Source organism: Homo sapiens, chromosome 1, assembly GCF_000001405.40.
Source record: "Homo sapiens chromosome 1, GRCh38.p14 Primary Assembly".
NCBI lineage: Eukaryota > Metazoa > Chordata > Mammalia > Primates > Hominidae > Homo > Homo sapiens.
In genome coordinates, this window is record NC_000001.11 from 60,646,677 (window position 1) to 60,935,034 (window position 288,358).

The 288,358-nt window shown below is 39.9% G+C and overlaps 2 long non-coding RNA genes across 3 annotated transcripts, besides 4 other annotated features; both read right to left on the reverse strand.

The window, feature by feature from the left end:
* Window positions 1-12,954: 12,954 nt before the first annotated feature.
* LOC101926964 (uncharacterized) lies at window positions 12,955-178,908 on the reverse strand. Its single transcript, NR_110628.1, has 6 exons — window positions 178,660-178,908; window positions 86,788-86,846; window positions 85,771-85,832; window positions 82,899-82,991; window positions 16,309-16,349; window positions 12,955-14,794 (listed from the first exon to the last, which is right to left on the reverse strand). It is a non-coding gene; the product is annotated as an uncharacterized LOC101926964 (long non-coding RNA).
* Window positions 74,418-74,918: an enhancer, noted in NCBI's record as "H3K27ac hESC enhancer chr1:61186766-61187266 (GRCh37/hg19 assembly coordinates)". NCBI's record gives its function as "activates a minimal SCP1, AML or CMV promoter by ChIP-STARR-seq in naive H9 embryonic stem cells {active_cell/tissue: H9 hESC(naive)}" and the evidence as "EXISTENCE:reporter gene assay evidence [ECO:0000049][PMID:30033119]".
* Window positions 202,457-203,287: an enhancer, noted in NCBI's record as "OCT4-NANOG hESC enhancer chr1:61314805-61315635 (GRCh37/hg19 assembly coordinates)". NCBI's record gives its function as "activates a minimal SCP1, AML or CMV promoter by ChIP-STARR-seq in naive and primed H9 embryonic stem cells {active_cell/tissue: H9 hESC(naive and primed)}" and the evidence as "EXISTENCE:reporter gene assay evidence [ECO:0000049][PMID:30033119]".
* Window positions 223,667-223,867: a silencer, noted in NCBI's record as "peak258 fragment used in MPRA reporter construct". NCBI's record gives its function as "represses an SCP1 promoter by STARR-seq MPRAs in K562 erythroleukemia cells {active_cell/tissue: K562}" and the evidence as "EXISTENCE:reporter gene assay evidence [ECO:0000049][PMID:32103011]".
* Window positions 246,932-277,904, reverse strand: LOC105378764 (uncharacterized). 2 transcript variants are annotated; one of them, XR_947441.3, is made up of 3 exons: window positions 277,835-277,904; window positions 268,161-268,269; window positions 246,932-247,005 (listed from the first exon to the last, which is right to left on the reverse strand). It is a non-coding gene; the product is annotated as an uncharacterized LOC105378764 (long non-coding RNA). The 2 variants fall into 2 exon arrangements; XR_947440.3 differs by lacking the exon at window positions 246,932-247,005 and adding an exon at window positions 265,932-267,834.
* Window positions 256,559-257,092: an enhancer, noted in NCBI's record as "H3K4me1 hESC enhancer chr1:61368907-61369440 (GRCh37/hg19 assembly coordinates)". NCBI's record gives its function as "activates a minimal SCP1, AML or CMV promoter by ChIP-STARR-seq in naive H9 embryonic stem cells {active_cell/tissue: H9 hESC(naive)}" and the evidence as "EXISTENCE:reporter gene assay evidence [ECO:0000049][PMID:30033119]".
* Window positions 277,905-288,358: the final 10,454 nt, after the last annotated feature.

The window sequence follows — 288,358 nt, forward strand, 5'->3', positions numbered from 1 at the left end:
ATGGATAAACATACTATTATTACACACTCATATAATGGAATGCTAGTCAGTGATAGAAAGGAACAGTTTATTAATCCATACGACATCAGTGACTCTTACATACATATTCCTAAATGAATGCAGCCAGTATGTAAGACTCCATACTGCATGATTCCATTTATATAACATTCCAGAAAAGGCAAACTGATGTATAAAGAAAACAAATCAATGGATACCAAGGATTTCTGGAAGGGAAGAGTTGACTAGGGGAAGCACAGGGATTTTTTAGGGCAGTGAAACTGTACAGTATTTAACCATAGTGGTGGATTCATACCACCATATATTTGCTGAAACCCCAAAATAGATTTTAACAGCCCAAAAAGTAAGCCTTATTTTTAAAAAAAATTAATTAAAGCATTGGGGGAATCACAGGATGAAATTCAGACAAAGACAAAAGTATATAATTGTACTACAGAGGTATGGCATAACCTCTCTGAAGAGAGTGGCCAAATAATAATAATAATAATAATAATAATAATGCTGACCTAAGTAACTTTAGAAATGACTGGGAAGTATAAGACTACAAACACAAGCACTGTCCTTTAGTTGGCCAAGTTGTTTCTCACAGAAGGATGGGTTAACAATTCTAAAACTACTGTACATATATACTAGGATTAAACAAATTAGTACAACAATGTTGGATGGCGGAACCAGGTTTCTCACTGTTGGAGAGTGACATAACAGGCTAGCATAGGCAGAAGACTATAATGAATCATGTGGGCTGGGTTAGGGTTGGAAATATCACTATAAGCTCATATTTAGCTTAATACTAATACAGATAGAAATAATTATAGAGATAGAAATACACACACATGTACACACGCATACACACACAGCTTAATATACATACATGTATTTTTTAACTGTCTGTGGAAAGGGCCTGGAAGCAATTATACCCAGTAGCAATGATCATATCCAGTTCTCAGATTTTGGTTTCTATCATCATCCTCCAATAAAAGGAACTAGGGATCTGTACTAGTCTATTTGTATTGCTATAAAGGAATACCTGAGCTGGGTAATCTATAAAGAAAAGAGTTTTTTTTGGCTCACAGTTCTGCAGGCTGTACAAGCATGGCACTAGCGTTGCTTCTGCTGAAGCCCTCAGGAAACTTCCACTCATGGCAGAAGGCAAAGGGAGCAGGCATGCCACATGGTAAGAGAGGGAACAACAGAGATTCGAGGCTCTTTCAAACAATCAGCTGTCTCATGAACTAATAGGGTGAGAACTCATTAATGCAGGGAGGACGCTTCATGAGGGATCTGGCCCCGTGACTCAGACACCTTCCACTAGGCCTCACCTCCAACACTGGGGATTGTATTTCAATGTAAGATTTGGAGGGGACAAGGATCCAAACCATACATGTAACCTTGAGAAAATGGCTGATTCTAGGACTACAGTAGAGAATATACAAGATACATCTGAAGCATCGTATAGTACCAGAAAGTCACACACAATGATAGGAGTATGTCAAAAGGACATAAGAGCCCATTAAAAGAGCTTGCAAAGATCAAAGTTGGAATAATTTGAGCAACAACACAAATAAAAGAGTACTGGATTATAAGCCAAACTATAAACTAGAAATTTATGGATCCATAACAATATACATAAGAATCAAATAAAGAAATGAGGGAGAAGAGACAAATCTACCATACAAAGGAATTCCAAATAATGTATGTAGATACTGCCTATTAAGGAAATGGAGACGGACTCCCCACCCCTTGAGTGTGGACTGTGCTTAGTGACTTGATTCCAAAGAGTATGGTATGAAAAGGAGGGAAGAGAAAATAATTTTTTAGTGCAGAAGCTTGGCAAATACTACCTCAGCCGGGTGAGCAAGGTTAATATCATCAGCTATGTCATGTTGATAGTATATACGCTTAATATAAGGGGATAAGAATGACACTTCACCTCTTTGGTCTTCCTCCTAAAAAATCATAAGCCCAATCTAACCATGAGAAAACACCAGATGATTGGTATCACATTCCATAAAATACCTGACCAATATTCCTCATAACAATCAACGTCATCAAAAACAAGTTATGTCATAGTCCAGGAGAAATTAAGGAGACATGAAAACTAAATAGAATGTGGAATTATGAGTGGGATTCTAGAACAATAAAAGGATATTAAGAAAAACTAATGAAATGCAAATATAGTATGGAGTTTAGTTAACAGCAATGTGTCAATATGGGTTCATTAGTTGTGACAAAAGCGCCCTACTAATGTAAGCTATTGACAATGGGAAAGATTGGGTGTGGTGTGTACAGGCGCTCTCTGTACTTTCTGTGCAAGTCTTCTGTAAATACAAAACTATTCTAAGATAAAATACTTATTTAAATATAGATTTTAAAAATCTAAAATAAAATATTGGCTACCAAATCTTAAAGCATAATACAAAATAATCATCATGATTCCTGACCTATCAAAAAAATTGATTAATAATTTTATAACATTAAAAGACCATCGAGAAAAATCTTAAGATACAGATGTTGATATTTATAGCAGCACTACCTGTCATAGCCAGGAGCTGAAGACAACCTAGGTGTTCAATATTGAGATAATGAATAGATATAAAGTGGCCTCGCATAGAATGAAATATTACACAACATTTAGAAATAATGAACCTAGATGCATATTGAAAAAGGCATAGGTTTAAAAAAATTCAGTCTTCAATGAAAAAAGTAAACAAAATTATATTTACTCTTTATACATCTATTTATTTAAAAACATAAACAATAGGTACATTTTCAATGGTTTACAAGCACTCTATGCCCCAGGTACTAATCAATTTTATACTATATATATATATATATATATATTAATCTATTTAATTCAGTGAATAATCATACACAGATTAAGAAACTGAGGTACAGAGAAGCTAAACAGCTTGCCTCAGGTCACACAATGCAGTCTGGCAGGGTGAGGAGTTGAGCCTGGTCTCCTAAACCTGCATTCTTAAACAGCGTGCTCTACCACCTCTTCTGTGACAGGTGGTTTAGAGGGCACATATCAAATATACCATTGTGGTGGTAATTGAGGAGGGGGAAGAGATGGTAAAGGTGGAGAGAAAGAACAAAAAGAGCAAGTAGTAAAATATAGCAAAACCTAAAGGGCACCTACGAAGACTGATGATGAGAGTGAACTAGACTGAGGAGCATGATTACTTTAAATCATACATCTGATGTTTGAAAAATATAAAGTGCTGACATTAGCCAGAAATGTCTGATTACTCTTCAATCTTAGATAACCAAACATTTTAGATACATGACTTTTTACTAAATCAGCACCTTTTTAGGCCAGAAATGTCTAGCCTAGCAGACTCATGAGTATTTGCCTGAAGGACCTGAAGACAACTCCCAGATCCCTCAGCTCTGAAGACCTACTCATCCCTTGCTTAGACTGTTGCCCCAAACCACATATTTCTGATTTGTGCTTGAAGTTATTGACTGGACTTTCTCCCAATGCCTGAGGCCAGTTTACCATCCAGCACCCACTCCTCACCTAGTGAAAATGCCTATTTATTTTTCTTTTACTCTTTTTTGCCCCTCGGTCCTGGCATTTAGACCCTATATCACACACAGTTGGCCTCATGTCTATCCTGTATCTGTCCATCCATCTGCCCAAGCATGTATTCATTCAACAGACACTGAGTCTTTGCCATGTGCTATGCACTGCACCGGCAACCAAGGGCACCAATCGTGACAACAAAAATCTCACAGTTCAAAAAGGAAGACACAATTTTAAAAATAAATGAATGCAATAAAATGAAATTTAATTAACTGGATTATCACCAGTATTAATAAAATAACGTATATAAATAGCTTAACATGTTTGTAAAAAGTCCTGTAGTCAATTTTTAATAGCTACATCAACGTGCACAGAGCTTCCCAGAGGAGGGCATCCACTTAAATGTGGGCCATTCATTTATTCATTCAGTAAAGTCAGGCACTGTGAAAGGTGTTTGTGTAGAGTCAGCTAACTGAGCACCTAAAAGCTGCACTCCTGTTTCCAAAGTATTGAAACAGCTTTCAATGAGAAGTGGTTGGCCAACCTGAGATCATATTTACCATCATCTCTTGCTTTCAGATGAGGCCATGAATATTTGTTTGAGCGATCTTAGCCACTGTAGCAAGGCCATTCCAACATTTTGTTGACAAACACAATAAAAGTTTATTCCAGTTCACCTGCAGTAAAATGCAGGTAGTCTTGATAAATGAGGAAGGAAGCATTCTATACAGTCATTCAGAACCCCAGGTTCCTTTATTTAGGGGTTCTTCCATGTCCCAGGGCCTTCCGCTGTAAGCAAATAAGAGGGTAAAAAACTATACCCACTTTTAACCATTTTGGCTCAGGTGTGACGTACATCACTTTCATTCACTTGTTGTTAGTGAGTACTTGTAATATGGTTTCTGCGTTACACAAGAGGGGATTTTGTAGTACCTGCCTGGACAGCTGCTTTCCAAAGACAACTCCACATAGTTAAAAAAAAAAACATGAATTTTTAAAGATATGTGACCAGTTCTCAGCAATGAAATGCAAGAAGTACAGAGCATCACTTATGAAAATGGCAGCCAGTGTGCCATTTCCCCCCTTTTCTCTTTGTTCTAGAGAAGGTTCCTCAAGAATCATTGAGCAAAAAATTGGAGCCCTGATCGCCAAATCACCACATGGAAAAAAATCCTACCACCTACAGGAATGCTTCCTTGGACTATATTCAGATCGAGAGACAAGTTTCTCCTAAGCTTATCTACTAATGTATTGGCATTTGTTTGTTACTGCAACTAGAATTGCCCTAATTAATAAACTATTACAACTCATTAATAAAAACTCTATAAATAGTAACTCAATAGATGACTCCACACCTTGCATGGCCCAGAGTTGGAGTGCAATAAATATTTTATACTTGCCTGTTTGCAATTTCTTTAATGTCTTTTTGAGAATGCGGTAGCCTCTTTCTGGTTAAATTACTCTCCACACATTTTTTTCTCCCAAGACCCTCAGGATGTCGACTGCGGCCCTGCCGCTGCTCATACTAATGTGAAAAGAACAACTTTATGATACCCATTCAGTGTCAGGGGTATTAAAACAAAACAAAAAACCTGATACTTTCTCTACAGCACACTTCCCTACTTGCCTACACATTTTTGAGACCTTTTCTTCTCTCACTCTTCTTTACGGTATGAAAAGATAGCCTGCTCTCGAATCACATCAATTTGAATTAATCTACACAGCTGTCTTCTTTAAATGAAGTACAAATGTTTACCATTGTAAAAGGCATGAATTATTAAAACTTTAAGAACAAACCTAATATGATTTGAAGCTTCCAGAAAGGCAAAAGAGGTCAGATGTCATCCGTATTTAGTCTGCTTGGGCTGCCATAACAAAATACTACAGACTGGGTGGCTTAAACGACAGAAATTTATTTCTCACTGTTTTGGAGGCTGGAAGTCCAAGACCAAAGTCCCTGCAGGTTTGGTTTCTTCTGAGGCTTCTCTCATTGGGTGGCAGATGGTCACTCTCTTGCTGCCTCTTTGCATGATCTTACCTCTGTGCACGCCCATGCCTCATGTCTTCCTCTTCTTATAATGACACCAGTTCTATTCAATTAGGGCCCTTCCCTTATAACAACATTTTACCTTAATTACCTCTTTAGGTGCTCTATCTCCAAATACAGTCAGGTTGGGAGTTAGAGCTTCACCATATAAATTTTGAGAAGACTTAATTCAGGCCATAACACCATACTCAGAGGCACCTTCTCTTCATTCCCAAAGAGCTCATCGCTGTATGTGTCACAAACTTGAGGAAAGACTTATATAGTCTCTACCACAAAGACCAGGGCAATTGTTGAAGAAGTTTCATTTGCCCCCATCTCCTGCTGAATTAAGAATGGTCTAGAGTTCTCTGAGTTCATTCCTTAATTTACTCACTAGCAGAAAACAGAAGCTAAAATAGTGTTTCAATGGCAACGGCATTAATATTGAAGTTTGACCTGCATTTGAATGCTAACTCTGATACTTGTCACCTATATGGCCTTGGGCCAATCATTTCATGTATTGGAACTTCAAGTTATTCAGCCTTAAAATGGTAAAAATAATGTCTACTTTACAGGATTAAAGTATTTTAAAATATGTAAACCACGTGGTGTATTAGTTTCCTATTGCCAGCCAATATTACCATAAACTTAGTGGCTTGAACTAACACACATTTATTCTCTTCTAGTTCTGGAAGTCAAAAGTCTGTGAGGAGTCTTATGGGACTAAAATTAAGGTGTTGCCAGGACTGGTTCCTTTTAGAGGCTCCAGGAAATAATCCATTCCTTGCCTTAGCTACTTTCTAGAAGCTGCCACCATTCCTTGGGTCATGGCCTCTTCCTTCAACTTCAAAGCCATCAGAGCAACATCTTCTCTCCTTTCTGACTTCCTGCCTTCATCTTATAAGGACGCTTATAATTACATTGTGCCAACCTATAATCCAGGAAAATCTCCCCATCTCAAGATCCATATTTTAATGGCATCCGTGCAGTTCCTTTTGCCACACAAGGTACATATCCACAGGTTCTGGGAATTACAACACGATCATCTTTGTGAGCCATTACTCAGCCTATCACACATGACTTACTGTAAATCAGGGTAGACATCTGCTGGTTATGCCTGCAGAGTATCTCCTGGAGGAAAAATATTTCTTGCCTGCGGAGTAATTTCTTCCAATTGAAATGTTGCGGATTGGGTTACAGTTCCCAATTCCTCATTCTCTCCTGATATAGAATTAGTATGCATAACCTTTTCCATGTGTCTAGAGTAGAGGAAGAATATTCCCCAGACTACTGATGCTTGACTTGGCCATGTGATTTGCTTTGGCCAATGGAATGTTTGGCCAATAGATATGATGTGAGCAGAAGTGAAGCTTTAAATGTCCTTGCTTGGCTTGGCTTTTGTCTTGAGAAAAGGATGGGCTGCACAACGCCTGGTCCCAGAGCAAAAGACATGTGGAACAGGCTTATACTCAACCCATACTCTGAAGCAGAGCTTCCCTAGCCAACCTCTTAGCGGAAATAAGATGTTTATTCCAGTAAGTGCCTTAGATATTTATGTCTTTTATTTAGCTCTAGTGCAGCAATAACTGACTAATTAAGGTACCCAACTTTTCCTTGGAGAAATCTCTCAGATTAGGTTCCCCAGAAGCAGACCCTGTAACAAGGACTCATGGGAAAGTGATTTATTTAGAATTATTCCCAAGAAAACCGGTAAGGGTGTGGTTAAGTGCAACTAGAAAATATTTAGTATCATAAACCCAAGTAGATGACTTTAGCTCAATTCCACAGAGAAGCTCTAGAAACAGTATAGAACACACCTGAGAGAGATGTTTCCACCAAGAGAAAGGAGCTAGAGTATTCATACCCCACCCTTACCACTCCTAAGGGCCGCCTTTAGGGACACATAAATTCTCTGCTCTCCATGGGCACAGGCAAAGCAGGTTCTGACAACCTGAGGGCAGCTGCCTGACAAAAAGATATAGGGAAATGTTGCTGAGATCCTAGGAAGTATGGGCAGAACACTGAGAGTATCTGCTACACCACCCCTCCCAACTCTCCATCCATGAATTCTGTTCAAGTGGATTCTGCTCCCAAATCCAGGCTAGGCATGTGACCCAAGCCTGACCCATCAGTGTATTCTATCACCCTAGCTTCAGCAGTAGATCCAGGATGAGCACATAATTCAACTAAGTCTAATCAGAGAATGTCTTGGGAAATTTCATGAATTGACTAGAAAAGGGGTACTATCCTTATGTTGATGTTTCTGAGAAAATGGGGGTATAAGTCAACTTTCCTGAAAATGGGGACAACCAGAAACAAAGCAGAGAAGTCACAGGAATGAGCCATCCAATAACTCTGATTTGAGCCTTTTTTGGGTTCAGCCATACCTAGCTCCTACTCTAGACATTGCAGTTAAGTCACCACTTAACTGACTAATTGACTGTTTTACTCAAAACAACTAGAAAGATCAAATGTAGCCCAATATCACTTTATGTAAGATCCCTGTACATACCTTTATTTCTGTTTGTGGAAACTGTAATCATTCTCCAAGTCACTGCTCAAATTATTCCACCTTCTCTGGGTCCCAGTTTCTTCAACTATGTCCCCCAGAAAGTGGTTGGAAAAAAATTAAACAGCATGTACATGAGAATCTGTCCAGCCCCCATGTCTGTGATGCACTAGGTGCTTAATAAATACTTTTAAATCAATTTTGTAGATTATCAAAACCAACTTAAGCATAGCTATAAGATAAGCTTTGTAGTTAGTTCCCATATTATTCTATTAAACAAGGTCTTTCTACATCAGTGATCTTGTTTTTTTTTAACCTTTTCATTACCTACATTTGCAGAGATGAGGAAAATCAGTGTCATTCCTCTAACCCAGTATAACTCCAAGGTTACCCCTGGGATTGTGGGGGAACTTACTGAGAAGCAGAGAAAGATAAGTGTGTTTACTGGGTACTTATTATGTGCCAAGCACAATGCTCAGTTTTACAGAGATGTTAATTCATTTAATAATCAAAACCATCTTTACGAAGGGACGTTATTGTTCTTGTTTATCAGATGAGAAAACTAAGACTCAGAAACATTAAGTAACTTATCCAACATTATTCAACAAAAGAGAAAGAGAATATTACTGCAGAGAGTACATGGACATTTAGGGATGAAGGGAACTAAAATCGTATCAATTACTAGCTACATGAACTTGAACCAGTAACCTCACAGCTTTGTAGGAATTGACAGAGATAATGTCTATTAAGCCCGGCTCATGGTAGATATGAATTAAATAATGATCCTGCCTTCTCCTAAGCAGCAATGGAACTGTGACTTGACCCCACTTCTGTCTAATGCCAAAATCCATCTTTGCCCCTCCTAGCCTCCCTGCAATAGAAAGCTGCAAATGTGGAGCATGAGTCTTTGCATAGTGCAGAGCTGGAAAAGGATTATCATCCACCACCACCTTAGAAATTGAGTATTGAAGTATTGATTGACTTTTATTTAATATGAATTTCTAAAAAACCTCTCATCTACTAAAGGTTCCTTTGAAATTATTAGCCTACAGACATTTATGGTTACATGGCATATGCAGCTCTAATATAAACAGATCAACCCCTCTCACTCTTATTTTACACTGCATCAGGCACTGAAAACTAAGTCTGATGTAATAGATCTCTTTTGTAGTTTTAATCATAACAATTGTACCAAATGACTTTTTTGTGCATGTGATAACATCATAATGGAAAACCAAATCGATAGCATAGTTCTCAATCTAATTATATGCCTTGCATTTCTAACCCAGCTTTAATGAAATACAATAAGTGGTAGTGTGGAAATTAGAAGAGGCTGGAAAAAAAGCAGTTGCAAATAATACTGTCAGTGACAAGAATAGAAGTATGACGATGCTGGTCTGTGTGAACAATGCCTCCCATTGTGACTATGCAATAAAAAGCTCCCCCACCACCCAAAAAATGAGGAGGGGGTTTATCCAAACAAATCATCATTTTCAGCAACAAGCACTTTTTACAAAACAAGCCTAGGCTACAGCAATTCAAAAATGTTTAAGGAGCCTCAGAGGTTGCAAAACTTATCTACATGCAAACCTCCCCTTTTTCACTTCTTAGGCCACCATCTGATACACACAATAGCACCTTAATATAACTTTTAAATAGCTACTTTCCTTATTTAGAAAAGTAATCATGCTTATTATAGAAAATCTGGAAAACACTGGAAGAGACATAGAAAAAAGTACAATAACCCAAAATCTCACAGTCAGAGATAAGCATAATTCACATTTTTCTATATTTCCTTCATTTTTTTCTAAGAATATGTTACATATTTGAAATGATATAATAATCTTATTGAAAGCATAGTCAGATATTTCAAAGTAATGAAGTTGATAGCTCACAGACAGATAGGCCCTAATATAAAAATAAGTTACTTTTATAGTTGCTGTGTTAGTTTATTAGGGCTGCCTACCAGAGTACCACAAACTGCATGGCTCAAGCAGCAGAAATTTATTTTCTCACAGTTCTGGAGGCTGGAAGTTCAAGATCAAGGTGTAGCAGAGCTGGCTTCTTCTGAGGCCCCTCTATCGGCTCATAGATGGCTGTCTTCTCCCGGTATCTTCATGTAGTCTTCCTTCTGTGCATGGCTGTGTGTAAATTTTTTCTTCTTATGAGATCAGTTGTATTGGCTTAGGGCCCTCCCTAATTACATGACTTTAACATAGTCACCTGTTTAAAAATATCTCCAAATACAGTCACATTCTGAGGTACTAGGGTTTAAAACTTTCAACATATGAAGTTGGTTTGGGGGAAGCATAATTCTTCCCATGACAAGTGCTAAGTGTGGCAACACAAATATGCCATACACCATACTTCATAACACAAATACACCATACACCCAAAAAGAACCTAAGTACATCATATAGCATCATATACCCACAAGTATCTCTAGGTTTTGCAGCAGGCACTGGAGACATAAAGATTGATAAACTAGAGCCCCTGTCAGGAAAAGACTTAAATCAGTGGTCCGAGGAAGGACCACTTATTTAATAAGTGGCATTAGGGAAGTTATTAACACCCTGGGGAAAATGTGCAAAGGCTCAATTTATACCATATACCAAAATAAGTTCACACTTTAAAATGAGAAATGTTAAGACAAGGAAGAGGAATCAAAGGAGGAGGAAGAAGGAGAGGAGAAGAAAAGCAAGGAAAAAAAGAAGGAGTAACAAGGGAAAAGAGGAAGGTGGAGAAGAAAGAAAAAGTAGAAAACAGAAATGTGTTTTATTCGTCTTACCTATGAATGGAGTAGACATTTTGTTTGTAATTATTTAATTATTTCATTTAATAAATACTATTTGACCAACAAACACAGACCAGGTGTTCTGCTAGGCACAGAATGAACCAGGTTTTTTGATGCTTCTACACAATGGAAGGAGCCCCTTGGGTTGTGTATTATGTAAACAGAAGTTTACATTTCTTGCCTGGCATATTCAGTATTGGCCACCTCTCCCTATACCAACATCATGAGCTGTATGCAGTCAATATGTTCCCGCATAAGTTATTTTCAAAGCATAATTTTAAATCAGATCCCATTAAAAATGCAAGAAGAGGGCTTGTTGTTAAAGGAGCCCTAGGGGAACCCTGTGGTAAGAAGAAGCATCCTTATGTAAAAGCAAGACCGCTGCTCTGTGGTTCCCACACTGTGTCAAACCCGACTGTCATACCTGTGTCCTGGCTTGCAGGTTATGCCTGAGCGCTCATGTGTGTTTGCACTGTCTGTCCTTCTGCCTTGGATTGCAAACCCCTGGAGGTTGGCCCATCACATCTGTTCCCTTCATTGTGCCCAGTGTCACAATGAAGCGTTTTCAAAGAGATCCTAGTAAATGCTTTTGTGTGCTGATAATGATGCAGCAAAGGAAATTAGCAGGCAATGTCTGTGGGGCTATATTGAGGAGGTGCCCTATGTGTGTTACTTCTAAATACTAAGACTCCATATCATATCACTGCTTTGCCAACTGCAGGGAGCAAATCCCCAGGATCCTTCAGTCCTATTTGTGTTCCCAGCAACAGAGAAGAGAGGAGAAATAATTTAAGGGAATGACAGAAGAGACTGAGAGTTGGCGATTCCTTGGGACACTCCAAGAAGCTCAGTCGGAGCAGGATTGAGGTGCTTACCTCCAAATGCCTTTGAAGAAGACAGGCTTTTCTGTATGCTTCCAGATCACGGAGTGAGATTGCTGTTCTTCCCATTGGGAACGGTCTCATGTCAGTAGCACATCGCATTGCAGCTTACTCTCAGAATCAAACTATCTACCCAGAAGAAATGGATAAATCCTTGCAATTCTCTTGGGTTCAGAAAAAGATTTTAGCCAGAAGCTCCTTTTCTAGTAAGTAGTTGTATAGTGTTATTGCCCAGTAAATGAGTGGTACAATTTCTGGCTGACAATTGCTGAATTCAATCAAAATGTAGTGACCCAGAAATTGTCTTAACTCAATGCTCATAAATACAAACATTGCCCCAGAATTATACCAGTATTGGTGAATTTTCCTGAATGAAAAAGACATTATTTCTCTGGGAGAATTAAGCCATTTTAATTCTTGGACCAATTTTCTATTTAGTAGTATTTTAATCATCTTTATTTCTATCTTACTAAAATTATTTTTCATGAATATCCACTGTTTTCCATGTACATTTATTTTTGATACAGCTTTCATTCATTTTTTTTGCCCACATCAAATTAAATGAGAAAAGTTTCTGTCTTTGTAAGTTTTCTCTGGGGGCCATTATTTCCACAAAGTCTATTTTTTTTTTTTTTTTTTTTTTGAGATAGAGTCTTACTCTGTTGCCCAGGCTGGAGTGCAGTGGTGCGATCTTGGCTCACTGCAACTTATGCCTTCCGGGTTCAAGCAATTCTCCTGTCTCAGCCCCCCAAGTAGCTGGGATTACAGGCACGTGCCACCATGCTCAGCTAATTTTTGTATTTTTAGTAGAGATGAGGTTTCACGATATTGGTCGGGCTGGTCTCGAACTCCTGACTCAGGTGATCTGTCCGCCTTGGCCTCCCAAAGTGCTGGGATTACAGGCGTGAGCCACTGCACCTGGGCCAGTCTAATTTTTTAATTCGATTTTGCATTTATAAATTTTTCCAAAATGATCTTTTTCACTATCAATATTTTACCAATAATTTTTTTTACCATGTCATGCTCTAGCCTTTGATGGTTTTGTTGGGTTATTTCTCCAGAAACTACTATTTCCCTAGTTGATTTTTACATTTTTCAACTTTACCAATTTTTTTCACCTCTAATACATTTAATAATGGAAAGTTATAGCCATTCCCAATTTTCTGTTATTTTATTTCAATTAATAATACCTCATGTGAATTTGATGTAAAATAATGTATTTTTATTCATTTATGAAAGCAAATCAGAAACAGAAGGAGTCAAAATATCTGTAAAGTTAAAGTATTACAGTGTGGCAAAAACTTGCTGCTTCATTCAAATACAAACATCCCCGGAAAGGTAAGCCATTATTTAAATTTGAATATGGGAACAGTGATTTACATCATATGCTTTCCTAAGAGATGAAAATAGAAGTATTTGGCCAGGTGCGGTGGCTCACACCTGTAATCCCAGCACTTTGGGAGGCCGAGGCAGGCGGATCACGAGGTCAGGAGTTTGAAACCAGTATGGCCAACATAGGGAAACCCCGTCTCTACTAAAAAATACAAAAAATTAGCCAGACGTGGTGGTGCGCACCTGTAATCCCGGCTACTCGGGAGGCTGAGGCAGGAGAATCTGTGAACCTGGGAGGCAGAGGTTGCAGTTAGCTGAGATTGCGCCATTGCACTCCAGCCCGGGCAACAGTGTGAGACTCCATCTCAAAAAAAAAAAAAAAAAAAAAAGAATAGAAAATAGAAGTATTCATTTCCCAGCTACCTGGCACATGACCTGGTGTCCATTCGTCCCTTTCCCCTTCTTGAGGCTTTGACTCTACAGCTGGAAAAACAAAGTAGAAATGGGGGAAAAACTGTTTTGTTGTGGCATAGTTGTGGCACAAGAACGTACAGAGCCTGGAACACTTGAGGGCCTTAAAGTCATCTTAAGGGATTTGGACCTTCTCCTGGAGGAACTGGAAGCCATGTAGGCCTCTATTTGAGGATAGATGCTCAGATTTGAGATTTCAAAACATGACTCTGGTAACTGCATAGAAAAGAGATTGAAGATGGAAAGTCAGGAAACAGGCTTCTGCAGGGCTGACTCCAGACCACAGTTTTGCATCTTCCCAATCTAAGGCAGTTGATGCCAGGCTGGTATCCCGGCCTTTATGATATAACCCTTGGCAATCTTTGCATCTGCCCAGTATCCCCACCCTACTTCACCAGACTCCTCTTTGTTCTCCAAAATTTTCCATACCTCCATGCTTCCATGACCTAAGAAATTTCTTATTTCCATTATCTACCTGAGGAGCTCCTACACATTATTATTTCAAAGTTAAATAAACATTAATAACTATAATCATAATAATGAGCATTTACTGAGAATGTGCTTTACACCATTCAATGCTATTAATCTCACCAGATAACAAAACTGAGCTCTAGACAGTTTAACTAGCTTGTTCAAGGTTGCCCAACTAGTGAGCAGGGAGGCCTCTATTTCAAAAGTTCAGCTTGATGTCAGAGTTTGGATGTTCCTAATCCACACCATGCTGTTCCACCAGGAAACATCTGAGTGCTTACCATATGACATAAATTTTCACACATATTCTCATATTTAATCCCAATGGCCAGATAGTGAGGTAGGTGTCATCATTTTAATACAGAGAAAACTGAGTCTTGGTGAGTTTAAGTAACTTCCTCCAGAGCAACAGACACTACTGGTCTGTCTAACTACAAAGACATTATACTTCCCGGTAAGTGCCTGGCTCATAGATGGTTATTGACACATATTGGTCCCTTCCCTTCCACCTGCTCTGCCATGTCCATACCCAGATCATGCTGATCACCCAAAAGTGTATCTGATCTTACGACACCTTCATCCAAAACCAGCTAGTGCCTATTCCTATGGAGGATCCAGCTTACCTGTTAATGGAGGTACCCATTGCTGTACCTTCTCACCCATATCCTCTTCCCAGTGAAGCTGTTCAGCTCACAGCCCCTGCTGCTGACATCTCCATGTTTTATATTCAATGATTCTGCTCTTCCACTATAGCTGATTGGACCTAAAAGCAGACAATCAGACATCCTTTCTCGGAATGTTGAAATAAGGAATGCTAAGAACTTAAGATAATGTTAGGAATGGCAGCTTCCAAGGTAGAGTCTGGCTCAGAATAATCAGGAAGAGCCAAGGGCAAGCCAAAGATGCTTCAAGCAGAAACAAAGACGATGCGAAATCCAGGTGGTAGCAAAAGAAGAATAGAGTAGATGTGCTTATGGCTAAAGCAAACGCTGAGAGGGTAGTGGGACACTGAGGCCCATGAGGGAGAAGCGGGGAATCATTAGAGCTGCCTCACTTCCCAACAACTTCTCAGTTTCCATTCAAGTGTTTCCCTAAAGAAAACCTCCTTTTTTTCTCTGGTAATGAAGGTGACACATTGTTTCTTACCACCCAAAGAGCAAAACTTAAAAAAACAAATAGCCTCCTCCTGCCACTCAATCTTGAGGGTTTCCTGTTAAAAACCTTTGAGTCTCTAAATCCAAGACTAAGATGGGAAAAAGTCAAATGATGAGATTTAAAGCCTAATGTCCTTAAGCTAAGCCCCCACCCCAGATGCCAACCCACCCAGATCTGCTCCCACTCCCTCTGTATCCCCTCTTTGGGGTCTCCTCTGCCTGCCCCTGGAGTTCATTTCAATCACTTTGGAGCCCAGGATGGCTGGGCTATGGGAAATCTTCCCTCTGTCTAGAACTCCTGCCATTTATCTGATCTGACCTCTCCAGACATTTAAGGTCTGCAGATCAGAAATGGATTTTTGTTATTGTTCACTGCTATTACAAATACAACTCATCTTCAACACCTCTCTCCACATAAGGCCTGTTATCCTGCTTTCAGAGCAAGCCACAAGAAAGAAATGGTGTCTTGATTTACTTTTCCTGGATATTTCAAGTCCATTTTGTGCAGCAACCACACATACCACCTATTACTAATGAGATTTAAAAGGTGAAGTCCAGGGTGCTGGCTGTTTCCCAGCTAGTACGCATGCAGCTGGTACTACCCAGCCCCCTGGCAACAACCCGGAAGCCAAATTCCGGGGTACCTGAAGTCAGATCTCTAGATACCTGAAGCAAGATCCCTGGCAGCACCTAAGATGTGAGTCACATTGCAGAGGTTGAGCCTGCAGCTCTCTTTGCATGTATGTGTGCAGTCTGCAGCCCTGCCAGGCAATCACAGGAGCCACTCACAGGTGTCACACTGAATTTCAGGACTCCATGGTGTTTCCTGCCTCAGCAGCAACATCAAAGCTCAGAGCAGTAGCTGTTGTGTTGACATAGGCAGTAGAAACAGGTGGAGTACCATGACAACTTGGCCCTTGCCACTGAACCTCTACATTTATTTTCAAACCATATCCCTCAACAATCCTGTAGTCATGAAAAGCTTCGCTTGGCAAAGGTAAGAATGTGAGCACATTTGGACCCAATTCCCCTGACAAAGGGTTCCCATTCACAATTTGGAAGAAAATATTCAGTGTGGCTGTGACACCAGCCAAAATGAGAAAGCCTGGTGCTGGCAACTCACCATTTTCCAAATCGCTGTGATTCTGCCTCAGTTTGAGCTTCCTGGAAAATAAGGGAGAGGGTCATGTAGAAAGGACTACTCAGCAAAAGTGCCTTATTATCTCTTGCTGTATGGCGCTCACTGCTCTTCTCCAATGCACAGACACACTCACAGGTGTACACACGTATGCTCATATCTGGAATGTGACTGAAGCACATGCAGAATGGGCCGCCACGATGCAGCCCGAGGGGCATCTCAGAGACCTTCACTCAAAGCTGTCTCCTCCACTAGGGAGCCTCTTCTACCTCAACTTCCTATCAATTCTAGTTCCAGCTCCGCCTTGGGAGTTTAGTACTTCTGCAAGAGACTAAACTTCTCTCTGGAAAAGGTAATGCAGAAGTCCCCTAGTAGTCTCTTTGGGAATGAATTTATCAAACCTTTCGCTCATTAAGAGTACTTGGATTAAATAGCTATGCATGCCGGGCTTAATAGTTAGGTGATGAGTTGATAGGTGCAGCAAACCACCATGACACATGTTTACCTATGTAATAAACCTGCACATCCTGCACATGTACCTCAGAACTTAAAATAAAAATAAATTTTTTTAAAAAAAGAATACTTGGATTTGTGAGTGGGTGAGTGAGGAAAGGCAATGAGGAAGAGAGAAAATGAGTTCTTATTAATAATAAATTTTGTTCTTTTTTTCTATAACAAATGTATTACCTTCATAATTTGAAGAAAAATATAAATTGTATTAAAATTTGTTCAACCCATTATCCCCATAACTGTACTCGTTTTTGTCAGGTAGCTCAAATATCCCTATTTAGATAGGCTAACATATCCTTAGCCTAACATAAGGCTTGACATCTTAGGCTGGATTCCCTTGAAAATAGATCCTGGGGCAAAAGAGATCTCTCTCTCTCAAGTTTATAGGATCAAATCAGGTAATGTTGGTAAAATCACGAAGCTTAGTCCCAGATAATAGATGTCCAAGAAATGGTGGTGATAGTGGTAGCAAAGGAGGAGGTGATGTAATGATGTTTGTAGTAATCATCATGGATATAATTACCATTGAAATGTTATTGTTAGAATTTATTTTATCACGTTTTGATCAATATATGTCAGAATGTTAGATTTAAAGCAATCTATTTTACTCTCTTCAGTCATTTCCAATATAAACAACTATCTCATCTCCCCGATGTAGAGTTCTCCTAGCTCAATTTCCCTTTAGGAAAAACATCCAATACTGGAAATATTTGGTAATAATAGCAGGTTCTTGTTTCTTTTCCTCTGCATCTTGTTATGTTTGGCATGTCCCATTCTCTCATTCCCTCAGTTGGGAAGAGTTGCATCTATCTCTTATCCCAGTCCTGGGTGGTTTTGATTATGTAGCCATAAACTTAAGCCAATGAGAAGCAGGGAAATTAATCAGAGCAGCAGGAGTTGGTCTTTTCTCCAGGATGGAGCCAGTTCAGCAAATTACTAAGTCATTTTATGTAGTCATTCTATACAGACTGAGCACCTTATGTGTGCCAAGCCACACGCTGAGCACTGGGGATGGGGAAATGAGGAAGGCATGTGCAGGCCATGTAGTAGGGGTGTCATGAAGGCCTGTGTAAACAAACAGGGGTAGGGAAGAGTCTCAAAGGTGGAGAAAAGATTCAGGGCCTTTTAGGAAGGGATGCATCATTGTCATAGAAGGGTCTCACTGTGAATCAAAGAGGTCTGTCTGAATCTAGCTCCATAAGAAGAGGGGATGGCAGGATCTGATGGCATCAGATCCCAACTAATCTTCTTGAAATGCAGGGTTAAGCACTAAATTTAAGTGTACTTGAGAACTAAAATCCTTAGTCAGGCCACAGGTGATGAGGGCGAGGCAGGGAGGCCATAGTCTGGGACTTATGAGGGTAACCTGGGTGCTAAACTCATCTAAGTCTTAACTAAACTTTGGTTTGGAAATAATACACTTTATACAGACCTCCTCGTTCCATTCCTCTGCAAAGTCATGTTCTTGGTGAGTAGATTAGTTTGCAGTTGCCAGACCACCGTATTCCTTATATCTTTATGAGAGTTAACCCACTGCTAAGTATTTCTATGGTACTCCTGGCCCCATAACCTCTAAATTTATACTCTCTCTTCTTCTTTTTTTTTTTTTTGTTGTGGTTGTTGTTGTTGTTTTGTTTTGTTTTGTTTTGTTTGAGACAGAGTCTCACTCTGTCGCCCAGGGTGGAGTGCAGTGGCACGATCTCAGCTCACTGCAAGCTCCGCCTCCTGGGTTCACGCCATTCTCCTGCCTCAGCCTCCTGCGTAGCTGGTACTACAGGTGCCCACCACCACACCCGGCTAATTTTTTTTTTTTTTATTTCTGGTAGAGATGCACTTTCTCTTCTTATTCTCCTGACATCCATGATTCTGGAGGAAGTACATTGTCAGGGGAAAATATTGGCATCCATTTCGGTTAGGAATGATTTTCCTTCAATCAAGAAGTTCAGAGGTTGGCATCCAGGGCTGCCAAGGCTGTTCTATGTCTTATCAAGAACTCAAGCCCCCTCCATCATTCTCTGTTATTCTGAGTGGAGTAATGCAAACACTTCATGATGATTAGGCTGTAAAAACTGCCTGTCACTGCTTAATAATGCTTGCTTCATTTTACACTACTCCTGAAATATCAGCAATGAGAGACTAATTTTTGCCAATCTCCCTAGAAATGCATACCCTCCCTGTGAAAGTAAAGCAGAAAATAGTAGTTTACTCCTTAATACAAATTGATTTCAAAAGATCATTCCTGTCTGGTAAAATGTTGGATTTTTCAATGGCACAGGAAGGAATATAGGACCATTTGGGGATGGAGAGCACTAGGGAAATTAGGTGTGTTAGAGAAGAGAGTATTTGTATGGATACGAAGATGGACAAGCCTCTGTTAACTGCAGTGTGGAGGAGAGAGTGCTGGATAGCTGGGATACTACCTCATTCTTATGGAACCATTTTTCTTCTAGTGCCTTGAAGATTGCCATAGTACATCAGGATTCAACATTTCTAACGACACAATCAGCATCCTGAATATTTGCTTTTCTGTATATATCTAATCATTACAAACACAAAAAATTAATACTGTATGAGTCGAGGTAATGCTATCCAAACTCAAAATATATGAAAACTCAAATCCCATAAACATTTCTCCTTCAAGGGTAGTTCTCAACAGGTAATCGTGATTGGTGATGGCTTTCTTCCACAGGATCATTCAGGGGCCCAGGTTCCTTCCATCTCATCGCTTCCCTACCTTCAATATGTGGCTTTCAAAGTCACTGTACTTGCTTCCACAAGTCAGAGGCAGGAGGAAAGAGCATGGAAGATCGCACATGGGAGGTTTTAAAGAGTAAGGCTTGGGGGTGGCTCATCTTACTGCCCCTCACATCCCATTGGCTAGAACTCCATCAAATGGCCATACTTAGCTGCCAGTGAGACTAGGAAGTGTAGCCTGGCTCATGGTGTTGATAAAGAGGAAATGGGTTTGGTGAAGATTATTCCATCTCTGTCACAAATACCTTCTGCTTTCCAAGCACGAGACCATTCCTTTAAAAAGAGCAGCTAACACAAACATGGCCTCCCCTCAGGGAGCCTGAAGTATAGAGAAGAATAAAGAAGTTCAATCAATAATCACAAACACATGTACAAATACATATTCAAACAATACAATTCAAACAATGCAATTGCAAATGTGATGGGAAGATAGAGTGTGAGAAGAAAATGTAATGAGTATTATGACATAGATTATAAGGGGCTAAGATGTATAGGAATAAGTTAGAATTAACTAAGTTGAGCATTAAGGTGAGCATTCCAAAGTAGAGTGATATCGTATATCAGGATTATTTGTTCCATTTATTCATCTACCAAGTTAGGTGCCCACATTGTGCTAAGTATTCTTCCAGTCTCCATGGAAGATTCCAAAATGCAGAGCACAAACTCCTGCTGTCTACTGGGAATACTTTGTGGAATTTATTCTGATTCATCAGGAACAAGTGCACACAAACTCACAAATAATCTTACATATTTGAGATGATTTCAAGTGTGGAAAAGGACAATTATACCACTGAGTGGTTTTCCTCCATCCATTTATTAAGCAAACGATTGAGCCCTTAGTCAGGATATTGGTTTCATCCTCTTAAAGACCAGGCATACCCAACTGGAGCACAGATTGAAAATTTGAATATATGCCATACACACAGACCCTTCTAAGGAAATCACACCAAGTAGATTAATGTGAGTGACATATCTGTGACATCCAGAGTTCCACTCTGTTGCCCACCCCAAACTGCTTCAGATCAGGGATCAGAGCATGTGCTCATAGGCTCTAAGTTAACATGGCATAAAACTGCCCAATTGTTTTATGTTTATAACATTAGTAATTTTAATAGCAATTGTAGTAGTAATATAGTAAAAATTTGATGTCAAACTTATCCAATCAGATTCCCACTCTTAGTATGACAGTTAGATTGCTTTTTTTTAGAATAAAATTCAGAGACTGTTGACTATTTACAAAAATGGAAACTTTGTCTATAGTAAGGCCTCCTACATTGTTCTAGATGGGTAGGACTTTAAAAAAAAAAAAAGAGTTCTGCACACAAAGTAATAGGAATTTTGCAGTTGTGATCTGATAAAACATGTCTGTAAGTAGGACCTGAATGTAAATACAGTGAGTGAGGACTTCCCGTGGGTAGAGAGGCTGGCAGTTTTTGAGACGTCTAGTAACCTAGTTTACATTTTAGGTTGGTTCCTGTTCTCTGCTATAATCCCTGTAGTCAACCTTAAATTTTTAGTAAGAGTCTACTACATATACATAGCTGCCTTCCATCAGTGATGCTTTGAATGAAGAAAACTCCTGTCAATAAATAGGACAGAGTGGGGAGAGGCAGGGGGGACGTCCCAAGAGGCCTAAGTGTGAACTGGTTGATCAAGAATCCAAAATTTATACAAGAAACTATAGGAGATCATAGTCACCTATGCCATGAATCCCCTTAAGTCTTCAAGAGGGCACTGGACTGCCCACTGTAGATAGGATAGGAGGTCCAAGCCACTTTATCTGGTGATTGAATTAAAAAGTGGCCTATAGAAGACCAATGCATGTCAGGCCATTGAGGTCAACTTCATAGGCACCCTGTGAAGTCCGATCCTGCTAACAGCAAAGCTGCATGTTTTCAGACAGTCATGAAGAGGAAATACTGATGACTTGGTTTAGTAGTAACACTTAAGCTCCCCCAGCAACCAAACAAGCAGTCAGAAATACAATGCTGCCTCTACTCTCCTTCTCATCTTCTTGTTCCCAAATGTGTATGTTGTCAGATGGGTGCAGGTTGTTGTTCCACTTTTTATTTCTGGAAGAAAATGAAGAATTGCTTCTTGAAATGCAGCCAGAAAGCTTTTCTGTAATTACCAAGAAACCAGTCAATTTTATTGACAATCCAACTGATAACATATGGTCCAATACTGTTTGTTTGGTGTTTTTTTGTGTTTTTGTTTGATTTTTTGGTTATTTTCGTTTTTGTCTTTTGAGTGTTTTTTGTTTATTTGTTTTTGTGGGTTTTTATCTTTTTTTGTTTGTTTTGTTTTTTCTCTCTGAACCCAGCACAGTTTGGAGTGATATCTTAATTTATTATTATGAAAGGGACAGCAACTGGTTTTTAATGGCTACAGAATGGTGACTTGCAACCTTGGCCCAGCTGCTGTCACTGCCGTGCCGCGAGCAGACTTGTAGCATCTTTTCTCAGGGACACATCAGTGCTCCTGCCTGCTGCCTCCCTCCCTCCCAGTGGACAGGCCACCACCTGCTGCTGGCACAGCGCCGGCCCTTCAGGGAACAAATGTTCTCTTGCTGCTGGGCTATAGGACAGGACAGACGCTGGATTTCAAGAGAACCAGGGAAAGGCACCCTCGGGCCGGCAGCCCCTACTCTTCCACCCATCTGCCTTCCCTGCCAAGCAGAGATCTCACTCATGGGGGCTGTAGGAGAGTAGGTGTTTTGACCAGACTGTGGTCAAGATTGGTCTGTCTCCTTTTCTACACCAGTCTTGCTCAAGGCTATAGTGGGCATTTATTTATTCAGGCCATAAGTATTTATTGAGCCTCTGTTATGTGCCAGGCAATTTGCTAAGTGCTAGGAGTATAGACCTCATCCTCTGCCCTTGAGAAAGTCACTGTTTAGTGGGGTGGACAAGACACACCAATCGATAAATTATGATACAACACTCAGAGTGTAATAACAGAGTGAAAAACAAAATGCACAGAGAAGGAGCATCCAAGTATCACCCAGGTATGAAACATGTGGGCTTTGGAGACTGTTAGTTAGCCTCTGTAGAAATCTCATCTTTGCCTCTTGCCACCTGTTTGACCTTGGACAATTTACTTAAGGTCTGTAAGTCCCACTGACCCATCATTAAAGGGTTATGTGAGATAATGCGATGAAGTACTTTAACACGGCACATAGGAAAGACTCAATACACGTGGGCCACTACTAACAAACGCAATTTGTATTCAAATGCCTCCCCCAGAGATGCAGAGCATCAGCCATTGCACCCAGGCAAGGGTTCTAGAAGCCTAGAAAGGATGGAGAAATAAGGTCAGTTAGTGGGCAACAGAGCTTAGAGCCAAAGAAGGCACCAAACATCTGTGTCCAGGGGCAAAGCTGGAGTACAAGACCAAGTTAAAAAAAAAATCGACCCGGACTGTCAGACAGGAAGGGCCAATTAGAGAAGAAGAAAATAAATCCAGGGTGATGACAGAAATCGGAGATATTGGGCAAAATTAATTCCAAAAAGAGAACACAAGCAGAGGTGAAAACTTGGAGAAACAGAGACTTGAGAAGACAAAAAATTCTTCTCAGAGGAGGTGGTGTTTGATCTCAATCACAGAAGATGACTAGAAGCTTGCCAGGAAGGGAGTTTAGGAAAAGGCAATTTTTGAAGTGGGAACAGCATGAGCAAAGGCACAGGGATGTTCCGGGGAAGAGCAACAGTGTCTTAGTGGCTGGAGTGTGTGGAGTAAAGAGGAAGGAGGGGAGGCTGGAACATGGCAGGAGCCAAGACATAGTGGACTCTGTGTGCCAGGCTAGGGGATCTAGTCTTGACCTGTAGGCCAGTGTGGCATATCAGAGTCACCTGTCAAGCTCTTACAAGGCACCAATGCTCAGGCTACACTGCCCAAGAGTCTGAGTTTAACTCGTCTGAGTTAAAGCCAGCCACGGGTAGTTTTTAAATCTCCCCAGGTGATTCTAATGTGTAGTCAAGTTTGCAAGCCACTGCTGTAGGCAATCAGACATCAATGAAGATTCTACTTATATGCCCAGAATGCTGTGAAGCTAAGAAAAGATAATTCATTTAATTTCAGCAAACATTATTAAGACCCACTCATTGCCAGGCCCTGTGCTAAGCCTTGTAAATATGGAGATGAGAAGACAGGGTCCACTGCTCTCTGTTTAGCTCTTTAGAGTTTATGAATCACGTTCACCTTCACTGCCTAATCCTCCCTGGGAATGGAAAAGGAATGTGGTTGCAGTCCTTCAGGGGAAGCGGTATACATAATCAACTCAGTCATTGTGGGGCCTACCCTGAGGTCTGGCACTGGGCTGTAGCGGAGAAAATGAATTGAGCAATTTTTTATAGAAAAAAATCAATAGCATCAGAACAGGCAGCCACATCAGCAGCTGGGGCTGGCGGGAGGGGAAAGGCAAAGGGGGAGGAAAAAGGGGGCTATCGGAGAAAACAAGGACACTTCATGTAAAGAAGAAATAGAGGTGTTGTGGAAGGAGGAAGGAAAAAGGGCCAAGTGGAGTGGGTTAGGGGACTGAGGTGGTGGTTTCTGAGAGAATTTGGAGAAAACCATTAGATCCCTTGAGTCTTAATCCCCCTCCACTACTCAGAGCCCTGAATGTGGAGATAGGTATGCAAGAAGTTATGAGAGGGAAATTGACACCTAGCAAGTTCCTGTCACTGTGCTAGGTGTGTCACATACATTAATGTAATGTAATCCTCACTAATAAATAAGTTTACAAATGAGAAAAACAGACATCCTAAAGGCCACTAGGCTACCCAGCTTATGTGAGACAGAGTTATTTATCCTTTTTTTAGGCTTAGAGAGAAACATATTGGGGAGTAGCTTTGTCAAAGAGGCACTCCAAAAATAGTTATTTTTCCAACCTCAGACCACGTGTAACACTAGTACAAGGCTCAGGGTGGGATGGAACCTCAGAGAGCATCTGCTGTGGATATGAGTGAACCCTGAACTGGGACCTAGCTCCAGACGAACCTTCACCCTTGTCAAAACACAATCATTCAGGTTACTTGAGGCAGATGAGAGAGACGGAAAAATTCCACCATGTAACCACAGAGAGCATTTTTTTAGGAATCCTCAGGCACAACCTCCTGTGAGGGGAGCCCCATGGAGGGACTATGGCCTTCCCCACTGGAGTTGGGGGGGCCTGCAGGGTGGGGAATGAGCTCACAACCACACACTGGGGAGAGAAACAGGCCTTGTGAGAAAGCCTTGCTGGGGAGCAGCAGGGACAATCGCTGGTCACTCTGTGCCATTAAACTGCAGGACTGGGTCTCCTGTGATTGCTTTAGACATACACCCAACTCAGACAAGGTCAAGCAGAGCGGAAATTTATTGGAAGGTTACTGTGTTATCTCACACAGGTAGGAGTGTTTGCTGTGGTTTGAATGTTGTTCCCCATTCCCTTCAAATTCATAGTTGAAATTATAACCTCCAAGGGGATACTATCAGGGAGGTGAAGCTTTTGGGAGATGATTAGATCATGAGGGCCCTTACGAATGGGGTGAGCACCCTTAATAAAAGGCCTTGCCCCTTCCACCATGTGAAGACACAGCGAAAAGTTGCCATCTATGAACCAAGAAGAGAGCCCTCATCAGACGCTAAATCCGCCAGTACCTTGATCTTGGACTTCTCAGCCTCTAGAACTGTGAGAAATAAATTTCTGTGGTCTGTGAGCCTCCCAGTCTAAGATATTTCGTTAGTTGACTGAACAGATTAAGATAATATTGAACAACCAAATTTCAGGAAAGGATGGTTGTAGTTGGGCCTCAGAGCAATTGAAATCTGGGTCATGAATCATAAAGACTAGTCCTATCACTTTTCTACACTTCTCTGATGGTTTCCTTGGCCATCACTGCAGACTACCTTCTGCTGCAAGGTGGGATACGTGGCCACCAACAACTCCTGAGCTTCATATTGCAGATTCGACCTCCAGAGGACGAAGTTTATTTCTTCTATTACAGCTTGAAAAATCCCAGAGAAGGCATCTATGAAGGATTCTGTTTGGTTTAGCTTGGGGTGGTGCCTACCTTGCACCAATCATTAGCACCTAGAGGAGCAAGGCTATGTTTAACAACATGGCAACTCCAACTATATCTATATGAATGGAGGAAGGAGGGAAGGTTCACAACATGTATTAATCCCATGCAAAAACAATGTGCAACACTGAGAGATGAATAAGACATGGTCCTAGTCCTCAAGGTGCTCACAATAGCAATGTGGCAAATCTTCATGCCCCTTTCCTAACTGGACAAACAGTAGAGTATATTTCCCAGCCCACATGTGGTTAGGAATGGTCATGTGACTGATGTGTGACCAATGGCATGTGTGAATCATTTCCAGACCTGTTCCATTTTAATGTGCTTCTCTTCCATGTGCTTCTCCCTTTCCAGCTGAATGGAATGGAGACAACACCCAGGTAACATAGAAGAGCCATGTGTTTAAGATTGCAGAACCACAGATGGAAGGAGCCTGACTCTCTGAATCACTGCACAGAAGACAGAAGAGACTCACGAACCACAAGCATGCGCACCAGGCTCTTATACTAGCAAGAAAAAGAATTTTATAGTGTTAAGCATTAAGATTTCAAGGCTTACTTACTACAGCTGCTAGGTCTGCCTTCATTAATATAGTTAGTAAACATTGCATTAACTGGAATTAACTACTTTGAGTTCCAGCTCTATGACAAACTTGCTGAATGACTTGGAGAAAATTACTTTACTTCTCTGAGTCTCCCCATTAACTGTACCTACATTGCAGGATTTTTCACTAATGAATAGAGATAATGCACGTGAATGAATGTGAATGCTAAATTATAATACTTCACAGTTTCAGGGTAGAATATTAGAAACTTGTCTCTGCCTTCCCATTTCTCAAGTATGTCAAGATATAATTTTAGTGACTTAGAAAGCTTTCAAGTATCTCATTGAAAGTCTCCTATTTAATAAATGAAGCAATGTAGGTTATAAAAATGTAGTTTTTCCCATAGAACTCAATAAAGTTATTTTCACTTTAATTTTTTTAAATAAATGGCACTTAAACATTTTTTATATCCTGCATTAGCATTAGATGAAAAATAGCTTGCTCACCACTGATATTATCAAGCTTCATTAACATCTTGAAGAAATCAAGGCTGAATTAGGGGAAATTTTACAACTTTGCCCTTAGTAATTGGCAGATAGCCTTAAACCTGCAATTTCTGACTCCAAGTTAGCATGCCTCCCCATTCTCTGTAGTTCTTCTCAGCCAGGGTACTCATAGCTGCCACAGCCACTACATAGATTCACATAAAGCTATGGTTATGGGCTCATTCTCAGTTGATCCTTCTCTCTACCTTCACCAGAGGGCTTTGAGTGGAGATTCATGTACCCTGTTATATCAATAATTTCACACTGTGTTCCTCTCAACTCCCTAGGGGCCATTTGTGTTTGAGTTGTTTGTTTGTTTGTTTGTTTGATTGATTTGGATTTCTGTTTTTTGGTTTGTTTTTGTTTGTTTTTGAGATGGGGGTTTCACTGTGTCACCCAGGCTGGAGTGCAGTGGTGTGATCTTGGCTCACTGCAACCTCCCCCTCCCAAGCTCAAGTCATCTTCCCACCTCAGCTTCCCAAGTAGGTGAAACCACAGGCACAGCACGTGCCACCACGCCCAGATAATTTTTTTGTATTTTTGGTAGAGACAGGGTTTCACCATGTTGCCCAGGCTAGTATTGAACTCCTGAGCTCAGATGATCTACCCGTCTTGGCCTCCCAAAGTGCTGGGATTACAGGTGTGAGCCAACACACCCAGCCTGTGTTTGAGTTTTGAGTTTCACCACTAGTTTAACTAGAGCAGCACTGACTTTATCTACTTTACATATTGAACTCCTGGATAAGATTTCCTTTGAACAAAAAGTTTCCTAATTAAAAAGATTTTTTTGAAAGCCAATGAACCAGAAAACTGAACTTCGAGGTCACAATGTGATGGCAAAGGAGACAAGAAATTCATTTTCTAATTCCAAGTCTGATACTAACTCATATGACTTTAAGCAAGTATTTCTCTTTAAAGCTTCAGTTTCCTTTCTATAAAATGGAAAGTTAAACAACAGGAGAGCTTACATCCACAGGGCAAGGCAGCTTAGGGTATGTATTTGGCATTGGAGGTGGAGGCAGGGGAGGTGGGAGGTGACTAACTATGAGAGGAAGAGTAAAACCCCAGATAAAGAGGTTTTAACTTTATTGAAAGTACTCATTGAGCTACAGCTACGTGCCAAGTATTCTACAAAGCATTTGAGAATAAAACATGGAACCAAACAGAGAGCATGTATACAGTACCAGATCTGACAGTGAGGGGTGTCAATCACAAGAACCAGAGGCTGTCAGTCAGAAAGGGGATAGCACCAGGAGAAGAACAAAAGGTTCTTTGTTTGAAGTTTTTTTTCTTTTCCCAAAAAACATTCAATCATGGTCTCCTTTACAGAATCCTAACTCCCTCTCCCACCCTTTCAGCCAAGTCTTCTGAATCAGTTCCCTTAATTATTCATTACGTATTCATTTGTCATTTATATAGCATATATTTAGTGAATTCCTCCTATATACAGCATCCTGTACCAGGCGCTGAGGATTGGAGATGGGTTAAATTTGATACCAGCCCTCAGGATGCTCATGATCTATTGTGAAGACTTGTAAAACACTTGCAATGCAAGGAGGGACACAGGAGTGAGGGTGGAGGAATCACCAGTGGTCCTTCTCCATTCCTTAGGGGACGTCAGATTCCTTTACCCCTCCCCTACCTCTCTGCACCTCACCTACGCCTTTTGGATGCACTCCCTTTTGCTGAATCAACAAGATTAGGCACAGACATCTGCACTGAGGAAATAATAAGGGCACCAGAAGGTCACTGCAAATAGAAGGCAGTTATGTTGTTTCATGATTTAAAGTACTGAATGGTACATTTATTTCCATTAACTGCAATGAGATGGTGTTCACGTGGGTGATAACAGTAGGATTTTCACGACATCATTTTAGCCTATCTGGTTATACAAACTTCTAGGTTTCCTGAGTATCGAATCTTCCTGAAGCATTGAAGAATAAAGGATATTCTGTACTTTATCTTCCTTTACTGTCCTTCACCTGATCTTTTTTTAGTTATAGACAAAGTCATCCTTATTTTTTAATCTTTCAGGTAAGAAATATTTACTGAGCCCTAGTGCATTCCAGCCACTGTGTATTTTACAGACATATAAATGAAAAAAGAAATGGTCCCTGATCTCAAAGACCTAACAGTCTCATGAGAAAAACAACAAAGATGATTAAGTTCAATGTGATTAGTGCTATATTAGAAGCAAAAGTAGTGATAATGAGAATTCCAAGAGAGGACCATACCACCAGATGGGAGGTTCTATAAAAGCTTGCTAGGAAAGAAAGCTTATCTGAGTCAGGAGTAAAGATTCATGGCTAGTCAAGTAAATGGAGGTTGGAAAGGTGTCCAGGCAGATGGGAGTTTGGGCAGTTTTTCCTCCTGAAGCTACTGCCCCAGTGAACTATCCAAATTAGATGTGCTAATAATGTTCAGGAATTCAACATGCCACATGGACTTGTGAGTCAGAGAGATTTTACTCTCCTTTTTTGGTCTGTGTCTTCACCTACTCAGGCATGATTGTAAAGTTGAAATGAGAAAATAAAGTGGATGATGTGCTCCCTACAGTCTCCGGCATCAGTCTGTTCTCGTAAATGATGTTGGGGGTAAGGGGAGGATGCATAAGGGTAGGTGAAGTGTGTGGATCGGAGAGGAGTGCCTTGGGCATATCTTTGTAGGACTTAACTTATCTAATATAATGAAGTGTCTATCTCCCATTTGTTCTCCGAGATCCATTCCCAACCCCTCATCACCAGCTCTGTGCCCTTGGAGCCTGACCTGTTTGGACTTTACCAAAGGGCTCCCTCTCTGATTTCCAGTTGAGTCAAGCAATGGAGGGCACTGCAGGAGACCAGAGAGAAGGAAAGTGAGGTCAATCTTGCTCCTTTGCATTCATCTCAGGCTGCTGCATCCTTGGCATAAGGGCGCATCTCCTGCCAGATGGTCTTCTCCATAACATGTTCTGTCTCTAGATTCTGTTAACTGTTCCCTCCCATTGTGTCTCACACACAAGGTTAAAAATAGGGAGCTGTTGTTGGCCCAAGGGCATTGCACTATCCTTGAGGTTTCCATACAACATCCCTATACCTTTATAATGAATCCTTCAATTTTTCTTTAATCACCCAGTTTGAGTCTGCATTCCTTCTGGAATTTTAACAGACACATATTCTGTAAGCCCTGCAAAGAGATTCCAAATAAATCTGTGGACACTGGAATTAATAAAGGGGTGAATGTATTTCCTCTAGGCTAGCATTTACATTGTTAGGAGCATACCCAGAAGCTAAACCAGCTGAGGAGGAGGCTCTCCTTCCTATGTCCTCTTCCCATTAAGCTGAGCAAATTGAGAACAGTGCCCAAATTTTATTAATCTTTCAATCTGTACCCTCAACATCTAGCTCAAAAACTGGGATACAGAATCTATGTTCAATATGTGTGTGTTGACTGGGTTTCCACTCATTGAGCTACAGCTATGTGCCAAGCATTGTGCAAAGCATTTGCAAATATAACATGGAACCAGATAGGATGTGTATAGTACAGTGAGGGGTGTCAATCACAAAAAAAACAAGAGGCTGTCCGTCAGAAAGGGGATAGCACCAGGAGAAGAACAAAAGTTTCTTTGTTTGAAGTTTTTCTTTTTTCCTCAAAACTCAATCATGGTCTTCTTTACAGAATCCTAACTCCCTCTCCCACCCTTTCAGCCAAGTCTTCTGAATTGGTGGTAGAGGAAGAATCAAGTCATTCCCTTACTTATTCATTCACTCATTCATTTGTCATTTATATAGCATATACTTACTGAACTCCTCCTACATCCAGCATCTTGTACGAGGCACTGAGGATAGGAGATGAGTTAAATTTGATACCAGCCCTCAGGATGCTCATGGTCTATCGGGAAGACTTGTAAAGCACTTGCAATGCAAGGAGGGACACAGGAGTGAGGATGGAGGAATCACCAGTGGTCTTTCTCCATTCCTCAGCAGACATCAGATTGAATGGGTTTCCAATCCAGTATACTGGAAAAGATGAGGGAAATATAAATGTAATGGCACATCTGTATTTGCTGCCCTCTCCACACTCACACACATGCATACACACTAACGCCATAATTATGACGTTTTATAAAACATTCCAAAATTCATTTACTTGGTCATTCCAATCTTGTTTAAAATAACATACCTCTGGCAGTCTACAGGAAGAAATTCTTCTTCACCTTGTGGGATCAGGACCCAAAACTACCCCATACTGGAGATGCGATGGAAACCCTGTTATTAAATCAAGGGCCTCAGTGCCAGATGGAAGCTTGGAGGCCTTGCGCATGGCTCAGCCCTGCAAGCTGCTGGCTGCTCTTCTGGACACTGTCAAGGGCAGGAGATCCTCTTCCTTGGGCTGCAGAGCCCTCTATGGTTGTTCAGCCCTTACTGATGGGATGGGCTCCCTCGAGCTAACTCAAAATCTGCCTCCCTGTAACTTCTGTCTCTAAGAAGCAAACATTCTCTTGACTGATACTGCAGGGCCCCAAGATAACTGCTTTGAACAAACTTCCTGACTTTAAATATTGGTAGAGTAAGCCATGGCCTAAGAGGTGTGATTTGGAGAGGACCAGGAGGATTGTGTGTCTGAGAGGACCTTCTCTGTCCCTCAATCCCATCTCCCACCACCTATGAAGACTTCAGTTTTAATCACAGCTAGGGGTGCAGACTTGCACTTAGGGAGGCCCCTTAGAAACAGACATAGCTCATTGTAAATTTCTCTAAGGGAAGAACTGTGTCTTCCATGTGTTTTGTTTTATGACCAGACATTGAGAGTAAATTGCTGAGAGACTAGAGGAGTGTCAGATGAGGCAGAATCTCACAGGAGGAGGAGGTCCTCCCATGGACACCATGAAAAAAGAAGGTATCTGGAAATAAGGAACAGCATTTGCAGAAGCCCAGAGGAGGGGAAAGACTCCAGCTTATTCAGACACCACAGTTTTAGGTGAGAGTGTGGAGGGCCTGCAGGAAGAGGTAAGCCATGGGCTGGAGTGGAAGCAGAGCCAACTCTGCCACTGCCCCGGAGCTATGACCTTGGGCAAGTCACTTTACCACTCTCTGAAATGAGAAAGATTGGGGGAGCTATCTCGTTTCTAAAGGCCTTCCTGTTCCATAAATCAACCATTCTAAAAATGCCTCACATTTCTGTAGCTCTTCACAGATCATAAAGTACATTACCTCATTTCATTCTGCAGCACTGAAGGCAAAACTTGGCGGAATTCAGAGTTGACCTTACTCTTTTCTGATGACTTTTCAACACAAATGCAAAACTCAGGGCATCCCCATGTTTTTGCCTCTGAACCAACCCCTCAAGTAACCTAGCACCCCCTTTGCTCAGTACACACAGACACACACACACAACACACACACACAGACACACACACACATACACACACACACAACACACACAGACACACACACATACATACACACACACAGAGTTTCTTAAGGACAAAATAATTTGTTTTTAAAAGAGTTCTTATATTTAAATTTCAAAAAGTGTCCTGCTGCCCCTCCCCTACCCCAACCCTAATTAAAATGTTAAAACAGTCAAGGTCACTTCTAGTGCCTGGAGGGTAGGCAAGTCAAACTCCTAACCGTGGAAGCCCTGAGTGGTTTGGGAATTCAGTAACATTCCTTATTACAGAGTCTAAATCCTGGGTATTAAGAAAGGGATTTCTAATAGGGATAGATGAGGAGAATGGGATCAGGGAGCACTTAGCTTCCTCAATCTAGGGTTTAAAATTGTATAATTAATCCGAATGGGACTTAATAAGTGAGACTATATCGTCATGGGAGATGCTGGAAAGTTACTATTAGTGTAGATCTGACCAACAGAGAGATCTAGAACAAGTTAACTAACTTCTCTGGGTCTGTTTTCTTATCTATAAAATTAGGGACTCGATTAAACAACCAATGAAATAGCTTTCCATTTATTATTTCTTCATTTATTCAATGCACATTAACTAATAAACTACCTTGTGTCAGACATTGTGAAAGGCACTGATACAGAACCAAAAAAATGTTAATTAAAATTAACTGTGTGTGTGTGGGGGGGGTGCATATGCACATGTATGTGTGCATGAGCACACATGAGAGAGAGACCACTCCATGTCCTCAGAGCTCACATTTTGGTTGGCAAGATAGATAGTGCGAAGAAATAAAGGCAGTAAAAAATCCTTTTGTGCAATGATAATCACCGATACAAAGAAAGCACAAAGGAAAGAATGCTTCCTGGTGAAAGAATCAGGGAATCTTTAGAGACTGAGTGATGCTTAAGCTGGATCTAAAGGTGAATAAGACAGAGGGAGGCATTCCATCAACAGGAAGGAGAGCAAATGAAGATAGGCTTAGGGAAAAAGAATGAATTTGTAATGCTTAGAAGCCAGAGTGATGAGAAAGGGTAGAGGTAGCAAGAGATGCAAGCAGGAGCCCGACCATGAAGAGCCAAGTCAGCCCGGCTAACATGATGAAGAATCACTCAATGTTGTAAACAAGGGAGCCACATGATCAGCTCTACATTCAGTAAATGTCACTCTGGTTGCCATAGGGAGTATAGACTGGAGCAGGGAAAAACAGGGGACAGGACCTCACTGAGGAAATGAAAATCACCCCATTATACTAGGGGAGATAGAGTCTGAACTAAGGCAGCATCCTTAGTTGCCTGGAGATGAAGAGGAAGAGGAATGTGTAAATTTAGTAGCTTTTCAGGGACTGCTATGTGTGATTCATTTATTCAGCAATCATTTACATGGTTTTTTACTATGTGCCAGGCACTGTTCTAAGCACTTAGAAATATTAACTCATTTAATCACTACACTACACCTATGAAGCTGGAACTTCTATAATCCCCATACGGTGGATGAGATAAATGACACACAGAGAGGTTAAGTGCCATAGCCAGTGAACACGTAGTCTCCACCTCGGGTCTATGCTATTAACCACTAACACTATGCAGCCAAGAGTGAGTCCCAAATTTCTTGCAGAGTTGCCTGTTGTATGGATGGACATGTCATTTACTTCTTGAAAGGAAAGAGTCAAGTTTCTCTGGGAGCTGTAAATCAAGGCACCTGTGACATCATGGTGGAAAAGCCCAGCAGGAATTGGTCAATTGAGTATGGAGCAGAGGAAATAGTTTTGGGCTGGAGATCTAGATTTGGAAGTCATCAGTGTACAGATAGCAACTGTCACCAAGGGGGTGCCTAGACTGCCCACCGCTGTCACTGGTGTAGTCCATGTGAAATGGCAGGATGGTATTCTTCATGTTTCACCCCTGGTCCTGACTGCATGTCAGGAGCTGCTCCTAGGGTATGTGTGTCATTGTGTTAGTTGTGAACTAGCTCTTGTCAAAGAATATGGCTATTTTCATTCAGTCACCATGTTTGAAGGATTATAGAAATACTTTGAAATATACAAAAATAATAAGCAATTGAGCTGCTGACAGGAAATAAGACTTTGATAGAGAAACTATAGAAAGGAACTAAGGCAGATACAACCTCTATCAAGCTTTGATTTCATGAAGTCCTGCTTAGTAATCCTACTTTTTAATATTTTAGAACCTAAAGGTAATAATTGGTACAAAACATTGGAACTGTAATTTGGTCACGCTGGTTCTGTATTTACATTTCTTTCATTAAAAATTTAGTCAAAATGAATAACTGAAGAAAGAGAGGAGCTTAAAAACTTTTGCAACTATGAGTTAAAGATTGGAAACTGGTCTACTGAATAATGACTACACTCATTTAAAAACTATGGTGTTTTGTTTTATTTTTGGAGCTCAAAAACATCTGACAGGATTTCATGGAAAGCAAAGATAAGGCTCACTGGCTGCAGGCAAGCCACCTCATTCACATGCAGCTCAGTTACTCTTTGGTCAAAACCAATAAACTTGTTAAGTTTTTATTATGTGCTAGGCATTGGGCTGTATGTGTTCTATCCATTGACTCATTAAAATCTCACAACTGCCAGGCAAGGGCAAAATTATTGCCTTCATTTTAAGAATGAGAAAGCCACATTTCAGGGAGGGGAATTCACCTGCCTAAACTCATTCAGTGAATAAATGACAAAACTGAGAACCCCACCAACTGTACCAAGTCCACACTCAGTTTGGGCAGTAATCAAAGTATCTGGAACTCCAGAGCCCAGCCATTTCCTCAATGCCAATATTATTTCCCTTGCTCTCTGGAAGGCCTGCCAAGTATTCTTCCACTGCTCAATTTTATCCATCCTTCTTGACAACATCTCAGGTCTCACCTCCCCACCGACTCCAGCCCAGACTGACATCATTTTTTGCCCTTTCCTGGCTTGGCTGCACCACACACACTGGTATTTGGGGCTATGGACTTCCTATGGTTAAGTGCTGCTTTCTTCGCAACATTGTAAGCCTTTTTCAATCTACTCTTAAAACCCCCTGAAATGTAGGTCTCACTCAAGTTATTTAATAAATTTTGCCAAATTAACTGAAAAGAGATTGCTGAGAGTCTCTGATGGAGCCCGCCATACACAGCACCCATCTTGTTGTCTTGAGTCCTGAACAAATTGGGAAATAAGAAAAAGAGAAGCAGATGAAGGTCAAAAAATCAACTTTAATGACTGTACTGATAGATTGGAGGAGGACACCAGCATGAGAACCAAAATGCAAACACCAAAATCAAGAACCCAGCAATTTAGGCTCAGTTATAGCCAGGGTGGGGGTGAGGGGCCTGGTCAGATAGCACACACAGCATGACTTAGCAGAGTGGAAATTAGCTGCAGGAAAGTGGTCCTGCTCCTTCCCAAGAGGAAAAAAAAAAAAACAGATCATCCCCAGTTATTCTTGCCTCATGTTTTCATCAAGTCTTGCCACCTCTCCTGGGACACAGCAATTCCATATGAAAGGAGACTAAGAATGTTCATAGGGTAAGGTAAAGGGGAAAAGTGGGCCCTTCTAGAACAAAGCGCTGGGTAGTTCACCAATTTTTCATTCTATTCTATGTTTATTGAGTGTATATGAATGAAGAATAACAGTATCCTCTACAAAACTTCTGAGAGTACCTGAAAAATATTAAAGGCTCAATCATTATAATCATAATTGTAATTGTAACAAAAATATATTGAGCACTTACTATACACTAGGAATTAGACTGTTTTGATTCCTTATAACTACCATATTTGACACTATTAGTACTCCCATTATACAGATGAGAATAACCAAAATTAAATAACATTTCCAAGCTCTCACATGAACTAAACAGCACAGTCAAAATTCACATTCAATTTTTCTACCTCTATAAGCTCTTAGTGATGACAGCACATAAGTAGCCATTCCCATTTCTGCCTACAAGATAAATAATTCCAAGTCATATAGCATTTACTTATAATGCTCATGTATATAGCACATTGACTCTTGTAAAATATGGTTCCCAGAAGCTGATAACCTTTTATTCTTAACTTCTACTAAAGTGATGATCAATGTCAACAGCAAATATACATGCATGTGGAATAGTGGCTATCATTACATCATGGTAAGTGGTATATACTTGGAGTCCAAAAACCCAGGCTTAAAAGGCAGTTCAGACATTTACTGGCCATGACAGGCTATTTTGAAGAAATTACTTAACATCTCATATCTATTTTTTAATGGGATAATAAAATTTAGCCCATGATACTGTCATGAGGACTAAATTGAATGGTCTATTTAAAGTGCATAGCACAAATTCTGGCACATAGTAAATATGTTAGAAAGTATTGCTAAGAGGAAGGCAAAGGGCAAGAGAGAATGAAGGAGAAGAGGAAGGGCCATCCAATCTCTACCTTGGCAGTGTTTTCACTGGCTAAGAATTGAGTGAAGAAAAGGGGGAGGAAGGAGGAAGGAAGTAGAAGCTACAGCAGGAAGGCATATATGTAAGCTATTTATGCGAGCACTGACGGCATTGCAATAGCAGGAACCACTGTATCTCCTGTGATTAGAGGAATATGTATTCAGAGCAGAACTCCAGAATTGCATGTGAGACATGCGATGAGACAAATATTGCCGCAAAGTCATCCTAGACCTGTGCTATTTATCAAAGACTTTACTTGACTCTCCATCTGACCTAAATTATGGCACCTTTTTTCCACAATGAAGAAGTTGATGTCACAGAAGAACTCAATTCCCTCCTCCATCACCACTGCCTGATGTCAACAACCCCCTTCATGTGGATCTGCCAGTGACTGCTGTAAGCAGAATACTCAAAGTCTTCTGTCTTCAGTTTCCTCAACTGTAAAATACAGGGCTTCCCATAGCAGCTCCTCAAGGAGTGTGGCAGGAATATGACAACTGTCCCATGTAAGCCATGTTCAGCAGATTCAAGGACCTCCCTTATACATGCAGTCCCTCATTCTGCACACTTCACACTCATTCTTCTTCTTTCCTGTAATGTAGGAGTAAGCTTCTGTGTAAAGTGACAAGCTCATACTGTTTTACTGTGGTTAATTTGTTCCAATTCTTTCTACTTTATTATAATTTTTTCTGTTGTAGTTGAGTTTAGGTTAATAATGCACAATATTTTTTCTCAATTTTTAAACACTATAGGTGTTTAAATATATTTTTTCTAATTTGATGTATGAATTGTATTAATATCTGACTTTGCAGTGTTTTATGGCTCTACTATTTTGGGTTTTTTTAATTTAAATTTTTATCTTTAATTTTTGTGGGTACCTAGTCAGTGTATATCTTTATGGAATACATGAGATGTTTTGATACAGGCATGCAATGTGTAATAATCGTATCACGGAGAATGGGGTATCGATCTCCTCAAGTATTCATCCTTTGTGTTACAAACAATCCAATTATACTTTTAGTTATTTTCAAATGTACAATTAAGTGATTGACTATAGTCTCCCTGTTGTGGTATCAAATAGTAGGTCTTATCCAGTCTTTTTAACTATTTATTTTTGTACCCATTAAACATCACCATCTCCCCCCACCTCACTTCCCAATACCCTTTCCCAGCCTCTGGTAACCATCCTTCTACTCTGTATGTCCATGAGTTTCATTGTTTTGATTTTTAGGCCCCACAAATAAGTGAGAACATGTAATGTTAGTCTTTCTGTGCTGGGCTTATTTCACTTAACATAATTATCTCCAATTCCATCCACGTGCTTGCAGAATCTCATTCTTTTTTGTGGCTGAAGAGTACTCTGTTTTGTATACGTACCACATTTTCTTTAGCCATTCATCCATGGATGGGCATTTGGTTGTTTCCATATCTTAGCCATTGTGAACAGTGCTGCAACAAATATGGGAGTGCAGTTATCTCTTTGATATGATTTGGCTGTGTTCCCACCCAAATCTCATCTTGAATTGCAGTTCCCATAATTCCCAGGTATCATGGGATGGATCTGGAGGGAGGTAATTGAAACATGGGGATGGGTCTTTCCCATGCTGTTCTCATGATAGTGAGAGCAAGATCTGATAGTTTTATAAAGGAGAGTTCTACTACACAAGCTCTCCTGCCTGCTGCCATGTAAGATGTGACTTGGCTCCTCATCTGCCTTCAGCCATAATTGTGAGGCCTCCCAGACATGTGGAACTGTAAGTCAATTAAACCTCTTTCCTTTATAAATTACACAGTTTTGGGTATGTCTTTATTAGCAACCTTAGGACAGACTAATACAGTAAATTGGTACTGGATAGTGGGGCATTGCTGTAAAGATACCTGAAAATGTGGAAGCTACTTTGGAGCTGGGTAACAGGCAGAGATTGGAACAGTTTGGAGGGCTCAAAAGACAGGAAGATGTGGGAAAGTTTGGAACTTCCCAGAGACTCGCTGAATAGCTTTGACCAAAATGCTGATAGTGATATGAACAATGAAGTCCAGGCTGAGGTGGTCTCAGATGGAGATGAGGAACTTGTTGAGAACTGGAGTAAAGGTCACTCTTGCTATGCAAAGAGATTGGCATCATTGTGCCTCTGCCCTAAAGGTCTATGGAACTTTGAACTTGAGAGATATGATTTAGGGTACCTGGCTGAAGAAATTTCTAACCTGCAAAATGTTCAAGAGGAAGCAGAGCATAAAAGTTTGGAAATTTGCAGCCTGATGATGCAATAGAAATAAAAACCCCATTTTTCTGAGGAGACATTCAAGCTTGCTGCATAAATTTGCATAAGTAATGAGGAGCCAGACAATGGGGAAAATGTCTCCAGGGCATGTCAGAGACCTTCATGGAAGCCCCTGCCATCACAGGTCAGGAGAACTAGAAGGGAAAAATGGTTTCCTGGGCCGGGTCCAGGCCCCCCTGCTGTGTGCAGCCTAGGGACCTGGTGCCCTGCATCCCAGCCACTCTAGCCATGGCTAAAAGGGGCCAAGCTCAGGCTGTGGTTTCAGAGAGTGCAAGCCCCAAGCCTTGGCAGCTTCCACATGGTGTTGTGCCTGCAGGTGCGCAGAAGTCAAGAATTAAGGTTTGGAAACCTCCACCTAGATTTCAGAGGATGTATGGAAATGCCTGGATATTCAGGAAGAGGTGTGCTGCAGAGGAGGAGCCCTCATGGAGAACCTCTGCTAGGGCACTGTGGAAGGGGAATGTGGGGTAGCCCCTGCACAGAGTCCCCATTGGGGCACTGCCTGGTGGAGCTGTGAGAAGAGGGCCACTGTCCTCCAGATCCCAGAATGGTAGATCCACCGACAGGTTGCACTGTGCCCCTGGAAAAGCCACAGACACTCAACACCAGCCCATGAAGGAAGCTGGGAGGGGGGCTGTACCCTGCAAAGCCACAAAGGCAGAGCTGCTCAAGACCATGGGAACCCACCTCTTACATCAGTGTGACCTGGATGTGAGACATGGAGTCAAAGAAGATAATTTTGGAACTTTAAGATTTGACTGCCCTGTTGGATTTTGGACTTGCATGGAGCCTTGAGCCCCTTCCTTTTGGCCAATTTATCTCATTTGGAAGGGGTGCATTTATCAAATGCCCATGCCCCCATTGTATCTAGGAAGTAACTAACTTGTTTTTTATTTTACAGGCTCATAGGTGGAAGGGACTTGCCTTGTCTCAGATGAGACTTTGGACTGTGGACTTTTGAGTTAATGCTGAAATGAGTTAAGACTTTGGGGAACTATTGGGAAGGCATGTTTGGGTTTGAAATGTGAGGACATGAGATTTGGAAGGGGCCAGGGACAGAATGATATGCTTTGACTGTGTCCCTACCCAAATCTCTTCTTGAATTGTAGCTCCCACAATTCCTATGTGTCATGGATGGGACCTGGTGGAGGGTAATTAAATCATGGGGCAGGTCTTTCCCATGCTGTTCTTGTGATAGTGAATAAGTTTCACAAGATCTGATGGTTTTATGAAGGGAAGTTCTCCTACACAAGCTCTCTTGCCTGCCACCATGTAAAACATGACTTTGCTCCTCATTTGCCTTCCGTCATGATTATGAGGCCTCCCCAGCCATGTGGAATTGTGAGTCAATTAAACCTCTTTCCTTTCTAAGTTACCCAATCTCAGGTATGTCTTTATTAGCAGCATGAGAACAGACTAATACACTCTTCAATATACTGATTTCCTTTTTGGCGGGGTATATACCCAGCAGTGGGATTGCTGGATCATACAGCTCTGGCTGTATCATTTTCATTGCCTTTTGTTCATTTGGCCCTCTCAGCAATACCATGATAAAGAAGAACAGCCAAAATGATCATTGCCTTTCAGATGAACAAACACTTTATAGAGATTGGGGATCTTGCCTTAACTGTCTCATTAATTGCAAACCTGGGACAAAAGCTAGCTCCCCTATCACTGAAGCCCAGGTCTTGTCTCTTACCCCTTATTGCCACAAATGAGAAAGAAGCTGGTAAATATGGCAGTAGCCCCCAGAAAATGTCCATATAAGGAGCCACTCTCTGGTATCAAAAAATTATTTAATTAAGAAAAGCACAGAATGAGGACAGCCTGGTGGTTCAAATCTTCAGTTTCCAGTGGACAACAGAGGGGAATTGCCATGGGTCCCATATTCTAGGGACAGCCCATCCTCCTGCTAGAGAAAGACTTCCATAGATGTCTCAAAGATGAAATTCTCTACTACTCTGCTAAATAGAATATGAGCTCCCCAGTCCTAGAGTTTCCAGCTGTATTGCCAGGGTCTGCAAGGGAAAATAAGAAGGAAGCCCTGACACCCCAATCTCAGCACCTGTTTTATCTCCTTAAAGTCTTCTCTATTCCAGGCTGAGTAGCCTTAGTTCCTTCAACTGCATCAAGTATGCCCACCATGTTGGTTACTCTTCTGTCTGTGCACTGCAAATTTCAAATATCCTTAAATATGAGTGCTCAAATGTGACTTCCACAGTGTGGGTGTGTTTGCCCCTTTATCAGTGTAACTCCAGTTCACATTTTTTTGTCTTTTCAGACTTTTTACTCTGTTGATTTACATTAAACTCACGTTTAATTAAAACCCTTAACCACTAATTCTCAAACTGTGGTGTGCATGAGAAGTGCCTGGTGTTTGTTAGAAATCTGGATTTCTTACTGGAAAAACAAATCCAGCAGCACACCAAAAAGCTTATCCATCACGATCAAGTTGGCTTCATCCCTGAGATGCAAGGTTGGTTCAACATTCACAAATCAATAAATATAATTCATCATGTAAACAGAACTAAAAACAAAAACCACGTGATTATCTCAATATACACAGAAAAGACCTTCAATATAATTGAACATCCGTTCATGTTAAAAATCGCAGTAAACAGGTAGTGAAGGAACATACCTCAAAATAATAAGAGCTATGTATGACAACCACACGTCCAATATCATACTGAATGGACAAAAGCTGGAAGCATTCCCCTTAAAAACCAGCACAAGACAAGGATGCCCTCTCTCCCACTCCTATTCAGCACAGTTGAATAGGAACAGAATAGCAGTTCTGACCAGGTCAATCAGGCAAGAGAAAGAAATAAAGCATATTCAAATAGGAAGAGAGGAAGTTAAATAATCTTTGTTTGCAGATGACATGACCCTGTATCTAGAAAACCCCATCGTCTCAGGCCAAAAGCTTCTTAAGCTGATAAGCAACTTCAGGAAATTCTCAGGATACAAAATCAATGTGCAAAAATTGCTAGCATTTCTGTACACTAACAACAGAGAGCCAAATCATGAATGAACTCCCATCCACAATTGTTACAAAGAGAATAAAATACGTAGGAATACAGCTAACAAGGGAAGTGAAGGACCTCTTCAAGGAGAACTACAAACCACTGTTCCAAGAAATCAGAGTGGACACATACAAATGGAAAAACATTCTATGCTCATGGATAGGAAGAATCAATATCATGAAAATGGCCATACCACCCAAAGTAATTTATAGGTTCAATGCTATTCCCATTAAACTACCATTGACATTCTTCACAGAATTAGAAGAACCTATTTTAAAATTCATATGGAATCAAAAAAGAGCTCACATAGCCAAGATAATCCTAAGCAAAAAGAACAAAGCTGGAAGCATCACACTACCTGACTTCAAACTATACTACAAGACTACAGTAACTAAAACAGTATGGTACTGTCACAAAAACAGACACATACACCAATTGAACAGAATAGAGAACTCAGAAATAAGACCACACACCTGCAACCATCTGATCTTCAACAAACCTGATGAAAACAAGCAATGGGGAAATGATTCCCTATTTAATAAATAGTGCTGGGAGAAATGGTTATTCATATGCAGAAAATTGAAACAGGACCCCTTTCTTACACGATATACAAAAATTAACTCAAGATGAATTACAGACTTAAATGTAAAACCCAAAACTATAAAAGCCCTAGAAGAAAATCTAGGCAATACCATTCAGGACACAGGCAAGGGCAAAGATTTCATGACAAAAACGCTGAAAGCAATAGCAACAAAAGCAAAAATTAACAAATGGGATCTAATTAAACTAAAGAGCATCTGTGCACCAAAAGAAACTACCAACAGAGTGAACAGACAACCTACAGAGTGGGAGAAAACGTTTGTAATCTACCCACCTCACAAAGGTCTAATACCCAGAGTCTACAAGGAACTTAAACAAATTTACAAGAAAAAGAAACAAATCCCACTAAAAAGTGGGCAAAGGACATGAACAGACACTTCTCAAAAGAAGGCCTTCATGCAGCTAACAAACATGAAAAAAAAAAAAAAAGCTCAACATCACTGACCATTAGAGAAATGCAATTCAAAACCACAATGAAATACCATCTCATGCCAGTCAGAATGGCAATTACTGAAAAGTCAAGAAACAGTCAAGATGCTGGCAAGGTTGCAGAGAACTGGGAACACTTTTACACTGTTGGTGGGAGTGTAAATTAGTTCAATCACTGTGGAAAACAGTGTGGCAATTCTTCAAAAACTTAGAGGCAGAAATACAATTTGACCCAGCAATCCCATTACTGGGTATATACCCAAAGGAATATATATCATTCTATTATAAAGATACATGCATGCATATGTTCATTGCAGCACTATTCACAATAGCAAAGACATGGAATCAACCCAAATGCCCATCAGTGATAAACTGGATAAAGAAAATGTAGTATATATACACCATGGAATACTATTCAGCCATAAAAAGGAATGAGATTATGTCCTTTGCAGGGACATGGATGGAGCTGGAAGCTGTTATCTTCAGCAAACTAAGGCAGGAATAGAAAAACAAACACCCCACATTCTCACTTATAAGTGGCAGCTGAATCATGAGAATATATAGACACAAGGGGGAGCAACACATACTGGGGCCTGTTGGAGGGGTGCAAGGGGATGGAGAGCATCAGAAGGAATAGCTAATGGATGCTGGGCTTAATACCTAGGTGACAGGTTGATCTGTGCAGCAAACTACCATGGCGCATGTTTACCTATGTAACAAACCTGCACATCCTGCACATGTATCATGGAACTTAAAATAAAAGTTGAAGAAAAAAAAAACCTAAGAATTGAACTACCATTTGACCCAACAATCCCATTACTAGGTATATATCAAAAAAAATAAATAAATGAATTGTTCTACCAAAGGACACATGCATGCATACGTTCACTGAAGCACTATTTACAATAGCACAAACATAGAATCAACCCAGGTGACCATCAATGGTGAACTAGACAAAGAAAAAAAAATCTGGATCCTAATTCAGTAGATCTATGGTGAGACTCAAGGATCTGCATTTCATAACATTCTCTCCCCCTTGCAAGTAATTTTACTGTTGGTGATGTTTGTAGTGCACTTTGTGAACACTGATTTGAATCTTTCTCCCAGATGCTTTAGATAAAGTACATAGCCTAGTGGTGTTCTTTGTGTACTCGGATTTGAGGGTTCAAATTCATAACATTGTATTGATCCCTCTTAAATGCACCAGTAAAAATTAGTAGTATGTGGTGAAAAAACAAAATGGACTTTGGAGATAGGAAGACTTGTGTTCAAAACCTGGCCTTAGGCAAATAAGTTAGCTCCCTGAATTTTTATTTCATCACCTGTAAAATAGACCACATTCCTGCCTGGGTTGTAGTTACCATTAAGACCATGTATATTCTGAGGCAACACATTGTCTGTCTTATAGAAGATGCTCAATATATATTAAGTCCCCCTGGCTCATACCTCCATTATCCCAGCATAAGGACATTTTGGGGGAACTTGATACTATCACCCAATTAATTAATTCTTCTTTCCAGCCTCATGTCATTTGAAAATTTTGTTGGCATTTTACCTCTGTCTTCTCAGCCAGTGGTTCTCAACCATATCAGTATATGGGATTCCTCTGAGGAACATCTTAAAAGCACAGGTACTGAGGGCTTTTGCCAGATCCTTGAAATAAAAGTCTTCAGAGATCAAGAGTGGAGAAGCATAGGCTTAAAAAGCTCCCCAGATGATTCTGATATGCACTCTGATTAAAGACTCACCAGTCTAAGTAATTGGTAATAATGTGGTTTACTATGTATCAAAAACCAGAAAATTCACAGACCCTTTAAGCCATACATATTCACTCCTAGTAATTGGTTCTGGGCAAATAATCATGGATGAGTGCAAAGATTTGTTTACAAGACTGTTTATTTAGTACATATCTCTTTATAAGTAAAAACAGGAAGAGAAGGAAAATAAGTTGGAGGAGGAGTTGGAGGACAGTGAGGAGAAGGTGAAGAAAGGAAAGAAACTGATTGCCCAGCAGCAAAGTATTGGAAACTACAAAATATAAAAAACAAAATGTGGTACTCCTTACTGCACACCATCGTGCAGCCCTAAAATAAACTGCTACATTTTTTAATAGTTACAGAAGAGGATAAAAGGCATAATCACATTTTTGTTGTTTAAAAATATAATTATGAGAGACATACAACAAATTATTAGCAATTAACTGGGTGTTGGAGTTACAAGTTATTTTAATTCATAGTCACACCTCATTTTACTGTGCTTCGCTTTAGTATGCCTTGTAGATACACGTTTTTGACAAACTGAAGGTCTGTGGCAACCCTGAAACAAGCAAGTCCGTGGGCACCATTTTTCCAACAACATGTGATCACTTTGGGTCTTTGTGTCACATTTTGGTAATTCCTGCAATATTTTAAACTTCTTCATGATTATTATATCTGTTATGCTGATCTGCAATCAGGGATATTTGATCTTACTATCATAATTGTTTTGGGGCACCACAAACCATGATCAAAGATGGGAAACTTTATCAATCAATGTTGTGTGTGTTCTGACTGCTCTACCAACTGGCCATCCCCCATCTCTCTCCCTCTTCCTCTGGCCTCCCTATTCCTTGAGACACAAGAATGTTGAAATTAGGTCAATTAATAACCACACAATGGCCTCTAAGTGTTCAAGTGAAAGCAAGAGTCACCCATCTCTCACATTTAATCAAAAGCTAGAAGTGATTAAACTTAGTGAGGAAGGCATGTCAAAAGCTAAATCAAGCCTAAAGCTAGGCATCTTGTACCAAACAGTTACTCCAGTTATGAATGAAAAGAAAATAGTCTTCAAGGAAATTAAAAGGGCTGCTCCAGTGAATACATAAGTAGTAAGAAAATGAAACAGCTTATTGCTGAGAAGGAGAAAGTTTGTTTTTGTTTCGTTTTGTTTTGTGTTTTTCTTTGTTTTATTTTAAGACAGAGTCTCACTCTGTTATCCATGCTGGAGTGCAGTGGTGCAATCAAAGCTCACTGCAGCCTCAAACTCCTGGGCTCATGTGATCTTCCTGCCTCAGCCTCCTGAGTAGCTAGGATTCTAGGTGGGTACCACCACACCAAGCTAATCAACTAATTTTTTAATCTTTTTGTAGAAATGGGGTCTCACTATGTTGCCCTGGCTTGTCTCAACTTCCTGGGCTCAAGTGACCCTCCTGCCTTGGCCTTCCAAAGGGCTGGGTTTTGCACAAGCTAACATGATTGGCCTGGAGAAAGTGTTAATGGTTTGGATAGATCAAATCAGCCACAACATTCCCTTAAAGCAAAGGCTAATTAATCTAGAGCAAGGCTTTTTCTTCAATTTGTGAAATCTGAGAGAGATGAGGAAACTGCTGAAGAGAAGTTTAAAGTTAGCAGTTGGTTCATAAGGTTTAAGGATAGAAGGCATTTCTATAACATAAAAATGCAAGGTGAATGGCAACTGCTGATGGGGAAGCTGCAGTATGTTATCCAGAAGATCTAGCTAAGATCATTGATGAAGGTGCCTGCAGATTTTCAATGTAGACAAAACAGCCTAATACTGGAAAATGATGCCATCTAAGACTTTACTAGCTAGAGAAGAGAAGTCAATGCCTGGCTTCACAGCTTCAAAGGGCAGGCTATCTCTCTTGTTAGGGACTAATGTAGCAGGTGACTTTAAGTAGCCAATGCTCATTTACCATTTCAAAGATCCTAGGGCCTTTAAGAATTATGTTAAATCTGTTCTGCCTATGCTCTGGAAATAAAACAGCAAAGCCTAGATGAGAGCACATCTGTTTACAGCATGGTTTACTGAATATTTTAAGCCCGCTGTTGAGATCTACTGCTCAGAAAAAAAGATTACTTTCAAAATATTATTGTTCATTGACAATGCACCTAGTCACCCAAGAGCTCCGGGAGATATGTACAAGGAGACGAATGTTGTTTTCATGCTTGCTGACACAATATCCATTCTGCAGCCCATGGGTCAAGGAGTAATTTTAACTTTCAAGTCTTACTATTTAAGAAATACATTTTGTAAGGCTATTACTGTCACAGATAGTGATACCTTTGATGGATCTGGGCAAAGTAAATTTAAAACCTTCTGGAAAGGATTTACCATTTTAGATGTCATTAAGAACATTCATGATTCATGAGAGGAGTTCAAAATATCAACACTAATAGGTGTTTAGAAGAAGTTGATTCCAACTTTCATGGATGACTTTGAGGGGTTCAAGACATCAGTGAAGGAAGTAACTGCGGATGTGGTGTAAATAGCAACAGAACTGGAATTAGAAGTGGAGCCTAAAGATGGCACTGAATTGCTGCAATCTCATGATAAAACTTCAATGGATGAGGAGTTGTTTCTCATGAATGAGCGAAGGAAGTGGTTTCTTGGGATGGAATCTACTCCTAATGAAGATGCTGTAAACATTGTTAAAGTGACAATGGAGGATTTAGAACAAGCTTGTCCAACCTTCAGCACATGATCCTCATGCAGCCAAGGATGGTTTTGAATGTGGCCCAACACAAATTCATAAACTTTGTTAAAACATTATGAGGTTCTTTTCCTAAATTTTTTTTAGCTCATCAGCTATTGTTAGTGTTAGTGTACTTTATGTGTGATCCAAGACAATTCCTCTTGTTCCAATGTGGCCCAAGGAAGCCAAAAGATTGGACACCCCTGAATTTTAGAACATTATATGAACTTAGTTGATAAAGCAGTGTCAGGGTTTGAGAGGACTGACTCCAATTCTGAAAGCTGTTCTACTGTGGGAAAGATGCTATCAAAAAGCATTGAAACATCTTTTGTGAAAGGAAGAGTCAATCAATGCAGCAAACTTCATTATTGTCTTATTTTAAGAAATTGCCACAGCCACCTCAAACCCTGATCAGTCAGCAGCCATCAACATCAAGGCAAGACCCTCCACCAGCATGACTCACTGAAGGCTCAGATGACTCATTGAAGGCTCAGGTGATTGTTAGAATTTGTTACCAGTAAAATATTTTTAAATTAAGGTATGTATTTTTTAGCCATAATGCCATTGCATGCTTAATAGACTACAGTGTAGTGTTAACATAACTTTCGTGTCCACTGAGCACTAAAAAATTCATGTGACTCATTTTATTGAGATAATTGCTTTATTGTGGTGGTCTGGAATCAAGCCCACAATATCTCTAAAGTGTGCCAGTAATTTCTCTATTTTTAAAATTTTCTACAGAAAGCATGACTTTTATATCAAAATCTTAAAAATATTCTATTTTTCATGATAAGATTTCGATCAAAACTGAATATACTATTAGACTCTCTTCAGGTTAATATTTCTTCATCAGAATTATTTGACCATTGTATTCCTCTGTTCTCACGCTGCCAATAAAGACATACCCAAGACTGGGTAATTTACAAAAGAAAGAGGTTTAATTGACTCAATTCAGCATGGCTGGGGAGGCCTCAGGAAACTTACAATCATGGCGGAAGGGGAAACAAACACAACCTCTCTCACATGGTGGCACGAGAGAGAAGTGCACAGCAAAGGCAGGAAATCCCCTTATAAAACTATCAGGTCTCATGAGGACTCACTCACTATCAGGAGAACACCATGAGGGTAACCGCCTGCATGATTAAATTACTTCCCACTTGACCCCTCCCACTACACATGGGGATTATGGTGTGACTCTGCTTTAACCACTCATGAGGGCCATTTGTGAGGTCTACTAGAAACTATAATTCAAGATGAGATTTGGGTAGGAACACAACCAAACCGTATCAACCATCATCTTTTAACCAGTTCTGAGGAGTATATCTGCTTACTGAGGGCAGAGTGGGCACAACTACTGTGCTCATAGGTTGGTACATAGATGTTATTTCAGACGATCTTCAAAACAGTCTTATATGTTATGAACTCTTAGTACTCTCATTTTACAGATGAAGAAACTGAGATTTGGCTAGATTAAGTAACTAGCCCATGGTCAACAAGTAAATGATGAGAGAAACTGAGTGAAGGTTTCTTGAGATCCCTCTGTATTATTTCTTACAACTGCTTGTGAACCAACAACCATCTCAAAATAAAAGGTTTAATTTTTTTTTTTTAGAGGAAGCAATTGGCAGAGCAAGGATTCACACATAACCCTGTCTGATTCCAATGCCTGTACATTCTCAGTCACACCAGTGCTAAATTGGCATTGTGTTGCTGCTATCTGGCCTTTTTCTGAACCTTGCCTACTCAGACACTCTGAGTGACTTTGTGGGAACTTTGCTAACTCCTGGCGAGCTGTCCTCCATGGTGTGACTCTGCTTAAACCTCTCGCAAAGGCCATTTGCCAGGTCCACTAGGAGTGGCGGAGGGGCAGCCTGCCGGTTTTGGTGCCAAGGAGGAGCAGAGTAAAGGAGGTAAGAGTCAGTGGGCATTTTGCCTGACTGAGGACTCTGGGATTGGACCCTCAATAGATATGCAAATTGAATTCTGTGTAATTTGTGCTTTTCAATAACCTCAGCATGTGTTGGATGTGTACAAAAAGAGCCGTAAAATAAAATTGCAGACAAAGGGGGGAGTCAGAACATAGAAAGGGGAAGAATCAGTTTATTCCACAAGCCAAACAATGGGTCATAATAAATTCGCCAGCCATTAGCTCTTTGGTTGCATGGAACAAAGAGATTGAAATGAAATGGGAGAAAAAAAGAATCACAGTTAACTGTTAGGTGGCTGGCCTGCTTCCATTTGGCCAACCAGACAGATCACAGGATGGGCCAGGGAGCTGCCCAGGGGCATCTGCTACCTCCATGGGGCAGCTCCCACTGGTTTGCAACCCAGCCATGGCTCTTCCATATGTTTAGGTGTCATCAGGGCAGTTTTTCATTAGGAAAAGCATGCAATAAAAAGATGCAGTTGTGTTTTAATCAGCCATCAGTTAATCCATAGTTACATGTCCCCAAAAGAATGATAAGATATGGTATAAAAGAAGAAATAAAGGGATCTAAAGTGAAAAACAGACAGAGATGTGCAGAAAGAAAATAAAGGAGAAGCAGAGAGAAAGAAGAGAGAGAAATTGACAGAGATAATAATAACCAGAACTACTATTGCCAGTGCTGCCACTCCAACCAACAGTTTCATCATCATTTTTGAGTGTCAGCTGTGGCCTCAAACCCAAAGAGTATGAACAGAGAATGCAGCCCTGGCAGAACAGATACCTGGCATCCCTCCACACACTCCTAGGAGCCCTGTGAAGATGGCTGTGAACCCATCTTCTGGCCTGAGCATGTCTCAATCACTAAACTTCCCACATTCAATCTTAGTTACCTTTTCATCTGTTCATCCTCCTAATGTACTCCAAGGTCGTTGACAGCAGGATGTAGAGTTCACCTGCATATCCTAAATGCCAAGCATTGAGCCTGACCCATTTTAGGCACTCCAACAATATTTACAAAATGAATGAATGAGTTTTGCATGAATGGATGGATGGATCAATGAATGGATGGGTGGATGGCTGAATGAATAAATGAAGAAATGAATAAATGCCAAGCTTGCTAATCTTCACACTAGGTCAGTGAGTTAGCTGTTATTGATCCCATTTACAAATGAAAAAAATAATGCCTAGAGAAAGTCAAGTCTTGACTCTTTATCCTGTAAAATAGCATCACTCAAAGAAGACTCATATCCTGAGAAACAGAGGAGAACAAGGTTGGGAGAAGTTTAGGGAGCAAATGGATGCAGAAGAAGAAGAGAATGAGAGAAAAAAAGGTGCAGTAAAAATTGGGACAGAGCTAAAAAGGGGGTTCTCCTTGGTGCCTTTATAGCAGAGGACAAGGCTTTGGCTTTGTTTGAAAAGCGAGTAATAAAGTCTGGGGTGAGCATAAGCCAGAAATGTATGACATCATATTAGCATAGAATCAGGAGTTTAAGATAGACTCCTAAATCCTATTTGGCTCTGACAGCAGGTGGACTGTTGTTGGGGATTTGCAAACTGGCCAAAATCATCCCTGGTAGTCCTAATGCGAAGTGAAGGTCAACAGAGATTTGATAAATAAACAGAAGTGCTCAGAGATTCTAGTGTCTGCATTAAAAAGAGGAAAGCAGTGCAGCAGCTTTGCTTGGGTGATGCTGAAACAATCGCCCTCTTAAAGACATAAGCCCCATGGACCCTGGTTGCCATAATTTTCAGAGTAATATGATTTTTGACAAATTCATTAAGCAATAGGACATGACAGACTGTAAATTGCTCCCTGTTAATTTATGTCCACTATATTGTTAGGCATCCAGCCAAAGCTTGGTTCTGTCTGAGAGCAAAGATATAAATTGCCGTTGTGTAACCACAGACTGGAATGCTTTGTGAGGATCAGAGAATGATCAAATCACAGAACCCTCAACTCATAGGAGAATTCAATTTCTTACTCAGATAGTAACTTCCATTGAGTGTCCATTGTGGAACAGCCACTGCCCTTGAGGAGAATTAATCAGGATTTCAGGAATGCACATGGGTTGTTCTACAAAGTGATAACCCCTGCACTAAAGGTAAAAAGTCATTTCTTACAGAGCACAGGAAAAAACAGTCATCAGTTTTAGAGAAGTAGTGATGAAGGGAGGGGATCAGGGAAGGCTTCAGAGAGAAGATGGTTTTTGAATTGGGTCCTAAAATAATCGCAGACATTCCTCACATGAAGAAGCATGGAAGTTCACTATAGGAATAACCCACAGAGGCATGGAGGCATGGTGTGTTTAAAGAGCTTGAGCAATTTGGTACAACTGTAGCTCAGGGTAAAAGAAAGAGAATCAGCAGCATGTTTTATGGCAAAAGAGTAAGTTTGCATCAAACTGGGAAGGCTTCAAACCCATGCTAAATGTCTAGGAGTTTATTCAATAGTTCCCTTCTCTGCATCTCCATTCAGGCAATTATTGTCACACTGGGAGACTGAAGGCTCCCAGCAAAAACAATGGTCTGGATGAACCATTATTTATCAAGGGGGATATAAACCCTGAGGCTGGTGTGCTATTCTGATCATTTAGGCAACAATAATGAAAAGAACAATGGTCAATCTATGTTGATCACCATTGTCAGGGTCACTCCTAGAGAGACATTTGGCTCAGGCTGGAGCACTGCAACCTCTGCAGGGCTACTTTTATTGGGGAGGTTAGAAGGCCTATTGCCTCATAATCCAACAAAGGAGAAAGGTCTTCTCCTTTCCCTCTAAGCATGTAAGGAGAGACAAGAGGAAGACTTGGGTTTTGGATAACATAAATGTCCATGCCATCAGCCCTTGTCCCTAATCATTAAGCACAGCCCTTTCCACAAACCCCTGAACTGAATCAGCAGATTCAACTCCATGAACTTGATTCCTCTTTAGGTTTTCACCAGGCATATCTAAGGAAATTAAAAGAAAGGGGAAGAAAGTGTGGCAACTGCTTCCTAACCTGGCATAGCAAAATCAAGAGACTTGATTTGCAAAAGGAACCAGGACACCTGGATTTTATTCTACCCTCTCACTCACCAGCCCCATGGCCTTGAACAAAGACTAAAATGAGATGATGCCTGTGAAAATATCTGGCACGGAGTAGGCCTTCAAAAGATGCTATTGAATCTCAATCTATAGTCAGCTAGTATTGATCTTAAGAAATCAACAAAGTCCATACAGGAAATGCCCAATACATTGGAAAAAGGCTGCAGATCCAAGAATAAGCTCAATGAAATCATCAACATAATCTCCGAGGATTGTAAGAGTTTCTTTGTACTTTGTTCAGTTATTTTCAGCCACTGGAGACCTACTATCAGGTCCCATTTTATGCTGATATTGTTCACGAAGTTGGCATGCTTTACTGGTCTTCTTCAATCTACACACAGGGAGACAAATCCCAAGAGGTTGGGGGAAGTTTTGTTTCATGTGAATCTAGCTATGATATGAAACGCATTGAGTCCTTGGGGATTCCTGACATGATTTAGACGTTCTTTGCCTGCCCACTGCAGGAGGCTTTACAGAAAAGGCATTCTGTCATCTCAGTAACTAATGGGAAGCAGATGAGTGGTAGAAAGAATTCTGGTTTTGATCTCAGGAGGCCTGAATTTGGAAGCTCAGCCCTGTCACCTGGGAGACCTTGGACATATTAGCTTTTCTGAGACTCAGTCTGCTTGTCTAAAATGTAAATAATGGAATCTACTATTTGGGGTTATTTCTTGACCCAAATGATATAACTTATGTGAAAGCACTTTATAAATCTGAAGTGCCAACAATTGTGAGTGTTATAACTCTCATCATGATTATTTATGGTGATGTAGTGTATAGGCTTTGCTGTCAGTTAAATCTTTCAGTCCTCATGTCCCTATTACCCCTTGGCTACTGTCTCTATTACTCAGGAGCACAGCAGGAGACACAATTCATTCCCAGATGGTTCAAATGGGGAGACTTGAATGAAGCCTCTACTTAGAGAGGTGCAAGTGAAAAACCAAAAGACCAGCAACAGCTGGAAGGATTACTACCCCCTATGGCTAAAGGGACAAATGAAGGAAAAGCTTCTACCAGAGCTCTGTGAAGACAAGCAACCTGAAGGAGAACAGGCTACCCGGAGGGATGCAGCTATTACCAGATGTGGGACACTGCTACACAGGAGACATCTCTCTCCTGCCCACCAATCTCCCATTGGTTGAACCCAATCAGAAGGCAACTCACAAGGGATTCCAATGATATAATTCACAAGATCCAATTCTCAAAGACACAAACTTTTAGGGTCCTTTGTTAGAGTAAAACTCCAGAAAAGGAGTTGTACAGCAAAATAAACCTTAGATCACAACCAAATTGGGGGACATCAGGGATTCTCTGGATGGGGGAGCTCCCAGGCCTCAGCAAATTGTCCTATTGGTTTGAGCAATAAAGATTGCTCAAGCTGGTTCCAAGCACCAAGAGGAGATTTGTCAAGGTCAGAGGCACCTCAATTCAGAATCCCTTCATCATTGCCAATTGTAAACAAAAAAACATCTAAGCCAAGTCTCAATCAATTTAGAAGGCTTATTTTGCCAAGGTTAAGGATGTGCCTGTGACACAACCTCAAGAGGTCCTGATGACATGTGCCCAAAGGGATTAGGGTACAGTTTGATTTTATACATTTTAGGGCGACATGAGATGTCAATCAACACATGTAAGATGTGCATTGGTTTGGTCCAGAAAGACGGGACAACTTGAAGTGGGGGCATGCAGGTCATAGGTAGATTTAAAGATTTTCTTTATTATTATTATTATTTCAATACTTTCTGGAGAACAGGTGGTGTTTGGTTACATGGATAAGTTCTTTAATGGTGATTTCTAGATTTAAAGATTTTCTGATTGGAAATTGATTGAAAGAGTCATTATCAAAGAATGTCTGGGTTACAATAATGGATTGTGGAGACCAAGGTTTTATAATGCAGATGAAGCTCCAGGTAACAGACTTCAGAGAGAATAGCCTGTAAATGTTTCTTATCTGACTTAAAGAATCTGTTCTATCAGTAATTCCAAAAGGACTGAGGGTATAATGAGGCATTTCAGGCTCCCCCTTCCCATCGCAGCCTAAACTACTTTTTTAGGTTAACTTTGGAATGCCCTTGGTCGAGAGGAGGGGTCCATTCAGATGGTTGGGGGTCTTAGCATTTTATTTTTGGTTTACACTTTCTTTTTTTTTTTGAGACAGTTTCACTCTGTCGCCCAGGCTGGAGTGCAGTGGTGCGATCTCAGCTCACCGCAAGCTCTGCCTCCCCGGTTTATGCCATTCTCCTGCCTCAGCCTCCTGAGTAGCTGTGACTACAGGTGCCCACCACCACGCCCAGCTAATTTTTGTATTTTAGTAGAGACGGGGTTTCACCATGTTAGCCAGGATGGTCTCAATCTCCTGACCTCGTGATCCATCCTCCTCGGCCTCCCAAAGTACTAGGATTACAGGCATGAGCCACCATGCCTGATGGGTTTACACTTTCTGTATTGTGCTTTTCATTGTGCTCTTCATATCAGCATCACCAGTGGTTACAAGCAGGAGTCTGAGCCATATAGATCTGTGTTCAAATCTGCCACATATGATTTTAGGTAAATTGACTTAATCTCTCAGAACCTGTTTTCTCACCTGAAAAGGGGAGCCTATAAGAGCACCAATTTCATAGGATAATGTAAATATCAAAGCTGTAATACCTTTCAAGCACTTTCCAATGTGCATAATAAGCACTCTGTAAATAAGAATGTTGCTGCTTGACTTCTCACAGACCCACTTTTTACTGCTTACCCCCACCCCACAAACCTCCACACCGGAAATCCTTTTCCATGGAGATCTCACCTTCTCACATCTTTAACCTGTTTGATAATTCCACCTTTTTTTCTAACTGAAAACTTGATCTCTCTGGTAGACTTCTATTTCTTTTTTACTTAACTTCTCAGTAGCATTTATACTATTGCTTATTCCCTCCCTTTAAAAAGGCTTTCTTCCCTTGGCTTCTGTGTGGTTATCTCCTAGGTTTCAGGTTGCTTGGATAGACCATGTTAAAACTGAATTTATTTTATTTCCTGCAAAACATGCTCATTTCCTCTTACTTTAATTAATGACACCCTCATCATTCAATTGCATAACCTTCGATGTCTTACCTCTTTCTCATTCCTTACATTCAATAGGTCATAGGGCTTTGTATGCATTAAATCTCTAAAACATATCTAGAATCCATCTACTTTTCTCTATCCCTAATACCACTGTGTTTATGGAGCCATCTCCATTTCTTGCCAGCTTTATAGCAATAACTTCCTAAATGGTCTCAGTCCCTCTTATCTTGTATTCTTTACCCATTCTTCACATCGTAATCGGAAAGGTGGTTCTAAAGAAAACATTTTCTCCTACCACTACCCTTATTTAAAACTCCCCAGTGACTCTCCATTACCCTTATTAGAAAGCCCAGTCTCATAATTGCTAGCAAGATCCTCTATGACCTAACCCCTGCTAATACTAGATACTCATCTAGGCACACCCCTTTATCTCACTCAACCCCAGTGATAACAAATGACTTGAAAATCCCCCAACACTTTAACTTTCTCTCTTCTCTGAGTGGTGTATATGCTAGCCAAGATCCTCCACCCACAAACTTAGCTAATTCTCACTTTGCCCTTTGCACCTCATTTTAAATGCCATTTCCTCCAGTAACTTTTCCTGACCCTGAAAGCCCTCCTAGGTATACCAACATAGCCTTAAAGTGTTAATTCAATGAAGGCAGAAATCATACTGATCTTTGATTATATCTTTAAACATTGGTGCCTAGCACTGGGTACTTTTGAATGAGGGAAGATTCAGCAGTGCAAGATCATCCCTGTCTGATCTCCAATTTCCCAAAAGCTCACAGTAGTAACTCTAGAATTGTCTCCTAACTAGAGTTAAAATTTAGGGGGATCAAGCATGGTCTTGATCTTGAGCCAGTTATGCTTAAGATACAACTCACCATTTTTGATACATCAATTCACAAAGAACCTCTGGAACCCTGTTCATGTTCACATAGCAGTAGAGGGTCAATCAATGTGAAATGAAATGGCACATACTTTCAAAGAGGCCTATGTAAGTGCAAAGTTGATTGTGATCTGCTTCTTGCATTTGTTTTTTCTGAGTGTTCTACAGCAGTTTCTCATCTTAGGAAAGTCCTTCAGGCTAGTTCACTGATGGATCTACTTAAGTGCATAAGTTTTGCCACTAGACCAAATCATAAATGTCAATCTTTCTCTCTGGTAACACAACTCTTCAGCCACAAAGCACAGTACTGAATGTTTTGGCACACATACTACAAAAAAGTCATTCATTGTCCTTTGCTTTCTTTAGTTTTCACTGTTAACTCCTAGCTAAGCTTCCTTATGTCATGAGAAGTAATTCTACTAAATAAAACCTGGTTATACATTAAGAAGACATCTTTTTAACAAGGAAAAATCTTCAGTTTCAGAGTTAAGCTTTAACAAGTTTTATAAACAAGAGACTTCAATGAACACATGCTGGGTAACAGATTTCTATAAATCTGTAAACTAACAGAGAAAAGATAGTTTATCTCTAAGGCACCACATAGCAGCACACAGAGAGATGAAGCCCTAATATAATCTAAAGAAAATGTGGCTATACACTAATTATTATCAATGATAAGTCATCAAAAGAATCCCTACTTTCTATTTCCAAATCCCAGGCTGTTTCCAATACATTGCACTGTCTTCCTTCAGATAATGAAAAAGAAATAATTGTGATTCCTATACTCACTAAGTTAACAACTGAACATGCTTGCAATTGTCAGATTATGTCAGATACTATGTATAATGAATTTTGCAATACTAGGAATAGATACTGAAAGAATCAAGAAGAAATGGAGTTCAGAAAGCTTCCTGAAAAATTTTAAGAAAGTAAAATGGAGGGAAAAAGAAGAGGAAACCAAACATTAAAAATGCTTTATTAAGGCACTAGAGCCATGAGTATGTATACGTATTCATGGGAAAGGTCAGAAATATGTGTGGTGAAAAGCAGTAGGAAATAAAGTTAGACATGTAGAGATGGTCCGCATTTTGAAAAGGAAAAGATAACATTAAAAATCCACGTCCAACTCAATGTTCTGCTTTAAGAGAAAACTGTCTTTAATTCAACTTAACTATCATCAAAATATGCTGCGTGGCTGCACACAAACCTTTGATGATTTTCAAAGCTTGGAATTAACTAAAATGACTTTATTTAGCATTTATTACCCACTTCTACAGGCACGCCTAGTAGTAAGCACTTTGAATACATTTTCACAGAGGATCTACACAAGAACCCTATGTGGTAGGTACAAATGTGCTTCCCTTTCCACAATGAAGAAACTCGGGCCAGAAACATTAAGACATATTTCCAAGTCAGAGTAGTTAAGCCAGGATTCAATGCAGGTCTTTCTCTATTCTAGAATCCACAACTTCAGCTTTCATAGAATTTACCCTCTCGTAACACTTTAAGGATGATACAGGATTGTGTTTCTTAAACTTAACACTTGGCCCTTCTCCCCTCTAGCATCCTAAGGAAGCTGTTCACATAAAGAAAAATTAGAGAAAAGAAACCAAGGAAGTGATTGTCCAATTCAGAGTTTCTTTAATATGCTGGGATGACACATATGCCTGAGGCTGATAGATGTAAGATGGGCTTCCCACTTCTTCTGACTCTATCTAAGATGGTCAAATTGCAAAGCAGAATCAACGTGACATGTCCATCAAGATACTGAGAGAAAAGACCACGAGCCCACCTGTTTAGATCAGGTGCTGCGAGGACATGATGGAACAGCAAGAAGAGCTGAGTCCTTTGCCTTGAAGGAACTGTAATCCTGCCCACCAGAATTGTGGACACATCTGAGCAGAAAATCTTTCTCCCTTATCAACATAGAGGAATCCTGGAAGTGGGGGAAGGCAGTCTGAGGCACAACTTCACCTGAAGGCAAGATCAGAAACACGGGAGAAGAGGCAAGGAACCCCTGACTTCACCTCCCCCACCACACACACACAAACAATAAGTGTAAAACCGTACATTCAAATAGCTTCTGCAGTTCCCTAAGCATTGTAATATTTATTATTTCACTTGAACTTCACAACAGCCCTTGAGGACAAAACCAAGACACAAAGAGGTTAAGTGACTTTCCCAAAATCAGATATCTAGTAAATTACCCAGCCAGCCTCCCTAATAACCTCATCTTTCTGAAGTCACTAGGACAAATCTTATCTCACCACTGAGTGTAGGGAGTGAAAAGGTCAGGCAGAGAGGAGTGTCATGATTACAGTTCGGTTAGACCACTTAGACACATCCTTCCATTCCAGCATTTCCCCTAAGTCCTATTTCAAAATCTTAGATTATTTTTAAAAAGAAGAAGAAAGGATACATCATACAGGTCACATCTCTGAGTCCTATCTAAAATATAACTTAAAAAAATGAATTTATAAGTATTTCAATGGTTTTAGTCATTGAAATCAACTCTTAAGAATAAATAATTATTCATGTGAAAAAACTATTTATTCATAGTTTCCAAGAATGTCTCTCTCAGAACAACTTTGTACAGTTTATGTAAATGGTACCCCTGTAATAACCTGCATAACCTCTATAGTCACATTTATCTCCCTAGTCATACCATAGTACCTCAATCCCTGCACAATCTTTGAGTCAGTGAACCACAGAGTAATATATTATCCATTAATTTATTTTAAAACAAATATTGAACACATACTATGTGCAAGCCCAATGCTAGGTTCTGGGAATGCAACAACAAACAAGACACATTTTCTGCCATCAAAACTTCATAGTTTGCCTATGCTTTTGGTGTCAAGCCAAAAAAAAAATCATTGCCAAGACCAATGTTAATAAGCTTATTCTCTGTATTTTCTTTTGGGAGTTTCATAATTTCAGGTCTTACGTGTAAGTCTTTAATCCGTTTTGAGTTGATTTTTGTGTATAATGTAAGATAAGGGCCCAATTTTTTTTTTTTGCATGTGGATATTCAGTTTTCTGATTACCATTTATGGAAGAGACCATCCTTTTCCCATTATTTATTCTTGGTGCCCTTGTCAAAGATTAATTAATGGTATATGCATAGGCTTATTTCTGTTCCATTGGCCTATGTGTCTGTTTTTAGCAAGTATTCTACTGTTTTGATTAACATACCTTGATAATATAGTTGGAAATCAGGAAATGTGATGCCTCTAGCTTTGTTTTTCTTTCTCAAGTTGGCTTTGGCTATTCAGAGTGTTTTGTGATTCCACATAAATTTTAGCATTGCTTTCTCTATTTCTGTACTAAATAAGTAGGACTACGCCAAACTAAAAAGGTTCTGCACGGCAAGTGAAACAGTCAAAAAAATTAAAAGGCAGGGAGTGGGGAGAGCAACATGGCTTAATAGAATCCTCCAGTGATCGCCCCTCTCCCACAGGAGCACCAAATTGAATAACTATCCACGCAAGAAAGCACCTTCATAAGAACCAAAGATCAAATGAGCAATCACAGTACCTAGTTTTAACATCATATTAGGGAAAGAGGCACTGAAGAGGGTAAGAAAGACATTCTTGCATTGCAATCACCACCTTCGCCAGCCCCCCAGCAGTGTTTGGAGAGAGAATCTGTATGCATGGGGGAGGGAAAGTGAAGTGACTGTGGGACTTTGCGTAGGAATTCAATGCTGCCCTGTCACAGCGGAACACAACACAGGGCAGTACTTGACCAGTGCCCTTGGAGGGAACAGCCAGACTAGCCCTAGCCAGAGGGAAATCCTCCATTGCAGCAGTAGGAATCTCAGTTCCAGCTAGCTCCACTACTTTGTTCAAGACCCCAGGGCTCCTCCGACTAAAGTGCCCTGGGGTCCTGAATGAATTTGAACGGCAAAACGGCCTTGGACAAGTCCTGGTGCTATGCTGGGCTTGGAGCCAGTGGACTTGGGGTGCACGTGAGACACCAGCTGTGGTGGCCAAGGGAGTGCTTGTATCACCCCTCCCCCAACTCCAAGCAGTGCTTCTCGGGGAGAGACTCTTTCCACTTGGGGAAAGGGAAGGGAAGAGTACAGAGGACTTGGTCATGAAAGTTGAGTACCAGCTCAGCCACAGTAAATAAAATGTCAAGCAGATTCATGAAGCCTCTGCATCCAGGCCCTAGCTCCTGGATGGCATTTGTATACTCATCCTGGGTCAGAAGGGAACCCACTGTCCTGAAGGGAAGGACCCAGTCTTGGTCCTGATTCCTGATACCCCATCTGCTGACTAAAGATCTCTTCATCCTTGAATAATCATTCATGGTAGCCAGGCAGTAGCCACCACAAGCCTTGGGCAAGGCCCAATAATGTGCTGGCTTCAGATGTGAACCAGTCCAGTCCCAGCTGTGGTGGCCACAAGAGTGCTTTCACCACTCCTCCCCCATTTCCAAGCAGTCTTCTGCAAAGAGAGACTCCTTCTGCTTGGGGGAAAGTGAGGGAAAAAAATGAGACACTCTGCCTGGTAATCCAGGGAATTCTCCCAGATCTTACCCAAGCCAACCACAGCAGTACTTCTGCAAGTCTGTGAGAGTTGTGGCTTTGCTAGGATTGTGGCACTTCTGTGTGTAGACATGACTGTAGTGACCAAGGAGTTATAATAGATTATAACACTGAATTCCCTTTGAATACCTGAAACGCCTTCTCAAGAAGGATGGGTACAAACAAGCACAGAATGTGAAGATTAGAATGAATGCCTAACTCTTCAATGTCCAGACATTGAAGAACATCCACAAGCACCAAGAACATCCAGGAAAACATGATCTCATCAAACAAACTAAATAAGGAACCAGTGACCAATCCCAAGTGACAAAAATATATGAACTTTCAGACAGAGAATTTAAAACAGCTGTTTTGAGGTAGCTCAATGAACTTCGAGATAATGTAGAAAAAGAGTTCAGAAACCTATCAGAGAAATTTAACAAAGAGATTAAAATTGTTTTAAATCAAAAAGAAATTCTGGAACTGAAAACAACTGACAAACTGAAAAACTGCATCAGAGTCTCTCAACAGCAGAATTGATCAAGTGGAAGAAATAATTAGTGAGCTTGAAGACAGTCTCTGTGAAAACACACAGTCAAAGAAGAAAAAAGAATAAAAAAGGATGAAGCACACCTTTGTGCTTGCATCGTAAGCACAAAGCACCTACCTACGAGATCTAGAAAACAGCTTCAAAAGGGCAGATCTAAGAGTTATTGGCCTTAAAGAAGAGGTAGAGCAAGAGATCAGGGTAGAAAGTTTATTCAAGGAAGTAATAACAGAGAACTTTCCAAACCTAGAGAAAGATAATCAACATTCAGCTATAAGAAGGTCAGTCATAGAACATCAAGTAGATTTAAGCGAAATAAGACTGCCTCAAGGTACTTAACTGAACTCCCAAAGATCAAAGATAAAGAAAGGATTCTAAAAGCATTCTAAAAGAGGAAAGAAACATGTAATATATAAAGAAGCTCCAACACATCTGGCAGCAGACTTCTCAGTGGCAACTTTACAGGCTAGGAGAGAGTTGCATGACATATTCAAATTGCTGAATGAAAAACTTTTATCCTAGAATATTATGTCCACAAAAAATATTCTTCAAACATGAAGGAGAAAGAAAGACTTTCCCAGACAAACAAAAGCTAAGGGATTTCATCAACTCTAGAACTGTCTTTCAGGAAATGTTAAAGGAAGTTCTTCAGTCTGAAAGAAAAGGACATTAATGGGCAATAAAAAATCATCTGAAGGTGGCCGGGCGCAGTGGCTCACGCCTGTAATCCCAGCACTTTGGGAGGCCGAGGCGGGTGGATCACAAGGTCAGGAGATTGAGACCATTCTAGCTAACATGGTGAAACCTGGTCTCTACTAAAAATACAAAAAAAAAAAAATTAGCCGGGCGTGGTGGTGGCACCTGTAGTCCCAGCAGTTCCAGCTACTCGGGAGGCTGAGGCAGGAGAACGGCGTGAATCCGGGAGGTGGAGCTTGCAGTGAGCAGAGATCGCGCCACTGCACTCCAGCCTGGGCGAGGCAGAGTGAGACTCCGTCTCAAAAAAAATAAATCATCTTAAGTTAAAAAACTCACTGGTAACAGGAAGTACACAGACAAATTCAGAATATGCTAACACTGTAATTGTGGTATGCTAACCACTCATATCCTGATTAAGAAGACTAAAAGACAACCCTATCAAAAACAATAACTACAACTTTTAAGAGATAGATAGTATAAAAAGATACAAATAGAAACAACAAAAATTTAAAGTGAGGGGATGGGGTCAAAGTGTAGAAGTTTTTAAATAGTTTCCTCTTTCCTTGTTTTTATGATCAGAGTTAAGTTTTCCTCAGTTTAAAATAATTTGTTATAACATATTATTTGCAAGTCTCATGGTAATCTCAAAGCAAAAAGCCTACAGCAGATAAACAAAAAATAAAAAGCAAGAAATTAAAACATACTAACAGAGAAAGACACTTTTACCCAAAGAAAGATGAAAGGAAAGAGAAAGGAAGGAAGAAAGGAAAGAAGGAAGGGAAGGGAAGGAAAGGGAAGGGGAGGGGAGGGGAGGGGAGGACAATCAGAAAAAAAAACAAAATGGTAGTAACAAATTCTTGCCTATCAATAATAAAATTGAATGTAAATGGGCTAAACTCTTTAATCAAAAGACAAAGAGTGGCTAAATGGATTAAAAAAATAAGACCCAACTATATGCTACCTACAAGAAATTCATTTTACCTATAAAAACATACACAGACTGAAAATAAAGTAATGGGAAAAGATATTCCATGTGAATGGAAACCAAAAAAGAGCAGAAGTAACTACACTTATATCAAATAAAATGGACTTCAAGACAAAAAGTATGAAAAGAGACAGAAAACATTATTACATAATAATAAAAGGGTCAATTCAGAAAGAGGATATAACAATTGTTAGTATATGTGTACCCAACACTGGAGCACCCAGATATATAAAGCAAATATTATGAGAGTTAAGGAAAGAGATAGGCCCCAATACAATAATAGTTGGGGACCTCAATATCCTCCTTTCAGCATTGGACAAATATCATCCAAATAGAAAATCAACAAAGAAACATCAGACTTAATCTGTGCTATAGACCCAATGGACGTAATAGATATTTTCAGAATATCCAACATCTGCAGAACACATATTCTTCTGCTCAGCACATTGATCACTTTCAAGCACAGACCATATGTTAGGCCACAAAACAAGTCTTAAATTAAAAAAAATAAAAGAAATAATATCAAGTGTCTTCTGTGACTACAATGGAACAAAACTGGAAATCAATAACAAGAGGAATTTTGGAAACTATACAAACACATGGAAATTAAACAACATGCTCCTGAATGACCAGTGGGCCAATGAAGAAATTAAGAAGGAAACAGAAAATGTATTAAAACAAATGATAATGGAAACACAACATACCAAAACCAACAGGATATAATGAAAGCAGCACTAAGAGGGAAATTTATAGCTATAAGTGCCTATGCCAAAAAAGAAGAAAAGCTTCAAATAAATAACCTAAGGATACATCTTAGAGAACTAGAAAAGCAAGAGCAAACCAAACCCAAAATTCGTAGAAGAAAAGACATAATAAAATCAGAGAGAGATAAATGTGATTAACCTCCCCAAAAATACAAAAGATCAATGAAATGAAAAGTTGTTTTTTAAAAAAGATAAACAAAATTGACAAACCTTTAGCCAGACTAAGAGAAAAAGAGAAGATTTAAATAAATAAAATCAGGGGTGAAAAAGGAGACAACTGATATCACAGAAATTCAGAGGATCATTAGAGACTACTATGAACAACTATATGCCAATAAATTGGAAAGCCTAGAAGAAACACATAAATTCCTAGACACATATCACCTACCAAGATTTAACCATGAAGAAATCCAAAACATAAATGCCCAGTAACAGGTAACAAGATAGACGCTATAATAAAAAATCTCCCATCAAAGCTCAGGACCCAATGACTTCACTACTGAAATCTACCAAACATTTAAAGAACTAATCCAATTCTATTCAAACTATATCAAAAAATTGAGGAGGAGAGAATACTCCCAAATTCATTTGAAGAGGCAAGTATTACCCTGATAGCAAAATCAGACAGACACAACAACAACCAAAAAACTCCAAGCCAATATCTCTGATTAACTTAGATGCAAAAATCCTTAAGAAAGTACTAGCAAACTCAATTCAAAAACACATTGAAATGATTATTCAGCATGATGAAGTGAAATTATTTCAGGGTGTAAGGATGGTTTAACATATGCAAATTAACCAATGTGATACCTTGATATTTCATAGGAACAGAATGAAGAGCAAAAATCATATGATCATTTTAGTTGATGATGAAAAAGCATTCAACAAAATTCAACATTCCTCTATGAGGAATAAAACAAAAACTGGATATAGAAGGAACATACCTCAACATGAAAACAACTGTATACAACAGACTCACAGCTAGTATCCTACTGAATGGGGAAAAACTGAAAGCCTTTCCTCTAAGACCCGAAACAAGACAAGGATGCCCATTTTGACCACTGTTATTCAACATAGTACTGGAAGTCCTAGCTAGAGCTATTAGACAAGAAAAATTTAAAAAGGGCATACAAATTGGAATGGAAGAAGTCAAATTATCCTTGTTTGCAGACAATATAATCTTATATTTATAGAAACCTAAAGATTATATCAAAAATCTATTAGAACTGGTAAATAAATTCATTAAAGTTGCAGGATACAAAATCAGCATACAAAAATCAGTAGCATTACTATATGCCAGCAGCAAACAATTTGAAAAAGAAATCATGAAATAATCCCATTTACAATAGCTAAATAGCTACAAATAAAATAAAATATCTAGGAACTAACTTGACCAAAGAAGTGAAAGATATTGATAATGAAAACTATAAAACATTGATGCAAGAAATTTAAGAGGACACAAAAACATGAAAAGATATTCCATTTACATGGATTAGAAGAATCAATATTGTTAAAATGTTCATACTATTCAAAGCAATCTATGGGTTAGATGCAATTCCTGTCAAAATACCAATGACATTCCTCACAGAAATAGAAAAAAAAAATCCTAAGATTTATGTGGAACCACAAAAGACCTAGAACAGCCAAAGCTAACCTTAGCAAAAAGAACAAAACTGGAGGAATTACATTACCTGACTTCAAATTATATTACAAAGCCATGGCAACCAAAATAGTATGGTACTGGCATAAAAGCAGACACATAGATCAATGGAACAGAATAGAGAACCCAGAACTAAATCCACACATCTACAATGAACTCATTTTCAACAAAGGTACCAAGAAACTATAATACATTGGGAAAAGTAGTCTCTTCAATAAATGGTGCTGAGAAAGCTGGATATCCATACGCAGAAGAATGAAACTTGACCCCTATCTCTCGCACATACAAAAATAAAATCAAAATGGATTAAAGACTTAAATCGAAAACTACTGAAATAAAATATCAGGGAAACTCTCTAGGACTTGGAGTGGGCAAAATCATCTTGAGTAATACCCCACAGGCACAGGCAACCAAAAAAAATGGACAAATGGGGTCACATCAAGTTAAAAAGCTTCTGCACAGCAAAGGAAACAACCAACAAAATGAAGAGAAAACCCATGGTATGTGAGAAAATATTTGCAAACTACTCATCTGACAAGGGATTAATAACCAGAATATACAAGGAGCTCAAATAACTCAATAGGAAAAAAATCAAATAATCTGATTTTAAAATAGGCAAAAAATCTGAATAGACATTTTACAAAAGAAGAGTTTCAAATGGTTAACAGGTATACGAAAAAGGCTCAACATCATTAATAACCAGAAAAATGCAAATCAAAACCACAATGAAATATCATCTCACCCCAGTTAAAATGGCTTTTACCCAAAAGTCAGGCAATAATGAATGCTGGAGAGCATATGAGGGCAACCCTTGTACACGGTTGGTGGGAATGCAAATTAGGGCAACCACTATGAAGAACAGTATGGAGGTTCCTCAAAAACTAACGATAGAACTACCACATGATCCAGCAATCCCACTGCTAGGTATCTATCCAAAAGAATGGAAATCATTGTGTTGAAAAATTATCTGCACTTTCTTCTTTATTGCTGCATTACTCACAATAGCCAAGACTTGGAATTAATGTAAGTGTCCAGCAACAGATAAATGGATTAAAACAATGTGGTACATATACACAATGGAATATTATTTAGCAATAAAAAGAATGAAATCCTGTCATTTGCAACAACATGGATGGAACTGGAAGATATTAAGTGAAATAAGCCAGGCAGAGAAAGACAAATTTCGCATGTCCTCACTTATATATGGAAGCTAAAAAATAAAATAATTGGATTCATGGTGATAGAGAATATAATGATGGTTACCAGAGGCAGAGAACGGTACCAGGGAAGGGTAGAAAAGTGGGGATAGTCAATGGGTACAAAAATATAGTTAGATGGTATGAATAAGTTAATATTTGATAACACAAAGGGTAACTACAGTCAATAATAATTTCTTGTCTATTTCAAAATAACTAGAAGCATGGAATTGTAATGTTTCTAACACAAAGAAATGAATGATACATGCTTGAGGTGATGGATACCCCAATTACCCTGATGTGATTATTATAAATTGCATGCCTATATCAAAACACATGTACACCATAAATATATATACCTATTAAGTACCCATAGTAACTAAAAATAGTTTTAAAAAAAATGAAGGGGCAACCTACAGAATGGGAGAAAACATTTGCAAACCATATATCTGATAAAAGGTTAATACCCAAAATATATAAGGAACTCATACAAATCATAACAAAAACACAAATCACCCAATTTCAAAATAGGGAAAGGACTTCAAGAGACATTTTTCCAAAGAAGAAATACATATAACGCATATTGACCAATAGATGATGGCCAATATATATCAATGCAAATGGCCAATAGATATAAGAAAAGGTACTCAACATCGCTAATCATCAGGGAAATGCAAATCAAAGCCATGTTGAGATATTACCTCACATCTGTTAGGATGTCTCTTATCAATAAGAGTTGTCAAGGGTGTGAAGAAAAGGGAACATTTGTACACTGTGGATAAAAATGTAAATTAGTACAGCCATTATGAAAAACAATATGGAGGTTCCTCAATAAATTAAAAATCAAATTACCGTATGATCCAGTATTTCCACTTCTGGATATTTATCCAAATGAATCAAAATCAGTACCTTGAAGAAAGATCTGCACTCCCATGTTCATTGCAGCATTATTTACAATAGTCAAAGTATAGAAACAACCTTAGTATCTTATGCATTAATTCATTCAATCCTCACGTCAGCCATATGAAGTACTATAAGTTCTATTATTAAACCCATTTTACAGATGAGAATACAGGGGCACAGGGCAGATAAGCAACTTAACAGACCCAGAGCACCTTTATGGTGGTCCTTGGCTCTGAAATAAGAATTGAGATTCTAGAGCCCACAGAATGTAATCACTTCCTCTCCGGGAGCAAACACCAGGCACTATGCGAACAAAATAGGAGGGAATAGGATCCATCCCGAGTGTCAGAGAATTGCACACATTTCCTGTCTGGGTTACATATTTCAGTCTCCGTTCATGCTAATACAAAAGTAAATACTCAGATCTGACCTTCAGTGCCTCCCCAAAAAACATCAAAGTTTGAAGCTGTGCATCAAAGCAATACAGTCCATTTTGTGTCAGCCTGCAATATTATTAGCCAGTCAGGTTTAGGGAAGCTGACAAAAAAGAAGATGTCAGGAATACTATATGTAATATAAATATAATGAAGTGCAGTTGTCAAACTTTCTTAACTAAGAAAGCATATACTTTCTTAGTTAAAAAGAAGAGCATTTCATTGGGGAAATTTCTCACAAAGCCAAGGTTTCAGCTGAAGGAAAGAGGCAAGAGTAAACACCAGAAGCCCAAGCAAAGGTGCACAGAGGCGGAGGATGAATGTTTAGTCTGTGTCTGGTTGTCTGCAAAGAACACGTGCAATCTGAAGAGATTCTAGGGGAAATTGCCAACATAAACAAGCTCTCAATGGAGGTATACATGTTATAAATTTAGAAAGCATCGGCCAGCACTCTCTTGAGTGTGGCTGCCCTTTGGTTTGCCCAAGCAGGGTACTCAAAATCCCCAGAAAGAACACACTCTCTAGTAAGCACAATAGGAGCCTGGTGCTACCCCAGGTGCTTTAAGCCTCGCAGTAACATTAGGAGGGAAAGACTTTTATCTCTTTCTACAATTGAGCAAATGAGTCTCAGAAATATGCCCAGAGTCAGGCTTGTAAGCATGTAGTCAGAATTTGAATCCACACCTGACTGCCACTGAAGTCCTTTCCACTCTCACTTGCTAACCCTCTGAGTATTTTTAGGACTCTCATCAGACATCACATAACCTTTAGGTTGGCATTCACAAGCTCCATGAGGGCAGGGACTACACCAGTCTTGTTAATCATTTAATACCAGCTACCATTGACAGGACTTATATTGGATGCTCAATTATTTTTTTGAACTTTTAATATACTTTATTTTCTAGAATCATTTTAGGTTCATCCAACAAAATTGAGTGGAAAGTGCAGAGAGTTCTTATGTATCCCCTTCCCCAACAAGTGCATAGCCTCTCCCACTATCAATATACCATATCAGAAAGGCACATTTGTTCCAATCAATGAACTTACACTAACACATCATCATCCAAAGACCATAGCTTACATTAGGGTTCACTCTTGGTGTTGTACATTCTATGGGTTTGGACAAATGTATAATGACATGTCACCACCTTTATAGTATCAGAGTATTTTCACTGCCCTTAAAATCCTCTCTGCTCTGCAGATTCATCCCTCCCTCCCCACAACCCCTAGCAACCACTGATCCTTTTACTGTCTTCATAGTTTTGGCTTTTCCAGACTGCCATATATTTGGAATCATACAGTAAGTAGTTTTTTCAGACTGGGCTACTTTCATTTAGTAGTATGCATTTAAGGTTCCTTCATGTCTTTTCATGGCTTGATAGCTCATTTCCTTTTAGTGCTGAATAATATCCCATTGTCAAGATGTACCACAGTTTATTTATTCATTCACCCACTGAAGGACAACTTTGTTCCTTCCAAGTCTTGGCAATATGAATAAAACTGCCATAAACATCCACATGCAGGTTTTTGTGTGGACATAAGTTTTCATCTCCTTTGGATAAATACCAAGGAATACAATTGCTGGAACATATGATGAGAGTCTGTTTAGTTTTTTAAGAAATTGCCAAGCTGTCTTCCAAAGTGGCTCTATCATTTTGCATTGAATAAGAGTTCCTGTTGCTCCACATCCTTGATAGCATTCGGTTTGTCAGTGTTTTGGATTTTCATCATTCTAAATGGGGTGTAATCGACAAATATTTATTCAATAAATTAATTTTTAATCATAAATTAAAATGAAATAAAAATTGAAATCATTAAGAATGTACAATTATAAAATCTATTATTTGCATTGTCACTTCTTAAAGACTGGAGGTAAATGGAGACCTTCCATATTCAAGCTCTAACCTATCACTTTCATGTCACCATTCACCATGCCACTGGGCAAACTGTTCAGTCTGCTCCAAGCAGTAAATCTGCTGAGTGGAGACGGGGGGGTTGGCGGGGAGGGAGAAGAGAGGAGGCGGATGATAAGAATGTACTTTGGGATCTTAGTTTAAAATCCCTCTTGTTGCTACATTTTATTCTTCTCTAGCCACTGTATTCTGCTGCCTACATTTGAGCTCCAAATATAGTCACATCTCTTTTATTATTATAATTAATTGCTATGAAGTCTGCTACCATTATTACAAGGAAAAACAGTAGTTCCATATTAACACATTTCTACTTAAAAGCCAATATTAAAATATGTTAAATCTATAGTAATTTAAACTGGTACACATATAAATAGAACAATGCCAAATTATGAAATAAACCCAAAAGCATGAGGAATTTACTATGATAAGTGGCATTTCAGTTGGGAAAAAAATGGATTCATGGATAAACAGAGTTAGTGTTGATAGATTCAATTTGGGAAAAAAATAGGGATCACTACTTCATACCTTACACCAAAATGAATTATAGAATTATCGAAACTATTAATAATTTAAAAGGAAACTATAAAAAGGCTAGAAGAAAACAATGTGATTTATTTAAACAATCTATGAGTAGGGAAGGGCTTTCAAAGAATAACACAAAATCCTAAAACTTTAAATAAGTTGATGCGTGACCACATAAAAATAAAACATTTAAAAAATAAAACATTTTAGCCATTCATAAATGGCCTAAAAATAGTCCAAAGACAAAATATTTGAAAGATATGTTTGTAATTCATATCACATCAGAGGGATAATTTTCCTAATACATAAATTGTGCTTAGAAACCAGTGAGAGAAAATATCACTAACCAATTTGAAAAAAGTTAAGTTATATGTACATAGTCTACAGAAAAATACAAATGGGTCTTTAAAATAAGAAATGATGTTAGGTCTCACTCATAATGAGAAAATATACTGAGATGCCACTTTGCTTTTAAAAACTGGCAATGGGGCCGGGCGCGGTAGCTCATCACGCCTGTAATCCCAGTACTTTGGGAGGCCGAGGCGGGCGGATCACGAGGTCAGGAGATCGAGACCATCCTGGCTAACACAGTGAAACCCCGTCTCTACTAAAAATACAAAAATCTAGCCAGGCACGGTGGCGGGCCCCTGTAGTCCCAGCTACTCGGAGCTTGCAGTGAGCAGAGATGGCGCGCCACTGCACTCCAGCCTGAGCGACAGAACCAGACTCCATCTCAAAAAAAAAAAAAAATCAAAAACAAAAACAAAAAACTGGCAATGATCCAAAGTTTGAAAACATACTCAGATGGCAAAGGTGTGGGAAAAAGGCATTCTTGTATATTGTTGATAGTACTTTGCTACAAGTGCTAAATGAAACACCTATCAAAATTATACAGGTACATAGCCTATGACCTACCAATTCCACTTTCTTGTATTCCGTCAACAGATATACTTGCACGTGTGCTTGTGCATGATTTCTCGCAAGTCCCATCTACATCAGGAGGGAGTGGTTAAATAAAGCATGGTGTATTCTTTGTCATAAAAGAGGAGGACAAAGTTCTGTATGTCCTTTATCCTTATGAGGTACAATCATCAAGATATAATTTTCTATTAAAAAGTACATAGCTTTGATTGAAACAGAAACACAATAGCACATAATATAGGACTCCTCTTACATGGCATTCAAGACCAGGAGAAACTAAAAGATAGTGATAAAAGTGAGAATAGCAATTATCTCTGGAGAGAATAGGAAGAGGCACAAGGGAGACATGGGGGTGCAGGAAATATATATCTTAATCCAGGTGGTGATCACATGGGTATATACTTGAGTAAAACGTCATCACACCATACACAAATTCTGCACTTTACACGGCCTTTTATTTATAAAACAAATCCACAAGCAAGACACTGTACTATACATATAATATTCTATACTTTGTGCAAAAAAGAGAAAAAATATATGTCTGTATATGTATTTGCTTATACGTGCATAGAATACCTCTAGAAGGCTACACAAGAAACTGATCACATCACAGGAGGGATTCTGGGTGACTAGGAGCAGGGGTGAGTGGGAGACTCCTTACCAGATATCTTTTGCTACTTTTGCATTTTAGACCGTGTGAATATATTACCTTATTGCAAAACATGCAATGAATAAAAAAACACACCACCTAGAATTGTCCGAGACCTCTGGGGCTTACTCAGTCCTGACTACAAATGCCAGCCCCAGAGGAAATTAGAGGGTCTAAAGTCAGCTCTCTGCTAATGTTGCCTCTCATGCCACTATTGAAGGCTGGGCCTGTAAGATCTGACAGATACTGGTCCACCACCAGCCCAATAAATTACATATATAAAATATGTCAGATCGTTATAGGCACAAGAAAAAAATAAAATAAAATACAGAGGTAAAGTATTAAGCAGGGGAATGAGTGGGAGAATAAGGGAGTCCCGGCTATTCTAGGTGGGCGGTTTATGGAAGGCCTTGCTGATGAGGTATCATCTGACATCTAAATGTAGCAAGGAGACAAGCATTGTAAATATCTGGAGATAGAGCAGTTGAGGCAGAGAAGACAGCAGATGTAAAAGCCCTGAGGTCAGAGTATGCCTGCCATGGCTGAGAAACAGCTAGGATGCCAGTGTGGGTGAAGTAGAGAGAACCAAGTAGAGAACAGGAGAGATAAGGAGTGAGAGGTAAGCAGAGGCTAAGATCACAAAGGGCCTTGGAAGCCACATAAAGACTTAGATATTTACTCTGGGCAAGATGGGAAACCAGTGGAATATTTCAGCAGGGAGAATCAAGAGATTTTTTTTGGACCTAGTTAATGGAGATACTAGGTGGGATATACAAGTCTGGGCGTTAGGAAAGAGATACCGGCTGGAGATATAAACCTAGAAGTCATCAGATTTCTCTTCCCTCCAAATGAATTACTCTTTGGGGTCATTGGGTTTTTGGGGGGCCCTTTCTTGCCAGCACATCTTGCTCCAATCCAATCCACTCAGCGAGGTTCCCTAACTTCACATCATAGGAAGTAGATGTTTGGATATCTATTTCTCTATCTCAGAAGGCAAACTCCTCTATCACCACCACTCCATGTATCAAAGACTAAGGAGCACAGCCTTTGAAAAATCACACACATGCGCCCAATGTACACAAATCCAGCTACACTCTTCTTCTAGAATCATAGATGCATATTTACTTGGTTTTTTTATTTCCTTAACCAGGAGGGCCCACTTAACTAAATCTCCTCTGAACTAAAAAGGGCTCCTTTGTCCACTGAAACATAGCTTTACAGACAGGTTAATGTCACTTAAAGTTTTTATTTATGCCTTACTAAGGCTTTCATGACATTTCTATAAGTTTTCACCAACTTTTGTAAGTCTTTTGAACATTTTTCCATCATTGTCTATTTCTCCTTAACTAACATCTAAATTATCCATTTGCTCCTCTTTAAAATATATATGCCATCCAACCTTTATGGAACTGAAATCAAGGCACAAGGCTTGTTTATCAACTGAATGACTATGAGAAAGTCACTTCATTTCTGTAAGCCTAAGTCTCCTTATTTGATACTTCATTATTGTCTTTAAGATGTGAGTGACTTATATTTTTGTTTATATGTTTCTATAGATTTTTACCAAATTGATGATAATGCTTCTGTGTCTCCACCAAAATCTCATGTCGAATTGTAATTCCCAGTGTTGGAGGAGGGGCTTGGCGGGAGGTGACTGAATCATGGGGGCAGACTTCCCCCTTGCTGTTCTTGTGATAGAGTTCCTCCAAGATCTGTTTGTTTAAGTGTGTATTAACCCCCCTACTCTCTCTCTCTCTCTCTCTGCTGTCATCCATGTGAAGATGTGCTTGCTTCCTCTTCACCTTCCACCATAATTGTAAGTTTCCTGAGGTCTCCCCAGCCATGCCTCCTGTACAGCCTGCAGAAACTATGAGTCAGTTAAACCTCTTTTCTTCATAAATTACCCAGTCTCAGGTAGATCTTTATAGCAGTGTGAGAATGAACTAATACAGAAAATTGGGACCAACGAAGTGGAGCATTACTATAAAGACACCTGAAAATGTGGAAGTGACTTCAGAACTGGGCAGAGGTTGAAACACTCTGAAGGGCTCAGAAGAAAACAGGAAGAAGGGAGAAAGTTTGGAACTTCCTAGAGACTGTTGTTGAATGGTTGTAACCAAAATGCTGATAGTAATATGGACAGTGAAGTCCAGGCTGAGGATGTCTCAGAGGGAGATGAAGAACTTAGTGGAAACTGAAAGGGCACTCTTGTTATGCTTTAGCAAAGAGACTGGTGGCATTGTGCCCCTGCTGTAGAGATCTGTGGAATTTGAACTTGAGAGAGACAATTTAGGGTGTCTGGCAGAAGAAATTTCTAAGCAGCTAAGTGTTCAACTTGTGGCACGACTGCTTCTAAAAGCCTATGTTCATTTGCATTAACAAAGAAATGACCTGAAACTGTAACTTATATTTAAAAGGGAAGCAGAGCATAAATTTTGGAAAATTTGCAGCCTGACCATGTAGTAGAAAAGAAAAATCATTTTTCTGGAGTGGAATTCAAGCCTGCTGCATAAATGTGGATAAGTACAGAGAAACCAAATGTTAATAATCAAGACAATGGGGAAAATGCCTCCAAGGCATTTCAGATACCTTCACAGCAGCAACTCCCATCACAGGCCCAAAGGCCTGGGAGGGGAAAAATGGTTTTGTGGGCTGGGCCCAGGTCCCCACTGCCCTGCACAACCTCAGAACATTGTTCCCTGCATCCCAGCTGGTCCAGCTCCAGCCATGGCTAAAAAAGCCCCAGATACATCTCAGGCCACTGCTCCAGAGGGTGCAAGCCAGAAGCTGCCAAGGTTTCCACTTGGTGTTAAGCCTATGGGTGCACAGAGGGCAAGAGTTGAGGCTTGGGAGCCTCTGCTAGATTTCAGAGGATGTATGGAAACGTCTGGATGTCCAGGCAGAAGTTGACCTGAGCTGCAGGAGTGGAGCCCTCAAAGAGAGCCTCTTCTAGGGCAGCATGGAAAGGAAATCTGGGGTTGGAGGCCCCACAAAGGGTCCCAACTGGGGCACTGCCTAGGGGAGCTGTGAGAAGAGGGCCATCATCCTCCAGGACCCCAAATGGTAGCTCCACCAACAGTTTGCACCATGCACTTGGAAAAGCCACAGGCACTCAATGCCAGCCTGTGAAACCAGCTTAGGGTGCTGTACCCTGCCAAGTCACAGGGATGGAGCTGCCCAAGGCCTTAGGAGTTCACCCTTTGCATCAGTGTGGCCTAGATGTGAGACATGGAGTCAAAGGAGATTGTTTGGAGCTTTAAGATTTAATGACTGCCCTGCTAGGTTTTAAACTTGCATAGGGCCTATAGCCCCTTTGTTTTGGCTGATTTCTCCCTTTTGTAACAGGACCATTTACCCAATGCCAATACACCCATTGTATCTTTGAAGTAACTAACTTGTTTTTGGTTTTACAGGCTCATAGGCAGAAGGGACTTGCCTTGTCTCAGATGAGACTTTGGACTTGGTCTTTTCAGTTAATACTGGAATGAGTTAAAACTTCGGGGGACTCTTGGGAAGGCATGATTGTCTTTTGAAATGTGAGAACATGAGATTTGGGAGGTGCCAGGGGTGGAATACTATGGTTTGGCTCTGTGTCCCCAACCAAATCTCATGTCAAATTGTAATTCCCAGTGTTGGAGGAGGGGCCTGGTGGGAGGCGATTGAATCATGGGGGTAGACTTCCCCCTTGTTGTTCTTGTGATAGAGTTCTCCCAATATCTGTTTGTTTAAAAGTGTGTCTTTTACTTCTCTGTCTTTCTCCCCTGTTGGCCAAGTGGAGACTTCCTTCCTTCCCCTTCACCTTCCACAATGATTGTAAGTTTCCTGAAGCCTCCCTAACCATGCCTTCTGTACAGCCTGCAGAACTATGAGTTAATTAAACCTCTTTTCTTTATAAATTACCCAGTCTCAGGCAGTTTTTTAGAGCAATGTGAGAACAAACTGATACAATGATACTTACCTAGTGATAACTGATTAATAAGAGGCTTTTTACGTTCTTTGCAAGGAAAGAAGGAAACATTGGCAAGTGAAGGGAAGCATGAAGGGAACACAGTAGCATGCACATAGTAGAAATAATATATGTATTATTGTTGTTATTATTACTATTAACCTGAATTGTCCATTCATTTTTTAACAGATACCAATATTTTATAAGACATTGTGCTTGTTTCCATCAAGTAACAATATTTGTAAAAGTATATATTGAGTAATAGTAAAATATTAAAAACTTTCCTAAAGCTCATCAATAAATATTTTATTCAACTTTTAAGTTCAGGGGTACATGCGCAAGTTTGTTTTACAGGTAAACTTGTCTCGTGGGGGTTTGTTATACAGACAATTTCATCACCCAGGTATTAAGTCTAGTACCCATTATTTTTCCTGATCTTCTCTCTCCTCTCACCCTCCATCCTCCAGTAGGCCCCAGTATGTGTTGTTCCCCTCTATATGTCCATGTGTTCTCATCATTTAGCTCCCACTTATAAGTGAGAACATGAAGTATCTGGTTTTCTGTTCCTGCATTAGTTTGCTAAGGATAATGGCCTCCAGCTCCATCCATGTTCCTGCAAAGGACATGATCTCATTCTTTTTATGGCTGCATACTATTTCATGATGTATATGTACCACATTTTCTTTATCCAGTCTATCATCAATGGACACTTAGGCTGATTCCACATCTTTGTTGCTGTGAATAGTGCTGCAATAAACATATACATGCATGTGTCTTTATAATAGAATTTATATTCCTTTGGATCTGTACTCAGTAATAAGATTGCTGGATTAAATGGTAGTTCTGTCTTTAGGTCTTTGAGGAATCACCACCCTGTCTTCCACAATGGTTAAACTAATTTACGCTGCCACAAAGAGTGTGTAAGCATTCCTTTTTCTCTACAATCACTTCAGCATCTGTTATTTTTTGACATTTTAGTAATAGCTCTTCTGACTGGTGTGAGATGGTATCTCACTGCAGTTTTGATTTGCATTTCTCTAATGATCAGTGATGTTGAGCTTTTTTTCATGTGATTGTTAGCCATATGCTTGTCTTCTTTTGAGAAGTGTTTGTTATTTTTTTGCCCACTTTTTAATTTTTTTTTCTTGTAAATTTGTTTAAGTTCCTTATAGATGCTGGATATTAGACCTTTGTCCGATGCATAGTTTGCAAAAATTTTCTCCCATTCTATAGGTTATCTGTTTACTCTGTTGATATTTTCCTTTACTGTGCAGAAGCTCTTTAGTTTACTTAGATACCATTTGTCAATTTTTGCTTTTGTTGCAATTGCTTTTGCTGTCTTCATCATGAAATCTTTTCCTGTTCATATGTCCAAAATGTTATTGCCTAGGTTGTCCTTCAGAGTTTTTTATAGTTTTGAGTTTTACATTTAAGTTTTTAATCCATCTTGAGTTGATTTTTGTATATGGTATAAGGAAGGGGTCCAGTTTCAATCTTCTGCATATGGCTAGTCAGTTATCCTATCACCATTTATTGAATAGGCAATCCTTTGGTTTTTGTCAAGTTTGTTTTTGTCATTGATTGTTTTTGTCAAGTTTGTCAAAGATCAGATAGTTGTAGGTGGGCACCATTATTTCTGAGTTCTTTATTGTGTTTAATTGGCATATGTGTCTATTTTTGTACCAGTACCATGCCATTTTGGTTACTGTAGCCCTGTAGTATAGTTTGAAGTCAGGTAGTATGATGCCTCCAGCTTTGTTCTTTTTGCTTAGGATTGCCTTGGCTACTTGAGTTCTTTTTGTTGTTGTTCCATATGAATTTTAAAATAGATTTTTCTAGTTCTGTGAAGAATGTCAATGGTAGTTTAATAGGAATACCATTTAATCTATACATTGCTTTGGGCAGTATGGCCATTTTAATGATATTGATTATTCCTATTCATGAGCATGGAATGTTTTTCCATTTGTTTGTGTCATCTCTGTTTTCTTTGAGCAATGTTTTGTAGTTCTCCTTGTGGAGATCATTCTCCTTCCTGGTTACCTGTATCCCTAGGTATTTTATTCTTTTTATGGCAATTGTGAATGGAATTGTGTTCCTGATTTGGTTCTTGACTTGACTGTTGTTAGTGTATTGGAATGTTAGTAATTTTTGCACATTGATTTTCTATCCTGAGACTTTCCTGAAGTTGTTCATCAGCTGAAGGAGCTTTTGGGCTGAGACTACAGGATTTTTTAGATATAAGATCATGTCATCTGCAAACAGAGATAGTTTGACTTCCTCTCTTCCTACTTGGGTGTCCTTTATTTCTTTCTCTTGCCTGATTTCCGTGGCTAAATTAACTAGCTATGTGACCTTGAAAATATGCTCAACCTCTCTGAGACTCTGATTGCTAAATCTGTGAAATATAGACAACAATAATTCTATTCATGAGATTGTTAAAAGTAATATTTAAATGTTGGGAGGATAAGCACTTAGTGCTGTACTAGATCTGATACGGTGACACTACACAAAACACTTAGTAAACTTAGATAATAATTATCCACATTTACAACAGGAAGGTCAGCTGGACAGGGCAGATAAAGAATCCAGAGAAAAACTGAATACCAGTTAAGGGCAATCCAAGAATTCAGGTACAGAAGACAAGGGAGTTCCCAGTTTTCAAAAGTTAAGCAGAAGAAGGTAGATATAATGGAGATTCTCACTTAAAGCAGCAGTATTTTGTCCAGATCAAGTTAAAATCAAGCATGTATTGAGTTGTTCATAGCAGAGAGGAGATGGAACATAGTGATCAAGAGACTGAGTTTTGTAGAAAGTCTTGGGTTTTAGTCCTGATTCTGGAATATACCAGTTATGTAACCTCAGTTCCCCAACGCTCAATTCCTCATCCATAAGCAAAAAAATAAAAGTCCTAAGATTTGATCACCAAAGTTCCAACTTGGACCCCCAGTGAACATCAAGCTCATTGTGGCAGCAAGACAGGTGTCATGAGAGTCAGGCTACCATGGAGAGATATACTCAGGCCCCGGACACAGACCTGTATTGACTCCTAGATTAGATATGTACCATGCAATTTAGAACAAGTTTCTTAATCTTTCTGAGCCAGAGCTTCCTCAACTATATATTGGAGATAATAATAATTTCTAAGTAAGATAGGGTAAGCAAAACACCATTACAATGACCGGCACATACTATGTGTTCAAAAAGTCATGATCACTGTTGCTTATGCTTGCTCTTTCCAGGCACTATGCTACATGTTGGAGTTAAAACAGTGAACAAGAGTACATTTCATTCCATCTTTCAGATATTTAAAGACAGGTGCCATGTCCATATCCACTCTGGTCTCTTCTTCAGTTCCTTAGCTATTCCCCCATGACAAGATGTCCCAACATGACCCTCTCTTTCCTGGCCATTGTTAGACAAGCTCTGTTTTGTAAATAACCCTTTGGAATATGGCACCCAGAGTGGAGATGATATCCAGCCACGATGTGATCAACCTGAAATGTCGTAAGATAAGAATTTGGCTTTGACCTTAACACTGTACTTCCACTAACCCAACCAACATTTCTATTAGTTTTTTTTTTTTAATTCCTGCAATAGTTAAAAAGGAAACTACAATAGAATTGTTGCTAAACTCATTGGCACAGTGTACAGCCTGAAAAAGTATTCAGTTATTTTAAGCAAGCTGAAAAAATAAAGAAGTAAATATTCTGTATGAGAATCCAAAGTAGAATCATGGAGCAGAAAGAGTCTATTATACCTCCTTAATGTTGTAGGCAGTCAAGATCACTCTAAATTAGTACCACAGAGAAGATGGATGTTTCCATCTGGGGAAGAAAAGAATCCATTAAAATGACTATGAATAGAAATACTTAGCCAAGAAGAAATAAACTGTGAGTATATTTTAAAGGCAAACTCCATAGTAAAGTTGAGAAGATCTGTAATAACGATGTCAAATATCTTCTTTTAAATCTCATAAATCCTACCACAGGAATAGAGTGGAGTGAGAGCAGATTTATGCCTTTCTACAAAGGCAGAGTCTTCTACCAATACTTGCAGATAACCCAGTGGGCCACCAACAAGTAGTTACTGCAACCTCAGAACTTAGACAATCCCCTTTACAAATTAGAATAGAGTCCTAGAAGACAGATTATATTCTCGGAGCTGTTTTCACAGGACTATTTTCTGGCTCTTTGATTTATTTGCTTAGGTCTGAGTGTCAGAGGCCTGAAAAGTCATCTCTGGATTACAGAGATGAGTTTAGCATGAAAGTCACATTTTGTTTTATAAAAGCAGCTCAAGCATCAGAGTTTGAATGGCTCGGCACCTCTTTAATCAAACCAGGGCTGCTCAGTGCAGGGCTTTGTAAGTGAGCTAATTAGTAATGTGCCAGAGACCTACCTGGTTAATCAAATGATTAATCACTCAGTAGACTTCATTCCTCTTGTTTTCTGGCTGTCTTTGGCTCCTGTATTTGGTGTTTTTGTATTTTTGGGGTAACTAGCATTTTAATAGCTGGCAGCCACCATTCAGGATAAAAAAAAAAGTGACATTGTCTCATTTTAACCATTTTTTGTACGCATAAAAATGAGACAGAGGGGGTTCCTTTCTAGAACAGGTTATATGGCTTGACCAAGAAACATTAAGCCAGTTCTGAGGAAATATGATGTTTGGGTAGAAGAGGATTTGAAGTTCTGTGGAAGGTTTGAGCCTTCCTTTACGTATGCAGGCCTGGTTAGAGAAAAGATTTTTGAAAATCACATGACCATAAATCAGCTGACTTGATTTTTAGGTTTCTTCCTTCTATTTATTTAATATTTTACTCTTTAAAGTAGTTTTAAAGGGAAAAGAAGGCTAGCCATCTTGGCAAATTCTAACATTGAAAATAGGGTTGCATATTTTATAGTTTTGTTGAGAAAATTGATAAAGTAAGTGCTGTAGTTTGGATGTTTGTCCCCTCCAACCTCACATTGAAATTTAATCCCCAGAGTAGTGATGTTAGAAGGTAGGGCCTAATGGAGGTATTTGGGTCCTGAGGGCAAATTCCTCATGGATGGCTTGGTGCCATTCTCACAGTAGTGAGTTAGTTCTTGCTCTGTTAGTTCCCATAAGAGCTGGTTGTTAAAAAGAGCCTGGCACCTCCCCTTTCTCACCTTTGCTTCCTCTCTCACCATGAGATCACTGCACACCCAGCACCCCTTGCCTTCTGCCATAAGTGGAAGCAGCCTGAGCTTCTCACCAGGAGCTGAGCAGATGCCGTTGCCATGTATCTTGTACAGCCCAAAGAGCCAACAGCCAAATAAATTTTTTTTAATTTTATAAACTACCCAGCCTCAAGTGTACCTTTATGGCAACACAAACAAAGACAGTAAGTTAACTTTAAGTTCCATTTTATGTGCTTTCTAGATAAGACATATTAAAAAAGAACAAATGCATTCCTTTAACTGCAATGTTCCAGCTCTGATCATTTCCAGATTAATGATACTCTTAAAGTTTAGTTATCCAAACTGTTAAAGAGCTTAATTATTGTTTTAAAATATAATAATATAATGGACCAATTTCAATTTAATATCTTAAAATCATTGTCCCTCAAAAATACGCAAATGGCTAAGAACTATATTAATCAGTTTCCAGAAAGATGTGCACAATGTCATTACAAGTACCCATGAAAATCTGCCCTCCTGCCCTGTCCATGTGACTCCTCAGCCCGTCTTCATAGCCCTGTGGATCTTCACCATGCACACACACCATAAGAGAAGATCCTCTTATTATCCCAATGGCATGGATGGCAATATAACAACAATTATAAATTTGTTCACAATAATTATTTTGGTTCATTCCTGTATTTGGACTCCAAAGTAAATTGTTTTCCATTGCCACATATGCAAAATTCCTACATTCCCAGTACAGAAAATGTAATCAAATAATACTTGACTTTTTTAAAAGGCTAGTGTAAGCCTGAAAGTAGTTGCAAGTGGCATAAGGGTCAATAGGCTTACATCCTGAAAAGCTGTGGATTCCCTAACCTTCTGGAAACAGCAACATTTCCAGTTGGAATTTCTCTGTTTCTCTCTCTTTTTTTTTTTTTTTTTTTTTTTTTTGAGACAGGGTCTGGCTCTATCACCCAGGCTAAAGTGCAGTGGTGCAATCTCAGCTCACTGCAACCTCTGCCTCCCAGGCTCAAACAACTCTCCCACCTCAGCCTTCCAAGTAGCTGGGGCTACAGGTGCATGCCATCACACCCAGCTAACTTTTGTATTTTTTTTGTAAAGACAGGGTTTCCATGTTGCCAAGGCTGGTCTTGAACTCCTGGGCTCGAGCAATTCATCCATCTCGGCCTCCCAAAGTGCTACAATTGCAGGCATGAGCCACTGAGCCACCTTGCCCAGCCCTAGCTGTAATTTTTCAAGCTGCATGGTTCATCATCTCTTCAAAGTAAGTCCCTGATCTTCTGCTTTAGAGAGCCACTGTTTCTGGTGAGAGGAGGTCAAGCACCTCAGGGATGGGGTGAGAGATGTGTGGTGTGTGAGTGTGCATGGGTGTGTGTGAGTGTGTATGTTTGAGTCAAGGGAGAGGTGAAGGTCAATCAACATTACTGGGTGCCTTAAAAAGCAAACAGAAATTTTAAGGATGGGAGTATCCTTATAACTTCAGGATAAAATGAAAAAACATGGGAGGGTTGAGAATCCAACTGGAGGGATTATATTTCATTTATTCATATTTCAATACTGTCCCAGAATGGTTTCTAGAAACCTATAATGTAGGCAAAAATTAGTTCTTGAGGCAAAGCTTTGATTATAAAAAAAAAAAAAAAAAACTCACAAAATGAAGGATTATAAACAAATACCTCTAAGTTAAAGTACTCTTTAATAACTAGAAAACAGAGTCATCAAAAGAGAATTCAGGATAAAGACTAATTGTTCACCTTATTTCCAAGGCAGCCCATCCAAGTAGAGGTCCTGAGGGGGGAAATGTGGCCATTTCCTGGACCAGGCATATCCTGTGGTCAGGAGCAGTCCTGGAAATATTAAAAAATGTGACATGTTATCAGTTTTTCCTTCTTCAGTTTTACCCATCTCCAATCTGCCTGCCTCCAGAATTATCTTTTTAAAACACAACTCTCTCCTAGTGATCAGTTCAAGCTGCCTTGGACTTGCCACAGTGTTGTCCATGAGATTTCCCTAGTGTCCATCATTCCTTCCCCCACTCTCTCCACTTCTGGATTACATTAACCCAAAACACCACAAATCTTGTAGCATTCTGTTCCCACTGGACTAAAACAGCACCCTCCATCATCTTCAAGATCTCTCCACCAAATAATTTCTGGACTTCCACAGGCAGAATCTTACTCCTTATTCCTGAACAAGTCTACTCATGCAGGCCTCTGCACCTGGACACTAGGTGTCAAGGTGCCCACTGTTCCTCTACAGTACTCAACCAAGCCCTTGTAAACCAAAAATAAAATTCTAAGCCCCCCAACCAATTGAATGGACCTTTCTCTCAGCCAATGGCATTCCAAAGTAAATCTGGAAAACTAGTTCAAGCCATGATGGCAAAGGGGGAGTCAGACTTGCCTCATTATATCCTTCTCCCTTTGGAATTCAGGCATAACTGACCATCATTAACATTAAAATAGAAATCTTAAGACTGACAAAAGACTCTTTGTAACAATGAAATATCAAATTTCAACATGACTCCAGTATAACATTACATGACAGATAGCAGGTCTTCAAAGAAATCGAAGTATTTTACCCCAAAATATACTTAGGTGACATATTTTGAAATGGCCCTGCAAGTCTGTCTCTTGTCAAGGAAATCTACATTCTGGAGAGATTCCCCTTACCTTTCCAGGTCTCTTCCTGATCCAAGAAAGATTAACTTAGAGTCTGGCATGTTTTTAACTCTGACAAGAAACATTTACCATCTACTTTCTCTGAAGCCTACTATCCAGAGGCTTCATCTACATAATAAGAACCTTGGTCTCCACAACTCCTTATCTTAACGCGTATATTCCTTTTTATTGATTCCGGGACTTTAGATAATAGCTTAAATATTTAAACCAATTGCCAACCAGAAAATCTTTGGCCTGGAAGGACACCCCCACTTCACCCTCCACTTCAAGTTGTCCTGCCTTTCGAGACTGAACCAATGCCTACCTTACATGTATTGACTGACATCTGCCTGTAACTTCTGTCCCTCTAAAATGCATAAAATCAAGCTGTAAACTTCTAAACTGATTGAGACTTCTCTCAGATATTTTTTGGTTTATCCCCTAGACCAAGATTCCACAGCAGTTTTACCTCTGCTCTGCCAAGCCTCATGTTCAATGACCCAAAAGTTTTGATGTGCGTAAGCACCAAAAATTTTGGTAATATTCTGACAATTGGAGAAAAACATTTCTATCCCTTTTGTATAAACCTCCAAGAACAGAGAAAGCAGTACCAAACTGTATGCCTCTTATCCCAAAGTTTGCAGATATTTAAACAAAGCAGTTATTTTCATTTCTATATATGGCAACTCTGTGCCGCTTAAGATCCACCCTTTAAAAAAGCCTAAGGCAGGTTAGGAAACAAACCCAAATGGCAGCCAGAGCATAGGTTTTTTCTTGGGAGTCAGCTACCCACTTCTTAAAACCTAAGGCCTCTCAACTGGCTCTCCATACATGCCCAAATGTGTCTATCTGGATCCCACAAGTGGAAGCATTATGACTTCTTTCACAGGAGGATCCTCAATATCCTCCAAAATAGTTCCATCAGATACAAACCTGAAGTTTTCCCAATAGCCTCAAGCATGCCTGGACCTGTAAGCAGACATGGCCCATGCTCAAACTGAAACCCAGCTACACCTTGATTTATGGGTTGGATGGGAGAACATGAGTATCTGCCAAAAAAAGGAAGTATTTGAACCACATTTTGAAGAAAGAGTCAGATTTATGCAAACACTGTGGGGCAACGATTCATGAAGAGGGAACATGACAGAGAAAACAGAATCATGACAGAGGCCAAATATCTAATGACTTCATTTTAATCAAACTTTGTTAAGGTGTCCAGAGAAGGACATACTGACATTCTTTGAGATCATATTGACTTACAGTAACCACTCAATAAATTTTGTTGAATGAATAAATGAACAAATCATTTCACTTTTTTTAAGTGAATTAAATTTGGCTCTGAGTCCCAGCTTGCTACAAACAAGAAGGATTCCATTTCAGTCACTTTTGAAGGGGAATTCCTTCTCTTCCTAGGGTTTTAAAGACAATCAAGGAGGTTGACGTGGTGTCCAAAAAGTGAGAGATTACTCCATCATGTCATCATCTTCCAATTGTCTGTTTTGTGCATGAGGCTACTGGGCGAACTTGTCCTCCCCCATCTAGCAGGTGAGGATGCTTCAGGTGGGCTCAGATGTACTTTCACAGCAGTCCTTTTCACTCAACAGAGGCCTGACTGCAAAACCAATGCCTGCTCGTAAAGCCTCAGTGTCAGCCTCCACAATCCTCTCACAGACACCTCCCCATCTTTGATGCATCAGACACAGAGGTCACGGATCTCCACCACTCATGGAAACACTAAAGATACTACCTAGCCCTGTCTCCACCAGAGAAAAGGAAAACATCTCCTTTCACCTTTGAGTGAACCCCGTTCTATTTCCTGGGCCCACAGCACCTTATAAACCATAGCCCGAATAGAAGTATGTGTGTTTTTTTCCAGGTGCTTTGCAATTTCTGTTTTTAACCCTGATGCATAGAAACTATTAACAATCCCTTAGAAAGAAACTCAAACTCAGAACACAAAGATTACCTCTTTTATTATGGTAAGGAAGAGGAAAACATCTCTTGTCCATTCAGGTCTCTTCAGAGTAGCTAGAACAAAACCCAAAATAAAGTTACAGCATATAATTTTGCCCCATCATCACACTAATCCCCATGATACTGTGCATAACTGCGTCCAAAAAAATTGAATTAAGAGTCAGAAGACTCTACCATCCTGGATGCACTTCAGCACAGTATGGTCCCACTATCTCCATGTAAATTTTGTCCTAGAGACCTCCCAAGACTATCATCTCCATGTAAATTTTGTCCTAGAGACCTCCCAAGACTATCATGGAGATCAAATGAGAAAAGAAATTTTATAAATGCTGGAAGCCAGGGAAAGAGTGCTTGCTAGTGTAGTGTGGACCATGCCAAGAGCCAAGACACATCTAATTAGCTGTGCCTGCTCCCTGTGATTCTGAAAAAATGTCCTCAGAGTTCTAGTAACCTGTCTGACCTTGGAACCAGTGCCCCATCTCCTTGTGGGTTGTTGTCACCATTTCCCCTACAATCCTAGAAGAAGAACAGGCCCTAGTGGTGACCCACAAGAAATGCCAGGGAGAAATGCGATCCTTGGGCCACTGCAGGGCAAGAGAGCAGGTCAATCACCTGCGCAATGTTTGCTGTGGGTCCCGAGGCCTGAAAGGTTGCTTTGTTCAGCCACCAGGTAAGCTGCAAGAGGAAGGTGCTTCTCCAGCCACTGCCACCAAGACCTGCACAAAGCACTTATTCAGAGATCCAGGCCTAGCCATGCCCTCTGATACTGCCTCTGACTTATTGGATTGCCTATACAAAGATCATTTCCCCACCTGCACCCTCCCATTCCTGACCCTGCCACTCAGAGGGCATGGGTAGAATATTACATTCCAGAGAGAAAAGGCAATATTCAGGCTGAAAAAGACCAGGCTGCAGTTGAGGACAATCCTCTTTCACCATAGAGCTCTCAATGTCCCTGCAGACAATAGGCCTCTGTGCGGCCCCATCTTCTTATGCAAGGACAACTTACATGTTTTCATCTTTGGAAACTTCAAACTGCTCAGTCCCCAGGAACAAGGAAATGTCTGTCTAGGAGGGATGAGGAGAGAGGAGGTGAGATTTGTCACTTCAAAATAATCTCCTAGCCAGGTTTGTTTATTCCCATGGGCAATGCCAAATTTTTGCCAGTTTATTCTTTAACTCATTTGAACAGTCAATGTCTACAGAACATCTACCATGAGTTAGGTATCTTGCTAAGATGCCTAGTAATAGATACCTAACTGCAAAGAGAAAAATTAAATAAGACCACCCTACCCTCAAGCAGATAGTGTCCAAGGGTCTCAAAAAGCATTTTGTGAATTGATTTTGTATGGGCATCCTTTTTCCCACTAAATTTTACACCTAATGTTTGATTTTCATTCTGTCCTGGCTCCTGAATCCCTTCTGAGTTATCATTATGTGAGCATAAAGATCAAAATTTTGAGTTTCCCAGGCACTCTTCTACTAGTGGAAATGCAAACTGCCATAACACCTATTGAGGATAATTTGACAACATATTTAAAAACTACATATGTGTTTACCCTTAACCCTAGCAATATTACTTCTGAGATTTAACCCTGAATATACACCTTTAATATATGTGTATTATTACATATACATAGTGTTACCCAGTGCAACACCATTTTTATATGTAAAATATTGGAAAGTACCTAAATATATCCAAGAATAAAAGACTGGTTGAATAAACCATAGTATATATACACAATAGAGTACTATGCTGCTGTTAAAAATGTGATGATCTCTACACACTAATTTGTAGCAATTTCCAGGAGATACTGTTAAGTGCAAAAGCAAAATGCAAAGTAGCATATATAGTATGCTATCTTTTCTGTAAAATATGAGAGAAAATAAGAAAACATAAAAGTCTCTGCTTAATCTTACCCCCTACAAAAGAAAGAAAAGAAACAAGGAAAGGAAAAACAGAAAACAATTAAGTTGGTTACCTACAGAGATGAGGAAACAGGGAGAAAGAGATATGGGCAACAGTGACACTCCTCTAATAATAGAGCTGCTTATAGGGCTTTGGCTTGAAAAGCTGTCAATGTTTTACATATTAAAGAAAATAAAATGTATCCAATAAATATGGGAAGGGCAAAAAAAATTCTGAAAGCAAACCATAAAATTGAACCCAAGTGTGTTTCAAATGAATTGCATAACCTCACTGACCAGAGAAACAGGTAGAGAAGTTTAACAAAAGTCATATGAACACTGCATTCATTTATGCAGGGTAGAGGGTGGGAAACCATACATTCTGAACTCTTTTTAATGAGTTTGTTTTTTGTAGTGGTTTAAGTGAAGCAATTCGAAAACTATTTTATATGTATTATGGAAGTGAGCAAATAAAGAAATGTTTTGATGTTGATGGGATCCAGAGTTTTCAATGTGGAAGAAGGGATGTGTAAATATGGAGTAGAAGAAGGAAATAAAGAATCCTATGAGGGTGGATTGAAATTGGAGGCTATTGTTAGGGATTCAGTTTTTCTAATATATATGTGTTTGTGTGTACCTTTCCTGGTTCTTTCCTAGCTCTGTCTGCTGAAAGGGTCTAGAAGCAAAGACACTCCAGTAGCAATGAGCAGACTTAGCTCCCACATTTTTGTCTCTAATGCCATTCCCCACCAAAAGGAACCAGGGCACCACAGAGAGATAGCTGATTTCAAAGCTGGGGCAAGTTGTGTATAACATGAGTCTGGAAAAACGAGTTGTGCCAGAAAGTAAGGAAATACTCAAAAAGTGGTCGAGAGCACATTACAAGTACATAGGAGCCAGCTTGAAGGGGCTACCACTGACCGAATATGACATGATTTGACCACCAATTAATTAAAGGTGGTGATTAATTATAGAACATTAAAAATAGGAATCCATGGTCCATTTTTATGATAAATCTAGATAGATGATAGATAGATAGATAGATAGATAGATAGATAGATAGATAGATAGATAGATAGATAGATGATAGAGATAGATAGATGATAGATAGATAGATAGATAGATAGATAGATAGATAGATAGATAGATAGATAGATAGATAGACAGAAAGACAGACAAAGAAAAGAAGGCTGTCTTGCTGAGTCCTGACTGGTAAATATAGAAGTTCTGAAGTTGGAAAAAAAAATCATCATTTCGTAACCATCATAGTATAAAACTGGTTCAGACAAAAGAATCATCCATGGATGTTAACTCTATGGGGAAATTTTGATAAGGAGAATGATATGTATTTGCATGACCTTAAAATGTCTCTCTACATTTTGCTAATTGGTAAGAGAAAGAGAGAAATAGTAATTAAACAGTAGAGAAATGAAAAATGACCTTGACTGAGTGATCAAAGTTAACATCACCAATGAGGGGCAGATGGACACCATGTACTTCCAAATGCCATGCCCTGAGAAGGACATCACTTAAGTGGCCTAGAATGCATAAACTGAAGCGAATTATGAGGAAATATGAGATTGCCATCCGGCAAATTAGATACACTCTATTTTAAGCAGGGAGGAGGCTGTATTTTTTTAAATGTCAGTATCATAAAAGAAAAAGAAAGCCTATAGAAATGTTTCAGATTGAAGGAGACTAAAGATACATGACAACTAAAGGCAATACTTAGCCTTTGACTGATCCCATAATGGAGGTAAAAAATGCTATAAAGGATATTATTGAGTCAATTGACAAAACTGGAATAGGGACAGCAGATTACATCAAGGTATTACATCAGCATCTACTGAAATTAATAACCACCTTGCGGTTATGTAAGAAAACACCATTATTTCTAGCAAGTAAACACTGTAATATTTAGGAGAAAAGCTATAATATATGCAACTTACTCTCAAATGGCTCTCCAAAGATGCATGTGTGTGTGTGTGTGTGTGTGTGTGTGTGTGTGTGTGTGCATATGCACGCTCATGTGTGCGTGGAAAAAAGAGAAGAAATGGTAAAGTAAATGGGGCAAAATGTTAACAACAGTAAAATATGGATAAAGGACATATGGCTGTCTTTTGCACTGTTTTTAGTCTGTGATTTTTCTTCAAATTTATTTTCATTTTTTAAAAAATATTTTTGAGTTCTGGCACTCTGAAGATTTAACAAAAGGAAAAAAATGTGGATTTTTTTTTCAGCTGCCGTAAAAAGTAGAAGTAATTCTTTAATAGAAGAAAATTCCCATAGACTTGCATAGAAATTATTTAGGAGTTAATTTTCCCATTATATTGTTCTCCTTTGAGAAGCTTCCAGTGATTTCAAACACTACAGTGATTAAAAACTCAATTGGCTGAAGCCAAAAATCACATTAATAAAATAAAAATCAAACTTAAAATTTAAATAGTCAAAAGGAAGAACATGGAAAACACATGCTTAATTGTTACCTGCAAGTATAGTTAAATTGGAATTATTTGGTCAAACATATTTACAAATGTCACAGAGAGAAAATGACCAATACAATTTTGAGAACTACATAATGGTTTAAATGCTTCAGAAGTATAATTTTTAAAAGTTATTTTAAATGATAAAACATTCAATAACTTTATAGAATCTTTCATTATTAAATAAATGACTGTATTTTTCTCTTAAAAATTTTTTAAAAGCTTTTTTTTCTTAATTTTGAGTTTCTGGTGATTACATTTCAAAAGAGCAATGTGAACCTTATTGCCTCAGACTATCCTCTGGTACATGTCAGCATTTTTCACTGCAGCAGCTCTTGGCCCATTCATGTGTTCTTCCTAAAGCCATTATCTTAAGATTCTGACATGTAAGGGACGCATTCTGGGTGCATACTTCATTGCAGTGCACAGAGGGTAAGGTAAAGGAAGATAAATTGTGTCCTCAATCAGGCTAGCAGTGCTTGGTACTTGGGTCATCTTAAGTTGCTTGGAACAATGATACCTACCACATCATGCACCAGAATTATACCAAGAACTTTATGCATATTATCTCATTTAATCCTCGCAATACTGAGATGGGGCAATAATGTCCTTGGAAAGGAAGTCAACATATAGTGAGTTTGACCTGTGAGAAGTGGCAGAGCCAAGACTAGAATCCAGATTTTCTGGTTCCAAAGCTTGTGCTCTTTCATCTGTATGGTGTATTACCTCCCCAAGAGGTAGAGAAACCAGGGCCAACAGGCCAATCTTACACAATCTCTAGCTCTTAGTTCAGATGCTACAGCCTCTACAAAGTCTTCCTTGAACCCCAGGAAGGTATTGATGCTGCTTTTCTTATTCTCCCATCTCACTTTGCACATACCACCAAAAAAAAAATGATAATCTTGTTGCTTTATTATTTTTGCATGTTTGTTTTACTTTCTGCACTTTGATTTCTTTGAGAATAGAAATTACCTTTTCTTCTCTAGATTCCTAGTGACTATCATAGGGACTAGTTCATAAAATATATTCTATAAATGCTATTGAAGTCATATTGGATTTTAATAAGTATTTATTGAGCCTTTAAAAGAGCTTTACAGCGCTCTCATTTCATTCATACAGAAATTGAGACTTAACTTGAGCCTTAAGTCAACAGCTTGATAAGATTTTGTGCAAAGGCACAAAATCATTAATAGAAAAATTACACCTCATTAATAGAAAAATCATATGTAGAAAGAGAAAGAGAAAATAAGTAGAAAGAGAAAATAATGATGAGCATTTTTTCATGTGTCTCTTGGCTGCATAAATGTCTTCTTTTGAGAAGTGTCTGTTCATATCCTTTGCCCACTTGTTGATGGGGTTGTTTGTTTTTTTCTTGTAAATTTTTTCGAGTTCTTTGTAGATTCTGGATATTAGCCCTTTGTCAGATGAGTAGATTGCAAAAATTTTCTCCCAGAGAAATGCAAATCAAAACCACAATGAGATACCATCTCACACCAGTTAGAATGGCGATCATTAAAAAGTCAGGAAACAACAGGTGCTGGAGAGGATGTGGAGAAACAGGAACACTTTTACACTGTTGGTGGGACTGTAAACTGGTTCAATCTTTGTGGAAGACAGTGTGACGATTCCTCAGGGATCTAGAACTAGAAATACCATTTGACCCAGCCATCCCATTACTGGGTATATACCCAAAGGATTATAAATCATGCTGCTATAAAGACACATGCACACGTATGTTTATTGCAGCACTATTCACAATAGCAAAGACCTGGAACCAGCCCAAATGTCCAACAATAATAGACTGCATTAAGAAAATGTGGCACATGTACACCATGGAATACTATGCAGCCATAAGAAAGGATGAGTTCATGTCCTTTGTAGGGATATGGATGAAGCTGGAAACCATCATTCTCAGCAAACTATCGCAAGGACAAAAAACCAAACATGACATGTTCTCACTCATAGGTGGGAATTGAACAATGAGAACACTTGGACACAGGAAGGGGAACATCACACACCAGGGCCTGTTGTGGGGTGGGGGGGAGGGGGGAAGGATGGCATTGGGAGATATACCTAATGTAAATGACGAGTTGATGGGTGCAGAACACCAACATGGCACATGTATACATAGGTAACAAACCTGCACATTGTGCCCATGTGCCCTAGAACTTAAAGTATAATAATAAAAATAAATAAATAAATAATAATATATAAAAAAGGAGAGAAAATGGATGACCTAATCTACTACAGCTAATCAGGCCAGGCCCAGAGACTTAAACTGAGGTCTACATCCACATGAAGGCAAATGTAGGCAAACTGGGTAGAGCCTGAGAGCAGTATGAAAGTAGATGGTGCTCAATGCCAATGCTGTATAACTGGAGACCAAAGGGACTAGGGGTAATGACAACTTAGGGAGTCATGATGGCTATTTTCAAACACCTTAGTGCATTCAACTTCTCTAGCTGAGCACCAACAGATGAACTTCAGCTAATGTATAGATGTCACCAGCAAGGATTTTGTTTCAATAAAATAAAAAAAAAAACATTCTTTTGTACATATCTCCAAAGATGGAATAAGCTGCTTCAGGTAATAGTGAGCTGTCTGTCATTAGAATTACACAGGCAATGAATGGAAGATCACATGTTAGGAAAGTTTTAGAGTGGATTCTTAAACAGAATAGTAGTCTAGGTTAGGGGCTCCTAAATTCCACTCTTTGGACTGATGTAAAGCTACCACAACAAAATATAAACAAAAGTAGCAAGTTTTTCACAATACTGAATTAATTCAATTTAAACAACTGTCCTTTATTTAAAAATTATGCTTTTTGGCATCACATTTCTTTTTCATAATGAAATGAGAATGACAAGCAAATGCCTTGACTTGGAGGAAAAAAAATAGTTTAACTACTCTGTGTTGGTTGCCAAAATGTCTTTTAAAATTATAGTGACCTATGAGATTCAAAAGTGTATCAGCTAATGGGCCAGATAACCTCTGAGGTTCCTTCTACCCACAAGAGTGAATGACTCTACATCTCACAGACTCTGAAAACTGAGTGCCAGCAACCAGGCCCAGTAGAAATTCACTGGTTGGAGTCATGCATGCCTGGCTTCACATCAGGGTCCAGCTGCTTAGCAGTCAAGAGACTGAGCAAGTTAAGATCTTTGAACCTCAGTTGTTTTATCCTTAAAATAAGAATAAAATTAAAATGCAGCACTGCAGGATCATTGGCTTTGGAGCCCAACACATATAGGCATGTGTGGTAGGTAACCAAAATGGCCACAATTCTTTACATTTCTTCCACCAAGAGGTGTAATTTAATTCTCCATCCTTTATATCTGTGTTGAACTTGTGCTGCTTTTGCAAAAGGTTGTAGCAGAAACAACATTCTGAACCTGAGCCTCAAGTGTCTGCTCACATTTGCTGTTGGTCTTGGAACACTCCCTGTCTTCCATGTAATGAGCTCAGGCTGGCCTGCTAGTTGATGAGGCCCACTCACTCCCACTGCTGCAGTCAAGAGCCAGCAAAAAACCAGAAAGGCCACTCAAGACCAGCCAGTCTCAGGCACGCCTCCATCTGAACACAGATGCAGGAGCAAGCCCAGTTAATATCAACCAAGCCTGACCCAGATCATCAGAAACACCCAACTGGCCCTTAAACTCATGAGTAATAATAAATCGTAGTTATTTGAAGCCACTGCACCTTAGGGTGGTTCATTATTCTGCAAAAGCTAACTGATACATTTTCTTTCCAGAGTTTATATATTTCAAAGTCCTAGCCAAGTGTCCTTGATCAAGTTATTTATAGTGTTTTAGCTTCAATATCCTTACCTGTAAAATAGACGAAAAATTCCTACCTCATAAGTTTATTGTAAGAACCAAGTGATACATTATTAAAATATTTGGCACACAGTGTGTAGCACATATTTAAAAGACATTTAAAATGTCTGTTAAAATTATAGTGACCTATGCAATTCAAGTAGCAAATAACTAATGGTAATAGTGATAGTAGAAATAGTAAAATTATAATGCCTTATAAAACTCAAGTAGTGAACAAATAGTGGTAATAATAGTGATAGTATAAGTAGCAATACTTCCTCCACACTGTTCCTTCCATGTTGATTCCAGCTCTGAGAAATGGCAAGCAAACCTTGTTTGAAATCGCTGTTCATCCTGTGACTAATAAGATGTGTTATGCCAAATTTACTCAGCCAGGGTTTGATTGATTTTATATTCCTGACTTGCAGTCTGAATTATTTAGTAATACTGTACAAGGTGGGTGCTAGGGAGCCCCAGAATTCAGAATTTTCATTCCACTCTTCAGAGAGTTAACAATATAACTGTTTCTAGAGGCAAAGAACCTTAGATGGCCAAGAGGGTGGAGACAGGTAGAGCTAGCTCATTTTGAAGGGTCACTGGGCTGGCATTCTCCCAGGGGCTTTACATATATTATTTACAACAATCTTGGGTTGAGCATTTTCATCCCTGTGTACTGATGAAGAAATTGATTTGAAAAGGTTGGTTAGTGAATTTCTCATGATAGTATAAACAATAAGGGACAGAGCTAGTATTGCACACAGATCAATTATGTTCAGAGCTGTTGATCCCTCCTCTAAAGACTCACTGTCTTCGAAATCATCTAAGACATCTCTCTCATGGTGGCCCCCTCATCACCCCACATCTGTTGCCTTTGCAGTCAATCAGCCCGCATCATGGCTGTCATCTCTCACCTGCATACTTACAGTAGCCTTTTGTCTCCCTGCCTTGCAGGCTCACCCTTTGACAACGGCCCCACTCCTGCCAGAGGGACCCCCATGGCATGTGGGTTATATCAAATTCCCCTTTCAACATTATCCCCCGTCTTTCCTTTACCTACATGATAAAATCAAAACATGGTATGGTTGACTCTGCCTACCTCATCAGCCACAGATTCTAACTCTCCTCCTTCCAGGCCACACTAAGTGACTTTAGCTTCCATGGCCCAGCATGCTTTTCCCTGCTACCACATCATGGTGCATCTTGTGTTCTGTTTTACTTTTCCCAAGGGCTTGACTTTCTGACAAACTCTGACTTGATCTTCAAGTCTCCCTTCAAATGTCAAAACTTTGTAATGTCTTCTCTGAAGTCCCTAAGCAGGTTTAGATCATTTCCACCTTCCCTCTTCTCTCCCAAATAAAGTAATACTCATATTTGTTGCTCTCTCTGTCTTTCCCATAAAATCACAAAGCAGTCATCACCCCAAATTAGTTAGATTATGGTGAAAATGTTTTGAATTCATATCTTGCTAATAAAAAGGGTTATTATAGTGGCCTCTGCTGTTTAGTAATAGGCAAGAAACCAAAATAGAAACCAAGTTAGATTTCACTAAGTAGTTATGAGACTTTGAACTATGGAGACTGTCAGAGCTATAGGTGAACAGATTCCTGATAAACACCTCATTTTTAGATACGATAAAGAATAACTGAAAGCAAATAACCATATTTGAAACTGAGGAAACACTGGCCACAAAAAAAATGAGAGAAAGAGGACAAGGAAAATCTTAATGGAATAAATAGCAAAACCTGCAGAAAGGCTTAGAGAAATCATTTACTTCAATTTTCAGAGGTGCCAAGCACAGAATGCATTTTCCTTATGAGTAAGGAAGAGGAAATTTTGTGAGAAACAAAATCTTTCCAAAGCAGGTGCTAAAGAAATTAAAGCTCACAGAGGATGGACCAAGGCCAGAATTATAATCCACATGGTAAAGAAGGAAAAGGTGTGTGTCTGGGCCAAGAGCAGAAAGGGATTGAAGAGAGACGGAGTAACACGGGCGATACCAAGGGAACCTCCTGGTGTAACCTGTGCTCATTTAAACAAAGGCATATCCCCTTCAGACCTCAGACGGCATTCCAAGGAACACCTACACACTGGAGATGTGGGCCATCCTTCAGTTACTCCACACAGAAATACTAGCATCTATTGTGAATAGTGCCACAATAAACATACATGTGCATGTGTCTTTATAGCAGCATGATTTGTAATCCTTTGGGTATATACCCAGTAATGGGATGGCTGGATCAAATGGTATTTCTAGTTCTAGATCCCTGAGGAATCACCACACTGTCTTCCACAATGGTTGAACTAGTTTACAGTCCCACCAACAGTGTAAAAGTGTTCTTATTTCTCCACATCCTCTCCAGCACCTGTTGTTTCCTGACTTTTTAATGACCGCCTTGGAACCAACCCAAATGTCCAACAATGATAGACTGGATTAAGAAAATGTGGCACATATACACCATGGAATACTAGGCAGCCATAAAAAATGATGAGTTCATGTCCTTTGTAGGGACATGGATGAAGCTGGAAACCATCATTCTCAGCAAACTATCACAAGGACAAAAAACCAAACATGACATGTTCTCACTCATAGGTGGGAATTGAACAATGAGAACACTGGGACACAGGAAGGGGAACATCACACACCGGGGCCTGTTGTGGGGTGGGGGGGAGGGGGGAAGGATGGCATTGGCAGATATACCTAATGTAAATGACGAGTTAATGGGTGCAGCACACCAACATGGCACATGTATGCATATGTAACAAACCTGCACGTTGTGCACATGTACCCTAGAACTGAAAGTATAATAAAAATATATAAAAAAAGAAAGAAAGAAAGAATAGCATCATTTTGTTGCCTGGATCACAGAATTGTAAGGATAATTTAATTACCCTTTCTTCGGTATAAAGATGAGAACGCCCTCAAGCACATTCAAAACTAAAACCACAACATTTATGAGCCTTTCTTGAAGAAGGTACCTAATAACAAAATACAGGAGACCAGTGGTGCTTCAAAATAAAAGAACTCAATAGAAAAGCCATGGTAAAATGGCTGGTAGTGAGCACTAAATGAATTCAAGTGTTGAACAAAGGTTAAACAACTGTGAGAATTATGGTTACAGGATAGAATACAAATGTTATAAATTCCAACAATGTAAAATAATTTTACTAGAAAAACCCAGGTGATGCAAGGAGGGCATGGGGAGACATAAACTAGTATTCTCATATTTCAGAAAAACACTACCATTAATAGATAATAACGAATTTGAAATATTCATTTAAAAAATTTTTTTCTCATCCCCTTCATGTGTTTTTTTTTTCAGTTTTTTTCTTTTTTTTTACTAATGATAATTTTATTTTATTTTATTTTTATTACACTTTAGGTATATGTGCACAACGTACATGTGCCCAACGTGCAGGTTTTTACTGTTTTTCTTAGCCTTTGAGGTACCTTTAAAGAATGACATTCCCTTGTAAAGACACAATCTGAGGTTCAGCAATTCATTCTGTTTCTTCCTTCCATTCAATTCAAGAAAAAATGTTATAATTTAAATGATCTGCATATAAAAAATCCCATCTTTATAAAATTATTTGTACTCAGCTTAATTTGTGTTTTCAAAGACAGGTGTACAAAACAATACTCTATAAAAATCACAATGCTAATCTCTTGGAGGAATAATTTTTTTTTTTTGAAACAGAGTTTCACTCTTGTTGCCCAGGCTAGAGTGCAGTGGCACGATCTCAGCTCACTGCAACCTCCACCTCCTGGGTTCAAGCAATTCTCCTGCCTCAGCCTCCCTAGTAGTTGGGATTATAGGCATGTGCCACCATGCCTGGCTAATTTTGTATCTTTAGTAGAGATGGGGTTTTTCCATGTTGGTCTGGCTGGTCTCAAACTCCTGACCTCAGGTGATCCACCTGCCTCAGCCTCCCAAACTGCTAGGATTACAGATGTGAGCCACTGCACCCAGCCGGGAGGAAGAATTTTAGATGAGATTTTACTTTTTTTCTGTGAACTTTTCACTAGAACCAGATTCTGTGCTGGTTTCTTGATTTTTATTCTTAGCATGTACCATATTTGGGAAAAAAATAGCAAAGATGACATTCTTTTTAAAAAGATTTTCATACAATTTTAAAAAAATAAAATTGATTTTGGCTCCCATAACCACTCTGGTTGGTTTGTGACAGTTGTCTGGAACACCATGTTAAAATGGATTCTGAGCTCCACAGAAAACAATTATCTGATAGATCAGTAAATCTGCCATGGCCGCCAAGAAGGAGTGAGGTCATACAGCCTATATGTATAGACTGTGGTCATACATACAATCATATAGTCAACATTCCAACAGTCTAATAAAAATAAGACTGAAATTTTGTGTATAACAATTAAAGAAGTCAAGTGAGGACAGCTGTCTACATCATTCACTCAATAAAAGTTGACTAATCCAAGACTTACATAGGCTAGATAGTTTACATACATCTAGACAGTACAATTTATAGGCAACCATAAAAAGAGGAAAAATGATGATTGTATTATACTAATCTCTCTATTAGCAAATATATAAAATTGCTATAATATAAAATAGTTAAAAAACAGAAAGTTAGGACCGAATTAATGTAGAACCCTCTGTCATTCTAAGAATAAGTAGTTTTCATTCATAGATACATAAACTATGTGGAAAAAAAGGTCCATACATATCCTTGAGAGAGGCCTTTTCAATAAAATTCTAATTTTATGTTTAATAATTATTTGTCAACATTTATAATGTATATGGTATTTTTATCAAATGGGAACTATGAATAATTAGAGTGATAACACAATCCAGAAGAGAGAATATTAAACTTAATTCTGGATGGTACCAAGATTTTTTTAAAATTATGTTTCAAAGAGGGAAAAAAAACACACAAGTAAAGAATGAGTACATTTAAATGATTTCATCATCTTGTCACCCTACAAATGCTTACTGAAGCAAATGCAGACCAGGTTCTGTGCTGGTTGCTGGAAGCATAGAGATAAATGCAACACGGCTCTGGCTAGGAAGGGAAACAGGGCCTGAGAAAACTGTCACTGTCACGTAGTTGAAAGGAAAACCAGGAGAGAACTGTGGCAGGAAGAAGTTTTAAAAAGTGGCCACCAAAAAGTGATAAGTTGGTGAGGTGACAAATGTGTTCATTAGCTTGACTGGATCTTTACACCATGCATACTTAGATCAAAACATCACACTGTGCCTCATACATAAATGTACAAAATTATTATTTGTCTATTAAAGATGCATTTACATTTTTTAAAATAAATAAATTTAGACTACAATTATGGTTCCATAACTGAAAATATACTAAAATTTTGAGATGATTTTAAAAATAATAATCACACATGACTGGTAAGCTCTGCAGCTGAAAGGAAAAAAATGAGGTGAAATTGAGACTGCTATTAGGCGGTCACTGGGTGTTTCAGTGGAGCGGTAAGCAAAATTATTTGTTCTTCAGTAATCTAGGACTGACTTGCAAAAGGCTATGATTAAGTTAAACATTTTGTATTCACAGGTCACAGAGTAAGGGACATTTAATGGAGGGTAGGGGGATCTCTAAACCCACCTCAGTGTTATCCACATCTAGAAAATCAAATGTACAACACAGATGCTGGGAATTTCTGGCAGGGAAACCTGGGGCCAGAGAGGAGAGCTGGCTCGGTGGACAACACCAGCTGTAAGCACACTCCGGTGAATTTTCCTGGACCAAATTTCCTGGGATCCAGGATGAAAGGAGGTTTTAGGGCTGCCTAGCAACACTATGTTTATACAATGGTCCAAGAACATGGAGAGAAGAAGAGCAAAAATACAAAAATCTGTTTCTGGAGAGGGGCTGCCAGGGTGACTATCAGGCGGCCCCAGCCTGGAGCAGGCCTCCCCAGGCCGAGCCCGGGCATGTGACACCCAGACTCCGCAGGCTGTGTGACATGGGAAACAGGCCTGGTGGGTCCCAGATTGCCCCAGCGCCCGCCACTAATCACAGCCATCCTCGGCTTCTCCATTGTTTTCACAGCTGTTCAACCGCTCCTGCTCAGTAAGGGGACAGACAGGCCGACTCCAAATCATGGAGTAGAAAATAACACTCTGTCGCCGTCTCAAAAAAAAAAAGAAAAGAAAAGAAAAGAACACTCTGGCCAAAGAAAGGGTGCACAAAAAAGGATTTTATTGGTGGGGGCGGGGCAGGGGGATGGTGTCAGGGAGATGGGAAACGTACAAAACTCTTAACCCTTTTATTGGCTTGATCAAATGTGACTGTTTTCAAAAGAGAAGAGACAGAATTCAAATTGTTTTGTAGTTCAACATTTTAAGGATTAGATTTTTCCAACTGAGATCATATTTGCCCATAAAATTACCAATGGAAATGGTACCCATTTCTCCAGGCAAGACCACAAAAGCCTACTTAATTATCCATGTATTTAGTTATACTCACCAACCTGAGAGATGAGAACCTAGATCAGAGAACAGAGAGGAGGAAACAATATTTTTTAATATGAAAATGTATAGATTGCTTGCTGTGTACTCAGTACATTATGTATACAACATCACAATCCACACCCTCAAGCTATGAAGTAGGTAATTACCTCATTTTACATATGAGGAAACTGAGGCAGTAACTTGCCCAAAGTTACAGAGCTACAAAGAGGCAGGGACATTATTGTAAGAGAGGCAATCTAATTCACAAATCAAGAGCCTTAATCACTACGTTACACTGCTTCCTTTAATACCTCGATATTGGTTTCCTAAGGCTGCTGTAATGGATTACCACAAATGTGATGCCTTAAAATAACGCAACTATGTTATCTTACAGTATGGAGGTCAGAAGTCCAAAATTAGTTTCACTGAGCTAAAATCAAGATGTTCCTTCTGGAGACTCTAGGGGAGAATCTGTTTTCTTGTGTTTTCCAAATTCTAACAGCTGCCAACATTCTTTGGCTCGTGACCTCCTTCCTCCATCTTCAAAGCCAGCAGTGTAGCACCTTCTCCCTCTCTAGTTCCAAACTTCCATCTTCACTGTCTCTTATAAGGACCCGTGACTACATTTAAGGCCCACCTGGATCATTAAGGATAACCTAGCCATTTCAAGGTCTTAATCATCTTTGTGAAGACCCTTTTGCCATGTAAGGTAACATATTCACATGTTCCAAAGACATGAGGGGTCCCTTACTCCACCTACCACAACCCCTAATAATGTATGTGTATTTTAACTAGTACAGTCACCATGCCATGTTATGTATGTGTATACATACATGTCTATGTTCTCCTCACAATCATACTGCAATTGTTTTCAGGACAGGGACCATGTTCCACTCATCTTTAAATCTTTAGTTCCTGATAAACACAAAGTAGGCACCCATAAATTGTTGTATTTGACCAATGAATGATGAATAAATTTCAGTATGACAATTTTGAGTTAACATACATGTCATTTATAACAAAAAAATGAACATATGTTGACGGTCAGTAACCAACATCAAGTGTACTGAATGGTTCTCTCCTCCTGCCCTTACCAAATCCTGCTGTGATAGGCCTCTTTCCTTTGCTCAGACTGTCCTCCTGCCTTGGATGTCCTTCCTGCCTTTCTTGTCTTGATTAATTCCTGCTTGTCCTTTCAGACTCAGGTCAGGGGTTTCTTCTCTTAGAAAGCCTTCTCTGACACACACACATACACACACACACACACACACACACACACACACACACACACCTGGCTGGAAGTAGCTCGCTAGAGCTGCTTGTGCATATTTTGTCTCCTTATTTGAAACATCCCGTTGATAACTATGGTAGGAGTATTTACACCACAGAAATTGGCAAATACTACAACTCAGGGTTTTTCCTTCCAGAAAGCCATTATTAAATATTTATACCACACACCCCATGGCTTAGTTCCTCACTCTTGACTTGTATACCAATAGTGTCCCCCCTACTTACCTCTACCACACTATTGTCTCATTGTCTTTGAACCTTTTATTTATATGCTGGTTATCCACACTTGCTAGGTGCCCACTAAAGGCGGAAACTCTTTCTCTCTTTCTCTATGCCTAGCATACAACAAAGTTCCTAACAGGCACTAGATTTTCAGTAAATATGGAAAGGACAAATAATAATAGCCATAACACTAATCATAAAAATACAGCTAAAATTTAATTCACTCTTACTTACCAAATACTCATAACTAAGAAGTATAGTATGACTCAAGGATATACAGAGCAAGGTTGTTTTATTTTTTTCTAGTAACTGCAATTGCTTTTTCAACAACCCCCACCATCATATACTAGTGGAAGGGTGGAGTTGTGGGAATGGTTTGGTGGTACCTTTAAGTTGCCAAATAACCATTTGACAATATCTTAGTCCTTCCAATAATTCAACCTGGTCCAGCAGTCTGTGGACTGATCCAGTTATAGCCTCAAATTCATTTCAGATAAGCATTCAATCCCATGTAGAGATTAGCATCCTCCTTCCCTGCCTCCTGCATTAAGCTGCTGCAAGGGCCATTGAGACAGAAGAGAAGGGTGACTTGTTCACCCCAGACCATTCATTTTGATCATCTTGTACTTTTTCTTTCTCCTCCCTGTTGTGTGCTAACATGGGGGCTGAGGTGGTAAGGGGGCAGTCTGTTTCCCAGGAGAACGTGCGGGGCATATTTATGAGTTCTGGTGACCTTTATCATTTTTTTCTCACTGCTCATCTACTCATGGTCTCTATATTCACCTGTGACAGGTAGGCACTAATTGTTTTAGCCAGCATGGACATGGCCTTATGCAGTGACGCCCAAGACACTGTGAAACATCTTCAGTCTGACTCCAGCCCATAATCTTCAATATCTGCAGTAGTCTCTAGCAAATGTGTAGACCTCCAATCTCCTCGCCTTCATCATCCTGTACACAAGGCCGATGGAAGCAGATGGGATTTTCCACTGTTCCTTGAGTGGGATGGTCTTTGCCCCTTCTTCTGTCTCCAAACTCCAGGATCCTAGGGGTATGTCTGAAACCTAGCAAACATCCATCTGGAGAATGAGCCACAAGATTTTTTTTCCCCTTCTTGCAGAAACTCCAACAATTTAATTAGCAAGGGGAAAGGAGGCTAACTTTAACATCTTCCATTGAAGTTCTTCACCAAAGTAACTTCCCCACCCAGCCACCCCCAGATTCATTTGTTTAGAAATGGGGATGGGAGGTTGTCATATAGTTTCTTTTAGCATATCATGCTCTGCAAAACCTATGTGTGGCCAGGCTGTTTCTTTGACTTTAGAAGGTGAAGCAATAGCATCTTTATTCCCAGCTGTGAGCCATCTCTTCACTAGTTTACTTCTTATATTTCTGTGTGTACCAAGTACTATGATAAGTATTTTATAGGAATTATGTCACAACAAAGTAATTAGACTCTTTATTACAGATAGGGACATTGAATTTCACAAAGGTTACATCATTTGCTCAGCATCCCACCAATAATAAGTTCCAAAGTAAAATTCAAACACAAGTTTGTTTAAATAAAAAACCTAGGTTCTTTACCACTGCTCTCTTCCACCATCTCAAATCTGCACTCCCAAATCTGTCCTGATTTGTGGAACCACCTCTGCCTCTCCAAAAGTACCTCTCACTTAGCTTACATTGTTAAGTATCCTTTTAAATATATGTTGCTGCCTGGAAGACAAGCTCATTAGCTCTTTTTATTATAAGGTGTTTTTTTTGCTCATCACTACCAAGAACCAGACAAGGGGGTCATCAAAATAGCAAACAGGAGAAAATTTAAAATTTTAAGTAATTCGGCTGGGCACAGTGGCTCACACCTGTAAAGCCAGCACTTTGGGAGGCCAAGGCGGGCAGATCATGAGGCCAAGAGATCAAGACCATCCGGGCCAACATGGTGAAACCCTGCCTCCACTAAAAATACAAAAAAAAAAAAAATTAGCTGGGTATGGTGGTGCATGCCTGTAGTCCCAGCTACTCGGGAGGCTGAGGCAGGATAATCACTTGAACCCGGGAGGCGGAGGTTGCAGTGAGCTGAGATTGTGCCACTGCACTCCAGCCTGGTGATAGAGCAAGACTCCATCTCAAAAAAACAAATTAATTAAAATTAAAATTAAGTAATTCACCAATCTCCTGCAGGGCTTGCCACAGTCTAGTTAAGAAAAGTGACCAGCTCATGAAGATCCTGCCAACCCTGACCCCAAGAAAGGCCTTGGCTTCCACAATACATTTAAGTGCCTCACACTGACCTCCCAGAAGGTTCTGGGCCCCCACTGAACAAAGAGAAATATCTTTGCAAAACCTTCTACTGGTCATATCATTGAGAGGGACTGGCGTTTGTTGCACTTCCAGCTGGGATTCCTGGTCTCACAGCTTCCAACGCTGCACCCATCCATGACCCTCACTAACCCCTACTAAAGGTCACATTATTAGAGCAGCTCCCTCTCTTCCAACTATCCAGAATAAGCCACATGAGTTATATCCAGAATCTTTCTTGCCTCACTCAATCCAGACCTAATCATCTATTTCCAGATTTATTTGACTGAGTCCTATCCAGACTCTACAATGACTTTGAAGGTCAGATTCCACCTCTTCAGTAAGAGAAAGCCTGAGACTATCTTATCTCATCATCAAAGAGTGAAGAACAATCCCAAAATAAGTAGAAACGCAAAAGCTTATAACCTCTTTTTCTCCTCCCATTCATAAGACATTCCAACCACAAAGGTTCTGGGTAAAATCTCAAAAAAAAAAAAAAAATTCAGTCAAAAGTAAAATCATCATTTCAACAAATTTTTTTTGTTTTGACCAAATCATCTGCTCCAAACCACCATTGCCAAGGCCACTTAATGCATTTGGCACTATGAGCTCAGGGCCTAAGACTTGCATGCATAAAGATATATTTATAGGCTCCAAAATAAGAAACAAAAACTGCAGATCAAAATGAATGAATGTTGAATTAAATATCTACACAAATTTAACATTTTGTCAGCTATTAGACTACAACTCAACTTATATGGTTATTCATAATTTCATGAAATAGGACATGTGGTTGCATTTTAATACATTTGAAATGATCTTGGGTAGATCCTCCAAAACAAAGGCTGCCTAGGATGCTAAAGCGTCTCTGCTTAGCTCCGTGGACCATGGTGTGTCCTTGAACAAATTTTGAGTTCATCTCCTCTTCAGGAGCGAAGAAAGGAAGCGGAAAATGCAATAGGCCTTCACCTTTACCAAAGGTTGCAGGGTGTCCCATCATGTATTCCATACTGCGTCCCATCCCCTCCCCCTGCAGACACTCAGGCCTGCCCTAAGCTCTTCACATTGTGGGCTAATCTCTTGTCTCTATCTTCTCTAGTCTTCATCTGGGTACCTCTATTCATTGTAGTAATTCCAGGTAGAGGAAATTACAAGCTTTATTTATTTCTGGTAAGTAACTTCACCTTAGACATCTCCCAAAAGGGGAACACCCATCTCAAGGAGCCAACTGATGGGCAAAAACTGAGAGCCACCTATATGCATATAATAATGACACACATAATATCAATCACTTTGTGCCAAGCACCATTCTCAACATTTTTCAATTATACCACTGATCCCCTAATTATACTTATTTTTCAGATGAGAAAACTTTAGCAGTGAGAGTAGCTATCATGCCCAAGGTCACATAGGCAGAAAGTGTCAGAGGCTTGACCGCTACATTGGCCCATTATGTTATGCAGGTGGGAAGAACTTAAGCCTGGAACCCAACCCTCATCTGAGGATGGCAGATGAAACCAGGGAGCCTAGGACCAGGTATCGCTGAACAACTTCTTGAGAAACACATTTATATCTGACTTACATCATAGGATTTAAGGGCTCTTCATCAGAGCAGCTCAGCCTGTTCTCTAACACACCTTGTCTCACAGCCTTCCAAGAAAGCACGCCCAGCCTATTTATTTATAAAATGCCCTCCCCATGACTTGCCCCTTCTCTCTGTGTGTGTTTTACTCATCTAAATTCTACCTGTCCCTCCATCCTTGGTTTATATCCCATCTCATCTTTCCAATTCCAGCACCTGGTAAACCTTGATTTTTCTGGGCTTCTCTAACTAACACTGTGTATTGTTACCAATCTCTTGGGAATTTAATCACACATGGCTGGATCTGGCTAACCAATTTCTCCATTTGGTAAGTCTCATGGTCCCAGCAAGATTTGAGAAAAAGTCCTTGAGGGCATGGAGTTGGTCTTAGAGAACACACCTCTGGATTCCTTTCGCCTGGGTTTACATTTCTGCTCTGTATTTATCAGTTGTAAGACCATGGATAAAACACTTGATTTTTGTGTGCTTCAATCTCCTCAACTATAAAATCAGGGTAATAATGGTATCTAACTATAGGGCTGCCAGGAACAGCAAAGGAGCCAGTAATTCATGGAATCCTATATAGGATTTAAATAGAGTTGATGATGTCCCTAAATTTGTTTTTAATGATTTAATAATTACATTTTAAAATCTAAGTATTTGACTGTATCTTTCATGCTTATCAACTGTCATTTATAATAAGAGTAAACAAAAACAAAAAGCTTACTTTTTGCAAAGAACTGGGCTAAGTATGTGTCTGGTTTTTTCCCCACCAACCTTATTTGAGCCAAGGGGATTGCAGAGGGAGAAAAATACATGTGCAAGTATCACATCACTTTATTTCCAGAACTATAAACTATGGAACAGATTGCATTTGCAATATTTGTTTAAAATAAGCCTTTAGTAAGTTATATCCCCAGAGACTAGTCACTGCAACTAACCCGTCAAAAATAACCACAGCAAGGAATTGGAGGCTCCTGATATAATCTGTATATTTATAGGAGGCTTCGCTTCAAAAAGGTAGCTCCAACCCCGGATCTCAAGACCTTTATTTGAACTCTTGGCTGCAGCATAATTGACAGAGAGAATTAAAGGGGATATGAAGACCTGGGACTGAACTTTTTCAATAGTCTCAGCTCGGCTCACGTTGCTCACGATATTAGAGGCTGCCGTGATGATATTAAATGATGCCGCACTGACAGAGATTAACAGAGTAGGCAATTAGATTTAAATGCTGTAATTGGAACATGCTGTTAAGTGCCTACCATCAGTCCTGGGTCTCCCCTTATGGCAAGCGAGTCTCTCCTTGGGTTGCTCTGTAAATTTAACACTGTCCTCACCAGCAACAAATCCTCCATCACTGATGTACAGAGTGTGAACAGGCCTGACATTATTATGAAATTGTCATGTATCTTCTACACGTGTCCATAATACTTGAAAATTTCAAAATGCTTTCAAATCCGGTTAGGTCTTTTGGGCTTTATATACATTTGTGAGGAGAAAAGAATCATATTGCAAAGGATGTAATTGAGGATTGATACAGTAAAAAGACCTGCCCAGGGCCTGCTAAGCTACTCTGTTAATGCATCAAGAATCTAAATTATGTCCTTTGACTTCCATGTGCTTTTCATCATGCCATGGTGCCTCCATAGGTTGTAATTTGAAATTAAATTCTGCCTGCTGAACACTATTCTCTCAGAAGATGAAGACTCTCAGCCCCACAACAGGACAAGCTACCATATTTTGACATTACCTTCATGCCTGTAGGTCTTCACCAACAATATTACCTTCACTAACCACAGACAATACCATAGAATGAGGTAATCAATCACCATGTGCTTGCTGGGTATCTGATATGTGTCAAGACATCGATACACACCATATGATGATTATAAAAGGGGATCTTAAAATTTCACTATTTCTATCCATGTGACTCAATTTGCCCACTTACGAAGTATAACAACTTTAAAAAAATAGCTAACATTTGCCAAGATAATTACAACATGCCAGGCCTTTTATAGATGCTCTCTATGTACTAACTTTTGAATTTTTAAAGTTGGCTTTCAAACTGTCATTGCAGTAACAGGATTCCACAGTGTTGCTATAGAGGTTGTTGCAAAGTGGAAAGGGTTAACTGGATGAGCCTCTCGGTCCACACCCCAAACTTCACTCAGAAAGAGAAACGGGAATTGTGGTGTTTTCTCATTCACATATTTCAGATATAGGGTTTTTAGAAATAATTTATATATTGGTTCAAAATTCAAAAAGTAGAAAAAAAATGCATCAAATGAAAAATATTTCTCCCATTTAAGTCCCCCAGCCACCCAGTATAGCTCCCCCGAAAGGAAAAAGCAAAAAAAAAAAAAAAAAAAAAAAAAAAAGTCACTGCTCTTATTAATTCTTCAGATGCCCTTTCAAAGATGTTTTTAATAAATATAAGTATTTTTTTCCATTTTCCTTCCATACCATATACACTGTTTTACATCTTGATTTTTCACTTAAAAATGCAACTTGGAGATCTTCCTATAACAGTTCCTAAAAACTTCAGCTGCATAATTCCATTTAACCAGTCCTCTGTTGATGAATATTTAGGTAATCTTTTGCTGTGAAGAATAATGTTACATGTGTCATTTTTCACACAGGAAAATGTACTGATAGTGTAATTTCCTAGAATTGGAATTGTAGGATCAAAGAATAGATGCATTTGTAATTTTGTTTGATACTGTTTAAATTGTACTAATTTACCTCCCACCAGCAGCATATGAGTGTTACCACACAGTCTTGGCAACATCAAGCATCAAATGTTTGAATCTTTTGCTTTCACTTTTATAAGAATCTCTAGTTTTGAATTTTCCTTTTATCTGGCCTATCTATGCATATCCTTTGCCCATTTTTTCCAGTGGGTTGATTATCTTTTCCATATTGACTTATAGAAGCTATTTATATATTAAAGATATTGTCTGTGACAAGTTGCACATATTTTGCCTCGGATCATTTGTCTTTTGACTCTGTTTCTAGTACTTTTGCATGCAAATACTTTAAATATATAAAGTTGGATTTATCAGATTTTTCTTGTCCAGTTATTGCATTTTGTATAATATCGAAAAGATGTTTCTCATTCCTGGACAATAAAATAATCCTCACATATTTTCTTCTACTACCTTTATGATTTAATTTTTTACTTTTAAATAGTTGATTCATTTGGAACTCATCTTGGTGCACAGTGTGACTGTGAATCCAATTTTTTTTCCAAATAGTTACCCATCTATTACTATTACAGACTAGTCTGCCCCCCAATTTCAACACACCACTGATTTGAGCTGCCAATTTTATTATATACCCATTCCCCTATATATTTGAATTCCATATATATTTAGATTTTTTTTCTGTTCCACTAGTTTTACTTATCAGCCAATATCTCATCGTTTTAGTAAAGGTTTATTATATGTTTTAATATTCCCTAAAATAAGTGCTACCTTATTGCTCTTCTATTTTTGTGTTTTCTGGCTATTCTTATCTATTTCTTTTACCATAAGAAAAAATTTATAAAGATTTTATGTATTTTTATTAAAATTATATTCAATTTATAAATTAATGCAAGGGAAAATTATATCTTTATTTGGTTGAGTCTTCCTATCCAACAACGCTGTATATGCTTTCTATTTGTTCAGCTCTTCTTTTGTGCAATTTCACAAATATGCTGTGTATGTGTTAAACACGTATAGATATGCACACATACATTCATGTAGGTGTCAATGACAAAGATGTGTTCTGAGATGCATCCTTAGGCAATTTCATCATTGTGAGAACATCATAGAGTGTACTTACACAAACTTAGTGTAGCCTACTACACACCTATAGCTATTGTTCATAAGCTACATCCTGGTGTGGCATATTACTGTGTGAAATACTATAGGCAATTGTGGCACAATGGTGAGTATTTGTATATCTAAACATATCTAGGCTGGACATGGTGGCACACAGCTATAATCCCAGCACTTTTGGAGGCTGAAGCAGGTGGATTACTTTAGTCTAGGAGTTCAAGACCAGCATGGGCAACATGGCAAGACACTATCTCTACAAAAATAAAAATTAAAAAATTAAAAATTTTTAAAATCCCATATCTAAGCATAGAAAGGGTACAGCTAAAATATCATATTATATTCTTATGTGACCACTATCTTATATGTGGACTGTCATATATGCTGTCCATTGTTGACCAAAAACAGTTATGCAGTGCATGACTATGTGTATATGATTGCACCTATATGTACATGTAATATATATAGTTTGTATGTACATGAGACATTTGTGATGTTGCATTAGTTACCTTTCATTATCTCTGGAGAATGATTATAGAGATTTTGTCATTAGGTCTATTAATATGCAGATTTTTATTAATATATGTCCCTATATTGATTCATCCTTATATTCCTGAAATAACTCATCTTCCTCATGGTACAGTATTCTCTAATATGCTGCCAGATTCTGTAAGGTAGTATTTTATTGGGAAATTTCACATCTTGATTACGAGAACTTTTTTTTTAGTGTGGAAACATTGACTACATGGTCTTTAAGGTCTCTTTAAGTTCTAATATTCATTGAGTAAACTCCAAGACAGTATGAGAACAATTAAATGCCACATTGTTTTCATAAGTTAAAAAAGTAATTAAAAGAATTCCTTTCCATTCTCTGTGCTTTCTACAGTGTCCAGCATAAAATGAGTGCACAAACAATATTTATTAAATAAGTAATAAATGAATAAATATTAATTAGACACTGGAAGGCCCACAACACTGTGCAGGATACAAACAATGACTTAAAGGGTTCCAGAGACTAATGTGATGAACTAGGAAAGAACATGGAATTTGGACTCAATTATACCTAGAATCTAACCTCAGCTCTGTTCCCCTGATTGATGAAAGATCTCACACTTGATACTTAACTCATTGTCCTTACCTGTAAAATGGAGAGAATAATATATAGCATGAAGTTGGCGGTGAACATAAAGTGAAATAGTCTATGTAATTGGCAGGCATATTGCTTGATGTATAACAGATTTTTTAAAAACTTTACTTTCCTGTCTCATTTATACTCTCCCTCCATCCTTAAGAACACATGCTCTAGTACATGCATATGTTTTTAATAATGATAATGATAATGAAATAAAGCAAGAATGCACACAAACACAAAGTCACACAAACTACAGTTTAATACGGCCTAGGGCTGTGGTGAAGCATGGAGTCCAGAGCCAGACAGAACCGGGTTCTGACCCCAGGTCAGCCAGCATCTTACTGTATGACTGTGGGCATGTCATCTAAATCACATGTCATCTAAATCTTGGTTTCCTTGTCTGTAAAATGGGAATATTACTTACTATTTCATACACTTGGTTCGAAAACTGAGACAATACATATAAAGCACCTAGCCCAAAGCAGCCATGGTACCCCAGTGTCACTGCTCTTTCCTGATAGTTGCGCAGCTGACAGCTGATATACAGATTGCCACTGGCTGCCTGAGAATTCTCTTCGGTCAGATCTCCTCCCACAGAGTGGAGAATTCCAACTGTCTAGTCAGGAGACATGACAATGGGAAGTCCCATCCTACTCCACTTTCTTCCCTGACCTCCAATCTTCCCAGTCATACGGGCCCATCATTGTAGCACTTAATCATATGCTGTCATATGTGGTTACTCGACTTGTTGGCATGTTATGTTCTACTCACCTAAGCACCCTATCTCATGCTGTCCTTTTCTCTCTCAAAGCATCTTTCATTGGCTTGAACTCAGCACCAGCAAGCAATTAAATGCTGTAAATCATATAATTTTAGGGTTGGAAGGTTACTGAAAAGTGTAATATGTGAGTCCCCTCAACTACAGTTACTTAAACTGTTGAAAAAACTCCCCTGAAAGATTCTCCTTCCCACCACAGCCTGTCCCACTGGAATGTTCGCTCCCACCCCAGGGCCTTTGCGTGGCTCTTCTCTATGCCTGAAACACTCTTCCCCACTTCCCTTCTTCCTATTTTTTAGTCCTACTCCTGTGATATTTAAAAATTGCAGGCGATTTGCCTCTTCCTCTGGGAAGCCTTCCCTGAGCCCAGGCTAAACCAGGATCCCCTACAATATACCATTTTAGCTCCCTGCACTCTTTCTTTATTGTAGTTATCACAGTTAGTACTTATTCACATTGGTGATTATTTACAAATAAATATTTTTTTCACCCACTAGGCTGTAAAATGTATAAGGCCAGATGCAAGTCTGTTTTTGCTCATCATGTTTTCACTAGCACCTAATTCTGCACCTAGTCTGCAGTTCATAGTTTTTAATAGATGTTTGTTGAATTAATTGGTTAATGAATTAAACAGCTCCTAAATACTTCCCAGTAAGGATATATTTTTACACTCTCTAAATCACTGGATCCTCACCTCAGCTCAGTCACAAAGTGAGATTTAATCCTTTTTCTCTCTCTCCAAATATCTTACCTTGATGTCCAACAGCTTACTACTGAGCATCTCCATTTGATCCATTGCTTGGGAGGAATCTCCCTTTTCTTCCAATCGTGCGGTCTACCCCATCTTGTTTCCACCCCAGCCCCCAGTGTGCACACCAGACACACACACACAGGTACACACAGACTGAGGGTTCCATTAGGCAACAGCAGGTTTTGTGTGTGGCTTCTGTATGATATAAATACTTTCTCTACATTCAAGTGTAATGTGTATGAGGCCATGATCAGTCTTAGAGTTCTCTGCAAGTCTCAGGCCAGTTTGCCTTCACACCCATTCATTGCCTTTCTCCTCTCTCTACCACAGTGGCTAGAGGAGACTAGACGGCAAAAGGAAGGGGGAGGCCAAAGCATCCCTCATCTGGTCTCTATGCTTAAGAGCCGCATCACTGCATTACTGCCATGGCTCCAGCTCCCATCTGCCAGGCCTGCCATGGTCCAGCCTTCTCTGGTGACCTCTGCCCCAGGGCTTCAGAAACACTCTCTCCTTTTAGTCTGGACTACAGGAAGCAGGGACTTCCTGCTGTGGCCTTACCAGCTGTCACTGACTTCTCCTCTTTTCCATCATCCACGTAACCAATTCCCTACATGAAACTTCCTCAAAGTGGTTTTTTGTTTTCTTAAAAAAAAAATCACATGGACTGATACATGTGAAGATGACAATAGAAAGCCAGAGCAGATTTATCACCATTTCACCTTGTGGTTATTTGTATGCCTTTCATTGCCACCTTAGGAAGGAGGCACCAAGTGTTATGCATTTACTACATTACCACACCAACTCCCAAAGCACCTTCTACATATTAAAACATCCATGAATATTTGTTGAATGAATGAATGAATGAATGAATGAATGAATTGAACCTGGGGAGCTGTAATATCTTAAGTGTTTAAAGCTTCTATGAATATCATAAAGTTATACATTAATTAGAATCAGTCTATGAGCACCTTTCTCAATAACACACAAATCTGGAAGTAATGTAATTAATTCAAAATTACATAAGTAATCAAGGTGTGCTTACTTTTCCATCAATCAAGGCATAATTACTTAGCTGTGAGAAAGCTCAAAAGGGGTTTATATAGCCTTTAATGAGGCTTACACAGCATATGACAACTCAGGAATGAGCAGAGCATTGTAAAAGCTACTAGACAATTAAAGCTGCTTAAATATCATGCGTGAAAAAAATGTCTACTCCTTCTCAGACACTATTATAATTTTTCTAACGGAATGTCTTGAGAAGATGACCAGATCTACTATTTGAATGCAATTTCTATGTCACACGCACACAAACTAGATAGATACATAGATGATAGATAGATGCATAGATAAATACATAGATGATAGATACATAGATACATATACAGATGATAGATAGATACATAGATGATAGATAGATACGTAGATAAATAGATAAGTAGCTAGGAGAGAGATCGTGGCTTAGCTTAGCTGCATTCCCTTGAAAAGCAGAACTGAGAAAAGGACTTGTAATAATTTGTTTAGGAGGTAATACAGGGAGCAAGAGTGAGGTTTGGGAGTAGATGGAGGAATGTGGAAAAAGGAATGTATATTCCCAGTTCTATCTTCTATCTCTTGTATTATGTGGTTTCAGGTCTCCCTGTCATCATGCATTCATTCATTCATCTAACATTTATCAGAATGCTAAGTGCCAGGCATAGCACCTGGTCTTACAGATGCAGGGGAATGGAAGGGCAATCCCTGCCCTCATGGTTAAAATTTAGCTACAAGATCCAGCTTTTGCTTCTGGAGGCTCTACCTTCAAGGCACTTCAAGCCAGCAGCATGTCTCCTCCATCAGACCTCACGGGATCCCCTGGCCCCCTGCATTCTCACTCCCCACCTATAGCCTGATTGTATGGGCCCCCCTCCTGGAATTCCTTAGCATCTCATGTATTCAGATTTCTTCAATTTTGTTTTTCTAGAATCCTTATGAAGATTTTTAAATTCTAGATAATTTTTTTTACCATAAATAACAGTGACTCTTCCCTCACTGGCAAAATTTGAACAGCATCCTGCAGCATCAGGGAGTTTCTTCCATTCCACTTTTCAGTATGATGTATGCGTGTTAAGGGCTTAACTTTCAGACCAAATCTCTAGCCAGAAATAATCACTCCAAAGTGAGCAGGAGACAGGGTAATATGTCAGCCATCTCTGATACTGCTGAAAGTAGCTAAGAATGTTCTGTAGCCCTCAGAAAAGACCACTGGTTCAAGGCATGTTAAAGCCAGAAAGGAAAAACTCTGTGTGTCTTGACTTTGCCCCACCTAAAGTTATGCAGATTAAAAAAAAATGTGACCAGGGTAGCACTGTAGAAAGAGCCTGGTTTCAAGATCACACATATCTGGGTCCAAATACCTACTCAGCCACAAACTCTCTGTGTGACCTCGACCAAGTTCCTTGGCCTCTCTGAGTCAAAGTACTTCACCTATCAAATAGAACTAACACTTAGCTCACAGAGTTGCTACCATCTTTGTGGAGTTTTTTTTTTTAACATGACCTTTTAGCTAATAGGCCATATTAGCTAAAATTATAGTCCCACCTTCAAACACTCCCTATCTCTCATCCTTACTTTTACTTTTCTTCTTTGCATTTACCACTGTCTGACACTCCATATATTTCTATATCTGTATCTCTCTTCCCATTTGTGTGTTGCCACCACTATAATGGAAACTCCAAAAGAGCAAGGATTCTTGACTTTTCATGTATTTCTAATCCTTAGCACATATGGGGACTTAGTAAGTATTTGTTGAATGAGTAAGTATTTGTTGAATGAGTAAGTATTTGTTGAATGAGTTAGTGAATGGATGGATAGATGGATGGATGGATGGATGGATGGATGGATGGATGGATGGGCAAGTGAAACATTAAAAGGTACTCATTAAATGTTAGCTGAATGAAGCAAAGGGCCATAGTCTAGCTCCCATAGCTGGCACAATGATAGTAGTACCAAATAAAGTTACTAACAACAAGCTAATGGTTTCCCCATGGGGAAGACTAAGGTTTGACTGAGACTTGAATGCAAAGTGCTTTTTTATTAACAGCATAAATTATTCTGGTGAGTATCTTCTCCTTAGCATCCTAAATTTTTTACAAGTATCCAGCTCTCTGCCAGGCAGCCCTACTTAATAACAACTTCTGACCCTTGAAGAGCAGTTTCCTTTGCTCAAAGCACTTTCAGATATATATTCTATTAAAACTCCATAATCTTTGCAGGAAAAGGCTCTTCCCACCACTTCTATCTTGTGTGTTAGTAAGAGACAAAGTTTACAGTAGAGCATGCCTCAAAGAGAAATGAGGTCACCAAACTAGAGAAACTGTGCAATAGCAGGTTGGGAGTAAAGCCAAGAATAATAATAATGCCTGTTACTATTAATAAGACCTAACTTTTAACCCTCAGGCTGACACAGCCTGAGATTCAGCATGGGTTGCACAGAGACAGTGCAGTGGGAGAGGAATGGGACATTTCTAGTCATATACACTGACTAACCCAAGACTGGCAGTCAGTGAAAGTGATGGGTAAATGGTCCTTGCGACCTAATAGGAGTTGAACAAGTGATTCTCTAGTGAGTAGATGAATGGATGAACGAATAAAATATTTATTTGTTTCCATTCATAAATACTTTTGAAGCACCTCTGTTGCATCAGGTCCTGTGGTAGATGCGGGGTTACAAAGATGATCAAGACATGACAGAGGGGCTTGGGCTACACCTATAAGACTTTTTTAGACTTTGAATCTGTCTTCAAAAAAACTAAAGCCCAATATGCAAAACAGTTCAAAACTTACCTGCTCCAAATCACAGCAGGCTGTGTGTGGTGGGAAGAGGGAGGAAAGGGCCTTCACTCTGGTGGGGTGTCTGAGGAAGCCCTGTGGCTCCCCGGAGCATTACTCAAAACATTGCCTTAGATGAACATTCAGGTGCTTCTGCAACAGAGATGCCAGGATTCTGTGGATGATGCATTAAGCCCTTGTAAGAGAGAAGGTTCTGAGGTTTAGAAGACAAGAAGGAAGGGTTCAGCACTCAGTATCTACAGAGGATGTTGCTAGAGGGTTCCTTGGAGACCAAGGGTTGGTGAAGGCTGAGGCTTTGAGGCAGAAAACTGTCATGGACATTAGTCATTTTTGTTGCTGCCCAGTATGAGTCTTGTTGTAGGATAAAATTGCTTCTCCTTAAAGAGGCAGCAATGCTAGATACTTGCTTTCCTGGTTTCATTTGCATCTAAGGCACAGGACTGAATCAAGATCTTAGGGACACAAGGAAACATGTCTCTCCTTGCGTTGCCTCTCTGCTCTCTTCTCCCTTCCCCTCTCTTACCCTCCCCTTCCGTCTCCTCCCTTCTCCTCTCCTATCCTCCCTTTCTCCCCACCTCAATGTCTGAGGTTGCAATGTCAGACCCTGACACAGTCAAGCAATGCTGGGGGATCAGGGAGCACTTTGCTCATCAGATCATTCCTCTCCAGCCCTCACCTCACACCTGCTCTGCAGCTTTCCAACCGTTCTGTGAGCTGCCCGATACCATCTAATAAATTTCTTCTCTCCTTTATCAGCCTGAGCCAGTCTCTGCTGCTTACAGACCAAAGCCATAAGAGGCCCAGGACACAAATGGGAAGACTGGGAGATAGGCATGCTTATTCTTCCTTAGAAGCTCTCCTGAAATCCAAGCTGAAAACTGGCTCCAACGGGGCTGCAAAAAAAAAAAAAAAAAAAAGCACTGAAAAGTTTCCAGTAGCGTCACCAGGGAAGAGTCCCAGGTTTTCTCTTTCAATACACAGCTTTAAAAAATGAAAAGATTTCCTATCCTCAAGCCTCTGTATTTATATTTTGGAAACTGTCAGCAAAGACAGAGGTTTCTTCCTGACCAGAACTTTGGTCAATCTAAGAGTCAGATGTTCTGAGGAGCCATTTTTCATGTGGGGAACTCCTTAAAGAGAAATCCAGGTGGCTGTCAGCCTAATAGCCAAGTTGTTGACAAAGCACAAGAGTTTCTGATATTTCCTGGACACCAATCCATATTGCTTTAACAGAATTTTGTTGCATTGAAGCTGATATTCCCCCCAAAATCATTAATCCAGTCTCAGCTACTTCTGTTGGTTGGAATTGACTTGGCAGCTGTACTTAGAGAGGTTCAGAGAAAGGAAAATATTCTCCTGTGTTAATTAAACAATGTTGACTAGAAATAAAGACCTAGTTAGGGAATCAGGAGTTAGGAAACGGGAGTTCTTTTCCTAGAGTTGCCAGTTTCCATTTTGTGACTTTGATGTTCCCTCTCTATGAAATGGGGAAAATATGCTTTATGAGATTCTCGTGGAGATATAACCATATATATATATTCTCGTGAGGACTGAATAATATCCACCCATAAAGTTTCACTGCTGTTATTGTTATTTCTTTCTCAACATTCTTAATATAAAGTCAGAAGCAAGGATGGCCAGAGATGCTGGGAAAGGCATATATACGGACGGCAAAGAAGAGAAGCTGCTATGATGAGAAGAAAGAGACTTGGAGTCAGAAGGTTGTGCTTCCCACCAGCTGTGTGATTGTGGACAATCTATTTCAGCTTCCTGAAACTCCACTTTCTTTGCTATAGCATAGAGATTAAATTGTGAGGATTAAATGCAATAACTATAAAAGTCTTGAGTACAATGCTTAGTTCATAGTACATGCTCAATGTTAATTTCCTTCCATTGTTCCCTGCTTATCAAAGAAGAGAGAGGCTTACGTACAGAGAAGTAAACCAAGAGTTGGCAAATACAGCCAGCAAGCTAAATGCGCCCACCATCTGTTCGTATAAGCAAAGTTTTTTTGTTTTTTGTTTTGTTTTGTTTTGTTTTGTTTTTGAGATGGAGTCTTGCTCTGTCACCCAGGCTGGAGTGCAGTGGCACAATCTCAGCTCACTGCTGCAACCTCCGCCTCCCGGGTTCAAGTGATTCTCCTACCTCAGCCTCCCGAGTAGCTGGGACTACAGGCGCCCACTACCATACCCAGTTAATTTTTGTATTTTAATAGAGACAGGGTTTCACCATATCGGCTAGGCTGGTCTCGAACTCCTGACCCTGTGATCCGCCCGCCTCAGCTTCCTAAAGTGCTGGGATTACAGGTATGAGCCACTGCACCTGGTCAGCAAAGTTTTATTGAACACAGACGTGCTCATTTGTTTACTATTTTCTATGACCACTTTAGTTGTTACAGAGATCACATAGTCTGCAAAGCCTAAAATATTTACTACCGGGTTTTTTATAGAAAAAGTTTTCCGACCCCTGACCTAAGCTACTCAAGTCCAATCTACACACTTAAAGCTTTCAAAACATAAAATTAAGACAATTTAATAATTTGCCTAAGGTCACAAGGGTACTTGGCAAGTGAATGGCAAGCTAATGAATGCCCCCTACTGGGCAGTAGAGGCGATGTTATGCGACATGGTTAACAGCTCAGACTAAACATCGTTCAAATCCAGGCTCTGCCACTTACTAGCTATGCAACCTTAGAGGAGTTGCAAACTTACCTCACACTGTGACTGTAGTGTTAATAATTTGTCATAATGACTCTTGAAAAATGACATCCTTTATTGTACAATGTCTTCTTTTTATCACTATAATAAATTTTTTTTTACCTAAAAACGTATAAATAAACAAGATATAAGAAGTGAAATTTTGACATTGGTGTCACAGGCAAAGACATAACCCTTATTTACTCAACACAACAGTTTATCTCGGAGATTACCAGATGAAACAAATCTGAATTGCACACCACTTGTGGATGAGCTCAGTACAGCTTGCTTTTTGTACAAATGTCAAGAAATTATTCAGTCTGTAGCTAGAGCTGTGGGGTTCAGAGCAGTGTATATCATATATATACCCCTCTCTTTCCAGATTTTCTTTTATTAGTTTTGATACATTTCAGAGAGAAACATCTCTGCCTTCAGATCCCCAGGGCCCTTCTTTCACAAAGCCCTGCTAAAAAGAAATAATCTGACCTTAGTGTTAACATATCACCATGAAGCAAAATCATTCATTGAATATTAACAATAACTCAGTTTTTCTGTGGAATAGTTGTAGAGGCTTTCTGAGTTTTAAGCCTTTTTAATCATTGTATACAATTTCAAGAGGATTTTACTTTTTTCTTGTAGAAAAAAAGACCACAAAAATGAGAAAAATAGAGGCTATTTATTCAAGGCTTACTATAGCAAAGGAATCAGCCATCGTCACTTCCATTTGGCAGAGACTCAAAGTCAGGCAGAAGAAGCAAGGAAAGCTTTATAGTTAAAAAAAAAAAAGAGAGAGAGAGAGAGAAAAGGGGGAGTGTTCAGGTATGCTCTAATTAGAAGTTGTTGGCATGGGGAAGCTGGAGACAGGCTATAAAAATGGGATATATTATGTGATTTTTTTTTTTAGGGAGTGATATGGTTTGGCTGTGTCCCCACCCAAATCTCATCTTGAATTGTAGCTCTCATAATTCTCATGTGTTGTGGGAGGGACCCAGTGGGAGGTAACTGAATCATGGGGGCAGGTCTTTTCTGTGCTGTTCTCATGATAGTGAATAAGTCTCACGAGATCTGATGGTTTTATAAAGAGGAGTTCCCCTACAGAAGTTCTTTCTTGCCTGCTGCCATGTAAGATGTGCCTTTCACCTTTCTCCTTCCACCATGATTGTGAGGCCTCCCCAGCCACGTGGAACTGTGAGTCCATTAAACCTCTTTTTTTTTAATATAAATTACCCAGTCTTAGGTATGTCTTTATCAGCAGCATGAAAACAGACTAATACAGGGAGCATATTTGGTTTTCTCTGGTTGGTCCGGAATTAGAAGTGAAAGCCACAAATAGGAAAGCTGGCAGTCATTGACGAAGTTCTGACTGTTTGGGGTCAATTGATGTGAAGGTCATGATTTGCTTTCCAGGATCAATAGCCAGAAAGGTTGTTGGTCAATGTTCTACTGCCATATATGATCTGGTCACTGTCTAGACAACGTCCCTCAGTCCCCCCTTTCAGTCATTCTCTCACTTGCAACAGGTTGGTCAATTCAAGGAAGACCAGAAATGCAGATCTTCACTGATGGAAGGTTGTCTGCTTGTCTCCATAGTCAACCGTATCACAAGATCTTCTTGATCTTTTTACTGCTGTATCATCATGACAATCATTTGATGAGAGAGCTGCTACACAAAAGCATTTAAGACTCTGGATAGAATATAATGAACAAGCTTACAACAACTTTGACCAAAACAAAGACAAGTAATAGTCCCACTAAGACAGCTAGACCCAGGAACCCCAATTGCCTAACTCAGGTAAACAGAATGAATCCCAGAGCCCAAGAGGATGAATCTTAGAACATCAAGTCACTTTTTCTTTAAGGTGAAGTGTAGCCTACTTGACTATGCCTGCTTCACAGATCTAAGTAAATAAGAATTATTAACAATGATACAAACACCACATTGACTAGCCAACAAGAAATTTAGAGTAATGACATTGTCCATCATTACTCCTGCCAACAAGTTGACATTGATCTGTACTCTATCTAAGGCAGAAGGAGTACATTAATTAATAACTTCTGCTGAGTTAATTCTAAGTTTCTTTCAATATTTTCTACTTGTTTGAGTCTCACCACTGGGATCATTCCTTTCATTGTTCCCATAAACAATGAGTAAGTAATTCCCCCAAATGGAGGACTTACGATGGAGCTATCAACTAAGTTAGAATTTCCAGCCTTGGTGATCTATAGAATTAGAATCTCTGTATACTGACAGGTCTTAGAATATTATTTCTAAAGTGCAGAAGAAAAGATGACCGGGAAGTCCTAGAAGTATATGATAGTGGCACATGGACACTTAGGAAAAAATTTAGTTGTTTATGGCATGAGGTCAGAATCAATGCTTTATTTTAGCTGTGTCACACATTTTTATCTTTACTAGTCTCTTCCAAGTGGCAAGAATTTGGCCAATTACCTTAAGAAAGTTGCTGAATTCAAATTTATATTACCTAAGTTCCAATCAATAGATTGTAACAATGTACTCCTTTTCTGGGGGAAAGAAGGACACTGGCAAAGTTATAGGTTGGTTCATTTTAGTACATTTGTCCTTGTAGGTGCAAATGGAAATGCAATCAGTAGTTCCTCATGGCTTCATTTGGTGAGACTGAAATTGCCCTAAGATATCATGGGGGTCCATTGATTAATGGCATATCCAAAAGTTGGTAAAGTTGAAGGCAGGGCTATGGTTTGGAATAATCAAAGAATGAGTTTGAATGAGAATGTTCCAACCTAATAGTTATCATAAAGATGAATGAAAATAAAAAAGAAGCCATTATGGGTGGACAACAATCAGGGATCTATAGAACATGAGAAGAAAAGTGTTTATAAGCAAGCAGATGAAAAACAAAACAGGAATTATACAGGGGTCTTGGTCTGGAGGGGAAGCTGTCCATTATCTGAGGTCATAAGATTGTTCTCATGGTCTCAGGTCAGAAGACTACTTCCAAAGATCACCTGCTTCTAGAGAATCTCTGAAAATCTTGTTTGAGGGTCCATATTAACATATAATGGCCTTCCAATTGTATGGAATTCTGTATTGTTTTTTTTCATTGTAAAACAGAAATCCAAGGATTAATTTCCAGGAGTTCCACTCCTGCATTTGTTGTTAAAGTACCTTCCAATGAGGTTTGAGTGCAGTTTTTCTATTATGTCTCTTCCGGCAGATGAAATCTCCTCATTGCAAGTCATGAAAACTTTGCTTAGTTAGATGTGTGAGAGAATGGCCTTAAAATATTGGTGGTAGAAATGGACACAGTACTTGAGTCCCTTGCAGTATTTTGCCATGTCTTCATGTGACAGGGCAGAATCTAGTATTAAAGATGAAATCTATTAATTCATGATGCTTCTAGTTACCAGTTAATAAGGGAATAACTGATTGTTTGCAAGGGAGTGGATCATACGGCCATAATGGCTAGTAGAAATACCTTTGGTCAAGAAAGAAAAAGGATTATTAAAAGGTTTTATAAGTATGCTACTTTTAATTTAAGGGTGCCATTGGTTCTTTCTACCTTTCCAAAAGATTTGGATGGAAAAAAGCAGTGTAGTTTTCAGCTTTGATAATGCCTTACAGTGTTCTTTTATAATGGTTCTTGTAAAGTGTGCGTCTCAGTTACTTAATATATAAAAATTGGAATACCCCAGATTGGAAACAAAAAATCAAGCAGCTTTGTAGTAACTATAAGTTCTGTAGCTTTTTGGCAAGGAAATACTTCAACATCAACACATACTGAAAATAGACATATAATAACTAAAACATAAACTCCATGGAGAGAGGAAGCTGGATGAAATCCAGCTCTTTTTCTATGGGCCTCAATCTATATAATAGCTACCTCACTAGGAAGTAGAAGTAGTATCTAAAAGTTCCTTAACTTGTCTATTTTTAATGAGGATGTCAGAGAAGATGAGAAACCTTTTGCTTCCAAAGCATCTTAAAAGTCAAGTATTACTCCAAAAGCATACATGTTATTGTACATATATTTACATTCTGGTCTTTGGCCAGTTTACATGCTCTAGTAAATACAATAAGTTCTGCCATCCAGGTTTATTTTACCTGAAGTAGAGAACTATATTCTAAAGAAGAGCTTAAATTAGTGATAGGATATCCTGTTTGATAACTACTACCTTCTGATTTAAGTATGGTCCATCAACAAATAATATTTAGACCAAGTTCTTGATGGGAGTCTCTTCTACACATCAGTAAAATAAAGAGAGCTCCCTAATTGAGGTTAGAGAATGATAAGTTTTCCCTTGCTTCCTTTAGGGGCAGGAGAATGGCAGGACTGAGAGTGTTTTAGTGGTAAATAGTAATAGGAAAGGAAGAAAGTGACAGAATCTCTTAAGTAGTTAATCAGATGGCTGGGAAACATAATGTGTGCTCAATCAGTAGTAATTCTGTGCTGGGTGAGAAACTGTGGGGTCAAGCAAGGAGCTAAAAACTAGTTCCTCAGAGGCATGAATGAGTTTGGTTGCAGCAGCTATTGTCCTAAGATATACAAGGGCTTAAGCTCTTGTAATAGGACCAAGTGTGAGGCTATAGTAACTGGTGAGTTTGTGATGACTCCTTTAAAGTTGAGTTAAAATCTCAGTGCTCGTCCAGATTGTTCATGCACAAGTAGACCAAAGGGATTTTTGTAGTTAGGGATGCCTAAGAAAGGAGGCTGCTGAAGAACCATCTTCGAATTTTAGAAGGCCTTTTCATATTTGCATTCCCAGAGGAGCTCTATAGAACGTGAGAAGGTAAGTGTTTATAAGCTCTATAGAACATGAGCTGGATCACACATTTTTATCTTTATTAGTCTGTTTCAAGTGGCAAGAATTTGGCCAATCACCTTAAGAAGGTTGCTGAATTCAAATTTATATTACCTATTTCCTACCTGTTACTGAGGACTTAGTTCATAATTAAGTGTGAAAATCTAAGAAAAAATTTGGCACTCTTCTGCAATATCAAGTTTAACTTAGAAATTCTCTCAAATGTCATTCAGCAAGGGGTCTAGAATAAGTTTGATGGTCTTTAGTCTATCAGGAGATTGCATTTTTCCCTCCATAGATGGGTCTGGTCCTAAATAATGGACGATGTTTTGGCAAAAATTGTAATTTATCTTCTAGGACTTTATGTCCTTTTCCATTTAAAATATGAGGAAGTAGGGGGCAGGTTCCAAGATGGCCGAATAGGAACAGCTCCAGTCTACATCTCCCAACATGAGCAACACAAAAGACGGGTGATTTCTGCATTTCCAACTGAGGTACTGGGTTCATCTCACTGGGGCTTGTCAGACAGTGGGTACAGGACAGTGGATGCAGCCCACCGAGTGTGAGCTCAAGTGGGGCAAGGCATCACCTCACCTGGGAAGCACAAGAGGTCAGGGAATTCCTTTTCCTAGCCAAGGGAAGCTGTGACTGATGGCACCTGGAAAATCGGGTCACTCCTACCGTAATACTGCACGTTTCCAATGGTCTTAGCAAACAACACACCAGGAGATTACATCCCATGCCTGGCTCTGAGAGTCCCACGCCCACGGAGCCTCACTCATTGCTAGCACAGCAGTCTGAGATCAAACTGCAAGGTGGCAGTGAGGCTGGGGGAGGGGCGCCCACCATTGCTGAGGCTTGAGTAGGTAAGCAAAGCAGCCAGAAAGCTCAAACTGGGTGGAGCCCACCGCAGCTCAAGGAGGCCTGCCTGCCTGCCTCTGTAGACTCCACCTCTGGGGGGCAGGGCATAGCTGAACAAAAGGCAGCAGAAAACTCTGCAGACTTAAATGTCCCTGTCTGACAGCTTTGAAGAGAGTAGTGGTTCTCCCAGCACGGAGTTTGAGATCTGAGAACAGTCAGACTGCCTCCTCAAGTGGGTCCTTGACCCCTGAGTAGCCTAACTGGGAGGCACCCCCAAGTAGGGGCACACTGACACCCCACACGGCTGGGTACCCCTCTGAGACGAAGCTTCCAGAGGAACGATCAGGCAGCAACATTTGCTGTTCAGCAATATTTGCTGTTCTGCAGCCTCCGCTGCTGATACCCAGGCAAACAGGGTCCGGAGTGGACCTCCAGCAAACTCCAACAGACCCATAGCTTAGGATCCTGACTGCTAGAAGGAAAACTAACAAAGAGAAAGGACATCCACACCAAAACCTCACCTGTAAATCACCATCATCAAAGACCAAAGGTAGACGAAACCACAAAGATGGGGAAAAAAACAGCAGAAAAGCTGAAAATTCTGAAAATCAGAGCACCTCTCCCCCAACAAAGGAACGCAGCTCCTCGCCAGCAATGGAACAAAGCTGGATGGAGAATGACTTTGACGAGTTGAGAGAAGAAGGCTTCAGACGATCAAACTTCTCCGAGCTGAAGGAGCAAGTTCGAACTCATCACAAAGAAGCTAAAACCTTGAAAAAAGATGAGACGAATGGCTAACTAGAATAACCAGTGTAGAGAAGTCCTTAAATGACCTGATGGAGCTGAAAACCATGGCACGAGAACTACGTGACAAATGCACAAGCTTCAGTAGCCAATTCGATCAACTGGAAGAAAGGGTATCAGTGATTGAAGATCAAATGAATGAAATGAAGCAAGAAGAGAAGTTTAGAGAAAAAAGAGTAAAAAGAAATGAACAAAGCCTCCAAGAAATGTGGGACTCTGTGAAAAGACGAAATCTACGTCTGATTGGTGTACCTGAAAGTGACGGGGAGAATGGAACCAAGTTGGAAAACACTCTGCAGGATACTATCCGGAGAAATTCCCCAACCTATCAAGGCAGGCCAACATTCAACTTCAGGAAATACAGAGAACACCACAAAGATACTCCTCGAGAAGAGCAACTCCAAGACACGTAATTGTCAGATTCACCAAAGTTGAAATGAAGGAAAAAATATTAACGGCAGCCAGAGAGAAAGGTCAGGTTACCCACAAAGGGAAGCCCATTAGACTAACAGCGGATCTCTCAGCAGAAACTGTACAAGCCAGAAGACAGTGGGGGCCAATATTCAACATTCTTAAAGAAAAGAATTTTCTTTTCCTTTTTTTTTTTATTCTACTTCAAGTTTTAGGGTATATGTGCACAATGTGCAGGTTTGTTACATATGTATACATGTGCCATGTTGGTGTGCTGCACCCATTAACTCTTCATTTAACATTAGGTGTATCTCCCAATGCTATGCTGCCCCCATACCCCCACCCCACAACAGGCCCCAGTGTGTAATGTTCCCCTTCCTGTGTCCATTTGTTCTCATTGTTCAATTCCCACCTATGAGTGAGAACACGCAGTGTTTGGTTTTTTGTCCTTACAATAGTTTGCTGAGAATGATGGTTTCCAGCTTCATTCATGTCCCTACAAAGGACATGAACTCATCCTTTCTTATGGCTGCATAGTATTCCATGGTGTATATGTGCCACATTTTCTTAATCCAGTCTATCACTGATGGACATTTGGGTTGGTTCCAAGTCTTTGCTATTGTGAATAGTGCTGCAATGAACATCCATATGCATGTGTCTTTATAGCAGCATGATTTATAATCCTTTAGGTATATACCCAGTAAAGGGATGGCTAGGTCAAATGGTATTTCTAGTTCTAGATCCTTGAGGAATCGCCACACTGTCTTCCACAATGGTTGAACTAGTTTACAGTCCCACCAACAGTGCAAAAGTGTTCCTATTTCTCAACATCCTCTCCAGCACCTGTTGTTTCCTGACTTTTTAATGATCGCCATTCTAACTGGTGTGAGATGGTATCTCAGTGTGGTTTTGATTTGCATTTCTCTGATGGCCAGTGATGATGAGCATCTTTTCATGTGTCTCTTGGCTGCATAAATGTCTTCTTTTGAGAAGCATATGTTCATATCCTTCACCCACTTGTTGATAGGGTTGTTTTTGTCTTGTAAATTTGTTTGAGTTCTTTGTAGATTCTGGATATTAGCCCTTTGTCAGAAGAGTAGATTGCAAAAATTATCTCCCATTCTGTAGGTTGCCTTTCACTCTGATGGTAGTTTCTTTTGCTGTGCAGAAGCTCTTTAATGAGATCCCATTTGTCAATTTTGGCTTTTGTTGCCATTGCTTTTGGTGTTTTAGACATGAAGTCCTTGCCCATGCCTATGTCCTGAATGGTACTGCCTAGGTTTTCTTCTAGGGTTTTTATGGTTTTAGGTCTAACATGTAAGTCTTTAATCCATCTTGAATTAGTTTTTGTATAAGGTGTAAGGAAGGGATCCAGTTTCAGCATTCTACATATGGCTATCCAGTTTTCCAGCACCATTTATTAAATAGGGAATCCTTTCCCCATTTCTTGCTTTTGTCAGGTTTGTCAAAGATCAGATAGTGGTAGATATGTGCCATTATTTCTGATGGCTCTGTTCTATTCCATTGGTCTATATCTCTGTTTTGGTACCAGTACCATGCTATTTTGATTATTGTAGCCTTGCATTATAGTTTGAAGTCATGTAGCGTGATGCCTCCAGCTTTGTTCTTTTGGCTTAGGATTGTTGTAGCAATGCAGGCTCTTCTTTGGTTCCATATGAACTTTAAAGTAGTTTTTTCCAATTCTCTGAAGAAAATCATTGGTAGCTTGATGGGGATGGTATTGAATGTATAAATTACCTTGGGCAGTATGGCCATTGTCACGATATTGATTCTTCCTATCCATGAACATGGAATGTTCTTCCATTTGTTTGTGTCCTCTTTTATTTCATTGAGCAGTGGCTTGTAATTCTCCTTGAAGAGGTCCTTCACATCCCTTGTAAGTTGGATTCCTAGGTATTTTATTCTCTTTGAAGCAATTGTGAATGGTAGTTCACTCATGATTTGGCTCTCTGTTTGTCTGTTGTTGGTGTATAAGAATGCTTGTGATTTTTGCACATTGATTTTGTATCCGGAGACTTTGCTGAAGTTGCCTATCAGCTTAAGGAGATTTTGGGCTGAAATGATGGGGTTTTGTAGATATACAATCATGTCATCTGCAAACAGGGACAGTTTGACTTCCTCTTTTCCTAACTGAATACCCTTTATTTCCTTCTCCTGCCTGATTGCCCTGGCCAGAACTTCCAACACTATGTTGAATAGGAGTGGTGAGAGACGGCATCCCTGTCTTGTGCCAGTTTTCAAAGGCAATGCTTCCAGTGTTTGCCCATTCAGTATGATATTGACTGTGGGTTTGTCATAGATAGCTCTTATTATTTTGAGATATGTCCCATCAATACCTAATTTATTGAGAGTTTTTAGCATGAAGGGCTGTTGAATTTTGTCAAAGGCCTTTTCTGCATCTATTGAGATAATCAAGTGGTTTTTGTCATTGGTTCTGTTTATATGCTGGACTACGTTTATTGATTTGGGTATGTTGAACTAGCCTTGCATCTCAGGGATGAAGCCCACTGGATCATGGTGGATAAGCTTTTTGATGTGCTGCTGGATTCGGTTTGCCAGTATTTTATTGAGGATTTTTGCATCGATGTTCATCAGGGATATTGGTCTATAATTCTCTTTTTTTGTTGTGTCTCTGCCACGCTTTGTTATCAGGATGATGCTGGCCTCATAAAATGAGTTAGGGAGGATTCCCTCTTTTTCTATTGATTGGTATAGTTTCAGAAGGAATGGTACCAGCTCCTCCTTGTACCTCTGGTAGAATTTGGCTGTGAATCCATCTGGACCTGGAATTTTTTTTGATTGGTAGGCTATTAATTATTGCCTCAAGTTCAGAACCTGTTATTGGTCTATTCAGGGATTCAATTTCTTCCTGGTTTAGTCTTGGGAGGGTGTATGTGTCCAGGAATTTAACCATTTCTTCTAGATTTTCTAGTTTATTTGCATTGAGGTGTTTATAGTATTCTCTGATGGTAGTTTGTATTTCTGTGGAATTGGTGGTGATATCCCCTTTATCAATTTTTATTGCATCTATTTGATTCTTCTCTCATTTCTTCTTTATTAATCTTGCTAGTGGTCTATCAATCTTGTTCGTCTTTTTAAAAAACCAGCTCCTGGATTCATTGATTTTTTGTAGGGTTTTTTGTGTCTCTATTTCCTTCAGTTCTGCTCTGATCTTAGTTATTTCTTGCCTTCTGCTAGCTTTTGAATGTGTTTGCTCTTGCTTCTCTAGTTCTTTCAATTGTGATGGTAGGGTGTCAATTTTAGATCTTTCCTGCTTTCTCTTATGGGCATTTAGTGCTATAAATTTCCCTCTACACACTGCTTTAAATGTGTCCCAGAGATTCTGGTATGCTGTGTCTTTGTTCTCATTGGTTTCAAAGAACCTCTTTATTTCTGCCTTCATTTTGTTATGTATTCAGTAGTCATTCAGGAGCAGGTTGTTCAGTTTCCATGTAGTTGAGCAGTTTTGAGTGAGTTTCTCAATCCTGAGTTCTAGTTTGATTGCACTGTGGTCTGAGAGAGTTTGTTATAATTTTTGTTCTTTTACATTTGCTGAGGAGTGCTTTACTTCCAACTATGTGGTCAATTTTGGAATAGGTGTGGTGTGGTACTGAAAAGAATGTATATTCTGTTGATTTGGGGTGGAGAGTTTTGTAGATGTCTATTAGGTCCGCTTGGTGCAGAACTGAGTTCAGTTCCTGGATATCTTTGTTAACTTTCTGTCTCATTGATTTGTCTAATGTTGACAGTGGGGTGTTAAAGTCTCCCATTATTATTCTGTGGGAGTCTAAGTGTCTTTGTAGGTCTCTAAGGACTTGCTTTATGAATCTGGGTCCTCCTCTATTGGGTGCATATATATTTAGGATAGTTAGCTCTTCTTGTTGAATGGATCCCTTTACCATTATGTAATGGCCTTCTTTGTCTCTTTTGATCTTTGTTGGTTTAAAGTCTGTTTTATCAGAGACTAGGATTGCAACCCCTGCCTTTTTTTGTTTTCCATTTGCTTGGTAGATCTTCTTCCATCCCTTTAATTTGAGCCTATGTGTGTCTCTGCACGTGAGATGGGTCTCCTGAATACAGCACACTGATGGGTCTTGACTCTTTATCCAATTTGCCAGTCTGTGTCTTTTAATTGGAGCATTCAGCCCATTTACATTTAAGGTTAATATCGTTATGTGTGAATTTGATCCTGTCATTATGATGTTAGCTAGTTATTTTGCTCGTGAGTTGATGCAGTTTCTTCCTAGCCTCGATGGTCTTTACAATTTGGCATGTTTTTTCTGGGGCCTGTACCGGTTGTTCCTTTCCATGTTTAGCGCTTCCTTCAGGAGCTCTTTTAGGGCAGGCCTAGTGGTGACAAAATCTCTCAGCATTTCTTGTCTGTAAAGGATTGTATTTCTCCTTCACTTATGAAGCTTAATTTGGCTGGATATGAAATACTGGGTTGAAAATTCTTTTCTTTAAGAACGTTGAATATTGGCCCCCATTCTCTTCTGGCTTGTAGAGTTTCTGCCGAGAGATGAGCTTAGTCTGATGGGCTTCCCTTTGTGGGTAACCCGACCTTTCTCTCTGGCTGCCCTTAACATTTTTTCCTTCATTTCAACCTTGGTGAATCTGACAGTTATGTGTCTTGGAGTTGCTCTTCTCCAGGAGTATCTTCGTGGCATTCTCTGTATTTCCTGAATTTGAATATTGGCCTGCCTTGCTAGATTGGGGAAGTTCTCCTGGATAATATCCTGCAGAGTGTTTTCCAACTTGGTTCCATTCTCCCCGCCACTTTTAGGTACACAGTGAGACATAGATTTGGTCTTTTCACATAGTCCCATATTTCTTGGAGGCTTTGTTCATTTCTTTTTATTCTTTTTTCTCTAAAATTCTCTTCTCACTGCATTTCATTCACTTCATCTTCCATCACTGATACCCTTTCTTCCAGTTGATCAAATCGGCTACTGAAGCTTGTGCATTCATCACGTAGTTCTCGTGCCGTGGTTTTCAGGCCATCAGGTCCTTTAAGGAGTTCTCTGCATTGGTTATTCTAGTTAGCCATTCGTCTAATTTTTTTTTTCAAGGTTTTTAACTTCTTTGCCATGGGTTTGAACTTCCTCCTTTAGCTCGGATTAGTTTGATCATCTGAAGCCTTCTTCTCTCAACTCATCAAAGTCATTCTCCATCCAGCTTCATTCCATTGCTGGGGAGGAGCTGCGTTCCTTTGGAGGAGGAGAGGTGCTCTAATTTTTAGAGTTTCCAGTTTTTTTGATCTGTTTTTTCACCATCTTTGTGGTTTTGTCTACCTTTGGTCTTTGACGACGGTGACGTACAGATGGGGTTTTGGTGTGGATGTCCTTTCTGTTTGTCAGTTTTCCTTCTAACATTCAGGACCCTCAGCTGCAGGTCTGTTGGAGTTTGCTGGAGGTCCACTCCAGACCCTGTTTGCCTGGGTATCAGCAGCGGAGGCTGCAGAACAGCAGATATTGGTGAACAGCAAATGTTGCTGCCTGATCATTCCTCTGGAAGTTTTGTCTCAGAGGGGTACCTGGCCGTGTGAGGTGTCAGTCTGCCCCTACTGGGGGATGCTTCCCAGTTAGGCTACTCGGGGGTCAGGGACCCACTTAAGGAGGCAGTCTGACCATTCTCAGACCTCCAGCTCCATGCTGGGAGAATCACTACTCCCTTCAAAGCTGTCAGACAAGGACATTTAAGTCTGCAGAGTTTTCTGCTGCCTTTTGTTTGGCTATGCCCTGCCCCCAGAGGTGGAGTCTACAGAGGCAGGCAGGCAGGCCTCCTTGAGCTGCAGTGGGCTCCACCCAGTTCAAGCTTCCAGGCCGCTTTGTTTACCTACTCAAGCCTCTGCAATGGCGGGCGCCCCTCCCCCAGCCTTGCTGCCGCATTGCAGTTTGATCTCAGACTGCTGTGCTAGCAATGAGTAAGGCTCCGTGGGCATAGGAACCTCCAAGCCAGGTGTGGGATATAATCTCCTGGTGTGCTGTTTGCTCAGACCATTAGAAAAGTGCAGTATTAGGGTGGGAGTGACCCGATTTTCCAGGTGCTATCTGTCACCCCCTTCTTTGACTAGGAGAGGGAGTTCCCTGACCCCTTGAGCTTCCCAGGTGATGCGATGCCTCTCCCTGCTTCAGCTCGTGCTCGAAGCACTGCACCCACTGTCCTGCACCCACGGTCCAACACTCCCCAGTGAGATGAACCCAGTACCTCAGTTGGAAATGCAGAAATCACCCATCTTCTGCATCACTCACACTGGGAGCTGTAGACTGGAGCTGTTCCTATTTGGCCATCTTGGCTCCACTGCAAGAAAATAATTTTCAACCCAGAATCTCATATCCAGCCAAACTAAGCTTCATAAGTGAAGGAGAAATACAATCCTTTACAGACAAGCAAATGCTGAGAGATTTTGTCACCACCAGGCCTGCCCTAAAAGAGCTCCTGAAGGAAGTGCTAAACATGGAAAGGAACAACCAGTACCAGCCACTGCAAAAACATGCCAAATTGTAAAGACTATCGAGTCTAGGAAGAAACTGCATCAACTCACGAGCAAAATAACTAGCTAACATCATAATGACAGGATCAAATTCACACATAACGATATTAACCTTAAATGTAAATGGGCTGAATGCTCCAATTAAAAGACACAGACTGGCAAATTGGATAAAGAGTCAAGACCCATCAGTGTGCTGTATTCAGGAGACCCATCTCACGTGCAGAGACACACATAGGCTCAAATTAAAGGGATGGAAGAAGATCTACCAAGCAAATGGAAAACAAAAAAAGGCAGGGGTTGCAATCCTAGTCTCTGATAAAACAGACTTTAAACCAACAAAGATCAAAAGAGACAAAGAAGGCCATTACATAATGGTAAAGGGATCCATTCAACAAGAAGAGCTAACTATCCTAAATATATATGCACCCAATAGAGGAGGACCCAGATTCATAAAGCAAGTCCTTAGAGACCTACAAAGACACTTAGACTCCCACAGAATAATAATGGGAGACTTTAACACCCCACTGTCAACATTAGACAAATCAATGAGACAGAAAGTTAACAAGGATATCCAGGAATTGAATTCAGCTCTGCACCAAGCAGACCTAATAGACATCTACAAAACTCTCCACCCCAAATCAACAGAATATACATTCTTCTCAGCACCACATCACACTTATTCCAAAATTGACCACATAGTTGGAAGTAAAGCACTCCTCAGCAAATGTAAAAGAACAAAAATTATAACAAACTCTCTCAGACCACAGTGCAATCAAACTAGAACTCAGGATTAAGAAATTCACTCAAAACTGCTCAACTACATGGAAACTGAACAACCTACTCCTGAATGACTACTGGGTACATAACAAAATGAAGGCAGAAATAAAGATGTTCTTTGAAACCAATGAGAACAAAGACACAACATACCAGAATCTCTGGGACACATTTAAAGCAGTGTGTAGAGGGAAATTTATAGCACTAAATGCCCATAAGAGAAAGCAGGAAAGATCTAAAATTGACACCCTACCATCACAATTGAAAGAACTAGAGAAGCAAGAGCAAACACATTCAAAAGCTAGCAGAAGGCAAGAAATAACTAAGATCAGAGCAGAACTGAAGGAAATAGAGACACAAAAAACCCTACAAAAAATCAATGAATCCAGGAGCTGGTTTTTTAAAAAGACGAACAAGATTGATAGACCACTAGCAAGACTAATAAAGAAGAAATGAGAGAAGAATCAAATAGACGCAATAAGAAATGATAAAGGGGATATCACCACCAATCCCACAGAAATACAAACTACCATCAGAGAATACTATAAACACCTCTATGCAAATATACTAGAAAATCTAGAAGAAATGGATAAATTCCTGGACACATACACCCTCCCAAGACTAAACCAGGAAGAAATTGAATCCCTGAATAGACCAATCATAGGCTGTGAACTTGAGGCAATAATTAATAGCCTACCAATCAAGAAAAGTCCAGGACCAGACAGATTCATGCCAAATTCTACGAGAGGTACAAGGAGGAGCTGGTACCATTCCTTCTGAAACTATTCCAATCAATAGAAAAAGAGGGAATCCTCCCTAACTCATTTTATGAGGCCAGCATCATCCTGATACCAAAGTCTAGCAGAAACACAACAAAAAAAGAGAATTTTAGACCAATATCCCTGATGAACATCGATGCAAAAATCCTTAATAAAAAACTGGCAAACTGAATCCAGCAGCACATCAAAAAGCTTATCCACCATGATCCAGTGGGCTTCATCCCTGTCATGCAAGGCTGGTTCAACATACACAAAGGTAATCCAGCATATAAACAGAACCAAAGTCAAAAACCACATGATTATCTCAATAGACGCAGAAAAGGCCTTTAACAAAATTCAACAGCCCTTCATGCTAAAAACTCTCAATAAATTAGGTATTGATGGGACATATCTCAAAATAATAAGAGCTATTTACGACAAACCCACAGCCAATATCATACTGAATGGGCAAAAACTGGAAGCATTGCCTTTGAAAACTGGCACAAGACAGGGATGCCGTCTCTCACCACTCCTATTCAACATAGTGTTGGAAGTTCTGGCCAGGGCAATCAGGCAGGTGAAGGAAATTAAGGGTATTCAGTTAGGAAAAGAGGAAGTCAAACTGTCCCTGTTTGCAGATGACATGATTGTATATCTACAAAACCCCATCATCTCAGCCCAAAATCTCCTTAAGCTGATAGGCAACTTCAGCAAAGTCTCCGGATACAAAATCAATGTGCAAAAATCACGAGGATTCTTATACACCAATAACAGACAAACAGAAAGCCAAATCATAAGTGAACTCCCATTCACAATTGCTTCAAAGAGAATAAAATACCTAGGAATCCAACTTACAAGGGATGTGAAAGACCTCTTCAAGGAGAACTACGAACCACTGCTCAATGAAATAAAAGAGGACACAAACAAATGGAAGAACATTCCATGTTCATGGATAGGAAGAATCAATATCGTGACAATGGCCATACTGCCCAAGGTAATTTATACATTCAATACCATCCCCATCAAGCTACCAATGATTTTCTTCAGAGAATTGGAAAAAACTACTTTAAAGTTCATATGGAACTAAAAAAGAGCCCGCATTGCCACAACAATCCTAAGCCAAAATAAGAAAGCTGGAGGCATCACGCTACCTGACTTCAAACTATAATACAAGGCTACAGTAACCAAAGCAGCATGCTGCTGGTACCAAAACAGAGATATAGACCAATGGAACAGAACAGAACCCTCAGAAATAATACCACACATCTACAACCATCTGATCTTTGACAAACCTGACAAAAACAAGAAATGGAGAAAGGATTCCCTATTTAATAAATGGTGCTGGGAAAACTGGCTAGCCATATGTAGAAAGCTGGGACTGGATGCCTTCCTTACATCTTACACAAAAATTAATTCAAGATGGATTAAAGACTTAAATGTAACACCTAAAACCATAAAAACCCTAGAAGAAAACCTAGGCAATACCATTCAAGACATAGGCATGGGCAAGGACTTCTGTCTAAAACACCAAAAGCAATGGCAACAAAAGCCAAAATTGACAAATGGGATCTCATTAAACTAAAGAGCTTCTGCACAGCAAAAGAAACTACCATCAGAGTGAAAGGCAACCTACAGAATGGGAGAAAATTTTTGCAATCTACTCATCTGACAAAGGGCTAATATCCAGAATCTACAAAGAACTCAAAGAAGTTTACAAGACAAAAACAACCCCATCAACAAGTGGGTGAAGGATATGAACAGACACTTCTCAAAAGAAGACATTTATGCAGCCAAGAGACACATGAAAAAATGCTCATCATCACTGGCCATCAGAGAAATGCAAATCAAAACCTCAATGAGATACCATCTCACACCAGTTAGAATGGCAATCATTAAAAAGTCAGGAAACAACAGGTGCTGGAGAGGATGTGGAGAAATAGGAACATTTTTGCACTGTTGGTGGGACTGTACTGTAAACTAGTTCAACCATTGTGGAAGACAGTGTGGCGATTCCTCAAGGATCTAGAACTAGAAATACCATTTGACCCAGCCATCCCTTTACTGGGTGTATACCCAAAGGATTATAAATCATGCTGCTATAAAGACACATGCATACGGATGTTCATTGCAGCACCATTCACAATAGCAAAGACTTGGAACCAACCCAAATGTCCATCAGTGATAGACTGGATTAAGAAAATGTGGCACATATACACCACGGAATACTGGTGTAAGAAAGGATGAGTTCATGTCCTTTGTAGGGACATGAATGAAGCTGGAAACCATCATTCTCAGCAAACTATTGTAAGGACAAAAAACCAAACACTGCATGTTCTCACTCATAGGTGGGAATTGAATAATGAGAACACTGGGGCACAGGACGGGGAACATCACACACCAGGGCCTGTCATGGGGTGGGGGAGGGGGGGATAGCATTAGGAGATATACCTAATGTTAAGTGATGAGTAAATGGGTGCAGCACACCAACATGGCACATGTATACATATGTAACAAACCTGCACATTGTGCACATGTACCCTAGAAGTTAAAATATAATAAAAAAAAAAAAAAAATATATATATATATATATATATATATGAGGAAGTAAATGGTATACATTGTACAGGCTTTCTTGTTCTCTGAGCAAAGTAGATCAGCTGCATATTATATCAGAATCATAAGGAAAATTTAGGTCTTTTAAGTCTTAATTGGGGACCTGGGAAAAACAGAAGGTGATTTCAGTGAATACCTGGGGCATCACTATTCAAATACTTTGTCATCCTCCTCAGGGGAGGGCAAAAATGTTTTTTTATCTTTGACTAAAGACAGACTAAAAAAGGCAGAACAAATGTCTACTATAGTGAAGCAAGTGGCCTAAGGAAGATATTTACGTTAGATATTACCAGAAATGGAGGAATTACAATTCTGTTGATGGTTCTGAGATCTTCAACTAATCAACATCTTTATCCATTTGGTTGGTTGTTTTTGGTTTTTTGTTTGTTGTTTTGTTTTGTTTTGTTTCACTGGATGAACAGAATGGTTACTAGGCCTACTATGGGGTATGAAAAGGCCTTTGGCTAAAAAGCCTTCAACTATAGGCTTGTGTCTTTATTTTCTCTCTCTCTCTCTCGCTCTCTCTTGCTTCAAGGGATGTTAGGGAAGTTTGGGTAACAGTTTGGCAGAACTTTAATAGGTCTGTCCAATTATTTTCCTTATGTCAGTGGCATTTTCATTCACAGAGTGTCAAGATCTCTGCATGGGGTATATACATCAACAATAATGAAGAAAGCAAAGGTATACCCAGAGCAGGCACAACTTCATTATGAACACAGCAGACCTCAAAGTCCTAAAGAAGTTGTTCCTCTGGTGTTCTTTTAATATTACAATTCCATTTGCAAAATAAGTCTCTCATTATATTTACAACAGTGGTATCACAGAGCAGAAAGGAATGCTTTACAATCAGGGTCAAGGTTATAGTCAAAGCCTAGGAGACAGGGAATCTATACATTATTTGAAATACCTACCACCTGTGTGGTATGTTTACTCCAAGGAAGAAGTTGAGTAAAGGAGGCAGAGTTTAATATAGAAAGAGTAGTACATATATCTACCAGAATCTGGTGAGGTTTCAACATTTATATTTATAGTTAATTCATCCTGTATGTTTAAGACTAAGGCAAAATGTTGGGCACTGTTTTCTTCCTTAGAGAGCTCTTGTTGATCTGAATTGAGAAATTTTTCTTTATCATGGCTTTTCTTTTCCAAGATGAAACCATCTTTTTTCCCTTGTTCCTTCTGTTTACAATTTCTACAGGTATCTTTGTTAATAGATAGTCTGTTAGGAAGTTAGCCACCCAGCTGTTTGGTCTGCAGAGGTGTAAGTTTATTTGGTTCCTCTCTCATTTTGTTCTAGAGCCCTTTCAAGACATTCTACCTGGTGTTGTAGTTCAGGTAAAAGGCTTACTTTCCGTTCTAATTTCTGTTTTCTTATTAGGTCCCCAATGAAAGGGCTGCTGTTATGTCAACATCTTCTTTAACTACCAGATGTTGTCAGATGGTATTTTCTAGCCTATCCTAAAATCCTCTATAGTTTCATCTTTTCTCTGTTTGCATGATTTAATTGCAGTCCAATTAATTTTTATTGCAAATGTTTAAGATATGGCTTTTGGGAAACTTTGTCCTACTTTCCAGCCCTATTTTTTGACTCTGAGATTTATTAGGGAAAGGGGGATCCTACAGGCCCCTTTTTGGATCAGTCTCATTTCTTTTGCCACCAAGAATTTAGTATCTAAGATTCCAACCAACATCAGTACAAGTGGATATAAATCAGTTAACTCTATTGAGTGCATACGAGGTATATGCACTCAAAACAATTCTAAATTCTTCTATGAATAGCTGCTGATCATGCCTGGATTAAGAGAACTTCATAATTATAGTTCTTAATTCAGCTTGGCTCCAAGGTTTTAATTCTACTGTAGCTTTCATCTGGCTCATGGGCAAGATGATAGATGTTTAGAGGCAATTGACATTTTGAGGCCTTTAAACAAGTCTTTAGGAAAAGGTAGGGCATCTGGACAAGGTGAGTAGGTAAGATGAGTCCATGGGTGTGCAGAAGAGGAAAGATTTGAAAAATAGAGAAAAAAAGTAGAGCTGGACATAGGGAAGTACCTGGAGGACAAGGAGGAAGACAATTTACTAGGGAAAATAAATACAGTATATTGTTACCTAAGTGTGTCAAATTGTTCACTTGCTTTGGCCAAAAAAAAAAAAAAATCTCTTAGTAAAGCAATGTTTTCTCAGAGTTTTGTTTTGAGGCCTCTGAATACTAATTAAATTTTTTAAATGCTACCAATTGGGCCTGAGAAAGCTTAATTCCTTTTATTTTCTAAAGCATCTCTCAAATGAACAGTTTTGTTCAAGTTCAAACATTCTCCAAAGTGGCCACTGAATGCCCAAAGCATCTGTGGCAAAATTCTACTATTTAAAGAGATAAGCACAAAAGTTCATATTGTTATGAGAATATAGATGAGACATAGAAGTTTCTTCCAGCAGTTGGGGAGGATTTCTATTTAAACAACCCAGGAGAGCTGGCAACAGTCAGTCAAAAGTGATGCTTTTGCACTTCGTGTCCCAGGACCCCTACCTGACAGTTGGCTGCCTCCAAAAGCAAGCAGCACCCCCAGCAGTCATAAAACCAGAGAAAAGACTCTCTCTGAATCAAAGCCAAGCTCTCAAGACAAAACAGTCTAGACAGAAGAAGAAACTTATCCAGTTTTATTGGTGACCCAAGCAAAGTTTGTCTGTATAGATGCTAGTCCAGTGAGAACCACAAACTCACCCATCTACAAGGCTGGCTCAAACAACGGGCCTACAAGTCCTATGTAAAAACACAAAAAAAGAGAAGAAAGGGATAAAAAGGAGTGGCCTTATTCCACCAAGAATTCCAAACAAATGGGAACCAATAATGAAACCCAGGTGCAGCCGGGCATGGTGGCCCACGCCTGTAATCCCAACACTTTGGGAGGCTGAGCAGGCGGATCACCTGAAGTCAGGAGTTCAAGGTCAGCCTGGCCAACATGGCAAAACCCTGTCTCTACCAAAAATACAAAAATTAGCCGGGTGTGGTGGTGGGCACCTGTAATCCCAACTACACAAGAGGCTGAGGCAGAAGAATTGCTTGAACCCGGGAGGCCGAGGTTGCAGTGAGCGGAGATCGCGCCACTGTACTCCAGCCTGGGCAACAAGAGCGAGAACCTGCCTCAAAAATAAAATAAAATAAAATATAAAATAAAATAAAACCCAGGTGCTAAACTGAGAATAGATAGCCAGGGAACCCAACACAAGAGCATGGAGCTCAGACTCAGTGATAACCTTCCGCATAAGCATTGACTCGACAAACTGTGAACAGTAAGGCACAAGGGCTTTCTGTGGCTGCTGCACCTGGCTGAAGGCTGGGATCCACGGTGCTGGGCAGTATAGACCATATGTCAGTGGAAGCTCCAGAAAATCTCTAGAAATAAACAAAGACCACCCAAATTAGAACAAGCAGAGGCTACTTATTCAGAGCTTATGACAGCAAGGGAGTCAGCCACCACCACTTGAATTTGGTAGAGGCTCAAGTCAGGTAAGGAAGTGGAAATCTTTATAGTGAAAAAAAAGACACAAAGCTTCAAGTGTGCTTTGATAGGAGGTTGTTGGGATTGGGAAGCTGGAGGCAGGATAAATAGTGGAAGGACATCTTATGTCATTGGTTTGGGGAGTATATTTGGCTCTCCCTAGTTGGTCCTGAGTTAGCAGTGGAAGAAAAAAACACGGAAGTTGGCAGTCACTGACCAAGTCCTGGGTGGATTGCTCCAGAGTTAGTAGTTTGCTCCAGAGTTAGTAGTTTGACTTCCCAGGTTGCTTGCTATAGAGTTTGTAGGTCAGAAATCTATTGTCACATTTGGTCAGGTCATTGTTTATATTTTCAGTTTCTCAATCTTTTAATTTTCTAGTTCATTTTCCACTAATTGTCCCTGCTCTTTGTACATATAATTACAAACATTTGGCACAACTTAAATGTTGAACATTAGGGTATTATTGATGGCTATTTAATTTCTATCATCTAAACTCCTAATGTTGGCCATTTAGAATTCCTCGGAATCAGTTCCAAGTGGAGAGGGGAATAAGGATGCAGCTTCTCTGGCCTCTCAAATAGGCTGGCTCCAGATTAAGTAAATTATAGCCCAAGAAATACTGACTGGGTCTTCAGCAACACAGGCCACTGGAAACGTAGGGAAAATAGAAATAAGTGGGAGGAGATACGGAATAACAATAATAGCATTAACTATTATTTTTAAGCCATTGAGTCTTCACAACAACACTTTTAAAGGTGAATCTTTATTATTTCTACTTTACAGATGAGGAAACTGAACCAGAGAGGTTAAGTAACTTACCCAAGATGTACAACTAGTAAGTGACAGAGTAACAAGCTCTTGAGCATGATGTTTTTAGCTAATGTAACAAGGGAAACCATGCCTGAGGACAGACAAAGCAAGATCCTGTCATGATTAAGACAACCAGATTGGGAGTCCTTCAGACCTGAGTTCAAATCCCAGCTCCAGCACATATTGGCAGTGTGGCCTTTAACAAGCCCATTAACCTGTCTGAACTCTGAATTCCTCATCTGCAAAATGGGGATAAAATATCCAGAGCCAGATGAAATCTATCATGTCTTCCAGGCAGTTATTTATGATGCCTCAAAATATCATTGAAAATAAAATGAGATGGGAGAAAAAAAAACTATTTCTCAGAATTTTTTTCACAGAGAAGAAATATCTGGCTAGAAGAAATATTTTATTCAATTGCTGAGGGAGAAGAACAGTATTAAGTAACAATAAACAGTAATAGTTGCCAAACCACCTTCTAAGGACAGGTGTGTCTGGTTAACAGTAGGGTTTTTGTTTGGCAGAGTGCTTTATGAATTCCTGGGCCAGAGCTTAATTGTTCTGTAAAATAGAAGAATTGCTGCCATGGCCAACAGGGATCCCCTTTATCCACTTTGCCACACTACATTCAGGCTCTCTATAAGTACTAGGGATTTTAAAGGATCAATTTGAAAAGGTACAAATTATTGGACTGCCACAATACCCACGTGCCTTGGTCTGGCCCAGCTCAGGCTTAACTCATAGAAACATTGTAAAGATGAAGTGATATTAGGTAAAACTATGCAAGTGCCAATACTTAACTGTTTTTAATTCCCCAAAAACAGTAATTGCATGTGGCTCAACCCAAACGTAAAGTATTGAGGCTACTGTAATTCAGGACCTGAACCAGGGTAATTCTTCGCCAAGGGTAATTCAATTGCCAAGAAGAAGGTGGCTAATTTCAACAGAGAGCATTTAAGGTTCAATCTAACAGATGGGTAATTCTCAAATTCTGGTGAACATCGACATCATGGCTTGGAACTTCAGTCCATTTGAAGCCGAATGTCTATCCTGAGGTGTCTGGCACAGGACACAGCACCCAGAACAGGGTTCTAGTAAGAGTGAAGCTAGATTGTCTGAGTTTCCCAACCAGCATACTGGGGTTCGGGGCTGTATCTGCATTTCATGAAGAAACAGAAGTGCAAAAGACACTGAGGCAGAAGTCCAAAGGAAAGGAAGGAATGAAAAAGGAATGCTTGCATTCCCCCTTCTGTTCTCACTCCCCAAATGTGTCCAAAGTGCAATATTTAAGGCATGTATTTCAAGAAAAAGAGCTATGTGTACAGAGAAGTTTGAGAAACGTAGCATACTTTGTCCCACCCTCACCTCACTACCTGAGAGGGATGTACAATACACTTTCATCCAAGAACCTTCATTTGACAAACATTTGTTCAGGCTAATATATACACAGTAAAGGCCCTAAAAAGTCTTACAATAAAGAGCATGTTTAATTGTTTAATTTTATTGAACCTAGAATTTCACAAATATATTGATAACAGTAACTTTTTTCTTCATAAAACTAACATTCTGTGGAACCCAAGTTTTCAAAAGATACTTTAGGGTATGCTTCCCTGGGTTATATATATGTATATATATTTTTTTTTTTTTGGGGGGGGGGAGTTTTCAAAAGATACTTTAGGATATGCTTCCCTGGGGATTTTTGTTTGTTTGTTTGTTTGTTTGTTGGGTTTTTTTTTTTTTTTTTTTTTGAGACAGGGTCTTGCTCTGCCACCCAGGCTAGAGTGCAGTGGCACAATCCTAATTCACTGTAGCCTCAACCTCCTGGGCTCAAGCAATCCTCCCACCTTAGCCTCCCAAGTAGCTAGGACTACAGATGCATACCACCATGCCCAGCTAATTTTTTTTTCTAGATGGGGTCTCGCTCTGTTGGCTGGTCTTGGACTCCTGTCTTCAAGTGATCTTCCTGCTTTGACCTTCGAAAGTGCTGGGATTACAAACATCAGCCTCTGCACCTGGCCTATACTTATTGGCTATTCTGTGCACATAGTTCAGCCTTGCATCCTCTGTACTTGCATAATGGCTGGCATAGAGTTGAGTTTAACAAAGGTCTTTTGAACTGAATCTGCAAAATTAAGGGTATCAACTAGATCACTTTTCACATTTCTTTTAGCTTTCAACATCTATGGCTCTGTAATACATAGATGTACCTAAGATTATACTAGAAATGCTTATCACTGGCATCAAGGAGACAAGGATTAGTAAAGATACTCTGGTTTCTCTCCAGTTTAAATACATCTTTTGCCTTTTTTTAAAGGATTAAAATGGACCTCTGAGTAAAATAATGAAAGTCAGGGAGAGCTTTCTGGAGGAGATGAGTTTTAAAGACATCAGAGTAAGCATTGACAGAGAGGAGGGGATGGAGTGGTGAGCCTGGATACAAAAAAGGGAAGACATGTATTAAGATTGTTGTGCTTGTCATTTTTTTAATGGCAACAAGTTTCTCAAGATTTCATCTATCAAGTGGTGGTGGGGTCCATGTCCCCTCCCCTTGATGGCCCTGCTAATAGAGTACATTAGAAGTGGTGCTCTGTGACCTCAGAGCCTAGACCATAAATGGTCATTCAGCTTCACATGGCTGTCTTAGAATCCTTGCTCTCCTAATACTTCTCCTTGGGATGGTTGCCCTTAAATCCAGCCACCAGGTTGTGAGAAACTCCAGCTACATGTAGAGAAGCGACACATTGTTGCTCCAAGCAGCAGTCCCGGGTGAGCCCAGCCTATGAGTTATCCCAGCCCAGATGTCAGAGAAGTTGGTGAAGGAGACATCTTCAGCCCCATTGTTCTAGTCCTAGCATTTGAGCTATTTCAGCTATAGCAGCTGTTCAAGTTTCATTAGCTGAGGCATCAGACATTGTGGAACTTGGAGTTACCATTCCTATGGTGCTCTGTCTGAATTACTGACCCACAGAATTCACAGCAGAACCCACAGTGATGGCCCTATGCTATTAAATTTGGAGGTAGTGTGTCCTACAACAATAGATAACTAGGATATTTATGATGGCTGCAAGTTCAAAACTCCAACCAAACTGGCATAAGTAAAAAGAGGAATCTTGTTTCATGAGTCTGTAAAGAGCAGGGGCTAAGTTGATCTCAAGCACAACAGTCCGGGAACTCATTTTGTTATCAGAACTCTCTGCCTGTTACCTCTACTTCTCTCCCCACATCAGTAGGAAAGAAAGCCTGTCTCTCCCAGGAGTCAGTATTCATTTAAACTTTCAGAGGAAGACATTGGCCCAGTTGGATCTTGTGCACATTCCTGGATTAATGACTTCTTAGAGGACTGGAAGTCTACGAATGGCCTAAGCCAGTGGCCAATTCCCCTAGCCAACAGCAAGATATATGGTAAGAGTGCAAGAGAAATTTACCCCAAAAGAAACAGCTATTCTGGAGAGACAAAGCAATTTGCAACAATTACAGTGGTTAAAATCTTATTTCAGTGGTAATTTCTGAAGCAGAGTAGATCCATTTGTCCATAGGTAAGATAGAATATGACAGACGAAGGCCCTCCCCAACTGAAGATGAGCAAAAAGCCCTAAACTCTCTGAGACTTGGAAAAGAGTGCTTTCGAGGAGTGCTAAAACCTGCCAGATTTTTTAAATAAACATGTAGTACATGGTTTCACCCTGGCCATTTCACTGAACCTCACCACCAATCTAGGAGGCAGGTAATGTAAATTCCCTGTTAAGGGTCTAAAAACAGCTCACTTAGTTACTTGCCCAAGGTCATGTGCTTCTAGGGATTAGAAGCAACATACAAAGCCTGGTGTTCAGTCTCCAAATCCAGGACCCCACATTCAACTTACATGAAGACAACTAACTGAAAATGATGAAAAGGAGTCATTTACCAGAACTAAGGAAAAAAAAACAACTTTGTATACCTAAAATCCAAACACAAGGATCCTGAAGTGCTAGTTGTTCAGATATAAATGAAGCAATAGTGGGTGAGGTCTTCAGACAGAGACATTAACCACAGCTTGAGAGACCTGTTTTCTCCATTGTCTAAGTGCCCTTGGACCTCAGACAAACCCCTTATTTCTTGGAAACATGTATTCCTCTGAGAATAAAGGAAGGCGTGTGGTCCAGTAAATGCAATTAGCAGTCTTGCTGCGTGTTTCCTTGTCTGTTATCTACCCGAATACAGCCATCAAAAAGCTCATCTTTTCAAAACATGCTCTTCCAAATGACCAGAGTCGCCAGTAGATTTTAAATAGGTCTGACATGTCTAGCTAGGGAGTCTTCCGGATATAAGAAAATATTTATTGAGCATCTCCTGTGAGGAAGACACTACTCTAGGCACAGAGGGATATGAGAGAGACAGAGACAGAAAGACAGACAGAGAGAGAGAGAGATATTATATAAGGTACAGGAGAGACTCCAGCACTGCATGACTCTGAGAAAATTATATAACCTCACCTATAATGTAGGATTAATAATATGATGATAGTACACAAGTTTGTATCTCCAGCCCAGCCACTCTTGTAACTATAGGCCTTTGATCCAAATGTCTACTCAAGGCTGGATGTAGTGGCTCACACCTGTAATCCTAGCACTTTGGGACGCCAAGGCCGGCAGATCACCTGAGGTCAGGAGTTCAAGACTAGTCTGGCCAACATGGTGAAACCTCGTCTCCACTAAAAATACAAAAATTAGCAGGGCGTGGTGGCGTCTGCCTGTAATCTCAGCTACTCGGGAGGTTGAGGCACGAGAATCACTTGAACCTGAGGCAGAGGTTGCAGTGAGCCAAGATCAGGTCTTTGCACTCCAGCCCGGGCAACAGAGTAAAACTCTGTCTCAAAAATTTTAAAAATAAATAAATAAATAAAATCTACTCAAAATTTGCTCTCAGATGTTTCATGGGAGCTCCCACATCAACATAATCAAAAGCTGAACTCATGACTGTCTCTCTCAGTTCTGTACCTTCTCTGGTGTTTCTTTGTAAAAAGTTCACAGCAATTCCATCCCAGTAGTTCCATCAAACTAGGGCTCTTAAACATTAATATGGAAGACACAACAAATACACCACTTTCTCACTCCCATGAACTCCAAACCATTGGTGGTTCATTAACCACCAATGGCAGGGTGGCGGGGGGCAAGTTCGTATCTGTAGTGCTCCTTGCACCTGACCACTTGACCTTCCAGCAGACAGGTGCACTGGATCTCCATGACCGTGTCTAGAACCCTGCAGCATTCACTGCAATGGTCAGGTCAAATGGAAGACCTGCTTGAGCAATAATACTCTATAAAAACAACTGCAGCAGAGAACAGGACCATACAGGTCATGACTCAGAACTTCTTATTTTTTCTCTGGAGGGCAACAGTAATCGAGACTGACCCCTTGAGATAAGCAAATTCCTTAGAATCCTTTACTCAGTCACACAGGTGACTCCGAGTAGAAAATAAAGTCCTCATTGTAATAAATGAGACTGGAATTCAGAAATATTTAATTTGTACCTCCATAAGGGTAGAACTAATCATGTTGTATTCATAAATAGTACACTTGAATACCTCTTTTACTAGACTGTAAGCTCCTTGAGACCAGGCACAATGTCTATCTAAACCATGTCTGTTGTCCTCACAGAGTCTAACTAACACTGTTAGTTGAGAAGATGTATATTGAATCACTGCAGACACTAAGCTTCCTGTGGATAGATATGAATTTTGCTTTTATTTCACTTCCCTTATAAAATCAGGAGATACTTACTGAATTAAGGGTCTTCAGTTTCAGTCCATGGTTTTCAGTAGATTTCAATTTATGATTTTTATTAAATAGCAAATTAGAGTTGATGTTGGTGGATACTTCAAGCTTGTAGTGAATGAGTGTAGGGGTTATTTGCCTTTTGACAACCATTTTGTGAGTAAAGAGTTTAAATCTTAAAATGTAATGTGGCATTGTGGTCCATGCAGGTTGGGAGACTGCACCCATTCTTAGGGTGAACACACCAGCATTAATATGAGAGGAGAGAGGGGACCTGTGGGCTGAACTGCATGGAAACCTTGCCTTTCCCGGTGGCACTGCAGTCTCATAATATGCTGCATATGTGTGAGAGGATCAAAGCCACAACAAGAGAAATGGTGGCTGCAGAGGCAGAATTTGGGGTTAAAGTGGGATAAAGGGTGTATCTTGCATTGTACTGGAATCAATTTGGTCTTGCTCTCCCCTTGTTTCCAGTACTTGGGCACTTGTTTTGTATTTATTTGACTTTTCATAGCTATCCCACAGGCTCACATACGACACAGAAGTATAGGCATGGTAGGTCTGTGGGTTCACTTTTTTTAAGTAAAATTCAAATGAATGGGACATCAGTGTTAGAGGAAAATCATAAAAGGCATGACTGCCCAAGATATTTACTCTCTCCAAGGATAGTACAATCCTACTCAGAACAGTTTTCAAGGGCTGGAAAGTGTTACGAGGTGAAAACAAAACCCTATTAGCAGGGACCTTTGTCCGTATCTTCTGTCCAGACTACTGGGGTTTCTTTAAGGTACTGTACCTATCTGTACATCATAAATGAGGCATTAGCTAAACGGATGGTGTGAATGGCATCTTCCACTCACAACTTCATTGTTCAACCACTTCTTATTCTCTGTGGTGCACATCTCAGACTGTTCTGAGCTACAGTGTTCTAGCTAATGGCTTAACTTTTCATTTTGCACTCTTCTCTCTCCTCCCAATTCTACTTACACTGGCATTTTGCAACTGAGAACCCTAGCTACTCAGAATGTGAGTAGAGTAGCCCTGTTTCTCCCCACTGGCCACCTTGTTTATGATTGCCCTGGGTAACCAGTCTCCTCTCCCCAGGCCTGGACCTCTTTGCTACCATTCTGGAGAGGACCCCTACCAAATCCTTTGGTACATGCAAGGCCGGGACGCATCATTGAGCCCTTGAAACTGCATTCTCATAACATATCAAAATGTTTAGGGGCAGGAGAAATGAATGGAAAATAAATTAAAATCAAAGAAATGTCTGGAAAAGGCTATAAAAATGATTCAATACACAAGAAGAGTTAAAAACCTATCTAACATTCTTCTAAAATTACTAATACCAGAAAACAGATATGCATATCCATACCCGCCATCTTTGCTGAATTTTTATGTTGACCAATATACTTTCAATTAAATAACTTGTGGTCTCTCTCATTCTCCAGAAAGCATAAAGCATTTCCTTCTCTGAATAAAAGAATAAAAGGTGAAGTGAAGACCTGAGTGAAAAATTATCTCTAGAAGCAAAGTACAGCAATCCCCAAAGTACTGTAATTTTTTTTTTGTTTGCTTCATTAGAGTTCTGTGTAACCTATTCTACAAATCAGTCAAGGAAGGGAGTGAAAGCCTGAATAGATGAAAGGGAAGCGGGGATGTGAGAGGAAGTTCTGCTGGGAAAATCACCCATCTCTGGAATTACCATGGATTCTTCTTCCTAAATGGGAAAACACATACATGAGTCCAATGCCATTCACAAATAGCAACTGAGACTCTGCTGTATATCAGACACTCCATATGAGAAGCCAAACAAAATTCACCCCCTGATCTTGAGGAGCTGATGGTTGAATAGGTGGAAATAGAGCTAATAATTTTAATACAATGTGGTAAGCACCAGATGCTAGAAGCCCACTGCATGGTCACATAACCCAACCCAAATACTCAAAGGCTTCCCAAAGGACACATCTGAACCAAGCCTTGAAGGCTGAGTAAGAATTATTGGGATTGGCCTGAAACCACCCAAAAGATTTTCATTAGTTCCTCATTATCTTATAGTAACCCAGTCCAGTGCATGCAATGGAGACTAAGACACCTTTGTAATGAGTTCACAATGTTGCCATAGAGAAGACTTCTACATACACACAGAACAATTACAAGGACCACCACAAGATTATAAACCCAGGCTAGACAGTGTGGTTCTGACACATTCAAGTAGGTGTTTCTAGTGCTCAGAATGTAGTTAGTGCTCAGTACATATTTGTTGCATTAATTGGCATCTTGCTCTGAAGGATATTTAAGCCAATTCTAAAGCATTAATTTCCAGAGAAGCAACTAAAGAAGATACTTTAATACACCAATGCAAGAAAAAAAGACTTTGTCCCTGGGATGTACCACATATGGAGTCACATTTCAGAGGCCAAACAAAACAGTTCATTTCCAGGGGTATGATGTAGTTTAATCAAGAACTGTATTCTTGGCTACTATGAACTTCATCTCAGGAAATCTTTTTCAAATGCCTACTGTGTGCCAAACATTTGCTTCATCTCTTGGTAATCTTCATAAAGATTAATAAACCAATATCTGACCTCAGGACTTCAATTTCTAGGGGAGAAGACAGTACATCCACCCCTCAGGCTCAGCTCATTTCATAAGCAAATGTGCAGTGTTAAGGGTCCACATGAGCAGGATGGGTTTCATTGTAATTTTGGTGGATGTATGAAGTCTTCATGGAAATGAGGGCATTTGAGCTTGGCCTTGAATTATGACTAAGTCTTCAGCATGAAGAGAGAGGGACAACCTAGGTGAAGGGAACAAAATGAGAAATCAGACAGAGACAAGACAATATTGTTCACATCTGGGAATCGCTGAGAAGTTCAGTGCTGCAAACTCAAGAGTGAGGGTGTATTAGTCCATTTTCATGCTGCTGATAAAGACATACCTGAAACTGGGAAGAAAAAGAGGTTTCACTGGATTTACAGTTCCACATGGCTGTGGAGGTCTCAGAATCATGGTGGAAGGAGAAAGGCACTTCTTACATGGTGGCAGCATGAGAAAATGAGGAAGATGCAAAAGCGGAAACCCCGATAAAACCATCAGATCTCCTGAGACTTATTCACTACCATAAGAACAGTATGGGGGAAACTGCCCCCATGATTCAAATTATCTCCCACAGGGTCCCTCCCACAACACCTAGGAATTATGGGAGTGCAATTCAAGATGAGATTTGGGTGGGAACACAGAGCCAAACTACATCAGAGGGGGAACTCAGAGGTAGAGCTGGACTAGGAAGGTACTTATCCAGAGGCAGGTCATGTAGCAGGTACTGTTGGGCCACACCTGGATGCCCTCAGAAAGTGCCCTTTTGCTACAAGCCAGCCCAACTTCCAACTCTTCAACCAAGGGCATTATCTGAATGCTGGAGCCCACTCAGCCTGCATGCTGGGCAGGCAGAGTACTAAGGACTTCTTTCTCCTTTCCACTTTCCCCAAGCAATGATGAATGGTGAATAAACATACCTGAGGGAAACCTGAGGCATATATTTCCCGGCAGGATTAGCCTCCAGCTGCCCACATGTTCATTTGCTTTATAATGATCCTCTCTCAGCTTCTTTCTCTACCTGGTATCCCTTCTCCACTCCCTTTCTTATGTTTTCTAGGTTCACTCCAGAAAGCTATCATTTGCAGGTGACTTAGAATCTTAGGGTCTGCTTCTGTGGGGAAGCCAAACTAAGACATCAGGAAGTTATCATTAATGATGAAGTAAGTGATTATCAGGAAATGCAGCCAAAGGTCAGTTTTGATGATCAAGATAATGCTATAAAGGGGAAACAGAAGAGAGATGCCAGCAGGTAGGGAAGTGAGAGAAGGCAGCAAATGTGAGCTAGGAAGGCAGCTGGGGGAGCACAGCAGGACAAGAGCCTCAGAACAAGAGCTGTGAAGATGACAGCTTGATGTGCCCATTACTCAATTCAAGGGCAAGCCTAATGGACTGATGGCTTCTTAATCATTTTGATTTTTAGACCCCTTTGAGAAAATGATGAAAGCTTTGGACTTTCTATCCAGAAAAATAAAAAGTGTATACAAACAATTTTGCTTGGAACTTCAAGGGATTCCCAAACCTCAGATTAAGAACCCCTGATTAAAGGCTTGATTTGAGGCTGGACTCTGGGGGCCTTGATTGCCTGCAGAGTGCTTTAGCATTTATTCCATAGGCAAGGCAGAGCCAGCAAAGGTTTTCACTATCAGAGAATTCCAAAGTGGTTATAGTTTTCCATTCTAAATGGAACCCAAGAAATCTGGATGTTTTTAACAGATTGAAAGAGAGATTGGAAAAAAAAGTGCATAGATAATTGAGCTCCTTGTTGGCCAAAAACATTTGCAACCAGATGCACTATATGGCTTCAAAGACTGCTGACTGCAGAATCCAGATGCACCTCAACAAATGCCATGGGAGTCCCTTCCGCAGCCAAATGTTTTGGCCTCGGAAATTCCTGGAGCAGAATGGATGTTGAATGGAGCTGGAAACAAACTCAGGGCAAACACAACTGTTTATATGACCACATCTAAGAGATTTGGAGTGAAAATCCCCCTGTTACAGAGTGGACAGACAGAGGCTGAGAACAAAATAATCCACTTGGGGGATAAATAGAGATGGTGCAGGAAAGCAGAGAAAATATGGAGAAGGACATATCCGAAACATAATTCTAGAAAATACAAGCTGATTTGAGAACAAAAGAGAAATACATAGAGACATAAAAAAATGATGGTAACTAGACTTAAAAGACCTAAAAAACTAATAGAGAAGAAGAAAAGCCAAATTGTTTTTTTTCTTTTTTCTTACAAATAAATTTAAAGAATAGCTCTCTTTTTTTAGTATCTACCATATGTGGAAATGATAACAATACATAACCCTATAAGTAAGGTATTACCTCTATGTTACAGGTGAACAAACTGAGACCCAAAAGAAACTTGTATAAGGCCACCAAATGAGTAATGGTAGAACTAGAATTTGAACCCAGTGCTGTGTGACTTAGAATCACACATACTAGCTCCTGTTGCCCTTGTCCCAGAACTTGTAGTTAGACACCAAACACAACTGAAAGTAAGACAAATTACATGACCTAGGCACCAAAACAAAAAGGAAGAATTGTCCATGCCTAGACTTTTAAGGACTAAGCAATGGGGAGGCAGAGAGGAGACTGATCTTGCTGGTCACTGTGATCATCTACATGATGATCTCTCAACTATCAGTTTCCAAGTCATCTTGCCTGGCATATTCCCACTGCCAGTCAGGGCCGACCTGTGGGGAATGGGAAGCCCTGGTGTGCCAGAGGCAGGAGGACCTCAGATTGTGTCATCCAGATAGATGTCCTCGAGTTTCTGGTGTGACCTATGGTATGGCAGAAAGAGTATGAAAGCCAGGTCATGAAAACCATCCACTACCTCAACAACCTACTGAACCTCTTGGAGCTTCAGCTTCAGCTTCTTCACTGGTAAAAACCAAACCTATGGTACAATCATCATACTAAATAGTGATGCATGCATTGTGTCTAGCATAGTGTCTGCTACACACAAGCTCTCAAAAACTCAAGATTTTGCATCCCAACATCCTTTCTTCACCCTCCTTTTTTTTTTTTTTTTTTTTTTGAGACGGAGTCTCGCTCTGTCACCCAGGCTGGAGTGCAGTGGCGCGATATCGGCTCACTGCAACCTTCATCTCCCAGGTTCAAGTGATTCTCCTGCCTCAGCCTCCCAAGTAGCTGGGATTACAGGCGCCTGCCACCGTGCCTGGCTAATTTTTGTATTTTTAGTAGAGATGGGGTTTCACTATGTTGGCCAGGCTGGTCTCAAACTCTTGACCTCATGATCCACTTGCCTCGGTCTCCCAAAGTGCTGGGATTACAGGTGCGAGCCACCGCGCCTGGCCTCTTAACCCTCCTTTTCTATTTGAGTCACTTATTTTTATGTTCTCTACAAACTCATACCAAGACCTGTTAGCACCCTGGTTATAGCTTCTTCCCTCATCTCACTTCAATATACATATATTTAATATCTACTGTAATAGCAAAACAAATTTGCCTAGAATTATGTAACTTACAAAACTCTTCCACTTCTGCCACAGCATCTCTCTTTACCATGCATCTGGAACTGAGCAAACAGGAATTATTACCCTTTTGTTACCTATGTCTAAAAAAGGCTTAGAGAGTGTATGTTATGTGCCCCAGTTGCATAGCAAGTTAAGAGTTGGGATGGCTTAAAGGAACAGAGTCAAGAAATATATAGGTGCCTTGGACAAGTTACTTGCCTCTTTGAGACTCATTTCCTTGTCTTTTTTTTTTTTTTAAGGCAGTTCAGGATAGCCATGTCCAAGTCCCCTTCTGCTGTGATCTTCAAGGATTCTGCTTCAACTCTACATGAGAATTATCCAGCAGAAACTTTTACTGGTCTACTGTAAATACTACAGATCAAGCATAGCACCCCCTCATGCTTTTATTTTAACCTCAGGATGAAATCAAATACAAGAATGTTGCATTTTCGTGTTTAGTGAGTTTCCCCGGCAGATCTTTCACTCATTCAGTCAAGAAGTGCTTGATTAGTAACTACTGTGTGTCAAATATAATAATAGATGCTGAGGATACAACTTTAAACAAGAAAAAATTTCTGCTTTCCATTAGCTCATAGTCCTGGGTGGAGACAGAGAAGAAAATAGAGAGTTACAGGGTATCAGTGATCAAGCTGTCAGTTGCAAATAATGGGAGTACAAACTCTTAATTGAAAACATGATTTGACATCTATGTAGCTTTTGTGATCTTATATAAATCCAAGATAAGACTCCTTCAAGAAAATTTTATGCAATGGTTCAATGATGTTATAAAAACTTAGTTTCTTTACATTCCCAGCATATTGGTATTCTAGTATACTAGCACTTCTGCTAGACAGAATATGGCTGCCTTAGTGCTAGAACACACAGGTAGAGCAACAGAGGAGGAAGAGGAAGTAGAGGCAACAATGGCATCTTCCTGTACACCTCTTTATCGGTAAAGCAACTTTTCCCAAAAGCCCTCAGGAGACGTCTGCTCTTAGCCTATTGGCCATAACTATGTTACATGCCCATCCCTAAACCAATGACTGGAAAGAGGAATGATGCTGTCATGAACAGATCGTCATGACTTACTCCTAGAGCTGGGATGGGGTCACTTCTCCTGAGTCACATGGGGAAAAGGTAGACAGATGAATAAACTCAGCCTCTACCAGCAAGGCGAGGAGGGGAAGGGCTGTTGGATGGGCAATAGTTTCTGGCCTACAGCACAGAATTCACCAATTTAAGGAATATAACAGAAGTAAGCCCAAGATACATAGGACAGGCTTCTAAGGCAGCATGTGTGAGCTGTGCTGGAAATAGAAATACATAGTTTGTGAAAGTTGGACTTTCAGATGGAATTAAAGGCAAAACCAGAAATGCGACTGCTTTGGGGTGATGTAGTGATATTTACAGACTCTCAAGTGCCTCTGGCAATCAGCTGACTCTAGTGGGATATTGCTAGCCCCTTGCAGCAGTGTCCAAACCAGGGCTGAGAGCCAGGGGAGACAGGCCACCCTAGGGCAGTTTGGACCCCTGAAGGAGCTAGCAAAGGTCAACTCTAATCATGACTCAAGATTTAACGTGCTGTGATTCAAGGGGTGTGGCTTCTGCAGTCAGACAGCCTTGAGTTTAAATTTAAGCTCTGCTATTTACTGGGAAAAGCACAGAAACTCTTTGGGTCTCAATTTCCTTATCTGTAAAATGGGGATGCCTACTTGGCTGGTCGAGACTTAAAATAATGTATGCAAAGCAATAACAAAGTGCCTGGCAAGCAATAGTAAGTGGTATATATTATTAATACTAGAAAAAAATACAAGCAGAAATGGATCCGAGATGAACAGAATGAGGAGAATGTACACACCCTGAAAAGGTTTGTTTTGAGCCAGAAATTCCAAGCCCAAAATGAAAATCAAGTACTGTTTTCATAGTTCTTTATAATGTGTAAAATTCCATTATCACCAATTGTCTCATTGGATCTTCAAAACCAAGGTATTATTAGGACTCCCTCATTTTACAGATCAAAAGAGATTCAGCTGAGATTCCAGCCAGATCACACACAAGTAGAGGACAGAGCTGATATTCCTGTCTCTGTTGTCAGCTCTCCCTGCCACAGCACACTGCTTCTGTCCATGCCCAGGCACTGCACAGGTCAGTCAGGATCACAGCAGAAGGTCAGCAGCGAAGGGGCAGCCAGGCAGCATCAGGGGTGCTGGCAGCATCTGCTCTTGGTTCTAGAAATCCCAGGGTTCACAAAGAACCATTCATTTATCTACTAAGCGAAGTTTGAATGCCCACAAATTGGTTCTAGGCACTGGGGATGCCACGACCAACAAGATAGATTTAGTCCCTATCCTTAAAGAGCTTCAGTCTAGAGGAAAAGGCTACCAAGTAATTAAACAATTTCAATAAAGTGCAAACCATGAGAGAACAGAATAGGGGGCCAATCGTAGCATGATTGTCTTTGAAGACCTCCCAAAGGAGATGACAAGTCTTGAAGGACAGAAGAATATAGCCAGGGAGAGGAGTATTCGCAGCAGAAGGAAGAGCAACCAGAGTAAGTTTTAAATTGGAAATTGAGATAAACAACAAATGCTTTTTCACATAAGTATATCCCGAATACTGCATAGCATGTGTACAATCGACCAAAATTCATTTGTTGATTATTGAAAATTCAGATTTAACTGTGCGACTCTAAGCCAGAGGCAAGAGAAAATATTTACATTCAGTAAATTAATAGTAGTTTCTCAGTGCTACAATTTTGGAGACAAAAGAAAGCAGCTAAACATCATGACAGAAAAAAGTGGGAATTCATTTTCTCAGGGAATTCAGGCTTCAAGAGAGACTTGGCTGCAGATTAAAAAGCTAGAAACAGTGGAACTAGAAGACCAACCTGTTAACAAATCACTATATCTAAGTCTCTCTCTAAAGGTCTCCTGTCCAGAGAAACATTTCTCGAACTTTATCTCACATCAGAATATCCGGGCGGGGGTGGGGGGGTTGTTAAACCACAGGTTGCTGGGCCTAACACCCGGAGCTTTAGATTCAGTATATCTGGGGTGGCACTTGATAATTTGAATCTTAACACATTTCTGGAGTGGCTAATGCTAACGGGGCCATACTTTGAAAAACACTGGCCCAGAGAATGAATCCCAGAGTTTATATCAGGCTCTTTCCAGTGTTGGTATGCATGAGAATCATGTGGGTAATCAGCTAAATATGAAATCCCTGCCTCTTCCCTATGATGGAGGTTCAGATGCATACAGATGACTCTGATGTAGGAGATACACACTGCTCTGCTGGAGAAAAAGTGATTGCTCAAGTCTATCAAGCTCTTTTTTACTTAATTATGTATATTTATTTACATATAAATTATTTGCCTATACTATTGTACTAATACATTATTTTTTCTTGATACATGATATTTGTACAAATTTGTGGGATACTTTGTTACATGCACAGAATGCATACTGGTCAAGTCAGGGTATTTAGAGTATCTATTGCCTGGAGTATTGATCATTTCTATGTATTGGGAATATTTCAGGTCCTCTCTTCTAGCTATTTGGAAATATGCATACATAGTTGTTAATTATAGTCACCTTACTCTGCTATAGAACATTAGAATTTACTCCTTCTAACTGTATATTTGTACCCATTAACCAACCTCTCTTCATGTCTCCCTCACCAACCCACACATCATTCCAAGCTTCTAGTATTATATCTATCATTCTACTCTCTACCTTCATAAATCAACTTTTTTAGCTCCTACATATGAGTAAGAACATGCAATATTTATCTTTCTGTGCCTGGCTTATTTCAACTAACATAATGACCTTCTGTTCCATCCTTGTTGCTACAAATGACATAAATTCATTTTTTATGGCCAAATAATATTCCATTTTGTATATATACCACATTTTCTTTATCCATTTGTCTGTTGATGGACAGTTGGTTGATTCTGTACCTCTTCTGTTGTGAGTAGTACTACAATAAACATGGGGATGCAGGTATCGATTTGATAAACTGATTTACTTTTCTTTGTATAAATACGCAGTAGTGAGATTGCTAGGTTGTGTGGTAGTTCTGTTTTTAGTTTGTTGCAAATTTTCCATACTGTTTTCCATAATGGTTGTACTAATTTTCACCATGTCCTCCCCAGCCTTTGTTATTTTTTAGCTTTTTAGTAATAGCCATTCTAACTGGGATAAGATGATATCTCATTATGGTTTTGACTTGCATTTCCCTGATGATTAGTGATATTGAGCAAGTATTCAAATATCTGTTGGCCAATTGTATATCTTTTGAGAAATGTCCATTTATATCTTTGCCCATGTCTTTTTAATGGGATTATTTGGTTTTTATTATTATTATTATTATACTTTAAGTTCTAGGGTACATGTGCACAATGTGCAGGTTTGTTACATATGTATCCATGTGCCATGTTGGTGTGCTGCATCCATTAACTCGTCATTTACATTAGATATATCTCCTAATGCTATCCCTCCCCCTGCCCCCCACCCCACGACAGGCCCTGGTGTGTGATGTTCCCCTTCCTGTGTCCAAGTGTTCTCAATGTTTAATTCCCACCTATGAGTGAGAACATGCAGCGTTTGGTTTTTTGTCCTTGCGATAATTTGCTGAGAATGATGGCTTCCAGCTTCATCCATGTCCCTACAAAGGACATGAACTCATCATTTTTTATCGCTGCATAGTATTCCATGGTGTATATGTGCCACATTTTCTTAATCCAGTTCTATCATTGATGGACACTTGGGTTGGTTCCAAGTCTTGGCTATTGTGAACAGTGCCGCAATAAACATACGTGTGCATGTGTCTTTATAGCAGCATGATTTATAATCCATTGGGTATATACCCAGTAAAGGGATGGCTGGGTCAAATGGTATTTAGTTCTAGATCCTTGAAGAATTGCCACACTGTCTTCCACAATGGTTGAACTAATTTACACTGTCACCAACAGTGCAAAAGTGTTCCTATTTCTCCACATCCTCTCCAGCACCTGTTGTTTCCTGACTTTTTAATGATCGCCATTCTAACTGGTGTGAGATGGTATCTCATTGTGGTTTTGATTTGCATTTCTCTGATGGCCAGTGATGATGAGCATTTTTTCATGTGTTTGTTGGCTGCATAAATGTCTTCTTTTGAGAAGTGTCTGTTCATATCCTTCACCCACTTTTTGATGGGGTTGTTTGACTTTTTTCTTGTAAACTTCTTTGAGTTCTTTGTAGATTCTGGATATTAGCCCTTTGTCAGATGAGTAGATTGCAAAAATTTTCTCCCATTCTATAGGTTGCCTGTTCACTCTGATGGTAGTTTTTATGCTGTGCAGAAGCTCTTTAGTTTAATGAGATCCCATTTGTCAATTTTGGCTTTTGTTGCCATTGCTTTCAGTGTTTTAGACATGAAGTCCTGGCCCATGCCTATGTCCTGAATGGTATTGCCTGGGTTTTCTTCTAGGGTTTTTATGGTTTTAGGTCTAACACTTAAGTCTTTGATCCATCTTGAATTAATTTTTGTATAAGGTGTAAGGAAGGGATCCAGTTTCAGCTTTCTACCTATGCCTAGCCAGTTTTCCCAGCATCATTTATTAAATAGGGAATCCTTTCCCCATTTCTTGTTTTTGTGAGGTTTGTCAAAAATCAGATGGTTGTAGATGTGTGGTATTATTTCTGAGGGCTCTGTTCTGTTCCATTGGTCTGTAACAGAGATACAGATCAATGTTTTGGTACCAGCACCATGCTGTTTTGGTTAGTGTAGCCTTGTAGTATAGTTTGAAGTCAGGTAGCGTGATGCCTCCAGCTTTGCTCTTTTGGCTTAGGATTGACTTGGCATTGTGGGCTATTTTTTGGTTCCATATGAATTTTGAAGTAGTTTTTTCAATTCTCTGAAGAAAGTCATTGGTAGCTTGATGGGGATGGCAATGAATCTATAAATTACCTTGGGCAGTATGGCCATTTTCATTACATTGATTCTTCCTATCCATGAGCATGGAATATTCTTCCATTTGTTTGTGTCCTCTTTTATTTTGTTGAGTCTACCTCTCCCTTTAGATCAGCAGTCCCCAACCTTTATGGCATCAGGGACCAATTCTGTGGAAGGCAATTTTTTCATGGACCAAGGGTGGGGAGGGGGCATGGTTTCAGAATGAAATGGTCCCACCTCAGATCATTAAGCATGAGTTAGATTCTCTTAAGGAGTGTGCAACCTAGATACCTTGCATACACAGTTCACAATAGGATTTGGGCTTCTATGAAAATCTAATGCTGCAGCTGATCTGACAGGAGGTAGAGCTCAGACAGTAATGTTCACTCACTGACCACTCACCTCCTGCCATGTGGCCCATTTCCTAACAGACCATGGACCGGTACCGGTCCGCAGCCTGAAAGGTGGGGACCCCTGCTTTAAATCTAATAATATTTACTTTATGTATCTGGGTGCTCCGTTGGGTGCGTATATGTTTAGAATTGTCATATGTTCTTACCGAGTCAATCCTTTTATCATTATGTAATGACCTTCTTTATCTCTTTTTACTGTTTTTCACTTAAAGTCTGTTTTATCTGATAGAAGTATAGCTAGCTACTCCTGCTCATTTTTTGTTTCCATTTGCATAGAATATCTTTTCCCATACCTTTACTTTCAATCTATATTTGTCTTTACAGGTGAAATGACTTTCTTGTAGGCAGCATATTTTTATCCATTCAGCCAGGTTTTTTTTAATCCATTCAGCCAGTCTATATAGTTTAAGTGGAAAGTTTAATCAATTTATTTTCAAAGTTATTATTGATATGCGAGGGCTTATTCCTGTCATTTTATTAATTGATTTCTCATTGTTTGGTATAACCTTTGCTTCTTTCTCTCTTACTGTTCACCATTGTGGTGAACAATTGGTGGTTTTCTGTACTGGTAACATTTGAATTCTTTCTCTTTTTCATTTGTGTGTTTCTTCTACCAATGGGTTCTACAATTTCATCTGTTTTCATCATGATAGACATCACTCTTTCCCTTCCAGGTTTAGGACTCCTTAAACATTTCTTGTAGGACCAGCCTACTGGTGATGAATTTCCTCAGCTTTTGATGATCTAGGAAAGACTTTATTTCTCCTTCATGAAGGAGACTTGAAGGATAACTTTGCTACATATAGTGTTCTGGGTTGACAATTTTTTCTTTCAGCACTTTGAATGTGTTATCCCATTCTCTTCTGTCCTATAAGGTTCTTGCTGAGAAATTCACTGTTAATTTGATGGGGGTTCTCTTATAAGTGACTAAATGCTTTTCTCTTGCTCTTTTTATAGTTCTGTTTTTGACTTTTGACAGTTTGATTATAATGTCTCATGAAGAACTTTTGGGTTTCTCTGTATCTATCTATTTGATGATTCTGAGCTTCCTGTATGTGATATCTAAATCTCTTGCTAGACTTGGGAAGTTGTCAGCTATTATTTTGTTAAATAAATTTTCTATCCTTTTGTTCTATCTCTTTGGTAAATGTTCATTTATATCATTAATTGTTTTCCTGATTTCCTTTTAATTTTTTTTAGTTCTGTTGTATCTCACTAAGTTTCTTTAATATCATTATTTTGAATTATTTTCCTGGCATTTTATACATTTCTTTTTCCTTGAGATCTCTTGTTAGAGAATTGTTTTATTCTTTTGGAGGTGTCACATTTCCTCACTTTTTTATATTTCTTGTATCCTTGCATTGATGTCTGCACATCTGGTATAATAGTTACTTCTTCTAATTTTTGGATTCGCATTTGTAGAAGAGGACTTTTTCCTGAAAATATCTATGGTGTTGGTTGAGTAGCATGCTTCGGCTTTCATTCTGGGTATGTGCAGTACTGTAGTCTCCATATAACTTCTTCAGCTTTAAATGGTGTCAGTCATGTCTTTGGTTTCCTCAGTGGCTTAGGGTGTGGTTTTTAGTGAAGGCCATTGTTATGTTTTGCTGGGGACAGGGATCCCAGGTGGACCTGTCCTTAAGCCTCAGTAATGGTAGCAGCAGGCTGAGAATGCCTGTTCTTGGGCTCCAGGGAGCATACACTAACAACAGTGTTAGTGGCTCCAGAAAGACTGACTGATTCTTGGGCCTCCAGGCAGCTTGCTTAAGTGTCAACAGTGGCAGTGATGGGCCAGGCAGGTGCTCTGATCATTGGGATCCTGGAAAGTAGGTATGGCATAGGCAATCATAGTAGTAGTGGGACAACCCTCTGCCTCCCAAGTGCCCCATGTTGGTGTTGGCAGTGGCTACCATAGGCTGGATGGGCCAGTCTCCAGGCCCACAAATGGCACATGATGGGAGGATGCCAGCTGTAGTGATAGTGTCAGACTAGGTAGGCCCATCCTTAGGCCTCTGGGAGGGATGCTCAAGTGCCAATGATAGTGGGTGGGACAGGCCAATCTCCAGGTCCCCAGATAGCATGCTCAGGCACTGAGTGGGGTTAGGCAGAAAGCCAGGCCAAATAGACCTGTCCTCAGGACTGCGCTGATGCATACAAGTACTGGCTGTGATGGGCAAGGGTGGGGTGATCCCAGACCACCAGCAGAGTGGGACAGCAGCAGCTGCACCACAGCCCTGCTGCTGAGGAGGACTGAGAAGCCTATCCTCAGGGCACTTATAAATGCATCCACGGCTGGGAATGATAGGATCACTACCAATGGGGTACACTTCGGTCCAGCAGTGGAAGCTAGTAGCAGCAGCAGCTGCAGGCAGGGAATATCAATGGGGCTCCAGGGCTGTGGAGATACAGGGGCTGTTGGGCTCCATGGCAGGATGCAGTATGGTGGGAGCTGGGCTTTCAAAATAGCATCGTGTTATAGCTGCTTAGGACCCAAAGGTTGTGTAGCACTCAGTGTAAGCTCCCTCTCCAAAGCAATGCTATCACAAGGTTCTAAGCAGTTCCTTATGTTAGTTTCAGGGCCCATAAGGATTGAGGAGCTCTTCCATGGTTGTGATTACAGGAGTCTTCGGTAGGAATGTGGACTGCTGGGGATCTCTAGTTACTTTTGCCCCACACTGGGGAGCCTTTCCAAGCTTCCTGCCAATCCTTGTATAGCAAACTGCCTCACTTTCCTCTTCTTCCTTGCCTTAGGTGTTTTCTGTCACTTCTCTGTTGAATTCCAGTGTTCTCTCTTAGATGATCTATTCAAAGTGTGATTATCTACTCACTGTTTTGGTTTTTTGTGGAAGAGGGAGGTGCCAGATGCCTCTATTCAGCCCTCTTGAGCCCCTCACTCTAACACATTATTTCAAATGATGAAAGTATTTAGCTTTTTAAAAATATACATAAAAGTTCTATTTTCTTCCCACACCCCAATGGATTGCCTTGCATCCACAGTTTTGAGACCTTTGGACTGGCCAAGTGCTGTTCAAAGTATGGTTCACAAACCAGCAGCATCAGCATCATGTGGGATCTTGTTAGAGGTACAAGTTCATGGCGCTGCCCCAGATATAATGAATCACAATTTCTGGGGTTTGGGCAATGAGTGGTTTAATAAGCTCTTCACATAATTCTATGGACAATGAACTTTGAGAACCACTGATGGCTAAATCCACAGGTGGGGCAAGGTGACCTTGGCTCTAAGACAAGGACTGATGTAATAAAAGCACAATCACAAGATAAAGCTGAGCCAAGGGTGACTCTGAGATACTGGAATTCCCCACTGAAATTAACTGCTTTTAATAAACAAAATTGGGCCAACAATGATCACATTATTATTCAGAATAGTGTTAACCTAATGTCATTATGATGCTGTTTTGTTGACATGACATCATCAAGGAAAATTATTGATTTCTACGAGATTCAAGAAATTTACCTGACTAGGTGAAACAATGGTCTAGTTTTCCCCTAGTTGAGGGTAACCCCAGGACACAGGACTTTCAGTACTAACCCAGGAAAGTCTAGGAAAATCAGAATAGCTGGTAATCTTACCTACATTCCATTATGAAAATGTTTGATGTCTTTAAGAAATCAACTTCTTTTCTTTGTTCCTGTCAACTAATAACCTCTACATAAGGTGGGCATGGATAGGACAAAAGAACCCTAGACTTGCAGATCTGGTTCTGGCTGTCATTTAACAGCAGTGTGATATGTAGCAAGTCAATTAATCTCTGTGAACCTCTGATTATCTGCAAAATGGGGATGAAAACTCCTGCCTCCCACACCTCATAGGCTAATTGTCAAGGCCAAGAGAGTTAGTGTTATGAAAGCTATGCATTACAGAATCCACTGGGAATGTAAGCAACAGCCACTTGACATCATGGTAAGCATGCAGGCTTTCAGGCAGGCAGATCCCAGTCTTGACCTCAGTAGCAGCATCACTTTGAGCACATTATTTTATCTCTCTGACATGATTCCCATCTGTAAAATGGCGACTCAAATTACCTTTCTCATCGACTATTGAGAAGATTAAAAGAGACGCAGGTCGCAAAGTGCCTGGCATATTTGGAGCTCCAAAGGATTAGTTCCCTTCCCCGTGATTATAAGACACTCAACGACTTAATGATAGTTTTTTGCAGTTAATGCCATGAATAGAATCATTATGTTTGCTTCCTGAAGTGAAAAGCCACAATAACACTCCTCCTTGCCCCCAGGACCCCTTTGATGTGGCAGGGGGTGGGAAAGGATGTTACTTCTGCTTGGCATAACCAAGTCAGAAAGGCTACCCAGTTTCTGCCCACAGAGAAGTGGAGTGAAGTCACTGCCTCAGAGAGGCCTGAGGACGAAATTCACAGTGACCTTGGTATCTAAGAATGCCAAATCTCTGACTTCCACACCTATTTAGTCATTCCTTCAGTCAATCGTACATAATGTAAATAAATTATTTTTAATCATCCCTAACAATTGCAAAAAAGAACGTATGAGCCCAGCCTGTCCTAGCAGGTAAAAAGGGGCAGGAGAGGGGGTGTTTAGGGGAATGTCTCTTTTACATGCAGAGATTTTGTAACGTTTTATTTCTAAAGGATTTCTTTCATTCACTAGCCATTTACTGAGCCAGATATCCTGTGTTTTGAGCATCTACTTTGTGCCAGACTTGGTGCAATAGCTTCTGCTTGCCAAGAGGCTCACAGATGCAAATAAACCCAGAGTTTCAACCCAGGGTGAAAAATCTCTTGATAGAGGTAAGTCTGAGGGATAGTGGTGGCAATGAAGGTTTAGCATCCCCTCCTCAGGGCCAGTGCTGGAAGTGGGCAACACTCTGTAAATTAAGAGTGCACACAGGCCCATGGCTGAAGACAATTACCTCCTAGTATTCATTGTCTTTGCCTTGACATGTGACCTCTTCCAGGAACCCTGAAAGTAAATCACGGCCAGTGAAATCTGAGCATAGCTGATCATGTGTATGTAACAACCAAGCTCTACCACTGAGGAAAAGGCATGCTCATCACCTCCCCTTCCCACTTTCTTTGTAGATGGAATCCAGGCACGGTAGTGAAGAATCTTGGACCATGTGGTTGACAACAGCACTGAGAAATTGCAGGACAAGAAAAGAAGCCTGGATCCTTCTTTCATGAATTCAAACAGAGCCGCCATAAACACAAGGACATTTATATAACAGAGAACTGAACCTCTATCTTACATTTACCTCAAATATCTTGGGTTTCCATTACATGCAGCAATATCTGAGTTCTTTTACTCCTGTCTATAGTACAAGTTATTTAACTGGATGAACCCTCTGTATTTCTGCAAATTAACTGACAAATATTACAAACAGCAGAAATCTCCAAATGCTAGCTGTTATGGAATGATGAATTATAATCAGAAGCCCAGTTGAGCTCCTCTATGAGCCCACAAATAGTTTGTGTGTCATTCAGGGGTTGTGGCAGCCTGAAATCTGCAAAGTATCTATCAGGGAGGGTAGTGGTAGATGCTCCCTGGATCTCAGCTTCTGCTTCTCTTCTCTCCTCCCAGCAACAGCTGCTTGAGTCCAAACTCCAAAGCTGTCTTAAGTAGGAGAGTTAGAGTAACCACCTCCTAGTTCTCAATCTCAATTTCCCCGCCCCTTTTGTTTTTTAAATTTTCACCTACACTGCCACAGGATCAATTCCCTCTTGCTGATAGTTTAACTAGAATTTTTTGTTTAACAGTTTCATTCCTGGTTTTCTGCCTCTGATGTGGTTCCTGAGCTCCTGTTTCAGGTATAAAGTCTAGACCATGAACACCAGGCAGTGACTCTGGTAATTCATATTTCCATCTCCAGCTAGCACAGGACCTAGCATGATACAAGCACACATTAAATGTTGTTTTTTAAGTGAATGAATGGTATGATATATACCACCATTGCCTTCTAAGGAGCCTTTCCTGTTTTCCTAGCCTCTACTCCAAAAACTAAGAGGACTCTTAAGAAATCCTGTTGACTGGCCTGCACCTTTCTGGGTATGCTTCTGCAAGTGAACTGGATCCTCAGGCATGGCATATCTGATTCCCATCCACCTGTTGGAATATCTCACTTTCTTACATAGTGCTTCATTTGCAGTCTTGCCCACCTTCCCTTCTGGACAAGAAGGTGGCTACTGATTTGCCCAAGCTGGGATTCCAAAACCCAAGGCTAGAAATGAACCAATGGTCATGATCATAAAGTACAGAGGAAAGGAGAATCAAGGTCTCTAACCTGGGCAAAGATAGGCCTTGAAAAAAGTATGGCCAAAATTATCAAGCTCAAGACAGGGGTTAGAAATCAAATATGAGCTCGGGACTATAGACTCTGCTCCAAGAGAGTAGGCAGGACAAAGTTAGGGGAACCAGAAGGCAGAGGCTAGAAAACTGAGAGGCAAGAAATCACTAACAGGGCATCTCTAGGAAGTGCACGGCTGGGAAGAAAGCCATGGAGGGCTCACAAATCATACAGGCCTGACTGCCTGCTCAAACCATGACTTATGGTCATATTCTCTGGTGATCCTAGTTGTCTGTCGTGAAGAACGTTTCTTCCTGTGTTCATTCAGGTCCTCCAAAAACCATAGGCCAATTTGGAGTTGGAAGTGTAAGAGATTTATTGAGGACAATGCCTGTATGAGGGAAAGGAGAGGGAGAAACAGTAGGCAGGGCAAGTCTTTATGTTACAATGCAGATCTACTTGTGAAAGAAGATAGGGAGGCAGGAGGATTGAGTAGAAAAGTCTCAGACTATGGTTCAGCTGAAGAAAGTTTCCACCAGCTCAAACAGGAGCTTCATTGCAAAGATTGCCACAGAGAGATCTTAAGGTGGGCAGAAATGGCTTCTAGTTTCATCCCTGATACATGGTAATTTGCTTCATGATTCCCACATGAACTCAGAGATAATCTAGGCAGCATTGCTCAAAAGAACTTTCTATGATGATGGAAATGTTCTATATCTGTCCAATGTGGTAGCCAGTAACCACATGTAGCTATTGACCACTGGACATGTGACTAGTGTGACTGAGGAACTGAATTTTTGTTCATTTAATTACATTTCAATAGTTGTAAGTGTCTACCATATTAGACAGCACAGACACAGAGTTCAACTTTTTTAACTGAAGACATTGAGCCTAAATGGAGCAGGTCCAAATACATTTAAGAAGTTAAGGTTAAACCTAGAACTCGAACCCAATCTTTTTAAGTGCAGCCTTCTCTAAATAAGCCATTTCTGAGTTAGGATAGAGAACATACTACTTTGTTTAGAAACTTGGACCTTCATTTCCAAGGCACTTCACATATTTCAAGGGTCACAGACTCTGATCTTTCTCCAAGTAATTCACAGCTAATTCCATGCCAAAAGATGTCTCTTTATGATCAACTCCTGGTCCTTCATCCTTGTGCTTGCCTATGTATTTGTGCATGGCTCCTGTGACCTCTGCTGCTTAGGAAGTTTTCTGATCTACTTTGTTTCCAGACACCAATGTTCCTCCACTGTCATTTAGACTGCCACCGCCTGCTCCCAGCACTGGAGCCAAGCATGCCACACTTGAGAGTTGCAAGCTTCTCTGCCCGGCCATGACTGAAGCCTTCGTGTTAATCCAGCTAGATCCCCTGCTGAGCCCAGGGTCATGAATCCCCTCTCAGGCCTTTTCCTCCTCCCTGATCTAATCCATCACCTGCAGCCCAGATGGGGAGACCACAAATCTCTAGGAATGCATTCCTAGCAGAGGACATGTGATTACTCCAAGACTCACCATTCATTCCAAGACCTGGAATCTGGCAGCCTGGGGGAGTACACACTTCCTTTGGGCCCAAGACGGGAGAGTACTTTTCCTGTAGCATCTGAAACAGAGCCTTCACTGGAACCAAAACATTTCAAAACAAATGACAACAAAAAAGGACTTTTACACCTCTCCCCCAATCTTTCCCATTCCCTTCACCCTGAATCCCCCTTCTTTTTGAAAGAATTATCATCACATGTAAAATTCCACCAGATATTCTTTTCATGTGCTATCTCTCCTCCTTTACTTCGGATTGCTTCAGCTACTAAACATTTATTACATCCAGATCTCTCAGTTCTTTCTCTTCTGTCATAGCATCTTCTGTCATTTTAACACTTCTCTTTATCTAAAAATGAATTACAGAATTGGTGAGTAAAGCATCATGCAATAGAAGGTAGAAAGTAGAAACTGGTCAAAGAAGTTTCAGACTTAGTTTGAAAATGGAAAGTATGTACTGGAACCTCCTTTAACACAGAGCTTGGCATGTGCTTATAGGGAGTGAGCAGGACCATTTACAGAAGCTGTGCTGGGCTAACTGGCTGTGGGTTACCTATTCACATTAACCCTGGCAACATTTCGAGTGACCAGATTTACTAATATGGTTAACTTCCATTTATTTAGGCTTGCAGTGCACCAGGGACAGTGCTAGAAACAGTTATGTTTTTAAAAGCTCCACAATCCATGAAAATTAATCAAAGAAAGATTTTGTTGTGAAATTCTGTATCTTTTGGACACTAGGGGTAGTGTGATACTACAGGACCATTTCTATGAGACAAAGAACATTCTATATGGAGTGACAATATAATTTAATCACTTAAACCAGAACAATTTGAAAGTGAAAGGGAACATTATTAACAGGGAGAAGGAAATAAACAAGCAGTATTTCTGGCAAACCCACATACGGTCACTGTCATCTTCATTAAGGCCCTTGCCTATCTTATCAGGAAGCTGTGGAATGGTGGGGGGACTAACAAAGCCAGTCACCAACTGAGTGTTGAGTGCCAAACACTGGCCATGGACAGTGTCCCACGGGGCCAGTCATAAGCAAATTGGGATGCAAGGAGATGAAAGAGTTAAGCCAAGGACCTGAAGAAGACCTGGGGTACAAGTGCTAAGTCTGGAAGGGCCTTATAACTGAGCAATGATGGGGGACCTGAAGATATCATTCAGAAAAGTCTAGTCAGATTGAAGAGCATGCAATATGCATCCAAAGTCACAACTTCAGTCCCCTGCTGACCTTTGAGGATCGTGTGGGCATTTGTAGGGATGACTTAAGGGGCTGTCAGAAAAACTCCTGCCTGCCTGGATGCCACTGCTAATGTTTCTCACAGGCTTTTAGTTCTAGGATGGCGCAGCCTCTATTATAAATAGAGCAGGCATTCTGAAAAACAAAAAGGCCCTTAACCTTTACTGGTACACAGAGGTTCCCAGGGGTTGGACATTATTTATCCAGGAATGTAGAGTGCAAATAGCCATGGCAAATGTGAGACCATTTTTTATTTTCCTAGTTTTGCTGAATAGTCTCTTGAGATTGTGTTGGTGTTAATATATATAGCCTCACTTTGAGGGCAGGTGACTGGGAGCATTCTAAGTTATAAAAATAAATACATAGTCCCAATACATCTTCAATGCACTGAATTTTTGTCTCAGGCTACCTGCACAAATGAGGAAAATAGAATTCTTTTTTAAACACTTCAAAATTGGCTTCAGACAATTACTCAGAAGAGAGAAGAATACTGTGACCTTCAGATGCCAGGGTCAGTTCCCAAGAACACTCTTTCCGTGGTCCTTTGTCTTTCATTCAATATTTAAGAAGAAATATCACTATAGGCAATAGAGCCATATTCTTATATAACACTTATGCTCTGAAGAGTGAGGAAACTGAGGACAAAGGACATAGCTAACACCACAGAAAGAGACACACTCAGAGTGGGGATTAAAGTTTAGTTCTCCTGATTTATACACAGGTTAATATAGATTTGCTGGTAATTTGGTAGAGTGTAGACAGGTTTAAAGCTTTGGTGTCAATTAGACCCAAATTTTTATCTTGCTTCCATTTCTTCTAACTCTGGGACCTTAAATAAGGCCCTCTGCAATGAGTAACTTACTACCTACTTCATAACATGGTTATTAAGTAAAGAATTAGATTATGTTGATAAATTTCCTTGCCTAGGATTGAATAGGTTTCCAGGATAGCCAGCTCTCTTCCTCATTTCTCTGGATGAAATATTTCCCATTATTTAGGGTCAATTCAACTAGCTCAAATCTCCTCCATCCACAGTCCATTCATAGGAGAATACACAATAATAATTCTCAAACTCTTTTGATGTAAGAATCATCTGAGGCACTTGTTAGCAATGCAGCTTCAGCAGGATTAAAGTGAAGCCCAGGAATCTGTATTTTAATCTGCACTTCTTCCTCACTTTCCACTCTCACACTTCCACTACAAGACTCAGACACAACTGGACTACAGACCACACTTGGAAAAATCCTAATAGAGAGAAATGGCTTCAATGTACTATCTCAATAACTCCTAAACCATTCTGTGCTTCAGAATCAAATATGATGAAAATTCAAACAAAAAGTTCAGAAGTCCCTTACCCCAAGAGACACTAATTTAGTGAGTGGGGTCTAGTGTATGTATTTTAATAAGTTCACTGGCAATTCTGATGCTTAGCCAGGTTTGGAAACCACTGCTTTGTCTCACAGTAGTATGGTCCCACCCATTGTGATTTCAATGGCTAATTTGAACTAAATCACCCAAAACCATTCTGCACTGGACATTACTTCTCTACAAGAATGGAAAGATTTTACAATTAAGTATTCTAATAGAGACTTTCATGAATAAGTCATTACTCACAGGTGTTCATAATGACTTTACTTTCCATAGTCAGCTAGGATTTAGGGCCAGTCTTCACTTTTTTGTTTGTTTGTTCAAAACACATGCACACACACACACACACTCACACACACACACACACACACTCACACACACACACTGCACAGGTGATAACAAAGTTCTTATGCAAGAACATCTCATGCAAACACTCATTTCATTGTGGAGGAAGATAAAAAAGAGGCACCATGGGGCTCACAGATTCCAACTTGGTTTTTAGAGATGATGAGGAATAACTGAATGGGCAATTTTTAAATAAGCATAACAGCAATTGTGTCCGTTTCACACCTAGATCAGTAATTGCAGCCCGCCTTCCCAGGTACCAAGTTAATATACCAAGTTGACATAAAGGCAAACAAAACTATAATGTGTGTTTCACCAAAATGTCTATTACTACCCTTCACATATTTTCATCCTGCTGATCTTCATTGATCTCTACAGTTCTCCCAATCTTGGAACCATATTCAATTTCCCAAGTATATATGTATAAAGAGACTTCTTTTACTTATTCTACTCAACTTCCTGCTCAAATCTCGTCTACATGCACCAAGCTGCCAAGTTGTCCAACTTTGTGTGAGAAATTCCCTGTAATACCAGGCCTACCAACCAGATCAACTCTAGTCCTTTAGGTAAGATGGGGCATTTAGACCATTTGATGGCATTCCAATAGAATGCACAGATCACAAGGCATCTGCTGTGCAGATAACCAGCTGTGTATTCCACAAACACACTGAAATTCATCATCACTGCATTTTAGGTTACACCCCTTAATTCCCATTGTTGTAGAAAACAATCAAAAGCTTTTTTCTGCATTTGGATATTACATTGTTCAGAAACTTCTTATTTGTATTGAACCAGAAGTCTAAACATTGACTTCAACTCTGCTTTGCAGGAATGCCTTGAGAAATAAGAGGGTAAATCCATTTGCTGAAGGATATCACCAAATACGTGAAATTTCTATCTCTCCAACACACTCCTAGTTAATCCACTGGATTCTTAATTGAGAAAAATGACCATTCCCAAAGATAGCTTGATTTTATTTAGACTATTGGCTTTCATAGTATATGTTTTATGGTTTTCTACGAATATTCACTACCCTCAATAATCTCCACCTACAATAAGCTGCATTGCCAAAGGGTCCTGCCACTGCCAAGTCATTTGTTTGTCCTAAACTTCTTTGTTATATTATTTTTACAAATTCTTAAAAGAAATAATTGTCAATAATCAGTTCTTGAGCATTTACTATGTGTTTTACATAATAGAGATGATATTAAATCAGCATATTTTCCATTCCCCTGCAAATCTCTTTGCCTTGAAAATCACATACTCTAACAGTCTCCTACCATTCATGCTAAGTAAGAAAAATCAACCCAGGAAAGAAAGCACAAACTACAACAAATCAATCTTTTGTCAACTCAAAGCTGACTCTCTTGAGTCCTTAGCAAATCTAAGTAAATAGTTTTAAAAGCCAGGATTTGTGAAAACAAAATAGTTTTTCTGAATTGTAATAGCTCCCTTTACACATGTTAAAATACAGGCTTATCTAGACCATGGAAAATATTATTTGTTCTTTTTTTTTTTTTTTTTGAGACAGAGTCTCACTCTGTCGCCCAGCCTGGAGTGCAGTGGCACGATCTTGGCTCACTGCAAGCTCTGCCTCCCAGGTTCACACCATTCTCCTGCCTCAGCCTCCCGAGTAGCTGGGACTACAGGCACCTGCCACCAGGCCCGGCTAATTTTTTGTATTTTTAGTTGAGACGATGTTTCACCGTGTTAGCCAGGATGGTCTCGATCTCCTGACCTCGTGATTCCCCCACCTCGGCCTCCCAAGGTGCTGGAATTACAGGCGTGAGCCACCACGCCCGGCCAATTTGTTCATTTTCAAGATAATACCTCCATTGATTGCTCTATTATGACAAGCACTGATTGATATAAGTGTTTTGCATGTATTCACTCCTTTCTACCTTACAACAATCTCCATCTCATTTGTTCACTCGTGTGTCCCAAGCTCCTATAACATGGACTGATAGACAGTGGACAAAATAAATATGTGCTATGTGAATAAGCAACTTTATGAAATATATACTGGACAGTATATATTTCTATGTACATTTTGCAGATAAATAAACAGAGGCACAGAGCAGTTATGCTTCATTTCCAAGATTTTATACTCAGTAGTAATAACTAAGATTCAGGATAGGGAAAGTGATTCTCCTAAACTTCAAGTGAGGTGGTCAACGTCATTAGAGCCAAAACAACTCTAGATTCTCTAACTTCAAACCTATACATAATTTATAGGATTTTCTGCCAAATAAAAATAAATTTTGTGCACATGCACACATAACACCAACACATGTGTTCATGTAACAGCCAGCAGCTTTCCTTTCAGAGGTTTCCTAAGAAACAAGCAAAATCATAGCCATAAAAAGTGCTTTGAAAGATATAAAATAGACCCATGCAAGGTGCTATAAAAATAATAATGATTAAAATTTATCACAAATTTGCCTGGGGCCAGCCTCATAGGTCTCGATCTGTCTTCTTCACTCCTGATGCCAATTGCCAGCTGCTTCCTGTCCTGAATTTTGAATGATAGCCAGATTCTTCTCACATCTGACAAGTGAGTCCTACTGGGTTCTGCCCAAACCCTATCCCTCCTACTACATCACCATTTGGTTGGAGAAGGAAGGAACCTCCATTTATTATGAATTTTATGTTTCAGGCACTGTACTCTTTATTCACTGACTTAATTATCAAATACTTATTGAACACCTACCATGTGCCACACACTGTGCCAAACAGACCTGGATGACAGTGAGCAAGACTAAAGTGGCCTTTGTCTTCATAGCCTAGTGGAACCATGCCTTACATGCATTATATTATTCAATTCTACAAGTAAATCTTTAGATGGCTCCTCCTAGAACTGTTCCTCTGTTGTAGATGAGAAAATGAGGCTATGCAAAGTGAGGTAACTTGTTAATTTCACATGACCACGTGGTGAGGTTGTATTAAAATATTTAAATATGCAATTGACTCCAGAGCCAATATGAAGTTTCTCTTCTTTGTCAATTTTTGTCCTACTTTGCCTGCTTTTACTGCAAGTTAACATTCAACTCTCGGTTCTTTCCAAAGTCAATGAAAGACTTACAGAGAGCATTCAATAAGAATTAAGCTTAAGATGAAAGCCAAAGCAAAAGAGATTTGGCTTTATTGTCTAGAACATAGTTTGCCTGACCCCACCCACCTCAGTTCTTCTCAGGCCTGTGCAGTGAAAGTGGCCCCTTGACCTAGCTCATCTCCATAGCCAAGAGCAAGGAAAATGTGCCAAAATGAGCAAATACCTCTGTGCCTAGAGTTTCTCAAGATAGAGATGAGTGGCCAACGACTAATTCCTATAAAAAGTCCTTAAGTGCATGTCTTTTCTGTAGTTCTTAAGGGTGAAAATTTGACGTATCTCCAGCTTACTAGTAAGTTATCTACTAAGATGTTAAAGGTTTTAAATGCTAATATTCATAAATTAAAATCAGCATATCACTAGAGTCTCCCAAAGATATGAATTCCATTTTCTACTAAGAAGGCTGATTTCCTCAAAATGTTTGCCTATGTTACACCCTACTGTAGCTCAGTTAATTCATAATTACTGAAATTTACAGATACACAAAGGAAATTTTGTCATCATTGAATTCCTAGCATTGTGTTGGGTTGATCATGGTTTTATTTCTGCCAATCTCATTTTGTAATTATCATTTATTGTTAATTTAACAGCAACATCAATTTAATCTATTGTGGGTTGTTTGGTTTACCATGCAGTATATAATAATGAATATATGCATTTTTTTCTAAATGGTCTAACACAAAGCTTTGACATGCATACACAACAATTCAAATATGAATTATACATACTTCACTGATAACATGGATGTATACACCACAACAGTTTTTTTATACTTCACTGATAACACGGATGTATACACCACAACAATTTTTTAAATATATGGTGATGATTGGTGTTGCCCACAAATTTGAGTAGTTCAAAATTTGCCATATAGGGTTCTTTTTCTCTTATGGATGAAGAAGCTCCAACTGCACCAAGCCTTCTGCATATAACTATATACTTTAGACAATATATGAAGAAACAACTACCTCATGTTACCAGAGAGTGAGCAAAAGAAAAAAGTTCTATAGAGAAGGAAACAGCATAATAAGTATCACTTTTAAAATAGATCGACCCTGAGGGCAGGCCACAGTTGGCACCACTACATAGCTAAAACTCTGATAGAAATCCCAAAAGAAAACCTAGCATCTTTCTGTCCTGAAAAATTAGAGAACAGAGTTCACTGTAACCATAACTGCTGTAAAGTCAGTGGGGGAGGTCTCAAAAAGGAGAAAACAAGTGTGGGAAGCCCCAAATTCTGTATATAAACTCCATCCAAGTCTGGCTGACTTCTGAATTATGCACACTTGTGGCAAGCTACTAACAGCTAAAATAAGAATAATAGAACTGAACTAAAATTTGCATAGATTCCAAAGGGACACATTTTTCAATTTGAACCCAATTAAGTTAACATTCTCTCAGAACAAAAATTTAACACCTTAAGAAGAATATATAGAATAGAGTCTGCACAATACAACAGTGAGAATGTCCAAGATATACTCCAAAATTATTCTACATACAAAGAAACAGGAAAATGTGATCTATTCTCAAGATACAACATAATCAACAGAGACCAACCCCAAGCTGACCCAGAAGTTGGAATTAGAAAGCAATTATTTTAAAAAGCTATCATAATTTGTGCCCAATCATATAAGGAAAAATATGCTCATAATAAATAAAAATAGAAAATTAATAAAAACTGTTAAAAAAAAGGAAATCATAGAACTGAAAACACAATATCTGAAATTTAAAAATTTACAGTATGGACATAATAGCAGAGTGGAGAATATAGTAGAGTCTGCCAACTTGAAGATAAACAGAAAATATCCAATCTGAAGAAGACAAAAAAGAGAAGCAAACAAATCCTAAAAACCTATAGACAAATATCAAATTATCTAACATACATGTAATTAGAGTTGCAAGAGAAGACAACCCACACAGAAAAAGACGTGAGAAAATAATGACTGAAATTTCTCCAGATTTCCTGAAAGACATAAATTTACAGATTCAAGAGCTCAATCAACTCAAAGCAGAATAAATATGAAGAAAATCTCACCTAAGCATATCATAGTTAAACTACTAATAACCAAAGGCAAGACAATCTTGAAAGCAGCTAGAGAAAAAGGACACATAGCATATAAGCAAAAATGATTCAGATGTTTGCTAACTTCTCACTAGAAATAATGGAAGCCAGTAGAGAGTGTATCAGTGTCTTTAAAGTGCTGAAAAAAAATAAATGCCAACCCAGAATCCTAACCTAGCAAGAATATCCTTCAAGAATGAGGGCAGAATAAAGACATTTTTAGATAGAAAACTAAGATAATTTGTCATTTTAAAAGAAATTCTCAAAAAGCTTTTTAGACTGAGGGCTATCAATAACATGAAAACTCAGATCTTCAGGAAGGAATGAAGATCATTGGAAGTACTAAATGCCTGGGTAAATATCAAAGATTGTTTTTCCTCTTAATTGTTTTATATGTGAAGACTTAAAGCAGAAATTATACTATCGTCCTTGCAGGTTTATATATGTGAAAAACATAGCATATCGAGTAGCAGTGGATGAGATGACTCTATCAGGTTGGTGAAAAGGTAATTGTGGGTTTTGCCATTAAAAGCAGCCAGATGGATGCTGAAAAAAGGGATCACTTATTTAACAAATATTTATCGAATTGATATATATGCAATGCATTAATATTAGGTGCCTAGTACACAGTGATTAACAAAACAGATTTTGTCTTTTTCATTAAAGCAATAAAAAAGTAGTAAAAGCTTTTGAGCAGAGGAGTAACATGGTAAGATTTACATTTATGAAAGCTCTCTCTTTAAAGAATAGGTGGAGAAAGATGAGAATATATGCAGGAAGAAGAAGTATAAGGCTATTGCTATGACTCAGGAAAGAGATAAAGATTGCTTGGATGCAGCTACTAAGAGTGAAATTGGAGACATTGCTCTGAAATTAATGGATCTGAGAATATTTTGGAAGAAACTGACAGTATATGATGACGAATTGGTTATAAGGGGTGAGGAACAGGGAGTGACTCATGGGTGATACCTAGTTTTCTTAGGAAAAGAAGGTGAAGCAGTCAGGTGAAGATAGTACCATTTGCTGAGCTAAGCAATACTAGCAAAAGTGGGGACCATGAGTTCATTTGGGAATATTTTAAGTTTGGGCTACTCTAATTCCCTGAAAATATCAGGTGCATAGTTTGATGTGTCTAGTCAAACTTATACAGCACTCAAGTGTGTGTTTCAAAATAAATATTCAATACATATTGATATGATTTATTAATAAATATTCAATATGTAACTGACTAAATTGAAATCAGAGGAAAGCAAACAACCATGTATTAAGTGTTGACTCTGACCGGCATTATGTCCACCACTTTATCTACATCATCTCATTTTCAACTTTAATATTATGACTTCAATTTTACAGAATTAGGAACAGGCTCGGGGAAATGAAATAATACAACAAAAAAAAAAACTGTAGACTCAAGACTAAAACTCATGTCTGCCTCTACAAATCCTTCTGAAGTCTTTGTTCTTGCCTCTGTTCCCTCCCACCACCACATAATACTTATTTTATGGAAAATGAAAAAGCTTCTTCCACTCTATCTTAGAAAATATCTCCCTCTTTTCTTCCCTACATGCATTTCTTTTCTCCCACTCAAGCAGGGATACTACAGAATGAAATTCAGCAATTTCTCCTCTGCTTCTATTCAAGATTAAGGGAAGGAAGCCTGTAGAAAAATAAAAAATAAAAAATGGAAAATGCTCCCAGTGCTCCAAGATTGTGGATATACACTCATTTCATGTGTACTCTTCAAAACTTTCAAGGAAGCTGAAATCTAATTTAATCTATTACATGATTGTGCTAAATTACTTAACCACATCAAAGCATCAATGGCCTCACACTCTGGGAAGGGACATTGTAAAATGGTTTTCAAATATATAATGCAGTCTCTCAGGTGCCTGAGACAGGGACGCCCATCCCTGAATATAAAGCTTCCCTTACACTTCTGAGATCAAAACAACAGAGCCATTATTTGAGAGGCTGGATGAAATACCAGAACCATTTCTTATTAGCTTTAGTCATTAAAGAGAATTTAGTAGCCTGGCTATTTATGCCTCTTTTCTTCCTTCTTTAAAAAAAAAAAAAGGCAATCTTAATGGAATGAAAGGGCAGAAGATTTTAAAGATCAAGATTATGAGTAAATTTCCCACTAATTACACTGTTTTCTGCTTTTAGAAAAGAAAAACAAAACCAATTTTCCAATTCCCCCTGCCTCTCATACTAAACATTTTAAGAAAGCAAAGGAAAAAAAAGAAAAAAAAAGATGTTAAGTATATTGTCCTTCACTAAGAGTAAAGACAATTGTTACTATACCACTAGTACTACTGTAAATACTAGTGAAAAGTATCCCATGTGAATCTGTTCTCTAGAATGTCAAAGGCATTTTCCCATAAAAAGAATTTTATGAACAAAAGTTGGATCTCCAGTAAGGCCCACAAAAGCCAAGCCAGTCACGGTGTTGACATAGATCAGTATTGAGGCAATATCTAGAAATCTCAGCAACATCAGAATTACATCTCGACTCCCTCTCTTTCTCCTGTCAACAACTATTTTGAAAGCCATGTAATAGTGAGAATTTAGCTTTTGTATGAAGAAAAGAGAAGGCAGTATAGCTTAGCATACTATGAGCACTAGGACTGGATTACCTAGGTTTGACTCCTGTCACTAAACACTTCCCAGCTCTGAACATGAGACAAGGCCCTTCCCTTATGTGGGCCTCGGCTCCCACATCCACATAACAGGGATTAAAGTAGGATCCTTAGTGTTGTTGTAAGTAAGTTATTACCTTAAAACACAGAGAATAATTCCAGGCACATAGTGAGTACTCAATAAAAGAATGCTATTGTCAGGGCACGATGCCTCATGGTTTTAATCCCAGCACTTTGGGAGGCCGTGGTGAGCAAATCACTTGAGGCCAAGAGTTTGAGACCAGCCTGGACAATATGATGAAACCCAATCTCTACTAAAAATACAAAAATTAGCCGGCCATGGTGGTAGTCCATAGTCCTAGCTACTCGGGAAGCTGAGGCACGAGAATCACTTGAATCTAAAAGGCAAGGGTTGTAGTGAGCCAAGATCATGCTACCGCACTCCAGCCTGGGTGACAGAGCAAGCACTGTCTCAAAAAAAAAAGAAAGAAAGAAAAGTCCATTATTATTGGTACTGTCATACATATTTTATCTAATCTTTGCCATTATCCCTCAATATAAATATATTTATCTTCCATGTCATAGATGAAGAAACTGAAGCCTAGAGAAGTTACGTAATTTTCCAGGGAAACACAGTCATAAAAGATAAATGTTTAAAGATAGAGCCAGATTTCTGACCCAGTCCTGATACCCAAACTCCAGGTTCTATCATGTATGGCCATCATGCAATGCCTGTGAAGATGCAGGGTTCTCAAAAACACATCCTTCCCCTGCCTCCCAATCCCCTTCACTAATTCCTCAGCCACTGACCCCACAGGAAGAAGGAAAGACAGATGGCAATCAAAACTCTTTCTCCCTTTCCAGGACCCACAGAAGGAGAAGGCTGCCCCAGCTCTGTGCCTAGCAAGGGCCAAGCTTCCATAGATATTTGACCTTTGTAAATTAGGCATTCAGAAGTCAAAGAATGCCTGTATTTAAAATTTCCATTGTAGATTTCTGGCAAATCCATGAGTGTGAGCTCTTTGAAAATGCCACAGGCCTGTGGAAATCCTTGTGGGTGTAATTAGCTAGAGAAAGTGAAGGTGACTGACCATTTACAGTCACATCATAATGAAATGAAGTATTACAGAAACCATGAAGCCAAAACACTGGGAGGGCTGAGACCCACAAAGTAATCTGGACATAGAGATGTTTTCCAGAAACCAACTGTGAAAGAACTAAGAGGGTGTTCTACTCACAGGCTTGACACTGAGCTGGTCCAGTTTCCCTTCACATTCAGAGGCAGAGGCTGGAGAAAAGAGAAGAAAACCCAGATATGAGGAATAAAAGCATTCAAGGCCTGGAAAACAGATCTCGTGGCAGTGGGTTTCCTTAGGAACAAGATGGGAGAAAAAGGATTTTCCCTGATTTCTGGGATCTTCTCACAGCTCCCAAACACTTCTTAATTATTTTGAAAATGTAGTTTTGATTATGAGGAAGGTCCTTTTAAGGAATTACAGAATCTGAAAACTGTAAGAGGGATTGGCCTTTACAGAGCACTTACCATGTGTCAGGCATTGTGATCCCACTATAAATCTTCCAACAACCCTGTAATTATTGTCCTTGCATTACAGAGGAGGCTCAGAGAGGGTTAAGCCCCGCCCAGGGTCACAGAGCCAGGATGCAGGACCCTGGCTCCCAGCCTGCCTGACACCACAGGCAGAGGCCTTGCTCACTCACATTCACTGACTTCCTTTGAAGTCATTTTGTCCAAGCTTCAGCACCCTGTGCAAGTGCCCTGAACAGCACCCCCAATAGGTGGCTTTTCAGTTTCAGTTTGAATAATTGCTGCAAAAAGAAGCTTACTACTTCTTTTTATTGCAGTAAAATACACATAAAGATAACCAATTTATTTTTGTATGTGGGTACACAGTAGGTGTATATATTTATGGGTTCCATGAGTTGTTTTGATAATAGGCATGCAATACATAATAATCACATCAGGGTAAATGTGGTATCTGTCACCTCAAGCGTTTACCCTTTGTGTTTCAAGCAATCCAATTATATACCCTTTTAATCATTTCAAAATGTACAATTAAATTATGTTTGACTATAGTCACTGTGTTGTGCTAGCAAATACTAGGTCTTATTCATTCTTTCTGGTTTTTTGTACCCACTAACCATCCCCACTTCCCACTCCCCACCATCCCACTACCTTTCCCAGCCTCTGGCAACAGTCCTTCTGTTCTCTATCTCCATGAGCTCAATTATTTTAATTTTTAGCTCCCACAAATAAGTGAGAATATGCAATGTTTGTCTTTCTGTGCCTGGCTTATTTCACTTACCATAACGACCTCCAGTTGCATGCATGTTGTTGCAAATGACAGGATCTCATTCTTTTTTACAGCTGAATAGTACTCCATTTTGTATATGTACCACATTTTCTTTATCCATTTGTCTGCTGATATGCACTTAGGTTGCTTCCAAATCTTGGGTATTTTGAATAGAGCTGTAATAAACATGAGAGTGAAGACATTTCTTCAATATATTGATTTCCTTTCTTTTGGGTATATTCCTAGCAGTGAGATTGCTGGATCATATGGTAGCTCTATTTTTAGTTTGTTGAGGAACCTCCAAACTGTTCTTTATAGTGCTTATAGTAACTTACATTCCCACCAACTATGTACAAAGGTTCAAAGGTAACCATTTTAAAACAAACAATTCAGTGGCATTTAGTACATTCATAAGTTTGTACAACCATTACCACTATTTAGTTGCAGAAAATTATCATCATCCCAAAATGAAACTCCATACTCATTAAGCTGCCACTCCCCATTCTTCATTCCCTCAGCCAATAATTTGCTTTCTGTCTTTATGATTTGCTTATTCTAGATGGCTCATATAAATAGAATCATACAATATGTGGCTTTCTTATCTAACTTCTATAACTCAATATAATGCTTTCGAGGTTCACCCATGTTGTAGCATGTATCAGTACTTCATTCCTTCTAAGGCTGAATAATAGTCCACTTTATGGATATACCACATTTTTAAACACTTGTTTTCAATAATTTTAGGTATGTAACTAGGAGCAGGATTATTGGTTTATATGGGAATTCTATGGTTAACTTACTGAGGAACCACCAAATGTTTTCCACCACAGCTGTGCCATTTTACATTCCCATCAGCAATGGATGAAGGTTCCAATTTCTCCACATTCTCACCAACACTTGATATTTTCCATTTTGTTTTGTTTTTTTAATTATAGCCATCCCAGTGTGTGTGAAGGAGTATCTCATTGTGGTTTTGATTTGCATTTCCCTAATGACTAATGACATCAAGCATCTTTTCATGTGCTCATGGCCATTGAGATATCTCCTTTGGAGAAATGTGTATTCAAGCCTTTTCCCCATTTTCTTAACTGGGACATTTGCTTTTGTTGTTGAGTTATAATTCTTTATATATTATGGATATTTGTCCCTTTTTTTTTTGAGACAGTGTCTTCCTCTGTCGCCCAGGCTGGAGTGCAGTGGCACAATCTCGGCTCGCTGCAAGCTCCGCCTCCCGGGCTCACGCCTTTCTCCTGCCTCAGCCTCCTGAGGTAGCTGGGACTACAGGCGCCCGCCACCACGCCCGGCTACTTTTTTGTATTTTTTTACTAGAGACGGGGTTTCACCGTGTTAGCCAGGATGGTCTCAATCTCCTGACCTCATGATCCACCACCCTTGGCCTCCCAAAGTGCTGGGATTACACGCCTGAGCCACCACGCCCAGCTGATATTTGACCCTTAACAGGTATACTATTTGGAAATATTTTCCTCCATTCTGTCTTCTCACTGTCTTGATATTGTCCTTTGATTCAATAAAGTTTTTAATTTTGACGAAGTCAGATTTATCCATTTTTTCTTGTATGGCTTATACTTTTGGTGTCATGTCTAAGAAATCAGTGCCAAAGCCAAGGTCAGGGAGTTTACTCCATGTTTTCTTCTAAGAGTTGTATAGTTTCAGCTCCTACATTTAAGTCTTTGATCCATTTTGACTTAATTTTTGTATATAGTGCTAGGTAAGAATTTAATTTCACTTTTTTTCACATGGATACACAGTTGTCCCAGCACCATTTGTTGAAAAGGCTGTTATTTTCCTATTAAGTATTCATGGCACCCTTGCTAACAATTAATTGACCATATGCGTATGGGCTTATTCCTAAACTCTTAATTCTGTACCACTGATCTATATGTCTATCCCTATGGTATTACCACATTGGTTTTATTAATTAATTAATTAATTTATTTATTGAGGGATTCTCCCTCTGTTGCCAGGCTGGAGTGCAGTGGCACGATCTTGGCTCACTGCAACCTCCACCTCCAGTGTTCAAGCAATTCTCCTGCCTCAGCCTCCCGAGTAGCTGGGAATACAGGCACGCGCTACCACATCCAGCTAATTTTTGTATTTTTAGTAAAGACGGGGTTTTACCATGTTGGCCAGGATGGTCTCGATCTCTTGACCTCGTGATCCACCCACCTCGGCCTCCCAAAGTGCTGGGATTACAGGCATGAGCCACCACGCCCAGCCACCACACTGATTTTAAAACTGTAGCCCACTACTTTTTAAGGCAAACTACTCAGCCTTCAGATATCCCCACCCCTTGTTAGAAAGTTATTTCTTACCCTGATAGTACTAATCACTGATCCTAATTCTGCCCTCTAGAGTCTCATTATCAACAACAACATGATCACTAACGTTTCTAAAGCTCTTATTGTTTTCCAGGTATGTCCTAGGTGTTTTATATGTATTGTTTATCGCATTGTGTCTTCAAACACTATAGGTACAATTATTACCCTCCGTGAAGAGGTGAAGAAACTGTGGCATAGAGAGGTTAAATGACCAACCCACTCACAGTTACATAATAAGTGGCAGATCCAGGATGCAAACCCAGGCATTATTTCGGTATTCAGTTCACGCTTTTAACCTACAGAGCAGTAGAGCCAATTCACTGTGTACATTCTGGGTCAAGCACTGTGCTTAGGGCGAGAAGTGCAAAGGTAAATAGGTCACTAACCCTGGATCATGGAGTTCACAAATCAGCAGAGGAAAAACATGGTCAATATAAAGTTTGCCTGTGGAGGGTGTTGCAATGCAGGAATACCAATGATAGATGTTTTCCCTGGGAAACTAGAAGACATCACAGGAAAGGTGAACTTCAGGATAGATCTTGAAGCACAAGCAGAAATTTGCTAGAGCATAAGAGGGAAGAGCAGTGGAGGCATGACCTATTGTAAACCAATCCCGTAAGATACAAATATGTTTTGACAATATCAGTTAATGACTTTACATATTTTCCTCCAATAATGTCATCTTGATGAAGTCAGTTTCTTAATCCTGTATACAAAATCCTTTTTAACTCTGAACCTCTCTGATATATATTTGCTTTCATTCCGCCTTTGTATTCCCTGAAAATAAGATCGTTTGCCTTTCATATGGTAGTCTAAGCGTCTATTCTGACCAAAAGTACACCAAAGTCTTGAGATGCTTTGGTTTTCTTAAGGAAAATACTTTCTTTTTAAATTTTGAAGGATCACCACCAGCTCTCAATTTTAATCAGCTCATAATAAATTCCTTGGGGAAAAAGTAGCTTTCTTCTAAATCCTGGATTCCTCCTGTTCCTAAAATAATGAAAGATATTGTAGGAAAATCATAGGCTAGGTTATAGTATGTCAAATTTGTTCATAATAGCAGCTCACTTGAGAGGCTAAGTGAGGACCTCTGAGGGATAACACAGGCCTGTGTCCTTTGAAATCTCCCATTTCCCAGAGTCTTGAATTGTGTTTCTCTGGAAGTCCCTCAGCTGCTGGCTCAATTCATACGTGAGCTGTACTCTTCTGGGGTAAAGTTGTTAAACAGAGAGAGAGGTACAGAGCCCCTGAGGGACTATCAGCTAAAATGCTAGCCATGACCTGGTGAGGGGATGGTTCTAGGATAGTGCTTTGCTAAGTAGCCAATCTGTCAAAGATTGCCAAGATGTGGTAAGGCGATTACATCACAATGTAAATCCATGCGTTGCTTCTTTCATCCAAAAAGTCTTGCTACAAAAAGTATATAAATAGAATCAAGCAGTGTGCTTAATTACAAAGTTGATTTTTAGTTTGGCTCGAGGTCTTTTTCTTATCGCAGACCAGTAACGGCTTATAAACTGACAGGGTCCAGGGACCACTCTTTGAGGAGCCCAGATCTGGGAGAAAAAGTCTTCTCAAAAAGGGGATAGATTTCACTCTCCCTCATCTGCAACTTTGTCACCTAGGGTGCAAACAAAGTGGTGTTTTTCTTCACTCAGGGGACCACCCACAAATCCACAGACTGTTAGTCCTGCCTTCTTAGCCAATCTAGGGATTTATACAGCTCAGGTGCAGCATGGAACCATAGAAAGCACACAGGGTCTGGGGTTATGCAAACCAAGTTTCAAAGCCAATTTTTTCCACCCTCTAGCTTTGTGACGTTAAACAATATCCTACTTCTAAACTTTAATGTCCTTATCTGTAAGTGGGATAGTAATACCTACCTAACAAATTTTTTCAATTAAATTTATAAATATGTATCAAGTATTGTGTAAATGTCATGTATGGAAGAGAAAATTCAAATTTTTCCTACTCTTACCTCCTTCTCCCCTTGCTCTTCCTTCTTTCCCTTATTAAGCCCATGAAAACCTTCTATAAGAATAGATCAGTATACTCTGTCCCTGCTCTTATTATTAATGCTTACATTGATTGAACTATAAAATATCAGTCCCTCTTACCTAAGACCCAGATCCCTCCTTCAAATAGTTTGATTTCAAGCCCTAGGTGTAACTTAACCTCCCATTCCCCTTTCTTGCCCAGGGTATCCTAGCTATAGCAAAAGAAACTCTGACTTTTCACATTTTTATATCTCTTTTTCTTTCTCCAACCATTTATTTTCCTTCTTTCTAATTATTCCAAGTATAGATTATAAGGAACTATAAGAATCAAACTCTACTAATTTCACCAAAACATAGACCCTTGCCTCTCACCACGCTGCCCTATCCCACCCTCACCATCCAAACTAATCCAAGTCCATGGTATCACTGCTAATATAAATACTCCCCTCCTTCAACAAAAACTTCAACTCTCTGGACCACTGATGCTTTCCTGAGCATCAAATAACTCTACATTGACCTAGAACACTGAGAAGGATCATTTTTCAATAGAGTCTTGACGTCATACATACATGCTCATATTAGCATTCCCAAAATGAGTTTTTCATCCATTTCCCACAGTTCCTGAACCTTTTCCATTATAAATCTTTCCATTGATAAAGGAATTTACTCAAAGATCAAATATCTATGCCTGTAAAGAAGTAAGTAGAGGCCACGTGCAGTGGCATGCACCTGTAATCCCAGCACTTCAGGAGGCCAAGATGGGCAGATTATTTGAGCTCAGGAGTTCTAAACCAGCCTGGGGAACATGGCGAAACTATCTCTACAAAAGATACAAAAATTAGCCAGATGTGGTAGTGTGCACCTGTAGTCCCAGCTACTCAGGAGGCTGAGGTGGGAGAACTGCTTAAGCCTGGAAAGTCGAGCTGTAGTGAGCCATGACTGCACCACTGCACTCCAGCCTAGGCAATAGAATGGAGACCCTGTTTCAAAAAAAAAAAGTAGTAAATAGAGAACTACATTTATTGCTAGGCATTTAATACAGACTGTCTCACTTTATCCCCCAGAACAACACAATAGGGTAAGCATTATTAGCCCCATTTTACATATGAGAAACTAAGACTTACAGAGTTTAGAAGTGGCAAAATTAATATTTAAACTCAGGACAGCCTAGTCTCCAGCAGGAATCCCTTTGATAGCTTCCTTTAAAAGGGAACATTTAGTTTATGTTTAACTACATCCTGGGACTGAAAGCTCCACATTTGACCCAACCCATCATGGAACTTCTCTGATTCTTTGAAAGCGTTGGCGTCTAACAATGAAGGCATTCTGGAAATAAAACTGGCTGCTTCAGGGGAGTGGTGGTCTCCCCATCCCAGCACCGCCTCAGCTGCCCAAAGGCCTTTGGTTTGTTTCAAATGCAGATTCTCAGTCCCTATTTAGCTAACCCATTCTCATGTGCGACACACCAAAGGTGATAATCCAGGACCAATCTGAATTCTTAAATCACTCTCTAAAAGCAAGAAGGACAAAACCAGTAAGAAAAGCCGTATTTACTTTGCCACTCTTCCCAGAGGCAAGGGCATTGCAAGCAATGGAGAGTAAGAGGAAAATTAAACTATAAAGAATTATTTGACAGTGTTTCTTTAATCGTGGTCTACATCTGCTGATCCAGCCAAAAGCAAGGGGGCAGAGGTGATCTTTGCTATGCCACAGTGAATAATGCAATCATATTTTTGATACCAAACTACATTTAACTGCCATATAAATCCTGCCTGCCTCAATACCACACCTCATTATCTCACAGGAAATGTATGGCTTCTTGAAATTCAAATGTGGTCAGATCTGTGCCTCCAAAGCTGAGATACAGACACAAAGTGGAGAGTCATATGTTTGCTTCACCAGCCAGTACAGCTTCCTAAGTGCACATAACAAGCCTTGCCCAGCTATCCTTGGCACTAACTTGTTGTGGACATCGGGCAAAGCACTCTACCTCTCTGAGATTCCGTTTTCTACTTCAAAGTGGGAGCTGGGATATCGTTATTCCCATTTTGCAAATGAGGAAAGTCAGAGAAGTTTGCAAATTGCTCAAGGTCACAGTCAAATATCTAGTCAAAGGGAATATTGACATCAAACCCAAGTCTGTCTTGACTCACAAGCATGCTTTTCCAAAAACAAAAAAGCTCTAACACCATGGCTCTGTGGTACTTTGCTACAAGTAATAGGTTCAGAAATCCTTAACAATGGCTTCCACAATTTGAGACATCTTAATCTCAACAGAGTGAACAGCCCAGATTCCCAAAAGAGGAAAAATGTGTGAAATAAACACAACTTTGTAAATGTTCAAGATTGATTTCAGGGAGTACGGTGGGGGTAGCTGAGGTGATTGGTACAGAAATGGAAAGAGAATGCTTTCTCAATGTCTTTGGACAGCAGGAGGAGGGTGATTTGGAAATGACTCTGCCTGACTTGAGAAGAAGGAAGAAGCATGCTGGGTCATTTTTGCCTTGTTTCTAGCTGCATGAATTGAAAAGCCAGGCCCAGGTTCAATGCATCATTCTTGAAGCAGTGAACAAAATCCCTCTTTGTTCCCCAGTGAAACTTATCTCTGAAGAGCTGCACTACTTCCTGTGAGATATAGCCCTGCAGATGTGTCGTGGGAGACCCGCCCGGCTGCACTGCCTTCCATAAAAGTGCAAGAATGGGCACTTTGTACTGCTGGACTGAAAATGACACTCACTCTTCTGATCCCCACTGGGGTTACCAAGTGGGCAAAACTTCCTGCTTAGAGGAGGGGTCATAGACAGCAGGGGGAGTGTGTGATTTTGTTTTGTTCCTTTGTGAATTTGTTTAGCTATTTATAGAGCTAAAGGAGAAAGCAAACGGGCACAATGTAGCACAGTGTTTTTCAAAGTGTATTCCATGGAACCCTTTCGTGGGTTGCAGACCCCAGGGGTGGAGGCAGAGGATGGGGTGGTGACAGCAGCAGGTGCTGTCCAGGGCCTTCTGTCTCCCTCACCCCCTACACTAACTACAACCTTTAGAGCAGTTCTACTTCTAACCATGTAATGTGGTGGGCTGATACTGTTTCATTCAAAGACTTTCACAGTCAAAAAAGTGTTTGAAAAACACAGATGCCATAAGAAGATCCTATAGGATAAGAATCATCCAGAATTCTATTCTCAATTTTCTTAAAATATAGATGTGTAATTTTGAGTCATTCATTTCAACCCTGATCTTAGTCTCTTCATCAATAGAATGAGGAGGTTCTGACAGCATAAAACTTTTAAGTGTGAACACTGCACTATGCTTATAACACTTATCAGACTGATTCCAACAGAGAGGATCCTCCACACGTATTCACTTTGATAGATATTTATTAACATACACTTGGAGTCAGGCACCATCTTAATCTTGGGGAGGCAAAAATGGAAAACAAAATGCCTGCCCTAAAGAAGTTCACAGTCTGAGCTACAGACAGGAAACTAATTTAATTATTACAATAAAAGATGAAAGGTGCTATGTTCAGAGAAGGGTTAGTTATTTCGAAACGTGGATACCAAAATGTTTTCTGGGAGAACTGTTGAACTAACTCTAGCATAAAAGTAGCCTCAGACCTTAAATAAGCAATCTACTCTGATTTTAGAAGCCTAAAGAAGGAATACAGGACACCATAAGAGATAGTCAAAGGATAGCTAGAACAAGAGCAACCCTAGGTGACAATAATTTAGTGTCCAGGATAGTGTTCAAATCAGCCATCATACGTTACCTATTTAGAAGGAGCTAAAAAGAGGAAGGACTCTAGAAGGGAGAAAAGTAAACACTTCCAAAATGCTTACCTTTACTCTTGCCATCCCTAAGTTAAGGGTTCATGGGCTGATCCTTTGCACTGCACAAAATACAACTGTGTTATATCAGGAGCTTAAATGATGGCCCCGTGGTTCAAGTGAAATGGTTTAGTTAAAAGAACACTTGAAGCAAACACATCTGGGCTATATCCCAGCCCCACCACCCACTAGCTGTGTGAGTTGGGGCAATTTGTTTAACTTTTGTTATCCTGTCTTTCTCCATTTGTAAAATGGAATGGTAATACCTACTTTCTGGGATTAGTTTGCCACCCAGGTCTGGAGTTTCCTCATCTAAAAAATTCATGAATTATATTAGATGTTCTCTGAGGTCCTTTCAAGCACTAAAGTAGTTTTTCTGAAATTGCTACTAGAGTATAAGGAAGTTCTTCAGTGCAGGCTGAATTTTCACCACAAAAAAAAGATAGTAGGAAAAGCATCAAATGCTTTGGAATACTTTAGATCAAAGGAAGAATTGGTTACAATAAAATAAATACAGCTTTCTCCCAGAAAAATAATCGGAAAAGAAGGAAACTCCCTGTAAGATGATTTAATTTTCCATTAATGTACAATAAGAGGCTCTTTCTGACATTCCTAAAATTAAGTGGGTACCAGCAGACAGTACTTGATACACAGAAAGCCACTGTTGGTGCTATTAAAATTTATGGGCTATTTAAACAGTGCTCTTATAAGGGACATTAATTTTTCTCCAGTGGGAAAAATAAGCTATATAAAATTGATGCCTAGATAATCAAAAAGGGGGAAAAGACTGTGCAGTTGGGAAAAAATAATAAGAGAGCATCAAAATTTTCTAATTCTGTGTTCATGTAGTAACTATTAATGGCATAAGATATGAATGTATTTATGCTGGATTGTTCTATTGTCAACTTGTTAAACTAGAAACTTTGTGTCCTAGAATTCCTTCTTAATATGATTCTGAGTTCAGGTCAGTTAAAAGAGGAACTTGTGTGAGATTTGAGTAGCAGAGGTTGAATAATGAGCATTACTCTTTGAAGGTCATATTGTGGTCAGACACACAGACAGACACAGAGATCCAGTGGTTTCCAGTTTATCCTTACTCTTCTATTCATGTCCAATTCTTCTTCCATACCCCAGGCTTTGTTGAACAACAGCAGCCCAGGCTTACTGTCAAGACACTGCTGGGAGAGTCACACATGCAGTAGCTACACAGAGGCAACAACTACTCGCTAATTTCACTGTGAGCTGCTTCCTCATAGTCCTACCTCAGTGGCTGGTCATGTTTGCCTTCTTGAGTACCCCTGCAAGCTCCAGCTTGTCCGGTTGCACCGATGCTTCAAAAAGATCGGTTAGTGACACATTTCTCTGATACGTCAGCCCTCTTTCTGGAGCTTCATTTCATCAGCTCCTTCCACAATTGTATAAAGTCTAATTCCTATAACCAATCCCTTATCCAAACACTCACAGGAGCTCTGCTTCCCTGACTTGTCCCTGGCCAATAAAGAAAATTTTGCATAAAAGTCAAAAGCTGCCGTAACATAAAACATAAAATATGTGGCATTGCCTTTGAGACTGGCAAGCAAGCAGAGGTTGGAAGAGCAATTAGGACATTGTTTTCAGGGACTAAAAGAGCAGTGATCAAATTGTTCTTGGAGGGCAGATAAGGAGCAAAACATATCATATAATAGTGAAACAATTGGCAAAGCTGTCACTTGTGGTAATTTGGAAGACAGACTATATACCTAATAATCTAGTGGACCTGCCTAAAAAGATTTCCAAGCAGACTCTTTTTTTTTTTAATTGAGGTAGGGTCTTGCTCTATCACCCAGGCTGGAGTTCAGTGGCACAATCACAGCTCACTGCAGCCTCAACCCTCCAGGCTAAAGTGATCCTCCCAGCCCAGCCACTTCAGTAGCTGAGACCACAGGCACACAACACCACACCTGGTTAATTTTTTCCTATTTTTTTTGTAGAAGCAATGTCTCACTTTGTTGCCTAGGCTGGTTTCAAACTCCTGGACTCAAGTGATCTTCCCATTTTGGCCTCCCAAAGTGCTTGGATTACCGGCGTAAGCCACCATGCCCAGCCTCCAAACAGACTTTTGAAAGCCTCATTTGGCATCTTTTTATCTACATACAATAAGGTGCATTAACAGAGATAAGAACTAAAGAGAAAAATGACCAATGTTCAAGCAGAAGTTTTTTCATCTATATGCAAACAGTACTGGTATGAGCAAACACTTTGTGTGTGTGCATGTGCACATGTATGTGTGCATGTATGCACATCTCAGGATTTACTGAATTGTAAAATAAAACTGTTTCACATTCCCCTAGTCTTTTGAACCAGTAAAACATTCTAAAATTAAGAATTGGCCTCAGGGTAATAATCAAACTAAGCATGTGGTTATAAGATGCTTTATTAAGACCTCAGGAAAATTTAAGTTAGTGACTAATAGGTTCCCTCAGTTAGCAAAATGAGAGTTAAATATCTTAAGGATATCGACCAATAAGACTCATATTTGCACCATAAGATAAAAGTATTTCTCAAAAACACATATTGATACGGCTTTGGGACATGGACTAATAAGGTATATAGGAAACTCAAAAAAATTGTAACAGACTTGTACTAAGTAAAGCACTACAAAAATGAGCTGAAACAAAAGGGAAACCATTCAAAATGAAAAGAGCCCTCTGGTTCCAAAACTTTCTTTTTTTAAAACTTTACTTTTAAGTTCAGGGGTACATGTGCAGGTTTGTTACATAGGTAAACTTGTGTCATTGGGGTTCAATGTACAGATTATTTTATCACTCAGATATTAAGCCTAGTCCCCATTAATTATTTTTCCTGATCCTCTTCTCCTCCCATCCTTCACCCTCCGACAGGCCCCAGTGTGTGTTGTCCCCTTCTATATGTTCACGTATTCTCATTATTTAGCTTCCACTTATAAGTGAGAACATACACTATTTGGTTTTCTGCTCCTGCATTAGTTAAGGATAATGGCTGGCTCTGAAATTTTCTATGCAGAAATAGACTGATAATATGCTCATCCGCATACACAGGCCATCACTTATCAAAAAAAGAAAGACCTCAGAGAGCTCTGTTGAAAAAAAAAAAAAAAGAAATGAAGAGCAAAGGAGAACAGTGAGTTAGAGAAGCACACTCAGGGAGCAGAACTGAACCCTAGTCAAGAAACATATTTTACTACCGGAGTAGGGTGCTCTGACATGTACCCTGCTGGATTCCAGAATTTCTATGGATCAGCTAATGCTATTTACCTTCCGAACCCCTCCTTTTTGAATATGCATGTCTTTTGCAGTTATCCTTTCCTAATATCACTATTGTATGTGGGGTGTGTGAGGGAAAGAGTCTTTGTCTTTTTAGTTCATAGGACTCTGGATCAAGAGCAACCACCCATAAGGAGACACATTAGAAGAATCTCATCTCCAACTAGACCTAATGCAGACAGTGAGATAATAGACTTCAAGCCTATGCCAAAATGGGATGAGGCTGTGGAACTCTTTAGAGAGAATGGATATATTTCATATATGCGAGGAATGTAAATAAGTGTGGCCAGAGGATATACTCAGGAGGGAGGGTGTAAAAATGGCTACAAATCCTTTGAAGTTCCTACCACCAAGGCAGAAAGTCTAATTTCTACACCTCTTTCATCTGGGATGACCTTGCAACTTCCAAGGTGAAGAGCAAGAGAAATTTGTTTTTTATTTTTTGTCTTCTTTAGCTTCTTAGTGTTTCTACCCTCATCATTGCAAGGTACAGTTTTCATTCTTACCTCGTACCCTCTTAGAACACTGCCACTCTATGAATAGACCCCAGGCTAGCCTCCTTAGGGATAAAACATTACGTGATAAGAAAGACAAGTAGAGATAGAGAAAAGCAGCATTCACAACTGCTGCAGCCACCCTAGATGAGTCCCAGTTGTGCCCCAGATACATGAAGGGGCCATCTGGACCAGCCACTTCCTAGAAAACCCACCAATTATCTGAAACTGCATGAGTGAGCCCAGTCCAAATTGCCAACCCACAGAATCATGAATAAATAAATGGCTGTTTGAAAAACCACTAATTTTTAGGTGGTTTGTTGTGTAGCAATGGAAAACTGAGGTGGTTTCAGCAACACAAAACTTTACAACTGGAAATCTGGAATTGATTGTATGGACTAGGGACTAGGGTAAGACAAGTGAGTTACTTAGATGCAAACATTAAGGAGACACTCACTCTCAGGGTGGTGCAAGTGCTCCTTATGTTTTATACCCTAGATATTTGTAGTCTCTTCCCTAAATCTAGCCCCTGGTTTTCTAATCTGACTCGATTAAAAGGCATTAATGGCCAAATTGTCAGTGGTAAAAGGGACACTGCTAATCCACAGCATGAAGTGGAAAATTATTCCCTAAATTATCATCTGTACCACCTGGAGTCAAGTGCCTATGGAAGAGAAGGTCTTTGGGTGACCAACTAGCTGCTGCCTTAGAATATTTTAGTAAAAACAGAGAGTTGGTATGTTGTTCCTAAGAGTGATGGAGAACTTGGTGAGGGAGCAGAAATGATGAACTTAGGGCTTTAAATATCCAGTTATATGTCTGGTTAAAGAGCCAGAATGCTTCTAAACTAAAAGAAACCCTATCTCCTGTAACCACAGTTAGAGATTTCAGAAAACTAAACCAAAAATCTAATCCTAAAGGTATCTGAAATACAACACAAAATGTATCATAAGCTTATAGGATCTCTTGTATTACTGTTAAGGTATTGAATGGGAAAGGGTGAGACCCTTGAAAAAGGATGGTCCATGGGGGCAGATTCCAGTGAAGTTGAGGACCTTGACCAAACTCAATTCTTCCGAGAATCCTTTGGCAGTAGAAACAACACTTCATCCATGATGCTTTTAGAAAAAAGCATGGTAAAGGAACTGAAACACATGATATCAAGAACATGGCTGGAAATGAGGTTACTTTGCCTAGGAAAGAATACATAAACAAGAACTTGAGAGTAGATGCAAATTATATGAAGGGCTATAATCCAAGGCTACAGTAACTAAAACAGCACGGTACTGGTACAAAAACAGACACATGGACCAATGGAATAGGTTATAGAACCCAGAAACGAAGCCACATACCTAAAACCACCTGATCTTTGACAAAGCCAACAATAGCAACAATGGGGAAAGGACTCCCTATTTAATAATGATGCCGTGATAACTGGCTATCCATATGCAGAAGATGAAAACTAGAACTCTACCTTTTACCATATACAAAAACCAACTCAAGATGGATTAAAGACTTAAATGTAAAACTATTAAAACCCTAGGAGAAAACCTAGAAAATATCATTCTGGACAATGGCCCTGGCAAAGACTTCATGATGAAGACTCCAAAAACAATTGCAACAAAAACAAAAATTGACAAGTGGGACCTAATTAAACTAAAGAGCTTCTGCACAGCAAAGGAAACCATCAACAGAGTAAACAGACAACCTACAGAATGGGAGAAAATATTTGCACACTATGCATCTGACGAAAGTCTAATATCCAGAATCTATAAGGAACTTAAATCAACAAGCAAAAAATAAAAAATCCAATTAAAATATGGGCAAAGGACATGCACAGACATTTCTCAGAAGAAGACATACACACAGCCAACAAGCATATAAAAAAATGCTCAATATCATTAATCATTAGGGAAATGCATATCAAAACCAAAATGGGATACTATCGCACACCAGTCAGAATTGCTACTATTAAAAAGTCAGAAAAAAAAATGACAAATGCTGGCAAGGTTGCAGAAAAAAGAGAATGCTTATACATTGCTGGTGGGAATGTAAATTAGTTCAGCCACTGTGGAAAGCAGTCTGGAGATTTCTCAAAGAACTTAAAATAGAACTACCATTCAACCCAGCAATACTATTACTGGGTATATACCCAAAGGAATATAAATTGTTCTACCATAAAGACACATGCATGCATATGTTCATTGCAGCATTATTCACAATAGAAAAGGCATGAAATCAACCCAGGTGCCCATCAACAGTGGACTGGATAAAGAAAATGTGATACATATACACCATGGAATACTATACAGCCGTAAAAAATAATGAGGTCATGTCCTTGGAAGCAACACAGATGGAGCTGGAGGCCATAATCCTAAGCAAATTAAGGCAGGAACAGAAAACCAAATGCTGCATGTTCTCACTCATAAGTGGGAGCCAAATATTCAGTACACATGGACATGAAGAAGGGAATGAACAATAGACACCAGGGTCTACATGGTGGTGGAGGGCGGGAGTGGGGTGGGGGTTGAAAAACTACCTGTCGGTATTATACCGATTACCTGGGTGACAACATTATCTGTGCACCAAGCACACACAACATGCACTTTGCTGATGTAACAAACCTGCTCATCTACCCCTTGAACCTAAAATAAAAGTCGGAAAGAAAAAAAAAAAAAAACAGGCTCTGCTTCCAAAATTCAAGTGAAATGATTATGTCACCAAAAGATCTAGAGGTTAGAAATGAGATTCATGTTTCGGGAACATTGTAAAACAGACCAATGACTCGGTTGTGTTTTCATTAGACTCCTTTTTTTTTTTTTTTTTTGGCTATGGGCAAATGCTCATAAAATGAGGTATTATTTGAATATACGAATGCAAATTCAAGAAAGCCAGCAAAGCAGGTGAATAGTTTATAAGCGTACAAAATGAACCAAGCCCTTCTTCAGCCACTCAGTGTGTATACATACCAAAAGCCACATAATTACACAGTAATTATGCAATTTCTAACTTGAGGCTTCAATATCCACACTGAAAATTATGTACCAGTTATATTTGGAACTGTTATAAGGTTTTAGAGAAGAATGAAATTACCATGAATTAGCAACTTGTTGGCATCTTTAAGAAGACTTTAAATATTTAGTGTTGAAATGGACATGTTACAAGGGTCTGCATATGCATTAGCAACACATATCATATGTGCATTTGCACTGTATTTATAATTCTGTGTTTGCATGAATATGGATCTATTTACCTCACTGTTGTAAACATTCATAAAGATTACATCTTTTTTATTTTAGGTAAAAGTTTTGTTTTTCTAAATGTGTTTAGCCTGCACAATTTAGCTGAAGTGTTTCATTAATAAAATTTAAATGAGTTTAAAATAAAATGAAGAAAAAAACTTTGTAAGAAGGTAGTATTCTGTTACTCTGTAAATCCTAGCTCTGAAAGTTGTAGGCACTTAGTTAGCAGACAGGCCTAACGGGAGCTTCACAGAGACTAACAGGGTCCTTGGCACACAAAGTGCTCAACCAGTGAGTGGTGGATAGATGAATGAATGAATATAAAAGTGGTTCACATGAGCTTTGGGCTAGAGTTAAGATCCCTTTTCCAAATAAGGGAACGTTGAGTGATATTTAGAAGATTCCAGTGGAGATCTAGAAACTACAGGTGCATATCCAAGTTATGGACTGTTCCAGGCCCCTACCAGGGCAGTGATTTTGGACATAAGCTATTTTTCATTGTAACGAACATTGCTCCTCATCTAGCACCTACTCACACATGGCATGGGCGTAAAGTAAGCATGGTACAATAGAAAATCCCACCACTGTAGGATACCTCTGCAACATCCTGGACTCTCACCTTCCCTCTAAAAATGCCTCAAATAGTAGGAGAAAAAAATACAGATGAATAAGAGTTTGGGTTTCTCCAGTTCTTCGCCATCTCCACAAAGTGGAATCTACTCACTTCCCTAAGGAAAGCACAGCCAGCAAGAGCAGCAGCAAGCATTTCCTAAAAACCTGCCACGGGTAGACTTTCCTCACGGTGGGACATAAAGATGGAGACAGCATTGTTTCTTCTCTCACAGATGAGCATATAGAGGAAACTACAGGAGAAGCAGTCACTGAGAGCTGGAGCAATAAAGTGAGGCTTTGCAGACAAAGTAAGTCATTAACTGGGCAATAAAAGATACAGGGGGCAAGAACAGTAGGGCCATGTTAGATAGTGTAGTCCATGAGAACCACAAAATTTGAGTTAGGAATAGGTATGGACACTGGACACTGAGTAGACCAATGTGACTGGACAAACAAGGGCAGGGAAACAATTGGAAATCAAGTCCTGCAGGTTTCCCTTAAGCCAACTGTTCTCAGTTTTGGCTATTCATTAAAATCACCTGAGAAGCTTTTTGAAAAACAGACCGTATACAGATCCCATTCCTGGAGATTCTCATTTAATTGGTCTGGGATGAGGCCCAAGCATATTTGGGTTTTTGTTTGTTTGTTTGTTTCTTGCTCTGTAGGCAATTCTAACATGAGACAGGGTTGAAAATCATTGTCTAGGTCATCAGAATCCACCAGTGTTATGCAACTGGCATCACTTAAAAGACAGCTTCCAATACTCCTAAATGTTTTGCAACCCAAGTCCCAAATCCTTGGATGTAACGGAATTAATATTTTGTAAACCTCAAACCAATGTCAATGTTTCAATTCCTCACTTAGCAGTCTTCTACCTGGAAGGCTGAGCAATGAGGCTTACCGCCACATTGAAAGAGAGCAGGATATCACCTTAAACAGTGGTATGGGGCTCAAAAGCCATGATCCAGATATTCTGACTCTGTGGTCTGAGGTGAAGCTCAGGCATCTGTGTTTCCCAAGCTCTCCTGGCCATTCTAACATTCAGATCCACTCTCAGAAAAGAGAGGACACTGAGTTTCCAACCCCCACCCCAAACCAGACCAACTAAATCAGATTCTTGGGGTGGACCAGGCCTGAGTGTTTTGTAAACCTCCCATGGTGACTACAGAGTGCTGCCAAGATTGTTTATCAGATAAAGCGGGGATTCCAGTGTTTTGTATGTCATGGCACACGTAGAAAATTATTCTATTTCATAAGGCACACTGGGGTAAATTAGAAGAAATTTAGGGGCTTGGTATATGAAAATATGGGGCTTGGTTTTAGAAAATAAATTTTCATTATAATATAACTATGATTTTAAAACATTAGCAATGATTATAAATTTAGAATTTATAATTTCAAAAATATTTTCACAAACTCCCTATTGGGTACTATGCTCATTACCTGGGTGATGGGATCATTCGTACCCAAAACCTCAGCATCACACAATATACCCACGTAACAAACCTGCACATATACTATTTGAGTCTAAAATAAAAGTTGAAATTATATTTTTAAAAAATATTTTCACATATTGTAATGCAAGACTGGAGCTTGTGTCTGTGACTAGAACTTCATTATAAGATGTTTTTGTGCCTGAAATAGTTACACACAGTCTTTCCCTGCCCGCCCCCCCAACCCCCAAGATGGAGTCTCGCTCTGTCACCCAGGCTGGAGTGCAATGGCGCAATCTGGGCTCACTGCAACCTCCACCTCCCAGGTTCAAGCGATTCTCCTGCCTCAGCCTCCTGAATAGCTGGGACTATAGGCCTGTGCCACCACACCTGGCTAATTTTTGCATTTTTAGTAGAGACGGTGTTTCACCATGTTGGCCAGTCCAGTTTCAAACTCTTGACCTCAAATGATCCACCCACCTGGGCCTCCCAAAGTGCTGGGATTACAGGCGTGAGCCACCGCACCCGGACTACACACAGTCTTTATCAAGATTTTTTTTTAAGTCTCTTCAAATTCTTAATAATCACTATGAAAAAGAAGTCTCTCTTCTATAAGTAGTTGATAAAAAAAATCAAACCACTTTTACAACTGTTAAAAAATGTGAAACAGTTAAAGTAATACAAATTACAATTATTATTTGTCGATTAAAAATAAAAATTTTAATAAGATTTTAAGGGCCTTCTTTTCTTTCATTGACAAAGATAATGAAATTTATTTTGAAAATGTGAATTGGCAATTGCTACAAAGAGAATAAAATACCTGGAATACAGCTAACAAGGGAACTGAAGGACCTCTTCAAGGAGAACTACAAACCACTGTTCAAGGAAATCAGAGAGAACACAAACATGGAAAAACATTTCATGCTCACGGATAGGAAGAATCAGTATCATGAAATTGGTCATACTGCCCAAAGTAATTTATAGGTTCAATGATATTCCCATTAAACTACCATTGACATTCTTCACAGAATTAGAAGAAACTATTTTAAAATGCATATGGAATCAAAAAAGAGCTCATATAGCCAAGACAATCCTAAGCAAAAAGAATAAAGCTGGAGGCATCCCACTACTGGACTTCAAACTATACTACAAGGCTACAGTAACCAAAACAGCATGGTACTGGTACAAAAACAGATACATACACGAATGGAACAGAATAGAAAACTCAGAAATAAGACTGCACATCTACAACCATCTGATATTTGACAAATCTAACAAAAACAAGTAGTGGAGAAAGGATTCCCTATTTAATAAATGGTGCTGTGGGAACTGGCTAGCCATATGCAGAAAATTGAAACTGGACCTCTTCATTACACCTTACAGAAAAATTAACTCAAGATGGATTAAAGACTTAAATGTAAAACCCCAAACTATTAAAAACCCTAGAAGAAACTCTAGGCAATACCATGCAGAACATAGGCACAAGCAAAGATTTCATGACAAAATCACTAAAAACAATTGCAACAAAAGTGAAAATTGACAAATGGGATTTAATTAAACTAAAGAGCTTCTGCACAGCAAAACAAACTATCATCTGAGTGAACAGGCAACCTCCAGAGTGGGAGAAAATTTTTGGAACCTATGCATCTGACAAAGTTCTAATATCCAGAATCTACAAGGAACTTAAACAAATTTACAAGGAAAAAATAAATAAATAAAAAGCGGGCAAAGGACATGAACAGACACTTCTCAAAAGAAGACATTTATGTAGCCAACAAACATATGAAAAAACTCAACATCACTGATCATTAGAGAAATGCAATCAAAACCACGGTGTGATACCATCTCATGCCAGTCAGAAGGGTGATTATTAAAAAGTCAAGTAACAACAGATGCTGACAAGGTTGTGAATAAATAGGGACATTTTTACTCTGTTGGTGGGAATGTAAATTAGTTCAACCATTGTGGAAGGTGGTGTGGTGATTCCTCAAAGATCTAGAATCAGAAATACCATTTGACTCAGCAATCTCATTACTGAGTATATACCCAAAGGAATATAAATCATTATATTACAAGGATACATGCACACATATGTTCATTGCAGCACTATTCACCATAGCAAAGACATGGAATTAACCCAAATGCCCATCCATGATAGACTGGATAAAGAAAATGTGGTACATACACACTATGGAATACTATGCAGCCATAAAAAGGAACAAAATCATGTCTTTTGCAGGGACATGGATGGAGCTGGAAGCCATTATCCTTAGCAAGCTAACACAGGAACAGAAAACCAAACACTGCATGTTCTGACTTATAAGTGGGAGCTGAACAATAGGAAAGCGTGGACACCGCTAAGGGAACACCACACACTGGAGTCGGGGGGTGAGGTTGGGGGAGGGAGAGCATTAGGTAAAATAACTAACGTATGCTAGGCTTAATACCTAGGTGATGGGTTTATAGGTGCAGTAAACCACCATGGTACACGTTTACCTATGTAACAAACCTGCATATCCTGCGCATGTACCCCGGAACTTAAAAAAATAAGAAAGAAAATGTGAATTGGTATAGATATAAGTCAAATTTTCTCAAACCCAGTATTTTAAACAGTGATGAAGCTATAAATATGCTCGCATGATTAGAGTAGTAATTCTGCAGCTTGCTTGAGGCCACTCAAAGGGTACAAAAAGAAGATGCCATACCAGGACCCTCAACCATATCCTATTCCCCTCACTCATGTTCCTTGAGCTGAGCACTGCACTTCTAGAGCACCCTCAAACAGCTCCATAGATATGATCAGCAGGATGTTGAAGTACAGCTCCACGTTTCCAGACACCTGCTCATTGACACTTTCAGTGTCACAGTAGTCATAAATGTTGGCTGTCATGCCATAACCTATTCAGACCAGGTTCAAACATTTTATGGGTTCAGGACAAGAGTATAGCTAGAGGTCCATATACTGGATGTCTAAATTCAAAATTCATAATCAAACTAGTAAACTGTTGCATAAACTGCCTTCTATATCCCTACATTGACAAATATACTTTAATAGAAACAAAAATAAAAATATGTGTGAAGCTATTATTTTTATGTCACTGAAAATAAACCACTGTTCTACTAATAAGTGGTTGATGTTTGTTGACTACTAAAATAAAGGAATACATAATTTATAAATTGCTATACACTAATTCCACAAAATTTTCTTTCCTTCATTTTGGCAAAAAAAAATTTATGCTATTATAATCAAGATTGTCATATAATTTTTGTTCCTTTAGTAGTAACACCAAATTACACAATTATTCCTGAGTCACTGTAGTTCTTAGGTAAGTTTATACTAATTTCAGTTTAGAGAAAACTCACTCTTCAGAGGCAGGAGAAACTGGCATTATCAATAAAATTATTAAAATAATTAGATTATTATCTTAGATTTAGAAAGATCTTTAAATTTTAGGTAGAATATGCAAACATTATAGTGGGATTACATATGATAAATTATCACTATCATAGAAAGCTTTACAAACTATTATAATTTCATTGTATAAATTATCACTTGTCTCATGATTTTCACCATTTTAAAAACAGTAACCAGATTTAATAGAAAGGTGAAGAATCAGTATCAGACATCGTACATGTTACTTCTTCCTATATATAAATTTCAGGGTAATATAAATTTTAACTATTACAAAGTTAATAGTTCTTCATCTGCCACCTGTAACTCCTATAAATACCATACCAACTGATGTATCTCCAGAACCAGAAGACAGAGAAGCAAGAGAAAGTACCCTATATGTCACTGGGAAGTGATTCTTTATTGAGCAGGAATATCCATATTAAAGCTTTTTGAAAAGAAAGATTGGACAAATTGACTAATTCGCCTCTTCTTTTACCTAAATGCTTCAGTTGTTCAAATATTTCCCACATTCTAAAATAGGGACTAGCTTCAACATTGGCAATGACACAAACCACAAACCTTTAAAGCATGTTTCAGGGACGTATATTAAGAGATATTTAAAAAAAAAAAAAAGTTTTTCTTTGAGGTCCAGAAGATGTTACTTGTAAGAACAAATGTTTACGGTTGCATATGTCAGCCCTCAACAACAGATCCTGAGTGACAGAGGTGCCCATGTGCTCTTAAATAAATCTGTCTTTTTGTATTTGTGGTATGTATTATCTTTCAATACAAGGTCTAGAGCAGGGATTCCTATGGCTTAGGTCTAAAGATGTTATTAAATCTATTCATGGGACCTTGGGGCATACTTGCTGGGCAACGCTGAGAGAGAGGATACATTAGGGGGAGAACTGCGTAAATAAAAAGGAGGCCATAGGTAGGATAATAAGGTGTGTGTGTGTCTTTGCACATATGAGTGTGGAGTGAGCAAGTTTTAATTTCTCATTATTTAAGAGATATAGAAGAATGACATCATCAAGATGGGGGAATAGGAAACCCCAGACCCCATTCCCCAACAGAAACATTAACTAAACAACAATACACAGACAAAAAGTTTTTATGAGAACCTAGAAATCAGTTAGGAAGTCACAATACCCCCAGGCAATCTCAAAGCCAAGAGCAGCTGCATTGAAATGGATAAGAAATTTATTTCATTAACTATGTCAGCCCCTCCCCCAAGCCAGCACATCTCTGGGAGGAAAAGCCCAACATACAGCTTCTTTTGTGACAGGTAGAGAAAAGAATGAAATGTATGTTCAAAGTTTCAGCTTTTGAGGGGCTGCCCAAGGAACTGGTTTCTGTCTCACCTGACTCGGAAGATTCATGGGAACTGACATACATTGGATGCCTGGGAGCCACAGAGAGCAAAAGAGAGTCAGCGGCTTGTGGCAGTGCCAGAGAACTTGTAATATCACAGATAGAAATTAGCAGGGCTTGTTGTAATCAAGAGTAAGCACCTAGCTGTGGCTTTTTCCCTGGGAAAAAACAGGAGGGTGGTATGTGTGTCTAGCATTCTGCCTTTTCAGGGGGCTTCCTGAGGGACGAGTTTTTGCCTCATCTGATTCAGAGTCCTAATGGGAAACCAACATACCTTGTTTGCTTAGGGCCAGAGGGACCAAAAAAAAAAAAAACCTAAAAACTCAGTTGCTTGTGGTTGCACCAGAAAACTTATAATACTACAGATAGACACCAGAGGGAGCAAGAGATTACAAGCTCTGAAAAAAACAACTTGCAAACCTCTCTAATTGGGAGAAACCAGAGAAAACACATCTCCAGAAAAGATGTGAGAGGCCCTCACAACCTCTAGCTGAAATAACTGGTGAAGTTATTTCCCTGTATGAAGTCAGTGAGTAAAGACTAGGAGAGATGGCTGTTTTTCAAATGCATGAATACCAATATAGTTACAAGACACATAAAGAAATATGGAAACATATCTCAATCAAAGGAACAAAATAAATCTCTAGTAACCAACCCTAAAGAAATAGAGTTATATGAAGTACCTGACAAAGAATTCAAAATAACCATCACAAAGATGTTAGAAAAATGGTAAATGAACAAAATGAGAATATCAACAAAGAGAAAAAATTTTAAATAAACAACAGCAATTTTGGAGCTTAAAAACACAAGAGCTGAATTGAAAATTTCACTAGAGGGGTTCAAAAATAAAAGTGATGAAGCAGAAAAAAAGAATCAACAAACTCGAAAACAGATCATTTCAGATTACCTAGTCAGAAGAACAAAAGGAAAAAGAAATGAAAATGAATGATGAAAGTCTAAGGGACTTATGGAACCCCATCAAGCAGACTAATTACACATTATGGCTATTCCAGAAGGAAATGAGGGAAAGAGAGAGAGAGAGATTGAGAATGGCATAAAGATTATTTGAAGACACAATGGCTGAAATTTTCCCAAATTTGGGGAAGGAAATGGACATACAGATAAAAGAAGCCTAAAGGATCCCAATTAAGATAAACTTGTAAAAGTCTACATTACAATCAAATTGCCAAAAGTCAAAGACAAAGAGAGAATTTTGAAAGTGGGAAGAGGAAAGCTACTCACCATATGAAAAGGATTCTACATAAGAATATCAATGGGTTTCTCAGCAGAAGCCTTGCAGGCCAGCAGGAAATAAGAGAATATATTCAAAGTGCTAAAAGTAAAAAAAAAAAAAAAAAGAATATGGCAAAACTGACATTCAAAAATGAAGCAGAAACACTGAATTTCCCAGATAAAAGCTGAAGGAGTTCCTCACCATTAGACTTCCAGGCAATGCTATAGAGTGTCCTTCAAGTTGAAAGAAAAGGATGCTAAAGAGCAACACAAAAACATGTGAAAGTATAAAGCTTGCTGGTAAAGGTAAATCTATAAACGAATACAGAATATTGTAATGGTGGTCCATAAATCACTTTTAATTATAGTATAAGAGTTAACACAAAGCGTGAAGGAGAAAGAAGTTAAAGAGTAAAGTTGTATGTGATTGCAGTTAAGTTGTTATCAGCTTAAAGTAGGTTGTTATAACTATAAGTGTTTTGTGTAAGCATCATGTTAACTACAAAGAAAATACACATAGAAGATACATAAAGGAAATTAAGAAATGATTCAAAACATGTCACTACCAAAATGACAACACAAAGAGAGAAAGAAAAAGAACAAAAAGCTACAAGACAGAAAACAATTAATAAAATGTCAATCTTAAGTCCTTCTCTATAAGTAATTGCTTTAAATGTAAATGGATTAAATTCCCGATCATAAGACATCAAGTGGCTGAATGGATTTTTAAAAATCAAGATCTCACTATATGCTGCCTATGGGAAACTCACTTTAGATTTAAAGACATATGCAGGCTGAAAGAAAAGGATAGAAGAAATATATTCCATGAAAATGGTAACCAAAATATAGCAGAGGTAGCTATATTTATAACAGAAAAAATAAGCTTTAAGTCAAAAACTGACACAGTAGACAAAAGAGGACATCATATAATTATAAAAAGGGGCCAATTCACCAGAAAGATAAATCAACTATAAATGTATATGCACCCAACATCAGAGCACCCAAAAACATGAAGCAAATATTAATAGAACTGAAGGAGAAACAGACAGCAATGCAATCATAGTAGAAGATTTGAATACCTCACTTTCAATTATGGCTAGAACATCCAGACCGAAAATCAATAAGAAAAGAGTAAACTTGAACAACCCTATAAATCAGATAGATCCAATAGACAGATAAAGAACATTCCACCCAATAGCAGCAGAATTCACATGCTTCTCAAGTTCACATGGACATTCTCCAGTATAGATCACATATTAGGCTACCAAACAAGTATTAACACATTTGAAAAGACTGAAATCATACCAATTTCCAACCACAATGGAATGAAAACTAGAGATCAATAACAGAAGGAAAACTGGGAAATTCACAAGTACATGAAGTTAATCATATACTTCTGGACAACCAAGGGACCAAAGAAGCAATTAAAAGGAAAACTAGAACATATCTTAAGACAAATAAAAACAAAACCACAACACACCAAAACTTATGCAAATAAGCAAAAGTCATACTAAGAAGAAAGTTTGTGGTGATAAATGCCTACATTAAAAAAGAAGAAAGATCTCAAATAAATAACCTAACTTTATATCTTAAGGAACTATAAGAACTATAAGGAACAATAAAAGCAAACTAAAACCAAAGATAGCAGAAATGAAGGAAAAAACAAAGATTATAACAGAAATAACAGAAATAGAGAATAGTAAACAACAGAAAGAAATCAATGAAACTGAGAGTTGGCTTTTTAAGAGATCAACAAAAATGACAAACCTTTAGCTATACTAAGAAAAAAAGAGGGAGACCTAAATAAAATCAAAAATGAAAGAGGAAATATTACAATTGATGCTACATCAATAACAATAATTGTAAGATATAACTAACAAAAATTATATGCCAACAAATTATATGCCTGGAAGAAATGGATATTCCTGAAACATTTAACCTACCAAGTTTGAATGCTGAAGAAATAAAAAGAACAAACCTAAACTAGTAAGAACAAACCTATAACTAGTAAGAAAATTGGATCGGTAATTAAAAACCTCAAAGTGGATGGGGTTAGGAAAAAATGGGGAGTTGCTGATCAATGGTCATAGAGTTTCAGTCATGCAAGATGAAAAAGTTCTAGAGATCTGCTGTACAACAATGTGTATATAGTTCACAATACTATGCTGTACACTTAAAAATGGTTAATAAGGTAGATTTTATGTTTTTCAACACAATAAAAAATAAATTTTTAAAGAGAGATATAAACAATAGCTACAATCTAAAAGCAGTTAGTCATCTATACTAATCTAGATCATCCATTCCAACGGTTTTTCAAACTTTAACTAACAGAGGAATAATTTTTCACTTAAAATTTTCCAGTAAACCCAATAACAAAACCATAAAAGTAGAACTGTGTGTGTTGAGTTGTGTTGGGTGGGAGGGAACCAGAGCTCCTCATTTTATAGACACAGAAACTGAGGCCCTGGGAGGAAAATGGATTCACCCCGAAGCACACAGTGAGTTAATGGCATGGCCCTGGCTACAATCCACATCTCCTGATTCCCAGCTCAGTGTTCTTTGCATTTTCATTAAAGTTCTTGTGCCTAATCTGGAAAACACCCAGATAACCATAAAAGGAAACAGATGAAGGTACCCACAAATGAGCTATGGAAGGAGAGGGAGTTTTTAAGCCTAATCACCAGCCAATAGATTTCCAGTTTCAATGGTTTTTTAATATCAAAGTTGTTTTCATTATTTATTAATGAACTTTTGTTAACATTGTTTATTATTTATTAACATTAATTAAACGAACATTTGAAATTGCACAGAAACAAAAAAGGAGAAAAAATTTATAATCCTACCAATTATATAAACAACTCTTAACACTGGAATATGTCTTCTGTCTCTTAAAGAACAGATTGTTGGGTTTTCACCAAATTGTGCTCATTCTGTATGTTCAATTTTGTCTCATGCTTTTTTCACAATATTATAGCATAAGCATTTTCCATTTGTAAATAACATTTTCTTTCATGACTACATAATATGCTCTGAAGTAGTCATGCCATGCAGAAGATTTTTTTCTAAATTTGTTCACCACTTCAAATAATACTAAAATGAACATATATCCGTGTATATAATGGTTGAACAATGTGTATGGTAGTATACTAGAGGTAGAATTGAGTTTAAGAATTTGAAGATTTTTGGCTGGGCGCAGTGGCTCACGCCTGTAATCCCAGCACTTTGGGAGGCTGAGATGGGTGGATCATGAGGTCAGGAGATTGAGACCATCCTGGCTAACACTGTGAAACCCCATATCTACTAAAATAATACAAAAAATTAGCCAGGTGTGGTGGCGCATGCCTGTAATCCCAGCTACTCGGGAGGCTGAGACAGCAGAATCACTTGAACCCGGGAGGCGGAGGTTGCAGGGAGCCAAGATCGCACCACTGTACTCCAGCCTGGGCGACAGAGCAAGACTTCGTCTCAAAAAAAAAGAATTTGAAGAATTTGAAGAGTTTTAAGTCTTTTGGTATGTAGCATCAAATCACATATATTTTATTTATGCATAATTACATAAACATCATTTAAAATTCTGGAAATAGAAATATAGATAAAATAATATTTGCCATTATTTCTTTGACCTAGAGGCAGATACCTATTGAATATCTTGGTATAGTTCTTCCCCATCTTTTTTGAAAATAAATACATATGCGCACACAATTACCAAATTGAAACTATTGTGTATGAGTGTGTAATAGTTTGATTTTTTATTACCATGTCTATAAATAATACTTAGAGACCAAACAGATTTTATTAATTACAACATATTATCCCAATCACACAGCCAAACATACTCCCATTTTTCCACCCCTAGTATAGCCACATCCACGTGCCCATACCCAAGTAACAGAGAGATTACATACAAGACCACTCCTAATAAGACAACTCTCAAGACACAATCTTGGTTGTAGTTCTCACTGGCTTTCTTCTGAGAAACTGACTCAAGAGTGAATATAGGCAGTTGCAATAGCATTTTTCTAACTGGAAACTTCTACAGAGCTCAACTCAGAATGATACGCCACTGTGCCAGCCACCAGGAACAGTTTTGGGCCCTGAAATATGAATCTCTGCTTTTCATCAGATGTTTCCAAAAGCAGAGTGGTTATGACAGAAACTTTGGCATTAGACTCTCCTGGGTTCCAGCCATGACTGTACCTCCTATTGTCTGTGCAACTTGAATTAACTTTACCCCTCTAAGCCTCAGTCTCTCCATCTATAAAAATGAATGACAGTAGCTGCTTCATAGGTTTGAAGTGATGATCAGATGAGACAATGCATGTAAAGTACTCAGCATTGTGTCATTGCAGGCACTTAATTTTAACTGTAATTATTATTTTGAGGAGTTCTGGCAGCAGCTTTCGACTCTCGCTCTCACAAATATGACTTTCTCTTTCCTCATTGATCTATTAACAGAAAATATTTTTTGACTGATAATTCCCAAAGCAGTCATTATGGCAATGAACACAGCAGTTCAAAATGTTATCATATTTATCTTATCACAAATGTTATTAATAGCTCAAAGCAGTTGAAATTGTCATTAACTATTTTTAATAAATAAGTATATTTCGGCACTTAATATTCCCAGGAGCTTTATATAACAATATTTTCCTCAATCTTCACAAGGCTGTGAAGTATTATTATTACCATTTTGCAAATGAGCAAACTGACATGGACACTTTAAGAAATTTGCTAAAGGTCACACCAGTAGAAGTTGAACAGCCAGGATTTGAGTCCAAGCCTGTTTTAATCCAAGCCCCAAGCCCCATCCACTGGGCCATGGATCAGCAAATCTTTTTCTGTAAAGGACCAGATAGTAAATATTTTAGGCTTTTCAGGCCTTATGGTCTCCATCATAACTACTCGACTCTACCATTATAGCACAAAAGCAGCTATAAATGATACAGAAATGAAGGACATGACTATGTCCAATAAACTTTATTATGGGCACTGAAATTTGAATGTTATATTATTTATATGTGTCACAATATATGACTCTTCTTTTCATTTTCTATCCAACCATTTAAAAAATGTAAAAATCATTCTTAGTTCATGAGCCATATAAAAAATAGTAGGTGGACTATAGATGCATCTTCAGGGAGAATACAATGATCAGGAAATGTGGGGATCTCTAGCCACACTGGACAGTTTTCAGGGGTGTGATGCTACTAGACTCTCCCTCAGGTCTTTTCTGTTATTCTTTTAGCTACAACACTCCTTCTACCCCTCCTCCCCAGCATCTGCCTTTATCTGCCATACGCCTTGTCATCCTTCAAACCAAAGTAGCTTCGCTGTTACTAGTTGCAGGAAATGCAACAAACCCCCCCTTACCGCCACCTCCATACTAAGCGAGGTACCCCTTTTCTGCTCTCTCTTAGCACCCTATATGTTCCCATCATAGGATCTATCACAAAGAATTGGGACAACTTGGGTACAAGACTGTCTGCTCCAAGGTCAAGTGCCATAAAGGTAAGCTTCTGTCTTGGTGATAAGTGTACCCACTTAGTCATTAGCACAGTGTATGGATTATAAGGGAAGTTGAATAAATATAGGAATGAAGAACAAGTGGGAGAAAGGAAAGTAGGGGAGAGACAAACGAAAGTTCTTAACTGTAAATACAAGCTCTGAACAGGATAAGGAGAGGTGGAGAGAGTAGGAGAGGAACCTACACCTGGCCATTAGGGAAAAGGTGGAAAATTGCCAAACATGGATGTGGAAACCCTTTTTCTACTTCTCATGAGGGGCAGTCCATGATCCCCTGTAAAAGGGTGTGTTCATTATGTTGGGACAATGAAGAATAAGGCAAAAACTAGTCTCCTAGACTTGTCCCACCGAGGACCAGAGAAGAGACACTAACTAGAGAATCTGAGTGCCCATGGATTCCTGAGTAATTTACATCATGTTCACTGCCAGTGAAATGCAGAGATGGCAGTGGCTCAAAAATTAAGATGGCTTCTTTTTAAAATGTTGTAACAAATAAAAGAATCCCACTGAGAACACAAAGAAAAAAGAAATTAAAGAGCCAGGAGGTGGAGGTATGAGGGGGTAGCGACTCTAAAAGCCTTCTTTCGGCTCCATATCAAACAGATTTGCTCTTTTTAGGAGATTATGGAAGCTTGGGTTTGTTCTCCAAAGAACTGCTTTGAAGCAAAGAGTTTAATCATCACACACCATTAATGTTTCAGATTTGGGGTTTCTCTTTTTTTCTTTTCTTGACTGGGTGCTCTAAGGGAGAGTTTCTTTGAGATGAAAACATGTGAAATAAGAAACACCAGCGGTTCACTCCACTGCTGCTTTGTGCTTCCTCTCCCGTCTCCCAAATCCTCTTCCTCACAGGTACAAGGCCTCAGAGAGATGCCAACACCTGCTTCTACCACGAGACTCTTTAAAGGCTCAAACAAATATTTGACGAGAGGTGTTCAGAGTCACACTCCAAATATCTATTTTATTCATTCACTGAACTCTTGCATCTGCCAAGAAAGGTGACAATCACTGGACAACTGAAGAAGAATCCAAGAAATGCCCAACATTGCCCTCATTGTCTTATCTTCCTTTCCCCATCCCCTGTTGTTTCTGAAGGAGAAGGGATACTCCTGGATCTACCAGGTTCAAATAGGGCACGAAGCCTACTCACTGTCATTGGAGAAAAGAGTTGAGCTATGGACCATAAATTCTAAGCCCAAATTTGCCACTAACTTTAAGTAGGCCATTTGATTTCTCTGGGTACAGGTGGATCCTGTGACAAACAATGGAGATTCCCTCCCACCTATTAGGAATATTAGTAGCTGACAGCTCTCAGCTGAAACTCCTTTGCATTTTTTCTTTGCTTGGAAAGAATTGTCCAGCCTGGAGTCTCTTCCTTTTCCCTGAAAATAGCTCTCATTCAATTGCTGGTGATCCATTATAGGAGTACAGTATCCTCATCCCCTTGCCCTAATTTGGGACAGTTCTGCAATGCCATCCCAGTTTCCACATTTCCTGTAGGATTAGCTAGAACTTCGTCTAGCCATCTCCTCCCTCTGCCCAATTTTCCTTCCTTTACTTACCTGCAGGTGTTGATCCTGATGGTCATCCCAATAAAGTTCTTGCACACAGGTCTTCACAATTCTCATACAAGTCTCAAAGTCTGCTTTCAGAGAACCTACCTGGGACCCTGACCCATAGCTTCCCCATCTATGTAATAAGAGGACTCTACCAGATGACCTCCATTTCTGTCTGTAAACATAAGTGAAGTACAATGATCCAACTGCCAGGTCTATAACACAATCAGCAGAAGCAGCAGCAGCAGGGACTCACATGCATCTGAATGCAATTGAATTACCTGATTCAGAACACGTCTTTCAAACACTGTGAAACAATCAGTGAAGTGGCAGAGACACCAAAAATTGGGGTCTCTAGGTTGGAACCCTATCTCTGTCACTAACTTGCTCAGTGACCCCAGGTAATTCTCTCTGCTGGGCTTCATTTTCTTAAATACAAAATAAGAGGCTTTATCATATTTCTCCCCCTCTCTTCATTTTAGATGAATTTATGTGACTTCTGCTTTGAAAAGAAAAAAAGTTCATTTTTGGAAAAATCATTTTGTCATTCACCATGAACCAAAAGCTCACATTAAGCATCTTATTATTCATGACTCTGCACAGCACCCTCTTCAGTCCTTGCCCTTAGGGAATGTGTGGTCTAAGGCTGGTTGACCTCTACTGGGAGTCACGAATGAGGCATACTCTCTAGATCAATGTGCCACTCATCCACAAAGGAGAAACCTGCTATAATTTACAAGGTTATCACATATTCAAAGAATAACTAAAAGGAAATAGAAACTAACACACATTGAGCACTGCCTAAGTGCCTATCACAGACTTTTGTCCTCTTATGTGGATTATAGTTCATTTACTTCTGACAACAGTCCCTGAAAGTCTGCCATCACCATCCCATTTCAGATGAAGCTTGCGGAGAGGGTGTGACAACCTGGAGTCAAGCAGCGAGCATGTGGAAGAACCAAGGCTAGAACCCCGGCGTGGTTCTGCCACACCGTAATGTACTTGCCTGCTCCTCTGTCTCCTCAGTGAGAGTTGGGAGCTCCTTGAGGGCAGCCCCTATTGCTTTCTTCTTCATATCCTGAACACCTAGCATGATGGCAAGTACCTGTTACTAAATACAAGTTTATAACATTACTTAATTAAGGTCTCTTGACTTCTCCTATTGCTATTTCTATCACACTATCATGCAATCGGCCTTGCTACTTCGCCTCCAAATTTTTCTAAAAATTATTCATCTTGAGACAGGCAGAAGATCAATCTCAAATAACAAACATGCAGCTTATTATGGTCTCCCAACTTACATGGTGATATGAGTCATTTGGCCCCCTTGGGATTTAATAGCTGGCTGACAAGCCTCAGCACTGTCAATGTGCTTGAGATTGGCTCACTTGGGCCAGCTGGGCAAGGGTTTCCATTGATTATTCCTAAAAACCCATTATGCTTTTGAAAGCCATTTCATTTTAAGATGGTTTAAATACATCCTTATCATTTTTAAGCATGCCCACAAAAAGCATCCTAAAGATATTTGATCATTCAATTACACTAAATGAGGCCAATGTATATGCTGCTGCCTCAGAGGTTATCATGCTTAATAAAACGTACTTTATAAACCCCATGAAGGCTGTAATTAAATTTACAAACAGCCTTCCCCACAACTTTAACAAAAGATATCTGAATGGTGTGTGTGTGTGTGTGTGTGTGTGTGTGTGTGTGTGTGTGTGTGCATGTGTGTGTGTGTGTGTGTGTGTTTTAAAGTGTCCTGTTCCATAAGGATTATAGCTCCCCTGCTGTTTGGAAAAGACAATTTCACTTGTAACACTAATAACTTGAGCAGGGGAGAAGCTGGCCTGGTGAATGGAATGCACTTCACTGCACATCTTGGCTCAGCTAGAAATCGGAAACAGATGGTCCTTGCGGCTGGTTTCCCACTCGAGCCCGCTCACTGCCAGCCTGTGGTCTTCTGTGGGCTGCTGCTGGCAGTCTGTGACTTGAACATAGTAGGACAGTGGCAAAAGAAATCAAATCTTTTCCAATGAGCAGCAAGTTGTAATGAAATTTGACAGATCTGACATTCTATACCCAACATCTAGTTAGAATATATTAACCTTTAGTTTTCTTAAGCGCCTTGCATAGAAGTTGTGAATATACTTATTAGAGGGTTATGTTGTATGTGTTTTTTTTTTTCCTTTTTTTTCTTTTTTAACAGGGGGCAGAGGGTTTAGTCCAATCTTGGGTGGCAGCCGGTTAACAGAAAATGCAGAGAAAGTAAAAGTCAAAGAATTTCTAAATGGAAATGAGGCACAAGATCTGCCGCCAAGAAGAAAACTGATTCTTTGCAGGACATTGTGGGTGAGTTTCTGCCAAAAATAAATTATCAATATTTTCCTTGCACAATACAGATAGATTGATTGAGCAATAAATATATATCCATATCTACATATATGTATATATACCAGATCAAAAATCTGAGCAATCTCTGGGCAAATTAATAAAATAGATGGGGCTGTCTGGACCCTCTGGCATTTTCTTCAATTCTGCCCTTTTCAGCTTTGCAGCATTCACTTCTGCCATACGGTGAGAAAAGCATGCCAGGTGACCTGGAATGCTGGTTTCTTTAAGTCACCACACTCACACCCAGTAATGACATGTACCTGTGCAGAGGATTTTGCTGCCTTCATCAAAAAAGGATAAATCTCCCACCAGAGACCTTCACACTTTAGAGCTTTAGAGGAACTAGACTTTCTATCCTTTTGTGTTGATTCTTCTTTTTATCCCAATACTTAACGTGTGAATACATCCTGACTCGAAGGTTTAGATGGTGATGGCCTGAACACCATCTTAGGATTTTCCACCTGATTAAGGTTAGAGGAAAGATCTAGGTGTTAATAGTAGTTAATGCCTCTTAATACAGCTTTTATTTTCTGTTCTATTTTTTTCTTTCTTTTTAATCTTGGATACCCATTGCTCTAAACTGAACATTTCTGCAGCTTCAGCAACAGGGTACATTTCTAATTTCATGTTTTCCATGAGCCTGGTGATTCAAGGCCATACATATCTGTTAAGCTCAACATTCAACTCTACATAAGAAATAAAAAATATCCAAGGCAGGAAGATCACTTGAGACCAGGGGTTCAAGACCAGCCTGGGTAACAAAGCAAGCCCCCGTCTCTCTAAAAAAAAAAATCAATTAGCCAGGTGTGGTGGTGCACAACTGTGGTCCCAGCTACTTGGGAGGCTGAGGTAGGAACATCAGTCAAGCCCAGGAGTTCGAGGCCACTGTACTCCAGCCTGGGTGACAGATAAATCTTATCTCCAAAAAAATGAATAAAAAATAAAAATTGTCTTCTGAGAACAAGCTGGTTGGAATAGCAAAAGCATAGGCTTTTCATTATATGGACATAGGGTTGAATCTTGGCTCTTGTTCTTTAGCATGTGTCTTTAGCCAAGACTCTTACCTTTTTGACCCTGATCTGCAAGTTAAAAATCGTAATAACAACCTCCTATGGTTGTTGTGAAGGTTAAACAACATATCATACCCAAAAGTGTGTTTAAAAACTGTATGACATGTAACAGGTGCTAAATCCTGTTACTTCTCTCCTTTTTTGGTTCAGGAGGCAACACCAGAGTGGTGAAGCTCTGAAGTCATCATTCCAAGGCTTGAATCCTCCTTCCATCACTAACTCTGGAGCCCTAAGCAAGTCACTTTACCTCTTGGAGTCTGTTATCCTGTTTGTAAAATGGAGTTAATAATAGGTTCTACCTCATAAGGACTCACATGGAAAAACACACACACACACACACACACACACACACACACACACACACAAAGATCTTAGAACAGTGCCTGGCCAAGAGGAAACACTCAGTATACGTGAGCTGTTACATACGAAATCAAATTGCTCTTCCCCTAGACTTTCAAATTTCCAATGGTCCTAGAAACAGAGCTTGAAAAGAAAGAGAAAATAAGTTTTAGTGCCTGAATCACATATGTTGCTATTAAATGGGTGAATAAATGAAAGAAAGACACATTTTCATCAAAGACAAATAATAATACAGTCAGTTGATGCAAAGTAGTACTAATGGATGGTGCATATAAGGAAGGCAGCAGGGCACCAAACGTGTTAGGGGTCACTGTGAGCTGGCGTCCTGAGGAGGGTGTTACCTTGGAAAGGGAGATCATGTCCCAGGAGGGCAATAGCTTGAGCCAAGGTAAAAGACAAGGCTGTGTAAATAGAAGGATGCAAATTTCAAAGTGGCTAATGTCCTGTGCCTTTTTATTCTCATTCTCCAACCACGTAGGGAGCCCCTACTCTGCCCAGCACTGTGCTTGGCCTTACAGCTACTCAGATGAGCAAGATACAGTCCCTGCCCTTAAGAATCTCAAGGTCCTTTGGGAGGCTGAGACGAGCAGATCACGAGGTCAGGAGATCGAGACCGTCCTGGCTAACACGGTGAAACCCTGTCTCTACTAAAAATAAAAATAAAATAAAATAAAATAAATTAGCCGGGCATGGTGGCAGGCTCCTGTAGTCCCAGCTACTCAGGAGATTAAGGCAGGAAAATGGCATGAACCCAGGAGGCGAAGCTTGCAGTGAGCCGAGATTGGGGCACTGCACTCCAGCCTGGGCGACAGAGCAAGACTCTGTCTCAAAAAAAAAAAAAAGATCTCAAGGTCTAGGAGGGAAAACAGACTAGCAGGCAGATGATTCCAGAAGAGGGTGCTAATAGCTGCAGTGGAGCAAGGCACAGGTTATTATGGAAGAACAGAGGGAAGGGATCCAACTGACCCTCACAGCACAGGAGCAGAAGGGGGAAGAAAGAGGGCTTCCCTCAACAGGGGAATAATAGTAACAAGACATCAATAACAGCACAATAACTTCAGTTGAGAACTCATTACATATCAGGGACTATGTACCCTATGCATTTCTTTGCTTCTAACTACACTACACACACACATGCACACACACAAGCGCACATTTAACTATTATTATCTTCATTTTCCTGATTATGATAGGACACAGAATCAGAGTGGTTAAGTAACCTGGGAGAGGTCACACAGTAACCAAGAGAGCCTGGATATGGACAACTAGATTGCAGAAGCAGTGCTCTCAATCTCTCTACGACCCAGCCTCTGAAAATCATGAATATTTCAAATCATATCTCCTTTTAGCAATATATAACAGAAACCAAAACCTCTCCTTGGCGTTGCTATTGTACACGTGTTGACAGCAGAGTCTTCGAGGCCTTTATCGGAATGCACTGCAGCAATGACACAGATGGAAATTCACCATCCTCTGAGTTTTCTTGGGTTCTTCCCATTCAGCAAAAGGGGATAGCTTATTTAGGGGAGCACTGGCCATGATGACCTGAATGAGGCTGGAAAGTGACTTGCACTTTGCCTGAGGCTGCATGTTATAAGGAGACAATTCCCTTTCTAATGCTTCCCCATTGTTACTCAGGAAATAGTCCTCATCACCTGACTCCCTATCTAGGGGGATTCCCACTTCTTATAAAATATACCGAAAGGAAATAAGAAAGGCCAAATTTTGATGGGCTTATTTATTGATGAGAGCGCTGTTTTTGCCTTGGATTCATTCATGCGCAGTGGGAAGAAGTATTCAAATGACAAGAGTTAAATTCAAAACATGTAGCCGCTTTCTGTTACATTTTTTTTCTAACTGAAGGCAAACCATTTAGATGTTTGTTTCCAAAAAGGCATCTGTCAGCAATCAAAGGGGAAAAATGCATAAAGCAAATGCAATTGTTTGGAGTAGCATTTCCTGGATCATGTTAAATGCTTGAATTGCTCCCCATTATGCTCACCAAATAATTTTATTTCCCACAATAATTGCAATATTTAACATGTTTTATTTAATCTTTTTTAAAGGCTATTAACAAAGGGCCACACTGTGAAAAGATTGATTGCTGCATGGGAAGGACAGCTTCCACCAGCCTCTTAGAGAACAATGATAAAGTTAAATGCACCTAATTGTTCTGGATTTAAAATACTATTATCCAATAATATTTATCATTTTTTTGTTCAAACTATGTGCCCTCTCCTGCAAAATCTTCCCGGCTATTCTATCATTCACAGAGTGAAATCTGGACTCCAGTTTACCTTGTGCTCCATTCATTCATAAATAATGGGCATGCATAGGGTGTTCTGAGTCTCAAAAATGCAGCGACTCAGACAAGAAACAGCTCCAACTTCAGAGGTTGCTGCAGGATAAACTCAGAAACTGTAAAGCTGTGGACCCACAAGTCCAAGATGTCCATGTGCCTGTATACCCTGGGAGAAAGCAGAGGAGACCCTAAAACAGGGAAATTTTGTTTTGTCTGCTTGTCAGAGGCAAGTAGGAATGGATGAAGTAGAATCAGAGGTTGGTTGATTCAAAGACAGAATGCTACTTCATTTCTTTTCTTCTTCTTTTTTTTTTTCCTCCTTTTTTTGTTTGGTTGATGATATTTTACATTTTATGTAGAATTTCCAACTTTTTTCCTTATCTTTCTCTAAATGATAAACTTAAGAAAGACTAAGTAATTTTAATGATGCTGCAGTTACATATGGCAATAAATGTTTTCATTGGCAAGCTCAGGGCAAGTTTCTGGTAGTATGTCCATTGTATTCATTGGACACAAGCTAACAACATTTCCTGTGCTACTGCAGACTCTTCTTCTGAAAAGACAGGTGACACCAAGGTAATAAAGTATACAAAGATACTTCCTAAGAGTGATGACAATATTTACATTTGATAATAATTCTGGCTATCGCCTCTCACCCCAATTTTATTAGAAGAAATCCCATTACAATAAGGAATGAAAAAGAAAAAAAATGCCATATTTGTTGTATTTGTAGTTCATTCCTAGAAGCAGTCTGTGCATCATGCTTTAAGTTAGAAATATTTTTGGTGCAACACGATAAAATTTGCTTTAATACAGTTATTTTTGTCAAAACAGCATGCTAAATGGTTAAAATAATACCTACTAAGGAAGAGATCAGAAATAGGAAAGAAAAATGCACCAAATTTACCTCTTTGGAACTTAAAATATGCTCTGAATGAGTTTATCTAAATATTATTCAGTCCAAAATATGACCAGAACCAAAAATCCACTGGATAATTAGGCAGTAAATGCACAACTTTTTAAATAATCACAGTTCAACAGCCCTGAGAAATAGTGATGGACAATTCTCCCATATTCTGGAGTACATATATTGAAGGCCCATAGCGGAGAAAACTGTAGGTTCTTGGAGATCAAAGGATCGCTTATATTCAGAAAAAATTAGGATGTGTTTGGTGCACATCCACGAAAATTAGGACGTGTTTGGTACCCTGATAAAGGTATTTCTACAGTTCCTAGTGTCACACAATTTGAAAGAATATAACGAATACAAGTCATTCTCTCTGCTTCTTTCTCCCTCTTAGTCCTAAGTAACATTACTTGAAATGCAGCAACTGTCTGGACTTTTTCTCACTTTAAAAAAAATTATTTTTACAACCATTCTTATTGGTAGGTCCATATTGTGGTTTACTTTTCCATACTAAAGAGAGGATGTGTGGTTAAAAACCCCTGTGAAGAAGATGGCTAGGTTATAGTAAGGAAATCAGAAGTGACTTTCTCTGATTAAGGAAGAGCTCATGTCAAGTTTAGCCTGAATTGTGCTAAACCGAATTGATAATGACTGATTGCTTTGTTTACAAAGAATGGAAAAGTCCAAAATTAATGTATTTAAAAAGACACCAAAAAACATCGGTGGTGCCTAGCCCAGCATAGGTTAGAACTTGTAAAATATCAGTAATGTATTTATTTACTCACATAAATCATACATCTAAACACAATGCCAGCCAAACCAAAAATCAAGAGACTTGAATGCTGCCATCTCTTGTTTATCTTCCTTCATGACTAAATTAACTAATGAGTTAATTTTCAAAAAATAAAGTAAGGAAAGAGAAATATTTTTTCCTGGAAATTTTTTTTTTAACTCCTTGGAAAACCTGTTCAGTTGTTCCCAGATTTAGTTTGAGACTTTTCCAACAGAGATGTGTAAGACAGCAAAACTGAACTAAACATTTTTGTAAATGCACGGCTCACGTTCTTGAGAAAAGTGGCTGTGAAAAACAGATACTGAATCAGACTTAAAGTCAAAGAAGGGGGGGTGAATAGGGGGGAAAAAGCCCAAAACATTGCATGATAGTCTCTAAGCAGTTCCATCTGTCAAGCAGAAATTTTAGGCTAATAGCCTGTGGCGATCTCCCTCCGCAGTCCACTACCTGCCTTTGTCCTATTAAATCTCTTTATTCTCCTTAAAAAAAAAAAAAAAAAAAAGAGGGGGGGATTGGTTATTGGAAGGAAAGGAAAAACCCCGCAGACCAAAATCATCTGAGTGATGAAGCCCTAATTTTAACTACCTCCCTTTGATGTGTAGCAGTGGGCTCTTGTTTTTTTAAAAAGGAGAGAGGAGAAGACAGTGCTAGGAGCAGAAGACTTTTCATCTCCACTTCACCTTGCCACTGGGTCTGTGAGAGATTGGTTCATTGTCAAGGAGATTTTTTTTTTTACCCATGATTCCATATGGTATGGACCGGACTACATGTTGCCCCACATGCCACTGCAAATGTTTTCTCAATTAGGTGTCTTATCTCCCGTGAGTTAGCATCAGATGAAGCTTGCTGACAGCGTAATGGCAGGGAAAGCTTCCGACGGCTCCATCAAATGGCAGCTCTGCTACGACATCTCGGCCAGAACTTGGTGGATGGTGAGTTGGCAGCCGGGGCTGCTTTTTTTTTTTTTTTTTTTTTCCTTTTCTACTTTCCCTCCCTCTTTGACAAAATGTCCCAGACCTCACATTCATCAAACTCACATTTGATTTTTTTCACACTATTCAGTGAGGCAGCCTCACACTGCTGCCTCTTGCCATCCTCTCTCTGCCACTCTGCGACTTGAGTTCCCAGGAATGCTTGCCCTCATTTTCCATGGGACAGTATTTGGGGTTTTCTATTTTTTTTTAATTCTTTTTTAAAGAGTATCAGTTGTAAGGTGGAGGTGGATATTTTAGCCAAGTCAGTATTGGGGGAAAAAGTGAAACATTCGTCCCAGCCCTCAGGTTTTGCCCCCTCTCTCCAGTTTCACATCCCCCTTACTTTTGTTTTCAGGGACTATGGGGTGTATGGTTTTCTCTGGCTGTGGCATTTTCTGAGGACGCGTGTTGGGCACTAGGGAGAAGCAACCTCTGAGTGAATTCTAGTCCTGGCCAATTAACTGGATTGCCTAAAGTCACCTGTGAGAGAACTCTGGGTCCCCACTCCCTATTTTCCATCAGGGTCCCACAGCTCTCATCTAACTTTTCTCCGTTTATGTCAGAGCAGGTTTTCTGTCTCTTAGGCACTCTAGCTCTGAGTGGAAAAGACCCACACACTCTATCTTTTAGTTACTCTGGATATAAATAAAGTTTGAATAAAGTTCTGCCATGCAGCAGCAGAATGAGTTAACTCACATGTCATGGTCAACCAGGACAGACAACCTTTGACATTTTGGATCTATAAGAGGTAGAGTGAGTTGTGAGGATGCACAATAGCTCATTGTCACAGGAGATGCAAGTCCCGTGAGGAAGAGAGTCCTCAAATCATTACTGCCCTCGTTAGGGTGGTGTCCGTTAAGGATTAATTTGTTAGCAGTGCATTTCTAGTTTTCCGTAATTATTATTCTTGCGGCAAGCGTGAATTCTTCCAGGGAGTGAAAAAAAAGTTTGCTGCCAGGACAATGAATGTATTATCCGTTCCTAACTGGACCGTGAACTTCAGCTCATTTCACATAGATATCAGTTTAAGAAAAAAACAGAGAGAGAGAGAGAGAGAGAGAGATGTTGAAGGGGGAGACTGGCGAATGGAATTACAAAACAGGGCATGGTCGGTTTCACTGTATGATCTGCAGAAAGAGTTCTCTTTTCCCCTTCCTGGACCAATGGTGGTATCATTTTGGCAAGTTTTAGGAATTCGGAGGACTGAGAGACTGTTAAAAGTGAGCTACCGCAGGATTCTATCCGGCTGCTTCTTGGGATGCAGTATGTCCATCCTAAGGACTGTTGAGTTAAAGTGGTTGTGGGTATGTGTGTACATGTGTGTTTTAACTTGTAATTTCTTAACTAGACATTAGAAACTTTACCAGTAATTTCAGGACAATGTTGCATGCAGCTTTTGGCTAATTAGACTAACAGTAGACTATCCACTTTGACCCTGAACTTTTGTTCAGGGCACTTATTTTCCCATTAGAGTTCTTGCCAGCAAGAACAAGGTTTACTTGTGTATGCTATGATGTTACCTATTGCTTCACTTTATACAGCTTGTTAAACATTAGAAATGAATATACTGATTGGTTTAGCAATGATTTTCTAAGTTGTAAGCTTTTTTTGAAAAAACTGCACGCTGATGTCATATTCTGGGTGAAACATTTTACTTCCTTGTATTTCAACAGCTCATAGATTTTATAGACTGTTACTTTTTATGGCAAATTGTGTCATCTCTCTCTTTTTTTTTTCTTGCAAAGATCACCAAATGCTTCTCTTTTTTTAACTTGGAAAACTGTAATTTCTTTTTTGTAAAGTTTACTTGGAAGTTGCTTTTCATTTAAAATTATTTTACAGATGTTTTACCGCCGGGAATATAACATATAAAAGTGGTGGAAACATTTAGCAATGCAGTTGCCTAAAAATAAACAATGTTGAAAGCTCACATGCTGCTGTTTAGGCTGCACACTACAGGGAAGTTTCTCTCAACTTCAGTGCTTCTAGATCTTTGCTTTGAAAAGGAGTGAGAAATCAGAGCGCTCTCTAAAGAAGTTATACAAGTTATCATAGGGAATAAATCAATTTGTTTCTTTCCCTCAAAGGTGACCACATACCATGGCATTTCAGATCTGTCAGTTACCAATAATTCTAATGTAAATTTCCCATTATTGATGGGAAATTGAGGACTTTGATGAAGGAGGAGGGAACTAATTAAAATAATACAAATTTCACATTTTCTCTTAGATCTCTTTCCTTGAATAACATGCTCTCCCTCTCCCTCCATTCACCCACCTCGCTATCCCAAACAATTTCCCCAGCTGAAAGAAAAATTTAAACTTCCCTCTGGCTGATATAGTTATTTAATCAAAGGACAGTACAAGATCGGAGTTTCACACTAAAGGCAAATAAAGCTTTAAAATTACCTCATGCGTCATCTGGCTGCACAGACTCCGGGCTCATAGTGGGAACCTCCGGCTTGGTCCTCCCAGCATACAAAGGCAACTCAGTGAATGCCCCCTCCGCCCGTGGAGACGCGGCCTCAGCTGCCAGCGACGGGATATGCAATTTTGCTTTTTAATGAATCGTAAACAATTTGTATGGCAAATGAGTTTGTTTGTTTTAGTTTGGGGGCATATGTTGTACCAGGTTGTAGACAGTCATTACCTACTCCAGAATTTTAGGTGAGAATGAGTAGAGCTCTGGATCATTTTTATTTTTCTAAATAATAAAGACACACTAGGATGAAAGAAACTGGTTAATAAAAGACTGAGAATAACAACCTCTCTTCTCCTTCCCTCTCTCCCCTCTTTTCCTCTCTATCCCCACCCCCTCTCATAACTCACTCAGGCTTACAGTAGGGCTTTAGCTACACTTTTTGATAACTAACTGGAAATAATCGGTTGACTCGATTAATTTTTAATTTTTTTAGGTATAAATTTTAACTTTGTCTTTAAAAGACTACTTTTGTTTAAGAAACAGTTATTTTAAAATATGTAATATGGAGAAGGGCCATCTCTGTCCTCCATTACTTTTTTTGGTTGAAGCTAAGGTTGCCTTGAGGGACATGGATATAAGAATGATAAATACATGTTTTATATCAAAATGAAGCAAGAAAGGGGTCTTGATATTGAAAAGTCAAATAAAAAAGTTTATTCAAACCCACAGAGTTGTAAACAACTTAGAAGTTAACAAGCAACCAGGGTTCAAGCATGTACATTTTAACAGTAATTACCTTTGGCGCTGCCACTTATGAGAAACCTTTTGATATCTGAGCCACTTCTCTAATGCTTTAATCATGCAAATCAAGAAATAGATATTACATATCAACTTAATCTAGCTGTGTTGTGACATCGCTAGCAGAAACTCTCCCATAGAAAACTAAAGAAAACCCTCATGAAATTTTCCTCAGCTCCAAATGAAATGGAGGCACCCTAGAAGCATGTATTTGCTTCAAAATATAATTCTGTCCAGCAGAATTATCTCCATTCTACCCATATGGCATGAAATGAAGGCAGAATGAACATTCTCCTCTTCATAATGATAACAATGTGTTATGGAACTATTTTTATGTGAATTACAAAATGCACTTGTCTTGCTTCTGCCCTCCAATTTAAAAACTCATAGTGACTGTGAAATGAAGGCAACTAAATTATCCTACAGCCCCCTCACCCCATGCTAGGTCCTGAAGCACTTATTTTGGGAGCATTCTCTTTCAAAAATTTGACATACAGTTTTAAAATCAAGAACTGTCTGTCACTTACTCAAACTTGTACAACTCAAACTTTGCATACCAGGAAAACACTTGGGCAAAAAGAATATGCTGTGCCTTGTGGTACAAATGCCTACTTTTTAAAGTACACATGTAAAAAATAGCAAGATACTTCTATGAAATACTGCCTTACTATGTTCAACAATTCAAAAAAAAAAAAAACTCAACTCCAGCCTACTTCCCAAATGATTGGCAGCTTTAACCACTGCAGACACAAAATTAAGAACACATATTTCACGGAAATCTTTGTTGTTGTTAAGATGTGTTGGATTCACATATTACGTTGTATTTACCATTTCAATTTTCAAAATTCTCAGCTGAACAACTCTTCTTAATGATTGTTTGTTATAATTATTTGAAGATATTGCCTAATGGAGATTTGTCTATAAATTTGCACTTATGCTTTTATGATAAACTAGGAAATTGCTAAAATATCTATAAATAAAAAGACTCAAAATGAGGAGATTCAATAAATTATAAACCATATCATATTCTCAGCACTCAGCATATTTTTAAAGAGTCCATGGTAAACATATTTATACACTTTCTATTTAATGCATTTGCAAACTCTATTTTTAAGTATTTTCACAGATATTTTGCAGATATTTGCAGTGCAGTGGCTCTACCTGAGCTTATTTTTAAATGCACAATTTTTATCGACCATTATAAATATATGTAAGTATATTAATTTCTAAGAATATGCATTAACTTACAAGATTTCTGTACACTCCAACATTATTTTCTCACAGTATAAGCAGACTGCAAGCAAAATCTGAATGGGATAGGTTTTTTTTCCCTCTCACATATATTAAGAAGTTATCCTTATCATTTTCTTTTAGGTTAGCCTTGTACAACATCTTTTAAAGTACCATTTACTATTTTTAGGGATACATTGAACTATGTTCCTATTTTTTTTTCTTTAAATCAAATTACGATCCAAATGTACTTCATTCAGAATTGTGATTGGTTACTTAAGCAAGCCTATGTACTTCTACTATCTTTTTAAAAATCTTGATTTCCTGTTGTTATACTCATATTTCCCCTGTGAACTTTAGACAGTGAAATAAATGCTTTGTCCTTACTTATTTTCTAGTTGATTTTCCTTCACCTGTACTGAATATTGACAGGAATGTTTCTAATTTAAAACCAAAAGAGTCAGGGGCTGATTAGAAGACAGGAAATTGGAGGATTAAACTGTCTGGTTGCACTTCCTTTACTTATCAGCACTCAGTAACTCACTCTAGATTACAAACTCAACAGGACAATTTTTACAATGCATTGTTTCTTCTGGATGTTTACATATATACAGTGCATGTGAGGGTGTGCGTGTGTGTGTGTACACGCGCAACCAGGCATGCACATGTATCTGTATGTGTCTGCATGTGCATTCATGAGTAGGAACAGAAAAGAACCAGCAGCTGGTAGTTATAAGTAGACGCTTTTAAGTGGGATAGTTTTAAACCAAAGGGGCTTATACTATGGGTATGAAAGTTCATTCAAAGACTGTAATCCCAGGATACTCTCAAAACTTTCTTACCAAAACAGTTCTGTGAAACCAAGCAAACAATGAAATACTGTAAGGGAGAAAGCAAGACGCACTATTTTGAAAATGAAAAATAGATTGCAGTAGCCCTAATGCAGTCCATTTTCCTCAAATTCCAAACACCCATATTAGTGAATGAATAGAGAAGGGTACCCATAAGGAGTGAGGGTGTTAATCTAACAGGCATTCAAAACCATTTTGAGATCCCTTTGGCACCAACTGAGAAAGGAATCTTTCTAACTGTGGCAGCAGGTCTGAATGTTCCAGGTGAGCATATATGATGAAATGGGTGCTTAGCAGGGAATGAAATAGCAGATCAGGACAAGAGGGTAAGGATTCATCTTATGCCATCAGATCATTTAAAATTAAAAATAAATTACGAAAACAAAACACTGTTCTAGATTTTTACTGTGTCGTATATCTTTGCAGAGCCGTGCTCTGGAAACCATGCTGAGAATTATCATTCCTGACCTCACTCTGCTCACCTCTGTTGCCCTCAATAAGTATTTGTTGATTTGGCTTAAGAGAGTTCTAGATGAATATGTGACCATTTTTCCTGCTTCTAATTGCAATGGTGGGTTCTACTGAGAGATATAGAAGATGAAGAGGAGTGTGTGATCTGGCAAAATGAGCTGGTTGCTTAGACTGGTAGAGCTGGGAGTTAACATTTAGGGGCTTGTTCTGGTAGCCCTTTATTCCTTCACCTATTCACCAAATATGTATTAGGCCCCTACTAAGGGCCAGAGGGGGTGAAAATCAGTGGCTGCTTCTGCCAGCTGCCATCATTCAAGTTTTAAAAACACTAGGGAATCCCTCCGCACCTAATGAATAACATTGATTGATAACTATCTGTGAGAATCTGTGCTAGGGGCTTTACATTTTTTTTTATTTTTCATTTAATCTTCACCACAAACCTATGAAGTAAGCATTATTGTCCCGCTTTATATATACAAGAACCAAGACTAAGAAAACATTGCCCACTGCCCAAGGATATGCCCAGGCCGAGGATAGGCCACCCAGACTATAGAGTCCACTTGCTTAATCTTAGACCAAATTTGTCTGAAGTTAATTCATTATTTTAGCACTAGAATGTAATGTTATTCAGAACTTCACAGAAGTAGGATCATCCCTTCGTAGGATGGTATTCAAGGGGCACAAGTCTGTTTGCTAAGATAATAGAGGCAGAAAAAATGTATATTGTGTCAAAAGCAAGAATAGGACACAAGTCTTGTGGTGCCTGGTCCCTGTTCCAGAAGCATTGTCCATGTTTCTGTTCTGAAGCAGAAAAGCTAGTCTCATCACCAACAAAAGAAATTCATTAGACAGATGAGAGAGTCTGATGCAAAGAATGCACCTAGGCATATTAAAATGCACCTTTTCATCAGAAGGTGCATGCACGGGTCAGGGAAACCCAGTGTGTCTAAGTTCTTGCCAAATATTGAGAACTTTTTTTTCTGTTAGTAATTTAATCTTTATTTAGCAAATATTTCACTTACAGTTTTAAATGGAGCATTCCATTAAAGAAAAAAAAAAAAAGAGGCCATCCTTCCAAAGAAAAGTTCCAGGTTTTGGCTCTCTGTCTCCCTTTTTTATAATAAGCAGAAATGCCAACATATAACAGTATTGGTGTTGAATACTTTTTGTTGCCACAGAATTGCTAATTAAAGGTTTGTCCCAATGTAGAGTTTTCTGTAGGAGAAGACACAACCCAGGATATATATTGCCTAATGGCAAAGATCTTAATACACGCATTACAAGTAAACATCTATTTTCCAGACAACTGCTGACTATAAACAGTGTGTCTCAGCCAGAGCTTTTTAATAGTGCCACATGTGGGACAGATTTCTTATTCCTCCTAACCCAAGTTCCTTTTGTGATCCTTGATGTGCACATGCTATTGCCCTGCTGACTATTTTAAATGGATGATAATTGGGAATAATGACCGGGTCAGAGGTAGGGATGCGTAAACCCTGGCAGAGCAGCCTTCCACCAAGTCAAAGCACATGGGGCCCTCAGAGCCGGGAGCCGGCACTTGTAAGCTGAATTGAGCACACAATGTATGTGGCTGGCCACATACGTTGCCAAATAAATATCACATTACACATCCCATCTCCCCCACGTGACCTTGGTGTAGACAAAGTCTAAACTCATCTAGGAGATGAGAACATTTTTGTTCCGAGAATGATCCCATCTGCCTCCCCCAACTCCCAAATATCCTTCAACCCCTCTCCTTCACAGATGTGTGCTTTTCAGTCCTGCGGAGGAAATGCCTTAGCGGCTGGGTTTGATAAGCCCTCTTCAAATGTTGAAAAGACAAACAGTGTCGGCTAAATAATTGATTTCATCTATTCATTTAAGAATCAATTACAGTCATCCCACCTTATCCAAGGAGGATACATTCCAAGACCCCTCGCGGATGCCTGAAATCACAGATAGTACAGAATCCTATGTATACTATTTTTTTCTACACATACATACCTATGATAAAGTTTAATTTAGAAATTGGGGCTAGTAAGGGATTAACAATAACTAATAATAGAACAATTATAACACTATACTATAAAAAAAGGGTATGTGAACATGCTCGCTTGCTCACTCAGAATATCTTATTGGACTGGACTCACCTATTTGCAGACTGAGGTTGACCTCAGGTAACTGAAGCTGCAGAAAGTGAAACCACATTTGACGGTGGACTCCTGTAAAATTATCACATATTGTTTCGTTGTGTCTCACTTTAAGAAAAATGGCGGCCGGGCGCGATGGCTCACGCCTGTAATCCCAGCACTTGGGGAGGCCGAGGCGGGCGGATCACGAGGTCAGGAGTTACACACCAGCCTGAGAAACATGGTGAAACCCCGTCTCTACTAAAAACACAAAAATTAGCCCAGCGTGGTGGCGGGCGCCTGTAATCCCAGCTACTCGGAAGGCTGAGGCAGGAGAATCGCTTGAAACTAGAAGGCGGAGGTTGCAGTGAGCTGAGATAGTGCCACTGCACCCCAGCCTGGGAGAAAGAGCGAAACTCCATCTCAAAAAGAAAAAAAGAAAAATGGCAACTTCAGTTCTCGTTTTTGTAAGTATGCGAGAAACGCCCTGTTATCAGGTGTCATAGCCTGAACTCCGTCCTAATAAACAGTAAGGAATCTTTGCATGCTTGTAATACATTGCCCAATACTGAGGTCCAAGTCAATACAGTATTGTTGGCAGAACTGCATAAGAAAAAAAAAGATAAATAATTGACCTAGGGGGGAATAACTATAGGAGGGGTTGATATAATTTCTCAATGAAAAGTCAAGAAATAACAAAGCTAAAAATGGGGAGCACAAATGCACACGTCTTCAGACCAGGCAGGTCAGCTAAGTGGAAGAGGCAGTGGGGCTGTGATAAGTACACACAGGGGTGTGTAGGGCGGGGTGGGGTCTGTGACAAACTGGAAAGTGATTTACCACAAACAACAACAGTGAATACAACACTGTACTAACCAAACAGAATGCATCTGCTGCCTGGGGCCTAAAGCTATTGTGCATACACCATGGATCAGAAGATAGAATGAGGTTCTGGCATCAAAGTGTTTTATTCTACAAGAGGAAAGAAACTTAAACGTTACATGGGAAAGGGATTACAGCAATGTAACCCACATAAATTACTACACTACAGGTTAAACCATTCACGTCTGATCTTTTCTTCCTGGCAGACTTTTGTGGGTGGGAGAAGAGAGGCAGAGGACCATGTCAGTATCTAAAATAGGAAAAGGGGCCCTGGCGCAGGAAAGACACTTGGCAGACTAGAGATGTTGGGAGATGTTGGAGGATTCATAGGGGATGCAGAAAAAGAAGCCTGGTGATGATAGAGACCAGCAGAGCCTTACCTGCCCACTCCATTTCCCTCTACTCTGGCCCCAGATTTTTCATCCATGGATTTGGAATCCGTAGGGTCTCATGGACTATGAGTTCCAGGAAAAGATTCTTCCCTAGCACTCAGGCTGATGCTCATGCCCATTTTCTCCACCCAACAAACTGTACCCTTCCTGCCAGGCTACATACAAATGAAGGCTTCTCCCTGAAGCCTTCTCAGGTCCCTTCAGGCAAAATGAGTCACTTCCCCGCCCCCTCCCTCTGGCCTCACAGCTGCTTGCTCATAGTACTATGACAGTGATTAAATTGTGTTGGAGTTTTTCTCTTTACTATCCAACCCCACTACATTGCTTGTTGCTTAAGAATAAAGACTAGGGTCCTACACGTCATATCTCCAGTGCCTAGCCTTTGGCAAGTATCACCTCCCTACCCGCCCACACCACCCCACCCCACCCCCCAAAAACAAAACAGTGTAGTTCAGTAGGAGGTGAAGTTGGGGAAGTGAGGGCAAGAAGGGCTAGTGGGTCTTCCAGGACTCTGCTTCCCCCAGAGCAGGAGCCTCAAGACTACAAGAGGTAGACTATCCAGCAAACTGCTGCCTGCCATGTGTTGATGGAGATTTGTGATGCCTGTGTGTTGACTGCTTGCTCTGTGTAGGCACTGAGCCCAGCAAGTGCTCTACACACATGGGAGCTTTTCTCAAAACATCCCTTTGACGTCAATATCATTGTTTCCACTCCACCAATGAGGAAACTGAGTCATAGGGCTGAAGAAGCCAGTAAATAGTCTGAGAACCCCCAAAGCTAAGTTCTCCTATGCTGTGATAATGCTAATAGGTCCAGCACTGTCATGCTCTAAGGCTCAAAAAAAGACTGTGATAATTAAATGCGGGCAACATTTCACATCATTTTGTAAAGGAGAAGACTGGAGCCCTAAAGGCTAAAATTCTTCCAAAGTCGAAGTATTGACAAAATTTTGGGTCTGGAATTGAGGCCTCTAGTGAGCTTCCTGCTAAATACCCATGGTAGAGAATCATAGTGTATGCTATTATTTAACTAAAACCAAGCAAGCATTTTCTCCTTCTCTTCAGTTATAGGTTAACATGAGATTTTCATTTTTTTTTTCTTTTGGCTTTTCTGTATCTTTTAATTTTTCTTCAATGAACATGTATTTTTTACTTATAAAATAACATTTAACAAAATCATACTCACTAAAGATATTAGTCCGTTTCTCACTGATCTCGTAAGAATGGCAGTAGCAGATGTCATAAGACTGGTCTTTGAGGATGTACATATATTCAAAGTAGAATGGTGCCCATTTTTTTCATTAAAGTCCATACTCAATGGCTCAATTATTGTTTTTAAGACTTTATTTATTTATTTATTTATTTATTTATTTTGAGACAGGGTCTCACTCCGTCACCAGGGTGGGGCGGGAATGCAGTGGCACAATCACAGCTCACTGCAACCTCTACTTCCCGGGCTCAGGAGATCCTCCCACCTCAGCCTCTCTGAGTAGCTGGGACTACAGGTACGCACCACCACCCCCAGCTAATTTTTTGTATGTTTTGTAGACATGGAGTTTCGCCATGTTGCCCAGGCTGATCTTGAACTCCGGGGCTCCAGCAGTCCCCCTCCTTGAGCCCCCCAAAGTGCTGACACTACAAGCGTGAGTCACCACTCCTGGCCAAGACTCCTATTTCTATAGTGGGTCAGGTAGTTCTTCCTATTTCCCATTTCCCAGTGTAGCAGCTGTCAGAAGCACCAATTTCTGATTAAGCACACTGGTCAAATCCTGGCTCTGCCGTGGATGTGCTGTATATAACCATGGGATGGACAGTGACATTCTGAATCTGTTTGTGTCTTCAAATTGGAAATAAAATAATCATAGTGCATTAGGAGGATTAGATGAAACAATGCATATTGCATAGTCCAGAAATCTGGGAAGAATTCTCACACCTTCCTCTTGCTTACCCAACATCTAATCCCAAATAAATCCTGATAAATTTACCTCTTAGGTAATTCCTAAATCCATCCACTCTCCCCATCTCCTCCACTCTTCCCCCATCTAAGCTACTCTCTGTCTAGCCCACATTACCATAGTAGCTTCCTAACTGGTCTCATGGCATCCTTGCCCTCCACAATTTATTCTTTACACTTAAGGCTAAAAGATCTTTCCAGACACACGTAATCATCATTTCAATGGATTACTCTTCCTCCTAGATAAAGAGCAAAATCCTTAATGAGACCTGCGTAGTTTTGCCTTTCCAAGCCTGTCTTGAGTCATTCTTCTTCTCCCTAAACATACTCTAGCCAGTTAATCTTCTGTGAGTTCCTCAAAACCCCCAAAATCTCAAATCTTACCCATATTAATCTGCTTTCCCTAGAAACATTCCTCTCTTTGTAGTTAACACTTCTACACCATTCCCAATATGAATGTGGCCTTTTCATGAAAACTTCCCTATCCCCAGACTTTATCAAAGGACACTACTGATAAACTCTCAGAACATTCCAGATGTTCCTTTATATAAACAAATAGAGCTGTTATGCTTATAAATATGTGTGACTATTGGGTTACTTTATGTTTCTCCCAAAATAATATAAGCTCCACGAAAGACAATGTCTTACTCATACATGTTTTCTTGCATCCAGGACAGAACCTGGGTGGTAAGTAAATATTCATTGATTGAATAAGCACATAGACAGTAGAGTGGCTGCCATAGTGAACACCGAGATATTATTAACCATTGTTGTCATAATTAATATTTGCCACAAACAGAAAGGTGTTTTAATGTGGATAAAGTCCCCTTTTATGTCTTTAAAGAAAATCCATTTCTCTCTAGTAAAACAGAAATTAGAGACTAAAGAGCTGAGAGCCCCACCCCGGGTTTGGGACCTGGCTCTGTCATGTGCTAGGAATGGACTTCAGCCATGTGATTTCACGTCTATGACTGTGGAGCGTTATATGAGTTAATGCCACTGATGTGATTAGCATGGTATTTCGCACACGGTAAACATTTAATAAATGCTTTATTATTACTTTCAATATTATAAATGGTCCCAAATCTTCTTCCAGTAATCTGTATGGCCTTTAAAAAGCCCCTTAAGCTTTCTGGTTGTCAGTTTTGTCATCTTTAAAATAATAGTGTCATTTTTCCTATGGTTCATGAGGCTGTTTCAAAGATCAAATGAATCAACAGGGAGAAAAAGCCTCTCTGAAAATTAAAAAAGTGGGATCCAAATAGAAGAGGCTACTATTGCTAAGCCTAAAAACACAGGCTGCAAATAGACACATTCTACCAAAATCCTCATGGCCTTTTCTTTTTCTTTTTTTTTTTTTTTAGATAGAGTCTAGCTCTATCTCCCTGACTGGAGCGTAGTGGCGCGATCTCTGCTCACTGCAAGCTCCACCTCCCAAGTTCACACCGTTCTCCTGCCTCAGCTTCCTGAGTAGCTGGAACTACAGGCACCTGCCACCACGCCCAGCTAATTTATTGTATTTTTAGTAGAGACGGGGTTTCACCATGTTAGTCAGGATGGTCTCGATCTCCTGACCTCGTGATCTGCCCGCCTTGGCCTCCCAAAGTGCTGGGATTATAGGCATGAGCCACCGTGCCCAGCCCTCATGGCCATTTCTTTATCTTCTCTTCACCATGGGCCATATGGGGGAAAGGAGAAGTAGTTCAACACACCTAGTCAACAATGACTTCAAGTATTGATCATTGAAGGGATGTGCATGTGTTTGTAAGGGGAAGAAGAGTGAGAAATTAATAAAGAGAGTTTAGTTTAAGAGCACACACTCTGGAATGAGAATGCACATTTTGAATTCCTTCTCCACAACTCACAGGCAATGTGACCTCAGGCAAATTGCTTAATCTACTCACCTGTAAGTTGGACAAATGCTAGTACCTGCCTCATGGGTTGTTGTAAGGATTAAATTATCCGTATAAGTCACTGAGAATATTGCCTAACACATGTCATACTCTTAATAAAGATCAGCTATTAAGATTGTAATCATTTTCATCATTATCATCATTATTATTTTGGTAACTATAGTGTTTTAAGAGATTAATATTCAGGGGCCTAGAAAGTTAGCAAGCTGGGGCCGGGCATGGTGGCTCACACCTGTAATCCCAGCACTTTGGGAGGCCAAGGCGGGCGTATCACCTGAGGTCAGGAGTTCGAGACCAGCCTGACTAACATGGTGAAACCCGTCTCCACTGAAAATACAAAAAAAAATTAGCCGGGTGTAGTGGTGGGTGCCTGTAATCCCAGCTACTTGGGAGGCTGAGGCAGGACAATCACTTAAACCCCAGAGGCAGAGGTTGCAGTGAGCCGAGACCATGCCATTGCACTCCAACCTGGGCAACAGAGCAAGACACTGTCTCAAAAAAAAAAAAAAAAAAAAAGTTAGCAAGGTGGTTAAAGAATATCTAACAAACATTTTTACTCAAGATGGTATATTTGGATTTTGAAGCAAAGAAATCACTTTCCCACTGTGTTAGATTAATCGGCCCCAACAACTGAATTTGCCTAACACAAGTGCCATGTGTCTAAGACATCTTCTCTGTAACAGAAAATTTACGAAAAACATCCAACTAACAATAAATTATCCCACACTGTAGAAATTCTGCATTTATGATAAAAACTTCATCCAAGCAGATGTGGTCCCTTCTCAAGGTACAATTCTACTTCCCAAGATGATTACTCAGTGAGAGAGGCCTATAGAAAACTTCCTGTGTCACTTAAATTCATGCAGAGCTACAAGCATGCTTTTGCTACTTGGAATTGTCACAGGTTCAGCTCAACAACCTTTAGTCAACAGTTTTTTTGGAATATCCACGACCTTTTGTTCCCTCGGGAGATAGAATCAAAATGCATCTATTAATCTTGAGTTTATTTTATTTCATTATTCAAGAAAACTATGTTAGGAAACTTTAAGAATGTGTTCAATAATAATATTAAAAATAATAGTAATAGATTGCATATATTGAACACATCCATGGGCTAGGATCTCTACTGACTATTTCACTTGTCTTACATCATTTTTCTCCCACAATAGCCCTATGAAGTATTCACATTTTATAGATTAGCAGCCAAGATGTTAAGTAACCCTACCTAAGGTTGATTCAAAAATCTAGTAGGTGACAGGTATAGGACTTGAACCTTGGCCCAAAACTCATACTCTAAAATTTATAGCCTGAACCACCTGGATATACTAACTAATTTAATATGTTGTTATATTAATGTTTGTTGTTTAAAATTTACATTAGTTATTAATCATATCATTAATAGTTTTGCACATGGAGAATAATAACCACAAAGTTGTCATGGGGATCCAGGACTTAAGGTTGCAGAACTAAAGACCTGGAAAGTGTAATAATTAAGCCCCTTTAGCCCCTCTCAATGCTAAGTCAGTTAAAAGAATTGGAGACCTCTGGTTTGAACGGGCTTCTAGCTAGGAGGCCCTAATGGAACCTTTCCAACCTTGTAATACTTAAGACATGAAAGAAGACAGGACATCTTTAAAATGCTGACAACTGGTACCAAAAATGGACTCACTGACAATTCTGGTAGGAATTGTCACTAACTACATGTCTGTGATATTGAATAGAAACATACAATTAGTGGCCCATGACTGCTATGCTGCAAAAATAAAATAAAAGGCCCATGTGCTCACAGAAATAGATAGGAGATTTTTGGTGGTATCTACACTGTCTGTCTGCTAATTCAAAAACACAGATTCTAAAACACATAGAGATAGCCATTCCTGTTTTGCCACTAACATTTCTGCACTCATTCAGATAACGTAACTACCACAAAACAATTAAGTAAGGGTGGCAGGGAAGCCAGCAGTGACACGCTGCATCATCTGAAGTGTGGTCCCACTAGTAAAACCCAAAAGACAGTCAAGAAATGGAGAAAGTCCTAGTATACATGCATGCTGGGAATTATAATTGTATATATTCCATCTGCTCTGACTGTTAGGGAGTCAAGCACTGGGTTACAAAAAAATTCTTAACACAGACAAGCAGAATAGCAGAAAGGTCCTACTACACTGGAAATCAGACCAGAAGATCAATCTTATGTACAGCTATAAATCTGGGAAGAGGATTCACCAGACCCCAAATGGAGAGTGGATGGATTACCAGGAACAATCTACATACCCAAATGTAAGTAAATACTAAGTCCAGATAATTCTCTCCACATCTGAAAATGGATAAAAATTTTGTATTTTTCCACTGCAAAAATGAAAAGTGTTACATGCTGCTGAAGAAAAGCAAAGGGTGACTCAGAATGAAAATATCTGAAAATCGTTAAGTATAAAAACTGTAAGAAACAGATTTAAAATTTCTGTTCTTTAAAACAAGAGTCAAAAGCCATTAGAAGAAAATAAGAAATAAAAACTAGGGGGTAGAATTTTAAATGAGAGTGACAAACTAGCAATGCAAGAAAACTAATAATGCATTAGCAGTATTAAGACTGCTATGGAGCAGAATTAACCCTGTGAAAATTGATCAGTAATTTGAAAGTCATACTTCCAATAACTTTCCCAGACACAGACAAATTACCCAAAGCATAAAACACACATGAAAGAGAATGACACCTATCCCAGAAAGTGAAGATCCAACTCAAGAATTACAAGGGTGTTTCCAAAGAAAACCAGAACAATTGAATAGGAAACAACAATCAAAGACATAACAGAAGGAAAAAAAACTTTCTGAACTAGAAGAGGGTAAAAAAGGATGCACATGCAAAACATTAATAGACTTAGCCAAGTTTACTTTATTCCAGGCCAAAATAAATGAGCAATCCACACCTGAACTCAGCCTGCTTTCCAGAAACAGAAAAAAGAATTGCTTACAAAATGGACTAGGAAGGGGAGTAAAATTTCACTGTCTTATCTCACATAGAAGAGATTCTAAAATTATATTTAATTGTTGAATCTGATAATTAGAAAAATTAAGATCAAAAACTGACTTCTGGAAAACTAAAGTGAAGTTGAAAAGAGGATATAAACCTTCCCAATTACTAAGGAAGTTAAAAACACACAGGGCATTCCATATATCAAACTCCTAAAGCAAAATAGAAAAGAAAGAAAGAAAAAGAAAGAAAGAAAGAAAGAAAGAAAGAAAGAAAGAAAGAAAGAAAGAAAGAAAGAAAGAAAGAAAGGAAGGAAGGAAGAAAGAAAGAAAAAGAAAGAAAGAAAGGAAGAAAGAAAAAAAGAAAACCATGTAGAACAGAACAACAGAAGTTAACAAAGCAACCCATCTGACAGTAAATACAGATGGCTTAAATCCCCTTTATTAGGAAACAAAAGTTCTCAAACTGGAGTAAAAAATTAAATCCAAATATCTGCTGCGTTCAGTAGGCATATCTAAAACAAAAGTGTTCACATTAAAAATAAAAAGAATGGCAAAGAGGTATTGAAAACAATAAAATGAAAAATAGAAGTGATAATTTCTGGCAAAGCAGGCTTCAAAGCAAAAGCAATTAAATAAGAGCAAATAGATTATGTGTATATCATCTACTATTTATATTACTTATGTTGATAAATTGGAAAATGAGATAATGAAGTTACAGTAGTAATTAGTCTCTTCATGCACCAACTAACCTAATATCAAATGATATAAATTTAAAACTATTAGAAAAGCAGAGAGAAACTGACAAGACCACAACTGGTTTGCATGTAATTTTAACACAGATTTATTTAATTTTGATAGTTTTCATTAGGCAAGAAATAATGACATGGACAATTTGAGTAAATATAATTAATACTATTAAGGCTCCTAGAAAATGTTGGCCTCTATAAACAGAGAATATGGCACCTTGAAAAGTATTTTTAAAACCTTAACCAAAAATTTACTGTGTTATGCAGATGTGTGGACATACACACACACACACACACACACACACACACACCCCAATATATTCCAAAAGTGAAAATTGCACAGGCTTTCTTGTCTAGTCATATGCAATAAAGCTAGGAAGTAACAGAGAATTGTCAACATCATACTTAATGACAAAACAAGAATTATTGCCATTAAAAGCAATAACAATGTAAGGATGCCCACAATCACCCTTACTATTTTTTCTTTTTCTTTCTCATTTTTTTTTCCTTTTTTTTTTTTTTTTTTTTTTTGTCGTTGAGATGGAGTCTCACTCTGTTGCCCAGGCTGGACTGCAGAGGCACAATCTCAGTTCACAGCAACCTCTGCCACCCAGGTTCAAGCAATTCTCCTGCCTCAGCCTCCCAAGTAGCTGGGACTACAACCATGTACCACCATGCCCAGATAATTTTTGTATTTTTTGTAGAGGTGGGGTTTTGCCATATTAGCCATGCTGGTCTCAAACTCCTGACCTCAAGTGATCTGCCTGCCTTGGCCTCCCAAAGCACTGGGATTACATGCGTGAGACACAACACCCGGCCACAGTCACCATTACTATTTAATGTTGAAGAAATTCTGACCATCTCCAATGATATGAAACAGAAATACAGGTGTAATTATTAAGGAAGACTAAAGAATTATTATTTTCAGATGACCTGATTAAATACTTAGAAAATCCAAAAGCACCAGTTGAAATTAATAAGATAGAGTACTAAAATGATAGCCACAAGCTAATTATAGAAAACAATGGCAGTTAAAAAACATATGGAAAAATGACTCCACTCCCAGTAGTAACAAAAACAAAATTATAAAATACCTAGAAGTAACCCCAAGAAGAAATATGTGCAACTTAAATGAATAAACTATAAGTCATTACTAAGAAGAGTTGATTAAACATATCTCCAGTGTGGGGATATAACATACTATATCCTAAATGTTTCAAATGTAACAATTTTCCCTCAAATTGACTTATACTTCCAATGACATTCATGTCAAAATCCTGAAGTATTAGGTTTGTCTGTTTGTTGCTTTGCTGGAGCTTGCTGGAATTTACATAGCAGAAAATAAACATTTTAAGTTCAAAATTATATATAAATGTAAGAGACAACTCTTAAAATTCTCAAAAGGAGGGCACACTCTGTGCTTGGAAAGAGTTAATTCTGAATAACTTTAATATTATGTATAGACCTTTTGCCTTTCCTGAGCCAAATTGTTGCCTTAGATTTATCCTCTGGGCACTTGTCAATAGCTACAAAAATATCTCAGCCAATTAGCATTTCTAGGCAAGAGCTACTCTACTTGATTTTATTTTCTAGTTAACTGAAAGTTAACCCAAAAACAACAGCATACTTTTCTGCCTCAACAAGGAATTAAGTTTGAATCTTTATTTAATGCATAAGGATTTGCAGAGTTCAGAGTCAGGTTTCTGAGCATCAATTTGTGACTATATATAATGTTCAATTTAGAAATAGGAGGAAATTCACAGTTATTGAACACTATACTGTGTGTCAGGCACTTGCTTGATGTTGTCAAACACACTGATCTGCACCCTTTCAAGTGTTAAGTATTGTTATCTCCATTTTCCAGACAAAAGAACTGAGATTCAAAGAGTTAATAAATCTCCCCATATCATAAAACTACTCCAAGATGGTCCCAAATCCCATGGTCTTTCTTTAAAACTAAGCTAGAGACAAATCTCCTAAAAGTGGTTCTAGAACAGGGCATTATAAGCACACCTAGGAGTTGGAGATCCCCCTCCACACATGCCCATAGCCCACAGACTCTGATACGCCATCCAAGATGGGGTGGGGTGGCAAGCAGATATGCTTTGAAGTGTCTTCCCAGTTAATTTTGATACAGCAAGTAACATTTTTGAGAAAAACTGATTTCATTTTCTATACTTATGGTTGCCTATTTTCCTATTACAGTAATTAGAAAGCAAGGGAAATATACACATTTCTACTTAATTTCATTCAGAGGCCAGGGACGGGGGCTCACGCCTGTAATCTCAGCACTTTGAGAAGTTGAAGCAGGAGGATCACTTGAGCCCAGGAGTTCGAGACCAGCCTGGGCAACATAGCAAGACCTCTTTTCTCCAAACTAAAACAAAAATTAGCTGAGCATGGTGGCATGCGTCTGTAGTCTTGGCTACTTGGGAGGCTGAGGTGGGAAGATCACTTGAGTCCAGGAGTTTAAGGTTACAGTGAGCTATGATTGTGCCACCGCATTCTAGCTTGAGTGACAGAGTGAGACCCTGTCTCTAAAAAAGTAAAATAGAAAAACAAAAAAATTCGTTCAGAATAATAAAGGAATTTTGTTTATTTTGCTTTTGAATGAATTCTTTTACTACTACAGGCTGTGTGGATTAAATGAGGTCTGCCATGAGACAAATTAAAATGAAATTCACCAATATGAATTTAAGCTTACAACAATATCTATAAAAGCTCATTAAGAGATGCATAATCTCTCATCTACTCAAATTGTTGATCAAACTCCTCTCCACCCTCATTGTGCTATACCTTCTGTGCTGTACTACAGTGGTGGACTGAGTGATCCTTCATGTGTGAGTGTGTGAGTGCCTGTGACTTTGGTATTAGTGAGGGCTACAGATCTGGTTACTGCCACATCACTGTCTTTTTTGAATGCTGTCTGTTCTCTCCCTTTGCCATCATCTGCAAGAGCATAAGAATGGTGTCATACTTCTCTTGTGGATCAGGGTTCTGAGGAACTGAAGTTGCCCCAAACCTCTGCTCTTGAAAATGAGGGCAATGACTTATTTGACCTATTGCTTGCCTAGCTCTTTCCCTTTAGTCCACCATTTTGCCTTGATCACATTATTTTCTCAATGATCCCACATAGGTGGGGTAGGTAGTTACCTATGCTCTAAATAGGTGCAGAGTCTCAATTCTTTCTATAACAAGCTATCACATGGCTAAAATGCCACCTGTGGGCACAGCATGTCCTTTCCCTTATGAGTGAATCAGTTTACTAGATCAGTTCTTAGATCCCAGTGGAGTGTCAGGATAGCCTGAGCAAATGTGAATGTTTGGGTTGGTTCACCCACCCTGCACCCACCAAGGAAGGAGAGAGAAGGCCAAAAGAAAGAAGCAGAAGCAATTGGAAATCAGAGGCATAAAGGTCTAAAGACAAATATCATCCACTTCTGCTTTCAAAAACTCACTATTGATTCTACTATCTCACCTCTAAAAACTTGAAATATCACAGAATATTTGTTCTTGTCTTCAGTCCCTGGTAAATGTGCACAGATAAGCAGCTATCATTTTTCAAATCTGGAGCATACTAACTCTGGTTACTTTTATTTCACCTAATCTTCACTTGAATTTTTCCTCCTGGGCTTCCCCCTGTAACTTCGTAAGACAGCACTTATTGGATGTGCCACAGTAAGAGTTGTTTTCTGCCTTTGGAGTTAACATCAACATTAGTCACATGTCCCCAAACCAATGTGAGAGTTTTGTTACCTCCAGCAACCATCTCCAAAGAACACAGAGGAATGGCACGGTATTTTCTATAAGTCCCCCGAATCATTTCCAGAATAATTCCAGTTATTTATGAAGCATCTTTGTTTGGATGCAAATATACCATTTAAAAACCTCTATGAGTAGAGACAGTGCTGATCTTTGTTACGTTAAGCCAGATTTTCCAAAAGTATATTCTGCAGAACCCTAATTCCTAATCACCTGGAGAAAATAAAGTTTCCATGGTGAAATAGATTAGGAATGTGCTAAATCAGCTAAATGTGCTAAAGTTAAACTTATTTATTGACTGCTGAATATCAGTGTCTTTAGCATGCTATTACATTTTGTGACTCTCCAAGAACAATTTTATAATAAGCAACATTTCTCAATCTTGTGTAACTTTGGGCCAGTTACTTTATTTTTTATAAGCCTCAATTTCAGTCTCCTCATCTTCAAAATTAAGTGTTTAGACTGGATTGTTTCAGCATTACCTTCCATGTACCATCCCTAAGAGTCTATGACAACTTTTCATTAAAACAAAGGTTTCTCCTGGAGATACTACCTATCACTTTTCTCTACTATCTAACAAAAACCCTTTCTCAGCTATGTTACTGTGGACATCAGGACAGGATGAAGACTGTCTACTGGGGAAACTTCAGAAAGAAACTTCATAATCATTTCCAACCGGATGAAAAAAAGAAAGAGAGAAAGAAGGACTGCTTGGGACTATTATTAATTGTGATAACAACAGTAAAAACTGTACTCCCCTTTGTTTTTTTCCATCCTTACCAGTTTCAGCATTGATCTTTATCTGAAATTACAAACATTTCTATGACAATTTGCTTCCATCCAGAACATCTGGTATCTGGCCAGAAACTGTAAATTGATGCTACCCGCTCTAGTGTCTGACTTGAGAAAGGGGCTGGGAGGGGGATGGTAGGAGCAGAGGAACTGTGGAGACAGACGCTGCTGAGACATTTAAAATGCACTCTCCCCTAATAGGAAACAGAGCAGACTGTGATAGAGAGAAGGGAAGGAGAGAAGCAGCTCACTGCAAATGGGGGCAGGGGAGGGAGGAGGAGTGCCTTGCTACCAAAGGCCCAGCACCCGGCAGGGAGGCCTGGAAGGATGCAACAGGAGCGGGGTTGCCTGATAAGACAGCGATAGAAAACCAAGAGATAAAGGAAGTCTGGCCAGCAGCAGCTAGTCTAGAGGCAGGCAGGGAATCACCTGACGCAGACAGCAAGGGGTGACAGAAGCTGGCCAATCAGAGAGCTCAGCACAAGAGGAAGGGCAGTGAGGTGCAGGGTGGCATGGAGGGGTCTTAGAGGAATACCATTACCTTGCCAGCTTTCGATCAAGATGTACAGTTTTTCCTTATGGGGAAACCAGTAGGGCATTCAGCCCACCAAGCTAGTGGCCAGTTAGCTAAGATGTATTTAACCTTACAGGTGGACAGAGTCTCCAGAAGGATTTTGGCAGGAAAAACTACTGTTTATATCAAGATGTTACAGAAAAAGAAAGCTGAAGAAATTTCAGCCCTTGCTGTCATTACTAAACTACCTTAACCAATCAACTGAAAGTTTTTTGTATATTCAGAGTCATTCAACAAGAACTTCTGGAAAACCTGTTATGTTCAGAGCTGAGATAGAAAGGCCAAGTACTGAAGATACAATGGGAAACAAGGCATAGGCTCTGATCTGAAGGAACTTTAAGCAGTGTCCTCAGGTGTACACTAGAAAAAATTTCTGCCTTGCCTCCTTCAAAGGCTTAGTGGCAATGGTAGATGTGAAAGCAAAGCTGTAAAATATTGAAAATAATACAAATAGGAGGAGATGAATATCATTACCTATGCAGCTTTAAGTCCTAACACTTTACTTCTGAAGTGATCAGAATTCAGTTTTGTGACTTTGCTCTTCCATCTTTACAAAAGTTTTCTAGATTCCTAAACAATCATACCACTTCCCATGAAAGGAGCTATTCTGCATCTTCAAAAAATCATTAGGCATCTGATTCAGTTGGCTTTATTAGTGCCCTCATTGTACTTAGGGAGACCTTGCCTAAGAGAGATGTCCTGTAAGTCAACCTTGGATAAAAGGTATTGCTTTGTGTGGCACAGAAATCATGTTAAAAGCCAAGGGCAGTGATAAATGGGAACCAACTCGTTAGCCCAGAGATTTTATGCACAGTATCCCTAGACCCACTCAAATTCAAAAGGTGTTCAAAGCAGAGATTGGGAACTCTCAGCCCTGTGTGCCAGATGGTGGACCCTACCAACAGGCTCAGGAAACACCAAGCCCTTGGGGCTGTGCATCTGCCATCCACTTCCCCATCCCTGAGAGCTTGCCAAGAGGCCATCAGCACCCTCGCCAAACACACTCTTCCTATGATGGTGGGCACTGGGAATCCATTAGCAACAATCCCCAACCTTTTCAGCACCAGGACCCAGTTTCACAGAAGACAATATTTCCACAGACGGTGGAGGTGGGGGCAGCAGTTTCAGGATGAAACTGTTCCACCTCAGATCATCAGGCATTAGTTAGATTCTCACAAGGAGCTCGCAACCTAGATCCCTCAATGCACAGTTCACAATAGTGTTGGCAAGAGAATCTAGTGCCACCGCTGATTTGACAGGAGGTGGAGCTAAGGTGGTAATGCTCATTTGCCCACTGTTCACCTCCTGCTGTGCGGCCCAGTTCCTACCAGCCCACAGACCTGATGGATACCAATCCATGGCCCAGGGGTTGGGGACCCCTGCATTGTAGTATTGTGAGAGATTAGGTCTGTCCCAAGCTTCCCGTCAATTTCACACATCCAGCCCACTGCCCACTGACTTTGAGGATAGGTTTTTGTTTTAATTGTGTCAGATATACATAACATAAAATTTACCATTGTAACCTTTTCTGAGTGTACAATTCAGTGGCATTAAGTGCATTTAATTGTTCTGCAACAATTATCACTATCCATCGCCAAAACTGTTTCATCTAAAACTCTGCACCCATTAAACAACAACTCTGCATTCCCCTTCCCACCCCCAGCACCACCCCATGACAATCACCATTCTACTTTCTGTCTCTATGAATTTGGCTACTCTAGGTATCTTATATAAGTGGAATCACACAATATTTGTCCTTTTGTGTCTTATTTCACTTAGCATAATGTTCAAAGTTTATCTGTGTTGTAGCATATGTCAGAATTTCCTATCTGATTAAGGAGGAATAATATTCCATCGTATATATACACCACTTTTTTTAGTTCATTCATCCATTGATGGATATTTGGGTTGTTTGCCCCTTTTGGCTATTGTGCATAATGCCGCTATGAACATGCGAATGCAGAGATCTGTCCAAATCTCTGCTTTCAATTCTTTGGGGTACATACTAGAAGTACAATTGCTGTATCATATGGTAATTCTATGTTCAGCTTTTTGAAGAACCACCGTGCTGTCTTTCACAATGGCTCCATCCTTTTACATGCCATGGACACACACGGACTAAAGGAAAGGGGAGGCTGGCTCAACACCTGGAAAAGCTAGCCACTGTTTTAAAAGTTGTCACCAATAATCCATTGATGGGTCAAAGTGTTTTCAAAGAACCAAGAGCCATTTCATTTATTGATTTATTAAATAAACTTCTGTTGAGCCTATACTTGCAACTAGCACTGGCTTAGTTACTCAGAAGGCAAAGACAATTATGATACAGCCAGTTAGACTTCTAGGAGGCTTGTAAAAGTTGATTCAGATGAGATCCATCCAGAGGAGGAAAGGCAGGTCTTCATAAAGAAATTATTCTACATGTAACTTCTATTTGCCACCTCGCTCGCTTCCTATTTTAATTACACCATAGTAACTCACATAAACAACTTAGGCAATGTAAGAATTGACCTTAGGCAATATAAGAAGTGATTAAGAGTATGAACTCTGAAAGCAAACAGACCTAGAGTCCAAAAGCACCTCCTGTGTGACCATGAGAAAGTTACTTAAACCCTCTTAGCCTCAGTTTTCTCATAATTTTTAAAGGGTGTGAGCTTACAAAGTATCTAGCACAGTGCCTGGTGTGAAATAAACACTCAAAAATGTTAGCTGTTATTATTATTATTATTATTATTATTATTATTATTATTATTAGACAAATACACCTTTTTGTTCCTTTGTAGTTTTATGTTTTTTTGTTTTAAGCAGGGGAATGGAGGAAGAGGGATCTCTGATTTATGTTTTTTTCCCTCTTATGGCTATATATGATCCTCCTAAAAATAAAAAATCTAGGACTTCTCAAGCCCGCATCTCTATGTATTTCACTCTGTGCTGGATCTCATGAGGAGTATAATAGTCTTTCCCATAAACACAAATTTTTATGAACGTGGTATCAGCAAAGTGAGCTCTTCTCAAGTAGATACATGGACCTGAAAAGCAAACTGACTTTCATAATTTTTAAAAACTCTTTTTCCCAATAATCGATTGTGTCAAATTCAGAAAGCATGTCATCTACACAAGACCAGTTTTATAGCACATTGAAGCCCAACTTCAGAGGACATGAAACTGGTAGGAAGCTCATAATTCATAAGCTCCAACTTGCTGACTTCAGAGGTTGGTTTTCCCTGGGAAGCCTGCTCTCAAAACCATCCTCTGTGTGCTCACTTGGACCTCAGGTTCCTAAGCAGTTGTGCTTGGGTTAAAATTTAGTAACTGAGAACCTCAACTGAAGCTCTGTCCTGAGTAACACTGCTATGAAACATACCCCTCTTTGTTGGATTTAGAGTTTAGGCTGCTTTGGAAAGCTGTCTAAGTCAACTTCCCCAGCTGCAGCACAAAAGTTTGCATCACAGAGGGTGCTACTTGTCAGTTTCAGTTCTAAGCTGCCCACATTTTACTCTTGGTAATGAAAACATCAAATTCAGGAACTCACTTTCCTGGATTGTGACTTTCACTTGTTAGTGTTCCAAGCTCTATCCAAAAGAGAAACATGGAAGAAGGTTTGAGATCATTCTTAGAATCAAGAGTTGTATTTGGCAGTTTCAGGGATGAAGGAAAGTAAATGGAAGGGAAGCAAACTCTTTTACACACTATCATTGAATAAGGCCACCTTTAAGTGCTACCATGCATTTGTGTTGTCACTGAAATTAAAGACAGAGGGAGAGAGAGAGAGAGGGGGAGAGAAGAGAAGGAACACTCTCCCCTCCCCAAATAAAGAGTGGCAGTGCCTTGAGTTCAATCAACTAGAAGTTGGGAACACTAACTGTCTCCATTTGTAAAATGGTAATAATAATACTCACCACCTGCTTCTCAGAGCTGGTTTACGGGTTTGTGTTCATTTCTGAGAGGGGCTTGAGATCCTTGAGTGAAAGGTGTGATGCACAGTATTATAATTCCCACCACAGGGTAACATATGGAGAGGGAAAGAAAGTGTATAGATACGTATGTTTCTGTTTAAACTCTGTGTGCAATGCTGACTTTTATCTTATTTTGCCTTTAAGCTAAACTGCATGGGTCACATTTGGAGCATATGTTGTTATCATTTGCCTTTTTTAGCTCAAGAAAATTGAGTGAATAACGGGTATTGTTTCCCTGTTTACGGTGGTTAGAGTGGTTGAGCGTTTGGAAATCTCTGACGCCACACACAAAATAGTAGATTCTCTTATTATTATGCTAAGGGTGAGGGGCTTCAGTTTGTGTTTCCCCCTGTTCTATCATCCACATATATTATGGACCTATTTTTGAAATTGGCACAGTATTATGTTACAAGTGAAAAATTCTTTTCACTCTCCTTGATAGAAAGAACGGACAATGAAAGCATCACACTCTTGGATACCCATATGCCTCTCACTCACAGCCTCTTAATTGGTCTAATGTGCTTTTCACTTTTTGCTTTTTTCCTATAATGAGCTTTCACATTAGTGGTCTTATATTTTAAATCCTTGCTGAGGACGCCGGCCCCATAAGTGTGCTATGGAAGAATCTACACTTCTGCAGAAGGCTTCTTTCTCAATTTAATTTTAATTAGAAACCAGGTGGTACAAACCAAAAAGGTTGGTGGTATTCCTTGGATGTAAGATGTGAAATGGGTTTAAGTAACACTGTATTAGTCATGAGGCAGAAATGGAGTAATGTTGACATGACTTGAAAGTAGCATTGTTGAGTAAATGAATATGTGAGAAGCACTTGCTAAACTAAATGAGTTTTGCAGTTGTATGCACATTTGTGTAATCCTGTTTATTGATGCCTGAAACAATTTGCAAAATAGAAACAAATCCATGAAGAAGAAATATGTTTGGAATTATTTGTTTATATGACAATTTAAAAAAAAACACAGGAATCCAAATGCCACATTTCATGCACTAAATATACCATATGTGGAAGCTTCCCCTCAGAAAATTCAGCAGCAACCTTTGCTGTCTGATGCGGAACAATAAGAAACAACCCAATGTCTTTTACTTGCTTATTCAATCAATTTTAATGTGAGAGTTAGTTTCGTAAAAAATGTATCCAAACACAATATTAGTATACCTGTACTATTATCTTTTAGAAGCTGATGAAGAATTTTCTACTTTTTCTTTATGCATTATGAGTAAGAGTAATGACTTTAAAAGAAAAATGTATATTCGCATATTTTCCTAAAAACAAATCCATGTATTTTTTAAGGAAATATCTATAAGCTTATGATGGGCACTATTCTTAAGCACTTTACCATCATTAATTCATTTAGTGCTCATTAAAATTCCTTGATTACTTCCAATTGACAGATGAGGAGAGTGCAGCACAGAGAAGTTCCGTATTTTGTTCAGAGTCACACAGCAATAGGTAGGCGAGCCAGATTTCAAAGCCAGGGAGTCCTTGTCTCCAACATCCGTGCTTTAACCACAACACTGCTGACTTTCCACAGAGCAGAGCCTCCATGTATTTATTTGTGAATTTTTTTTTAGAGGATCTCAGGTTCCTGGTTTAATTTGTCAGCTAGACACCATCATCTTATTTTTGCAGCTCAGACGCTAGACAGTCTGCCTCCATGCCTGCTGGCTGTCCTTGGAGCTGTGGGACTCTCCCTCTCATGCCCATTTCTCTGGGCCTTTACTTTTTGAGGAAAAACACTTGTTGCTGTCTGACTCAGTTAAGAAGTACAAGTAGCCCTAGCCCTGCCAGCTGCAATCCCAGACTGGATCACTTCTCCAGATTTGAGGTTAATCAACTGCAAATTCCATTAGCTTCATACGGAGTGAAAATAAAGAACAGACGGCTTCACATGGGAGCCTGAAGTCAGGTGCGGCTCCCCCAGGCTGGCCTGCAGGTATCAGTTTTTTCTCCCGCCTCAAAGGAACGGTGCCTTTGATAGGGAGGCAGATCAAAGAAGGGCTGTTCCAGAAACGCCTCTGCTGCTGGAAAAGCTCTCAAAGTCTACCCCCACGTGCACCACAGACCTTTTTTTTTTTTTTTTTTTTTTGGAAAGATGTAGAATTTGATACTTCGGATCATTATATTCTGGCCGCTGTGGGAACGTTTCCTAGGTTCACTCTGGTATGCAGCTGTGGTAGGTATGTAATGCTGACAACTGATTCCCCTGCCCACTAGACAAGATGGTGAAGAGTTAGGTTCAAAAAGGTTGCTGTGACTTTGAGGTGGTCTTTACTTGAGCTTGAGGCTTCTTTTCACAGGTCCTGATGGAGAATGGCTTTAAAACACAAAATAAAAGCCGTTTTCCAAAGATCACTGGTGTTTTTCAAAGAAGAACAAAAGTGAACTTGCTAGAACATATTCAAATGCAAGCTGTTAGTTTCTCATTAATCTAAGTTGCCCAAACAAAAGCTTTGCTGGTGGAATAAAGGAAGTATTATATAGCAGTATTGAGAAAGTTAGTAATTTCCTTAAAAATGCACAATTCTATTAGTCTCCTTATGGGAGGGTCCCCATGATCAGGTAGAGTTCAATTTCCGTTTGACTTTTTAAATGCCATATGGCCATTATCTAAACTCTTTTCACTTTCCCTGAATCCCTACCCCTCACCATTGGCTGGATTACTGTTTTGCTTTTATAATTTTCCCTTTTTTAATTGCTTATCTCTTCCTACCCCAGATTAAGGAAAATATTGTCACAGTTAAAACGGAAGAAAAATCCAATAACTCTATTGGTGGGAACTTATAAGCTAACCAACCTTGATCACAAATGTTCCCTTTCTAATCATAGTTTGTGGTGGAATGAAAGATGCAATTGTCTGGAAGGGATGAATATGGGATCCATGCTGGCTTGGGGGTCAAAGGTCATCACATGCAAAGGTCCCTTTCTCTCTGGCACCGCTCCCTTTGTATAGCATAGTTTGGCAGCTATCTCCTTGCACTTCGGCTACCTGCCAGTGCAGCTGGTACTGTGTCTGGTGCAAACAACAAAGCGTCACTCAGCAACCAGCAGCTCTGCATGAGGCCACTTTTCTCAGATGACAAAGAAAGATGGGCTATACATTCTACCATTGCTGCCCATTAAAAGGACTCTTAAATTGCATTACTACAAGTTATTGTTAATTATGTAGTAGTCACTGGAGCTGTAGGAGCTTTCCAGGGAGAACTGTTCGGCTATATGCTGGGAGAAGAAGGAAGTAGGGGAGGGGTTAATTGTTGAGAGAAGGGGTAGCATGGAGCAAAGACTGGTGATAGGGGAAAAAACTCATTCGCCACGTACAATCCGAGTGGCATGAATAGGGTAGGGCCTTGGTTCTGATGATCACCTCTGAAGGTTGGTAATGTGACTGATGAAGAAGAAATCAATCAGCTGAAAGAATCTCTCAGATATGCAGTTTGGAAATTGTCCTGCCCTCCCTCCATTCAAAAAGCTGCATTTTTCCAGCATTTTCATTTAAGAATAATTTTAAGCAATTTATCACTTGGCTGTAATGCATTCGCTCTGGGCTGAAATCAATAAGTCCTGCAATGTGGAGATAAGGCCTGTTTGAAGGTTGGGGAAGGAGGACCAGAGGTTGCCTATTGTCAAATAGCCAGAAAATTAAAATTAAAGTGGTGTGTTTACTCCATTTGGCCATCCAGGGTAGAAATACAGCTTTATTGGTGCTGTTCGCATTTTTCAAGGGTGGATTCTTGGAGATATTTTTATTGAAAGGGTCCAGTTTCATCCACTTTTTTAGAAATCAAATCAATATATCCATATGCCCTCAAACAAGGAAGAAACCTCTGGACTATTTCTGTTGAATTCCTTTGTACTGTTTTGGGTCGGAATTTGTTTTCTCTCTCCCTGTCCCTCTCATGGCTCCTAAGGCGGTGACTGAGGTTTTCAGGTCTGGTGATTCACTGGCTTGTCCCTCAACAAAAAATAAAAACACACACAGCTTCCAAAAAGGGTTGGTCGTGGGGCTTTATCAGTCTTCTTTGGCTTAGTTTGAGGTTTTTGGCCATTGAAATGAGATGACGCTGCTCTCGAAATGTCTGGCAAGTTTTTCATGATATGTACCAAACTCTAACAGGGAGAGGATCCCGATTTGATGTAATTTCATTGCAACAACACAGCAGCACCACTTTTCACTCTTCCCCATCCCCCCATGCTTCTCCACACTACACCCCCCCCTCCGCCCCCACACCACAACCCCTCCTGCCAATCCTCTTCAGATTAAAAGGAAATCCAAGGGAAACAGGGCACAATGGGGGCAGATGAAAGTCCACAGTCTTTAGTTTCTATCTTTCCTTCTTGTGTCTAATTTTCCGCTTCTTGGTTGTTCTGATCTCAGCTATTTGCAATAGTTATATATAATTTAACATTATACAAAAGTATTGTCATATCAAACATAGTGAAATGGATTCCAAAAACACCATCTGGTATTTGGGAATGCACTGTGAGTTGGGAACGTGAGAAGAGATATTCTTTGCCACTTTGCTTGGGACCCAGCCATTAGCAGTGTAATTGCCAAGAAAAGGTGACAGGCTCCAGGCTTAAAACAAGTGGGTTCCTCCCCCACCAACCCCCTTCGCCTATTAACTCTTGTGAGTCCTAAGCCAAATTAAAAAGGACTCTGAGGACAGAGCAATGGAGAACAAAAAGAAAAGAAAAGAAGAAAAAGAAAGAAAAAGAACAACAGAATCTAATGAAAAATAGAGAAAAATATCTGCTGCATTGTTGTCATCATTGTTTTGTGAAGACAGTAGAATAAGAGGAAGTAAAATGAGTCCGATACAGGAGGGTGCGAACTGGGGATCAGGTTAATTGTGCTTTAAAGTTATGGGGTCTTTCAGTGGATTTGCATGATGAGAGTTTTAGTCCAAAGCCTGTTTCAAAATCCTCATTAGTTTTCTCTAATCCACCTAAAATTATGAAGGCCTGGATTGTGAAGGTCATCTGTGATGATTCAACCCTGTTTAATTTCATGGGGGTTTGCACCCACTTCTCTATATGAAAAAGAGAATTAATAATTTTGAATTGTCTTCTCTATCGACAATTTTGGGGACTGTCATGGGAGAGAAACAAAGAAATGCAGACTGTACACTTTTATGTACTTTGCTTAACCAATTTGAAATGAAAGCAGTTTTTTTTGTTTTTTTTGTTTTTGTTTTTTTTTTGTTTTTTTGCATCCTGTGTACCAAGGAAAAGGAGTTAAGTGACTGGACAGAAATCAGAAAGAGGACTTCTTAGCAGGAGATAAAAATAAGGAAACAGCAGGAAAAAAAAAAGCATTTAAACCTCTCATAGCTATACTCAATCTGGCATTCACAACCTGAGTCTGTATCAGTTTGAAACTACAAAAATAGTTTACAAGGGTCACAGTCATTTTTTTCTACTCAGTGTGTCAGAAGTTGGGATGTGCGACCCAGAACTGCCATTCCATTACACAGAATAAAATGATATCTGGTGGGTGGATCGAAAGCTTGCCAAAGAAGACACAGTGAAAGCTAACCCTCTCAGTCTAGCTCCTGTTTTTAAATATTTATATCTCTGGCAGACTTTTTGGGGGTAGAGGAAACTGAAAGCTCTTTTGCTATCTGTCATTTCACCCAGGCAAATGAGAGAGAGTCTCACGACTTGATTTTCCTCGAGTTTGGCACCAGGAACAGGCGATGGCGTTTCTTTGGGATGGTGAATTTCTCTTTGTGGAAAAGTGGCCGGGACCAAGGATTTTTACAAGAGCCAACAGCCACTTTCCATACCCGCTTGGGGCAGGGCCAACTTCCCATTAGCACTGCTGTTACAGATCGGGCCTGCTTTGCAGCCGGCCAGTGCCAACTGTGGTCATGGCCTGTTAGGAAACCTACGAGGAAAGCCACCGTGAGCCTGGGGTGGTGGGAAGTGTATCGCTCTAGATCCTGGGCAATCTGGCTCACTAGCTTGCCTCTCTCGTGAATTCTCTCTGTGATCATTAGTTTTCTTCTTTTCCTCCATCCAACTCTTAATTCCCTTCCCCAAGGAATCGGTCTCCAAAGTCAATTGACTGCTGCTTTCTTCTCTGCCTCACCATCATCTATGCCCCTTCCTTAGTTCAGGGACTAGAATATTGCATTAACCTTCTAACTTTGTAGGGCAATACTGTAGTGTGTATAGCAGTGGTGAGGAGCAGGGGCTTTAGAATCCAATAGACCTGCATCTTAATCATGACTAGGCTACCTCCTCATCGTGGCCTCTGCCACAAAATAGGAGAATAGCTTATTTCTAGCAGGAATGTTGCATGGACTGCATGAAACAGTCAGGAGAGGATCTAGGACACTAGCAGTCACCTAGTGAGCACTCAGAATACTACAATTGTTCTTAACATAATCGACTAATGCATCCAGTTACATCAGAGAGCCTTTTAATGCATCCCTTTTCAGTACCAAGTATCGTGTTATGCTAAGGATGCAGATAGATAAGATGCAGAACCTGCCCTCAGGGAGTTCTCCATTGAGAGACAAATTCATCAACTAAAAAATCTCTGTAGCTTTCTTCCGCTACTCACATGCTTTTTAATTTCCAATTTTTATAAGATTTTTTACAGCATTGTTTGGCAATAACAAAAACAACAACTGTAATAGTAGCGACCACTGACCTGACCTTTCCCATGGGCCAGGCCCTATAATGATACATCTGCATCTATTACCTATTTTGTTCTTCAGATATATGCTACCAATCATGATTAGCAAAAGAAAAGCTGGGGAACTGGACACACTAAGTAACTGTCCTGGGAATACACAGCTGTGATACGTGTGAACCAATGAAGAACAGGAATCATTTCTTTTTGTGTTCTTAGTTGGACAGATGAACCTGATTCAAAATTCCAGGATTCTATTCTGATACTGACAGTGGCTAGCTTGTTTCAGCCATAGGGACCATAAAAAGTATTCTTTCACCAATTTTTTAGCATGTACTATATGCTTTTTGATGCTCTGCTAGACACACAAATGATTCAACATAAACTCTCCCCTTAAGAAGAATAAGGACAGTGGAAGGGTAACAGGATGCATTAGAGCATTTCAGGAGATGGTGTTTCTCTACTCCAGCTAGGACTGGCCCAGAAGAGACTATCAGAAAGGGTTTGAAGTATGAGTGATAACGAATGTGCAGAAATGATGAGGAGAGGTGTTCCAGGTGGAGAGAAACATATGAGCAGAGGCTCGTAGATAGGAATGAGTCAGGTGTGTGCTGATAAGAGTTCAGGGCTCTTGCAACAGACCCAAGTTAATGAGGACATGAACTTGGACAGTGTCAGGACTGAGGGGAGAGAATGGGCGTCCGGGACAATGGTACCTTGCCAAATTTTATGTGCAAATTTGTTGCTTAATAAATATTCCTTGATGAGGACAACATATGCTGTTACTTAATAAATATTCCTGATGAGGAAGACATGTGCTGAGCTGATGGAAAAAAAAAAAAAAAAACGTAATCACTCAGTGCTCAGTTTTTCTGTTCACTCCCAAGAAACCATTCATTGACTTAAGCAGCCAAACACTCATTAAGTAAATGCTCTGCACTACACTAGGCACTGAAAATACAAAGATGAACAAGATATGCTCTGTTCCTTTGAGGAGATTACAATCCAGGGGCAGAGGCAAGCAGATAAAGAAATAATTCTAAAGTGCTGTGGTAGGGCAGTACAAAATTATGAAGCAGGAACCCTGGGGGCCTAGACAGTGATGTGCTTAACGTGGCCTGGGGCAATGAGAGAAAGCAGCACCGAAAAATTGAGGTTAGAGTTAGGGATTGAAAGTCATACTCTTCAAAGCACTTTATGAATCTGCAAAGCACTGTATGAATGTTACCTGTCATTTTCCTATTATTTTTCACAACCACAACTTTGAAGTTGAGTCAGCCTAAGAGGTTGACTTTATTTTTAGAGGTGGAAGAATACCTTAAAAATCATACGGTCGGTCCACTGGTTTTCAGATATTGCAGGTGAATGTGTGTGTGTGTGTGTGTGTGTGTGTGTGTGTATTGCTACTTTATTAATAAAATGTTATTTCATAATTTAAAATTAATAATATTTACTTCTTCAAGTTCAGCCACAAAGAGCAATGAAGTTATTCTGATGAATGCTAACATTTGATATTGGAATTATGGATGATATTTGCAAACACATCAGCCTCAGTTATTGTCTTTATTTTGGCATTTTGATTTGAATGCCTGGCCTCACGGAAATTCTGATGGCACTGATAAGTAGTGAAAGTGGTAACATCTGTGGGCTTCTTGTTTGTTTGTTTTTTGTTAACAGCTTGACTCACAATCTCAAGATACTCTTCATTTAATCTGAGCCAGAAGCTTGAAGGCAAGATAGTGAGACACTTCTGTTTCAAAGTTGAACCAGTAACAATACCGATGATAGTCCTCGATATTCTTTGACATATATATGACAATCAGACACAAGGAGCCCAAAACTTGCACCAACATTAAATTTGTCTATAACATGTGATTCACGGGGATCAGCATGTCACAAGTTCACACACAACTGAATTAGATTGTTACAGCTTGACAACAGGACTGGCCAAGTAAATGAGATATTTGCCTGCCACTTATTTGGAGTACCTGTGACTCACTTGTGCAATTTTAGATTAAAAGTCTGAATTCCAGAAAGACCATTGCAGAGCTACAATCTTCCTAATCAACGACATACTTATAAGAAATTAGAATGTACATGCAGATAAGCATTATTATTTTTTAAACACCCAAGGGATTCCGTGGGCAGTGGAATTATTGGTCATTTGTGGTATTAGTATTTTTCTGTAATAAAAATTTGATGAAAATTATTTTTAAAATATTTCCACAGAGATTGTTGATGTTTTCTTCTGAGTGCATATAAAAATTAGTTGCCTAGCAGCTCAAATAATTACGTTGTCGGTCTCCAATATAAATATTATTTGTAAGAAAATATTTATTATAAATATTAATAAATATTTTATATTTATGTTAAAGAATATACTTAAGTCTCTGTGTGTATACATATAGAGACAGAGAGAGAGACAAGTATATTCTTTTACATAAATATGAAAAACAGACACAAGGAACCCAAAACTGACACTAACACTAAACATAGATTTTTATTTCAACTTTCAAAATGCAATCATGTGCTCTTTAATGACATTTTGGTCAATGACATACCACATATATGACAGTAGTCCCATAAAATTATAATACGGTATTTTTACTGTACCTTTTCTATGTTTGGATATGCTCAGATACATGAATACTTACCATTGTGTAACAACTGACTACAGAATTCTGTAGAGTAATATGCCGTACAGATCTGTAGCCTAGGAACAATAGGCTATGTCATATGGCCTAGGTGTGTAGTAGGCTATACCATCTAGGTTTGTGTAAATACACTCTATGATGTTGGCACAACAAAGGTGCCTAAGGACGCCTTTCTCAGAACGTATCCCTGTCGTTAAGCAATGGATGACTGTAGTTAAAATATGTTACGAAATGAAATTTGCATCTAACACTGCCACAACAAAACAATTTAGTTCCATAAAAACACAGCTTGAAAACCAATGGCCGACTCCTAGACTTCCCCAATGGATCATATGCAAGGTAATTTTAGGTGGTATACATTCTTTTTTGTTAATAATGGTATATTTTTTAAATGTGCATTAAATATTGACTTTCACATTTGCTATCATGATATACATTTTCTTTTACTATTAAATGACTTATAAAATTAAGAAAGGTGAGTTAATTTTTTGGAACTTTTATTTTTAGATACAGGGGGTACACGTACAGGTTTGTTACATGGGTATATTGCCTCAGATAATGAACCCAGTACCCAATAGGTAGTGTTTTGACCTTTGTCCCCATCCCTCCCTCTCCCCTCTAGGGTCTATTGTTTCCGTGTTTATGTTCGTGTGTGCTCCATGTTTAGCTCCCACTTATAAGTGAAAACATACAGTATTTTGGTTTCTGTTTCTACATTAATTCACTTAGGATTATGGCCCCCAGCTCCATCCATGTTGCTGCAAAGAATATGACTTCATTCTTTTTTATGAATGCATTGTATTCCATGGTGTATATGTGCCACGTTTTCTTTATCCAATCCACCATTGATGGGCACCTAGGTTGATTCCATGTCTTTGCTATTATGAACAACACAGCGATGAACATACAAAGTGCATGTGTCCTTTTTGGTATAATGATCTATTTCCTTTTGTATGTACATCCAGTAATGGAATTACCGGATGGAATGTTAGCTCCGTTTTAAGTTCTTTGAGAAATTTCCAAGCTGCTTTCCACAGTGGCTAAACTAATTTACATTTCCACCAACAATGTATAAGCATGCTGAAGTGAATTAATTTAAAGCAACTAATAGCACAGGTGAATACAGAAAAAAAATATGAGGGTAATAGATAAATGGCTGAAGTTTAGTAAACCTTAATTTAATATGTCCCACTTGTCAATTCAAGTGGGGAACTGGAGGACAAAAATGGTATTCTTTGGTGGTAAATGAGGACTTGCCCCCATTTATCCTCATTCCTAATCTAGGGGTGGTATCTTTTTCATGCTACAAGAGGTCAAGCATGCTCAGCCCCAAGCTCTAATGGTGTCATGTAACATATGTACCAAACCAAAAAAGACTTTTAAGTCTCAACTGACAATCTAAAACTAAGCCAAGACCAAATATCTGTAAGCACAACTTCCTTGGGCTTCCCTGAGCATATCTGGATATTTTCAGTTGCTCAATATGGAAAACAGGATACACAAACAGGCTTAAAATATAAAAGACTATATTGGTTCCTGTCACTGAAAAGTCCAAATATAGCATGGCCTTCAGTCATGGCTTGATCTAGCAACTCAGTCACCCAGATTCTCCATTCTGCCTTCCTTGGAGTTTTAAGGCAAGAATCTCCCTAGTCTCTTCCCCGTTTATATCTAACAAGAAACAGTCTCAGCATTCCCAGAAAAAAATAAAAATAAAAATAAAAAAACAAAGTCAGTCTGTTTGAATCCATGTCCATCCTATGACCCATTCTCAAACCGAAACTGTGGCCAGAGGGTAGGAGACAATGCTTGAATTAACACAGTCATGTGTCCACACCTGGAGTGGAACCTGGAACCCATAAGCTCTAAAAGGCAATTAGAGGTTGTTGGGATTGGAAACAGGTGAGAATAAAGGCTGGCAATGCAACCACAAATATGAGGAAAGAATAGTAATGTCACTGTAATGAAAAGTCTCAGATTTGATCTTGGAAAGATATTGGATACTTCCAAGGATTGGTCATAGTCTTCAGAGATATTTATGAAGTACTCTTATATAAAGAGAAAAAAGTGGTGTGTCTCTAGCTACCATAGATATGCATGGCCAATGTCCACCAGGATATCTGTATGAATTTCTTCTTATTTAATACCACTTTGGGAGTATATATCCCCACTACCTTCGAGGCTGGGTCATTGCCCTACTTAAGAATTTACTTACTAGTGGCTTTTTAAAATGAGAGGGTAGTGGTATAAAAATAATCCAATAGAATGTTATCTGGAAGCCAAAAAATAAGTAAATAAATAAAACCATAGTTTTGCTATTTGGAGTCGAGATTTAAGGTAGAGGAAAGTTAAATGGCTCTAAGAGGCAAAGAGCTGTTTTCTAATGAAGGTGTTGGCTCCCATCCTAGTTTGCCTTTTTTTTTTTAGGACTCCCTGCTAGCCCTCAAAAACCTGCCTTGAGGGCAAACTCTTCACAGTTCAAAGTTTTGCCCTCGGAAGTAAGGCTGCATTTTAATAGCAGCCAAAAATGGGTGCAATTCCTGGGTAAGTGAATTTCATCCAGCAGTAAGCAGGTAGAGACGGATTGGGGAGAGTTTTGGATCTTTCCCAAAGCCTCTTGAAAACGTAACATGTCAGTGGCTGCTTTCAACGTTTATAATTGGAAGACTGCGAATCATAGTCAACTGAAATGTATTAAGCAAGGTGCATTCGCTTAAATTATTTTATCTAACCCTCGCATCAAGCCCATGAGGTATATACTTTACCCCATTTCACAGATAAGTAAACAGAGGCTGAAGGAATCTCAATGACTTGTTCCCCAGCACACTGACAGCACACTGTTGCATGACCTTGAGTCAGTCCCTTCTTTCTCAGAACCAGGTCTCTGTCAAAGGAGGCCCTCGGCCCTGGGAATGCCTTCCCAGCTGCCTCTAGCCCTCCCAGGCCTCAGAATGCTTGTTTTGGGCCCTCCTCTTCCAGGCTGTGAGGTCCAGATCCTGGGCAGATGTCTCTCACCATATGCTGAGGGTGATTTAACAAGGCCAAATGGGCAGCCCCGTGGTTAGAGGCGCTCTCGTTACATATACGCCGGTTGCTGCGGCCTGGCCAGCTGTCCCAGCCCTCGCCCGCTCCTTCTTGGAGACAGCAGCCTGCAATTGCAGATGCCAAGCAGCGGAAGATATTTTTAAAGCTACAGCATCTGTCTCCTTGGCAGCCTCCACCCACTGGTGGGCCGGGTGTTTTGGAGTTGCCTTTGGGCACTTCACATGGTTTGGCATCTGATCCATTGTCTAGGCTGCCTTTTAGAGCTCAGCTTTTTTTGTGGGGTGGAGGGGGGGGTCCCCTAAAACCAACTTTTGATGATGACCTGGGTCTCCCCTCTCAGTGACATCAGTGTGTCTCTGGATCTTTTGTAATATTTTTTTTTAACTTTCCTTTAAAAAAAAAAAAGAAAAAACAAGTGATGAAAGAATGAAAGAAAGAGCATTTCCCCTCTGCCAGAGTGGGTTTGAATAGAAAACTGCCCAGTAGCTGTGCAGCTGCCCAAATCTCGCCCACCATGTCCACATTCTGACTAGTGCAGAACACGGCTTTCTTGGCATCCAAACTTCCCTCAGGCTTGACTATTCCTCAAATGTCTCCCTGGGGAGGTGAGGGATTTCTTTTTTCATTTTTCCCCGCTGCTTTTGCAAAAGACTGTGAAGCTTCCTGTCTACATGCAAATAGCCATTCAAAAAAACAGACACTGACACTTAATTCCCCCTGGCAAGCTGTATTAAGTTTTTTCCTTCTCTTAGAAAGGTGCATTTTAGGGAAGACCAGCTCCCAGCCTGCAAACTCAGGCCTGGGGACTTGGCCCTGTTTCAGAACACCAGTTTGAAGATGACTTCTAGTGAGGATTTCAGGCCTAGTGACAAGAAAATTATCTCAGTTGGGGCAACAGGCTCCTGTGTCATGGGGCTGGGCAAGGCACCAGCCTGCCTCTCACTCATGACTTGGCAAGAGTGCCGAATGTGGTCTTTTCTCCAGCCAACAGGCACAGGCAGTGGCTACCAGAGGATGCCAGTGGGCAGGAGTAATCACCAGGGCCCAGCCAGGCTGGCTAGAGGGTGGTGTTTTTAAGTAACCAGCATCACTGGGCACTCCTTGTCCCATTAAGCCACACTGATATAAGACCCAAAGAATCACTAACCCTCACCCCCACCCACAGAGCAGGAGTCTGGAGCTGACATAGGTAACTGGGGTGCATTTCTTCCACTTAAGGTCAATGAAAGATAGCAGTATTCCCGCCATATGATAAGGGAAATTTCTAACACTTCCTCTATACTGTTCTAAGTGCATTATACGTATTTCCCCAGCTAATTCTCACCACAACCCCATGAAGTTGCTATAATCATATTCTCTTTACTGATGAGGAAACCGGAGCACTGAGAGAGGCAGTAACTTACCCAAGGTCACCTAGCTACTATGGCATGGAACAAGGATCTCAAACCAAATGCTCCACCCCCAGAACCCATCTTCTTGACCCTAAAATAAAGATTGATAAAAATGAAGGCTGACTTAAGTTTTAATTCAACATTGAAAACCAGGCAACTCTGAGTTGTTGGTTCTTATTTGTCATCCTTAATTTGAAATGAAAGGGGATTTAAGAAGGGTGTTAAAGGTAGAATATGGGATTGATTCCAAGTATGTAGCCATTCCTGGTATTTTCACTGTGCTTACTGAAGCCAGTGTTCCTTCTTTGCCCCTGTTAGGCAGCAAGTTTGACCTCAGACTGGTGACCAGGAAGGAGCTTAATAAAAATGAGAGGTATTTGAACAGGAAGCCCCACCTGGGCACAGGCATTTCAGAATTTTTAGTGGCTGCAGGAAATCCAGTTAAAGCAGAGGCTACTTAAATGTATTAATTCATTCAATATATTTATTGGGTAACTTCTCTGTATTGGACATTGTTCTGGTTCTGCATGCTACAAATACAGCAATACAGAAAAGGTATAAGGAGTTCCAGGTAAGGGAAGGTTCTCAGTTTTGAATGGGGTGGTCAGATGAGTTTGAGTCTGAAAAGTTGGCATTTGAATAAGATGCTGAGGGAGGTAAGTGAGGAGCCATGAGGGTACCCAGAGGAAGAAAAAGAACAGCAAGTGCCAAGGTGAAGTGCAAAGGCAAAGTGCAAAGGTCAAATGCAAAAGCAAATTGCAAAGGTGAAGCACACCTGATCTACTCAAGGAACATCAGGGAGGCTGATGTGCTGAAAACAGAGTGAGTGGGGAAGAACAGTGAGAGATGAGCTCAGAGTGCTAATGGAGGTAGCAGAGACTGTAATCGTGATCTGTTTAAATAAGGGTAGTTTAATGAGCTATTCCTAGTGTACTCGGGTGAAGGAACAAAATTATCCAAAAGTCAAGGAACTAACAAGTCTGGAGGTCAAAGGAGAATGCAGTCTGCCCCTTCCTTGACTTGGTTTGGCTCTCCACGCCTCAGGATTTCCTTTTGTAAAGTAAGACTAGCCATAGGAATCAAGGCTTTCTACTGAGCAGGAAGATGTGGCAACTTCACAGGAATGCTAAAGGAGATGCTCACAAGGAGAAAGAAGGAGCCTCCTTTATGATTTAACACCCAAAACAATAGTTCCATTGCCTACTGTAGTGCCTGGAATTCCACCTTTAAATACCCAGCCCTTTAGGTTCTGAAGGCACTAAATGGAGGCGAGAGGGCACCAAACACAAACTGCACCTATTTCAAGATGCTGTCAAAAATCAGAATGTGCATCATCCTCTTAACTCTGTTCTCAAAATTCTTAGGCCTCCTTTCTAATGTCTCATAAATTCATACCCATGGAAATGCCTATCGAGTATTATTATACTTGGTTTCATAAAATGTTCAGAGCTACAGGGCCCCAAACTCTCACACTTAAAGCTTTTTAGAAAGATACCGAGGGTCTCCTCTGTGCTTTATTATTATTGTCTAATAGGCTTAGTGTGCAACAGTGCAACAGTCCAATAGGTCCAAGAAGAGGCACATTTTACTGAGTTTTACTTTCACATTGGGGCAATAAGACCTTATCTATCATTCACCAGCTGTGTGATCTTGCTGGGCTTCAGTCTTCTCATCCATTAAATAAGAATCACAGTTCTTACCTAGTAGTGATATTGTGACATTTAGACATTTAGTGACATTAGACACAATCTAGAAAAAAAAAAAAAAACTGGCAGCAAAGGAGAGAGGAAAGGAGACAGTGACACAGTAGGACCTGTGTCCTTCTCACCTAGGAAACAACAGAGTTGGCAGAGTCATTCATTCAGCACATATATTGTGAACACCTTCCAAGTGACAGTTGTTACACTAGCACCCACAAGCCTCAATATTTGTTTCCTCGTGGGGAAAATGTAAAGGATGGGTGCCTGAGATACACCGTGGCTTTAAGACTGCCTACTGGGTCTATTCTCTCTCACTGGGACAAAGGTGAATTCCAAAGCCTCTCTAGGGCAAGTTTCCATCTGTTGTTTTTCTCTTCCTAGCTTTTATTTATTTATTTATTTTTGAGATGGTGTCTTGCTTTGTCACCCAGGCTGGAGTGCAGTGGCATGATCTTGGCTCACTACATCTTCCCCCTCCCGAGTTCAAGCAATTCTCATACCTCAGCCTCCCAAGTGGCTGGGACTACACGCATGCGCCACCACTCCCTGCTGATTTTTGTATTTTTTAGTAGAGACGGGGTTTCACCATGTTGTCCAGCCTGGTCTCGAACTCCTGACCTCAAGTGATCTGCCCACCTCAGCCTCCCAAAGTACTGGGATTACAGGCGTAAGCCACAGCGCCTGGCCACTAGCTTTCATTTATTATTTTATTTCTGTAATTCTAGCAAGTCTTTTAAATTTGTTATAAAATTATAGCATCACTTTATACAGGAAAAGTCCACCACATTTCATTTTGATGGCCAACAGATGATAAACAAATACTCATGATTCTATTAACACTCTCTCTTTAATGCCCAATAGGCCCCTCCCCTGACTCTGTATGAGCTGTGGGGTCCCAGAGATCATTAAAGGAATACAAAGTGTTCACGTTATTAGCATGAGTTACCATTTATATAACATGTGACATACGCAAAGTATTCTCTGATGATTTTTTATAACTTCCTGGTCTTGAGCATGGACATTTTATTTATTATACAACTATATTGTTTGATTAAAACTGTGCTTTGGGGCAGATTAATACCGAAAACAATAGTTCCATTGCCTACTAGATCATACCAGCCCTAACCAGCCATTATTATAATGTCCTCCCTAGGAAGAAAATGTTTATTTGTTTTATTTATTTGTTTACTTGTGCATTTGGTATCAAAAGCAACATTTTACAAAGTACATGGCAAGAAAAGAATTACACTGGGGTTTTAGCCCAAAAAGTGTTGCATGGTCAAATAAGTTCAACAGTGAAATAGGCAACTTGTAAACACAACACAATTTTAGTTTGCAGCATTCCCTAAAATCACTGGTCAATTGAACAAGAAGAAAGGGTCTCATGAAGGGTAATCCTGAAGGCAAGTGTGGGCGTTTTGTTTCTCCTGATTTCTCCAAATCTGTTTGGTGGGAGTAGTAGTCATTCCCTTGCACCTGGATGAAAATTTTGGCAATCTTATGACTTTTCTGACATCTCTTAGCCAGTGACTCAACATAGAGATTAGAATCTATCCGTGGATGTTTCCTATCTCCTGAGCTGGCTGCTGTGGGCAGAAGACATGCCTTCACGCATTGGGAGTGCCTAGAGCTCACTTGCTCTGCCTCTCACAATCTCCCTCTCCTTTCCGTCTCTTCCTCCAGCTTGCTTATCCTGATGTCTGGCCCCTTCATGGTTGGGGCACAGGGTCAGGGATAGGGGCTAGAAAGGGATGTAGGAAAGTTCTTACTTAATAGGCATTTTCATTAGATGGCTTTGAGATCTCTGGGCCTGGCAGGAGTTGAGAGCTGCCCTTTTTTGGTCATGTGTACTTTCATGGGACTTTAGAGGGTCCCCTGCTAGGTCTGCCAGCTGCCTCTCCCTTGACTTCATGTCCCTCCTTCAGCGGACTGGGACTGAGTCCGCTCTCCTCAGCTGCAGCCGCTGATCCACATCACTGATGTCCTTGCTCTGAGGGCCGTCTCCACCGCCAGCTGCCCTTTGATGCCAGAGCCCTTTTGTAAAGGACCCTGCAGGAGAAAGATGGAAGACTCAGAGCAACTGAAGGGAGTTTCACGAAGGACTGGTTACAGGTGGAGTGGGCAGGGTACAGTGACACCAACAAGAGAGGTGACATGACCACACACTGGCCAGGCAGAGAGTTATCACCACCCTTAAGCCTAAGGGAACAAGCAAAGGGAAGCCCATAGGAGATGATCAACTAACAGAAGCCGGGGCCTTCCCTAGCTCAGTGTCTCGCCAACCCGCAACCCAGCAGGGGAACAGCCCAGGGAATGAATACACTGAGGTCACTCCTCCAGCTCTCCAATCTCCCTGGTGTCTCTTAGTGGCCAAACCCAAACAGAAAGCAGAGGGCAACCGAGTTGTCTCAAGGTGACCCCCAGAGGTCAGTCTCCTAGGGCACAGAGTGCAAAAGGGTGGAGAGAGATTTACTGGGGAAAATGGAGTATCCATTCCTGACCTCAAGGAGAGAACTTAACAGGTGTTCCAAAGCTTCACAGACTGGCCCCTGCCCACCACTTCGGCTGCTTCTTTGACTGTGTTCTCTCTTACTCTGCCCACTCCCACTGTTCCAGACATCTCTCCGTCACCCCAGTTGCATGCCTGTTCCCTCCACCTGCAGTGTTCTTTCTTCACTCTTCACCTGGTGCAATCTTTTTTCATTTTTTATGATTTATTTTAAGCATGACTTACTCAGGGAACCTCTCATTAAAAACCTATACTTCTTTTACACGTTGATTTGAGCATTTGGAATTCATTGATTATTTTCAATTACATTCATTTCTCTCTGCTTCTCCGGACACAAGCTCCTTGAGGGCAGGGGCTTTGTTTGGCCTCATCCACTCCTTTTTCCTAGAGCCTGCACATGGCAGGAGCTCAGGAAGAGTTTGCTGTCTAGGCCTCAGTGTCCTCAATTAGAAAAGGATGGACTTTTGATGCAGATGAAGTAAAAGGCCCCTTTGAGCTCTCCAATTCTCTGAAATGGAAATGCTTCTCCCACAAGTGAGTCCCTCTTGACTTCTCTGTCAAGAAACTTCTTCCAGGTTTATACATTAGCCAGAGAATACAGTAGGGGGAGAAGGTTAGGAAATCTCAGATTACTTACGAGAGGTGAAAAATAGCATTACGGTGGACGTATACAGTTTCGCAAGGAAATGAGCAATCTCTTCTTTGATGGAATATGTGAAAGCCAAACTGGAAGGAATAATTAGATTAAATAGTGATGTAAACTGGAAAGGAAGCATTACTTCCTGCACTGTACCAAATGTCTTACAGGTGTCAGTGGGACCCACCAGCTCAGTAATTAGGGTTTTAACTGTCTCCACTTAACTATGTGCAAGTGGTTGAAAACAGGAGTTTCATTGGGACCCCTGGCATCAGAACATTTTGGTGAAGTGAGCTTTGTTCTCAGTTACTCAGGGTAAAAAAAAAAAAAAAACAAAAAAAACAGGATTCATGGTGAATGGATGTGGTAATGGCTTCTTTTTTAACCCATGCTACCCAGGGCTCTGCTAGTGTGTGCCCTGGAGAACCTTAGACCACAAAGAGTGTATACCCAAGGTGTGCCCTGAGGATGGAGCCAGCATACAATACTCTAATTTGAGAGACAGCAAGGTTTTGTTGAAACTTGGCTCTTCCCCTAATTAGGTGTACAATCTTGGGGAAACCAGACCCTGAAATATCTGATGCACAAAGGGCACATCATGATACTCTGACACACCGAAAAGGTACCTGACATACAATGGAGGCATCATAAAATAGTTTTAAAATTTCAGTTTTGGAGCCAGGCAGACCTGCATTCCAGCCCAGGCTTTTACTAATATTGTTTGGCTGTGTCACCACCCAAATTTCATCTTGAATTATAGCTCCCACAATTCCCACGTGTCATCAGAGGGACCCAGTAGGATGTAGCTGAATCATAAGGGCAGGTCTTTTCCATGCTTTTCTTGTGATAGTGAATAAGTCTTATGAGATTTGATGGTCTTATAAAGGGGAGTTGCCCTGTACCTACCCCTTCGCCTTCTGCCATGTAAGACATGACTTTGCTCCTCCTTACTTTCCACCATGATTGTGAGGCCTCCCCAGCCATGTGGAACTGTGAGTCAATTAAACCTCTTTCCTTTATAAATCACCCAGTCTAGGGTATGTCTTTATTAGCAGCATGAGAACGGACTAATAGAGTCACTTATAATCTGGATGACTTTGGGCAAGTACTCCTCCTCTCTGACCCTCAACTGATGTGTATGAAAACTCAGGTATTATAATACCTGTATCCCAGACCTGCTCGAATAATGAGTTCTCTATAATATGGCAGCAATAACAAAACTACAATAGATGAATAGGTTGGTCCTACCTTATCCAAAAAGTCAGTCTCTTGTTTCATTCATTCATTCATTTATTTAGCAAGTATGTATTGAGGGCCTACTATGTGCCTGGCCCAGATTACACAGTAATCCCTGCTGTCAGGAGCCTTGCAGTCAAAGTGAGCTAGCATAGCAGCAGACTTCAAATAAATAGACAATTCTGTGAAGGAAAATGCATAGTCCTGTGAATGTGATGAATGGTGTGTGTTATTTAGATGACAGTGCTCAAGGAAGGCTGCTCTAAGGAAGTGATATTTAAGCTAAGGCTTAGAGGATGAGTTGGCATTATCCAGGTGAAATGTGGGCAAAAGAGTACTTCAGATTGTGGGAACAGGATGTGTGAGAGCTCAGAAGTTTGAAGGAGCTTGGAAATGAACGTCAAGATGGCTAGAGTTTTGTTAACAAGGGGAAGAGAGGTGCAAAATGAGACTGGACAGGTGAGCAGAGACCAGCTCACATGGATTTAATCCTACATGCAGGGGGAAGCCTTTCCCCATACTTCCTTTATGGGGCAGAATCCCTGCCTGCTCCTGTCTTGCTGACTCCCAAAATGACCTAGAAGAGCAGACAATGCTGGTCTAAATGGTGGAAGATCTGTGTCCTAATCTCAGATTTACCATCTTATCCTCATAAAGTGCCTCTTTAGCTGGTAGCTTTATTGTTTGACTTCCAAGTTTGCCTCTGGCAAAACAAGGTTCATTTGGGTAAAACTATCCCAAAGACATCATCCAGCCTAAAATTCTTACATTCCAAATTTCATATTCTTGCCAACTTCCATGGGTGTCATAAACACTGGGACAGTCACCTCCACTAACAAAGAGAAGGGCTGAGCATCTGCTCTGCTCATTGCTGCCCCACTGCCATCCGTGGAAAGTCTCAGGGGAAGTGCTTAGGAAGGAGGAGGAAACGCCAGGGCCTCACAAAGGATGTGCTGTCAGCAAGGGAAACAGCTGGCGAGGACAGAATGACAGTATTCAGGGCCCCTGCCAGCTTTTGGAGAGGGAAGAGAAGCGTTCTGCTCCCCAGGAGTGGAGGTGCAATGTGATCCCCTGGGGCGGAGCCTCTCTGAGGACACCTGGAACAAAGCAACCCTTAGATTATCCTCTTGGGCCTGCTCTGTTCTCTGATCAGTTTAGCTTCCGACCCACTAGTCCTTAGATTGGCCAAACCTCTTGCAATTTTGGCTGTGTTGGTACAGGCTAAGTCTGGTGGAAAGTTAAGGTAATTAACCAGATGAATCAAATTTACGAAAAAAGTTAAGTATACTGAGTGCAGGGCTTGAATGCACAGTTTGGCTTCCTGCAAGCATTAGCCTTACTAGCTCACTGCTCAGCTCTCCACGTCATAGGCTGGGTGGTCACATTATTCCAGAGGACTCTGCCATGCAGTTAGAATCAGAAGCAAACAAATATCATTCATCCAGCAAAGCTTTAATGAGAGTTACAACGTGCTAAGCCTATGCTAAACCCTAAAGCAGCAAACAAAGACATGATTAGTCTCTATCTCTGAGAATCAGGAGCTCATACCTGGTTAGGCAAATGTTCTTTCTTTTTAATTTTTAATTTTTGTGGGTATATAATAGATGTATATATTTATGGGATACATGAGATGTTTTGATACAGGCATGCAATACATAATAATCACATTGTGGAGAATGGGATTTCCATCTCAAGTATTTATCCTTTGTGTTACAAATGATCCAATTATACTCTTGTCATTATTTTTAAATGTACAATTAAGTTATTATTGACTATAGTCACCCTGGTGTGCTATCAAATAGTAGGTCTTATTCATCATTTCTAACTATTTTTTTGTACCCATTAACCATCCCCACCTTTTCCCCACTCACCCCCACTATTCTTCCCAGCCTCTGATAACCATCCTTCTACTCTCTATGTCCATGAGTTCAATTGTTTTGATTTTTCAATCCCACAAAGAAGTGAGAACAGGCAATGTTTGTCTTTCTGTGCCTGGCATATTTCATGTAACATAATCATCTCCAGTTCCATCCAGGTGGTGGCAAATGACAGGATCTCATTCGTTTTCATGGCTGAATAGTACTCCATTGTGCATATGTAACACATTCTTTAACCGTTTATCTGTTGATGGACACTTAGGTTGCTTCCAAGTCTTGGCTATTGTACACAGTGCTACAACAAATATAGGAGTGTAGCTATCTCCTTAATATACTGATTTCCTTTCTTTCGACTATATACCCAGCAATGGGATTGCCAGATGGTAAAGTAGGCTCTATTTTTAGTTTTTTGAGGAACCTTCAAACTGTTCTCCATAGTACATGTACTGATTTTCATTCCCATCAACAGTGTATGAGGGTTCCTTTTTCTCCACATCCTTGCTAGAATTTGTTATTGCCTGTCTTTTGGGTATAAGCCATTTTAACTGGGGTAAGATATCTCATTGTAGTTTTGATTTGCATTTCTCTGATGATCAGTGATGTTGGGCACTTTTTCATATGCCTATTTACTCTTTGGATGTCTTCTTTTGAGAAATGTCTATTTGAATATTTTGCCTGTTTTTCTATCAGATTATTAGATTTTTTCCTATAGAGTTGTTTGAACTCCTTATATATTCTGGTTACTAATCCCTTGTCAGATGAGTAGTTTGCAAATATTTTCTCCCATTCTGTGGGTTGTCTCTTCACATTGTTGATTATTTCCTTTGCTGTGCAGAAGTTTTTTAACATGACGTCATCCCATTTGTTCATTTTTCCTTTGGTTGCCTGTGCTTGGGGGTATTGCTCAAAAAATTTTTGCCCAGACCAACGTCCTGGAGATTTTCCCCAATGTTTTCTTGTAGTAGTTTCATAGTCTGAGGTCTTAGATTTAATTCTGTAATCCTTTTTTTTGTGGGATGGGGTGGAGGGGGGGATAAGGTCTCACTCTGTTGTCCAGGGTGGAGTGCAGTGGCTTGATCTCAGCTCACTGCAGCCTTGATCTCCTGGCCTCAAGCAATCCTCCCATCTCAACCTTCTGAGTAGCTGGGACTACAGGCATGTGACCATCATGCCCAGCTAATTTTGTTTACTTTTTGTAGAGACAAGGTCTCATTATGTTGCCCAGGCTGGTCCTGAGCTCCGGGACTCAAGTGATTCTCCCTCTTCATCCTCCCAAAGTGTTCGGATTACAGGAGTAAGCCACTGCACCCAGCCTAAATCTTTAATCCATTTTGATTTGATTTTTGTATATGAGAAGAAATTGGGGTCTAGTTTCATTCTCCTGAATATGGATATCAAGTTTTCCCGGCACCATTTATTGAAGAGACTGCCTTTTCCCCAGTGTATGTTCTTGGCACCTTTGTCAAAAATAAGGCAAATGTTTTAAAGTGGCAATCAGAAACTGGTGAACTGTAAAACAGTCAACCCACCTACAAGATGACCCTAATTGTTACAGGGTTTAGAGAAACAAGTAGCCAGTGCAGGCTGGGGTTGAAGAGGACAATTTGCAGAGGTGAAAGGCCTTAAAGAACAAGACACTCCAGCACCAAGGAAGAAAGAGGATAATCCCAATTTTTAGTTAAATTAATGAAAGCGAGGAGGTAAGACAGAGTGTAGAGAATTTAGAGGAATGCAAGGAACCACTACTAAAAAGTGCTGGAAGTTTACAAACTCAAATGTTTACCTGATTTGGGGGTCCCAGAGAGTAGTAGTGGGAACTAATCCAGCATGGCTGATGTCCTTGTAAGAAGAAGAAAGCACCACATGAAGACAGAGACACGCAGAGAGACCACCTGGGGAAGACAGAGGCAGAGATTGGAGTAATGCAACTGCGAGCCAAGGAAAGCCAAGCATTGCCAGGAAAGCACCAGAGCTGGCAAGAGTCAAGGAAGGATTCTCCCCTACAGGTTTCAGAGGGAGCATGACCTTGCCAATACCTTGATTTTGGACTTCTAGCCTCCAGAGCTGTGAGACGATAAATTTCTGTTGCTTTAAGCCACCCAGTTTGCAGTACTTGTTACAGCAGCCCTAGGAACCCCATACATACTCACAGGCATTCATTTAGCCTCAGTGGAGGTGCAATTATCCATCACAGAGACGGTGAGGGGGAGTAAAATAACACCTAGAAAAGTGCTTTACACTCCCCAGAAGGAATTACATTGCCAGATAAAGGAATTGTACCCACAACCTGAGTGAATAGTGGGAATAAAGGAGGTAGCAACTGACAGTGAGAAAGAACGGAAGAAACAGTTTCATGTAATCGAGTTACAAGATGATGTTCTTAGGGCTGGCCTTAATCCAATATGACTGGTGTCCTTATAAGAAGAAAACACCACGTGAAGGCAGACACGCAGAGAGACCACCTTGTGACGACAGAGGCAGAGACTGGAGTAAGGCGGCTTCGAGCCAAGGAAACTGTTTTACAAGGAACTGTTTTACAGCTCACTAGCTCCTGATTGCACTTATCAAGTTCACGGGTGAAGGTATAAGCTTTAGAATCAAACAGGCCAAAACTAAACCCTGCTCTGCCTCCTACCACCTGTGTGAACTGGGTTGAGTTATTTCCCTCTCTGGGCCATCATATTTTCAGCTATAAAGTGGAGATAGTAACTGAACTTACCTTATAGAGGCAAGTAACTTTTAAAAGAACTATGATACACAAAGCCCATAGCACAGAGCCTGGCCCCCAACCTACCAGGACCCAAGCTTTGCCTCTGGGGCCTCCCAAACCCACAGCTCTCTACAACATATGCAAGCTTCAGTCTCAGCGGAAATGCCTTCATCCACCTCCCCTTACCAGAATTCCTCTCATCCTCCAGCACCTACTCCTGTCCCCTTGACCATTCCAGCCCTCGTGGTGTCCCCACTCTGAAACCCTATAACACAAAATTGCCTTTCCCACCATAAGACCAGCTTGCCTTTTTTTTCTTTTCTTTCTTTTTTTTTCTTTTCTTTTCTTTTTTTTTTTTTTTTTTTTTGGCTTATAAACAACAGGAATTTATTTTTCATAGTTCTGGAGGCTGCAAAGTCCAAGGTCAAGGCACCAGCAGATTTGAGCCCACTTTCTGCTTCACAAATGGCACCTCCTTGCTGTGTCTTCACATGGCAGGAGGGGTGAAGCAGCTCTCTGGGATCTCTTTTATAAGGACACTAATCCCATTCATACTCTGCCCTCAGGACCCAATCACCTCCCAATGACCCCACCCCCTAACACCATCACACTGGTGATTAGGTTTCCACATATGAATTTTGGGAGGGACATAAACACTCAGACCATAATCTCTTGGCCTCTTTACAAACACCACAGTTTGGCACTAAGAGTGAAAAGATAAGGAGAGAACACTGCTTTGCCTTTTTTTTTTTTTTTTACATGCCCTGCCTTCTGCCCCAAGCTGTTACCCACATTGAAAGCCAAAGAAAGAGAAAAAAGAAAGGCAACATATTCCTCAACACTCACGCTAAGACACAGGAGATGCTGGGCACTTTCATTCCTCGTCATTTCATTTCACTGCACTTCACTCCATCCCCATGACACCTCTCTAATGTATGTGCCTAACCCCTGTCTCTCCCCACACTTTATGGATCTAGAATAGCCTCCTGGCACATGGTAGGTGCTCAGTAAAAGCTATTATACCATGATAATTGTATGTCATGTTATACCATGACAATAATAACCTTCAGCTCCTCATTTGGGCTAGTATGAGAGAAGAGCCAAAGAAAAGAAAGAAGATTCTATGTGTCTCTGAAAAACTGTCTGATGCTGCAGCCAGCAAAAAGGGAAGGTGGTGCTGCTTTAGAAACAGGCTTGGGAGCCCAGAATTTCCACATGCCTAGCACACCTTGACCCAAGTCTACTTCTAACACTACCCACCCCTGCCAAGCTAACCGTCGAGAGAATAATCTTATTATTGGTAACCTCTTCCCAACAAAGCCTCACCACAGGACAGCCTATTAGGCCGTCGGGCCTTATTAGTGCTTGTGGCAGCGCGGTCGAGTGTAACTGGATCTGGAGCCCTGTGCTAAATGCTCCATCTGGAGCTACTCTCTCTGAACACGGAGGAGGGCTGCACCCTCCTCATCCTTAAAAGTCTTCTAAAGAATGGCTCAAGTTTCCCAAACCTGCTCAAAGCGAAGACAGCATCCACCATCTGAGGCTCCTCACTCTTATGTAGACAAACCTAGCAAACAGTGGCAGAGACCTATTCCCCCTGGTCTTGTTCTTGAGAGGGGCACTTTGCTAATAGACTTATGAATTCTCTGTCTTCTGATAAATTCACTTTAAAAATATCTATTGAACAGAAATGATATGCCCGGCATCATTGTTGTACTGGGGTTACAGTAGTGAACAGCACAGAAAAACAATCTCTGTCTAGAGCAGCTTATGCTCTCCTGAGGGAGGCAGAGAATAAATTTAATTTTGAGAAAGTCAATTACAGGGACTGGGAATCCGTTGGCTGGGGCTGCCATTAAATTGTACCGTAAATTGCGTGGCTTAGACAACAGAAATATTTTGTCTCACCCGAAAGCTAAAAGTCTGAAATCAAGGTGTGAGCAGGGTTGGTTCCTTCTCAGGGCTGTGAGGGAAGGATCTGCCCCAGGGCTCTCTCCTTGGCTTGCAGATGGCTGTCTTTTCCCTGTGTCTCTTCACGCTGCCTTCCCTCTATGTGGATTTGTGTCCACATTTCCCCTTTTTATAAGGACACCAGTCAGATTGGATTGGGGCCCACCCTAATGATTTCATTTTAACTTGATTACCTCTGTAAAGACCCTATTTCCAAATTAGGTCACATTCTGAGGACCCGGGAGTTAGGAATTCAACACAGGAATTTGGGAAGGGACACAGTTCCACCCATCACAATGTTAGAAGGTAAGAGTGCTATGGGAAAAATGACACAGTAAGAGAGACAGGAGTACCAGGACACGAGGGCATGCTACTAAACAGTGTGGTCAGGAAAGAGCATCCAGATGGAAGGAAAGGCCCTAAGTTGAAAGCAGGCCTGGAACTTTCTAGGAAAGCAGGGAGACTAAAGTGGCTGTAGTAGGATGGGCAAAGGGGAGAGTAGTAGGAGCTGAGGTCAGACAGGTGAGCAGAGAGGAGCCAAGTCTTGTACTTCAGCCACGGTATGAACCAAAGTGGCTGGAGGGTTTTGAGAGGGACGTGATCTGGTTACTGAAGTGTAAAAAATTTTTCTCCTGTAAATTTTGGCCTTGGGGTTAATAGATGGGCCTTTGAGGTATTACGTTCCCTTTCTGCAGCACGCACAGTGCCTGACCATCTTTCACTGCATGGACTCTGGCCCAAGACCCTGTATCCTGGTGCTCTAAGCAGGATTTTTATGAGGCTGCATCTTTCTGTGTTCTGCAGACCTATTTCCTCAGACTTCTTGGGCCGTGAACATCACAGGTCTTCTGCGGCACAAACCAAACTGGCCACAATAGACCAAAGCATTTTAACGCTCCCCAACACCAGGCTCTTCTTGGCCGCTCATTTCTGTATCCTACCACTAACGCAACAAAGGAGGGAAGAAAGCCTTTAGCAAGCACCAAAGATAATAAATGCTTCTAAAATTGCCTTCTTAGGAAACAGAAACCTGTAAAGGCATTTACTAACTGTACAGTAAAAAGGTGGAAACAGTTACATTCCCAGACATGACCCAGTGATATGTCATTAGAGGAAACAATGTTTGCCTGTGAGAGTCATCACCCACACCCACTGTGACAATAAGAATTTGCTCACTTCTTTCTCCTGAGCAAGTATGGGGGCTTGGACCCCAATGCATAGCTTTATATATTAAGAATGGCTAACACTGACTGAGGGCCTCCCATGTGCCACGCATGCTGTAAACATTTGCTCATTTAATCTTCACAGATATTACTGTAGATAGTACTGTTCCCATTTTACATATGCAGAAACTGAGCCTCAGAGAGGTTATTTTTGCCAAAGATCACATAAGCAAGCTAATGAATGGTGGAGCTGGGGCTTAAACCCAAAGCCCCTCTCCTGCAGCTCAGGAACTCAATTTGCATGTCAAAATTCTGTTTGGTACCTTCTGTCATTTACTACCCATCTGAAAGTTTTCTTGTATGTTTCCTCACTCTCTGATTAAAAATATCATCCCACTATAGCCCCAATGTTTAAATATTAACACAGTATCCTACTCAATGCCCATCTCCAGTATTATTCCTTTATGAAACCTTCACTGATAGCCCCTTTCTCCCACAAAAGTTGTATTTATTCTCTTTAGACTTTAAAACTTGAGGAAAATGGACGTGTGTTTTGGAGTCAAATGGACCTGTGCTCGTATGCCAGCTTTGTGACTTCGGACAAGCTATTTACCTTCCCTGAATGTCATCTTCTCAATAGGTATTGAAATGCCTACCTCATTTGGTTTTCATATGGATTAAAAGAAATAATGTGTGGAAAGTAGCTGACCAATAGTAAGTGCTTATTATTAATAAATGTTGGTGCCTTCTCCTATCCTCTTATGACCCTCAAAGCATTCTGCCTTATAGAATAATTACTTGTGTCTTGACTTTGAAGGTATGGCCTATGTCCTACTCATTTTTGTTGCGCGCATAGGAATAACTCATAGTTGGCTCTCTATAAATGCTTATGGAATAGTGTAAGGTGCAAGTTAATCCTTCTTGAAAGGAGGTGGAAGGAAAGAGGGAAGGAAGGAAAGAAGGAAGGAAGGAAGAGAGGGAGGGAGGGAGGGGAGAAAGAGATAAAGAAAAGAAAGGAAGAAGGAAAAAAGAAAGGAAACCCCATGAATGCAATGGGTGGGAGGAAGAGAAGCCAACAGCTGGAGACCCACACAGCCAAGGAGGTTGAGAAATCACAAGGGCAAGTTCCTGTTTTCCAGAGTTGTCCAGAACTGGTTCCATCAAGAGTTGTATTCCCTTGTTATCTGCTGCATACATCAAGCGCACGAACACACATACACTTTCTTTTTTTTTTTTTTTTTTTTTTTTTTTTTTTTTTTTTTTTTTTTTTTTTTTGAGCTGGAGTCTTGCTCTGTCGCCCAGGCTGGAGTGCAGCAGTGCCATCTCAGCTCACTGCAACCTCCGCCTCCTGGGTTCAAACAATTCTCTGCCTCAGCCTCCCGAGTAGCTGGGATTACAGATACTCACCACCATGCCCAGCTAATTTTTGTATTTTTAGTAGAGATGGAGGTTTCACCATCTTGGCCAGAGTGGTCTCGAACTCCTGACCTCAGGTAATCCGCCCGCCTCAGCATCCTGAAGTGCTGGGATTACAGGCGTGAGCCACCGCGCCCGGCCAACACACATACACTTTTCAACAGCTAACAAAGTGGTAAAAGAAGGGCAGTTTAGCAAATCACTCCCCCAAGTGTTAAAGCCAGGACCACAGTGAGGAGTAACTCTGTACATGTCAAGAAGTTTCCTTTTGTTCCCTTACCCTGCCTCACTGTGGAAGCCCTAAATAGTCAGGTAATGGCGCATGACAGGGCAGGGTCAGGTCCCTCTTCCTCTGCCTGGGGAAGGAAAACCTAGTTCCAGGCAGGAGTTGCCAAGCTTTGCTCCCTCTCAACCTGCTGGTAGCAAATGAAGGAGAAGGAATGGAGCCCTCTGCTTTCACTATGCATAAGTCAATTAGAACATGCTGATTTCTCTAACAGGATTATCTTTGTCCTTCCCCAGAGCCTGTTCCATTAAGGAAGTAATCAATGACCTATCATTCGGAGATGTCTCTGTCACTCACATGCTGGACTCCTCCTTAACTCAGAAATCATGTAGTAACCTAAACAACCAAATGCAGAGTTAGTAATTTTTACTTTTAAAGTCATTTTTATGGCCATTTTGCTTCCACCAAAAAAAAAAAAAAAGTGTTTGAATGCTAATGGGAAGACCTGTTTTTTTGTGTGAGCATCGTTGCTATCATTTATTACTAGTCTCAGGTGTGATGCATTTCTAGCAAGACCAGGCAGGAAGGGAGAGGGGGTAAGGACATCCTTCATTCATGAGGTGAACAAAGAGTGTTTCCCATCCCCCCATCCCCTCCTCATCAAAAACTTGAAAATAATGCATAAAATAAACAATCCATCAATCATGGGGAAATTTGAATCACATGTAGCAGAATGCAAGGCATATCTGTAAAAGTATCAGTAGAGGATACTACAAATCCCCCAAAGCCCACCATAGCCAGAGTGATCGTCTTAAACCACTAATAGGATTACTTCCTGACCCGCTTCAAGCTTCTGCATAGCTTCCCACTGTTGTCAGGACAAAGTCCTAACTCCGTAACAGAGGCGACAAGACCTTGCTGTCTCTGGTGCCTGCCTACTTTCCTAGCCTCACCTCAGCTAATTCTCTGATTCCAATTCACTGTGCCATGTACACCCACTCACTCACACACACATATACAAGCTCACACACATATACAAACTCACACACATGCAAGCACATGTACACACGCAAACACACGAACACACTTTTCCCCTACCCCTACTGATCTTTCAGGCCCCAGATCAGATGTCACTTCTTCCAGGAAGCCCTCCCAGAAACCTTAAACTTAGATTAGATGCCTTTCTCGTGAGCTCCCATAGCACTTTGTACCGCTCCTCTTAACCCTTCTACCGTGCTTTGTAATTGCTTGTTTGCCTGTCTCATTCCCCTAACCAGACCACTGGATGAGGACCACATATAAACTGTCCACCATTGTTTCCCCAGGGTCTCAGGCAGGGCCTAGCTCAATAAATACTTTTCAATTTAAAAGTCATTGAAGAGAGTGAATTTAATATGATGTAGAAAATCTTAGGCAAGCCTGGCATATAGTAGGTGCACAAGAAATATTTGTCATTTGGAATTGAATTGAATTATAACTTGGATAATCTCAGGAATGCAAACCTGAGGTTTAATTGTATTTAAGGAAACTAATCACTGGTAAATAGTATAGAAGATGGTGTTCACCAAAGAAAATGGGTCATCATAGAACAGGCCAAAAAAAAAAAAAAAATTCTAAAGGGAAGAAATGACTGTTTTTGCTTGGCCCTGCAGAAGGGAAAGCCAGTGAATCTGTCAGTGACACTAGCTGGCCACTGGAAACAGGTGCCCTGCTGCAGGCAGGGGACATTCATCAGGCCTCATGCCTCCTTCAAAATGCTGGCCTCCTTTTCTCAGATTCACTGCTCACCAAGCATCCCATAAACTTCCCCTGCAGATTTTCCTACAGGGAGACCATGTGCTGACCCAAGCATTCCTAACCCTTCGGCAGCTCTGTTTCTCATTCAAAGTGAATAAATTGGCCCAGCTCACGCACCAGGCTAGTAGGAATCTGTCCTGAAACCCTGCTCTATTCTGACTTTAAGAACAAATATCATGTTTCTAAATTTACAGAACTGAGAACCAGGCCTTTGGACTCAGCAAAGTACATTGCCTTGTAAGGCCCAGCTTGAGCAATCACGGTCCCCCACCCCCCGGAAGATACTCATTTCTTCTAGATACAATGGGAAGCAAACCAAAGACTTGCATAACTCAATGAACACAGGGGCTGAGAAAACCCACTGCCTCAGATGTTGGCAATGCTGGGGCAATCAGACAATGAAAGAACGACCTTGATTCAGTCAATGGTCACGCAGGCAGAAATTCAGGGGTGTTCAACAGGGCCTGGAGCCACTGTCTTTGGTGGTAGGAACCTGGCACCTAAGCCAGAGTACCAGAAGGCTCAAGTTGTAGAGGGGGACAAGTAAGCCTTAAGCAGGAGTCTGAGCAAGGCTCCTTTTGGGGGCAAGAAACTCTGGATAGGGTAAGGAACTTGGGACAATAGTTATCATATCCTAATACTGTCTTCCATTTACAGAGCACTGACTCTGTTCTAAGCAATGACCTTAGTGTCTTTATAACATTATCTAATTTAACCTTTCAACAACCCTATGATCCAACTACCACAGCCTTCCAATTTACAGTAAGGAAACCACCCTGGATACGATACTGAAATTGTCAATATATTAGCATGAATGAAATGCAATTACCAACATGTGGGTGTTGCTTACCTACACACACAAAAATGACAATTTCATGTGATTCAACCCCATAGTTCCTGTCTCCATGAGAGCTGGCCAGGAACACAGATAGAATTAAATATGCTGGTGGGAGGGAACAGAGAAGACAGAAGTGAAATAGAGGAGGGGTCAATCTGTCACACTAGCTAGACTTGCAGGAGTGATGGCCGCAGGGTGGACAGGTCCCAGGAGCACTATTGTCAAGCCCCTGCAAGAAACTGTGGGGTTTCTGGCTAGGAGATCTGAGCCCACAGACAAAGCCAGGTGTTGTTTCCCAGTCAGGTCACAAGTCTCAGGCAGTCTTATGCTGAGCTGTCCCTTTTCCCAACACCCAGAAGCCCAAATAGCCATGCATGTCTCTCTGTCGTCCCATGTAGGGCCTCTTTCTGTAAACAGAAATCAGATCACATGTTGCCTGAAGTCAGATATGACCAGAATCGGTGCACTGTGCAAGATTTCACCAATGATGAAAATAACTTTCTCCTGCTGCATTTAACATCTGGTGTCACAGATTTTTGCTGAGAGCCATAAAATCACTAACTTGCAGAGAAAACCTCATTGTTGAAAAATACATTTATGGGGGTGTGGGGGGATGGCAGCCGGAGCCTGGCTGTGTTCTGGGCCTGCCCAGTGGATGATGAATTTCATGAGGCCTTGGTAGGAATCTGGGGCAATAGAAAGACAGACCCAGGCTAGCAACTCTGCCACTGACTAGCTGAGGGACCTTGCACTGGTTTCTTCACCTCCCGGAACTTCTATTTCCTTATCTACTTAAAAAAAAAAAAACAGCAGGATAAAAATAGCCACGTGCCAGGGTTACTGTGTGGATTCAATGAAATAACATATGTGGCAGTGCCTGGCACAAGAGTAAATGCTAGCATTTTCCTTTCTTTTCCTTTTCCTTTTTTGTTCCCTGACATTTCCTTTCAGACCCAAGTCTGCCTGAACACTGTGGCATTTGTGGAAGACGTATACATGCAACACTCCTGCAAAGCTTGGCCCAAGTCGCAGTTCACTGGGACCCCTGTGCTCTACCTTAGGGAGAAGCGCTGATGTTTTAGTCTGTCTTTCCCAGTGAAATGGACAGTCTTGGGGGAAAGAGGCTGAGCCAGTTCACCACTGCCTGGCACACACAGTAGATGCTTAGGCATTTCCTAAATACTGGAGTGATCTGTATGACATCATCAAGAAGTAGCAGGAAGGGAGGAGGTGGTGCACCTGTGTGCTCTGCCAACCAGCACCCAGCAAGCTCCTGGCTTGTCTATGTTGTGTTAGGCCTGGAAGTCTAGGAAGTTAGTGACAAGAGGAGGTGAGCCTCAAGGGCCTCTTAGCTTACCTGGCAAGCAGGGGCTGGGACCAAGGAATCACGCTTTGTAGCCTTCATCATAGACGAAGGCGCCAGGTTGGGTTGCCTGGCGGGCCACTGGCCACATTGAAGACAATGTGTTCTACTTGTCATTCCCATGGCTGCCTTCAAAATTCACATTAAATCCAGTTTCCCTCGTGTCTAATTGCTGCCATGGGGTGGTGTGTTGAGGGATCCGCAGGATGTAATTGACCCTGTTCCTGTTCTTCCCCACAGCATGGCCTTGACCGTTGAACCCACTCCAATTATTGTAGACCTTTGCCAAGAGCACACTCAATCTCCCACATCTTTCTCTCAGCCTCTCCCACTCTCCACCCTTTCTGTACCTCCTATGGATGTCTGTCTCTGTGTGTGTGCTGCCTCTCACCCTCTGTGTCCCGTCCTCTCTCTCTCTGCCCTTCCCTCTCTCTCTGTTCCCTTGCCCCTCTCTCCATCTACCTGTGTCCCTGCATGTGGCTGTCTCTCTCTGTTCCTCAGCCTCCCTCAGTTGGTCTCTGCATCCTTCCCTCCTGCCCCCTCCCAGACTCGCCCTACCTGAGCCACCGCCCCCCCACCCCGCCTCACCCAGCTGCCTGAGGTCCTGCACCTCCCAATCACTCTCCTCATATTTTTAACTCTCACTTATTATCTCTGCATCGCCATTTTTTTGGCTGCGGGCCACAGCAAACAGAATGTGAGAAAGCAAAAACTAATGAGCTTCTTCAAGAGAGGATAGGGAGCTTCTGTTATCTCATTTAGTCCTCGGAGTTTAACTCCTGGCACTTCCGTCACATCTCCAAATGGTAAGTGAAGGTTGTTACTTTTCAATTTGGTTGGGCTGTGTAGCACATTTCATCAATTAAAATACACCCTCGGTGCAGAATCACAACAGGGCCGGCAGGAAGGGTGCTAGTGTGTGAGGATCTTTTTTTTTTTTTTCAAAGTTACTTTCATTCCATGTTCCATGGAGTGGAGAGCTGTTAGGAGGCAGCTGCGTGCTGAAAACACCACCACCGTTGGTGGAATGAATGCAGCACTGTGCATGCAATCCACTGCTGTGCAGCACCCTGATGGCTGAAGACCCTGCCAGACCTGCTGCGCCTGGCCGGGAGGTGGAGCCCAGGTCTCTGGATTTAGCCCTGAGGCTAAATTGACCTCCTAACCTACAGAGTGACCTGGGCAGGTCACTCAAGCTGTCTGTGTCCTGTTTCTGTCTCACCCGTTCCTCTCCTATAGGCTGTAGGAGGAATTCTGTAACTGGAAAGATCTTTAGGAGGGGAAATGAATGAATGGCATAATAAACTTCACCAACCACCCTGATATTCATTCATTCAACAGATACGTGTAGAACACTCACTGCATGCCAGTTACTATGCTAGCCTCGATTCTTAGAAATTTTGGGTCTAGAAACCCCAGTCTTTCCCTCCACCCTTCCCTGCCAGAAGGAGGGTGGAATTCATTTTTGTTACCATGAAAGCAAACTCCCTCAGCCTTCTACTTTTTCTACCTATGAAAATTGCTTAAGGGAGAACTAGTGACGCACCTTTTAAAGAATTATTGTTGTTTCCTGATTATAAAAGTCATTCATTTATTATAATAAATGTTTAATGCACATCAAAAGAAAGCACAAAATATAAATCAGTCACAATCCTACCTCCCAAAGATAACCACTGTTTTCAAAGACACATTACTTTTTACAGCAATGGAAACCAACAAGCCTACTAACAGAAGGCTAAGCCCCCAAGAGAAAAGAAATTTAATTATTTGACACAATTATTGAGTACCTACCTCACATGAAGGACTCCCTTGGAGTTACAAAAGTTAGTAAGATCTTGCCTTTCCAGGGCTTGGGAAACACTGAATTATTGGTCATTTTTACCCAGATGTCTTCAACCCTGGCCTAATGTCTCTAAACCAGAAATATAACTTGAGAATTGGCTCCATGTCCAATTTCAGTGAGAATGTTTTATCCATTCTAAAGTTTCTTCCTCATTTTTTTCTTCCCACTATTAGAATTTCTCTGTTACTACCGTTCACCCCCTTTCCACTTGATTCTTTCTCCAGTGCTTTACTTTCAGAAATGGTGAACACTGAGCAGCCTTGTGCAATGCCTAAGTGATTAGCAGTAACATCTTAGCAGATACGGATGATAGAACAAAGCCAGGTAGAAGATGAGCTGCATCACACTTTTGCAAGGCCCCTGCAGCTGGTGCCTCCCTATAGGCCAGGATTCGCTGTTCATAAATGCTCTCAACTGGACAACACTATGCAGAACATCCTAGTTCTATCGCCAACGTGTGCTGCTCAAAACTCTAGTCCCTTGCAATACTGCAAGAGAGGGAAGGTAGTAGTCAAATATGTTTGGAAAGTGCCTCTAGACACATCCAGTCACAAAGCACATCAACACATCAAAGGATCCAAGAAACCTGGTTAGCACAGTTTAACACAGCAATTCCCAAATGTCTGACCATTGATGTTAGAAACGCTCAGGAACATCCTAGGAAAGTCATTTGGGAAAATAAATTAGTTGTTCTTATTGTATAAGTTATTCATACTCATGTTATGTTAATATTATAAAGAGAAACATTGGCTTCGGTGTTATTAACAACATCCTTCTCTACTCTTACCACTGCCAAAGTCATAATTATTTCACACAAGGTCATCACTGGTCTGGCCCCTGCCGAGTTCATTAGCCTCACCTCCTACCCATCCAGTACCTGAACCTTCCCAAACTGCTTGAAATGCCCCCAAACTCAATGTGTGCCTTGTCTTGCTGTTTCACTGAAATGTTCATCTAACTTATCTATGCAGCCAACTCCTACTCATCTTCTAAGGCTCAAGTTTTCTCCTCTGTGGAGCCACCCCCAAATCACCCCCAGGAGTAGGATACCCCTCCTTGCTCTTCCCTGGCATTTTGTATTGGGTAGTACATTGAGTGATGCACAGAAGTTTTCAAAGAAAGAGATGAAAATGAACCAGGATCCAGAGATTAAACAAACCCCAATTAAAGGGAACACATGAAGAAAATGCTTGAAATAGGGAAAATGTAGGCAGAGAAGCAGCTGGCATTTCGAAGCATTAGTTGTAAGTGACATCCTGATTTCAACAGCATTGGCAATATCCAGACATGCAGGTGGTCTGGGATGGGGGAAGGGGGTGCAAAGAACCAGTTCCCAGGAAACTGGACTTCAGATACAACAGGAGGTCAGAATAGAATAAACTCCAGGCAAATTAAGCAAACCAGGATGCAAATCTGAGTCACTGGGTACTAATCATTAAATAGAGGCAGGACTGACTCCATGTTCTAGGGCAAGGCTGAGCCCACAGGTGCGGAGTAAGTGGCTGCACCTGGAGAATTAAAGGACTGCAGGACAGGAAGCCAAGCAATCATTACAGCTTCCAGGTGCTTCTCTCCACATGGCCTTGCTAAGGTTTGCCTCTGCCTTTATTATATAACCTCAGACTCCCCCACACTATGCATTTCTACATTCAGAACCCCAGTCTGGAAACTTGGCTTCAACCTAGTTCGAAAATCATTTGTGCCCTAGAGTTTAAAATTCAGGATTAGATTCATGGAGTTGTAATGCAAAGACCTGTTCACCACAACATGTTTAAACCCATGTTGGGAGCCTCAATAATTTGCTCGTAAAATAAAGGTCATCCATCCAAATGGTTTTGGATAAAATAAAGGTGGATAGTAAATATGAATGGGAGTCTTTCAAGAAAAAAAATGTTCATTTTCTTTCAATGCCTGAAGACACAACCTCCCAAACATCTCTTCTAAACCAATCTGGCCTAGGCAAGGTATTTCATGCCTGTAATCCCAGCACTTTGGGAGGCTGAGGCAGGAAGATTGCTTGAGGCCAGGGGTTTGAGACCAGCATGGGCAACATAGCCGGACCCCATCTCTATTTAAAAAATAAATAAATAAATAAATAAAAACGAAACTAATCTGAATAGTTAAGGGGAAAACATAACAGATTCAGGTCAAGTTAAGAGGATTTGAAACATAGGTTATATTATTCAATCACCACCAAAACGGGGAGAAATGAATTCTAATTAAATCCTGAAGTCCTCAACCCATATCTAGGTCACAAACTGTGAAGTAAGAAGCTATACACATTTGGTTAGGATGATCCTGTTGGCAGTGCAGGTAACTAGCAAGAAACTCCAATAAAATAAGAAGAGTCCAAAAAGGTCTAAAGTTTCACATTTTTCAGTGGAAAGTCTAAGGAATAGGAGAGGATTTCCTGTACTTTTTCACTTTATCAGTTTGGGCTCTAAAGAACAATGAGAGAAAGAGATAGAAGTGATGAAAGGGTGGGTGGGTAGGTGGATGAATGGATGGGTGAACAGAGAGATGGTTGAATGGGTGGATGGATAACATTTTTAAAATGTAGATAAAGTGGATAAGGCTCTAACTCAGGTGCTTGCTTGGTGCTTTCCCCAGAAGGCCACATCTACTTTTCCTAGTGCTTCTGCAAATGGTCACTGCAAATTCCATATGCAACTCAAATGTCAGTTGGCATCGCTTCTGTTCTTTAAAGTTCTGACAAAATTGCTGAGATGCTGCCCCCACTCCCACTCCACATTAAATCTAATATTCTTCCCCAAGATTTCTGTGGATTACAGGATTTATACATTCTTGATCTCTTAATACTCAGATTTTTTGTTCCTACTAAATCTAGTTAACATTATTGCTTTTCCTTCTGGTATCTGTCCTCTTCTTTCTTTCTTTCTTTCTTTTTTTTTTTTTTTTTTTTTTTTTTTGAGTCAGAGTCTCGCTCTTTTACCCAGGCTGGAGTGCAGTGGTGTGATTTCAGCTCACTGCAAGCTCCGCTTCCCAGGTTCACACCATTCTCCTGCCTCAGCCTCCCGAGTAGCTGGGACTACAGGCACCCGCCACCACTCCCGGCTAATTTTTTTGTATTTTTAGTAGAGATGGGGTTTCACTGTGTTAGCCAGGATAGTCTCGATCTCCTGACCTCGTGATCCACCTGCCTTGGCCTCCCAAAGTGCTGGGATTACAGGTGTGAGCCACTGGGCCCGGCCCTGTCCTCTTCTTTCTATTCCATGCGGATTCCAACACAAAATTCCACTTTTCCCCTGGATTTACCCCAAATATCACTACTGAAAAGTTTACTGAGACTATAGGAGAATAGGGAAGGGGGACTACAAAACGGAATAGCACAGCATACAACCTGAGTCACTGTTAAGCAATTAGACATTCCTCTTCTTAAAATCTCTGCACCATACCTACCACTTGGAACTTCTCACTTGCTTACCTTCTCCTCAGAATCCCTGGTGTTCTGCTGCTCTTTGTCACTCTCTCTCTCTCTCCCCCTCTCTCCCTCTTCCTCCTACCTCTAGTTTTTTCCGTCTTGCTCTCAACTCCCCAAATTCCCAGCTACTTTGTATCTGTTTGGATCTCTCTTCATCCCTTCCCCGCAGCTATTCCTGGCTGTGCCACAGAGCCTCTTTTTTTTTTTTTTTTTTTTTTTTTTTTTTTTAAGACAGAGTCTTGCTCTTGTCGCCCAGGCTGGAGTGCAGTGGCGAGATCTTGGCTCACTGCAACCTCCATCTCCCAAGTTCAAGTGATTCTCCTGCTTCAGCCTCCTGAGTAGCTAAGATTACAGGCGCCCAGTTAATCTTTGTACTTTTAGTAGAGATGGGGTTTTGCCATGCTGGCCAGGCTGGTCTTGAACTCCTGAGGTGATCCACCAGCCACGGCTTCCCAAAGTGCTGGGATTATAGGCTTGAGCCACCATGCCCAGCAGCTACAGAGCCTCTTTATGATCAGACACACCCTTGCAGGTGTGTTTGGAGACAAAGGTTTTTCTCTTTGACAGGGATTCTGCCTTTTGCCTCAGAGTAGCAATTTTTCTCTCCCTCCCCCCACCACTCCACCTCCTATTCCATCACTAATCCTTAGACACACCGCAGCCTTCATTAACTCTCTTCTGAATTCAGGGCTGAATGTCTGTGCTCCTGATGTCAATCTGAAACCCTGACCCAGTCCAGCTTCATCCTGGCTTCTTTCTCAAAGTTGTTGACTAAAATCCATTCAGCATTTGGGGTTTCTTAAAAAGGAATCATCTTGGAGTAAAACGATTGTTACCAGAGGCTGGAAAGGGTAATGGGGGATGCGCAGGGGAAGTGGGGATGGTTAATGGATACAAAAAAAAAAATAGATATAATGAATAAGGCCTAGTATTTGATAGCACAAAAGGGCACCTATAGTCAATAATAACTTAACTCTACATTTTAAAATCACTAAAAGTATATAATTGGATTGTTTGCAACACAAAGGATAAATGTTTGAGGTGATGGATACATCCATTTACCCCGATGTGATTGTTATGTATTGTATGCCTGTATCAAAATATCTCATGTACCCCATAAATATACTGTGTACCCACAAAAATTTAAAATTTTTAATTTTTTAAAAAAAAGGAATTATCTTGAAACATAAAGAGTACACAGGACCAAGTGATGCCAGAGCTATGACTTTAGTTAATGTCACAGCAACCCTGTTAGATGGACAGATGAAGAAACTGAGGCTCAGAGAGATTAAATAATTATTTCAAGGTTGCACAATTTTCTCCCTCCAATTTATTTTCATTCTTGAAACTAGAGTGATTTTTTGTTTCTGTGGCCACTTCTTTTTCTAAGAGAGACATGTGATCATGCCGCTTCATTGCTTAAATTCTTCAATGGCTCCCTGCTGTCCTCAGGGCAAAGTTTATACTTCTTAGCCTGGTACGCAAGGCCATTCATGATCATTTACACATACAGCAAGGTCATTCATAATCACTTACACACACACACACACATGCACACACATGTTTACCTCTCAGGCCTATCTTTCTTTGAACCACCCGCTCCTTGCTTCCTCCTCTGTGGACTCTAGGTTCTAGGCTTGCTGAATTATATATTGTTCCCTAATCACGCCTCCAGTTCTCTGTACATGGTGTTCTCTCTGCCTCTCATTCTCTCTCCACTAGAAAGAAAGCTCCTTAAGTGTAGCGACTTTATTTTGCTCATCACCGCTGTAAACTTCACAGCTAGAATACTGCCCAGCACACAGTATTTCCTCATGTCACCTAAATTACTCTCGCAGACTTTTCCTCCAGGCCGCATCTCAGATGTCACTTCCTCCCAGAAGTCCTCCTGACATCACAATCAGGTTTTAATTCTCTTTTTCTGGTCCCTTAGATCATATCATGCTTACATCTATCATAGCATTGATAAGACTCTATTTTCTCTCAACTCACCTGACGCCTTAGTCAGAAAACATGAGAGCATGACTATGTCTTGTACATCATTGTAATATTCACAGTACCAAATACAGGCACATGGGGTGAGAGTAGTAGGGGGACACTCATCTCTGGAACCAGCATATAAAGCCACCACAAAGATGCTACTCTTGACAATTTCAGAACCTAAGCCAGGCACTATGGCATGTGCCTGTAGTCCCAGCTATTTGGGAGGCTAGGGCAGGAGGATTGCTTGAGCCTAGGAGTTCAAGACCAGCCTGGGCAACAAAGCAAGACCCCATTTCAAAACAAAAATAGAAAAATTCTAGGGCAACATGGGCCAAGTGGGTGGAGAGAGAGACAGAACAGATACAATACCTTAGCAATGGATACCATTTACCCTTGCTATGCTACTGTCCAAAGAAGATATCTGGCATATAATCAGCATAAAATATGGATGAAAGAATGACTGAATGAATGAAGCAAGTGTCAGAGCTGGTGTGTCCACTCACAAACAGCTTTTCTAGTTTGATGCTATTCAGCAACCCCCTCCTCCTGTAGTATTATAACCAACATGGTGGAATTAGAAAAGTGACATCCAAGACATTAGGGATCAGGAATAACAGCGTCAGTGCATGTCAGTTATGGACAATTTCCAGTTAGCTGTACTCCACCAGTTTCTGACCCCACTAACAATTCTGCTTCCGGATAAACTGTAAGACATGTTTCAGGAGGCCATAAGAGAGCTCATCCTTTCTGCATTCCCACCAATAGAGTCTTCTCCAAACTCTGATCAGTTGCCTTCTCTTCAAAGCCTGCCTCACACACTAGTGTCACCTGGAAAGAATGTCCTACGAGCCCTGCCTAAAAGAAAAACTCCTTGGCCGGGCATGGTGGCTCACTCCTGTAATCCTAGCACTTTGGGAGGCTGAGGCGGGCAGATCACAAGGTCAGGAGATCGAGACCATCCTGGCTAACACAGTGAAACCCCGTCTCTAGTAAAAATACAAAAAAAAAAAAATTAGCCGGGTGTGGTGGCGGGCGCCTGTAGTCCCACTTACTTGGGAGGCTGAGGCAGGAGAATGGCGTGAACCCGGGAGATGGAGCTCACAGTGAGCCGAGATTGCACCACTGCACTCCAGCGTGGGTGACAGAGCGAGACCCCATCTCAAAAAAAAAAACAAAAAAAAGGAAAGAAAAACTCCTTTTACTCCACCTTGAGTATGTGTCAATTGTGAGCACTCTTGTGGCTATTTGCCTGGGCCACCTTGTCATGTTGTTTACTATAAAATACATATGTTCTGTTGACATGTAGGCTGAAAATCCCATAACAGATGCTGGATGTATTCAGTGGGTGGCTGTGACTCCTCTAGGGACCACAGTGACCCACTGTGTGCATTCATTATCTCCACTTCCTAGCATATTATGTAACTTAGGACATGTTTGTTGGGAAACTCTCCTCTTCTCCTCCACCGCCCCCTACATTAAAATCAATCCTTTAGGGTTTAGAAATTCAATGTAATTCAACAATCAGTTGTTGGAATTATTCCTATGGGCCCAGACTGCACCAGGAGGTAGAAAGGACCCTATATTTCCTGCGGACTTCCTCCGTACCAGGCATGGGGCCACCATTCCATTTAATCCTCTCTTCAGTCTTGGAAGGTAGAAACTATCAACCCCACTTTACAGGAGAGAAAGTTCTAGTTTTCAGAAGTTAGAGTAGCCCTCCCAAGGATATGTCACTATTAGTCTGAGACATGATATTCAATGTCTGATTCCAAAGGCCACATCCTTTCTAATCACCTATTGACCATAGGATTCTATTTATCTTTTTGACAAAAAAAATTATTATTACAGAATTAAAATATGTAAATATATGCAAATTTGCTATATAATATATAACATATTATATAACTATATCTATTATAAAATTGAAATTATTATAAATTATTCCAGAAAGATCCTGTTGAAATGCACATATTATCTTGGGATACATGCAAAGAGGAAGCAAAGAAGGGAGGAAATGCAGTAGTATAAGTAACTTGGCAGAGAGTATGGCACAGAAACTCAAAATGGCTGAGTGCTGATGGGGTAAAGAATTGTGGGAAGGAAAAGGCATTGAATATTCATTAAGCTGCTATGATTTGTCAGAGGCTTTTCATATGTTTCCTCATTCAATCCTCATACAACTCCATGAGATTATTATCATGAGAAAACTGAGGCTCAGAGAACTCAGTAAATTGTGTAAGTTCATAAAGCAAGGAAGTAGTAGAGCTTGGATTTGAACCCAGGTCTTTCTGACTGCAGGGGTCCACTCTCCTTCCTTTGTCCCAGCCTACTTCTGAACAGGCCCCACGGGGGCCTTGAGCGTAAGTAACATAAAAATAGGAAATGAATGGAGGAGGAGTGTAGAAGTGAAATGGAATCAACAGAGGTACCATGAAGAGATTTTGCTTATTCCCAAGTTAGCCTGGGCCCCTGCCCAATATGGTACAAGAAATCCCTGGTTCTCAGCGCAGCCCTGCCGATAACTGAGTACAGGTCACCTAGGAAGTCATAACCTTTCCAGGGCTCAGAAAATTCCTCTCCTAGAAAATTAGTTTTTTGAACAAGGTGGTCTAAGACCCATGCAGCCATGAGGTCCTTAAAATCTAGAAAAAGTAAGCACAAAATAGAATATTTTCCACTTATTAATTACTGTCCAAGTTCCTTCCTGAAGAGCTAAGCATGTCCAGAGTGGACGTGTTGCCCAAAGGGTGCTTCTGTCACTGTGTTGTTTGTCTATCTGGGCCTGGAGGAGGTGATAAATATTGATTAAGGCATTGATATGGTGCTAAGGGAAAAATGTATTAGCACACTTGTACAATGCCCTAGAGGTGCAGTCTTCCTTGGTTCTCAAGGAAGAATTTTTTATTCAGTCAACAAACATTTACTGAGGCCCCCCAACACAGTGCTCCATGCCATCGATATAGGAGTAAACCAGCAGCCAACATAGGCATTAAACAAATAATTACACAAATAAGTAACAACGGTTGTGTTTTATTTGGGGTCACTTGGGGAGCTGTGGGAAGGCTTAGGCAGGGAAGTCACATTGTCAGATTTGTACAACTCTGGCTCCTACATGAATTAGAGATGCTGAGATAGGAGGCCATGAGAAAATCCATTGCAACAATCTGGGAGAGACGTGTTGAGGCTCTGAATTAAGCCAGGGTCAGTGGGGATGCTCACAGACCACATTCTTGAGAGATAGAGGAGTGAG